The 288,358-nt window shown below is 42.7% G+C and overlaps 13 protein-coding genes across 27 annotated transcripts in view; 9 read left to right on the top strand and 4 right to left on the bottom strand.

Annotated features, from left to right (window-relative positions):
* Positions 1–535, top strand: part of tbxas1 (thromboxane A synthase 1 (platelet)) — a 6,494-nt gene extending 5,959 nt beyond the window's left edge. For all 3 annotated transcript variants that reach the window (XM_076732984.1, XM_076732982.1, XM_076732983.1), the window contains one exon: positions 1–535. This exon is cut by the window's left edge and continues 538 nt beyond it. The gene's annotated coding sequence lies outside the window, so the exon portion shown is untranslated.
* A 27-nt stretch (positions 536–562) lies between these two features.
* Positions 563–5,328, bottom strand: parp12a (poly (ADP-ribose) polymerase family, member 12a). Of its 2 annotated transcripts, none has more exons than XM_076732980.1 (11): positions 4,909–5,328; positions 4,235–4,370; positions 3,846–4,122; positions 3,607–3,756; positions 3,300–3,489; positions 3,031–3,205; positions 2,679–2,914; positions 2,473–2,560; positions 2,222–2,352; positions 1,683–1,834; positions 563–1,497 (listed from the first exon to the last, which is right to left on the bottom strand). In XM_076732980.1, exons 1-11 carry the CDS (start codon positions 5,226–5,228, stop codon positions 1,241–1,243), a joined length of 2,112 nt encoding a protein of 703 aa, XP_076589095.1. In that variant the 5' UTR covers positions 5,229–5,328; the 3' UTR covers positions 563–1,240. The 2 variants fall into 2 exon arrangements, with proteins under 2 accessions (XP_076589095.1, XP_076589096.1); XM_076732981.1 differs by having other exon boundaries at positions 4,939–5,292.
* A 391-nt stretch (positions 5,329–5,719) lies between these two features.
* Positions 5,720–8,367, top strand: LOC143322083 (cilia- and flagella-associated protein 263-like). Its single transcript, XM_076732985.1, has 9 exons — positions 5,720–5,811; positions 6,114–6,249; positions 6,492–6,653; positions 6,739–6,888; positions 7,074–7,184; positions 7,388–7,486; positions 7,613–7,720; positions 7,948–8,103; positions 8,227–8,367. The coding sequence occupies exons 1-9, from the start codon at positions 5,720–5,722 to the stop codon at positions 8,365–8,367; spliced, it is 1,155 nt and encodes a 384-aa protein (XP_076589100.1).
* Positions 8,368–9,271: 904 nt separating this feature from the next.
* srgap1a (SLIT-ROBO Rho GTPase activating protein 1a) lies at positions 9,272–90,805 on the bottom strand. Of its 3 annotated transcripts, none has more exons than XM_076732465.1 (22): positions 90,103–90,805; positions 59,309–59,504; positions 52,060–52,222; positions 46,022–46,084; positions 42,786–42,965; positions 41,935–42,063; positions 39,972–40,193; positions 39,301–39,402; positions 34,279–34,476; positions 33,707–33,791; positions 32,560–32,587; positions 30,567–30,600; positions 29,252–29,312; positions 28,386–28,463; positions 28,061–28,195; positions 26,202–26,307; positions 25,822–26,046; positions 24,359–24,438; positions 18,943–19,123; positions 16,482–16,619; positions 12,781–13,153; positions 9,272–11,963 (listed from the first exon to the last, which is right to left on the bottom strand). In XM_076732465.1, the coding sequence occupies exons 1-22, from the start codon at positions 90,164–90,166 to the stop codon at positions 11,559–11,561; spliced, it is 3,246 nt and encodes a 1,081-aa protein (XP_076588580.1). In that variant the 5' UTR covers positions 90,167–90,805; the 3' UTR covers positions 9,272–11,558. The 3 variants fall into 3 exon arrangements, with proteins under 3 accessions (XP_076588580.1, XP_076588582.1, XP_076588581.1); XM_076732467.1 differs by lacking the exon at positions 30,567–30,600 and adding an exon at positions 31,284–31,389 and having other exon boundaries at positions 9,382–11,963; XM_076732466.1 differs by having other exon boundaries at positions 11,825–11,963; positions 12,705–13,153.
* Positions 90,806–91,164: 359 nt separating this feature from the next.
* Positions 91,165–96,947, bottom strand: rxylt1 (ribitol xylosyltransferase 1). The gene is made up of 6 exons (XM_076733823.1): positions 96,727–96,947; positions 96,392–96,577; positions 95,258–95,360; positions 94,784–95,098; positions 94,448–94,618; positions 91,165–92,527 (listed from the first exon to the last, which is right to left on the bottom strand). The coding sequence occupies exons 1-6, from the start codon at positions 96,872–96,874 to the stop codon at positions 92,125–92,127; spliced, it is 1,326 nt and encodes a 441-aa protein (XP_076589938.1). The 5' UTR covers positions 96,875–96,947; the 3' UTR covers positions 91,165–92,124.
* A 260-nt stretch (positions 96,948–97,207) lies between these two features.
* On the top strand, positions 97,208–100,602 carry LOC143322444 (cytochrome b-c1 complex subunit Rieske, mitochondrial-like). The gene is made up of 2 exons (XM_076733642.1): positions 97,208–97,415; positions 98,499–100,602. The coding sequence occupies exons 1-2, from the start codon at positions 97,304–97,306 to the stop codon at positions 99,107–99,109; spliced, it is 723 nt and encodes a 240-aa protein (XP_076589757.1). The 5' UTR covers positions 97,208–97,303; the 3' UTR covers positions 99,110–100,602.
* A 661-nt stretch (positions 100,603–101,263) lies between these two features.
* Positions 101,264–103,286, bottom strand: LOC143322445 (protein C19orf12 homolog). Its single transcript, XM_076733643.1, has 3 exons — positions 103,011–103,286; positions 102,484–102,644; positions 101,264–102,057 (listed from the first exon to the last, which is right to left on the bottom strand). Exons 2-3 carry the CDS (start codon positions 102,641–102,643, stop codon positions 101,792–101,794), a joined length of 426 nt encoding a protein of 141 aa, XP_076589758.1. The 5' UTR covers position 102,644; positions 103,011–103,286; the 3' UTR covers positions 101,264–101,791.
* Positions 103,287–112,953: 9,667 nt separating this feature from the next.
* Positions 112,954–118,632, top strand: ccdc77 (coiled-coil domain containing 77). Of its 3 annotated transcripts, none has more exons than XM_076733264.1 (12): positions 112,954–113,029; positions 113,817–113,866; positions 115,461–115,647; positions 115,758–115,900; positions 116,098–116,194; positions 116,343–116,433; positions 116,628–116,716; positions 116,873–117,021; positions 117,189–117,453; positions 117,640–117,765; positions 117,899–118,051; positions 118,318–118,632. In XM_076733264.1, exons 2-12 carry the CDS (start codon positions 113,832–113,834, stop codon positions 118,462–118,464), a joined length of 1,482 nt encoding a protein of 493 aa, XP_076589379.1. In that variant the 5' UTR covers positions 112,954–113,029; positions 113,817–113,831; the 3' UTR covers positions 118,465–118,632. The 3 variants fall into 3 exon arrangements, with proteins under 3 accessions (XP_076589379.1, XP_076589376.1, XP_076589377.1); XM_076733261.1 differs by having other exon boundaries at positions 116,625–116,716; XM_076733262.1 differs by having other exon boundaries at positions 112,996–113,061; positions 116,625–116,716.
* Positions 118,633–122,929: 4,297 nt separating this feature from the next.
* hdhd5 (haloacid dehalogenase like hydrolase domain containing 5) lies at positions 122,930–127,142 on the top strand. Its single transcript, XM_076734015.1, has 8 exons — positions 122,930–123,275; positions 123,709–123,924; positions 124,022–124,134; positions 124,549–124,642; positions 124,723–124,756; positions 124,891–125,065; positions 125,174–125,362; positions 125,494–127,142. The coding sequence occupies exons 1-8, from the start codon at positions 123,165–123,167 to the stop codon at positions 125,912–125,914; spliced, it is 1,353 nt and encodes a 450-aa protein (XP_076590130.1). The 5' UTR covers positions 122,930–123,164; the 3' UTR covers positions 125,915–127,142.
* Positions 127,143–130,859: 3,717 nt separating this feature from the next.
* Positions 130,860–187,163, top strand: mical2b (microtubule associated monooxygenase, calponin and LIM domain containing 2b). Of its 7 annotated transcripts, XM_076732639.1 has the most exons (37): positions 130,860–131,022; positions 148,194–148,584; positions 150,972–151,179; positions 152,360–152,476; positions 153,059–153,160; positions 154,243–154,398; positions 154,564–154,664; positions 158,019–158,276; positions 158,401–158,516; positions 159,117–159,243; positions 159,781–159,871; positions 163,853–164,000; positions 165,347–165,543; positions 167,563–167,657; positions 167,971–168,039; positions 168,202–168,330; positions 168,596–168,781; positions 168,946–169,227; positions 169,349–169,471; positions 170,609–171,097; positions 171,562–171,663; positions 171,829–171,921; positions 173,605–173,791; positions 174,036–174,103; positions 174,804–174,879; positions 179,490–179,651; positions 180,585–180,635; positions 181,305–181,426; positions 181,599–181,829; positions 182,040–182,200; positions 182,331–182,707; positions 184,111–184,184; positions 184,299–184,388; positions 185,266–185,359; positions 185,937–186,045; positions 186,127–186,200; positions 186,311–187,163. In XM_076732639.1, the coding sequence occupies exons 2-37, from the start codon at positions 148,321–148,323 to the stop codon at positions 186,529–186,531; spliced, it is 5,550 nt and encodes a 1,849-aa protein (XP_076588754.1). In that variant the 5' UTR covers positions 130,860–131,022; positions 148,194–148,320; the 3' UTR covers positions 186,532–187,163. The 7 variants fall into 7 exon arrangements, with proteins under 7 accessions (XP_076588754.1, XP_076588755.1, XP_076588756.1 ...); XM_076732640.1 differs by lacking the exon at positions 171,562–171,663; XM_076732641.1 differs by lacking the exons at positions 168,596–168,781; positions 168,946–169,227; positions 169,349–169,471 and having other exon boundaries at positions 186,311–187,162.
* A 7,637-nt stretch (positions 187,164–194,800) lies between these two features.
* On the top strand, positions 194,801–212,618 carry parvaa (parvin, alpha a). The gene is made up of 13 exons (XM_076734167.1): positions 194,801–195,104; positions 200,217–200,306; positions 201,118–201,188; positions 201,307–201,409; positions 201,607–201,747; positions 204,439–204,554; positions 204,784–204,842; positions 206,757–206,776; positions 206,884–206,945; positions 207,792–207,860; positions 208,341–208,442; positions 210,434–210,506; positions 211,584–212,618. Exons 1-13 carry the CDS (start codon positions 194,969–194,971, stop codon positions 211,658–211,660), a joined length of 1,119 nt encoding a protein of 372 aa, XP_076590282.1. The 5' UTR covers positions 194,801–194,968; the 3' UTR covers positions 211,661–212,618.
* Positions 212,619–226,859: 14,241 nt separating this feature from the next.
* On the top strand, positions 226,860–271,405 carry LOC143322054 (transcriptional enhancer factor TEF-1-like). 2 transcript variants are annotated; one of them, XM_076732936.1, is made up of 12 exons: positions 226,860–227,081; positions 244,241–244,743; positions 253,326–253,390; positions 255,204–255,266; positions 257,788–257,919; positions 258,343–258,392; positions 259,721–259,782; positions 260,491–260,618; positions 262,138–262,311; positions 265,682–265,822; positions 266,069–266,221; positions 266,386–271,405. In XM_076732936.1, the coding sequence occupies exons 2-12, from the start codon at positions 244,539–244,541 to the stop codon at positions 266,497–266,499; spliced, it is 1,287 nt and encodes a 428-aa protein (XP_076589051.1). In that variant the 5' UTR covers positions 226,860–227,081; positions 244,241–244,538; the 3' UTR covers positions 266,500–271,405. The 2 variants fall into 2 exon arrangements, with proteins under 2 accessions (XP_076589051.1, XP_076589052.1); XM_076732937.1 differs by having other exon boundaries at positions 226,871–227,081; positions 257,794–257,919.
* A 4,030-nt stretch (positions 271,406–275,435) lies between these two features.
* Positions 275,436–279,707, top strand: LOC143322585 (ras association domain-containing protein 10-like). Its single transcript, XM_076733863.1, has one exon. The coding sequence runs from the start codon at positions 275,857–275,859 to the stop codon at positions 277,303–277,305; it is 1,449 nt and encodes a 482-aa protein (XP_076589978.1). The 5' UTR covers positions 275,436–275,856; the 3' UTR covers positions 277,306–279,707.
* The last annotated feature ends 8,651 nt before the right edge of the window (positions 279,708–288,358 follow it).

The raw sequence follows: 288,358 nt of genomic DNA, 5'->3' as shown, positions 1-288,358 counted from the left end.
TCACAGCAAATGATGAAGAAGGGACAGACCTGCCACTTGGGTTCGATGCTACTGATCATATTTGAATACACTGAAGACTTTGTGACATGATGCCTGTCATTTCTCTGTTTTAATGACCTTGATTGAAAGGTGTTTGAGTGGTTTGTGATTAAATCCTCAGCTGTTTCTTTTCCTAATGACCTGATCAGATACATCAGAATAGGAAACTGGACCTAACTTGCCGGCATTGTGTCACTTTTCTCTTGATGATGTCAATTATTTTTGTTTAAGGAGAACATTTATACCTCATTGAAATGAAAACATGATCTCATGTAGGAAGGGAAATCTGTTACAAGCCAATGTTTGAAAATTTTTGAGATTTTTGAGAATTGCAGTCCTGATTTCATTTTGATTTTGAATGTATACAATAAGAGTGATTTACTGATGATGTATGTATCAGCAGCTGTGATTGAAGGTCGGGTACTGAATATGCCAGTGATTCGTTCAAAATGGATCAAAAGTCACCTGTGTGGAACTAAATCTCTACATAATGAAATTTCTCTTTGTTGGGTTGTTCTTTTGTTATTTAATCACAGTGAGTGACATGGCAGTTTGTAATATGTTTATTACATAACCATTGAATGTCGTTCCAGAAAACAGGTTCCCTCAGTGCCCGTGATTCAGACTTTCATTGACAGACGGTCCTCTCACAACAAAATACACACCCATCACAAAAGCAGACACTGGCCAAGGAAATAACACCTTTTGACATGTTAGAAACCCACCAGGACACACTGGAATAATCACACAAAAATTCCACCAAGTATTTCGTTCCTCTCCTCCGTTCCATCTGCACCTCACCTCAGAGGAAAATCCTGTAACGTCAGTTTGTAAAATACGATGCCACATGTTTTTAACTTTGTTAATATCAAAAAAAAAAAACATGCAATGCATATAAAGAAGTCTGCTTCAACCATTTATGCATGAGTAGTAATTATCCAACAATTTAAGATATTACAGTATTACTGCTGTATAGTCAGTACATTTTGGACTTCTGGACTTTTACTCATGATTTTGAATGCAGGACTATTAACTGTGGTATTACTACTTTTATTCAAGCGAAGGACCTAAATTAACCTTCTGCTGCTGTAAATCTCCACAAACCTGTAACAAAGCCATTTGCTACTTCTAGTCAAAGTAAAGAGCCCATAATATAGTTTTATCCCCTGAGCAAAACCGTCAGAAAAAACAGCATCAGGACTTACGAATACCTGATAAGGTACTCTGGGTAAATCTGCTGTTTATCAAAGATAACATAGATGCTGGGGTTGCTCTCATTGTCCACGCAGCTGTCGTAGAGGGTGCTGCTGATTCCTTTTGGCGGGGGCCGGACATAGCTGCTGCTTCCCCTGGTGTACTCCCCCACCAGGACCAGAGTGACAAACATGATCTTGTTGCGGCTTTGTCTGGCACTGGCGTATCTGTCCGAGTAAGACGCATCTCTGGCAAAGTAGCTCCCTAAAAAAATAAAAAAAAAAATAAAGTGTTAGTACTGATAGTCCTGAAGGGTGATGGTTCTGCTCTACTGCCATGGTGAAGTATGCGGCAGCGCAGTAAGTCTGAAGACATTTGTTTTGTGGTTTGTCACTCTCATGCTGTATATTCATATTGGTGGAACGGCTGCTGAAGCTGCTTCACTGCACCTTTGCCGTACGCCGTGCCGTGGACACCACACATCCTCCAGTCAAAGTTTTGCTCACAGATGGCCTCAATCAGGGATTCGTCTGTCCCGTGGAACAAGTACTGCTCATTCACAGCTCTCCCTCCATTCCTCTTCTTCATCTGCTCTTTCTGCCTGAGCACAAAATATAGAAAACACACACGGGATGACGTGAAGCTCAGTAGTTGATTCATAACATTTATAAGTTCTGTTTCTGGTCTCTGTCAACTCCTGAGAAAACTATCTGGCTCTTTAGCTGCTGAGTTCTCCACTGCGTTCACCAACTAGTCACGAACTGCCACTTCTGCTGTTTTAGAGCCTTTGCTATGAGAGAAATGAAGCTATGAGAGCAGTGAGCTGAGAGTAATATAAAGCTCCATAAAGCCCAAGCTACAGCTGATAATCCCCTGTAGGTTCATCACTACGAGGCAAGTGACTCTTCGCACATTGTCACACACATTGTTGTCACAAAAATATCAATTACGGATGCTTCGAGCCAAAAAAGTCAGGTCTGTGATTTACCATTGAAAGACTTTCCACAGATAGGGGTTCTGGATCCTCTGGATGTTGTGAATGTTACCCTGGGGCATTGTGCGCTTAAACAACTTCTCAATCATATTGTACTCTTTCGCAGATTTGGAGAGGGGTGCGAGCTGAAAGACAAGAGTACAGTGCACAGTGATGAAGGGTACAAATACACATTTGATGTTCAAGAAGGAACAACACATCGTGAAAACAGATATTAAGAACAGTAACACATGCTAGAGAGATACCTTGTATCCAATATCTGGTAGGGCGTTCTTGTCCCAGTGGGGTGGGAAACTTTCAGCTGTGGAGGAGCTGGAGCTGTGTGGAGATGCACTACAGGGGAGACAAACTTAATCACTGTCTGACTAATGAAGACACTTGATTCAAAACAGCAATGTTAGAATTACATGGATAACGCAAAATCTCCAGCTATAACTGGAAATAAAAATACCTCTTGAGCTTCAGCTCCACATCATGAGCAGACACAAAGCGAGGCCTCCTCCTGACCTCTCTCTTGGTTTTGTATTTTACATTCTGCTGATACATCTGCTGGGTTCCCGGTGCACTTTTGAAGTACAGGATATACTGCTGCTTTCCTGCACCAAAGGAAATCTCTGTTTCTCTATCTGCCAGGTACACATTCTCCAGAGTCTGAGAGGTGACAGAGGCTGGTGTGTCACTATCACCCTGAACAGAAAAAAACAGGCAGCAATCCATCAGTTTTTTGCCAGCGATGAAATAAGAGAAACGGGGAGGGGAATGAAGGAACTCAAAGTGTACTGTAAAAGATAAGTTCCACTGACCTGTCCAAACTCCAGCCACTTCCTGTCGTCGTCCTTCCAGTACCAAAGCCACTCTGTTGTAAGAACGAAGTGAGGGGGCTTTGAGACAGAGGAGGCAGTGGACAGGCGACGAACTGGAGACCCTCCGTATGTCATCGTCATGAAGTCAACTGACTGCACAGTCAGGGATGCAGAGCTGAAAGCAAGCAGTGAGAGTAAATCAACAATGACTTCCAGGGGACGTTTCTGAAGACATTTGCTACATGTGTGTACTCCATTCCTTTGATCACCTTTGAAAAGACAGAAATCGGAAAATCCCTCCGGTGGGCGATGGTGGATCCATGCAGCTTGTGTCATGTTGTGGATCACAGTAAGCCTTCTCAATGTCCTCCATATTTGGCAGGTCCTTCCAGGTCACACCATCACCGTCTAAAACCTGCCATCTGTACGGTAGGTGCCAATGGACACGAGCACACTTCTCTGTGAAAGAACAATGTCACAAGGCGCTCATTGGACAGTGGTGCACATACGGACGTCCTCTCCTCCCACACACATGTATTAGGGAGTGACTGTGGGTGTGACTGCTGTCAGTGTTACCTTTGAAGCCGCAATGTCTGCGAATGAAGAAGAGGCAGATTTCATTCCTGTCAGCATCACTCAAGGCTTTAGATGGAGACGCAGAACTAGTCGGGGATCCAGGGTCGGTGTGGGAAGGCTGCTGAGTGGGGATTCTCACCTCAGGCAGCACTGCAGGAGAGACACATACATACTGTAGAAAAATCTATTACGCAGTTCAAAAGTTGAGAAAGTTTTCTATGAAAGTCCTCATCCTTTACCAGGAACAGCAGCAGTGGCAGCAGCAGCTCCATGCTCCTGTTGTCCCATGATGATGAATTTGTTTCTGTAGATCACTTGAATGTTTCTAATATTCTCCTGACTGAACCCTTTGAAGAGCTTCACTCCCTGCGCATCAAAACTATGGGCTCTCTTACACGAAGAGCCAAACTTGCAGTCGCCCTGGAGGTGGTGCGTGCAGATGTGAAGCTTGGTGCAGGAGGTGGTGAACCTGCAGGAACCGTGCACACCATTGCCCTTGTTGTAATGTGGGCAAATCTAAAGGGGTGTACGGAGGAGGGGGAGATGACACATGACCGTTCATTCAGAAATGTACATTCCACATTCTCACCTCCCACGTCTGTCTGCTGCTGTCGCCAGTAAAACCTACCTCAGGAAGCAGATACGGATCACTCTGCAGTAACAGCTGGAACAGCTGCTTCTCTGTCAAATCCTGAAGATCATTCTTCTTCAAGAGCTGCTCGTTGTGTGCAGAGGTCAGACTGTGGGGATTTTTACACTTGAGTCTGAAAAATAAAATGAATCATTTCAGTGACTGAACGGACCAGTGAAAACAGGCTTACTGTGAGTGTGGACGTCATGCTTTGTCATGTTGTCTTACAGTGTGTACAGTGCAGTTAACAGTTCTTACTGCCATCCTCTGGTCAAACACAGGGAACACAGTGAGCATGCTTTGTTGGACTGAGGTCTTAGGTTTTTTCACAGAGGTCCAGCTGGAAAACGGTGATTTGTTGTCCTCTTAGCAAAGGCTACCATGTTCTGTTCCGATTGACGCTTTCTTCAAATGTTTTTTTTGTTTTCAACAAAGTTAAATAAAGCTGTGGACCGACATGCATCAAGTAAAATAATGTTTTCTTAATGTGCACTGCAGCTGTTTTACTGATGGGTGTGTCACAGCAGGCTATTGTCGTCAAACTTGAACATTTACCTTTTTTTTTTTATTAAGACCATCATAACACCATACAGCTGGAACTGTGACTACTGCTTGACAAAAGACAAGTTTTCTAACTCATATGAAACACAGCAGCAGGCAGAGGGACTTACCCGAAAGTGCAATCCCCGCAAACAAGATACCTGCACAGGTGCAGCCCATCGCACTGAGGACACTCTCCGGGTTTTCTCCGACAGATCCGCAGATTGGTTTTAGCGACTACGAGACTATCCGGGCTGATCATTTGCCTGCCGACAGCCTTCTTCCTGCCTCTTTGGATAGCTATTTTACCGTCGTCGAACAGGACACCTCGCAGCACCGGTTCAGCAACAGTGAAAGTCTGCGTGATCCTCTCATCCAGGCGCTTGAAGTCCAGACAGCCCTGGTGGTCGCACAGGGTCTTGAGGATGAACTTGGAGACGGCTGAGGTCATCCTGAGACGACTAAAGCCGAGTCACTGGTACACTGTTGTTAGAGCAGAGCTGAGCTAACGTTGGGTAGCTTCCCACAGTTTCAGTGACGTCCGGTTACACGGAAAGGAAAGTGAAACTTACAAAGGAAAGAAAGAAAAAAAAATCAGTGGTAGAGACGAGTTGAGTTAGGAGGGCGTGAATGAGGTGAGGGGGAAATCTGAAGAAAGCAAACTGAAGAGCCAATTTTTCTAACTTTATAAATTAGCTAATACGGACAGGTTACGACAGTGTTTCCAATGGATTATTGTAAATAAAATTCACATCTAAAACAACGGAAATGTAGTCCTCAGTTGAAAAACAGTCAAAATGTGACCATTTAAACCACGCTTGCTTTTCTGGCTATTCCTTGCAAAGTTTACAGATTAATTAATTCGTGCTTTTTACGCAAGCACGTGAAGGCAACACGAGCCCTAGCAACCACTGCATGGGGGTTCAGTGTACCATAGCAACCATGGAGGATGAGCTTTCGGTTTTGGAAGGAAAAGGCAAAGAGGTCACAGAAGAACAGAAAGAACTCCTCTACATCCGAGTCGAAAACATAAAGTAATTTAAATGAATATTCAAGTATACCCTCAACGCGAAGTTTGTTAACGTAAAGATGAATTTATTAGCTTTTCTACTGTGTGCAGCCTGCTAACGTTAACCGCTAATGCTAAGCTAGTGTTTTTTAGCCGTGTTGCTAACTCGCCAGTATAGGGGGTTAGAATTAGTACCATATAATTAAACTTACACTATGGCTCAATATATGCAATGTTTTCCTTGAGAAAGGTGAGTGAATACATAACAAGTGACAGCTGGTTAAGTTGTTAACACTTAAAACTCTCTGATTTTCACCTCCACCCAAGATGTTCCAATGCAGCCCTCCTGGCAGAGAATGACATGTTGGAGCGCTTCATCGGCCGCATGGATCGTCAGGACCTGGTGTCCCAGTCTGGGGGAGACGATGTGGAGACAGCAGGAGCCCCCCAGCTGGAGGGTGGGGTAAGCTCTGCCCAGTGACAGGAAGTGTTTTCTATAGATACAAAAAACTGTATCTGCTGTGATTGTAGTTTCTCACTGAAAATTAACACTGTGCACACAGACATACAGTCTGTAGACTGAGAGCAACACTTTCTCAGGATTAGAGGATTATATTCGCTCCAAGTCTCAGAAACATTTATATGGCCTGCCACAATCTGAGAGACAATCCTGACACTTCCTTTTGTGTATGTGTACCTAATCAGGGTCACGGAAAGAGGGGGAGGTCCCGGTCCAACATATCGAATCGTCTTCATCAGCTGACCTTGGAACAAAAACTTTATGTGGCACAGAGAGAAGTAACAGAGACACGACGAGACCAGGAGAAACTCAAACAAAGATATGAGAGAATTCAGGACAACTACAAGGTTACAACACACCCTCGCACAGAAAAATAAGTCAGAAACAGTGAAACAAAAAAATGCACCCTTACAGCACATTTTATCTTGCCAGGTGTCTCTGGAAGAGGCAGAATTGCGACTTGCAGAAATCAGGAAGGCAAAGAGCGAGTTTGAACGCAGGCTGCTCAAACCTCTGAAGGACAACAAGTTGGAAGGGAAGGAGCCTGAGAAGGTGCTCCAGTATATCGAAGACAAGTCAAAGGTAAAAATTCACCAGAAAATGTTCGGTTTGGACAAATATCACATGATAATTATGTGTTTTTGTAGCTGTAGCTGTTGTGTGTTTTTGATGAGTGTCATCTGCTTTCTCAGCCACTGTCACAACCCCTACTGGTATTCATCATTTTCCTCCCTTTGTCCTCATCTTCTGTTAATAAACACAAACAGGTCACCCAGTTGGAGAAGTGTAATCTGAAAAACCACGAGATGAAGATCCACGAGAGGAAGCTCCAGCAGCAGCTTCAGCAGAAAAGAGACGTGGCAAAGACTGGGCATGAGGTAGAGAATGGCAGTGTGAGGGTATGTCCAGAGAGGCTGAGACAGCTGGAGAAAGAGTTTTATTGTGTCAGTGGATTGTGTGGTTTATGAGTTAGACTTTAATGCGAGAGACCAGTGAATCACAGCCTGCATACTGTGTTTTTTGCTGGTAAATGAATGTAGTTAACAATGTAACAAGGTATGCTGCTGTGTGTTGCTTCCAGGAAATGTTCCAGGACCACAGCGAGCAGAGAGTGGAGCAAAACCTGGAAGAACTTCAAGTCAACAATTTGAAAGTGCAGCGTGTCCTCAGTTCACACAAGGTCACTAATCAGAAATGTGTGTGGGAGAGAGAGAGAGAGAGAGAGAGGATTTTCTCTGTGTAATTCCTTTAGATGCATGAAACCTTTGCTCCAGTGTGTGAAGTGCGTGTGTGTGTGTGTCAACAGGAGAGGCTGCAGAGTGTGACATGGGAGTCCACAGAACTGAGCAATGACATCAGCAACCGGAAACAGATGCTGGCAAAAATTGAGGAGGAGATACAGCACGCTGAGGAGGTTTGTCATGAGTCCAAAACTGAGTGAAACTTTAAGGAGCCAGCTTTAAGCCCACCGAAGTCAAATGTAGTCATTCATTCATTCAAGAATGATTGGCATTCAGGACCGACTAAAACACATGAATCAGTTACTACTTAATCTCCCTTCCTTACCTCTTTAAACCATGCTTACCCTCCTGCTCTTTAAACTAATTCCCATCCCATCTACATGCTTTTCTCTGTCTTCAGGAGCGTTTGAAGGCCGAGGCTCTAAACCAACACCTGCACCGCCAGATTACAGATTATCAGGCTCCGGATATCAATGAATACATACATGTCAAGGACAGACACAAGAAGCTGCAGCAGCGCATTCACACCTGGGAGAGGAAGGTCAGGATTGCTCAGGTAAGACGTATTTTATTTTCTCTCCCCAAAGCTCTGTGAAAATGGGAGATTTGCTTCCAGCTGGAGGAGCTGTTGTGTGATAGTGTCCTTAACAATGGCCTCTTTCTTTTCTGTTTTCATCAGATGGCCTTGAAGACTAACGCTCAGGCCTGGAAAACACAGAGAACCACTTTGGCTCATGCATACAGCGCTGAGGCTGGAGCTAGATCTGGGGAACACCAATTCGCAGTGAAGCTCCCATACATAGCAGAGCACAACACATAGAGACACAGAAAAACCAACTGAATTCATTACAATAAATAAATAAATAAAAAAATTTGGGGGAAATGTGGAGAAAACAATGAAGCTTGAATCCCTGTCTTTTTTTTCATTCATACTATGTGTCCTTGGAAGATTTTCACTGTGCACCAATATGAAAAATGAAATGTACAGTAGATATTCTGTAAATGTAAAACCTTGCTGCGCTCCATCTTATTCAGCATGAAATCTTTGCATACTGAATTATATTTAATAATAAAAATAACTAAATAACTGCATTCCCTATACTTTATTGATTACAATGCCATCTTACTGGGTCATTTCCACCCTCCTGATGCTGGCTGAACTCCTACTGTAACTTCAGGAGTTGAGCTCTGTCACTGTTTTTTCATGTTGGCTTAAAACTCTTCTTTTTCTCTGCTCTGGTTTCTCATAGTTTCACTGACTGGGACAAACTTTCAGATGTCTTACAATGATTAATTATCTCTTTTCTGGCATTGTCATTTCATCTTTTCTCATCATATTTGTAACTGATTGGGATTCTGCCTGCGTGGACGTGCGTGTGTGTGTTAACTCAAACTGCAGAGTGTGCAGGGACTCCTTGGGTGATGTCGAACTATTGATGACGGTGTAGTGTAACTAAGTACATTTACTCCATGTACTCCTGTATTTAGATATTACCATTTTATGCTGCTGTGTACTTCTACTCCACCAGATTTCAGATTCAAATACTTCACATTTTACTGCAGGTGCACCTTTACGTTTTACAGACAATGTAATATTATTATGGATTGTTGTAGACTGAATTACCCAACATATAAGGGACCTTTACTTGTACTGGAGTCTTTTTGCACTGTTGATGTTACTCAGTGAAGTTACATAGAAAGCAGGGGAAAAAATCCACCTCACGCTCGGCAAACTATTTCCTTTATTAGAAAGAAATCCTTGGAGGTATAAACCCTCAAAGAACTCTAAATGTTATGATGTTACATGCCATATATACAATTATATACAGAAAAGTGCAATGTCACAATGGGTAAGCTATTTATTTATTATTCATTCTGTCATATAACTGTTTGGAAAATGGCATCATTACTTCACTTGTTTTCTTCCTGCACTGCATTTTCTCAAAAATATCTGACAAGAAAATGCAAAAGTACAGAATGTCTGAAGTTCATCTAAAACATTTTCAAAGGCACTTTCACAAGTTCATACTGCAGATGTACAGAACACCACAGAGTAGCTTAAAGCCTACAGACGGCATAACTGAGTCCTACTGATGATGTTAACATAGTGACAAAAGCACGCTTTTTACAACTGGCTTCACACTGTGGGCGGGACACTTGTATCTCTGGATATTTAGTCTACACAGTTTGTTCTACGTCATTTCTACCCAGAAACATAACAAAACCGATTACAAAAATCATGAAAGTTAGTAAGTCAGAAAATTTTGATTATACACACAATATCTGTCAAGTCAAAGATAGTGTAAACCTGCTGTTAGAGAGCATTGCTTATCATTGCAAACCAAGTCTTTTCTTTGTGTTATTATGCTCGCCAAATAATCCTGGACATGCACCCACTTCCGTTATTTCTACAGTACAGCGGTTATTCTGAAAGAGACACACAGGGATGCGGTCACACAGCTGGGACTCGACCTGGACGCACATGGGCTGACAGACACGGGCCGTTCATCAGCGACTGTGAGACTCCATGTGTGCTGTTCTCTGCCACACATCAGGCATCTGAAGGTGTCGTCATGGGCAAATGCACAGTTCACAGAGAAAGCTAGTGTCAGAGAACAATAAAAAATATTATTACGTGAACATAAAACAGACTAGAGGGACACAAATCAAGCTGCTGTTTTCAGAGACTTTGAAGCAGAGGAAGCAGGGTGAACATATTAGGAAGCTTTTACACTAACAGTCATTAGGTCCATGGCTACCGGCAGCACTCCCACAGGGCGCTGCCATGAGTCTATACACATCAGTCAATATGAATACCTACATCATATATGGAGGGTCAACATCCATGCTTTAACTTGCACAGTCATGTCTTTGGGTAGATAGAGCCAAGCAAGGCATAAAAGGAGCTATGGCATGTGTTCCACATCATATAATAGCATATGTGTTATATGTACTGTTGCTAGGAGATGATTTATCCACAGAATTTTTCACACTGCTCCCCGTAGATGATACAGATGCAAAGGCATACATTACCAGGCATATCTCACCCCCGCATCGCGAGCGTTTGATGCAGGTGTGCAAGGATGCGTGAAAATGTTCAAAGTTCGTAATGAAGTAGTGGTTTTATCCAATAGTCATATGTCGTTCCAGGCAATATGGAAATATGTTCAAATAAATTTGAGTGAATCCAGCACGGAGGTGATCTTTGTACATTTCTGACACACAACAGATGGTACGCCTTGCCAAACAAAGGTGCAGAGTTTACACGCTAGTGGAAAAAAAGCATACTGCTATTAGTACTACATCTATGAACAAAGTACCGTTAGTTAAGGGCTCTTCAGGCCCGTAATCAGTCCACCCTTCAAACCATTTCTCTTCAGGCAGTCACAGCACCTTTAGAATTTTTAACATATGAACGTCAGTAAGGCCTTTGAACCAGTTCACAACACCTTCAAGGCCCCCCCCCGCCCCCCCGTGGTAAGAGCAAAAAAAGTGACATTGTTCTATATGTGAGAATGCCACTCTGGTCACTGCAGTCTTCATCAAGCTCCAGGTTCAGGTTCAGGTTCAGTGGTAAACAGAGGAGCTACTGTACATGCAGCATGTTTTGTTCATGAATGTCTGTAAACTAAACTAACGAGTGTACATGTTCTACAACCTTGTAGGAAGCCTTTGTGATTTGTTGTTTGAGTTTACTCTTTGAAAAACAAAAAGACATCTGTTAGATAATATTAACCTAAGCATATCAACACATAACTGTGCACATGTTATTGAGACAAAAGATTTGTCCGACTGACAGATCTACACTGTAACTCCTCAATCGGTCTCCCTGACAGAGTCCTTTATTTTCACCACAAGGACACATCTTTTCCTGTCCAGGTCCATGTATTTTACACGCTCGTAGAGATTATTTGTTGTTGTCTTTGAAGTCTGGACACTGGGAGCATTTTGCAGCCCCCTGGAAGTTGATTGAGAGTGTCTGATTTACATCTGTGGTTCTTGTCCCGGAGCTCACATGGTGCAGGACTTGTCCAGAGGGTCCTGAGGAGCTGGAGGCTGTGAGGCCTGGCTGGACTTGGGCAGGACCATGGGCTTAGGCCTCAAGGCAGGGGGTTTGAGCTGCACGCCCATGCGAGGCGCTACCACAGGCTTGAAGGTGCTCATGGTATCGCTGGAGGAGCTGGTGCTGCGGCGGATGGGTGGCTCAGTGTTGGCAGTGGACCTCAGCATGACGCCGTGGATGGGGCTGAGGGACTCGCTGGAGCTGGCTGGCGTGGGACCCCCGCCACCGCTGCTGCCGGAGGTCTGCCGCTGCTCCAGGGTGTCCAGCACCACGTCGGGGGCGTGCTTGGCTGAGCTCTGGCGCTCCAGCTCGCGCAGCTCATTCAGAGCAGTGTTCATCGTTTCTTCTATGTCCTGCAGGAGACAGACAGAGTGTGTGTGTAAGAGAGGAGTGAGGCTATGGAAGGATGATAATAACACTGGTGAGAGAGATGAGCGAGAGACAGGAGGGGTGTGAGAGAAACTAAAAGAGAAGGCAGAAGAGCGAAGAAATGAGTAATGAACAGTGGAGAAGTTGAAGGTAGAGTACGGTGTGGTAGGAAACAGAAGAAAAGGATGTTAACAGACGACCACAATGACAGTTTTTCAAGAAAACACCAAGCATGCATTATACATGCAGAGAGTTAGTAGAGAGTATTACTTTGCATCGGCACCCCTCCCTCTGCATGCTAATGGCTTTGGATAGCAACGGAGATGCAGACATGAAGATCTGTTCATGTGAGCATGCTCCCAGCAGGCAGACAGACAGCCCAGCACAGTTAAAGTGCTCTCTGTGGCCTGTGCTTTCTAACTTCTAAACAAATGTCCTTTATGGTTTTACTATTCACAAGTATGAGACAATAGTCAAATTAGAGCCACCACCTTTGGATTAGCACTGATGCAAACATGGATGTCTGCTTGAAAACAAATTAGAGTCAGCTGGTCACTGGTATATTTCTCTTCATGTGTCAGAGTATGCTCACAGGCAACACTACAGTAAACATCCTGTGATGAGTTCCAGTGTTGAGCTACGCTCCCTGCTGTCTGCTGCCTGTGAAGCTAGTCTTTTGCGTGTATTTAGCACACGGACACAGGAAGCAGAAGACAGGGACTGACTATGTTTTTACAGGGCGGGGCAGGGCTTTGATGGTGGAGGGAGCTGCGGTCGGGTCGCCGCTCGTCCCGCGCTGACCTGTGCGATGGTCTCCGGATCCAATGGCTTGCCGCCGTGGTGGTGGTGGGCATCAGTAAAGCCTGTGTACTGGCCAGAAGAGGTGGAGCGGCGGATCGGGGGGCTCTCCATCTTCTTCAGCGACTCGTGGCGGCTGATGTTGGTCAGGCTGCCGTGGCCAGTTCGGCGTCGACGTTCAGGGCTGTCCATGGCCAAGTGGTTGCGACTCCGCAGCATGTCCCGGGGACTGAAGTGGCCTAGAACTGGAGAGCCCATCTCTGGGGTACCTCCATGTCCTCCATGACCGTGCTGGGAGGGATGCACCATGCAGTGAACATCGCTGGGGCGAGCGGGGGGTCGCCGAGATGGTGGTTCTGATCTTTTCTTGTGCCTGCTGGGATCGTAGAGAGGGACGGAGAGGAATCAACAAAGTGAAATATTTATTTACTGCATTAAAGCTTTCATCTTTTAGCACTTTACCACATAGCCCATGCCCAAACACTGCACTTAGAGATAAACTTTAATTCTTTTAATTACAGCTATTGTGCCATCTTGCATCTCCCAAATGTAAACTCTCCAGCTTGTTATTGGATTAACAGCTATGCCGTAAAATCTTGAATTTATTACAGTGCTTCCTTTGGGTCTCAGTCAGAAAACATAGTATAACTCCTCCAAACTGGATCCACAAGGTTATATATACCTTGTTAGGTGGGCATGCTGAATTGTCAGTCATCAGTGTTGTAAGAGGAAGTGCCTAATAGCTCTGACAAGCTTATTGGGAGAGCAGGTAGAGTGGACCTGGCTATCAGCCAGAGTGAGGGAGCCTGTGGTTCATCAGAGCACCAAAACAGAAGCTCTAGCAGCTTCAGCAGGATGCCTCTTCTCTGTCTGAACCCGGACCAGCACAGCACCACGTAAACCTCATCACTTGTGACATCACAGAGTGACAGAGCTCAACAGGAATGCATTTGTCTGGTTAGACACACACTCCTTCATACTCACACAGACGCATGCTTGCTCACTTCCACATGTTTCTCCACATTAACATCTACTCCCTTGAAGCAGTTCTATTAGAGCAGCACATCCTCCTGCATATTTATGACTACCAGCACTACAGTAGCTACAGACAGCCTGAGTCAAGAGCTGTAATGTTTAATCAAAGCAGCTATCATCACTTTCTGTCTCACAGCTGGATGACTGGAGTTTAGCATGACTATTTGCAAAGAACCAGAATATAAAGTTACCGGATATTTCTAAGCATGACGTCTTGAGGTAAAAAAAGAAACTAATAGTGTCATTTTATTAATACTCAGTCACTTTTTCCACAATGGTGACAACATGAAATATTAAATCAATAATATGTGAAAACTGATACATGACAGATTAAATATTTTAATTAGTCTCCTGTCTGCATTATTGGTTCTTCATGATGATGAAGATGCAGTGAATTACTCATCCTTTAATCACTTCTGTGAGGCAAATGGCTTCATTTGAGAGTTTATGTCTGCCTCATCAATGCTGTCTCATCATTCTCATTAAGATTAACAGGCAGCTTCATCACCATGCTAAACAAAAAGCAATAATGAGCACGGATATGAAGGACCGTGAGGCTCTCAGAGAATGTGACTGCAGCTTGGCATTTCCCCAGTCGTATCATCTCATCACAGAAAACGGCTCATTTATGAGAACTAGGAAGTCTCAGGCCAATCCAAACGGCAGTGTGTCCTAACGGAGGACTCTGAAACACAGAGCTGCTCACACACTGCCGCTGGAGTGTGAGCAAAATGCAAAAACATGAATTAACATGCACAAAAGCTTCAACTAAACTAACAGCTTCTGATTGTTTAGACAATGAAAAATAAACAGTCACTGGTGGAACAGTGCTGGCTGGTGAGCCTGGTGAGTGAGAGAAAAAAAAACATATATATATATATATATATGTTTTTTTTTCTGACTGCAGTGAGAAGTCTGGAATAGTAAACAACTGCAGGAACCACTGACAACCTGCAGGGGGAGCAGTCTACATTCATAACAGCAGTCCCCCTCTGGGACAGAGTACAACAACAAGCACTGAAACTCACTCTGCAAGCTGTCACCACACTGACAGCTCACCCTTTGTTTATTGTGGTCTTGGCTAATAATAATGCACATCACAAGGCATGCCATGACTTTCTTTACCTCAAAACAGAAAGCAGAGCAACTGCAACACTGGGTGTGATTCCATCAATGTGCATCTTTGCCACTAAAAGACGCACTAATGTAACTGTTTTGCTCTAGTTGTGATACCAAACTCTACCAGAGGACCCGTATGGTGAACATGCTGTTGACTAAGAACACCGGGAGAGGAAAATATCTAAATAAAGCTCAAGATATAAATGATTCAACACTCATGAGGGCTGTCTGAATGGAGGAGCAGAAAAGTGAGCGGGCAGGAGATGAGGAGAGAGAGGTGGGGGTCACCTGGGAGCTGGTGACAGATACAGTGTTGTAGACATGGCCATGGAGAGTGAGAGGAGCTTCATTAAGGCTGATGTGAAAAAGACGACTCATTCAGATAGATTCTCCACCCGCATACAAATACCTGCAGCTGGTGTAAATATTGCCTCTAGGATGAATCATCAACATTTCAACAGTGAAGTCGAGGGAGCGAGTGTGGCTGTGAATAAAATAGCATTTGTTCATGTGTTTGGCAAGAGCCAGTAGCAGACGTTTCAAGGTCGCTTAGTCCAAAACAACCAGAAACGCAGCTATGGAGAGAGGAGCAGGAGGCGAAATACTGGCATGCAACCAGCAGACGCTGCCAGGGAGACTGAGGTGAGACTGTGTGGGTCCTCTCTGTGTGCCATCACTCCCTCTGCATGTGTACGTTCCAGTGGGACCAGCTGATGACTAACCACCACTGTGAACTGGGTAGTTAAAACTCATCACTTACAACTGGAACTGTCTGGCTAGCGGGAATAAAATAGGGTGGGAGAAGTTCATTACTCCGCTGGCAATGGTGAGCAGAGGATATGGGATGACAGGAGGAGGTGGACTGGGTGCACTGGTCTTTCCTTCAGCGTTGCTCATGGAACAAGCAAATCAGATGCATGCTGTTACACCACTGTTGATGCAAGCTTGCACTGAAGAAAGAGGTTGAAAAGAAGGATTATTACGTCCTAATCAGTCTAAGTAAGTTTCTCAAGTGTCTTGCATTTGTGTGTGTGTGTGTGTGTGTTGGTATTCACACCTGAAGCTGTTTAAGCCTCTTGGATGATGCAACAGTGAGTGTGCCGCAGACATGCTGCTGTGAGACTGTAAGTCGTTATTGGATTGGCCATCTCTCATTAGATAAAGCCGATGTGAAGTCCAAGATGTGTTGTGCTCATACATTAGTCACACTGACACTGAACACCACCGTGTGATGCTTGTTAGCCTTGAAAAAAAAGTGTCTTTATGTCTATTTCATTGTTGAGCGCAATAGGTAATCCAAAATAACCTTTATTCGTTATTTTAAAATACTGCAAGATCCTTGGACTTTGGTCAAATCTTGGCTGTTTCTGGTCATGTGACACCTTTTCTTTTGGATTTTCAGGTTATTAAATGTGACTTCCTGAAGATGGTGTTTATCACTTCTCATGGTTACAATCCTTTTCCAAATGTATCACTGCTGCAGCTGTGCAATACTGTTCAATAGACGAGAGGCTTCAATATTGCAACCAAGCAAACCAAGACAGACCAACCTGCTAACGTAGGCCTCAGAGATCCTGGTGTCCGTGGGTGAGCCGATGTCTTTTCCTGAGCATTTATCCTCTCCAGCATGGCCACTGCTGGCCTCACTGTCAGCCTTCTGACTCAGGGTGTCTGAGAAGTTGTCATCTCTGGGACACAGAGACAGAATGACATTGAGACACAGACAGAGCGAGAGGAAATAACAGAAAAACCGACAGAAAAAAAAGAAGAAATCAGCAAATCAGTCGATCTTTCATATTTGCATCGCTCTTCAATGACAGTATTTGATATCAGTTTCCATGCGAGTCAGCACGTCTCCCTATCCCCCCAAGGTCCAGAGAGTCAGATGAGTCATATTCCTGGGCCGCTCAGTATTCTGGTGGTGCATTGTGGTGGTGACACACACCCACACACACAAGCCAGTTGTATGGGTTTCAGTGAGGTGTGTGACTGGATGGCGGGTACAGTTGGTGCCTGTCAGGTGGCAGTAATCCGAGCTGCTGAGCGGCACTGCTGCCTCTGATGATGTGTATTAGCCGATATAAAACACAGACACTTATTCAGTGTATCCACATGAGTGCACCCAGACAGAGACAGAGCAAGGACGAGGATTTCTCCAAAGCAGGGGAGGCAGTAAACAAACTACAGACAAGAGAGAGTTCGAGCCCCCTCACAGTCGAGTCTTGAGAGAGACATCCTGTGCTGAAGCCGTCTCTCAGACGTCTCTCGGAATGCTTTATTCTGGGCTCTTTTATGGGACAAGTGAAGATCACAACCCTGTGTGCTCTACTCTCCTCGGCCTGCTCTGTTTAAGTAGAGGCTAGGATGTTACTGAGCTCGGGGACAGCCCGTCCAGCCGTAAATTCCCCTGCTCTTTCATTAACTAAGACACCCCATCAGCAGTGCCACTCCTGGTGAATTATTGATAGAGCCACACTGGCAGGGCAGCAGCAGGAAAAAGAAGAGGAAAGAGGGGAAGGCATTCTAAATGGCCATTTTGTCAGCCAGCTACTAAGTGATTGGAGTGACTCTGTTCCCGTCCTAACAAGACAGTGAATCCAGTCCATTAGGCACCAACAGTGGCTATGGCAGAGTGTGTGCTTGTTAGTGTGAGAGCAGGAGACAGTGACAGAAGGGCTGGTTGAGGACCCTGGAGATGGAGAATGTTCCACGGCTGAGCAGGGACGGCAGCAGAACAAACGAGGCTGTAGGTCCTGTACGCACGACCCTACAGTCAACTGACGGCCTCTTATGGAGCAAAGTCAACAAGGACAAGTGTGTTGTTTTACCCACAGGGATGTCATCAGGGAGAGCTGGGAGATTATACTTTAAACCACAACTCTAAGGCTATCCGTGGAGCTGGTCATACTTAAGGAATAGCACAGCGGTGCTTTGGGCTAAATGCTAAAATCAGCATGTTAGCACGCTCACGGTAACAACGTTAGTCCGCTGAGGTTTAGCAGTATAATGTTTATCATGTTTAATGTTTACCAGCTGACACTGATGAGAATATTTTGCAAGTAACGGTCATAAAAGTATCAGATAAATTGAAATTTGGACCTGATTTTGGTGCGAGATGAAAAGTGAAGGAATCATTAAAGTCATTACAATTGATTCTGCTGAGTCCATGAATGCCAGCACCAAACTACATGTCAATCCATCCAATATTTGTAAAGACATTTCACTGCAAACCACACCAACATCAACCTGCTGGGGCACTGTAGGTAAATCAGGGGCTTTGAAGCCGCTATTCTTCATACACAGGTGGGCTCAAACACACACCCTCCCATAAAACACTCCAATGTAGTCATGAACACACATCCCTGTCCTCGTGTTGGCCTACATGATGTTATATGATCCAACAAAGATAGACTGTAAGCACTGAAATACATTTTAATAAATAAATCCATCAAATCTGAAGACTATTTACGACTATAAATATACAATAATACAAAACTATTCAAGTCTAAATTGTACATTAAAAATATTGAAATCTGTATTTCTCACATCTTATTCAGTTGAAAAATATACATATTCTTTTTATCCATCTGGTTTTATGAGAATAAAAGGATTTAACAGTTATTTCTGAGGTACTCGGTGCATCCCATCGTCTTCCTTCCGCCATTTGAAATTTATGATGCCACATCTCAAAACATTAACATAGACATACAAAGATGTATCAAATGGAATTGTAGAGAACACTTTGGGGTGCACGACTGGGTGGTTGGGACATGGTACTACAAGCTAAATGGTTCAAAATGGCTTCCAAATGACTGTCCACTGTAGTGGACACCATGCATGAATGGCTGAGGCTACAGCACTCTCACAGTTTCTGTAAAAAGTCATGTACTGATCTATAACGTCAAGAGACTGTCATTAGAGGACATTTGATCTTTGCATGCTAACAGCTTCTTTGCATGTCTTTGCTCAGTCATATCCAAAATTATCCTCACAGAAAACAAAAACACTTACATGTCTTGGACCACAATATACTGGTGTGGCACCAGGCCATCGATGCCGTTGTGCCGTCCCTCCCACCAGTCCTCAGATGCCCGCTGATACAGCAGCAGCGAGGCGCCCTTCTTGAAGGACAACTCTCGGGACGAGCGCCCAACATAGTCAAACTTGGCAATGGCTTCAATGGGTTCACCCTCTGTCAATGGAGAGAGGATTACACAGGTTAGGTATGTCAGACAGGGCGATGACATCAAGTACAGATGGCTATTATCGCAAGTGCAGACTTTCAAAATGACTGATGCAAGTGGTGCAGTCTGAAACACAAATCTTAATCCAGACAGGCAACACATGCACTGTTGGCTCTGATGCAGGACGGTCTTGCATCAGGTCTAATAGTGGCCTGTTTGTGCACATGGGGTTCAAGTGTGCTGAGCCAGTTGGTTATTTCAGTTGTAGTCAATAGTAACTGGGCTCTACAATGGCAGGCTGGGGCCACAACAGCGCCTGAGGAACTTTAGCAGGATAATTATAGAAGCTGGTGAGAGGAGATCTATATGACTTCGGGGCATGTCACTCACTGCATGGATCATTAGACTGGGTTGATATCTACTCAATAATTGTACAAGTAGAGCCAGTGACAAGGGAAATGAACATGGGAAAGACCAGGAAAAGTCATGACAGACAGTACTAACCAGTAGTAGATGACGCTTTAATTCATTTGTACTGATTGCTCTCTCCAAGTCCAGTATTTTCTAAATCACTGAAAATCAGTCTTAAATTGATGTGTATCCTGAAGAAAGCATGTGGATTTTCAACAACAGCTATGGTCTGCTCCCTCTCCCATTCAAAACACACACATCTCCAAGCCAATATGTATGCACTACAGCAACACAGGTCTAAAAATAGCTTCTTTATTCCTCCCTCACTCCTACCTCTGCCCCGCTCCCATCTCACTTTCTCACTTCAAGTCAGACAGGGGGTCCCTGGACAGACGACGCCTCACCTTTCCACAGGCTCTCCATATAAATGGCTGAAGCTTGTATCGGCTGTGAAAAGCCATCATGGTATGTCTTTCACAGGAGCTGGATGTAATTCCCAGATGAGCAGAAGGGCCTCGTGAGAGGGGAGATACAGATTCTGAGCAGAGCGGAGGATTCTTAACTCCTCTCAGCGCTCTATTCAACCTCATTTATTTCTATTATGTTTATTCTCCACCTTTCCCTTCCTTGCCTCGCTTCACACTGACAGGGTGGATGTGACGTGGCTCCATGAGAAGTGACAAGCAGGAATTTACTGCCTGAATTAATTGAGCAGCGCTGCAGCGGACGAGGTTGTTAAGAAAGTTGACGGAACTTTTACTGGTGCGGGGGATTTCTCCTCCATCTCTTTTTCTCATTTCATCCTGTCCATCCATCTATCAGGCCATCTGCAAATGTTTATCCAAGGTACACATGCACACCAACAGTGCAGTGACGTGGCTGCGGCTGAAAGCAGCAGGCTATAAACTCAAATCTCAGTGCGGTAAAGGATCCCCTCTGTCATGTTGTGCAATTATAACTGAGAATCGCTTCAGACGCAACCACCCCCCGAGGTTCCGCACACACAGACACACACACTCACTCACTCACTCACACTGCAACTGAAGTTAAAGAGATGTTGAACCGTGAGAGCTGGAGGCCTGTGGTGTTAGAGATACAAACTGTCAGATGTCTTACACAAGCCAGTGGAGCGGAGTTGGTGGGGATGCTGCTCCAGATCCATGTTCATACATAGAAATATGGGAGCAGGAATCTGGTTCGGATCAATACCATAGAAGAGGGCATAAAACTAGTTTTCTCTTCTCTCCATCCTTTTCTCGGAAGAAAATGATTAATCTCAGAGCACGAGACATCATGCTGGACGTATACGCAGCCCTTTATGAAGGGAAAAAGGACGAGCCTTGTAGTACAGTGAAACACACTGCCCGTTAACATGTGCAATCCAATATACAGTATGCCTTCTGGGGCACTTGACAACAAGGACACCCTACTCTACCGCTGCAAAGTGATATAGAATCAATGTGCCAGTTAGTTCACCTTTGACCTTGTAGTGAATTTACCAGCAGATCACATCAATGTATTGAGTGTGTGTGAGATTTGTCACTCTAAAAACAGACAATTAATCTCCAGGTATGACAGCCATGAGCGGATATACAGAAAATGCAAATACAGATAAGCCAGATAAAATGAGGAGGAGGAGGAAGTGACGACAGATGAACTGAATGAGATCAAATAAACAGGAATAAAAACAGTATAAATAAAACATATGTATCAAACATTTCCCAAAGCTTTCACAAAGAAAAAGCTTTAAGAGGAGATTTAAAAGAAGCCAGAGGCTTCGTGTGTCTGTGCTCAGCAGGCAGGGGGCTCCATAGTATGGGGGGCTCTGATAGCAAAAGCCTGGTCACCTTTAGTCATAAACCAAGACCTGGGAATAACCAGCAGGGCTCCATCCGTGGATTTTAATGGTTGAGAGGGCACAAACCAGGTCAATAGATCAGAGAAGTATTTAGGAGTGAAGCCATTTAAGCCCTTAAAAGTAAGCGATGAAATTTTAAAATCAATTTGAAATCTAACAGGGAGCAGATGAGGGGAGGGAAGCACAGGGGTGATGTGATCATGCCTCTTTGTTCCAGTTGCGGGTCGAGCAGCAGGGAGCCCAGACTGATACCAGAGTAAAGTGCATTGCACTAATCAAACTGAGAATAGATGAAAGCATGAACAACTTTCTGTAGATCAGCAATTGATAGAAATGACCTAATTTTAGAGATTAACTTGAGCTGGAAGAAACATGACAGAGCAACACTTTTGCCTTGATCGTCAAAACAGAGCTTAGCATCAAATGTTACCCCTAGATTCCAAACAGCATGCGCAGAGACCACCAAAAAATCTGATGAATTTTGTGGGACTGAACAGAATGACTTCAGACTTATCATCATGAAATTTAAGGAAGTTTTGGGACATCCAGGACTTGATATTAGAGAGGCAGGTTGTGAGATTAGCACGTATAACTGAGTGAAGAAGAAGTAAAGAAGCAAAATCAACAGTCTGCTCTGTCTGCAGTTAGCAGAAGGTCATTCATAACCTTAACAAGACCTGTCTCAGTACTATGAAGTGATCTAAAACCAGACTGGAAACTGTTAAAAAAAAGACAGCCCTAGTTTGTGCTTTTATTAATCTAATCAGGTATTAGTGCAAGAAATAAAAAGGAAGACAACTGTGAGGATGAACTGATTTTCAAAATAAAGATGATGATGATGGTGGCTGGTGCCAGTTTATGCTTCAGTTTAAGCATCCACTTTTCTGAAACATATACAGTATATGTGGTGATCCTTTCACAGGATTGAGAGTCCACAGCCATGCTAGCTCCTGTGCGAGGCTGCACTTGTGTTGAGCTAAATGCTAACGTCAGCATGCTAACATGCTCACAATGACAACGCTAACATGGTGATGTTTTGGGGGTGTAATGTTTACCATGTTCACCATCTTAGTTTATCATCTGTATGTCAGCATTCTAACATTTGGGAATGTCATTAGTTTTGCAGATACAGGTTAAATATGTTCTTATTGTGCTGCGGAAAGGCGTTACAAAACACCTCACATGACACCACCTTCATTTTTCCACTAACACCTGATGGAAGCCGCGACCACTGAGCTTTACTGTCTGTGTGTGCTCTGTGTAAATCTGCACAGTCCAGATCATCTCTGAGCTAATGAGCTAACACACTCCAGGGGGTCCGCGCCGACCAGACGAGAACATTTCCGGACAGCTACTTAGAGCAACATGTGGAATGACTTTTACTCCTCTGTCTGTCTGTCTGTCTGTCTGTCTGTCTGTCTGTTCAGTGTTCACTGACTTTGAGGGCAAAGAGAAGGAAACGAACATTTTAAAACGTTTTCAGTCTGCAGAATCAAATGCTAGTAACCAAACAGGAAAAGAGGTTTGCTTTTGTGTCTCAAATCCAAATGAGGTCATGGGGACTTAAAAATAACTGATGACAATAACTTGACCACAGGTCAAGCTTCCACAGGGAGGGACTGGAGTCAGTGAGGACATCCTCCCAGTCCGCTCAGAGAAGCTTTTGGAACAAAACCAAGGCAGCAAGGGATTTCTGAAAACATAATCTTCCATTAATTACTCAAAGACTTGATAGCTGCCATCTGTGTTGAACAGTGGGAATCCACACACACTGAAGTTTCCCTGTCTCATCAGATGTCCTTTTCAGTTCGAAAGGACATCCAGATGATGACTTTAATTTGCAAGCAGAGTGATTAACAGCTGGCGTAATGAGAGGAAATCAAATATATTTCCAAACTCCGTCTATGGAGACGGATGATGAATGGGGACAAGGAGCCCCTAAAAATCATCTCTGGGTGTGAAAAGCTGATAGGATCGGGGCTGCTGTCGTCACCATGGAAACAGGTTTAGGGAAGTCTGTTACTAAGGTAAGACATGAAGACTTACATGGAGTGCAGGATAACTCTTTTTTGCTCACATTGTCTACATCTGGTCAGCTCTCTGTCCCAGACATTCATCACTTTTTAATGAGCTGGAGGTTTTATTGTCTTTTCCTGCTTTTTGCTGGATATACTGATATTTTGCTGTCAGCTCGCTCACTCGCTCGCTGTTTGATTTGAACCAGACCGACTGGTTTCCATTTCACTCAAACAAAGGACCACATCCATGAGCACACAAATCTACCACATCCCGCCATGTCTGCGAGAGGTCTTGTATCCTCAAGTGTCTATATGAGCCTGGTGTTTTTTTAATGTCTTCATATTTCTCTTGGACACATGGAAATGAAGTTAAACATAGAGACCCTCATTTCTGAAAAGCTATTAAAACCTGACACTTTCGACACACACTCCAAACATTTGCTTTGCTTTTACAAATCACTATTTTCACAAGGTAATAAAAAAAAAAAATCAAGGGAATTGAATTGAAATGATTTAAGCCAAGGCCATGACCCATGGGAAACAGAGCCCTCTCCCAAGGGGTCCAGTGGGTGCAGACCACCATGGAATTTGTAAAAGGGGGATGTGGAAGTGTTCCGAGGCCCCAGGGGAAAAGCACAACCATTAGAATATGAATGGCCATCCGTCAGTGTGAGCCTAGTTCCCTGGCCCTTCAAGGTTACTGCATTAACAGGCTGAAAGGCAGGATTAGCTGCAGAGAGCTGAGTTTAACCCTTGCAGCACCATGGACACGAAGGAAAACTTCGATTTGGACACACTCAGTAAAGGGATGGGACAGTACAGAACTGCATTGTCCATGTGAGGGTATATGTTGTGGTGTGACCATTAAAGTTAATCACTGTTGTTTGAAATGCAGTATGGTGAAAAAAACATAAAGAAACAAAAGATTAAATCATCTAATAAGTATGATCACTCACCGTCCTCGCTGGTGTGTGTCTCTGTCCCTCCCTCGTTCTCCACTTCCTCCAGTGCTCCGTGCTCACTGTAGGGGCTCTCACTGTGGGCCACAACATGCAAACCGTCAGGGTCTCAGCCAAGGCAGGGTCAGAGGTCAGGGGTCGATGGACAGGTTCAAAACCGACAAAAAGTCCAAATCACTTCCTCTTGGGTAGTTTTTTTCCTTCACTGCTTTTTCTTTCAGGGAGTGTAAGTAGTTTGAAGACACTTTATCTTCTAATTCAGTTTACGCTATAAGACTTTTGCTTAAGTCTCAACAGTTAAATCTCATTTCAGTGAAGATGACAAGGAGAAAGAGGTTTTTCTTCTACTATTAACAAGACCTAGAGGAAGTTCAAACAGCGGTCATTCTATGAGAGGCTTAGATCCTCTATCTGTGGTTGGGGCCTCTTTTTTCTACATGGTCTTCTTCTGGCATCATGCTGAGAGTGCTGGCAGTACACGCACACACACACTTTACAGAGTACCCCTGCCAGGAACTGAACTGTCTCCTCCCATGCTAACATGTCACCAGCCGCCTCCTCTTCTGGAGGCAGCCAAGACAACAAATCTCCCCAGGGCTTCATGTGCCTTGTCGGGGGGACATGGTCGTGCTGAGACAGCTGATTAGCTCGAGCCAGGGATAAATCCCTGTCAGCCTGTGGTGATGTGGGGGCATAGAGAGGGAGAAACAAGTGATACGCAGTGCTTACAGATGTGGAGCTGGCAAAGAGCCTCAGGTTTGATCTGTCTGACTATGTGCTGCAATTCATCTAATCATCCTTTCCCTGCCTGGTGACCTTTCTCTTTCCTCCTGCTGTGATTGTGGTAATTAAGGTGATTGTTTCAGTGTGTCTCACCTAGAAAAGAGTCCACCACGTGTAAAGTCAGCACTGAAATGCTTCTTCCTTGCCATGTTTCTTAACCACAGACACCTAATTGGTGTGTGTAATTGCTCATATCAACTCCACTGACATAGTACTGACACAGCTGCAGAGCTGAGCATGCACGCATTCCTGCATGATGACTGAGTCCCCAAGGAAGGTTTGGTCCATTTGGCTGCATGCCTTTGTTCCATCCCCGGTAAAAAAATAAATAAATAAATAATAATATATATATATATACTTACATATATATATATATATATATATAAAATAAGATTTAAAAAATAAATAAGAGAATGTCTATCAGACTCTCAAACTGACATTTCCTTGTGTAAATCTGTGCAACAGCATGAAGTGACCTCACCAGGAGGCTTTCCATCATCATCTAAAACAACTTGACCTTCAGTCACAGTGACGGGGTGGCCTTGGAGCGAGACTGTGTGTGTCTTGTAACCCAAAGATCAGAAGCTGAAACAGCATTTGCAAAAAGCCTCTAAAGCCTGACTTCATGCCTGGATAACTAATCAACTGCGATAACAACTCCATGCGTCATTCCTCACCAATAGTCTCCTCCAGCCATACACTTCTCATAGATGGGCCCATCCAGTTCTTTGGCATCAGGAAAGATGGTCTCGTGATGGATGATGATGGTCTTGATGATCTCGTTGACATGAGCCTGGCAGGACACCTGGTCCTGGCTGTCCGGTGTGGGCATGAGTGTGGGGCCGAAGCATATAGCCAGGTTGTACGGGTCCATCATGTTCTCATCGCTGTACTGGGACAGGCTGGAGAGAGGAGGGTGGGTGGAGGGGGGTAGATGTGGACAAGGAGACAAAGAAAAGGCTGAATGAGAAGAGGACACAACACTGGGGACAGTATTTCAGACATTTCAGACTTAGAATGACATTTTAAGAAGCTGGGGAGATGTGTATAAACATACTGGTTGAGGAAGGCGAAGAGGTAGCGCATGACGATGAGGACTGATCTGGGAATGGTCAGGAGGATCTTACGGATGTACAGCGCTCTCTCATACAGGTTCTCTATTCCTAGAGCAGCAACAAAAGGACAGAGAGGGTATAATGTTAATATGGTAAAATGTTAATACAAGAAGAGAAAATACTGTTAAATTAATAAAGACTTTGGACAGCAACTCTTCGATGGTACCCGACAACGAACACGCCAAGTAGTTTTTTTTCCTCTAAAAGAAAACAGCATCTCTCTAAAATCATTTGTCAAGTTCTCAATTATTTACTTTTCCCTGCCTTACAGAAATGAGGATGTCACTAACAAAGGAGCAACTTTGCCTAAAACACATCTATTGAAGGAACATCACCCTTACTTTAGAATCTTTCTCTGTGCTACATCAACATGCTGGAGAACACCAACCTTTTTGTCTTTCATTACTATCTCATTTGTTCTGCTGTGACACTTGAAGCAGCCTACTTTATTTGGCTAAGCTGGGGCTCTGCTGCCTGCTAAAAATAGCCTTGTCACCCTCCAGCCACTTTGTGCCATCTGGGACTGGGGCTTCTGGGATGGCTGTGATGTATTTCATTTTTCATGAATACCAAACTAGAATTCTGCAAGGCTCCTTCAGAAGCTTCAGAAGCTACTATTTAAAGCTCTGCTTCAATGTACGCTTATACATCACCTACAAACACACGTGAGCACACCCACACAAAACACCCTGCCGCCAAAATGAAAGATATCAGTCGCTGCCGTGGAGGGAAAAAAAACAGAGAGCAGATAAATGGAAAAGGGATCTTGTAGCTGGTCTGAGCTGCCCCATATGGAATAAGCAGAGGGTTTTTAATATGGAGCCTGCTGGGCGTTCAGCCCACACTGCAATCACTGGCATGTTGAGCTGGGGAATGTAAACAGGGAATCCCCATCACTCATCCTGCACAAATGTGTAAAAGTACACCCAGGAAACACACCAGACACACTTCACACACTGGCGACTACACAAAAGCCTGCATGAACATTAGAAGACACACAAAGCTGCACAAGGCATTACAGCACAAGTTGTGTCCATGTGACTAGTCTGTGCATGTTCAACTGTTCTTGATGAGAGCTTAAAAGCCTTCCATGTAATGCCTTTAAAGATCAGAAGAAGCCACACAGACTGATCTGTGAACTGTCTCACAGCGAACTGACAATGTGACTATTCTTATGAGGACTTCAGCGTAGATTCAGCTCTGGATTCAAATGCTGCTCAGTGCTGCGGACATTTAACATTCCATCACAGTGATACAAGCATGGCTCAGCTTTGTGCCACTTAGGACACATAATAATCCTTCTCTGTACTCAACTGGATACCACAAAGAGAAAACAGAAGTCAGAGCCATTCAGCTGATGAAACACTACAGACGGGTCATGGTTCCTCTTCATCTGAGGGCTGTGTTTGATGAGAAATACACACTGTGTGCGACTACTATAGATACTACAGATCTGGTGAAAAGACTTGAGACATAATAAGAAGCACAAATAATTGAAGCATTGAAGCATACAATAAAAATGTCCAGGAAAAGCATAAGTAAGCATTCGCCTAAACATTTTCAATAGAAACAATCTGCACAGCCTCACACTGTATTCCTGACCACAGCCTGCTGCAGTCCTACAGCTGACACACAGGGGCTGTGAGCACTAAGTGGGTGTAACTTTAAGGCATGAGGACACAGTTTGGGTGAGATTAACTTGCCCAGCAGAAAGACTCAACAGAAAAACACTGAGCTGTTGTGCCACAATGAACCACAAAGAGATGCACTCAGAATCACTGATATGTGTGTGCGTTCTTACTGATGCAGGCCAGCAGATCATTGAACCTCTCTTTGGGGAAAAGAGGATTCTCCAGACCACGGAAGTAAAGTTTGAGAACGCCAGCCACCGAGTTGATGTCATGATTATTCTCATCATCTGTCAGGGGGTCGTTTCCTGAGACACAAACAAGCGAGCAGGTTAGCTGGACCTAAATCATTTCAAAAGCACATGATTTTATGGGAAATATAACTAAATAAAAACTCAAAAAGCCCACTGGCTAAATATGGTCCCTGTAATGTGTGATGAATAGTTCATAATTGTGCAGATGATCTGTAGTAAATCTATCTTTACAGGCATCATGTACCTCTTTCAAATGAGTTCTTGATGTCATTGACTTCCAGCTGGGATCCAGATACACGAAATATTCCTTGATGTTGGAGGCCTGCACAGAGAAAGACAAAGACACAGCGTAAGACAGGAGGAACACAACGTAAAGGAGGAGCAGACACGCTCAACATGCTCAGAAATCCACTCTGATGCTCATAGACAGAAACTCCCTCACTCAGCAAAAGTTGGACCAAACAGGCACATCCTGTTCATTAAGCCCCTTCACTTTTCCTATTAAGGATAATTAAGGAGTCAGAGAGGTCGCAACTAAGCTTTGGTAAAGTGTCTTCCAGCTGGGATTTGGACTTAATAAGGGGAGCGGTCAAGGGTCAGGAAGAAGCATGATTAGTCCGCTGTTTGTCTTTTAGATTTCTCTTTGTACATCACCAGAGACACAGCAGACGAGCCTGCACACCATGTCACTGCTGCCACATCTTAAACATTCACTCAGAGTGTCTTTTTCAATCTGCTTTCAAACCAGATTCATAAGTCATCACTCGTGTCAGGCTACGCTGGTGTGTCTGTTTGTCTCACGGTATGTTTGTGAAGCTGGGTGGAAAAGGCTGAGCTGCTGTAAACAGGATGGAATCTGTATTTTCCCATGACTGCAGCTGAACACACTGAAACCCCAACATGAAAAACTATGTGCACACCCAAACAATTAGCGCCTGGAAATCACTCAAGTGTCACTTTACACCAAAGTCGGACAGACTTGGAAATGAAGCACGTTGTAGTCGTTATGTGAAAAGAATTCATGAAAGAAAATCTAAATGGTGTCACCAACTTATGATCGCTTCACTGAAGTGACAAAAATGTCTCCACACTGTACAACAACCAACTCACCATACAAATTGATGTAGCGAATGCAGCTCTCAACCACACGGGGGATGGCTTGTCCAGAGTCCTTTGAAGGCAGCATAACAAAAACATCCAGGTGTCAAATCAGGTATAATATGCAGTTTTTATCACATCAACAAGAGCTAGAGTCCGACAGATATTGGAATTTTGATAAAGCTATCAATATATGACAGTAAATGCTGAGTAAATGTAATGAATGATTTGAATTAACTATTAAAGGAAATGTACGATATAAATCTACTGTCTACATTTATTATGACAGTTTACTTCTTTGCCATTTCTTTTTGCACATCTGGAAACATGTTGCTCAATGGAAGCACAGCTGTGATTTCCTGATGTAGACCGATGAGGTCGGCCTGCTGGTATATCGGTCGGGCTCTAACAAAAACTGGTTAACGTGATGTTAAACGTACACAAACATGCACACCCAGCGTAAGAGGAGGTCGCAGGTTTAGACACAATGTGAGGGAGATCTTCCTGAGACAGACCGAGTTCACTTCACCAGCTGTTTGATTTCATGCCCAGTCTCCCATAATCACTCACTGATTATGAAATATGACAGCAACGAGCATGTACAAACCTGCTGTCCAACACGTTTTGATTGGCCTCCAGTGGTGCTAAATATACTTTATGTCTTGTTATGCTGGCAATCAAGTGCACCCTATGTTTAAATGAATGAGAACTTATCCTAAGAGGAGCACTCTGGGTGTGGAGCTGAGGGCAGGAGTGGTGGGATGAGAGGAGCAGAGAAAACACATTCCTCTCACGCACTTAGACGTTGACTGCACTCTTGTTGTGCCACGGTGCCAGCTGCTCCTGCGGCTCAGCGCTGGACAGGGACTCGGTACATGCTTTTAATGATACACTGGATCTGTTTACAGCCCTCAGGGGTATACACACAGTCCAAACACAGCAACTGTGCCAAAATCGACAATCTATCGTTGGAGTGGAGCCGTGAGGATTGAGGCACAGGTCTGGTGCAGCAGGATTATGTAATATTATCCCTTTGGATATGTGAGAGTGGGGATGACTGCTTTATATAATGTAAATTCAATACCAATTCTGAGGTTGGAAGTGGTTTATGCTGGGAATTTCACAATTGAAACTAAAGACAATTTGCTCTGTTTAAGGAGAGAACGCTCAACTCAGTCTGTCTCAGTCGACCCACTGAAGTCAGGTAACAAATATCAGATTCAGACAAACACAACACGGGGTGAAAATGTTGTTAAGGCAGGACAGGTAAAGGAAATGAGCGCAGGCAAGCAGCATGGGCCCCCCCAAGATGCTTCAAGGTGTCTACCTGATGTCGAGCGTGTGAGTTCCGTCGTCCACGGCTATAGACAAATGTCGCAAGTGCCAGAGATGAGCACAGAGAGACAGAAAGAGAGAGAAAAGGCAAGACCCAGATTAGGACCACAGGAGCTGCCCACCAAAGCTTTCACCAAGAGCGCACCCTCATTCCACTCTGTGCTGACATCACACCCGAAAAGTAAACCACAGGAAGAAGTGCACAGGACCAGGCAGGACTGGACACAGCCACCAGTGAGAGGCAGTGAAGAGGCCCGGCGTAGGGAGGCAGCAACACCTTATCAGTCTGGCGTCCGCTCCCCGACCGCCATTTATACTGCTGTTTTTCACTGGCCTCTGCTCTCGCTCCGGAGGAGGAGGAGGAGGAGGAGGAGAGAGTATCTCTGCCAGAGCAGCTCAGTGATGCCAGGTCAGCAGTGAGTCAGGGGAGCTGATGGAGGCAAACATTTATCCCTCCAACTGCCGCTCCTCTCCTCCTGCAGCCCTCCAGATCTATCAGTGCCACCGTTTACATGTCGAGACGCAGATCGCCAGCGCTCACTGACTCATGAGGAAGGTTTCCAGAATCCATCTTAGCACACGTATGTAGAAGTTAAATCAAAGCTAAGATGCTTTGGGGGAACCCACCAAAATGGCCAGAAAGCCAGAGCAAGACAGAAGATAGATAGGAGGAGGAGCAGCGTCAAGCGGGCAGACTGGTAATCAGTACCTTGATGAATGACTCCAAATTGCCATTAAATAACCTAACATTAAAAACAGAGCGGGGTCTAGTCCGCCGGGTGCCAGTGTGGGTTTTGAGTGGCCCATTGGGATGTCTAGAATACAAAGAATGCATCAGAATAAGTAAACAATGCAGCTTTCCTTTCAGAGCGCTTTATCTATTCTCAATAACCTTTATGTCCGTCACAAACTTCTAAACCGAAGTTGAAGCAGACTAATCTTTAAAACCCTTTAAAACCCGCCTGGAGATGATGGACAGGCGAATGAGGGCATTTTCAGACACTGCAGAAACTGAATGAACTTTTTCTTTATAATCCTGTCTTTTCTCTCTCCACAAGATAACACAGGCCAGTGAAGTATCAGACCCGCTGGGAGCATTGTATGTGTCAGCATCTACCTCATGACAGGCCCCGCGGGGGATTCGCCTCTCTTAGTTTGTGTGGATGTGTATGTGTGACCTATTGCAGTTTGGCTTCTTGTGACCTGTAGGACTGAGATTAACAGAGTCCAGGACTTTGGTTTCTTTTGCTGCTCAATCACAGTAACAGAATTATTCTGCTAGAAAGACCCAAAGATGTTCTAAATGTCTGAAAAGAGTGAAAGATCATCATGACGGTTTCACAGAACTCTACTTAATGTCTTCAATTTTTTTGTTTTGTCTGATCAACAGTCCAAAGCCAAACTATATTCAGCTTATAAGGATATAAAACAGAGAAAAGCAGCAAAAAAAGAAAAAGTAGGGAATTTTTTAAAGTGGAGAAGGAATATTTGAATTACTTTTCAGAAAATGTGATCTTTCCTCTGCAGTTCTATCAGGGCAAAATAAACTTCAACCTAGACTGTTTTGATTATAAAAATAACAAAAAATACAAAGCAATGTAAAATTAAACAAAATCAAATTAATGTTATCTTCATTGCTGACTGCCTACGGTTTAGTTTACAGTCAGGTCGAACTGAAAATCGTTAAAGGTCTGATATAGAAGTACAGTCACCTGCAAACAAGATACCAGGTTGAGCTTTCAAATACGGAGGCCGACACATCTGCTCAGTGTTTAGCAGAGGCTTTTTTTTGTTGTTCCTGAGTCTACCTACTGACTCCAGCTTTCATGGTCACAGTGCACCTCATGAGAATTTCCTGAGGCAAACTGTCCTCGCCTTGGTGAGCTGCAACATGTCACGAACGTTTCTGTCGCTGCTGAAAGGAAACAGGACTGGATGTGCATCTTGAATATGCACAGGTCCTGAAGTGTGAGCGTGTACTTTACCTTGTGGTCATGTAGTCAGCTCTGTGGCCTGCAGGCGAAGACAGAAAAGAGAAGAGACGTGAGGGGAAGTTAGATGTGTGGACATGTCAGGACCTGTTTCTGAGGTCCCTGCGGTGCATTTTGCATACGCCTGGTGAAGCATTTGAAACCTGCCATCTGTCCGCAACCGCTGGCCTCTTGAGCTGCACAAACAAACCCATCTACACACACACAGAGCTTGCACTTCACGCAACACTTCAGCAACATTACAATTACAGTACAAACATCTGCCAGGCTCACAGTTGTAAGTTTATAACTGACGTAGACAAACAGACACACTAATCATTACAGTAATACACAGAGCTGCAAGTCTGGACAGGCGAAGTTCGAGTTAAGCACAAAATAGCTTCCAAATGGTTTTGGAGAACAGTAGGAGGTTCAAATGTGCAGCCATCTGTTCCTGTTACAGGATCTGACCTGTCTGTGTGCCTGAGAGGCCCGTACTGTACTTCAGCTCATTGACAACAATATGATTAAGGAGCACGTGGGAGAAGCAGAGAGCTTTTCTCTCTCTCATTAGCACACGGTTTCATGAGTCATTAAGCGGACAGTTTGACTGAGACCACCAGGACTGCTGGTTAGAACAATGATTGACAGACACTCTCTGGGTTGACAGTAGATTAGCTTGAGGCCTTGAGGAGATCCCACCAATGCAGAACAAAGAGAGAGTTCCGATAATGACCGCCGCCCCTCTGATGCACGGCAGTCCATTAAGTTGGGCGCAAATCAATCACTAAGATGGATAATACAAATTCACAATCCCCCTCAGCTCTGGCTTGCCTGGATAAAACCCAGATTACCATCCAGGAGCTTTGACTAGTGGAAAAAGCAGGCAAACAATGGGAAGTATGCCACGGACAAGGCTGAAATTGCTGAGGGACTGCAGAAAATGAAAAGACAAAATCCAGCAACCAATTATTAGTTATGTTGGATGTTTTGAGTCTGATTAGGCCTAAAATACATCCTCATTTTGGATGCTACACACACACCAGAGAAATTGGATTTGACATTGAGAGGTAACAATCAAGAGCACATGCTCATCACAGAGTAAGAGGAACAGTGGGAGCTATAAAGGCAGATTATAAAAATAAAGGGATTGTGTCTATACCTTCACCAAGTGTCCTCTTCAGCAAGTCATGTTTGGCCTGCAGTTTGGAGATGAGATTACTGCCCTCCAGAAACTCCCGGAATTTCTGTGGAGAATTGAGAGTAATTACACGGCAGCCCCAAGTGCCAGCCAGAGCGCCCGCTCTTAAGACAGCAATCTACGATAAGAAAGCCAAGGGCAAAGGACACGCTGAGAGCCTTTTTAAAGCCGTTATCAGAGCATGTCCATCTTCAGACTGGAACAGGATGGCAGCTAGCCTTACAAAATGGAAATATTTTGGGAGAGCAGCGCCTCTGCCAACTGATCAAAGATTTCAAAGTGGCATGGTGCATAAGTGCATGGAGTTTTAACATTTACATGCAGGGATCAAAGCATTGTAACGTCCGGCTAAAAGATCTGAAGTCATATTTTCAGATTCATTTTAGAGATTTTTGCAGCAGCTCATAAGAAGTACAGAGACAATCAGACAAGAAAAATCGTGCATTTTCACTTAATAGACATAAAAGACAGCTCTGAAGTGGCTTCTGCTTGCTCACTCGTATACACCAGCATCCTCACACATCTCCCCTCACCATGAAGTAGAACTGCTCTGTCTCCTGCTGGTTGGCCCTCCTCTTGGCAATGCTGGGTTTGCTGAGGTACGTCTCTGACACAGTGGACTTGACCGACTCGGTGGATCGGCTGTGGTGGAAACACTCGGACACGTCGTAGTCTTCAATGGTCACCATGTCCTGGATGGTGGTCAGGGTGGCCTCCGAGGTTTTTTTGATCTGCAGAGGAAGAGTCGCGGGAACAGCTTAAAAGCTAGATGTCATCTCTTCACGGTGTTACCATTACAGCATACTCAGTGGCTTCTATTATCACACCTCCTAAAAGCATCTCGCTATCCTGTGACACTGAAAAATTCAGGTGTTTTCTGAGCATGTTCATAAAAATCGGCCCTTGAACTTCACTCCCAGTCAAAGCAATCAATTTGCATGCACTCAGAGGGCCAGAAGCAAGCAGTGTCTGCTGGACATGGTACATCCTCTCACAGGCTTTTAAGACTCATTTCAATAACTGCCTGTTCCCTGTGAACAGAAGACAACCTGCCAGAGCTTAGAACTTCCAGGACTTTGCCAAGCGTGTCCCGCCTTTTACTACAATGTTCAGCGAATGCAAGTACTGCAGGCCATGATGACGTATCTGGTATATGATGACAGAGGATGTGACAAACAAATGGGTGGGTAAATAAGATGGTAACAGCTCCATAAACATTTAGGAGACCATATCAGTTACACTGGACCATCAGTCAGCCTTCATTTTGGTATTGTGAAAGCAAGGCTTATAGGGAACCAATCTAAATGCAGAAGGTGTCATTATTCTACAGCCATTACATTGTGAAATCAACATTTACTTCACAAAGATAAGCCAAAGCAAAAAACTTGCCAGTTTAAGCACAGACATGCTTTGAGCTAAATGTTAAATCATGCTATCAAGCTCACAGTGACACTGAAAATACTAACAGTGTTGATGTTTAGCAGGTATACCATCTTAGTATAGCATGTTAGCATGCTAACATTTGGTTATTTGTACTAAAGTACAGCTGAGGCTGGTATTTTGAGCAAATTCAAACTGTGACCTGATAATGACCTAAACTCAGGAGATCACCAAAGTTATTAATTAACTCAGAGGGGAAGACAAATATCATGGCAATCCATCCTATATGTGTTATTATAGATATTTCTGGTATCAGTCAGATATCCAATCATCTGACAATGCCATGCCCAAAGCCACGTGCTAGCATGGCTACAAAGTCATGCAACTTCATTCTCAAAGTTTTGTTTCTGACCTAACAGTGGCCCTGGTATCTGGTATGATATGACCACGATCTACATAAACAAGCCCAATTCTTTCATTTGTGATTGTACCTATGATCTATGATGTAATAGATGTATTCAAATCAGGGGTCAGTCACAAGTGACACTGGCAATTCTGACTGATGGTCAATCGTCCAAATCATTAACCACCCAGTTTGCTAAAATAATCAATATTGAGCCATATAGGCTAAAAACATTTGCAGATCAGCAACAAATAGGAATAGGAAGAGAGAGAAACAGATAAAAGAGACAAACAGACAAGGAGGAAGAGTCTAGAGGCTGTCAAGTGTGAGCATGACTCACTGATGTGGAAAAGCTGCAGAGGGAAAGAGGCCATGCTGATGCAGAAACATCAACAACCACCTCTCAGGAAACTTTCAGCAAATTCTCAAATCTTGATTCAGCAGAGACACTCTGGGGAGGGTGAAGTGCTGGGACCATCAGAGCTCATTTGAGCGTTTTTAAAAGGTGGGGGCACCACAGGTCAACAGGGCCCTGAGTAAGACGCAGCTGGAGTTCCTGCTAATTATTCTTAATGGTCTGGGCCCTCACTCAAAGGTAGTGACCCCATTTCTTAGTTATTAAGTAGGTCTGAGCTCAATACTAATGAAAGAACAAGGTGGATTCCTGGCGTGCATGCGAAGACAACAGTGGATTACTGCCTGTTTCTTTAAACAGCTAGACCTGCAACTCTTTGGTCTTCAAAACAGGAAGAAAAAACCCTGAAAAGCAAAGCGGGCTTCACCCCCTTAATGTGCTACGCTGACGGATTACAGTGCTGACACTTGCACTTAGAACACATAATGTGGATGTCGTTACAGTGTCATCCATCCCATCGAGAAGCAAAAACACACTGCAAGTTGGAACAAGGGTAATGACAGCGTGGAAGAGGAAATGGCTCTGCGATCATAAAACTTGGCAAAAACATCATCCTGTCTCGTGACAACAGTCAGGGATTGTCGGTGATCAAAGGAGTGACTTTCTGCATGAGAAAGACAAAGAGCCTGGAACCTCCATTCCACAGAGAAAACACAAGCAGATACACAATTACACCAAAGACTGTGCTGTTTTATCCACAGCAGGTGTCCACGATAGGTAACTTATTGCACCACATTTTGGTTACACACTCTGTGTTTGGTCTGTCTCTGTCCCTGTGTGACTGGCGGTCTCATCCATGGTGGCCCCCGTGGAGGCGAGAGGCCCAGCTGTCATCATGAAGACAGGACCCATGCATGCGAGAGAATCGCTCCAAGTGAAGAAAAAAAGCTGTTGACTTTGTCCATTATTCAGCAGAGGAATAGTTACCAGTGTTCACTGCGGGGCTCAATTACAACAGAGCTCTTAGTGAGACTTGCTGGGTTTGCCCATTAGTCCCTGGAGCTGCACAACAGACCTGCAGAGAAGTCCCTGGGATTGAATTAAGTTTGTTTGTTTTTAATAAAGAACTATGACTCAGGTATTTCCTATGGTGCTGTGGCCCACCACTATGAGCAGCTAGGAATCAGCCTGGTTTGCTTACTTACATTCACTGGGCTGAAAATAAGTTCTGCAGTGTCAAAATCCAAGATGATTCCACTCATCGCACTGTAAAATCAGTGTTCTTGTACAGGGCAGCAGTACTATATCACTAGGCATTATTTCAACAACTATCATCACAGTTCAAGAGGCAGAACGCTGTCTAGAGCTTTCAACAGACTGTGTAGTAAGTGCGTTATCTGCTGATCATCCCACTATGAGCGCGCACACACATACCCACACAGGCTTTGATGTGCCTCCCGGAGTTTTATCTGAGGGAAAACAAACACTCCCTGTGAAAGGAGATGCTATTCGATTGCCAGAGTTTGGTGTTAAATGTCTTTAGATTATGAAAGAGAGCAGAGGAGAAAAATCAGGCTGTGTCAGCTCCGGTTCATACAGAGGCAAACAAGATCTAAATGGCCAGATTATTCCATCTGAAAAGAGATGAACCACGCTGCCTGACAAGAGGAGCTGAAATGAACCATGTCCTCGGAGAGCAGACTTCTTTAATGAAAAAAATTCTATTGTAATTTCTGCAGTGAGGCACCCAGCCGGGCTACGTTAACCCCTACGCCTCAGTAAGAGTGAGATCCAGAGTTTTCTCCTCGCGTTGCATCCAACCCTCCACTGACGCAGACTAAATTATTCAGCAATGTTTTCTTTCACTGTTTCACGGGAGTCAAAGAGGTTTAAGGAAACAGCTGCACTTCTCCTCAGCACTGCCCTGCAGCCCTTCCTGGACGGATAAAGACAGACTCTCTTCTCTCTTGTACATTTGACAGCCATGCTTGTAGGGCGTTCACTGCGCTTTGAAAGTTCATTTTTCAAGGATGTATCTGGCACACTGTGCCCGGGTGGAGAGGCCATCTGGTGATCCTAACACAAAGCAGCAGCACCCTCCAATTCTGACCCACCAGGACATCCGCTTCAGCGAGGCAGGCGGAAAGGGACATGGAGCAACCAGGGCTTGTCATCATACCTCGCACACACACGCGCACACACAGACACACACGGCTGCATGTGTATGTGCCAAGTTGCCAAAATATTGTACATACTGCAGGCAATGTGATGACCCCAGCAGGACTCTGACCAGCCCTGATGCACAACACACAACAAGGCACTGGGCCTGAAGGATGCTGAATAGGGGGCTGCAACTAGGATTAAGTAAGGAATTAATTAAGTAATCTGATTTTTTTTTTGTATTAACCAATTAATCATGAAGTCTATAAAATGTCAAAAAAAAGCATACACATTCAATTTAGATTGATATAAAACACGGAACTATCGAATATTTGCCATTTTTGCTCGATTACATAACTAAACAGATTAATTTTCATCCAACTGACTGATCAATTAATTGACCAGTTGTTTCAGGTTTAGTAATGTGCACCCTCTAATAAAACCACAGTTATCCTACCATCAGATAGATATATGCTCAGTCAATTCTATTTAAGTGTTGACGGTACGATGAAAAGGAATTTGAAGTCCCAGCGGATGTAGAGGAAGCTGAGAGACAAGCTCACGTGTTTCTGGGATAAAAGAAAGAAAGTGCACCGATGTGGAGGGAGCGAGAGGAAAAAGACAGAAGGCAGTGAGAGCTCTTAGAGAGGAAGCAGGTCAGACGTGATCCAAAAGCCAGCCTGATGGACGTGATTGAACTCTCTCAATCTGTGGCAGTCGTGGTACTTCTCTCCCATTGGCTTTCGTTTTACAGAAAATGCAGAGTTACCCGACGTGCTGCGGAGAGATTAAACCAGTACAGCCTGAGCAGCAGAGATGCACCTCCAATGTCAAAGCAGAGCAGCGCAGGACAGGTTTGTGCAAATAAAAGACAGAGACAGTGAATTCTACCTGTGGGAGCAAAAATGGAGGCTTCACAGAGAGGGTTTGATGGCTACCTGCAGGGCATGAGAGAGCGTGTGCATGTGTGTGTCTGTGTGTGGTGTGTATTTGCAACAAAAACTTTGATTCTTCAGAGATCATCAGAAACTATTCTGTATCTCACCTTGGATGACTTCTGGCAAAAGTTAACTTTCCTCTGTAGCTTTAATGCTCTGCACCTGTCAGCATCTTGCAACCAACAAATAGCAGCATAACTGAACTTGCAGACGACAAAACCGCAGCAGCAGAGAATATTTTTGACGTGTTTGACATATCTAAACCCCCACAGACCACAGATACCCGTATAAAGAGTTGAATTCATTTGCGCCATTTTACCTCTTCGTTCTCGATCTTCAGAGTAGCCAGGCGAGACTGCAGCTGCTGGAACCTCAGGATGAGCTCTCCGTTCACCGGCGGCTGCACCGAGATCTGACACACCTGGGGAGAAAAAAGAGGAAATGCAATGTCAGTGATCAAGAACCTGAAATTACAACCTACTGCAGGAAAAAGGAGGCCACATAACCTCTGGATTAAACAGGATGCAGGCATCCAAATTCTTCACCTGCAGAGAAACCCACAGTGATTTTTGCCAACTGAACGCAGACAGCCACACAACAGCAGCTAGTAAACGGACATGATATCAGCGTTGGCGGTGCCAGCCAAGCAGTAAAACTCACAACGCATGTTGAGCTACATGACTGCAGGGGCAGAATTAACACATGATTTGTCAAATTCAGTGCCCCATAAAACCTGATGCGGCAGCCCAGATGCAGTAAAACGCTGCGCTTAAGCCCCTGAAAATCAGACCTCATTAAGTCTGAGACTTTTTAATCAACTCCAAATTCACTTCCATGTTGTTCGGTGTCCTGGAAACAAAGCATCGTAAAACTCATGATATAAGTATGGTTTCTTTTTGCAGTTGTTTTCTCCATTTCCAGTTCTGGCAATTCTATCAGATTACAAATACAGAACTATTTCTGTTATCACAGATTGACTGAACTACGTACCTCGTCTCCCATATGAGGCTGGAACTCAAACTTTGCTGGTGGGCAGAAGGCTGTGGGATACATCTCCATGAACCTCTGTCTGTCACTCCGTGGGTCCAGACTGTCCACGGCATTCTCTATGATGTCCAGACCCTCGTGGCGTGACGTCTCGAGGTTGTATTCTGCTGACAGGTAGGTCCGCAGGGCCCGGTTCAGACTGGCGTGATACCCCAAATCACAGCACTGGAGGAGAGGAAAGAAGAGGATCGACGTCAGATGGAAAATAAACTTGAAATGTAAAAGTGGAAAAGGCAGAACCCACGAAAAGGAAAGGGTCGCCTCACCACCAAAATGAAGACACTGAACACTGACAGAAACCCACTACGACAGCAACACAAATGATCCTACCTGTCTCATAATACACAAACTAACACCAGGCAGCAACTGACGACTCTTTTCTCCGTTTTCATGAACAACCTGCTGATTATTTTCTTAATGAATTGATGAAAAGGGTAAACATGCGTGCTACAATTCTCTAAAGCCCAAGCTGAGGCCTTGAAGTAGCTTGCTTTGTCTGGTCAACTGTCCCAAAACCCCAATGGCTGATACACTGTATATCTCATTAGACAGCATGAAAACAGCAAAACTTCACATTTTTGCTTAAAAAGTGACTAAAATAGTAACCAAATAATTTTCTGCAAATAACGTTATCATTTCTCTGCACCAGTCAACAGCTGAATCAACGTTAGCGATGTTTTCTAAAGCTGTTTAAGGTTTGTTTAGAGCAGTAATTTTTGGAAACAGTAGAAAAACAAGCCAGTAATTTCATGTGATCAATCAACAAAACTTATTTCCTAGGTCAGTCTTAAATTACATGTGCAAACAGATCTGGAATTGACTGGAATAAGGTAAAACAATGATGACAGCCAAACAGGACACCACTTCAGCCAGCTGGTATACTTTGTTTTCTACTATAAAAAGTCTCCTTCATCAATAAACAAATGTGTCAGTCTGCACATACAACTCACACAGAGTGCATCCCACACACACACACGCACACACACACACACACACACACACACACACACACACACACACACACACACACACACACACACACACACACACACACACCCTGGTGAGATGTGAAGGCTTGCGAGCAAAGCGGGGAGAGGGGTAATTTCAGCGCACAGCATGCCGCTGAATAGAGGTTGCATTTCTCTTCTCTTCCAGTCTTATCTGGAATATAAAACCTCAAAACCTCAGAAAACCCAGCCTTCTCCCTTTTCCTCGGAAACGCCACAGAAAAATGGCGCAGTACGTTTATTGCTCTACCTAAATAATAATAACCAAGGGGAGTCCTATCATAAATAAGTCATTTATCAGTATGGAAGCAAAAAGGTCAAACAATGTGCTTTCAAGGCAGAGTAGAGAGACGTGGGTGCTGCAGTGAACGGAGCGATGACCCACAGCTGGAAATGATGGAAACAACAACAACAGCAACAGCAACGAGGCTTCAGGTGCAGGGCTACTCCCACTCTCTGTTCAGAAGGATGTTGAAACACTTCAACACTGCGACAAAATGTGAGGAACACACAGCAGAACTGAGGATAACGTGGATTTTCAATAACAACCTGAAGAGAAGAAGAACAGTTTTTAGCACAAAAGTTAATAAGCTGCTTTAATTCTGTCCTGCCCTGTAATTTCCATCCTATGGTCTGGTGCCCTAACATCTCTTTTATATCAGGCCCAGCTGCTGAAGCCATCTGATCATGGTTTGAAAGCTCTTCTGTGAAATCAGCCCTGCACAGTAATGGGTCTTCTGCATGAGGTAAGGACCTCAGAGTGTGTCTTCTGTTTATGTGACAGTGTCCTCAGCAAAAAACTTTTCCCAGCTAGTCTCACTGGAGACAAACATGCCTGTGCTAAAGATGAAGCTGTCTCAGAAGAGCACTGACAAAAGCATGTGGTTTCATGTACTTACATCAATTAAGTCCGACAAGTCATGGATGTAGTATTTGAAAACGGAGGAGTTTGACGCCTCCAGTGTCAGCAGGTACTCGTTCCGCGCTTTGATCGACTTCAGCTTGTTCTCTGAGTACTTGGCTTGACGCTGATGAGAGAATTACAAGCAGGAATGAGAAATAGACAACAACAGAGCAAAGGAGGGAGGATGAATTTAATGAGCTCAGAATTGCCTTTTTGACAAGTGATTGTGCTTTTATGTCTCTGCACGCACCGCGCGTCCTGGAACCGAGACTGGATTACAGGCAAAACAACTGCTTCAGTAAACATTAGAGAAGAAATAAGCTAAATTCTGTTTAAAATAGAAAAAGGGAACAAGACGGAGAGAAGAAAAACCTAAACTAAAAACAGCCTGTGTCCTTCGCTTCAACCAGAGTGTCTCAGTCTGAGCCATCTGTCTTTGTCCTACACTTCCTCTCTACCAGACAAATACAATCTGCTAGTTAGTCACCATACACTGACCCACGGGCTCTGACTCACACACTTGCAAATCATCCATATTTTAACACTTCCCGAATGCGTTCCAGGAAGAGTCACGTTAAAAGGCTATTTAATCGTTTGTCACAGAGTTGTAACAGAAAACAGGCCTGTTCTGAGAACACAAGGCCTGCTCGTTGACACGTGTGTTCCTTTGCTCACGTCAGCGGGACCTCTGAGAAGAAGCCATGCTGGGTTCTAAATCAAGAAGCTTTCCTGCCTTTTTCTTGTTATGGCCAAACTACCAAAGGGAGTGGTGTGACTACTAGTTGAAATGCCTTTGTCACAAATTGGATTAAGTTTGTTAAGCGTGGTGAGCCCCTGGCTCTCTACCTTCTCTTTCATCTTCTCGATCTTCTTCACGGAGCTGCGTCTCTGGTATTTGTCCTCCATTCGGATACTGAAGACTGGATCTCCCCTGCCAATCTGCTTCTCCTCCTGCTTCTCAGCCTCCTTCAGCTTGCTCTCGGCGCTGATGCTCTCAGAGTGGTACATGTGGTAGGTCTTCATCACCTGGAGACAAACAGTACTAATAAGCTGAAAGGAAAAGCATCTTAAAGGCCTCTTTGTCATTATTTCCTTTTTTTTTTAATGATTGGCAAAGAGCAAGCTCCTGAAAGGGGACAGTGGTAGTTAAAATGTTGTGTTTCAGGTCAGTTTCTGTGAGGTCAGAGGTCAGAATAATCCATCTTCATAGTCGCAGCTGACCTTTTATAACCCACAACTAAGGTTTCCATCCTTTGACCCGCTCATTCATTACAAATCGATTCAACTCATCTCACAGCAGGCAGTCGGTCTCTCCCTGGACCACAAACCAAAGACAGATTCTCTCCAGGCTTTTTATACGAGGCTCTCATACGACCACAACTACCACCAATCACTGCAGCTAAATCTAACATGCTGCCTTCGTTGCGCTGTTTGAAAAAAAAAAGAAGGAAAAATCCAGTGAGAAAGAAGATTTGGGTTTGTCCTGATTTTGACATGAAGTTAAGAGGGAGGCTGGTTAATTGGTTAAAGGTTGTATTCAGATGGTATTAAAGCTCAGCTTCATTTTTGGAGAGCAAATATAGCCATAATGGGTCAAAACCACAAGGACTTCTGGGAATTGAAGGCTAACATGTAGCATATGCTTCTTTTGTCTAAATAGAAATATTTACTTTTGTGAAGGCTTTAATGACATATCTTGAACCCTTACACTCATTGTGTCATCACGCTGGAGCAATTCAGTACAAGGGAAATGGATGGCATTGATGGGGAACAGCTGATTAGCACTACTTCCTGAAGTTTGAGTCACCATCATCAGAAGAGGTTGGCGTGTGAGCGTTACTCATATATACTCCATGGATCCATTTAGCAGTGACTCAATGGCTAAGCAGCAGGTAAACCACTAAGCACAAACAATGAGTACGTCAAGAGAGCACAGAGATTCTAAAAGTCATATTAACACTGAAATCACAAGGCTGATCTCAGGACAGTGCAGATGAATCAGTGGCTGTGGGAGAAACATCAAGGCTGAAGTGCAGACGCTAACGTGGAGTCATCAGCAAGAGAACTCACTCACCCTCACAGATTCATCAGAATTAACAATTTACAGTATTAAATGAGAGAAGAGGAGAAGAGAGAGGAGAAGATGAAGGGGAGAAGGTGTTTGTCCTCTATTCTACAACTATCTTCCAGCAGAATGTTTTTCTTTCGATGTTTGTTTAGTAATCTTTGCTTTTTTTTCTTTTTTTGAATTTCATTTGTTCAAAAAACAGCAAAGACGTGACCTGGTGTGTTTCTCATCAGATGTTACATGTATTCAGACTTTTTCTAACATTAAATCTCTCTGCCGTAAAGCTAGGCCGGGGTTCCTGGCAACAGGCCAAATGTATTGAACTGGGAATAAAAGCAGAAAATACATTCAAACTCCCAGGAGAAGGCAGCGATACAGAGCACCAGAACCAACTCCAGCAAATTACAGCTCCACAACCTGTGTATGCAATACACTTGTCTGCACAAAACCTCAACTTCAGTACACATAAAGACTCACCCACCTCAAAATCTAAACATCTTTCTCCCAAACTGAGTTATTTCGGTATGAGTGGAACAACAGAGCAAAGCCTGGTTTGTCTGGAGCTCTCTGCCTTTGGTGGGGTTTGGCCCAACTGGAACCAGTTTAGAGATGGGTGACTGACCTTGGGCCTTGTACTCCTCACTTACTGGTCTGGAGTCTGCCGCTGCTGTGTTTACTTTGGTGTTTCTCTTCGAGGGACATATTTAGAGACGGAGCAGACCTGTTATTTCATTGGCGGAGGCCGACATTGGGACCGTGTCTGTCTGATGCAATAGCTGCCCAGTGTGTATGTGTGTGTGTCATCCCACAGGGACTAAACCAGGTCAGATCTGGAGTGTGGACCGTGGTGAGAGTGAAACACATTGAGTTTGGAGTAACACATTGTTTTGTTTGGAGCAGCACTGCCATCGGACGTGTAACCACCGTCATCCTCTAGAACTGGAGACTATTCAAGCAAAATGAAATGCTTTTCACGCCATGTTTTAGGAACAACAACCGCCTCGACTTGTATCTCCATCTCTGTACATCCCAAGTTACAGTGATAATCAAATTTATATATATATATAAAACTATAAATACGGCTTATGAGTTACACAATATGCAATAAAATCTAGCCATGAAGCCATCCAGACATCCTGTCTAAGTATACACCAGCATCTAATTGTCCAACAACATAAGGCATTCAACTAGCAAGTAGGCCAGCAGGGCTGACTGGGGCAATTAAGGCAGTGGAATTAGCTATTGATTCATGACTTAAGTACCCTTCTCAACCAAGGTCGGAGCAACACGCAGACAAACTACTTCCAGCAATGTCATTGAAAAGATGAGATGAAATGGCCTTTTTATAGAAACCATACTGCAGATGTAGTGAAATGTCCCCGGGCCCTGTCCCCCTCTCTGTCTGTCTGTATGTATGTATATATGGCGGGTGTCCCTGCACGTTACTTGTCACAGGTGCAAAGTAGGTAATCGCAACATCTGTGATTCGTTTCCAACTGGGAATCTTTGTTGCACGTAATCTCTCTCGCTCTCTTCCCAGGCTTCCCATCTGTCTCTGCTGTCAACCACTGAATAAACTCAACATGCCAAAAATAAACCATCTTAAAAAAACAAAAAGGAAAGGCGAGTGAGTTGCTATTTGGCTCTAACCCCCCCGGTGTGGCTTTGCATGAAATTGTTTTGAAGAGCACGAAAACACAGCTGATAAGAGCAATTAAAACAGAGAACATTAAGTTTAATGAGTCATGCAAACACAAAGTTGATACTTCACAGTTTGAATAGCCAGTTCAGGGTGTGCAAGAGATGCTTGAGCAATTTTTTGGTAGTCGTCTATTTGCTTGAATGTTTAATATTTGATCCCTGAGACATCTTTAAGCTGGAGGGCTAAAGACTTCAAGCTGTTACAAACAGTTACAAGCTAGTTAGCTTAGTGCTATAAACCCGTCCCTCAACCACAGCAAAGCCAATGTACTTAAGTGCATTTGTTAAAAAAAGGGTAGTCATTACTACTTACTGTGTATAGCTCATTTAGGACCTTCATTAAGTCTTCCTGGAGCTGAAAGGCTATTTCCTTGCTCTGGAAAAGAAACACAGAGGAAAACCACAATGAGATCATTACAACAAATCAGACATTTGACACAATGAAATACACAAAATTAGTTTTCCCAAACAGAAATCACTGGTAATACAAATCAACACAGTCGCACCATTTTCATGTTGTCCCTCAAGCTGAATTTCCATTATAAACACGGCAGCAGTAACTTTTATTGAACTGAACCTTGACAAGTCTGTTTATGAAATGCTCACCAGACACAGACTGAAGGTTTGAATGGTAGCAAACACAAAACACAACCTTGGATTATTCAAACACAGTGTCAAATACAGGGTTTCTGTGCGAAAGCCGTATCAGTGTCACAATGGCTTTTCCACTCCAATCATCCAACGCAGCTTCAGTTTCAGCGTCCACATGCTCAACACATTATCTGGCTTCTCCAACTCAATGTGAAAGATTTTTCCCAAATATGTTAACTCAATCAGCCCCGCCACAAGGCTGACTCAGTAATACTATCGCACACACACATTAATGCATCTCATGGACGTGGGCTACAGTTTAAGAGCGACGCCATGATGGATTTAGAGGTGCTTTCACTATTAATTTAACTATGGAGAGCCCATATTTTTTCACACTCACTCATATACTGTATCACATGTTTATGAGATTATGAGTCATGACAATATATTTCTGATCTCTCTCCTCACGCTGATACCACGTGCTGCTACGTGGGTGAAGTTACAGCCATCGATTGCACTCCAGGTCTTTCTTTAACCCAGTTATTCCCAGACAAATCTCATTCTGGGAACCACTCCCAGCAAAAGGCTGTAAGAGGCTTCTTAGAGGGCACTGAAGCACCTCGTGCAGAGGCATGGAGTGCTGAGTTACTTCTGATCAAGAGCAGAGCACACTCAAGACTTTTCAAAGGGCAACGGCGGTCAAAAATGACTGAAAGCTACAACTGCAATGAGTCATTATTGAAGGCACAGCGCTGTGCAGAGTGATGTTTTTAATCCACATTTTGCTGTTATCGTGCACGTGTGCTAACAGGCGCTGGTTTCAAGGTATTGAGCTCACGGGCAGTTGGGGAGAACACACTAAGAAAGGTAGCACAACCCAAGCAAAGGTGAGAAGGAAGAGGTAAAGCTAGCAAAGAGGAAAAAGATCTGACAAAAAGTGTGGAAAAAGTTGGCTTTGCAAATGTTCTGAGCCATGTTTTAATGCTTAGTCTACTTCGTGAATTGATAACAACCAGAATCTGAGAGCAGTTGATTTGCTGCGATTAGCTGCCGGGTCCAGAGCACACACAGAGGCAAGCTGAAGACAGCAGCAGAACTGAATAATCACTACTTCAACACATTTCTTTGTCACATTGTACACATTTGGTTGTATGCTCCTTAAATCCTGAAACAGTGGCCATGGCACTGATATCCTAACGCTGAACAGCGGATGGGATTTCCTGACTTGAGATTAGATGAGTCACATACACTTGCTTTGCACACGTGTGGACTCGTGGGTGCTGGCAACTGATAAGAGGCTCCATTGAGTTCACACACCTCATTGATCCTGGTGAGTTTACAAACATGGACTCTGCAGACCAATACAGAAGCCATCTTGTGAAAACGTGTGTGTGCACACACACACATCCTCTCTCACTCTGGTGCTTCACAAGGCGCTCACAGGTAAAGATGCATGATGTCCAAGCATGTGCACGGACAGCAAAGAGGATTACGCACTCAGTTACTGGCTGCCATGCTGGTGAAATAAGAGTGCCGTGCTGTGTCACCTGGCTGATTGGCAACACCTTCTCAACCACCACTTTGTCCGTCAGTTCCCTGATTTGTAGCTCTTACCTAATAAGAGGGCCGACAGCCTGTAAGCCTGGATAACCAGAGCTTTAGACGCACAATATTTGGCGAGAGTCAAACTCAGACATGTTTGAGAATGAAGCGTAGATAAGGGGGCAACAAAAGGACTGGAGCTAAATTAGATTTATAATTGAGGAAAATTACAGGATGATCTGGTCCTTGAGTTTATAGCAGAACTGTAATTGTATCTTACAAAAGATGACAGCGCCATATTTGAGGTAAACTGTCTATGAATTCTTACATATTCGAAAGATCATAAAGACATAAGCCTTCTCCTGTGGGAAAATCCATTAGCAACTGTCAGTTCAGAGGACAGAACCTTTGACTATCTGTCAGATCTAACACTCGTTAGCTCTTCTCCATTGAGAAGGCTGGGAAGTGATCCAGAGCTCAATGAAAAGCCTTCTCAGGGCTCGCATGAGCGGTGAGAGTGTGTGCGTGTGAGAGAAGCAAAGACAGAGATGAAAGTAAAGGGGCATTGCATTCAACACATGATGAGAGTGCTTTCATCAGAAAAGCTACACCTAACATAATGCCTTTAAGAGCTCTTTGAAATAATCCCTGCCTTCAAACTCAATCTAACACAGACACTGCATACCTCAAATTACAACCAATAAGGGCTGAGTCTAAACGCTGTGTTGTGCAACTGGTGTTGCTGATTTAATTTGTGCAGTTACCCCCTGTCATTTGAAAGGCATCTCAGCTGGAAAGGAGGGGGGGGGTGTTCCCAATTTGGTCTAAATTCATTAAAAAGATCCTACAAATGGGTTTCCCCTTTTAAGACCATACCATCTGTATTCCAACCACATTAGAAAGATGAAACAACCTCAGAGAGGAGAAACCAAGTCAGCCTTTGGGGAGTGGTGGGTTTCATATTGCCACTGACATTAATCATGGTACAGAGATGGCAGTTGTATACCCTCCAGGGGCCTGTGTGTGTGTGTGTGTGTGTGTGTGTGTGTGTGTGTGTGTGTGTGTGTGTGTGTGTGTGTGTGTGTGTGTGTGTGTGTGTGTGTGTGTGTGTGTGTGTGTGTGTGCGAGTGTGTGTGCGGCACAGCGTAGATGTGAGTGCCTTGTCACTGTAACACACACACAGTTGTGGTACACAGTAGAAAGTCTGACGAGGTCTTAATTGATGTATTTTGCAAAAACAAGTTTTGACAGAGTGACATAGATACGAAATTTTTTTACTGAATTTCAAAAGAATAGTTTAAATTCTTGGGAAACACAATTATTTGTTTAATTTACAAGAGTGAGGTGAGAAGAGTGTTATCAGTCTGCATATTTGTGCACTGAGCGGGGAGCTGGAGTCAGGGAGTGGTCAGCTTCACAGAGCATGTAACTGTCTTCTTTACAGTGTATGTTGCTGCTTTAAAATGCACATGGACAGAAATGTTTAAACCTGGCTGTGGTGCAGGTTGCCAGATATGGTCAATGAGCACAGGTTACAACAACAGGTGTAATGATGCCAAACTTGGCAACCTCACTGTGACAAAAACACTTTGAAGGTTGAGCACTTTACTGCTGCACAGCTGACTGCAAAGAAATAATTCCACCACAAATTCCCTGTGAAACCACAGACTGACATTGTCACCTCTGTTTATATACAGGTTAAATTGACTGAATTAGCATTAGAGCCATTTCCCCCACTTCTAGTTTTTATGCTAAGCTGGGCTTCACCGATCCTGGCCTAAGGTCGGCACAAAATTACACTTAAAATGTTGAACTGTTCCTTTAAAATACACTGGACCATCATGGATCATCCTCACACCTGGTGCAGGCATCAGTCAGTTCTAAATGCACAACATTTTTCACAGCAGACAGGAAAAACAAGTGTTATGTGATGACAGTGTGACAGCACGTACAATACCAGGACCCTAAAACTGAAGCAGCTAAATGGAAGTCAGCCATCATTCATTTCCTTATTTACATCTGTTCTTTACCTACTATGAAATGTCTCAGTGTTTTTTGTAAGACTGCTTGTAAAGTAAACACTACCCAGAACATGCTTTGCCTGTGGAAAGGTTCAAAACTGCCTCAACCTTTGAGAAACCCACCTCTAGCTGCAGCCACAGAACGTGACTCCCATGAATAAAACAGGGCAAAGTAAAACAAAGAGCCAGTTGTATGAATAATGAAAAGTGAATACATGTGATAAGATCTGTCCAAGCATAAAGAAGGAAAGAGAGGGCCACTACTTGACTCTTGTATTCGAACAAAAAATGTCAGAATGGGGTGTTTGCTAAAAAAAAACAAGTTGTGGCTATATTGTTGACCACAATGCAGAACTGAAGAAATAAACGCAAACAGCAAACGGGTCAGAGGATGTTGACAAAGACAACAGGGCTACTCTGGGGCCCTCCTTGGCTGTTCCACCCCACAGCGTGAGACCTGAACATACAAGGAAATAAAAACACAGGTCTTTGATGTGCTGGAGGGATGACAACAGCACAGCTGTCTCTTCAGAGCTGTGAGGGAGCCCACGTAACGTGAGGGACTTCTCTGGTGTTTGTGCCTCGTTACTGATGCTCTGCTGAGATCAAAGGGTCAGGGAAGCTTTAATTAGAGGGCGAGCGGTGCTTCAGGTCGCCTATGAACCGGGACCTCCCACTAGTCCGCCGTTTGTCTGCACACCTGATCCAAACTTTAAAGAAGCAACGCTGCAGATTTTGAGGATTTGTGTCCTCAGAGTTACATGACAAAAAGTTTAAATCAGCATTTAAGGGAGTCTATCATTATGAGCATCAACGTGTGGAGCCAAGGAGAGTAACATATGAAACATGACTGTCTGTTTCACATCTGGCCTCATTAGCAGAACCATGAGCTTTTAAACACTATCAGAAGGAAATGACTGCTGAAGCTTCCTGTTTGTGTGTTGGGGGTTCGGGTGAGTATTTAAAGACCACGCCCCCATACAATCAGATAACCCACAACCATTATGAGATGTTAAGTACTGTGAGAATGAATAAAAGGGCCTTACTTTTACTTTTTGAGTGGGGTTAGGTGGTCAGGGTTGCAGTAACGCAGAGCAAAAAAAAAGAAAGAGCGGAGAATCTGAGAAAAAGTCACAAGCTAAACTGACACAAAGGCGCTCCTCTGAAGAAAAGCCACTTTGTAATTTAGTCCTGTGGTGAGTTCATGTGTCTCCTGCAGCATAGGAGCTCATAATCTTCTAGGGAGTTGTCATGTTTGTGGTGGAAAAGGCAGCAGAGGCCCGGTTTCAGCTATGAAGCCACAGTCTTCAGACGGGAGAGTAAAGGCGTACGGATTTGAAACGGTGGTGACCAAGGTTCCTCTGCTCTAATTCACAAAACTAAACCTCCGGAGCCCAGCTGAGTTTGTTCCTACCAAACGCAAAGCTGAACACATACTGTATATATCACGCATATCATGCAACTAAACACGCCGTTGTCAAAAGAAGGTTAAGTGAAAGCGAAAGACTGTTTGTGTAACATGAGTGAGTGGAACCTCTGCTCTGATCTGACCACTGTGAGAAATCTGGATTGTGTTAGTGGTGAGTTCAAACTTCTGTTTTTGTTGATTAAAGAAAATCACGTGTGACCTCTTCTAGTCGGGGTCAAACATCAGTACAGTGGAGGAGTCGAAAAAGGCTTTCAAGGGAGTAAAAGAGACAAGGAAACAGAGATTGAGGAATAATACCGGCAGCAGGCTACGTTCACAGTCTGTGCTTGGAACTGGAAAGTGTTTTCACTAATGTATGTGAATTTGTGTCTAACACACTACACATTTGAACAAAGTGTTTCAATAGGTATACAGAGCTCAAAGATGTACGAGCCATGTGTAATTTAGCCCAAAGGACGCGTTTACCTTACTCCCAAAAGCCATGTTTTCCCCCTTTTCCAACCAGAAAGCACCTCTGTTTTCACCCATACAGGGAAAGGACTCAAACATTACATCAAACCTGCTGTGACAGACACGTTCTAGCTCTGGTGGCCATACGGGAGAATCACCACTAAAACAACGCAGTCACTTCAGTTGTGCAATGCCATTGTCGCTCTACTTTATGACCAAAATGTGGGTCAGGTGTGTATAATCACTCTGTTTAGAAGCACCCAGACATCATATTTAGCTTTAGTGCGATCAAAGTCTGCGTGCATTTTCCGGCCTCACCTTCTTGAGGAGTCGTGTGGAGTCCTCGCTGATCTGCATGAACCTCATGATGACGTTGTTGAGGTAGATGTCGCTCAGTGTGGCGTGGTCCTTACTCTCCCTCCTCACCTGGTTCAGCAGCAGGTACCAACAGTTGACAGGGGACAGCAGGTTCTGGTCTTTCCTAAGTAAACCAGGGAAACAGGCAGATGTCAGATCAGCTGCCAAAGATCCATGTGGAAAATGAAATCCCTCCTGTCTCATTTACTACCTTACTCATAAGAATTAGTAGAGGCATCAGAAGTGGTTGTGTAGGATGTTTTAATAACTCAGCATTTTCTTAGAGACTCCATCTGCTAAGTCACATGTGTAACTCATTAATAAACAGAACACACGCGGTCACAGACTTAAACACCCACTCCACAGTTAGGCAGTGTTACCTGTGTGTGTCAGTGGTTTGCATCAGAACATTTCAACATTTGCTTGCGAGTCTGAATCCATGTCAATGTCTCAGCCCTAATTTCTTTAGACAGCATGTGTCATTTTCACAGGGAGATTGTGGCACTTCTTCGACTAGCAGGCTGTCTACAAACACCTAAAGTGCACCAGGGCCCGTTATAGAAGTGGAAGAGTGATGCGTCATCGACCTCCCTTGGTGTTAAATGTCCTATATACTTCTGGCTGTGGACCTGAAAAGCTCTCTGTATATAACATGGACTGCAGAGTTGGGTTGGAAATACTTTGTATCAGTGACATTTCTGGGGCAGAGCTCTTGCAATGCTCTGAGCCAAGCTGACTTCCTACAACCAGGGAAGAGTCAGCCACAGGCTTTAAATACACTTAGTGGAATGAAGTTAGAGAAGCCATGGATGATATTTTAAGCAAAGTTGAACAGTAGAATTACTCATGAACTGTGACAGCAGAAGACAGACAAGCAAGGGAAGAGAGATCGCAAAACAAAGAGGAAAAGATCGAGACCTGAGTGCAAAAAAGCTAAGGAGTAAAGTAGTAGAGCCTGCGAGCTGTTTCCTGTGCCGTGTGCTGGCTGCTTCCAAGCTAACTGTAGGACATTGTCCAGGCCAGAGCAAGCTGAGGCCCTGTGTAAGCACTAGCTTGCAGGCTGACTTCCTCTGGGTTAATCTCTAACATTCCTCCTGCCCGCTAACAGCAGCACAGAATACAAGTGTGTGTGTTTAGGATAGGTGTTATGGTTGGTCTGGGTCAAGTCTTGCAGGAACCATATGGAGACTCGCCTCTGCTTCCCTCACGAAGCTAGTTTGCATAGACAGGCAAGCCTTGTCAACACAACAGGTGAAACTCTGCATTCGACAAGTGACCCAACCCTGAACTAGCCTTGAGCCAGCACGACATCTGCTGCAAGAGCAAAAACTAAGCATTTCTCCAAATGAATAACTGACGCAAACATTCCAACCAGTGCTCGGCGAGACTCTGCAAAAACAGGAAGCAAACAATATTAGATAAAAGCGGAGGCAAACGTGTCGACGTGAAAAACATCTGAGCACAAAACATCAAGAGCACAGTTGCTTTTCAAAGATGCCGGGAAAACTGTGAATGAAAAAAAAAAGCTTTCGCTAAAAGCTGTGTGATGTGCCGGTGCTGGTGCCATATGCCCAGGCTACAGGCCACGTGCAAAGGAAGGGGAGCACTAGAAAAAGAGAAAATAAGTTAAACAGTCCCAGAGCTACAGCAGCAGGACTGCTGGACAGCGTCACACACAGACACACTGTCAGAGAGCAATTACCATAAATCTTTTCTGAATTATGCATCAGCAGAGTGCAATGCTTCCATTCCATGGGACTGAATATAGATATGTGAGGACGGCACGTGTGTGTGTGTGGCATGTGTATGTGTTTATTAATTCATGCTGACTTTTGCATGTGCGGTTGCATAATGTGTAGGTGGCCAATGACATGAAACTGGACGTGGCACATCATGGGCTCCTGCAGAAATATATAAGGTAACCTTCTGGATTTCCTAAGCAGTAATTTCCTGTTGCTCGATGACTCTCTGTCCATCTAAGATCACTCTGTCCTAGTTGTGAAAAAATGAAGGCAATCTGATTGAAGATGCAAGACAGCTCAAGTGAAAGCAGTCTATTGGCAGAATTATCCAGAGGATTTTCAATAGCCCGACCTGCTCTGTTCTTTGCTTTATCCCACCTGACTGCTCTTCACTGTGAAAAGTCTGACCTGATTCAGCATCAGTACATGCACAGGCTTTAGAAAAATTGAGCGTGTTCCACAATAGACGGACAACAAAAGCAGAACTATTCTTTCACATGAAGTCCATTTTCTTAAAATTGAAGGCTACATCAAACAAGGGTATGACCCAGAACTCATCACAAATCAGTCAGAGAATAAAAGCAAAACTGTGTCAGAGAGTAGAGGCAAAATAACAGAACTCAAGGCATTGACACAGCCAGGAGTTTCCACAAACACAACAGTTCTTAAAGTACCTTGCATGTTTATTAATGGGCTGACCTACTAAATCAAATTGGAGGCCTGCAGTGAGAAAACAAGGGGGGTACTGACACAGACCGCGATGACAAAATAACCTCTGGGAGTTGCTTACCACACATAATGGCAGGAAAATCTCTCAATGTCATCATTTCCCCCTCAGCCATGGCAGGAACTGGGTCAGACAGACTCACAGGCAGCGAGACGGGCCCCCAAGGGGCGAAAACACAGGTATGAAAGGGGAAACTGATGTCCAGGAGAGGCAGGAAAGGAAGCGAGTGAAAAAAGAACTCATTAGCAAACTGCTGCCTTCCATTGATATGTGTACGTTCTGTCCAGGATTCACTGAGTCAATGTCAACATGCTTGCACTCTTATACAGTGACACATTGCTGACAATTAAAGGTGACTATCACTGCAGTATGCAGGGTGTTGAAACAGGAGCCCTTATCAGCATCAGGGACATAATGGCAAAGTCCTCTGATGACATATTGATAACATCTTTCATTCATCAACCGCAGCCATTATACCTGGAGCACGGTGACTGGTGTTCACTGGTGTAGGCGTACAGCTGCTACCAAGGCGAAGTGATCACTGCAAGTCAGATTTGGACCAAACCTATCACGGGCCAAAGGTTAAAGTTTGAACTTTAAAAGCATGCAACAGGATGCAAAAGCTGAATGAATAATTCGACTTTCAACTCCTCCTGTGAATAAGTAATGTAACGCCTGGCAGTAGTAGCATGTTCTACACCTTCTTTTTATCCACACAGACAAAGAGAGGAAGTCCCTTAACCAGAAACTTAATTCTGGACAAAAGCAGCCTATTTAAGATGATCCCAGCTGTGGCTTTGGCATTATAAATAATTCAATGATTCCTCTGCTCGCCATTTCCATGTCCCTCCCTGAGCAAACCTTGCATAATACAGTATCTGGTTTGTGCATGTGTGTGTTTAAGAAAGAGCAGGAGAGACAGAGGAGAATGTTTGCCCATATTTGTTCATTTGTGTGTGTGTGTGTGTGTGTGTGTGTGTGTGTGTGTGTGTGTGTGTGTGTTCTGCAAACAGCCACTGAGACACAAATTGACTGGGCCGACAGGACTCAACGGCTCTCCCACAGACTGTTGCTGGGCGCTGGGTACTGGGATGTGGGTCTGTAGCTTTGTTTTCTCACAGGGAGGAAAAGGAAGACACTAAACTTCTTCCTTGTGGTCATTAATGACCATTTAATGTCTAAACCCACAGATGCATCTGATACAATCACTAGTGGTCACTGCCTGACATCCTGGAAGCTCTGAGCTGCAAATGTTTTCAAGATGCCATTGTCAACAAATCACAGACATGTTGCTGTTTTGACCAGCAGAATACATCATGTTGAACAGCACGGGCTCTGTTAAGTTTCCTAACTCAAATTTATAACACCTAATTATCACGTTTAACTGAGACTCTTTGCAGTTTTTTTTTCCATTACTGCACACTGCATTTACCTCTGGTGGTAAGGAAGAGGAAAAACAAAAGTCTCTCTATATTCTGGAGCAAAGAACTTTTGGTGTTTGATTTAAGTGCAATTGTAGTCAATAGTGTGGCACAGGTTAACACGTGTTAAGGAAGGAGTGTGTTTGTCCAGGAAGCAGAATGTTTTTGCAGCTGTTTAAATAGTTAACAAGTAGCTGTGGCTGCTGAATGTGGCAAAGACATTCGTATGTTTCGACAGGGTATATGATCATAGTCAACAATGCCAATAAAAAAAAATAATACCCATTCTGCATGACATACTGTGCTCGTGAGTCTCTGAGTTAATCTGCTCTTGATTTCTCCAGTGTAATAAGATAAAATAAGAATATGAATGGAAGTGTGATATCTTGATTACTGTGTCATTTTGAATATTTTCAAGTGTTGTAGTTCCAATCACCCAAATCTTTAAGTCAGACACAATGTCCATGTGTCTTTAAAACATCCATTTTACCATTCATCTTCCTCTGCTGTCTTGCCACTGGTTTTGTCAGACTGAGACACAGAAGCAGAGCTCGACACAGGGCACTTCCCCTGAAGCAAGGTGGCTTCCTCTCCAGCACTGAGCTGCTGCAATACTCCCTCAGGTATCATAAAGTCTGCGCTTTCTGACAAACACTAACTTTATCTCACTCCAGTAGAGGATTCTGGACTAAACTCGTACCGCGCAAAACTTTTTTCCTAGCCAAGAGGAACATGAGAGCGGCAGATTCAGGTCTGTGTAAGACAGAACACAGTGGTGCTGCAAAGCAGAGAGCGAGGCTCAGTATCCAGGAGCCATACCTGCAGCTTGGTAATGAATACCAACAGACAAATGGCAATGTTTTCGGTTTGGTGGGAAGCCAGTGTGGGATCTCGTCTGCAACGCGGCCTGCACGTAGGGGGCTGGGACCAAGGAGGGATATGAGGGTTAGTTGGTGCCAGAAATACTAGTCATTTGAAATTATTATTATTATCATATAAGATGTGCATATACAATATGAAATTTTTAATTTTATAGATTAAAGTGTTCTCAATTTTGACTGTTTGCTGAGTTCTTTCTTATTTTTAGACTAGCTGCCTAGTCTAAGTTTAGACATTAGAGAAATCAGTCGTTAAGAACATCCCTAATTGATATCAATGCAAAATCAGTCATCATTACATATGAGTCCTCCTCCTCCTCCTGCACACTCTAACCAGAGGCCACCGCCTGCCTAAGCCAAATGTATTTCCAGTGGGTGAAAACGGGCCTGACAGTCAATCTCCTGATGTGTGCTACACAAGTGTGAAAGGGCAACTCTGGACAATGTCTGGAGCTGATGTCTGGTATATGAGAAAAGGGGATACAATGGGGAAAGTGTCCTCCACATCAAACATGTCACACACAGTGTATATTAATGCACTCTTGACTGTTATCAATTTGTCTCAACACCAGTTATTTAAACCAGGTTCAAACCTGCAGCTCCGCTGACAGCACTGGCCCCCTTTTGAATGCAGCTTGTCTAGACTAATCATCCACATATTCAGCTTCTCCTTTTATTGCAACTTTAGGGTTTTGCGGCTCTGCCAAGCTGACCTGAATAGTGGCTTCAGGCTACAGACAGGATAAAAACGCACTTTTTCACACCACAGACAAGTCTGTCCAATGAAAACAACCGACAGAATATGGAGAACACAGAAGCCTTACTGTATGTGTGTTATTTGTGTGAATACAAAAATATAGGCCACATGATTTAAAACCCTCCGGAAGGTTTTTAATGTTATTCAGACGTCCCGTATTTACTTAAGAAATATGCTCCTAGGCACTTGCCAACTGTTTAACCTGTGAATGAAGTGACCAGACTGTACATCACGCGATGAAAACCACAGAGCGCCATTCCACAGTTCCTTCACCAGTTCCACACATGGGCACACACAGCTGCTAGAGCCATTGGAACTTCAGACAGAGAGCGCGGGATATTTGCGGACAGCGAGGACAAACATACGTTTTATTTTTGCTCCCACCACAAGTTCAAACAATATGCTAATGTCTGCTTTTTCCATGAGCAGACTGCTACAGAGTAATGAGGCCAAAAACGACAGCACGCTTAACTGTGTCAGGATCGTCAAAAAGTCTCCGAGTCAAACCAGAGAAGTGAGGGAGGTCGACCGGCGGAGGGATGAAAAAGCAACAGACACAACCGTCTTCTAAACAGTCTGATAAAGAGCCTCACTCCATTAGATCTTCTTTTTTTTCATATGTGGGTACCCCCACAGCAAGGTTAAGACACAGGAAAGGTTTCGTTTCTTCTTCTACTTTTCCATAACAGCCACGGTGACACGGTGCTGTTGTCAGTGAGTATGTACAAGTAAGGCCAAGTATCAAACCTGCACACTCATCCAGCATCATCCCAGACTATACGTTATTAATATAAAATATATTTATAGTTTTCGTTTATAGTTTCTAGTTCTGGTATAGCTGCTTGTGCTACACACTGATTGATGCCTTGAGATATTTGGCATATTTTGTTCAATAAAAACAAGGTTTGCAAAACAGTATTTCTTTTCTTGAAAAAGAGATACTAGAAAGGTGTTGTTTTCGTATTAGTACTGAAATTGTGTGACCTTCAGTATAGCTCTTCATATTGATGTTTCACATATTTAATACGTCATCATTCATACCTGTCGATTGCATACCACATAGCGTGTGTCAAAAAGTCACAGAAAGCGTGAATTGTCCCCAGAAAAACTACTGCACTGTACAAACACGCAAATAATACAAGAAGTCAAGATGGATTATTATGAAGCTATCCAGGTACGTTACTGTGATGAGACAAAAAACAGGCAAATATAAAAGGAAGACACATTACACAGAGCAAATAAATCAATCTTAATTTGTTTTTTTAAAACATCAAGCAATAGCTTCGTGTAGATGACTTTCCTACGCTGGAGGGATTAAGATACGACTATGAAAAAGAGCAGTCTAGCACTACAATTTGAGAGGGCATAATATTTGCAGAAAAGAAATTCAAGGATTGAGGGATAAATGACAGAAATGAAACTAAAACCACCTCTACTGTGACGCTTTTCGGTCTTCATTTGAATATGAAATGAAGACTGATCCTTTCAACATTCCACTGAGATCCAGTAAGACTTCCATCTGGCTGCCACATAAAACAGCCTTTATAGACATTAAATAGACCAGCAATCTATGAGTGACAATCCTCATTCTGATTCTTAAAGAGTATTGTCAGGTTCATAAATGAACCCTGATGACGCTGTAAACAAACAGAGGACAGACAAACACGAAGACAGCGTCTCCTCACTTGTACTGCTGGTGATCCTTGGTGCTACGAGTCTTTGCCATGAAGCGTTCGGCCAGCTTCTCCAGGTTTCTGGAGTACTCCATCTCAATCTCTGCCTTCTTCCTGAAGAAGTCCTGCAGATCCTGCAGTAGCTGGACTCTCATCTCCGTCTGCTGGTCCAGACATTTCTGCTGCTCCACCAGCTGGGCTCGAATCTCTGAGGAGAGCCAGGAGGAGAACAAATAGATTAGGATGGAGCCAGAGCCTGAAGGCTGAGGTTTATATATTCTAGAAATGTAGAATATCAAAGCCACACAAACTCGAGTAAGTAAGGTATACTCTGTCTTTTCAGTCAGAGCAGCATTTGTTTCACAAGGAATCCTTCATTGATCATAAGCACTGTAGTAAAGACATTGGCACATAAATACAAACAAGACTTTCATGTTTTAGTATGGCCAAATCATGACATTAATCTTAAGACCTTTAAAGAGCATCAAACATTAAGGCACACAGCTCAGAGCTAAGCATCAGCATGCAAATATTATACATTTAAAATCCATCAATTGGTTTTACAATGACAAAGAATCAGCAACTGTGTAGTCACAGAACAGCACATGCACACATCAGTGCTACAGAGCAGCCCAGTGCAGCTTATTATCCTTTAGTTATGGACCTTCTTGATGCTTGTAGAGATGTGAGGCTGGCAAAACTGGTCTCAGGTGTTTCATTAAGGCAGAAAGTAACTCCAGGATGAATGGAACCTGACTCCTATTACATCCAGAGTTACAGCACAGTGCAGGCCACACACACACACACACACACACACACACACACACACACACACACACACACACACACACACACACACACACACACCCCCTCATCAGTGCCTGAAAACCCAAGCCACTTCAGAAAGCAGAAGCGCGACAGCAGGCCTCACTTAAACAAGTTGTATGTGCAGGTAAATTACCCTCTGAGGCCCTTTCTAAGGATTCATGCCTGTCAGAGTGCTCCTCATTTAAATTTTACATCCTCAACAGGACAACTGGGATCTAATACACACACACACACACACACACACACACACACACACACACACACACACACACACAAATACATGCACACATCCACACTGCCACACACACAAATTGTTTCCTCTGTGTCCTCTCTGGCCAGGGCCAAGTATAATGGATTTCTCCTAATGGAAGCTAGCCTGGGCCAGACATCTTCAGCAGAGGAAACAGATTAATGAGGTGATTTAGAGCCATGCAGACACCAGTGGAGAGGAGCACGGAGTGATCCCTCATATTAAGAGGCAAAAAACACTAAGGCTGCAACATGCCTTTACAAATTATCTGCACAGCTCACTGGACTGGGTGTCATTATAAAAGGCAGCAGCTTGCATGGACACAGCGGCTGTCTGTTAGCACAACAAAATATGGAAAATACAGTAATAAGGCCAGCTAAACAGGGCCAAGATAATTGTTTCAAAGCAAAGTTTAATATGCATCATACTGTCTACACTTACAATTAACGTGGTAGTGATAATGCAAACACTATTATATAAAGATCAAGTACTCAACAGAGGGTATTGCTACCCTTTGAGCAAAGCTTTAAACCTCAATGTGTTCTGAAATATGTGGAGTAGAGTGGAGCAGTAGGACATCATTCAAGAAGCCAAGCCAAAAAATGTCGTGATTCTCAGGCCATAAATGTGTTTGATCCACTGTTTATGAGGCCACTCTTGGATTTGCTCTGCTGTGTAGTGCTGTCATCCTGTAATATGGGAACAGACCAGTGCCTGCACCATCACATATATGTACCCGTTTCCTGTCTGTTATACAAAACACTGGGAGAAGGAGCTGCCAATAAAAGTGTCACAAAACATAAACAGACCAGATGAACTGACTCTACATGAACACACAACGACTTGAAGAGTGCAGTCAGCAGAGTGCAGATCTCTGCCAGGTGTGTCTGGAGAGTGCCGGGCAGGCTGTGTGACCTGTGTGAAAACACCAACAAAAGAACGAACACTAATATGACGTGTTGTATGTTGTTCCCAGCAGAAATAAGATTCCAGACTGAAGCAGCTGATCACTTGCAGCCCCAACCAGCCGATTTGGAGGAGTGAGCAGTCAAAGGCAGAGTGAGAGTGAAATGGGCTTTTCAAAACTTCTGAATCACTGCAACCAAGAGAAGTCCTTGAGCGCACAGTCGTTAATGTGGACAAAAAATGTTAGGCTAATGGGTTAAACAGTATGCAAGATTTAAGATGCACATACAGACGTGCGCACACACACAACTGAATGCATGATCCCCTCCTGGCTCACGCCTGGCGGAGATAATTGTAGTGTATATTATTCTATGACTCAAGTCGGTATGAGTTGAAGTAAGCACATTTATATCTGCACTCAGAGAGACAGAGAGGCTGTACACTGCAGAGCTAATGAATTATAAATCTGTGTTAGTCTGATCCCAGCGGTCTGGATCACTAGTTCATCAGCCACCACGATCTCAAGATGATACACACAGTATTTCTGGGCATCTTTATTTCCTAGTTAATATCAGCAATATTCTATTTGTTTTACTATTTTCTGCACAAATCGGGGAATATAACTGGTGACCGGAGCACTACATGTTTTACCATATATAAAATACAGACCGTTTGTAACATATCAATACTTGTGCAGTAAATTAAATACAGCAGGAATATTACAGTGTTTTACCTGTTAACGGATTATTTAACAAAATGAATGGCAGGGCTTTAGAGACACGATTGCAACACTGTATGCAATGGAGTTATCACCATGTCTTTCTCGTGCCTCCAGAAGTATTATTACAAACTTTTAAGTAAACAATAAAGTACTGATTCATCAGATTATTGTCTGAGCTTCAAATTCAATTGTAATTGAATAAAGAATAAATTGTAATATGAATTTGGTCCATGTGAACAAGCTCTACTCATTAAATCATCTTTTTGTGTTATGCTGCAAATACTGCTTTTTTTTTTTTTTTTTTTTTTTTTTGCTTCTTACAGTAGGTTATGTAGTTCTGCCAAGTTTCATATGTAGGCCAGTCCTGAATAGCAGCTCTGCCTTAATGACCAGTTTTCTGCTTTGCCTTTTGTTAGTCATAGTTTAGAAACTGTCCTGTCGAGCGTCCATCGGTCCCTGGCAGGAGGTTCGACTGGCGATTTTGCCAGATAAAATCATTTGGTTGTATCAGTGGCCAGTACACTACAATTTGGGCACTGCCTATTTTGCGTCCTTTGATGACTTTGTAAGATCTGTGTCACTGCTGCAGACATCTGCTTCTGTGGCAGTGATTTACTCAGCTAAAAATTCTGTATGTGTTGTTGCTCTTGTAATTGTCTACCTCCCTGTTTGTAGCAACGGCACTCACTCACCTAATGAGCTGTAACGATAAAAGGAAAAATTCCCTTTGTTTATTTCCATGAGAAACTCAGCTGTTGCAGTTAACATCACTTGAACTAGAAAGTAAACTAAATCAGAGTTTGAATCTGGACAACCTGCAGCTGAATGAATATTTGCAATGATATGGAACTAAAGTAGATCAATACAAAGATAAGTATTAGTAAGACAACCAGTAATACTTCCATTATCGTGCTAAATGTTTTACCACATTAAAAATAATGTGCTTCTACTGTGGCTGCTATAACATGCAGGTACAACGCTATGCACATTCTCATAGAGCTAGAGTTACGTCCAACAACTACCATCTTCTACACTATGATGATGACTCCAGAAACAAGATGTGGAAGGTAACATTAGTAACGCACACCAATTTATCTGTTTTTGGTGTCAAGAACCAACACAGAAGCCTTCATCTACTACACCATGCGAGGAAACGAAGACCCGGCAGATTAACTTAACCTGCAGCACCTTTCTTAAGGCACTCACAAGGAAATAAACCACTTAGAGAGACACAGATGGACACAAGAGAAACGTTTCAACAATACTAAATCTGAATGCTTATCTCAGCAGTTACTCAACCACAGCGAACCACAAACATCATTAACATGGACAAAGGGTTTTCAACAGCAAAGCAGAGGCTTTACTGCAATCAAGAACTCAAAACTTCAACCTCCAGAGCATCAGGCCACTGACAGAGCCAGGAGACCACCAATAAGCACTGAGAAGGAGGTTGGTTTTAAATGTGACTGCATTAAAGTCCACCGGCCTTTTTGATGAATAGGTAAAGTTTGCAACTGCTTCCATCTCCTGAGGATGTGGGGATTAAAACAAAGCTACCATGGCACTGACACAAAGGAGCTCACTGGATCATTTAACACAATTATATTCATGACTGCACAGGGAAACTCATTAAATCATTCATTTTCCAAATCAAACGCTGGCCACTGAAGCTGTAGTACCAAGCTGAGTATAGAGGAATTAATGTTAAAAAGCAACCACCTGTCAGAGGAAATTACAGGTATGGCATGTGCTGAAAGTAGGACGCGCTGAGAAAACTTACTTTCTACTTAAAAAAAATTCAGCTGCCAGGGTGCCCAAGTAGCTCACCTGGTAGAGTGTGTGCACCATGTGCTAAGGCTGTGTCCTTACCGCAGCAGCCCAGGCTCAATATCAACCTGTGGCCCTTTGCTACATGTCATCCCCTCTCTTTCTCCCGCTTTTCCACTCTGTCATGTCTAATAAAGGATAAAAAAGGCCCGAAAAAATACTTTTTTTAAAAAAAATCAGCTGTGACAACAGAGTCAAACCAGGTCTATAACCACAGTAATGCAGATATATTTGAAAAAGCATCTTTCCTCTCCATTGTGGCCTACCATCCACAGTAAACTGGTGTTTTTCAACCCCAACTCAATGCTTTTTATAACTGCTTTCCATATGCCTGAACCCACATGTTAGGAAGGCAACAATCTGCCGCCTACAACTCTCTCTGTGATTGCTGATTTTAACTTCCAATATAGCACACAACACAGCTGCTGTCATTTGTCTGTTCTCTGTTACTGTTGTCAGAGGAATCTGCAAACATCAAATAGGGATTGGATCAGTTACATTCCAGCCACTCAGGAATTACTCATCATCTTGGTTAACAGGGAACATTCATGAAAGTCAGTGGGGACAGCTAAATAGTGTGAATGAATTGCCTGACTCTAATGAAACAAATTAAGTATCAGTAGTTTAACCTGCAGAGAGGTCACAGAGGCTCACAGAGGAGCTGATGTGCACATTTCCCACATATCAACAACATGTTGTGTGGAAATGTGCATCAAGCAAGTTGATATTAGTGTGAACGTCGCCAGAGTGTTTGAGGACAGCCAAACAGCTCCCTTTGATCATAATGGTGCTTCATATCAATCCGCTGCTGCAGGCAACATCAGCTCTCTGAAAGGTTTCTTACAAAACCAATATGACCGGCGGACTGGCACATGGGATCTCGCACTTCTTTAAAAACCTTACCACTCGGTAAATTCATCTTACTGTCACCGCGAGTGTTCCTCTACTATTACATGGTGCATTCCTGTCATTCTGAGGTCATCTGTATGGTAAACACGTGCAGGGGCCTCTGTGCTGAGGGATTTGGGTGTGGAGAGAGTGCATCAAAGCTCTCTGTGATCCCTTTCAAACTGGGGAGCTGAGGGGAGATGAGAGCACCTGTGGACTGTGTTCAGAAATGACAATCCAGGAAACAGAAAGAAACAAGAGTGTAATGTTGCAGAGAGATAATAACTGTCACTCCATTTCTCTCTCCCAATCTATCGAGTGAGCAAACAACCTTCCAACGCTCCACAGGCTTTTCTAACAATATTCACGTACATGTTGACATGAGTGGATAGTGGCTTGCAGAATTAAAGCAGGGCCTATAAATCTGTCAGCAACAATTCCAGCTGACTGATGGACATCCAGTCAATGTGGCCCAGAATGCACATGATGTCCATATGGACAATGATAGAGCACTGTTTGGTCTTTGTGGTGATCAGTTTGGACCAAAGCCCTTTTGTTTCTGAACTGGACGTTATCCAAGTGCTCCTTTGGAGGCCACATCACATACTTCCCATAACCCCATTCATGGCGACAAATATGTCCAAAGTTGCAGTTCAGAATGGCTTCTGATTTGCCAGATAGGCCTGTTCTATTGTCAAAGAAACTGCCTTGTAAGCAGGATGGGTACTGACCCACACAGCTGACCTCCACAGAGAGAAACTGGGCATCAGTAAAAACAACTCACCCACTGTCAGACGACCACAGAGATAAGTTTTTTTCTTTCTCTCATGAACCCAACAACATCCTTTCCCCTGATGCTCCCAATTAACCTTGCTATGAATCAATCTGTCTAAAAAGCATCTGCTACTTTTGCTGAGTGCAGCAACATATTCCTCTATGGGTACCATGAAAGACTACAAACTCTCAGAGTTTCTACAGTTTCTCTTAGTTGATTACAGTCTCCACCAACAGCTATCTGGGACATGCTGTACCACATCAGTCCCAAAGCTGCATTTCCACATGCAAAGTGGCTCATCAGCCACACCTGAAATAGCAGCAGAGGCCTAAGGAGGGATGGTACAGGAGGGTACTCAGCCCCACCATCTGCTTCAGATCTGGGGTTTGGGGCTGGGGGAGTTGGAGGCTGGATACAAAACGGGATAAATACCATCAAAGGTAATTACGAAATGGTTGATCAGTTTTTAACGGAGCACAAGCTTTCAATTACAGCTGGAGAGGGATCACATGCCAGAAAGAGCTGAGTATCTCCAGTACGTCGTCTTCTGACATTTTTGACTATTCTGGTGATCCAACAAGGCTCTACTGCCATACTTAATTATAGTGGGGCTATCATTTATGTTCTTGCTTCTTTGATAAATGCATACCATATGGCAAAGATTACACAAAAAGTGGTTTTGTCCAAGCAGTTGGACTGGTAAAAGATGTCCCAACCATGCTGTTCATTTCCACTGAGCATGACTCAATATCCAGTGCGTTACTTTTTATGATGTGTCTTGTGGTAACCAGGGATCTGTTGTTTGATCTGGTTTACACATTTTGTTCAGAGCTTTTTTTTCAAACACTGGACTATACACTCATTTGCATTCATACCTGTGAAGGATGCCTTCTTGTTAATACATTTTTGGGTCGATACAACAGATCTCACCTTTCAATAATAAATGCAAACCATGTGACAAGGCCATTTTTAGATAACATATTAGACACAAGGATCATGCAGAAACAATTATAGATCGGAATGTGGGTTTGGACATGTGGCACACACCTGTGCCAATGAAGCTACCAGCACAATCCACGTAGTCACTGTGTTTAAGACATTCTCACTGACTAAAAACTGATGAGGCTCATTCTCTTTAGGTTGGATGTTTAAATCAGATGTAAAATACACTACTGTCCACACTCTGAGCCTCCTGTTCATCCATCTCTTGACTTCTCTCTCCACCTGAAGCTCTCTAGGCCCTTCCTCTCCATCCCATTAACAAACAGCAGATGGATGTGGCCCACAGGGTGACTGACTCTTTACCGGCATCATTCCACTATGCTACCATGCTGTGTTTTATCACCAGCACATGGCATGCTTGGCCCTGGGCCAGATAGGGAGACAGTTGAGGGACTGGTACAACAAGCACTGACAAGACCATCTTGTGACCAATAGACGTAGGAGATGGCTTTTAGGTAGGCAACATGAACTGTAAAAGTTGTAATGCTCAGAGGAGCAGACAACATACCTGCCCCTCAAAGTTAAAAATGAGAAACGGAAATGTGACAAACCGGGAATTCACTAGAGGCACACAGTGCTATGTCAACAAATGGTTGTATTTGGTACCCTCAGAAGTGCGTTATTAGTTCGTAAACACGCTGGGGCCAAAGTAACATCAAGGCCACACTTTGGTGGCACAGTGATAGCAACTCTGTACCAAGAGACAAAGTGACACAGAGCCTCAAAGAAGCAGAGAGCATCTCAATAAGCACAGATGGGTGAACTTCATGAGCTCCTCAAAGCTAGATTACAGTCACCGCTCATGTTATGACCAGCAAATGGGAAATGCTAAGTTTTGTCCTAAAGATGCCTCTTTTCCAATCACACACTGGACTGAACGTAGCGGAGGTTTTGAAATCTGCTGTTTTGGAGCGGGAGCTCCACATGAAGAATAACAACAACAATCATCACGGTGTTGCTGCCATTACAGATGATGCACGAAATATGGATGTAGCTGTGAGAGAGGCCAGACTGTCCCCACACATAAAGTGTTCTTCACGCACTTTAAACCTGAACCAGCAGGTTTGAACGTCAGCCACGCTAGCTGTCCACTTGGTCGAGTGAGGCGTGCAGCAGTGTTTCTTTTACCGTAGATCAACTGCCACAGCTGAGCTGACCACCAAACAGAGACCGTTAAACCTGCCAGTACATAAACTGATCCTGGATGAGCTCGCCTGATGGAACAGCTCTTTGAATTATTTTATAAAAGGATCAGTGCTGACTGCTGCATTTTTCTGTTTTCAAATTGCACATGGTTCAATCATTCATTGCCAAAGACAATTCAGGACAATTTTTAGCACATGCTTAGGTCATGGCTGGCTTTTATTGTATATTATGAAAGAAGGAAGGCAGAAACACTTCAAATGAAAAAGCAAATTTCAAATGAATAAGAAATGCTGTATACACTAATTTATTAACTCAAGTAGTTAAATAATAATATCGCAATAGATCTCGTATTGTGGCCTTATTATCGAGGTATTATCCTGCTGTGAGTTTTTGATATCATTATATCAATGTTAGTGACAGTAATAAAGGAGGTGTAGACCAAGCACAGTGGTACTGCAGTAAAAAGACAACAGAAATCATTTTTCTACATTTATTTTAAACAGAAACGGGAAACATTACTATCACTTTTTATGGAAACTCAAAAGCAAACACTGACTCTAAGCCCTCAGCCAATGGTGTAATATGGTGTAATAGCAGCTCACCAGCACTAGTGTTGGCTAGGTTACACCCACTGGTCACTTTACTGTATCAGGCTTGCTGTAGCTTCCTCAAGAGTCTTTCAAAGGGGAGAAGTTTCTACATTTGACATCCTGAGCATTCAGGCCAATAAGTCACAGCCCACAGAGTCACACACAAAACACTTGTGAAAAACACTGTGCAGTGACTAAAGCTAGAGATCCCACGTTGCCCTTGTGAAGGGGGACTTATGTAATGACTTCATTTTGTTGGTGGGATCAGTAAGAAATTCATCATGTGCTTGGTATGCCAGACATTGTTGGACCCTACCACCCCCTCTGCCTTACATCTGGGCATGACTGCGGGAATGTGTCACTGATTCATGTGTGGTTTCTATCTGAGATTACATCACCGCTGAGATTAAATTACTGATATCCAAATATCCTCTATTTAGTAACATGTGTCATATCCGTTGATCAAATCCCACTCTGGGTTGAAATAAAGCTGTCGAGGACACTGTTACAACTTGAGGAAACGTCCAACATGTCTGAAGTAAAAGATTTGCCAACAAGGCTGAACAGAGTCTCTCCCATCACATAAAGCACAGCCAAACTGCACACAGCGTGCTGCAGCTTTACTTAAGCATATTATCTCTAAATATTACAGAACTGGCAGTGTGGGCCCCATTACAACATCTGACTGACATGTTAGCAGCTTCCAAAACCACAGAGAGAGTTCCAATGGAAGCACTGTGGGCTACTGTGATCCAGAGAATGGCTGTTAAATCAGAGTGGAAAAGAGCCTGGCCCACAGTCCTCTGCTTCTTTCAAACACTGTGAGCTGAAACAATGTCCTTTGGGATATTTTCTGATCCAACAGGAATACGGTGTTGCTCATGTGAAGTGACTTACAAGAGGTGCACTTTACAAAAGCTCACCTGCATGAGCAGCTTTCTTTGTTAGTTACTGTCTCCATATGCATACTGCTGAAGAGAAGAAGTATATGCTGCTATCAGCTCACGTAAATCATGATTTCCTCTAACACAGACATGCACGTAAACACTACATCTCTCAACAATTCCAGCACACACACAGGAAATGCAGCAGTGGCTGTGATTTGAGTTGCTGTCTTCTCTCTCGGGCCCAGGCGCATTGTGGGCGGTTGACCCAAAGAGCACAGGTTCCTTCCTGCGCTCTGGTTTTTATAGTCTGATTCAGAAACAGCTCAGCAATGGCAGCTAAGTGCGCTTACTGTTCAATACACTCCAGCAGTCGAAAAACAGATGTTAGACGAGACGATTCTGCTGAGTGGAAGAAACACTTAAATCTGTGTCAACTCCATTCAACAAGGTAATATTTAAACGTGTGATGTCGATGAGTGAAATGTAATAATCTCAGCCAATTAGGTTCAGCTCTGCCAAATGGTATATGAGCCAAAAAGCTATGGTTGCTAAGGCAACACCCCCACAGAGTGAGGCCTGCAGCAAGCAGGAGGGAGATCAATCACTGCTGACATTATGGTGGCCTGTGAGGACCATCGTTTTCATCCAAACAAAATAAGAGCAAGGAGCCGATTGCTGGGAGAAATAAGGACGCTTGAGAGGCCGAGCTGTTTGTTCAGCTGCTGCTTAACATCTACACATTGTGTTTGATCTGGACACCAGTCTGATGTGTGTTTGGTCCGTCAGATGGACCGGCCAGGATTTGTGGGTGTGTGCTTGTGTAAGTTTGCGTCCATGAGTCCGGGCACTGATATATGCAAGCATGCTGATGTGTTTACACTACAAGTCTACACATGAACACAGGAGTAACAATGGATTGCAATGGAGACCCAGAGTCATGCCAAAAAGAAGTACGAAAGTATCTCAAAACATCCACACAGACTTGTCACATCACTGCTGCTGTATCATCTACTTCTCTGCTTTTGATCCATATGTTAAGTATTAAATAAGATTGTTGGGAACACACTGAGCCAGTGGATCAAAGACAGAGCAATGGATCAGAGCCTGTTCAAACCAGAAAGAGGCAGAGTGAAATTCAACCACACATCTTTCCAAAATATGTGCTGCTAAAAGCTTGGTGACATAGGAACTACTCTCAGGGCAACTTGCTATACTACTGTAGTGAGCTGACGAGCTAACTCCTGACTTTTAGCAATGGGCTACTCCTGCCTGGCCATCTGTTCTCACGACTCAACACCATTTCTTTCAATCAAGAGTTGCTGAAGGGGGAAAATAGTTCTCTGGGCTCATGAACTTGCAGTTAAGACCTTAGAGTCACAGTTCAAACACTACATAAGTTGAATTTAACATGAAAAACGTACTTTGCCTGCATGAACGAATGGTGTGGCAAGGCCTTTATACCACAGAAGCTGTTTGAAAGGTTTCTGTGGACCTCCTTTCTTTTTTTTTTCTTTTGCACTGTAACTCTGGGTCACCAGTGGAATCCTTTTGTAATTTCTGAGAATCAAAGCCGATACCAGCTGCAGGCCTCTGCAAAGAAGCGAGCTGCAAACTTTGCAGAGACACCTCTCAAGCCTGCAGGGAATGAGAAGTTCATACTCAAAAAGCAGATACTTCAGCGGAGTACCCCAAACAGAAAAAGAGACTAAATGATGAACGCTGCTTCACTTAAGCCCTTCGTCATGAGGATGATAAGAATGTGGACAAATAATGTTCAGGGTGGGAGAGTGGTCACATCTGTGTGGCCCCCCCATCAGAGAAAAGAGGATCTGTGAGAAATACATCGATCTCTCTTTTCTCATTCATTTCTAGACCATTCCCAGCTGCTCTGCCCTAAAGGAAGCTCTGTGGCTGCTTGTGTGTCAAAGAACGAAAAGACAACAAATGTAGATTATCTGTACACTGAAGTCCAGCCCAGGCAAAGGCCCTCAGCCTGTTCTAAATTAAAGGCCAGTCAGACAACCCTGGACAAAAGTTATCTGTGCCTCAGATGTACTGAATTTGTCTATTTTTCCAAATGAAAAATGACACCTCGCCTTGTATCTGGCCTTCCTTTGTCCTTTTGTTTGAGGATCTTTGTGATGGAAGAGATAAAGGAGCTAAAGCTCATATGTCAAGGCAGCTAGTAAGCCTCTCATTGTCAACAAAGCTAACCTCAGGCAAAAGACTTGGCTGGGCAGGCCTACAGCTCTTAGCGTTGGGATGTTTGTTTGGTGTAACAATACTATGAAAATTCTGCGGCCGGACAGCTGAAGAGATAAATGCCTTTAAAATACGGTGTCACACAAGAAACATCTGGAGCGGAGGCCCACAAGCTTTCATCTACAGGAATATTTACTTCCCCTCGCAGTAAACAAGTGGAAAATGAAGCATGCTGGCAGAGACTTGAATGACACAAACTCTGAAAGGCGAACCTAAAGAATGGCAGAGCAGTTATATGGTATGCAGTGATAAGCGTTTGAAGGAGGGCTGTTTCTAAGACAGAGTGAGTATATACCCTCCTCATGGGCCCCAAGGTGGCAGAAAGGAGAGAAAGAGTATATAAATGAACAGTCACAATGTGGCTCCTCATCCACACACCTGCATACACTATCAGCACACACACAACAGGTAGAGGGGGAGCATGTGCACCTGTGTGGGGACTGAGTACATTACACTGCAGGTATGCAGACCAGACGGCTGAGACGTTTCCAGTGGGGGAGGTGAATCAATCTGACAGCCCTGTCACCAACAAGCTCCCTGCCCTCAGCTCCCAACCCTCCCATGCTGACCTCTGTTCTCCACCCGTCCCCCTCCACTGCACACTGAACAGCCTGGTCTCAGGTCAGGTTTGTCAACGGCCTCTGATGGCACTCAGAGCTGCCAAGGCCTGCCCTCCAACTCTGCTCATTTCTGCCTGTAAGTCGGTTAGTGTGCTTGCTGGTGTCCACGTTACACTGCATGGACCTCCACTGGATTCAGATGAGATGAGACTTTCATTAAAAGATTCTCTTCAGCTTCTCTCTGATAGAGAAATATCACACATTTGTTTTTTTTTTCCTCTTTAGATCGGACCATTAGAAATAACTAAATTATCTAAACTTCTCTTTGAAATAAAGTAAAGTTCACTATGTTCATTTAAAAACGTTTAAAAACCACTAAAACACAAAAATATCCACTTACTGATACAAAAAGAGAAGAGCAGAAAATGTATACATTTGATAAGCTGAAAGCAGTGAATCTCTTTGCTGCCATTTTTTCTTGCAAAATGACTTTAATAATACATCAACTGCCACTCTGTTAAGTAAAAAGTACTGTTCAATGACCAATCAATCTATAGTCTCCTTTTTATCACTGAAATGTAGCCTTGCAATTGCAGTCAGTGTTGAAACATTACAAACCACATGCAAAAATGAACCTTTTAGAACATAGATTTATGTACTTTAATACAGAACTTACTTATGCAAATAAACCAAATGTCGACATGTTGATGCTCCCTGATTGTATGACCGTTAGTCTTCACCCTGTAAGCCTGCCTCTGCTGTCCATCCGTTTGTCTCGATCTACATAGTTGCTTTCCTATGCCACCTGTCTATGTCTCCGTTCAGCTGTCTGTTCCAAAGTATGTGTACATCTGCCTTCCTTCACAGTATGTACATCTCTATTTTAAAGGCCTTTTCTTTTGTCTGTCTTCCCACACGACAACCAGGAGACACCAGAGCTGGGCAGGGACACCAGGATCCCTGGCCTGGAGCCAGCTGGAGCCGCTGCCAGGTTGAGTTGACAACGTGTTCCCACAGTCGGGACACTGTGGCACCATTGGGCCAAAGCAAAGTATAGTGGGGAAAGAGGAGATGACTGTACACAGCTATAGCTGAGGTGTCGCTGACAAAGCCGAACCACTGAGCCAACTTGCAACCAAAAAAGAAGAACGAAGAAGAATGAACTTGGTAACTCAATCAAGGAGTCATGAGGAACTTCTTAATTTGATGTAGCAAGCTTTAAATTATGTTGCCATGCATTATAACACATTTTTTGCAGCATGTTGGGTACGTGTGCATTCAACTTCCTAGGAATTTTGATGCAGTGAAAACTGCATCCCATCATTCAAGCCAAGGAGCTCCCCTCAGTTACAAGTTCCATGTTTTGTCTGAGCCATCTAATATTGCTTGAAGGCAAAGCACAAAAAAAGTAAAGCTTAGAGAGCTAGTCCCAGTCTCACAGAGATCTCTGCTAAAGCCTCCCAGTCCCCCTTATTACACACTCCATCTCCATAAACACCTGTTTGTGTGTGTATGTGTGTGTGTGTGTGTGTGTGTGTGTGTGTGTGTGTGTGTGTGTGCGTGGGTCCGTCCCTTCAGACTCTTCAGAAACACTGAGGTTCAAAATGCAATCGTAGTGGATGGCTCTCTGAAATGAATTCTATGTATTACTGCCGCAGAGGAAGGGGAAACACACCTAGAGGCTATTTTTCATTCTCCTTCTCATGCTCCAATGTTTCATCTTTCAACTTAATGAAAACAAATACCAGCAAAACCCTGGCCTGTGATTAGCTTAATCCATCTTTTAATGACTCCAAGAAAAGATCAGTAGATGAAGGGAGGCTGGGAACTTCAAAAATATGTTAATGTAGGAGCGAGTTCAAACCTGGGCTTTAAGAACACAAACACAAACACAAACAACACAAGACAGCAATAAAAAAAACGAACAAGCTCCCACTGGCCTGAGCTTTAATCAAGGTTTGTCCTGCAGTCACAGTCTGCACTGTTACTAAAAGGCTGGATTCATCTGGATGAAAACGGTATTTCCAAATGTTCCAGGCAAGTGGTGAAACTCTCTTTCAGGTCTGAATAAATAAAAATTTAACAACAGGAATAAAAGTCTACAGTCACCGCACAGCTCTGCATTCAGCTACATACTAATGTCCCCAGGCTAAGTGGCTCGTAATGATAACGCTAGCATTCTGAATTTAACAGGTATATTGTTACAAGGCAAAACAATTAGTCAATGAAAAGAAAAGTCAACAGCAACTTACACTTGAATCAAAGGGCCGCCGAGGCCGAGGGGAAAGTCATTAGTTTTTTACCAATGTATTGGACAAATTGAAAATTTTGCCTAATGATGGCACTGTATGAAACATGAGAGGATCACCAAAGTTACTACAGTTCATTGTAAGAGTAACAAGACTGTATGTATCAAACTTCATGGTAATCCATTCAATAGTAGTTGAGACATTTCACAAATGTCAGATGTTAATGTGATGGTGGCACTGAAGGAAAAGTCAAGGGATCTCCATTATCATGAGGATACACTGTCTTATTTCCACAAATGGACTGTGCCAAATGCTGTGCTAACCCAACACAGAGGTTCACATATTTCTTTAGATATGTGAAACTTTTGATCTGCTGGTGGCAATAGATTGAAGGTCTGGAGATCACCAAAGTCGGTAAGATCCACCCTCTGGGCGCCATGTGCCAAATTTCATGGCAATCCATCTGATAAATGTTATGTTACTCTGGATGAAAGCGGTGGAAAGACAGGCTGAGGGACGGACCAACACTACCATCCCCAGAGCCATGCTACCATGGCTTATGAAAATGGATACCTCTGAATTAGTCAACACTACAATTTTGCATCTGCTGCTTCAAATAATAATGCAGGATTTTTTTTCCTAAAGGCCATCTGTCTGAAACAGTTCATGTATAGAGAATGAAAAGTAAATCATTGATAGATACAAAGTATATGAGGTTATTTTCCAACAGTATGAAGGGAAAAGATTGATTCCTCCTCATTTCTTCCTGTGGTTGGATCAGTGATTGATAATACCTTCAGGAGAGCAAATGGCCATCCACCACGTGTGCCAGAGACAGAGAGAACAACGGTCAACCTCAAACTTTCACAGCAAAGTAAATCAGGGCCAACATGAGAAGTGTGCGCAAATACCCAAGTTCAGAGCAAAACCCCACAAGGGACACATCAGCCATTCCTTCACGATTTCTACTGTATCCACCAAACAGCAAAGAAAAACATCATCATCCGCCTCTCATGTGTTTTTTTTTTCTTGTTACTCGCTGTGCCCCTCCCCTCATCCCACCACAAAAAACAGCACATCGCAGGATGTGTGGTTTCTTGGCCTTTGATAGGGTTAAGGCAGCAGAGCTGCTGGAGGGTCAGAGGAGGAACAACCCTACTATTCAAGACCAGGCCTGTAATTCCAGAGGCAAAGACATGTGCGGCAAGCCCAATGGGGAGAAGGAGGAAGCAAAAGAAATACAGAAAGAGGGCGGTAATGGTAGGTGGCCAGATAGTGGTTGAAAATGTGTTGGAGAAGACGGATGATGACGGAAGGCTCTTGCTTGTTGTGGAGGCTGCAGGCCAAATAAGTTTTTCTGACAAAAGAAACGTTACAGTAAGACTAACACTTAAGGTGACTTCCTCCATACCTATTTTAATTAAACTGACCAAAATAAATGACCCTTGCAATCTGTACACCAACAATAAGGACAATGCAAATAAACTGAAACATCATGCAGAGAGGTTTTCACGAAGTTTCACTGGTGGGAAAAAGTTCAATAGAAAGTTAGAAGGTCTGCACATGTCGATGTTGACAACAAACAGTGGAGTCTTTGCTCTGTTGTACCCAAACACTTCCATCTGTTTCCCCTTTTTTAACTAATCTGTAAATCTGAGGATGGCTTTAGTAGACTGTCTGGCCGCTCTTTTCCTCATTTTGCCTATCTCCCACTTCAAAACAAAAGTTTTGGAAAAATCTCCCCAAATTCAATTCAAGCTATACATTTTCAAATTAAACGCAAAGATGGATCCCACGAAGACGACTTTTAAAACTCCGCTCGAGTTTCCTATTCAGAGCGGCTTGGGACAAGTTTAAAGAGACGAGGCTACTTTCAAGGTCAACAAAGATGGATAAGACGTCTTATCTGTAAAGGAGCAGCTGGCTGAGACAAAGCACAGCTAAGTTTGTGCTGTCACAATCGCTATATGTACACACTCCGCACGGATACACATGTCCATTGAGCCGTCTCTAAAAATACTTCTACAAACACCACTGTGGCTACACACAGGCAGTACTGATCACAAGGGCAATGCCTTTAAATTAAACTCTAAGCAGCACACAGCGTCCTTGTATGGCAGCCTCATGAGTGTTAATAGGATGCATTAATGTTTGTTTAATGATGTCCTCTGTCTGTGTGCCATTTGACAGTCTTCTCCGTCTGTATAGTCCCTTTTGACTGAAAGATTTGCAAGTGATGAGAGACGTGCTACAGCAGTGGAGTGCAGTTATATGTATTCATTTATCACATAATGGGGTGTATTCCATCAATTTGCTTCCCATAAAATTAAATGTACAATGCATAAATTAGTAGTAAAATACTGGAGAAAAATACAGCATAATGGCATCAATTGACTCTGAGAAAACACATTTCATGAAATTATGACATGGACAGCAGCCAAAATTAAGTAAACAGTTGGCCTTGCAATCGTATTTTATAGGTGGCTGACCTCAAAGGATATTCCAAAGAGATGGCATAAAGATGAGAAGAGGGGTGAAAACACTGAAGCATTCACAGCCAAGAGGTAGTTATCCTCCTACTTGAAACTTTTCTGTAGAGTGGACTTGCTGAAAACATTGTACAAGAAGCAAAAACTTCCCTCAAACTCCTCTGAGGAAGACAGTTCATCTTTCCCCACCTGGTGCTCAGAGTTGTGACAGCTGAAATAATCCACTCTTCGAGACAGCTTCAGCCTCCTGTAAACATATTCACATTGGGGAATGTGGAGTCTGATCTTTGGCAGGAAGGCTAGAGTCATATAAGAGCCATCTTTCAACAGTACAAAAATATACTCTCCATTAAACTCCTCAGTGTTTTCATCTGAATGGATTTTCTTGTTGTGATAATAATGATCGACAGATGCATCAAAATGGACTTCACATTATCTCCAGGTTCAAGTCGGCCTGCCTGCTAATGTCCAGTCAGCTTCAGAACCCTCGATTTATTCGACTGTTTTTTTAACTGGGTTGTTAAATGTCATGGCTAACAACACCTGCTGAATATAACAGAGAAGCTGGCCATAAGAAGTGAGCTCAACGAGCTGCAGCACTAAATAAACTAAAAAAGTATTGTTACATCAGGTCCAAGTGAGGTTACTTAAGTCATGAGTTACATGGTCAGCAGACAGCATAGACATAGACAGCAGACGAGTTCACCACACGAGGACCACCAGTAAATGCAGATCACAGACCTGACGTATCTGGACAGCTGCCGTCCCATGAGGAGAATGGGAGAGCTGTAGCTCACTTCCATACACGCTCTGGCTTAGTTTGACTCGGCACAGTGTCAGTGTGCTCTTTAACATTGCTCACTATTGCACGGTTGCTGGTAGTCAACTACTTATCATCATGGATTCTCAGGCTGTTGTTACAATCTACTGCTTACTGTTTGGAGAGTAGCAGCCTGAATGTCAAATCAGAGCATCAATATGACTTTGACCTTCAGTCTGGCTGGTCACAAGGTGGGGATTGAGGGCACAGGGGTTGCGGCTATAAGAGGGGCGAGTTGGGGGGTTCGAGTAATGAGGTGCATGGATGGGTGGCCAAAGCTGGAATTGAAGATCGAGGGTAGAGGATTAAGGGCAGGTGGAGGACAGCGGTGGGGGACTTTGCTTACAAGCTGGGGGAAGAATCATTCCACATACACAAGAGGAAATAACTACCCTGACATGAATCCACCTGTGCAGAAGGCCAAATCTGATTAACCGATAATATCTAGTGATATTACAGACAAACTGACACATAACATTGCTTCGCAAGACAATGAACAGACATTTTGTTCATTTTAAAGACACTCTAATTAGTCGAGTCGATGTGGACATTAACTGAAAAGTGAGGAAAGTAGTAAAAATGTGTATTTAAGCTGATTTCCACCAGCACACAGACATCTGTACCGCCACAGGAAACCACTGAAATTTTGCCAAGAGCCAAACTTCAAAGCAAAAGCATAATCTAAAATCAAAGAGATATAATTATGCTGATATGATACACTTCAGAGCTTCAACCAAATATGCACACATGCATTTTTAATGGCTGTTTAAGGGAATGAATGAATCATCAGTGCCCAAGAAAGAGGGACCATCTTAAGTCTACAATCATCACAATTTCATTATCATGCAGAGTTCAAAGGTTCCAAGAATCCAACAAAAATATTAAGCAGAATCCCGTGTTTCTTGAGCTGCAACTAACCAAACTGACAGCTCGAAGCAAACTTTAAAAGAGAGAGGGAATTTAATGCTGTATTGGAGGATCTGAATTTTTTTTTGCTCTCAGTCTGATGCAACAACATCTGTAAGGCCAAAGCGGCACTGCAAGGGCATAATAATGAGGCTGCTTGCTGCAGTGCAGTCGAGTTTGGTGGTTTGAACTGAGGCTCGGATAAATATTTGCTCCACATTCCGTTTCTCAAACCTTAAGACAGAGATCCTCACCTGGCGAGGGACTCCTGGGGGGGGGGGGGCACAAACAGGCAGCATAATTACATGCTTATGTCAGATGGAGGACGGCATGCTGAAACACACTAGCAACAGAGCAAATTTCTCAAGAGAAACTCTCACCTGCACCAATATTTGATGAAATGGGGGTTTAGTTTTTTCCCCAAAATTTATGGTCACATCTTACCTGTGGAATAGGAGTGACTGGGTCCATGTCCAAATACTACACATTTCTAGTTATGCTAGCACCATGAATCTAGGGGTGGCAATGTTGGCTGGGACAACATTCATGTTCCCCAGAGGGTGAATTTGGCGATCCCTTGATGGCACATTTTATTCAAGTATTTTTTTCTCTTTTTTTCAGATTGCAATAGACATTGTATAATGTCCTTAATATCGAGGTATTATCCTACTGAGAGTTCTTGATATTATTACATCCCTACATCGAAACATCCTGTATTTTGCTGTTTTCTTTAATGTGTGCTCACTTTTATGGCTTTCCTGTTTACAACATTCCTGGAAAAGACGTAGCTGTAGTGCAGATCATACTTCAAATCACATCCTAATCTTTCCCCTCACTCAGGTTTCAGACTGAGCGCCCTCACCCCGTCCCACACAGCAGCCTGAGGCCCAATCAGTCCCCTCGTCACAATCTCAGTAACGGCCAGCAGGGATTGATTTCTCACATAGCAACTGCAGTGAAAGCCAAGCCAAGGAGAATGAGGAAGTCCACAATATGTGGACCCCCTCCCACCCCCACCCCCCACCCCACCCCAAACGAGAGAGAGAGAGAGAGAGAGAGAGAGAGAGAGAGAGAGAGAGAGAGAGAGAGAGAGAATGAGGAGGCTTCACAAGGACCTCATTTCCAGATAATTATAGTGGAAGCCAATATGGAGGAAGTGACAGAGAGTTACGTGCTGTTATCTCCTCCGACCTACCCTCAGGGAGGCTTTAACTGCCAATCCTCTCCCACTTTTCTAAGTACTAGTGGCCGACTCTGAGAGCAAGCTCTCAGTCTGGCTCTCAGGCGCTGAGATGACATGTCTTCCACTGAAAAAATGTCCGTCAGAATATCTCATTAAAAGCTTTTGTCATCTTCCCTGCGAGAACACAAACGTGACAAGACCGGACAGGTGAAATCCGATGCCAGTGTTGCCTGCAGGGGGCAACACCACACAGATCCACCCAATGCTTTCGGATTACCACACGAGATCTGAGCCGAGCGCGGCCAGTGAATGTGATTGACCTTAGGGCAGCTGCTCAGAGTGCGAGAGTGAGGGACAAAGAGGGAGGAAGAAGAAAAGAACAGACAGATCAGCTTTCACTGCTCTTTGTTTCTCCACACTACAGCGAGCAAGACTGGAGCTTTCTCTTTTCTGTCTCCCGCAGAGCCTTTCGTGGGTCAGTGTGTTTGAGAGAGAGAGAGAGAGAGACCACAGTCCAGTCATGTATGTGTCACACACCCAGCCAGGTTGCCATGTATCACACCCCTGTGACACGCCATTAACCAGGACAAATCACAGGACCCCAGGGGAGATGGTAGCTTCCTCCATCCCGCCTGATTAAAAAGTAAGATATATGAGGCCACAGTGCCACAGTGCCTGGGCAGCAGACACACACAGGCACAAACCCTCAGACCGTGCTGACACATTTGAATTGTTATAAACAATTTTATTCCCCCTGCTATAAAAGTGCTTCAGCAATTTCTCTCACCCTGCTCCATGAGCAGATCACTATCCATAATCACAGAGGAGATAAAAAGTGTCCTCTATACTATTTTCTTCATGACCACTGGTGTCAGACAGACTTTGCTCTACTTGGGGTTACGAGAAAAGGGGCAAACCGGGACAGTATCACACTCTTTCTATTTCCAGACCAGTGTGATCTAAAAAACTAACTTTGCTTTACAGCTCATGCCACTCCTATTAAACTATAATAAAATGGGCTGTCAGTAGTCTGCAGGGACTTCTTGCAGAGAGCAGTGTGCTCCACTTAATCCTAACCTAAAAAAAATCCATCAGAAAAAAAGCAATGACACGACAAAGATTTCCAAGAATTGAGTTGCAGCTATTTGTGGTGCTACCGAACTCTGCCAGGCCGGCTGCTGCACAGGATTTCCTCACATGGACATCATTAAAACAATTGGAAAAGTGGTAGAAGGATCTTTAAATGACTTTGTTAAGGTCAATCTCTCACTCTGCTGTGGAAAAACAGTGACAGGAACTTTTGCAGTCGCCCAGGGATCATTAGAAAGTCGGGAACGTTATCTTCATTTTGAGCGGTGAGACCAGGGACTACAATTAGTTTTGGGTGGCACTGGTATCAATGCTAGGACAGGGAACAGACATCTAATTATTGACGTTAAAAACAATTATGTTGTTAGCTTTCTGAAGAAAAAAAAGAGTGCATTTGCAAATGAGATGAGCGCACGCACGGACTGGAGAGAGGGATCCGAGATCTAGAGAGCGAACCAGTAAAGAGAAGAAACAGAACTGAATTTGTTTCTCTTCATTACATTCATCCAAACAGAGCTGTGCCACAGTAAATACAAAGAACTACACCACTGTCAGTGTTTTAAGGCCAATTTGTTGGACTTCCACGGTTCTTAAGATGTGGTGGAAACAAACTGGAATGTGCAAAGGGGAATTCAGTTTCTTGTTTAGTTCCGGGGGCTGCACACTTCCTGGAAAAATTTGGTTAAAAAAAAAAAGCCGTAGCTTCCAGGGACAGGTTCGCAGTTACTAGTTACTTTGAAGTTAAATTGCACAAGACAGTATAAATCTCTGAACTGAACTGAACTGAACTATTTTTCCATGAAAGACCAACAAGCATTCACAATCCCTGCCATCACTACGACAGGCATCCAGAATGGAGCTGGCAGAGCTGCAATGTGATTCAGGTCCAGGAGCAGAGGTCAGAGGTCTGGTGACCAGAGGGTCAAGGTGTCCTGGACGCAGGGCTGCCAGCAGGGGGTTAGTGAGAGGACGGGGACAAAGGGCAGGATAAACAGGCACTGAGCATCAGACAAGTTACCTCTCAACAGATTAATTCATCTGCTGTGTGTGTAAAAGCGTGCTACAAATAGTCGATGACTCCGATTATTTTCTTTCATCTGACTGTAAACCACAGGCAAGAGGAAGACACAAAGAACAATCAGCTGCTGCATCTATTGCATAATAACCACATGACATGAGGTCTCATGACAATAAAATAATTGTGTTATTTATGGAAACGGATGACCAGCATTATAAAAGCACTATAAATACACAAAGTCAACTTTAGTATATTTTGCTCCTGAACATTAGCTGTCAGCCGTGGAGAAACTCTTTGGAACTCTTGGAGACTGAGCGAGTCTGAAGGAACAGAGCACAGCCAAAGGAGGACTGTGACTTTCTCCATGTGTGACCACTGGCAATGGACAGATCTTTATCCGTAAATGGCTCTTTTTTTTACCCCACACATCCGTGGCTGGAACCGCAGCTATGGCTCCAGTTTCCATCTCGGGGGAGGGTGGAGAAAGAGTTCAGGCCTGAGCACACAAGACCTGCCCGGGGCTGCTCAGACACCAGCCACGGGTGCACACTCGGCTCGGGCCTCCTCCTGCTGCAACCCACAACGAGCCTTTACTGTGCGGCTGATAAGCTAAGAGCTGAGACCATGGGAAACTCTTTCCAGCTCCTCTCTGCACTACTAAAAACAGACTGAGTGCACTGAGGGAAGCAGAGACAGAGGGAGAAGTGACCACATAAAACAGTGGAGACATTCTGGGGTGTCCACAGCAGTGAGACGCCATTATACTTTCAAATAAAAGACAGGGTTGGCTTCTTTGCTTTGAGCTATAATCAATCAGGCTCCCAGAGACAAAGGGGATGAAACCTTCAGTTGACATTTCATTGACCACTTCTTTTTATAACATTATTTCCCTCTGAAATTTCTCAGGGCGGCAGCCAACATGGCGGCAGTGCCTCGAGGGTGGTCTCTAGCTATTGATAAGGAGGGCAGCCAGCTTGAAGCCTCCTTCCCTCAGGTCACGAGGTCGAGGAAGAAGAAAAGAAAAGGGGGGAAGGAGGCCAGGAGGAGTCGTGTGCTCAGTAAATTAAACTTCTGTTCGTCAGTGTTATGGGTGGATGGGAAAGACAGTGTGCAACAGAGGGCGGAGGGAGACACTGTTTTGGAGACACTGTGCGCAGCTTTACGCTTCATGGGTACACTGCATGTGTGTCTCGGCTTAAACAGACCCAAAAGAATCTTTGATGTTTTTTTTCTGACTGTTTGTGATTATTAAGGTAAAAAAAAGGTGACTTTACAGTATCATTTTATACATTTGTTGCAATTTCCAAGAAATTGTGGTCATGTTTAAGAGTGAAGGGAGCTTGTTGGGGGTCACACACTGCCTGGACATAAAGTCTGGCCAAGAAGACAACACGTGGGGACATTAAGTCCCACAGGACATAACATTTCTGTAAAGAAGTTGGATTGCTGACATTAGGTGCTCATAACTTTGGCTCAGAGTTGGATTATCTATGCAGAAAATAGCACGGACTGAACAATTCATTTTAAGGAGCGTTCCTCTGATGTGAACTTTTGTTTCACCAACACTGGTCAGCAAAACCTATCTGACGCTGCATGTATGAGGTAGATTTACTATATACCGACTTAAGCCTACTTGGGGAAGAACATGCATTTTTTGTACAATACTGCAAGTCGCTAATGTAATTTGGCTCGTCTTGTCAGGTGCAGGAAATATGACGAACCATTTGATGAACGCAGACGAGGCTTGACTTGTCAGCACAATAAAAGCCGCTTGGCTGTCACTCCTGCCAAACATTTGATTGTTTTGAATTGCATTAATCCAGAAAGCTGGGAAGCTCGCCAGCTGAAGGCAGTCAAATGTAGAGAGATATACAGGCAGAAGTGAACTCCTGGGATCAGATAATAAGAGGCGATACATCTTTTAGATTTAAATCAGGAAGTTCTCACATGTTGGGTTTTGAATTGTTTATATGTCATTGCTTTAATGCAGTCAAAATATTACACAGAACCATGTCTCATTTTAGACAAACAGGTGGTACCGATGGAATCACACCATGTCCTGATCTACAGGTGGCAGTAAAACAGAATCGGCAAATAATTTAATCAGTTTCATAGGGCCATTTCTTAACTGAATATACAAAACAATTACTGTATTTTGATATTTACCATTAACATGAAATTACATCTGGTATGATACGCCCACCCCCACACATCCGATTACACTGTGCTCATGCCAATAGTAATTCAAAGGACTGATAATTAAGCCACTCGTTTATTTTGTTATTTCAGTTAGTAATGTGAGTGGGATAACCTGATTAAAGTGTTGTCATGCCTGTTGCAATCATCAGAGACTTGCCTTACTCATAATCAGACTCGTGGAGTGGCTGTAGAGGCAGTGTGACATCCACTGATGACACTCCTCTCTGAGCACCAGTACTTTATCTGATGACTTAATGACTCACTCGTTTACATCACAACGAAATGAAGCCCTTTACGAATCAGCATGGCAGCTTGTTGAGAGTTCCAGGAAAAACTTCAAAAATCCAAAGTAAATATAATCAGGAGCAGCCGCATATAGAGCTGCTGAGGAACCATTTAGGGCACAGCGAGGCTGTGGCCACTGGGAGTGGATGGAGGACTTGAGACTATAGCTCTGTATAGCTCAGCTTCAGTTCCCAGAGGGTTGCTGAGACTGAGGTGCCTGAGCCAAGCAGCAAGCCACAGCTTGTGAGCAGATTGTCATGGCCAGTCAAAGCTTTGACACAAAAACGAAGAAGCCAAAGTGGCAGATGTCACATTGTTTAAGTGAACGCAGGAAGTAAGAACCAACAAGACACTTCACTTGTAGCATGTTTGCACATGTCTTAAAAAGCTTTCGCCACCACTAAACACATAAACGGCTTATGCTCAGAAGATGAATCGGCTGAACACACACATACGCAGATTAAAAGAAGTCAACCAAGGCAGAGCTTATGACTTCACTTATTCCTGCACTGACCTCGTACCGTTCCGTCCCATCCCCCAGTCTCCTTCCCCTTAATCCAGCCCTACTGGGTGGCAGACAGCAGCCGGGCCTGATGGTCAAACTGTGTCTGTCTGCCTTCCTGTCTGTCCATCTGCTGGACCCCAGCAGTGGTTCAAAGGAATTAAAGTTATCTTGAAAGTTGCCAAAATCTTTGCAAATCCCCCCTTCAACTCTCCCTTTTATTTCACTTTTTTCCCCTGAGTTTTAATTCCTGTTTCACTTTCTCTAAGCGTGGTCCAATTCCATTAACACCCTGTGCCTCCTATTAGCTAATGCAGCACAGCAACGCAGTGAATGTCATCCAGCTCATTACCCGGCACTCCAGTCCCACACAGAGATTCTTCTCTGTGCCCAAACACCGTCAACAGAGAGGGGGCAACGAGCAGCAGAACATGACACGGTTTGATGGGATCCTTTCCTGGAAGAAACTGAATTAACCCAAGTTGGTTACAGTTAGAGACAGTATAGCAGGCTTCTTCTGAATTGCATCCTTTCTGTTTGGTTTAGGATACAGGGGCATGGATAGGGGTTGGGTATTTTAACAGGGGTGAGGGGTCGGGGGGGCTTCACTGATGTCCTGGTGGCCTTTATGGCCACAATGAAAAGCACAGCAGGGAGAGTGAAGCCTTGCTTGTGCTCAGCAGAGTTTATTAAAACTGCAAAAAGGGTGAGTGGCCACAGATGGTGCTGTCAATAACCATTCACCCACCCATGCAAACGCAAGCCCATGCACAAAACACACACCAACGCCACACCCAATGCCATACCACTGGGTAGAAACACACAACAGCTCGACACACAGCTACAGAAGGGGAGGGTGGGGGGTGGGGGTAAAAACAGATGGTATGTGTGTGGATGGGTGTGTGATATTGTGGTGAGGTGCTCCAGGGAGCGATTCCGTTAGTCTTTCAAAGCCTACCCTCCATCAACACCTTTGAGAAGCCGTTAAGACGGAGCAGCACAGAGCCACCAGTGCCGTATTAGCTAAAACTAAACTGCTGCTGAGGAGTACAATGGTTTGTTTCAGTGTCGAAAGTGGCAACATCTGCTTGCTGAAATCCCATATTAAAGCTATTTAGATTCATTATAGGCCAGAAAGAGAAGACAGTGAGAGAAGTGCAGGAAAGACCAGGTACATTAGAGCCTTTTCTGTTTCTACCGCAAAGAAAGACGCACATTTCAATAGCAGTGGTTCCCAGGCTGCCTTTCACCCTCAGGTCTCTTGTTTTCCTAACAGATTTCTGGATGACTTCACATGCAGAGAGAGGCTCCATCACTGCTTCACAGGCTCCAGCATGGTGTTAATGGGACAAAAAGGTCAGGTTATAGTGACAGCTGGCTTCAGATCCGCTCACACTCCCAAACTCACCACCGACAATATTTCCTAATCACGTAAGGGCAAAGGTGGCATGATGGCACAGGAGCCTGGCAGCTGCTCTAATTTTCACAATCACTCTAATCTCAAAGTGTATCGATTCATAAAGATTGGCCCGAAGCAGACATTATTAAAAAGAATCAGTTGGTACAAACAAGTATCAGTTCACCAATCTAACAGTCACAGGTTTCATGTTATTAGCAATTTAATACAAGAAATTTGAGGACAGGAATTTGGACTCGGGTGACTTCATATGATGAAAAGAATGAGTTAATTCAAGCAATAATTGGTAAAATAGTCAATACTAAAAACAAAGGATGAAAAGATTACAAAGAGGTATTTGTGGTGAACATCAAGATATCGCTGCTAAAAACATTTGATGTGAAATGACTACAGGCTGTTGTATTTGGCTGTTATATAAAATATTGACTGTAATGTTGCTGTGAATAAATGAATCAAGGCCATGTTTTGGGTTCCGCCGTCGGTGAAAGCACCCTGAAGAGACTATTTGCTTAAGTACTCTCAAGCATCCCTACTGTTTTATGATTTGGCATAGTTTCTTTCAGCAAGATGAACCTTTCTAAATAAGAGAAGGCACACCACACTCTCCACATCATCACAAGCTCGAGTCTGGTGACACGGTGGATTTATTTCACTAAAAACCACGAGGGACCGATTTAAAGAAAAATTACAGTTTTGACTCTGCACGATCCAGATGTGACATATGTGTGACATCTGGATTGTGCGCCAGACAGCGATCAACACGTACACGCTCATCCTCTGCCACGCTATTGGACAACATTAACTCCCAATTACTAATGTATATAGACTATTGACTTTCAACCACAAGACAAATCCTACTCATCTGAAAGATAACCAAGACCGTGCCACCTCAGAGCAGCTTCCTGCCTTTAATCCCTCTGCATACAAACATGGGCACACCTCTCTCTTTGAGCATGCAGAGAGGCACGGCTCTGATTTCTAACAGCAGTGAAGGCAGGTCAGAGGGCAGCCTTTATGATGATCTGGGAGAGGACCCTGACAGAGGCTCAAGGGGTCCTGCAATCAGAGTCACGACCCCCAGGCCACAAACAGCAAGCCACAGTCTGACATCAAACCCACACTTTGCCCAAGAGAAAACACAGCTGTGCTGCTATGTCCTGATCCACTCGTCGACAGAAACAGAGGCCCACAAAGGATGCCAACATACCCACAACCTTAAATCGGCTGCAACTGATGTCCGCTCGAAAGCACAAACAGACTCTGCTGTCTTAACCCAACTAATGTTTTTGTTTTTCAAGCCGAGTCTTGATGTAGAAGCCGGTTTCAGCAATTAGCAAGAATTAAATCCCCGCGCTACAGAGCTTTTTCAATAAAAGGCCAATTTCCTTGAATTGCCAAAATGACTTCCATTTCTTTTTCATCTGTCAGATGGTAAAAAAAAGGCTGCTGCTGAGTACTTAAGAAGTGAATGTCAGCTGAATGACAAGGCAGGCCTGAGAACAGTAGTGTCAGCCTTCATATTAGGGCTTTCAGACAGACAGTCACCATAGAAAACTACATTAAATACCCCACATCTACGACCTTGAATCACAATGCCACTCTTCAGCACACTGTTGAAAAATACTGAAAATGTATGGACATAAAAATGATGCTTCTCTGAGGAAAAAAAAAAAGAGGTAATTGCTGATGTAAATCTGCATTACTGCTGGGTAATTGGATGACGGCAGGCGACCACACGCACGTCGTTTGTCAAAATCAGCATAGAGAGCTTCAGGCGACGGATCAATGTGGTTACATAAGATGAGGCAAAACTAGCCGCCAGATACTTGTCAAAATATTGTGAGAATTGAAACAATTTTTTGAGTGCCAGACAGAGAGGATGCGGACCAAAAGATCAAACATCAGCTCCGGCTGTTTTCTGAGCTGCTTGTTGTTCTACTTCTTGAGTAATCAATGTCTGTTCACCAGAATCTGCCTCTGGCCATCACAGCTACACTGCAGATGTGATCCCACTCATAATCACTGCAAACTCTTAACTCATAAAACGCTTTACGGATGTAAAATCAGGAGCTGCTCTCAAACATAATACTTCATGTTGCCTGAATGCATTTACTTCCACAACTAACTACCCATATCCTTACGAGCCTGGCAGCTATTATTCCAAAACAAACAGAGGGCTGCATTTGCAGGAGTCATCTGACCTACTGAACACTCTCAATGCTATGCTTGACAAAAAGCATAAACATATACATTTTGCAGAGATGACACAACATCTCTGAATATGCTGGGCATGAAAATAAGTAACATGAAGTCTCTCCAGGCTTTGTTGCAGTGAGTTGAATTTGCATAAAAACAGAAAGAGTGCGATATACTCTCAATATGCATTCAATTTGTCCAAAAAATACATTTGAATAATAAGAAATAAACTCAGACTGAATCTGCAGGTTGTTGGCTATGCAAAGAGATCAAGTACTGTACTTTATGCAAATATCGATGCACTACCTGAGATGTTCTTGTGAGGATAAAAAAAAAAAATCCTCACAAGAATATTTACAATGCATGACACGCCTCAGAGCATTACCCTCAGAACTGAATTCTGCATCTTCAACAAAACCATACACCTTAACATCAATCCACTGAGGCTCCGGTGGTCCTATCCAGCAACAGCTATTCTCAGCAGTAGCATCAGGTTGTTGTTATTACCCCACTGGGTTCTGCATGACAAATGGGAGGCTTCCTCATCTCTTGTTCTGTGTCCCCTATGACCGTGCATCATCCTCTATTATAGGCTGAAAGCCCTTAGTCATCCTCGCAGGAAGAAGAAAGGGTGCTGAGCATTCCTTGCAAATGAGGGCTTGTGCCCAACCTCATGCAATCTTGTAATTCCTCAAGCAGCACTGGTCCCTTCTCTACTCTGCACCCCCACCCCAGCTAACCTCCCCCCTTTCTCTGGATTTAAGGTTGGATACTAGGATGTGAATAGGTGGTATTTCAGAATGCTAGGCGCTGAAGTACAGAGCTGGTTGGCTTGGGGCCAAATCCCCATGGTTACCCTGGAGCAGCAACTGCCTCTTTCCTATGCTGGTCTGTCTGGGAATAAACTACTTCTGCTCTGCATGCATGGGGGGGCTTGAAGGAGACAGAGGAGACACGATAAGTTAGGGTGGCATCATTCTGGTGTCTTGCACCCCTTTAAATCACTCTCCTAAATCAGGGGAAAAGCAGATCTGTGCTTTGAGGTGAGTGTGTGGGCTTGTGACATTAAGCAAGGACATGGAGATGGTAAAGGAACAAAAAGGACCCAAGAGCAGCTCTTCTGAAGCGCCTCTGAGCAACACACTGAATTGTAACACAGGTGTGCAGCCCAAACTTGTGCACTCCCATCATCGGGTCCATTATCATGCTGTAGTGCTGTGGGGACAATGCAGTGACTATCAAGTTTAACAGCAACAAGACCTCAGTCACTCACCCTCAATAGTAACAGGTTGTTGAACAGATCATAATAAAATAAACACCAGACGAAGAAGTAAAGGCTAAATGTGTTCCAGCAGATAGACCACAACCTGAAGAGACTACTGGATGGGCAGATAGTGGTCTCCTCTTTGGGCCAGTGGTGAATCTGCTGAGCACTTTCCTTGGCTTTCACATGCAGAATTGCAAAACAAAAGGCTGCAAGCCCGTCCAATCTTTTTCTTTCGCTAATTAAGTTCAACCCCTTGTATTTCTGACATAAACACCATTAAACTGTACCAGACCTGGGAGTCATTTTAAAGAAATCCGACTTAGATGAAGATTGCATGGTCTGGTTTAACATGTGATTGTTTGCTGTGCAGTAAACACCAACAGGAGGTCATATTTGAGTAACTTTTTTTCTCTCATTGAACACACCACATCACTGGCCATGACTCATGTGCAGGTTGTCATGAACTAACGTTAGCCTGGTCTCAATTACTCCTTCAGCGGCTCCGACAAGCACATTTCCGAGCCAAACATTCGCTCTCCCTTACCTTTGACTTGACTCTCGTACTCCGCGATGATTTCTTTATCCTTTTTGAACCTCGGCGTCGACATTGTGTCTTCTTGTGTCCGAAGCTTGTTGTAAACTTCTTGGAAAAACTGTTTGTCAGCGGGATCCTAGAGCAGCCGACGCATCCCACACAGCGCGAGAAAATGAACGCGAGGGAGAAGCAGCGGCGCGAGACAAAATGACAGTTAGATTTAACTCAAGAGGACGAAAGGTTTAGTTCTTCATGGTGTCTCTTCCCTCTGGATGAGCGGTGGATATACAGCACAGCAGCAGAGCCGATGCGTAATCCTGCTCCAACCAATGAATCCACTCAAGTAGCTGAGCAGTCCGCGCGGCGCAACAGCGCTGCTGCCACCACAGAAGAAGAAGGAAAAAAAAACAATCACGCAAGTTTCGGGGTCTCCGCGGCGGCTTTCCACCGCTCCCTGGAAAGTAGTGCCAACAACCCTTCCGGAGGCCTTTGAAGTCCGCCTGAATCGTGAGAGTGTGTGCTTTTCGGTAGTGGTTTTCAGTTTGGGAGCCGCGCACACACACTCTCACACACACTCACACACTTCCCCCCTCGACGGTTTCTCCCTCCAACTCCCAGCAGGCTCAGAAGCAGACAGGGCAGGCTGACTGCAGCACACAGCAGCTGGAGGCAGGCAGGGAGAGGCGAGGGAGGGATCAGCGCGCGCGCACACACACACACGCGGATACACACACACAGATACACACAGATACAGCTAGTGGACACCAGAGGACTGACACTCCCGAATCTGAAGGCTTTTTTTGTTTGTCCGTAGTAGTCAGCTGTTAGAAGAGAATATAACGTCCGGTGTGTCTGGAGGCTTCTATGATTTAAACCATTAAGTATTTTCATTATACTCTGTCTTAAATGTGGCATTCCAACTAAATTCACACAACATTAAGACATTTGAATTTGCAGTAACTTTTACTTTTGCCCTTATTTAATCAAAGGAAATATCCCATTGATTAGATGTTTTCAAACACACAGAAACACAGTGTGGCACAAAATGGAATAGAAGGCATGTAGAAAGAGTCCAGTTCATAGACCCCCAGGGGCCCCATATTTATTAGCTGCACCCATGCACTCATATTTGTGACAATGAATGGAGTATGTCCCGAAAGGGGATATCTTAAGATATAAGATCATACATAGATTTTATTGTTATGAAGTTAGTTGAATATTCCATGTACACAATTAAACGTTGAAAGTAAAAAAAAAAAAAAAGTTAGCACCATGCTTTTGCTTAATTCTAATAGTTCATCTGTGTTGATCTGGGAAAGTCAAAAGTTTTTCCGCTTTATTTTTTCCTAATCATTCCATCCACTGAGAGACAACTGGTCCACAGCGCCATCTGCTGGGCCAACAAGAGCACAGGACACGTATATCCACTGATTTCTCTTCAGGACAACACTGCAATTTACTTTATTGCACTTTCTTTAAAAATCCATGCAGCACAGCACTGAAGTAGAAGAAAAAGAAGAGAGAAGAAGAAAAAAAAATGTTTTGATCAGAAAAGCAACACATGCCACAGCAACAACATCCACTTTCAGTACAAACCAGCACGATGTACCATTTTCAAACAAGCCCTAAAATCACAGTCTCACTCTACACCTACTGTTAGTGTTTCCTAAAAATCACATTAAGTGCATACAACAGAGATATAAAACACAGTTGAAGTAATATAATATATGGAAAGGCAGTTTACTGAATCATGTAGTATTCCTAAAACACCAGGACATTCCATCATTGTAAACATTAAGATGATAAATATACAGTAATGCCATGGGGCCCTTCACTGACTAGTCATGGCAGCTTTAACACTTTACTACACATATAAATAATTTTAGAAGAACCTGCACAGGAATATCACACTGAACATAATCAGGATCACTACACCAGTAGCATGTCACATTTCTCCACAAAATAAATTAAATCAATATGGAACAACTGCCCCTGTTCATCTTTTAAAGGTTCGTTCATTAAGCGCCACGGTCAGCCGCTCCTGAAGAAGGTTTCCTCGATGACCTCAGTGAACCTCTCCTTCATCTGCTGACGGAAGCTGGCGTACCACTCCAACAGCCTCCTCCTCCTGTCCACCCTCTGCTCCTGGCTCATGCCTCTCTCCCTCTCCAAGATGGCCGGCAGTTCTTTCCAGTCACTGATGAAGATGAAGGGTGCTCCTGCAGCTTTGAGGAGACGTAGGGGGGAGCTGGGCCCGGCTGCACAGCTCCCAGGTGTCAGTACATCTTCCACCACTGGCACGGAGCCATAAGAGCAGGCCTCGTAGATGCGGTAGCACTCTGTGTTGATTCCGACTGGGCAGAGAGTGAGCTCACTCTGGGCCAAAGCTGTCTGATAGCGTCCCAGACTGTCTGCTGTCTCCTGAGGGAGCCACCTGAGGCAAGGAGGGAGGAAAGGATGCTTAAGCCAACAGTTTAAGCTGCTGTAATAAATACACAAGATATATTCCAGTGCTGTTCCAATGAGGCAGTTCATGTTGTAAATATCTCACCTCAAGTCCGTATAGACTTTAACTACTGCATTGCCCATCTAAATTGGGCCTGTTCAAAACGGGCTGGTTGCAACTTTATAGAGAATCACTCATTTAAACTACTTCACACTGGACACAGCTCAGGACCCTGGGTCCTGTGCAATGCACCTGCCATGATAACATAGTTGCATCCCCTAGCAACATGAGAGTATATGCGTCAATTGGGTGCAAAAGCTCACATGAACATTTTATGGCCTTAGTGAAGTCAGTGTCTATGGATAAACCCCGGATTTTACAGCCCATGTGCATTGAGACAATGTTCTCCAGACCAAGAAGACACAGTGCATCCAGAGTACGTGGAGTATCACAAAGATGGGAGATCTGTGTCTTTTCACCAGACAGACAGAGACTCCTTCCATTTTTTAAGTGAAAAATAATAATAGCGAATGTGAGATAATCAACTGGTTGCTGTCACTGCTAACGTTTAGCTATTTAGGACCAGGCTTTTTATCTATTTGTGACAAGGCTATTTCTGGAAACATATGTTCAAGCGATGCTTGAAATGTTTGAGTTTAGCAACACAAAATGGCAAATTTACAAGGCTTTGCTATGAGACAACATGTCCAATCTCTCTTTCTTCATCTGTTCTTGAATGTATTGTACTGAGCGACGGAGAGCGAGCTGAGCCCAGCGTGCTATTCAGAGGTGTAAGAGTTGACAGGAGTCACCTCTCAATACATACACAGTGTGCATTTCTAACAGCAGTAACACACGACTAATAAATACGTCCTGCAGATCTCAAGAGCTCACACTCAACACTGCACCTCCCTGGGTCCTCAGCAATACACCCGCCAAGTGTGAAGTCGGTCATGTGAATGGTGGTCAAGAAAATCAAAGGACAGACATACAGACTGACAGGCTGAGACTACCTCCATTCTAGTTAGATGACAAAAACAAATTTTACATTTAAGTTGCCTAAACACAAAAAATGTTTCTCTGATAATATTACTATTCAAGAAAAACTTCAACTGCAATTGCCGTACTGCCAACTGTATACCGTACACCATGATATAGACACAGGAAACACTCACAAACTGCACTACAGTACACACCACATACAGGAGGTGAAACCTGGTCAAAGAAGCCTTCTGTGTGAGAAGCAGCCCTTGACTGCAGTAATGTGCAGGTAAAGTTTGCAAACTGCTCACATTTAGGTATTGAGTGCATGTTGTTATAATGAATGATTATTGATTAGCATTTGCTGCTGTTCATTATGTTTCATAATGTTTTTAAAGGACAAGTTCACAGTTGTTCAAGTCTGTCTTTAAACACTCATCCCGTGCCACATACATTGGAAGAGTTGCTGGTTGCTGTAATCATTCCCAGGATAGACTTGAAAAAATGTGTCCCTATACTTTAAGACATTTTATAGAAATTTAAAAAAATGTCCAGCTTCTCATGGGCCTTGAACATATTAGACAGTTTATGTAATAAGGCCTTAACTTTACTTTTTTCCATGTTCATATGGAGCAACTAAAATCATGAGCATGCCTCAGCTGTTTCCAGGCCTCCAAGAACATCACAACCATAAAAACCAAATGATGAATGTTTATGCAGATAGAACAGCTCTTCATTTGTTAGCCTTCTTAATAACACAAGGGCTCAACTCTTCTTCTTTTCCAATGTCTCCATAAGAAGCTCTTGATATTTAATAGTCTCAATATCAGTCTTTCTTAATAAAAAGGGCAGTCAGGAACAGAAAATAAAGCTTTACTGTTCCATATCAGTTCTAAACAATGACTCAGTAACTGAATAATGACTCACTTCTCCCTGGCAGTGGTGATGCAGTCCTTGTCCAGGCCAGAATGTTTCAGCACCTGCATGAGAGTTTCTCTGGATGAATTTTTGTAAACAGTTCCGAGGAAATTGCAGAGGTATGGTCTGTTGGAGGTGATCAGTTGGGCATTGGGTCTGATCATAGGAAACTGCCTGTATCTGTACACAGACAGGGAAAACAGAGACAGAGCAACATGTTAGACAATGTTATTCATTTAAAAAACAGTTCAATGTACTGATATTGAGTACTCATGATGTACACATAAACACACATAGGACTAAGGAAACTACTACTACTACTACTACTACTAAGGAAAGACATACGTGGCAACACCAAGAGGCCACTGGAAGACATCCTTGTCGTTGACCCAGGGGCTGTCGTACACCACAAACAGCAGCTCCACAAAGCCACCATTTCTCTTTAAGTAGGGGCCGATCCAGTCATTGTTGCAGTGCTCATTGCCCAGCAGGACCACAGCCACATGTGACACTGTGTGGGACTGCACCATAGCTTGGACATGCTCCAGCCACCGTGTGGAGTAAGAGACCTTCTGCTGCTCACGGCCGTTCAGAACCAGAACCAGGCTATTCATATCCAGAGGGACGTGACCCTGGACCACAGCAGGACCTGTGTAGAAACTAAAGATGGACAGGGAAGAAGGGGAGACAACAGCTCAGTTTAATGGTTCTGTCTTGTTAAGTGGTTATTAAATGAGGTGGTGTATTTCACAGACTCCCAGAAGCAGAATACATGCATGGCTTTGGCAGTGGTTAACTCTTCCGTCACTGAATTGTTACCTGAAATCAATCTTTCCTGACTGCAGCTCCCCCTCTCTCCATTGTGCTACCTTGTCAGTAGGGTTGAGGGGTCCCTCTAAAATATGTTCCCAAAGGTAAAGCCCTGAGGAGAAAACAGGGGTTCAATGCAGTTTGCTACCAGAGTTCAAATGTCAACATGTGCAGTGCCATTATGGTGCACCATTGCCAGACTTCCACAGCAGAGCACAAATCAGTCTTATGTAGTTTGTATCTACATCTATGTATGTGGAAACTCCTGCTGGTATTTCAAGTGTATATACAGTATACGCCCAGCTGGGCCTCACTTTAATTTAAGGTATAAATTAAATAGGCAGCAAAGTGGAGGTGAAAAAAAAAAACAACTCAAACTAAAGCTTAGCATAATTGTTTTTGACAACGAAATGTTTACACTGAAGCCTTATTTATGATTCCAAATGATGAATATAATTATGTTATTTTCTCACAGGGCCCATCAAGGTTGAATACTTGGTGATTTTGCTTCAAATAAAGGAGGAATTATGAGCTAATAAACTGTAAAGTAACAATAACATCCAGATTCTATGATATATTTTGCACATTCATTTGATAAATCTAATTATTCATATATTACTTTTTAATGTATATTCAACTTCTCCGCATCCTCACCACACACATACATCAAAATTTGAAAAGTATTTTGTTTTTCCCCATCATCTGAGTTCTGTGAGGTTTAATACTGCATGTCCCCACTGCAGGGGCAACTAACATAAAGCACCAGAGTGTTTTTCCTCAGGCTGTTAGACCTGCTGCAGTTTTTCATCACACATCATTCATAGTTATAAAGCTTTTACAGTATGTTCAGTTGTATTCAGAATTTTTAAACATGACACTTTGACTGTCGGAGGAATTATGTGTTCACTTGTAGAGTTCTATATGTACATGACAACCACTTGAACTCAAAAGCTTAGAAAAATGTAATAACATTTTCTGATTTGATCTATTTCAATATATTAAGCCCTTATGAGGAATCATTTTTTTACGTATATGTGAATGCGCATGTGCAGATGAAAACTTGTCACAGTATTGACATTTAACCCTCAAACCACAACACAGACCTGTGACAGCTTAATGACATCTAATACTACCATGCCTTACCTATGGCAGCTTTCCCCCATATTTGGACCCTGTATCTTTTGGGGTTGTTCTTGTCAATTCGACCCAGGTGCTGTTTGAAGGCCTCTCTCTTCTTATTGAGAGCAGAGTTGTACTCCACCTGCTCATCCTCCCACGGATTCCAATCATCTGCGAGAAATGGAGCAGGACCGCCATCTCTGACACCGCCTGCAAACATCACACAGAATTTGCATTCGTCTTTTGGGCATGCATTTTCTTCATGTATCATCAAAAGAAAAAGTGACAATTTTACAAAATTTAAGCAGCAGCTTGTATGCAACAGAAGCTCGATAACGGCGGCGTTTAAGTGAAATTACCGGAGGGTGCTCCTGTCTCTTTCTTTACCACCCTGTGAACGCGAGAGATTACTTTGGTGCTGAAGAAGACATTGTACGCAGCGTAGAGTGAAAATGCCACATACGCAAAAATAATTAGAAGGAAAAGTTTTCTTTTTGGTATTTTCATTTTTCTTATTTTTTTTCTCTCTCTCAGGTTACCATTGTGTAGCTAGTCTCCATATTTTGTGAGAGGACCCTTGTTTACACGCGAGGACCCCGGAATACAGCTGGCTAAGACAAATGCCTGTACCAAATCAGCCGTCATTTTAAATTTATATGTGGTTTCTACCATTTTGGATCAAAGTCTCATCATATTTCAACACGAAATACAGAAAATGTAATTGTGATATTGATTACTAACTGTAAAACACGACAATAAGGCGACATATAAGAAAAAACGAAAGGGACACTTCGATCAGACCTTGCGTAATGCGGAACGTTGTAGCGGAGGAGCCGGTTTCTGGTGAAGCCGCTTACAGGGTCGTACGTCAGCTTTGTTACGGTGCCGAAGGTCGTGTCCGCAGCCGCGGGTGGAGGTGTATTACTTTGGGCAAAGATGATGTCCATAGCCACTCGAACCGGGGTTCTTTCCCCGTACCTACAGGCGACAAAACACACAGTTAAAAACCTGGTGTTCCTTGAAGCGAAGGGGCTGTTGTCCGCTGCTGGTAAGGCCGAGGACTGACGTTGGCTAGTCAAGTTGGCGGGCGTCGGTAACTAAGCGGTTGAGCTGCATGATGTAACATAAAACATAACGTATTGACATCTTTCTGATTATTTAACATTTCCTTGTTAGATAACGTGTAAATTTGGTGTGTGGTTTTTTAGTGTTCTTGTCTGTAAAGTAGCACAACTGCTAGCAACTTGGTGTGGCTAGTAGGATATCGTTGTCCCGGAAATCGAGAAATTCTGAAATATAGTGCATGTACTGTGCATTGTGCCTGCCAAATAAACAATAGATGACAGGAAATCAACAGGGGTTAAAACAAACAGTCCAAGGACATAGCCCTGGACCCAGTGCAGTGCGAACTTCATTTATAGTTCAGAAGACATGAGAGGTACTCAAGGATTCTGCCAACAAAATGGACTGAAAGCCATCAGTCATACCAGCCTGTGTTCTACCACTGAGATCATTTAGAAACGAATTACACAATATTTCATTAAGTCCAATAGATTCCAGGAGTTACAAAATTATTTGATGATCAGCAGTATCTGAAGCCATAGATAAGTTAATGCAAAGGGTGACACAGTCCTGCTGATTATGGAATGCAGTCAAGACTAAACCCTGATTGATAAGATTTTAAAATGGAGTGGTGAGTTTCTCTAACACTTCAGACATGAGCATGTGGAAATTGGTCCATAGTTATTCAGCTCTGACTGGCCTATGTTTGACCTTATAAATATGTTTGTGGTAAATATCAAAGTAAAGTGTTAGTGCATATTATACAGCAGAAGAAAATAGTGCAAAAAAGATGGATTGTTTCAGGTTTGTTATTATCACCCGACTGGTCTGATCTACTATTAATTAAGCCTTGAGTAGGAGGATGCAGTGTGTCCAGTTTGTATGTTGAAAATCCACAAATGGATTCCAGCATTTTGAAGCAGAGACTGAATGTTGTAAATGCGGATTAGGAAGCATGAACAGAACAGCATTCTTTGAAATGTTTTTCTGGGATACTCTGTAATTTACAATCACTTTGCTCATCAGCTGCTTTTGGCTTTAAAATCTGCATCATATGTCTCATTTCCAGCTCCTGGAGGAATCCGCCTTGCCCACACAGATATTAAGATTCCTGACTTCACAGACTACCGTCGGCCGGAGGTCGTCGACCCGAACAAGTCCTCCCAGGGCAGCAGTGAGGAGAGAAGGTTGTTCTCTTACCTTGTCACTGGAGCCACCACTGTGGTTGGTGTCTATGCAGCAAAGACAGTGGTCAGCCAGTTTGTCTCCTCAATGAGTGCATCAGCAGATGTCCTGGCTTTATCCAAGATTGAGATTAAGCTTTCTGACATCCCTGAAGGCAAAAACATGACCTTCAAGTGGAGAGGAAAGCCCCTGTTTGTCCGTCACCGCACAGAGAAAGAAATCGCCACAGAGGCGTCCGTGAATATCGGCGAGCTGCGTGACCCCCAACATGACAAGGACAGAGTGATTAACCCCAGCTGGGTCATCGTCCTTGGTGTGTGCACCCATCTGGGTTGTGTGCCCATCGCTAACGCCGGAGACTTCGGAGGCTACTACTGTCCTTGCCATGGCTCCCACTACGACGCCTCAGGAAGAATAAGAAAGGGACCTGCTCCTCTGAACCTGGAGGTTCCCTACTATGAGTTCCCCGATGATGAAACGGTCGTGGTGGGATAAACCCTGGAGCTCTGTCTCTGTTCTTCTATGTAATATGTATTTTTAGGTGGCTTTAGAGTTTGAAGTGGCAAAAAATGCATTTATTTACTGATAAATAAATATCTCCACTCCATGACTGAGTTACACTGATGTATAGAAGTATTCTCCTCTTGGACCTCTCTACATTTTGTCATGTTACAAACAAATTAACATGGATTTTATTTTTATTTTAGTCACATAATTAGTCCACCTGTGTGCAATTTAGTCTTACTACAAATTCACCTTTTCTGTAAAGGCTTCAGACTTTCTTCAAGAACATTACCAAACAAATAGCATCACAAAGACCAAGGAGCTCATCAAACAGTTTGGAGTTAAAGTTGTGGAGAAGTTCAAAGCAGAATTAGGTTATAAAACAATATCCCAAACTTTGATTATCTCACAGAGCACCATTAAATCCATCATTAGAAAATGGAACGACTGTGGCACAACAGCAGATCTACCAGGAGAAGGCTGTCGACCTAAACTGACGGACAAGGAGAGTGTTAATCAGAGAAGCAACCAAGAGGCCAATGGTAACTCTAGAGCAGCGTCTCCCAACCTTTTTGAGCCACTGCACATACTTCACATTAGAAAATCAGAAGGCACACCACCAAACACAAATGTCACAAAAAGTGTATTGAAATACAATGAAAATTTAGTCTCAATTTACTCACTCAGTGTGAAACCTGGGCCCGTTGAACACAAAGCTGATATTCTTGCAGGAATTGAAGAAAGACACACATAATAACACTGCTCTAGAGGAGCTGGAAAGATCCACAGCTCAGGTTGAAGAATCTGTCCACAGAACAACTGCCAATCATGCACTCCACAAATCTGAGCCTTCTGGAAGAGTGGCGAGAAGAAAGCCGTGAAGAAATCCTGTATGGAGTTTGCCACAAATATCATGAGACACTTTGCAGAAGGTAGTCTGATCAGATGAGAGCAAAATTGGACTTTGTGGCTCTGTTGTAAAATGCGATGCTACACTGCACATCACCCTGAGCACACCATCCCTAAGGTGAAACGTGGTGGCAGCATGAAGCTGTCAGGATGCTTTTCATCAGCAGGTAATGGGAAACTGGTCAGGTCTGAGGGTGAGACGGATGGAGCCAAGTACAAGAATTTAATGAAAATGTTTAAGAAAACCTGTTCCAAGTCTGCAAGAGACTTGAGACTGGAGTGGAGGTTTACCTTCCAGCAGGACAGAGCTTACAGCCAGAGGTATACAGGAATGGCTGACGGCAAAGGATGTCAGTGTCTTAGAATGGTCCAGTCAAAGCCCAGACCTCAGTCTGATTGAAAAGTGCTGTTCAGGTGTTCTCCTTCCAGTGTGACTGAGTTTGATCTGTTATGCTGAGAAGAATGTGCCAAAATTGCAGTCTATATGTACAAAGCTGGTAGAGACAGAACCCAAAAGACTTCTGCTGTAATTGCAGCAAAGGTGGTTCTGCAAAGCATAAACTCTTGAGTTTTGAGCTTGATGTCTGAGATTCATTGCAAAGCACTGTATCTCAATGGGTTTCTCTCATTCCGCACTACTTTTAGTATTTAGTATTTTGCAAATAACATGACACAAAAGGTGTCAGTTACACAGTGCTGAACATGAAAATGAAGCAAAACAAAACTAATGCCAGCCAAAAGCTGAGGGCAGAAGATGCTAAAAAGAAAACTATATGAAAGGCAGAGCCAAAAATGTAGGATGAATCCAAAACTGCAAAAGGTGAGAAAAAGAAGAAGTCACTCGCCTGAGTTCTGCTCTGTACGGAGGACCTCTAGCGCTATTGACGGTGACAGCAAAGCTGGGGCAACTACAGGCACTATCCTAGAGGTTATAGAGCTACATTATGGGCCACAAGAGGCTAATAAAGATGCAGAGGGGTCAGAGCCTTAAAAACTGTAACAGAATCAAAACAAGCTAGCATGTGAGTAATACATGCTAACAGAATAAATGCATGGAAGGTGTTTTTTAAAATTGGCTGGAGGGGACAGTAGCTTTTTCAAAGGAGCCTGTTCATGCTTACATAAATTTGTTAGATTTCTGAGTCCTCAGCACATACCAATGAACCACGTGAGGCATGGGAACCCTGAGGAGCACAATGATCTGGATGGGATGATCTAGAAAAGCCACTGACAACCTCAGATACATGTCTTTTTAATTGATGAAATAATTTAAAGCAATAGAGATTCAATTGACTCAGTGAGGGCAAAACAACACACTGTGCACAGATGCTGGTAAATTCCTACTGTTAAACTTGGTGAAGTTACATCAAATCAAAATATTTCCTACTGTACAGTTGGCACTCACTCAATGCATCAAAAACTGCTAAAAGTACTTCATTGCAGCTGAAGCACTCAGTCAGAGCTTAATTCAGAGTAACTTAAGTAAAACATGATTATCAGTGCCAGTCAAGGCTTAATGAATAAATAATTCTTTCCAGTGCTCTTCCAATAATAAATTAAGTCTGTTATACAGCTGTTGTAATTCACAGTCATGTGCTCAGCTCTTATTAACCAGTGGTTCTGTTACCAGGAGTGTGACGGTGTCTGAGCCATTTTACAATATGTGATTTCACATTTCTCCAGCTTCACAGTTCACATTCTTGTCAAAGACTCCTGAGCTGATGTGGGCCCCCAAGTCAGGTCATCCCAGCTTTTCCACAGAAGCTAATCCACATAGTGCACCTCTGCCTGGAGCTCCTTGGTGATATACCCGAGGAGGGCGCCTGTTAGCTGCTGCTTCAGGCTGGCGTTGCCCATCACTAGAGCGGTTAGCTGAGCCAAATCTGTCCACTGAATGTCTCCCAGGATGGCCATAAGGTCATCGTAAAGCTTCTGCTGCTGCTGAGGACTGAGCTCCATTATGATCTGTGGCAGGGGTTTGAACTGTCCACTGGTCAGCCAGCAGCCCAGAAGGCCTCCGACAGCACCGCCTGCAGGGGAGGAGGGGTTCAAACGTGTGAAATTTAGTAACACTGGTCCGATAGAACCACAACTGTTTGCAGTAAAGCACTTGCTTCTGTAAATACTGTACATTACACACGCATGAGGTGAAGTTCAGTACGCCAGTAGTGATTAAAGCACGGAAGCTGAGATCGGCCAAGTCAGTCTTTCTAAATGTTGTTAATCTGGAGAACACAAGTTAATTATTTTTATCTCGAAACAAGCTTTATGTTGAGATAATGAGACAATCGACCAGTTAAAGACAGAAAACAATGGTCATCACAGATCAGGCGTGTCATGCCAGCACACACAGATAGTGTTCTGGAAGCAGTGTTTTTTCTTATGAGGCATTATCACAGCCATTTTTGGCTTCCGTACCATACAAAAGAGTCCAGGTGTTTGATTTTTCTACTTACCAACTGCTATTCCAAGAGGACCCCCGACCAGCCCTCCGGCGAAGGCCAGTCCTCCAGCCGCCGCTGCCCCCTTGCCTGAGCCTTTCACTGTGGTCTGGATTTGTGTATTGGCAGATAACTCACAGCACAGCTTCATGACATCATCAAGTCGATGACACATACTGTGGACCCAACAGAGTTTTAGGAGACATGACACGAAACTGAATAAGACGTCAGGAAATACAGGGAGTTAATAGCTGGAATATATTTGTGTTTGCTTCACAAACCAGTTTACAAAAATCACATCAGACACTGACATACACATTAAAACTGAAGACAGAGGACTAAATATGGTCCATACACTGAATACACAGTTACACAGTCATCTTATCTGCAGACACCAGCGTGCAGCTGATTGCATCAGAAAGCATCAGAAGTCAGAGGCTAACGTTAAGCGTCATCTACAGCCCATTTCATCCAAACATGACCAGCTGGGCACGAGGAAACACCCGCTTTCATGACCACACAGATCTTACTGACAGACGTACCTGCTTTACGTAATCCTCATCAATTGTTTGTTGGGTCTATCGTTACAATGTTACAGTGATGACAACTCCGCTCTGCTTCGACCTGTGACTCTTCGTGAGCCCACATGACCAGGACCGCAATGCCTGACGGTTGCACACACAAAAAAAAATGGCGCGTTAATGGACATTTAACCAACACCGAATTTCAGTGCTTGAGAGCGGAACAGAGGAGTGAGGAGAGGGGAGGTTAACTGGTGGAGCGGTGAGAGCGCGTGCACAGGATCCTGGATCCTTTGCGGAAGTCTTCACGTGGCGTATGACAGGCGTGACACACAGCTGGAGCACGCAAACGACTCACAAAACGCCCGTTTGATGACTCTGAGCAACAAATACAGAATACAGGAGGTGTTGACACTGCTGACTGACATGTAATCTGTTACAAACCATATTTAGTGTTACCATTTATGTCAGTGATGGGGAGCTAAATAACAAACGCTTCTCTGTAAAATGTAATACAGCTGAATCAACAGCGCTCTGAAACAGTTTCAACAAAGACCGAACATTATAACCTTTAAGACAGGAGGATTTAATGCAGAACTGCTGTGTTAGACTGCATTAGTTTTTGATATGATTTACTAGGAAATAAACCTCAATGAACGTGAACGTGAGTGAAGTGTCGCATCCTAGTACAGTAGATGGCGCTATACGGTTTTCACATGTGTTGGTGTCCGTCATCTGCCACACAAAGAAGCAGAAGGAGTTAGTGTATTGCGCCACTTGTCGATTTGTGTACATCTTTCTTTTTGTAAATGTAAGCTTTCTCTTGGTATATCAGAAATACTTAGTCTTGGCTACTTATTGGTGATATTTAACCAGAGAGTCGCAGTATTATGACGCCAGCAAATGACTAGTTATCATATCACTCTCTACTTGTTTATATAATGTATGTTTTATTATATCATTATAATATTATATAGTATGTATTATACATTATAATACATATTATCGAACTATATATTGAGTTAGTTAGATTTTTCACAAACTGCTGTTCTTGTTTATATATTTTGTTACATTTTTGAACAGTTCAATCTATTTTGTGTTTGTCTGTATGTTAATGCTACTGCAACAGAATAATTTCCCAAATTGGGATCAATAAAGAAACAGTCTAAGTCTAAGTCTGTCTCTCTGCCTGATTCCAGTGCTGGAAACTCAGCACATTTACTCAAGTATATTTAAGTACAACTTTAGGTACTTTTACTTTACCTCCATTGTATGCTTCTTTCTGCTTGTACCGTACATTTCAGGGAGGAATATTATAGTTTTCACTCCACTTACAGCTACATTTGTTTAAAACTTGATACTGTGCATAATATGGACATTTTACAATCAGAACATGTGATTGAAAACTAGGACATATTGTTACAGATTAAACCAACCAACAGTATACAAAGACTTTCGGACCTGCCACAACATGAAATGGTGCCGACACATGAAGGCATCAATAATAGCAAAGCCATAATGTCACAGTATGAAAGGGGACATTTTTCATAACAACAACATTTTACTCTTGTTTCTGCAAGTTCATTTTGCTGATGATAGTTTTATTTTCAGTAGGGTCATTTTACATTGTCGTATTTATACTTTGATTGAAGTACTTAGTGCACCACTGCCTGATTCAGTCAAAATGAGAGTTACACAGTGAAATATGAAGACAGCTGTCTCTGCAGGGCTGTGTGAGAGGTGTCCGAGTGTACCCCTGCTGCAAGGACTGCACTGTCACCAAGGCCGACCTCGCCCTGGTTGTAACACAAGCACAGTTACACATATGCATGGCTGCTTGGCTTGCACTGTGTGTGTGTTCAAAGATGCTTTAATTTTTTAAATTTCACCGGAAATACCAAATTTTGTTTGTTGGTGTCCTTGTGCATTTCTCCACATAATTTTTTGAGGTACAGTTAAACACACAAGTAAAAACTTGCACATCGAGTTAAAAAACAAATAAATATACACACAGAGTTTGAGATGATTGATAGTGATAGAAAAGAATTGTTGACTAGTTGATGATGCAGGCTTGGCATGGGTGAAATATTTACACTGCCTGCCTGCTCATTCATTCAAAAGCCAAAGTCAAAAATCTTGTTCATGCAGTTTAGTCACAGAAAGCAGAAAGATGTGACTTCACATCAGAAGAAAAGTTTGGAAAGTTTCTATTAATATGCAAAGTGTTTTGTTTATCTGAAACCAAATATAACCATGAACTACAAAGCCTTCTGATCACAAACTCATGTCCATGATGCATTTAATAGCACTCCATTATATCTTTGTTTAAGTTATTCAATCAGAATGATGTTTTAGTTTTTTCAGGGATGTTTCAATAAATATTGTGACCTCTTCCACTGCTGCTCCTCATAATGACAAATAGCAAAAACCAGCTCTAAACATAATAAAATTTGGTCTCTTGACTCTGCAGTCTGTGACCAGAGGGTGTCTCTAGGCATTTTTCCTGTGTTTTAAAGCAAACCAATTCTGCTTTGTAGCACACCACATAATTCATGGCCTGAGAGAGTTGTGCCTCCACACAGAGGACCTGCTTCTTCGTACTGCAGATTATATGACTCAGGTTTACTTTTGAAATGTATTTCTTCATCTTTAAACTGTTTAATGCCTCTGTCATATGTGAAATAGTGGATTCATCAGGTGTTACACATGCTTGTGTTCACAGATGTGTTATAAAAACAAATGTTTCATTTTTATGGAGGCAAATAAATGCAGCTTGTTGAAAATGGCGTTAATGAACATCTCAACAGGCTCGAGGCTCATAATTAAATGGTGTGGTCAGTGTCCCATTAAATCTCACTGAAATGTTTTATCTTCTGCTCTGTTTTATTGTGTTTGAAATTGTTAATCTGTTTCAGTGTTTTAAACATTTAGTTTTTTTTAATGAAATGTTATGTTCAGCACATTGAGCTGCAGCTCAGGTATGAAGTGTTGAATATAATGAAGGTTTAGTGTGAACATTTGCCCCTGCTGCTCAGAGTGGACAACTTTTGAAGTGCACATGGACTGAAATCAAGAGTTTCCCATTGGGGAGAGAAGGACATGGGGACATTGATAATGGTCACCATATTTACAAATGAACTCTGGCTGTCAGCTGATGCTTTAGAATGGACTCAGAGAATTGGAATCAGAATCAGAATCAGAACACATGACATCATAATGTCCATTCTAAAGCAAGTGTATATATAGAGAGAGCCGCTTCATTTCACCAGAAGATTTCACAGTGTTCACATCGACAACACAGAAATCATCGTCTCGAGACAAGTTCAGAGAACCAAACTGAGCGATCCTTGAGCATCAAACCTTTTCAGTAAGTACTTCAACAGCACTGACTGTCATACTTTCACATGCAGGAACAGATCCAGTTAAATCTCTAACAATGCTAATATCTTAAGAAATTAATCATTACTTTTCCATGTTAAATCTTTATCTGCCAAGTAACTTGTAACTACAGCTGTTGCATAAACGTAGTATAGAAAGTAGAATGTATGCCTCTGAAATGTGGTGGAATAAAAATATAAAGTAGGAGAAAATGGAGCAGCACCTCAAAACTGTACTGACTGTAAGAACATCACTGATATTCAGATCTGCTGAAGTAAAATTGCTAATACCGTAATGTGAAAATACTTCATTATAGTTTAAGTAAATGTTCCAGCTGTCTTCAAATCTTACTGAGCTAAAAGTAGAGAAATGTTAAAGTAGTGTTAAATGTAAAACTTCTCATCATGCAGACTGTCTCCTTTCAAGAACTCACATTATGACATAATTATAATTTTGGAGTATTATTATTGATGCATGAAGTTCTTAGATACACCTTGTGGTGCCCCTGGACACATCATCAGTGATGTAACCTGGGATCACGGGGGGTTTCGGGTCTTTCAACAATCAGACCCCCTCCCCCAGGTGACCCAGTCGGGGTTGATCTGGCCCCACCTTGTGTCCAGGTAGCGCTACCCTACCTGCCACACCTCTCCCCTCTTGATCCACAGCCACCTCGACGCCACTTCTGCTTCGTCTGTGGCCAATTTGATGGCCCTTCGCTGAGTAGCCCCTGTGATGCCCAGCATCTCGTAGGCCCTGCAGAGGGATTGGCCCACAAATCCTCGGCATCCCACTTCAATGGGTTGGCATCTCACCCGCCAATTGTTGCCCCGGCATTCCTCCACCAGCTCATCATACTTTGCCCTCTTTCTTTCGTGGGCCTCCTCCATTCTATCCTCCCAAGGCACCGTGAGCTCCAAGAGAATAACCCTCTTGGATGCTGCTGAAGTCAGGACGGTGTCTGGCCTTAGTGCTGTCTTGGCGACCCCTTCTGGGAGCTTCAGCTGCTTCCCCAGATTAACTTTCAGCTCTCAGCAGGTGTTTTGGGTAACCGCTGCAGGCTTCTCCCCAGCTCTGACCAAAGTGATGGTTTTCTTTACTGGGCGAAGGCTCTCGCTGTGGCTAATCCCACCACAGACAGCGTCCGCTATGGCCTTCAGGACCTGGTCGTGTCGCCAGCGGTAGCGCCCTTCGCCCAGGGCTTTCAGACAGCAGCTGAGGATGTGCTCCAAGGTTCCTCTCTTCTGGCAGAGGGGGCAAGCTGGTGTCTCCACCTTCCCCCAGGTAAAGAGGTTAGATCGGCTCGGCAACAATGTCGTAGACCGCCTGGATCAAGAATTTTATCCTGTGGGGTTCAGCCTTCCACAGCTTGGTCCATGTGACCTTGCACTCCACAGCTTGCTCCCATCTTGTACAGGCTCCCTGCTGCCGCATTCCCACCATCTGGCTGGTCCGCTTCTCCTCTGCTCCTGCTCGCACCTCCTCAAGGATCAGCAGCCTCCTCTCTTTCCCCTGTGCCTTGTCATAGCGAGGTGTTCTACCAGTACCTAGGCCAGCTCTCCCCTGTGCCACTGTGCCCACTAGCACCCTTTGCCATGAACATGTAAGCAGCATTTTAATGTTGGAGTTGGTCCACTTGAGGCTAAATTGAACAACTTTATAAGTTGCTGAGGAGTTAAATTCATGTAAAATCCGCAAAAGTAACTGTATCTGCTGCATAAATGTTTTGAACTAAATGAGTATAAAATACTCTATACTATATGATGTTACTCCCCATAAGTGTCAAGTGTCTAAAAAGCAGCTTTCTATCAATGTGTGTGACAGGAGTCCAGTAACCAAGACAGCTAACAGCGGGACAATCGTCTCTGCTCCTGAAATGGACTTCAGAGCAGAGGTCGACCGTGCTGTGGAGGAGATGGAGTGGAGAGAGGTGGTTTCCACTCTCGAGGCGGCCATCTATGACCTGTTGGCCAACCCTCCACCTGCTCCATCCACACCTCTCCTCCTCCTGTTCCTGTTGGGCTGGAACTCAACATCTCCCCTGAACCAGCAGAGGGTCAGGGTCAAGGATATGGTGGGTGTGTCCCCCCCAGGAGCAGTTCCTCAAGTGGTTGAGCAGCAAAATCCCTTCATAGAAGCTCCCACCATGAACTATGGACCACCACTGTTCCCAGACAACATCATGCAGCCAGGTCACCTGTTCCACCATCAGGCCTATAGGCAGGGACAGGTAAGCTACTGAGTATAGATGAGGTCATCAGGACTAGATCAATACCTGTATTGATACACATACAGATACAGATGAAGGCCCAAAACACATTTGAATCTAAAACCTACAGTTCACAGGTAGATGTGACTTCACCTTAAAGATCAGCTCATCTTTCATTCACAGTCAGAGCTCAGTTTTAATCAAGTTAGGACTCATTCAACGCTGCATGAACGCTTTAATCACTGGTTTAGCTTTTGGTGCTGTGGTCACATGACCTTCACATGAAAACACACTCCTGACCTCTGACCTCTGTGACCCTCAGCAGAGACATTCAGACATATTATGGTTGTATACCTGCGTGAGGCAGATTGTCCAGGTGTGTTTGCTCTCCACAGAGGTCACAGCAGCTCATTCTCCGTTGTTTACCATAGGGATCAGCTGCTGGCCCTGCGTAACACAGCTGTGTGGCCGGAGGAGCGACCTGATGTCCCCCGCGAGTTAAGGAGGAGGATACGGGGGTGCCGCGCTGGGATCAAACGCCGTGACAGGAGCAGAGCTTATAGACCAACTCTCCCGTCTGTCATCATGGGGAACATAAGATCTCTCCCCAACAAGATGGACGAGCTAGCGGCGTTGACCTGGCATTATCAGGAATTCTGGCAGTGCAGTATGCCATTGTTTACTGAGACATGGCTGGGAACGCAGCACACAGACACGACTGTAGCGCTGGAGGGATTCTCACTCATATGGGCAGACCAGACAGAGAGGAGCGGTAAGAGGAAAGGAGGAGGGCTGGCAGTGTTTGTGAATGATAGATGGTGTAACTCCAGGCACATCGCTATTAAAGAGCAGCACTGCTGCCCGGAATTTGAGCTGTTGGCTGTTAGTTTGAGGCCATACTATCTGCCGTGGGTGTTCTTGCATGTCATAGTGGTGGCTGTGTATATTCCTCCCTCTGCAAACGCTGATGCAGCCTGTGACGTCATCAACTCCGTGATCAGCGGGCTGCAGACTCAGAAACCACAGGCCCTCTTATTGATCTCTGGGGATTTTAATCATGCCTCTCTGTCCTCCACTCTGCCCAAATTCATCCAGTATGTCACATGTGCCACCATGAGATAATAAAACACTGGACTTATTCTATGCCAACACCAAGGAGGCATACGAATCATCATCCCTCCCCCCTCTGGGAAGATCTGATCACAACCTGGTTCATCTCCTGCCTTTATACAAGTCCCTTGTTAACAGGCAACCAGCTGCGTCCCGCACAGTGAAGAGGTGGTCTGATGAGGCTGAAGGGGCTCTGAAGGACTGCTTCGATACAACAGTGTGGGATATATTCAGTGACTCTCATGAGGAGGACATTGACAGTCTGACAGACAGCATCACAGACTACATAAACTTCTGTGTGGAGAACACTGTACCCACCAGGACCGTACGGTGCCACTCAAACAACAAACCCTGGATCAATCCTGACATTAAGGCTCTCTTAAAGGAGAAGAAGAGGGCCTTCAAGTCAGGAAACAAAGAGGAGCTGAAAACTGTTCAGAGGGAGCTAAGAGGGAATATCAGGGAGGGGAAGGACAGATACAGAAAGAGAATGGAGGAACAGCTGCAGGCGAACAACACCAGGGAAGTCTGGAGAGGCCTGAAAACCATCTCAGGTCACCAGGAGCCAAACTCCCAGGCGGCTGGGGTTCCAAAGTGGGCAGATGAGCTGAACACCTACTTCTGTAGGTTTGAAGAAACATCTGCCCCTCCCCCAGCTGCACTAGCACTGCAACAGGCCTCTTTTGATCTGCCAGCATCCCGCCTGAGTACCCCACTGACCCCCCCCCCCCCCCCAACAGTATTCAGCTCACTGCAATCAACGCCACCCCCCACTGGTCCTCCCAGCCCCCCATCCACTTCACAAGACACTCAGCCCCACTGCTCCAACTTGTCCCTCACCCCTCTCCAGGTGAGGAATCAGCTCAGGAGGTTAAAGACCAGGGAGGCTGCAGGACCGGATGGCCTCAGTCCCAGGCTCCTCAGATCATTGGACATCTATTTAACCTGAGCCTGAGACTGGGAAGGGTGCCACGCCTCTGGAAGACGTCCTGCGTGGTACCTGTGCCAAAGACCTCACATCCCAAGGACCCTAGCTGGTACAGGCCGGTGGCCCTAACATCCCACCTCATTAAGGCCCTGGAGCTGCTGGTCCTCGCCCACCTGTGCCCCCTGGTGAGCTCATCCATGGACCCGCTGCAGTTCACGTATCAGCCTGGCATCGGAGTGGATGATGCCCTCATCTTCCTCCTCCATCAAGCTCTATCTCACCTGGAATCGCCTGGGAGCTCTGTTCGGGTCCTTTTCCTGGACCTTAGCAGTGCTTTTAACACCATCAGGCCAGCCATCCTGAGACACAAGCTGGAGCTTTCGGGGGTGGACCAACACCTCACATGCTGGATAGTGGACTACCTTTCCAACCGCCCACAGTAAGTGAGGACACGGGACTGTGTGTCAGGGACTGTCCTCTGCAGGGTGGGGGCCCCCCAGGGAACGGTGCTGGCACCGTTCCTCTTCACCCTCTATACAGCAGACTTTTCCCACCTGTCACCCACCTGCCACCTGCAGAAGTTCTCTGATGACTCTGCCATTGTCGGCCTCATCACAGATGGGGACAACAGGTCATACAGAGGATTCATCCAGGATTTTGTGGACTGGTGCCAGCAGAACCACCTCCAGATTAATGCGGATAAAACCAAGGAGCTGGTTGTGGACTTTCTTCGGCACCCGTACTCTTCACCATCACCAGTGAACATCCAGGGAAGGGACATTGAGATGGTGACATCTTATAAGTACCTGGGTGTTCATCTGAACAACAAACTGGACTGGACTCATAACACCACTGCACTTTACAAAAAAGGACAGAGCAGACTCTATCTGCTCAGGAGGCTGAGGTCTTTTGGGGTGCGTGCACTCCTAAAGACCTTCTATGACTCTGTTGTGGCCTCTACCATTTTCTATGGTGTTGTCTGCTGGAGGAGCAGCATCACAACAGCTGACAGGAAGAGGCTGGACAAACTCATCAGGAAGGCCAGCTCGGTCCTGGGATGCCCTCTGGAACTGGTGGAGGAGGTGGAGGAGAGGAGGATGACAGCCAAGCTGTCCTCCATGACAGACAATGACTCCCACCCCCTCCAACACACACTCACTGCACTGAGGAGCTCCATCAGTGACAGGATGCTACATCCAAAGTGTGTGAAAGAGCGGTATCGCAGGTCATTCCTCCCTGCAGCTGTCAGACTGTACAATACAAACTGCTCCAAGTAATCAGTGCAATAGTCTGTGCAATAAAACATGTACATAACAGTCTGTAAATACTATCTACAATTTCTTACATTTTTTTTTTTTTTACAATTTCCTTCTTTTTATTTTTATTTAAAATTCTCACTCTTTTGTATATGTTGTTTTTAATTTGCATCCACTTCTTATATTACTCGATCTGCTCTACTGATGCTGCTGTAATCTGGAATTTCCCCTCGTGGCACTAATAAGGGAATATTGAATTGAATTGAATTGAATTGAATTGAAACAGTTCTTTGAGTTTATAGAGAGGGGAAATCCTGACACCTGGTGGACAGATGACACCATTGCAGCTCATCTAATCACCTGTTCGTATTTGTGTCTCCAGAATAACGATGTACCTAGTGGTGAGGCAAACGGATTCACCCAAAACCTGCGCTGTGTTGACGCAATCTATTACAAACCATATTTAACAGTGTCATTTGTATCAGTGAGGGTGAGCTAAATAACACGAACACTTCTCTGTATAATGCAATACAGCTGAATCAACAGCTCTCTGTATATAACCACCGTCGTGATACCCATTAACTCTGACTGGTGTTTTAAGCGTTGTCGAGCCAGCTCATGCAGAAGCAGCCTGGCTTCATGGTCTGCCCTCCAGGACTCTACAAATCTTAGTGTTCCTTTTCTATTCATAAGTTAGTAGTTATTGAAGACCATCACATGTGCAACCCAACTTTCTGCACTGTTCTAACCGCATTCCTTCATGACATTTCACCTTCATATTACTGATGTTTTTATTGTTGAATCTTGGCTAAGGCCAATTCAACTGCTATAATCGTGGCATGATGTTTACAAGTACAATCATGTCAAATTTTTATATCAACAAGAACATTCTCTTGCATTCTGCTCTAATTTGCTGTATTTCATGTTATCATATCGTCGTCAATTGCCAGTTATGTAGTCTGCAAATGTCATTCCAAATGCACACAATCCTGTGGGGACAGTTGTTTTGTTTTTCAGTTCAGTACCACCATATGCCGCTAGTCGGCGAAATAATATCAAGCTTCGCTCAGTTTCCCACGAAGAAGACGGTGTGGCGTAAACTTCCGGGGTTTAAACGCATGGCATCAACGAACAACACTGGTGTGCAGACCGGAGAGCTGTGAGTCTTCAGAGGCTGACTGTGTGTAAAATGTGTGTCAGCCATTAACGCCAGATATAGACGTTAATGTGCTTTTATTTTGCGTGCTTGTTTTATTGTTTTAAGTCTGTAGTCTCACCGTTAACGTTAACGTAGCTTTTGGAACACAAACGTTATATGCTTCGTAGCGAGGAAGGACATGCTCATTTAGTTAGTCCGACGAAGTAACGTTATAATTTCTGTCTGCTCCACTGATTTGAGTTATCCTTCAGCTGAATATGCATTCAAAGCGTTGAAATTGAGTGTTAATGTCACTTCTGGCGACAGCAGCAGACTGTTTTCGTATGTCCCGCTCCCCCTGGCGCCCAGACCGTGCTAAGGGAAACACACGGTGGAGTTAACACATTACACATTTACATGCCACTAACTTTACCTGTTAGAGCGTCTGTTCAAGCCAGTTAAGACTACACATTATTTACTTGTTTGTATTTGAGTAAGATGAAATAGACTCCTTCACAGATAATAACCATAAAGTGTACTGAAAGATGGTCTTGAATGGAGCTTTTGTTGTAAACGTTTGACATTCAGCTCATAGTGACTCCTCACAGGGACTCTTGGAGCGGACACCTCTGTATTAACATGTATATTCCATGCACAGCTGCTTACCCCCTGACCTGATTTGTAAAGCTCTGTGTTGCCTTTTGTTACTGAATTGACTGCAGACATTACGTGAATGTTGCACTTGCAACAACAGACTTTTTTTTTGCAGTGTTGATGACAGCCCCCAATGTTTTACCTTTGTTTTCAGTGTTTTTGTGCTGGAATGGGATCTCCAACAAAAGATGCATCAGCACACAGGTAAGACATAGGAGGACAGATGTGTTTATGGTCTCTATTAGAGAAAACCTTCTGTGGCGCAGATAGGTACACATTCATTCACTGCCCAACAGCATGCGAAGGAAAGGACCACTATGTGAGATTTAGTGGCATCTAGCAGTGAGGTTGGCGATTGCAATTGACTGAATATCTCAGCCTCGCTTAACAAGCATGAAGGAGGACCTACGGTGGCCTTAAAACACAAAAAACCTGAAAGATGCTCTCTAGAGTCTGTTTGGTCTACTGTAGAAACATGGCAGTGCTAATTGATCCCCTTACATCTTACGTACTGGTCCTTTAAAGTTGCCTGGATTTTGTGTCAACATATAAAACAGTTTTAGCTTTTGAATGCGGTCCTCATTGTTCTTCAATTGAGAAAAGAACCTTTTTTAATGTTGGAGTACTATGTTGATACAGCTACCAGCCCACTTCAGTGTAGATGGCACTGAATCATAACGCAAGTTAGACATTTGGATGTTCCAGACCTTTGCTTGAGGAAATTTTCTCCAACTGAGCCTCTTTGAATTGTAACTGAATGTCCCTGCTTTTAACTGTAATCTCCCTGAGTGGTCCTTGGATTTATTTTGCCAGGCTTGCCCCCCACTGTTTAAGTCTCATCCCTCATGGATTTAGTCTTGCTCTTTAAGTGGATTTAATTGCCTGTGTAATCATTCATTATGCTGTTCATAAAATGTGCTGCAGACATGTACTCTTCATGCAGTGCAGATGTGATGTTGTATCTTAGCGTGCTAAAAGGTACTTCAAGCCTTATAGTTAAAGGGTGTCTATGCAGATTTGTTTTCAAAGTCATTCAGGTTGTAAACTGTTAAAAAAAAAAAAAAAGGTTTATTAAAACCATTGGACCATTAAAAAACAAAAAAGCAGACAGTCTTCTGTGTGTGAGGGTGGACTCTGCAGTAATGTGCAATAATGCTTATTGTTTTTAATGATTCAGATTACAATATCCTCATTGGCACACTTCCAGTCTCATTTGTGAACAGTCTCTTTCAGTGTTATTGCAACAGATGAATAGATACAGCAAAGGTCTCTGTTTTGCAAATAGAGGTAACAGATTACAAAATGAAGTGCTTTTTGGATGACAACTCCTGCATTAGGATGACACATTGGTTAATTACTGCGATGATAACACTGGCATTAAACAAACATTTGATATCTTGCGAGAAAGTGTGTGAGAGGTGTGAAAAACAGGAGCTCAGCATCTCTAGGGTCAAACTCTTTCCAAAGTAAAAAATTCTGATTTCTGACTACAGCACTCCAGTCATATATGAACTGACCTCGTAGAAATATTTTATTGCCTGATTTCACACTGTAACGTTGCTGTAGGAGTAACAAAGCAGTGCAAGTAAAATGGAGGGAAGTCTAACATTGCTCATTTGCATACACTACCCACATCATGATACAAAGCTGGTTGAAAATTAGAGAGTTTCCCTTTACATTGCTTTGACAAACACAGTCAGTACTGGATGTTCATTACCCATGTGTGACGTCTGTGTGGGCTGGTATGCAGAAGTGTCCTCTTCCATACTTGCTTATAAAGGTTTTTTTTCCCCTTCAGAACCAACGTTCGTACCCCTGGTCGAGAACCTGACTCCCCACTTCCCCCCATCCATGAGCGGCTGGCTTACCTGCGTCCCTCCAGGGAGCTGCTGGAGTTCTACAGACAGAAGATTGCCCAGTTTGACAGTGAGCACGAGGAGCTGCTGCAGATGCTGGAGAAGTACAGAAGCATCACAGGAGACCAGGTGAGACCCAGCTCGTATGTGATTGTATGTCAGATTGCTCGTCTGGTGCGCCAGTCCAGTGTATGTGCCTGTTTTAACTGATCTCCTCTCTGTTCCCGATATTCTCCCAGCATAAGCTACAGAGGGAGGTCCGACAGCGTGAGGGAGAGATCGTGGAGCTGCAGAATGCTCTGAGCGACATGCAGGTCTATCTTTTCCAAGAGAGAGAGCAGTCTCTGCGGCTTTATGCAGAAAATGACAGACTAAAGATCAGGTCAGTGCACCGTCAATGAGACCGTAAGATCACGTACAGACTGTTCTTGATTGACTGAGTAAGGTTAAAAAACAGGTGTGGATGTGCAGGGCCTTTAAAATCTGTCTTCAGTGTTGTTGCTGTTGTTAGTGTATATTGCTGTTATTCTTCCCTAGCAATTGTGCACATGAAACTATCCAACCATCTGTTCACTGCAGAGAGTTGGAGGACAGGAAGAAAATCCAGCACCTTCTTGCCCTGGTGGGTCCTGATGCAGGAGAGATCACGTATTTCCACCGAGAGCCTCCTCACAAGGTTTGTTAGAGACTTTCTCACTGAAGATGTTTTGACTGGTCAATCACATATGACAAAAACAAATGACTGAATTTGGCCTGGCAAAAAATGGAAAAAAGAAAATGAATGGGGTTGAATTAGCTTTGAATTTATATGACATATATTTCAGGTCACTGTAACACAGAGGAACGCTGAGTGCAGATCGGAGGAAAATCTCAACCTCAGGCCAACAAAGTTAAGACCGACTGTGACCAGGAAAGGTTTGAAAACTATTTATTTATAAAGACATCAGCACTGTTACTGTGTTGAAAGAAGCCTGTTCTCATCAATGATGACAGTGTGTGATCTGATAATATTTTCTGTGTAATGACACTCAAACACAGAGGCTTTCCTGTGAGCTCTTTGCTGTTAAGCAAAATGATGAATAATTTGAATTTCATGCCTGTTTAAGCAGAGAGTAGCCGGAAAACAAAATCAGCAGACGGAGTGAATGAACAAAGCCTGGAGCAATACAAGAATGATAACCAGACGTTGTTACTGCAGGTATGTTGAGGTGTCCGCTTTCTGAATGCAGATAATTGGATTTACGTGTTCTCATGTGTCTCGCTGTATCACCACTCGGTATTGATATTTGTACCTGTCTCCGTGATTTTGGTGATGAGTGGACCGAGCGTTTCTTTTTGTGGCTCATGTTTCCAGGTGGAGGCTCTGCATGCTCAAATGGAGGAACAAACCCGTCTGGCCAAAGAGCAGGTAGAATCTCTGCTGGAGGATCGGCGGATTAAAACGGAGGAGGCACAGGCACAGTGGCACAGAGATCAGGAGCGACTCACTGCTCTGACTGACAAGTGGGCCTGCATTTTCATTGTTCACTACTACTTTTTCACATTCGTCACATTTGAACGACAGATCTGTTTTTGTCTTTCTTCTCTTTAGAATTCACTCTGATGATAAATACATCCCTCGCCTGGCTTCAGTATATAACTCTCAGCTCCTCTCCCATTTGACACCACAGGCTCCAGCAAACCCAGAACCTGTTGTACGAGAGCACTAAAGACTTCTTACAGATGAAGTTTGACACACGGGCTCATGAGAAGAGCTGGATGGTGGAGAAGGACCGGCTGCTGAGGGACCTGGACTCTTGCCACGGCCGTCTGAGGAGGGCTGGGTCTGCCGGTGCAGAGCTGGGACGAACGTGGCAGCCCAGCAGCAGCAGCACCGTCCAGATCCTCTCCAAGCCTGAGCCCGTATCTGAGCAGACACACAAGGAGGAGATAAAGGTCAGACTTGTTCCTTTTTCATTCTGAAAGTTGACTGTAGGCCTAAAGTAATCTCTCCTGTTGTTCAGCTTTGTAAAATAATCTAAACAACCTTTTCCCTTAATATAGAATATCAGAGCTCTTTTCGCCTTTGGATGTTGCATGCAGTTTTTTAATGACCATATTTTAATGAATGTATTTCATCAGGCAGTGCAGGAGGATCTGAAGCAAGCCCACCGTCTGGCAGACATGTACAGGGAGCAGTGTATTACTCTGGAGACAGAACTGGCCCAAATCAGAGAGCAGGGGGATGTGGGCAGGGAAATGTTTAAGGTACGATGGTTGGACTGTTGGACTTGTGTCTGTGAAGCTCTCGCACACATCTCTGATTGATTGTTATGTGGTTTATAGCATTCTGCAGGTTTGTTACTGATATTTTTGACTTACTAACTCTTCATCTGTGCAGGAGCGTTCAGACAAAATGGCCAGGCGTCTTCAGCTGATGACTCAGCGTTATGAGGCACTGGAGAAGAGGAGGGCCATGGAGGTGGAGGGCTTCAAGACGGACCTGAAGCACCTCAGACAGAAATTCAAAGATGTAGAAAAACAACTCCTAAAGGTGAAAATACTTTCTGAATAACCAACTAGTGTCTTCAATTATTTTCTTTATCATGAGAAAAAGAATGTATTTTCATTATTTCAACGTAAGTGTGTTTTGAGCTCTTCTTTTTTCATGAATACGGAAAATTGACGTACCTCGATCATAAATGAATTATTACCTTGTTGAGATCATTTCTCAGTTGTCCCTTCCAGCCGTCCTCACTGCTGATATCATAATTAACTTTTGAACTGTTTAACCTGCTCTACGTGTATCCACTGCTACAGGCTACTCTGAATATTGGGCCCAACCAGGACTTAGCCATTCTGCATGAGGTACGTCAGACCAACACCAGGACAAAGAAGGTTCAGGGTGAGCTGATGGCGCTAAAGGCGAAGATCTATGGACTGGAAAATGAGCTGAGATTCAGCTGAGGGCTGGACTCTGATGTGTGGTGTTTGCCTGCAGAGACGATCTGTGTGAGGTTTATTCCAGTCAAGTATGTTTGCGCTACTGTGTTTATTACTGAAACAGAGTGAATGTTATTTCAATTTTGTACTTTGGACTAATAAAGAGGATTTGCTACAATGATTTTAAATTTATGAGCATCCACTTTTTTTAGAGAATGAACTCTGCAAGCAGCAATCGACTGTTTTACAGCAGGCGTTTTGATTTGAGTTCAACAAGTACAGGTGTCGCCAAAGCTGTGTATGACATCACAGTGTGACAGACAGCCAGTGTGCACAATACCAGAGCCCTGAAATTAAAGCAGCTAAGTGGAATTCAGCCATTATTAAATGTATTTACACCTGCGATTTTCCTAGTGTGACACTAAAATGTCTTCTGTTACAAAGGTCTATTAGAATGATGGAGGTGTTAGCTACGCTGACACAGATGCAGCTTACACAGGTAACAGCAGCATGGAAGTCCATAGAGGACTTAATTAAAATGATAACACAAACTTGAAAATGTAAGTTGATGGGTGTTCAATGACCATTTCTGAAGACTTGCTCTAACGTGGACAGTATTCAAATGCAATAAGGGAAACAGCAGAACTAGTCTATTGCATTTATATTTGTATAACAACATGCTCTAAAGTGCAAGAACCTACGTGAAGCAGAAACAGGATGGCTTGGCATCAGCAGGGTCAGAGAACACTATGTTGATTTTGTTATTACAGTTTGTTTTAATTGATTAATTGTTCAAACTCTGCAGGGTATGTGGTCATGGGCGACCCAGTCTGTAGGCGGTCAGAAACAAACTTTATAAAGGGTCATTTCATCCTAATTCTAATCATTTTCTCACCAACCTGCTGTAGTATCTGTTCATGTGAACTGTTTTAGATGAATTTGTCCAGGTTTTGACCTCTGATCACCCCAACGTGGCTTTTTTTAATGGCTTTTTCACATCTGTAGTTGTTATTAATCATTTTAACTGGTTTTATCTTTCGTGTTTGAGAACTTAGATATTTCCTGCACAAGTGTTAAATACACCCATGCATGAGCAGACTGCAGACCTGCTGGCACACAGGCTCTACTAAGTCTCAGGTAAGACCCACAATAGTTTTCATGGCTGCACCAAAATAAAACAGCAGCTGATGTCTCACACATTGTGTCTGCTATTTTAACATGAAGACGTGATCTCTTGTTTGTGCAGTGAGTTACTCACACACACAAACAAACAGTCCAGCACTACACCTGAGCTCATGCCTGAGCAAAACCGCCATCTGCTAGCCAGTAATGTACACAAAGAGTCTCAGCACCGGTGGATGAACCAGCTGCCAAGTTGCATCTGACGCCTCCTTAATGAACAAGCAGACGTAGGAGCGGCAGTTCTACCGATGAAACAGCATAGTAGCTTTTTAAACTTCTGGGTTTATTCACTTGTGCACGTTCTTTTTCTACAGGCGTCTCTTGGCGGCCCTGCATTTCAACAGTCATGGCAGCAGAGTAGTCGCTCGAAAGCAGCAATGGTGACATGTTATGCTGTTCACTACTCAGAGTTCCGCAAAGCTGGCCGGGTAGTCTGTCCTGTCAAGGAGAAGACGCCTTACTCCCACTATTTCAGTCAGTATCTAAGTATTACTTATAATGAGAGTCAATCCATGTGTCGACTGTCGCCCTATGTGATGTGAACGTTTGTTTCCTTCCCCCGGAGCGTAAATCCAGCATGCCGGATGTTGCCGGAGAAAACTAGTACTTTTTCTGCTACTCTACTGGGCTACTGCTAACAACACACCTGATTACCTGGCAAGAAGTAGAAAGTCTTCCTCTACAACTCTTTTTGCCTTGGCGCAACAAAAAATGTGCAGAGCATTTCCAAACTACCAAAACATATTGAAACAAAAATAATATCACTCTTAACAAATAACTATTCTAAAAATCAGATTTGTTGAAAACAGTCAAATTATCTGCAAGTGCAGTTAAAATACTTTGTGGGGTCCCCTATAACACAAACAAATATGATCCATACTTCGAACATCGATCCACCTGTCACATGTACATTTGGCACATCCACATGTATATTTTACAAAGTTCCAATCTTGTGTTATTTTCAGTATTTTAGAACTGGCAAATAAATCTGAGTCTGAATGCAAGAAGGCGGTGAATTAAAAAGCCTTTAATAATACATGGCTATTCATCGAAACTACAGGTAAGCACACACCTGGCGTTTCATCCAGTGAGGCATTCTTCAGGGCGAATACAGGAGATGTTCACCTTTAGGCTCTTTTATCTACAAGTTGGCAGTCACATGATCCCTATGAAAGAAGTCACATGATTAGTACAAGATAAAGATAAAGTCACACCACAGGCCATGCGCAGCAGAGGAAATCACAAGTGAAAACAAGCACAATCACAACATCCATAACATCTCAATATCTAAGATCTCAGTACAAATAAGAGCACTGTGGTCTCACAGCTGCAGACACTGCACCCCCAGGCCCTCATCCTCATCTCTGGTGTTTCAATCGTGCTTCCCTGTCTTCCACTCTCCCCACTTTCATCCAGTATTTTAAATGCCACACCAGAGACAATACAACACTGGACTTACTGTATGCAAACACTAAGGACTGAAAACCATCTCAGACCACAACAGTGATGGTGAGAGGGGCCCAGAATCTGGAGACTGGGAATGGGCAAATGAACTGAACCTGTTTTCCAACAGATTTGACTCTACCCCTGATCTTATGTTAGGACTGGGTCACCACGGAGGTGTGTGTGGACTGCAGCCTGTCACTGGCCATGAGAGCTCACCCAAAACCCAAGACCCAGTCCTTCTACTTGTCCTCCCCAAAATGAAGGGACAAGAACTCTGAACCCTCTGAATGAACAATCAGCAAGATCTGAAACTCTTTATCTCCCTCCCTAGCACAATTCTAAAGACTCAGTACTGGATATATGATCTTACTGTACATGTATACCTCAGACAGTTAAAGCTGTCAGATTGGCTGATATGAACCTCAGTGGTGGACAGCATGTTTTTTTGTTGCTGTGTCCTGATCACCATGCACAGCTCCTTCAGACAACAGCATGTGGCAGATCCGCCTTCTTTTTTTTTCCTCTCTCTTTTACCATATCTTAGATCCTTTAATCTCTGGCCACAATGTTTAAGTAAAGACACAAGAAGCGTGTGAAGGCAAATGGCAACGCCTTAAAATGGAATGACTTTCCTCGTCTCTGATTGCACAGTAGCATGGTCCAACCCAACTCAAGAGGGACTGATGTGTTTGACTTTCTCAGGCACTCACGAGACCTGCAGAGAGATCATGTTGTAAACTGAGAGAGAGAAAAAAAAAATATAATATTATACAATTAAACTGTTAAATGTTGGTCTTAAGTTAATGATAGAAGTAAACATCCTCCAATTTTACTACTTGCAAACTCCAGAATAAAAGCTGTTTAGCAAAACCTACAACTTAAAAATACTCTAATACTTGTTAAATTATATACGCTTTGCAGATTTTTTTCAAAGAATGAACAGCAAGGCTTTAAGTGGCTATTCCGAGCATATGTGTTTAATCAGGAGATCACATAGAAATGGCTCTGAAGAGTTACTCCTACATGTTATTGTAAGAAGAAGTTAGTTTCATGGGGACTTGATTGAAATGATAATGTAAACTTCTTGAAAATCTAATCCCACAAGAGCATCATTTTCCATTTATGTATGTGCTATTTGGGTCAGAATTAAAATGAAAGTGTAATGATGCAGTTTGGGTTTTTGGGTTTTCATCATCAAGATCCCTCATCATCCCACTGTGATCATCTGCTGCTGGTTTTCCAGCAAGCTGAAAGAAAGTCAGGGATGAAGCCTTTTCCTCATTCTGTATTACTTTGACTGAGATTATCAAGTGGGTTTTATATCCCTTCTTATTTACATTCCCTTTTTATCTGTTTTTATGTATGCTGTCTCTTCTATGTGAAGCATTCACTTTGTGCATGTGAGTTCTCTTTTGTAAAGCACTTTCAACTACAATTTCTGTACAGAACGTGCTATATAAATAAAGTTAACTACTACTACTACATCAGAATCAAGTTTTATTGTATTATAGCGTCACAACAGAAAATCTAAGATTGTTTCTAAAATGTTGAAATCATTACAGCTGAAAGTTAAATTTGACCATCATTTTGCTGTAAAGGAGACAAGTGACTGTTTCAGTTTCATTTCTCCAAAAGTGCAACTTACATTGCTCAGCGCTTCTGATAAAATGACATTTTAGCTGCTTTTACTGGTAGCCCCGCCCTACTGTGCCTCTGATTGGCTCATCTTGATATTCTTAAGACTGAACCTAACAACGCGCTGAAACAATCAATCAAGGCAACCTATCAGAGGCAGAGTCCAGCGGCTCTTGCCGTGACGTGTATCGTACCTGGAAGTATTGTTTCTGCGCATGCTTATTCGCTGGTACTAGAGTGTGCGGTTCTACTGCGTGTGTTGAATGATGGCAGCGACATGAACTGCAGGAGGGGACAGCGCACAGTATTGACCCTCACAGGCTGAGTTACCATGACCCAGTTCTTGAGTCGTCAGGTCTGCTAAGTAGGCAGTTAGTGAAACCTCAGCTAAAGCTAGCTCAGCTCGGTCTGTTGTTATCTCTTGTTTAGTCGCCGGCGTTTACACACAAGTGCCTGGAGAAATGCAGAGAATACGGTCTCTGAAAACTGGCTGGCAGCTGCTGAAAGCAAGTTGTGAGGGAGCAGCAAAACAAGTAAACGCCTCGTCTTCGACCTCACGAAACTACAGCCATGTAAGTGGATGCTTTATTCCAACATAATTGGTGGTAAATTGAGATCTGCTCTTCGTCGTATAACCACTGCCTGTTGTACTTTGTATGTCCCTCATTACTGTGCTGAAGGGCGAAGGGGTAACAGTAGGAAAGAAACACACTGAACAGCTAATCACACACACACACACACACACACACACACACACATAAGTCATTAATAAGGTGCATGACACACCACACATGTATATCCTGTTATTACTATCTCAGTTATCCAGTTCACTCATCAGGGAGTTATCTTCTCCAGTGAAACTGCGGTGTGTCATTTATATACAGTGTTGTATAAAGTTTCATGCTGTTCTCTGTGTCTGAAGTGACGAAGATCACGATGAGTGTCAGTGAGTTAATGACTAACCTTGTGTTGTCATACTGCACATGCCTCCTCTCTCTGGCCCAGCTCCCCCCTCAGGGCCCCGGCTCCTTTGGGCTCCTCTTTGACATCGATGGGGTGCTGGTGCGGGGCAGGACGCCCATCCCTGCAGCCAAGCAGTGCTTCAGGAACCTGGTGGACCGCAATGGGAAATACAAGGTGCCTGTGGTGTTTGTCACCAATGCTGGGAACTGCATGAGGCAGACCAAAGCTGAGCATCTGTCACATCTGCTTGAGGTGGAGGTAAACGGAACATTCAGATCATTTTAAGTGTCTTCAGTTTGTTTGGTCGTGTGTTTTTTCTTCTTCTCTGACATCAGTGTTTTCTCTGTTATCTCAGGTCTCTCCAGACCAGGTAATGCTGTCCCACAGTCCTCTGCGAATGTTTACCCAGTTCCATAAAATGCGCGTGCTGGTGTCGGGGCAGGGTCCTGTGGAGGAGGTCGCTCACAAGTATCCTACATTAAATCAGGGACTCTGCTGTCTGCACTTCTGCTGGAAGTTGACCTCAGAAGCGAGCATGTTCTGTTTATTCAGGGCATTTTTGGTCATGTTCCACTTTGTTATCAGGGTTTAGTCTTTGAACCCTTTGTTCCCTTTGCTGCCTGACTGTCTCAGTGAAGCCCTTTCATGGATTTCTTGCTTTTTTTATGTGGGGTTTGTCATTAATCCAAGTGAGTTTTAGTCTCACTTTCTTTTGTCAACAAGTCTTAATACCTTCCTTACGTATAGCAAACTATACCTCAGGAAACACATTATAGATGAGCAGTGACGTTGCAGGTGATATCTGTGATCTTTTGTTAAAAGTATTTCCTTCATGTGTGTTTCGTGGCTCACTTGTGTTTAACTTTAACTACCAAACTTCAGCTTGGGCTTTCAGGATGTTGTTACTATAGATATGCTCAGAGAGGCATATCCTCTTCTCGATGTCGTAGATCACAACAGAAGGCCCAAAGACAGTGTGAGTATTCATACTGAAGCTGGTTTATGCCCAGTTAAGGATGAGTTAGACATATCACTAACATGCATAATGTCTTACAGATTCCACCCTCCAAAAGCTTGCAGCCAATAGATGGTATGTTTCCACACACAGTCAGCCTTGTAGTTAGAAAATGTGATGCTTAACAGTGAGTTAGTCAACAATTTATCATGAACAGAAGCGTGGCTGTCATTGATGTAATTTCCTTCTTCGTCTGTTTGTTCCAACAGCTGTCATCTTATTTGGTGAGCCAATCAGATGGGAGACCAACCTCCAGCTGATCGTGGATGTGCTCCTGACAAATGGGAACCCGAGCAATGCCTGGAGTTCAATGCAGTACCCTCACATCCCGGTCATGGCCTGTAACATGGACCTGCTGTGGATGGCCGAGGCCAAGAATCCCAGGTGTGTGTCAGAAAATACACACATTAGAATGTACTTCACACCGGAGACATTATTAAAGGATGTGACTGTCACTATGGTGTTATCATACTGAATGTCCTTGTCTCATAGGTTTGGACACGGTATGTTCCTTGTGTGCTTAGAGAGCCTTTACAAGAAGGTCACAGGGTACGACCTGAAATACGAGGCTCTGATTGGTAAACCCAGTGTGGTGACTTATAACTACGCCGAGCTGCTGGTTAGACAGCAGGCTGAGAGACTTGGCTGGACCACACCTGTGAAGACACTGTATGCTATAGGGTGAGTGACTCAGTCATCTCTTGGCTTTACACCCACACTTAAGAATCACGATGTTTAGCATTTTCTCAAGCACACAATCTTTATTGGGAGGTTAAAGCCTTTGAATGGGTTGTCATGCTCTCTTGTTACAGTGACAACCCCATGGCTGACATATATGGCGCCAACCTCTACAACCGCTACCTCCAGGCTTCTCGCCGTACGAAGGCCCAGATGCAGGCCAAGAGTGGCGGAGGAGGTGCAGATCCCTTTGCAGAAACTATTGATGCCTCTAAAATGACACCACCAGAAGTAAGTGGCGCATCAAGTGTGTACGGGGCAAAGCAGGACCTCCCCAAGGGGTGCAGCTCTATCCTGGTGTGCACAGGAGTGTACAGCAGGGACCAGCAGGACCTGCCCTCAGACCCAACGCACACGGTCACTGAGCAACACATCTTCCATGGTCACAGGGACTTCCGCTTTGACCCCAGCCTCACGCAGCCATCCTTCGTGGTGCAGGATGTAAAGGAGGCGGTGGAGCTGGTGTTTCAGAAGGAAGGCTGGCCTCTGGAGTAGGACGAGTGGATCGCGTCACTTCAAGTCACAACAACTCTAATAGCCCTTAACTGGTAGTAGAAGAAGCTTCATGGGGGAATTTTCTTTTTTGTAAAGAAGCTGCTGTAGCTGTTACTGTAGCTCTCTAGTCAGAGATTTAAGTGCCAAGAAAACAGAAGTTTTACACTAAACATAGGAAAGTTACACAAATTTTAAGTCGTTCAGAGTGCGGCACTTTTTTTTTTAAACAACACACTCACTTTACTGTTTCTAATGGCCCTACTTACTATATATAGGGCAGTAAGTAAGGCACATATATTGTTGAGAATGCAGGACTAGGTGTTGAGTTACATGCATATTTTTATTTTATTTTATTTTTTTTACTACACTCAGACCTTTCTATAGTATTTGCAGGGTCATGTATGAGAGTTCACATATAATAACACTTTGAGTTGGTCAGTGGTCAGATTGATCCAGAAAGCTCTGTGAAGACACATCTGCTGGTTCATCCCTGACACAACCAAAAGCATATTGTTCAGATAACTCGGTAACTTGTCTTTCCAAAATATAATGTACTCCTCCCCAGCAGGTCTTAACTAGACCAGTTTTGCTGTTTGTTTTTACTATTGTTTTTCAGCTTGATTTCTTCTTAAGACATAACCACAAATGCTGACAAGATTAAGCTGCCAGGTTTCAGTACCTCTTCTTTTTGGGTTTGAGCCTCAATTAGAGTACGCTCGTTTTATTTTATCTTGTGAAATTGTCAGCTTTATGCACAGTACCACAGGTTCTTCAGAAAAGAAAAAGGTGCTATTTTTATGTCAAGTGGTTATAGTAATGAAGTATTATGGATGGTTCTTATCAATGTTTGTATTTGAAGACTTTTATGAGAGACAAATGTTTATTACAGTTGCAACACCAGGGAAGATTTCATAAAGAGCTGGTTTGTTATATTTGTAACTGACAGGTAGAACGATAACTGATTTGCCCCTGACTCAAATTGTAGCTTAAAGCTTACGCTTAAAAAAAGCCATACTGTACGAAAGAACAGTTATAAAGGATGGAAGATGCAGCAGGTTGCTGGTGAAGTGAAAACATGCAGTGCATTGTTCTCTCAGTTCAGAGTCCTCCGGCAGCGGTGCGGTTTGTAATGCTGGAGTCATTTTCAGATTCAGCAGCAGAAGTATAAGAAGTATACAACAAAATACGTTTGATAAGCAACCACCATTAAAAACCTGTGTTCCTGTTACTACTAACTGTGTATGTCAGTATTAAGAATTTACATTCACTCACGCACACACACACACACACACACAATGTAACGTGTAGTTTCTCCTTAAACAAAGCCTCTGTAACTGACCCTCCATCTCTGGTAGAGAACATAGACTGTATGAAACATGGACGCAGTCTCCTTGACATCACCCATAGGTTTCTGAGGAGCCACTGTGAAGCTCAGCGTGGTGACTGACGCCGCCCAGCGAAACTGAGATCCTGCAGATCTTACCGATTTATCTTATAGTAAGAATTCAATAAGTCAGAAAATTCAGAATGGCTGAAATGGCGGACCTTTATGGTACATGAGCTCCAATCTGGACCTGTCCAGTTTCAAGTCAGGGTTAGGGACAAAAAATTGCATTTTTTGGGGACCTAGAGGGCCACCATGGCCTCATGTTTCTTGGGCAGTTAATTTCCAGTTATGGGGCTGACATCCATGTTTGTAGCTCATGGTAAAATTTTCACTATTTTGTCAAATTATTAGTATTTAGCCCTTTTTTTTTTAGCCATTAGCCTGTTTGCTAGTGCATAGCAATGTCCTCAAAGACGATTTGGCAGAGAGAGAAGATAGACACTCCTTTTAGAATAGTGCTTTTCACTGATTGGCCACAGAAAGTGACAACATCATTTTCTTTGACAGTGTTTTGGTTAGTTTGGACTTTATGTCTGAGTAGTTAAGATGAATGTTGGGCGTCTGCTGTGCAGCCAAATGTCGAGACAGCTATATTTTTTATTAAACTACATAGTTAACATGTATGGTTTAGTGTCGAGTTTGTGCCTAACTTAAAAAAGAACTTGCATATAGCTGGTGCAAGCTGCCCACGGATCTTAAATCCATATTAGTTTCCCAAACAAATCAAGGACTACAGCGTCATTTCAGTAAATAAAGCACAGGTTTTATTTTCTGTTGGTGTGAAGATGCCTTTCACACTGACTGTCTTCACTGTGTGTGCATTACAAAACATGCTGCGTGTGTCTGCTCTGTCATAAACCTGGAATCCACTGAGTGAACAAAAATCTGAATGCACATTTAAACTGAAGACTGCTGCATCATTTGTTGCATCATAAAGTTAGATGCGTTTGTACGGATGCTCTTGACACATTCAAACATGTGAATTCATTTGGTCAAAACCTTTTTACACACACTTTGGAATGTATTATACAAAATGTTTTCACATATTCAGACATGCTGATCCACAGCTACAGTCCTCATCCCTATTTTGTCTTCATAGTTTTGCAGTCAGGAAACCAAAATTTTGCACTTCACAAAAATACAAATGCAGTACTTTTGTTTGCACTCCCATTTTTCATGAGTTAAAGTAAAACATCTAAGATGTTTTCTGTGCACAAAAGGCTAATTTCATTCAAATTTTGAGCACAAATCTGTTAAAATCCATGATAGTGAGCAATTCTGCTTTGCCAAGATAATCCATCCACCTGACAGGTGTGACATGTGAAGATGCTGATTGCTTGGTGCCCCTGAGCAGTGGGTCATCCAGCTTTGAACAAGAACTCCATCCCTAAGTCAAAATAACAGCACATACTTGTAGCATCCAGATAAATACATATGATACAAATTAATTATTTAACTGATTAATTAGTCAATTCACTTACACTTTATTTTGTTCCCACACAATCCTTGGCTGTTATGTTATTTTGGATAATCCAGACCTCTCTGGATAAAAAAAAAAAAAAGACACTGTACTCCTGTATGATGTTGTAGCAGGTCTCCACCACCTGATGGCACTGCAGGATAAAAAGTCAAGGTTACAGTCAGAACTGGCAAGTTGAAAATGAGAATGGAATAAGCACAAGTTCATGTTTTTTTTAGTATGCATACATACACACTCACATGTGTGCTGCCTGCTTATTTCTCATTATCTGAACACACCCCATTCTGCATATTCAAATGTACAGTCGTAGTAGTTCTTTACCAAAAAGTACACTTTTTAGTATAAACTGTAAACTATGCTGCAGTTAGTAATGCTAGGGAGTCATTTAGAAAAGCTCATGGGGTCCATGCAGTCGTAATGTTAAAGGCTTGGTTACAGGAAATTCCAAATCCCATATTTCCTCACTTATCTTATGCTCACTGACCATGCAGTTAATTCTGGTTTTGTTATGCCAGGTTCTGAGATCTCTACTAATAAAATGATTCACCGCATCTTTCCAAAAGCACAAAGGCCACATGCAGCAGTACTACTCTGAATTAAAAAATGAGTAAGAAGTGATGTGGCTCTGCAGCATCATTCACTCTCTGGACATGAGCGACCACTGATACAGCTCTCACATGCTTTGAGGCATGCAGGTCTCTTTCTGTCCCTTCTCTCTCTGTAAGTGAGATAGCATGTTCAGGATAAATGTGCTTTTCCTCTGCCTTCAGAGTTCAGCTGTCACCGAGCAATAAAAACTTCCACCTTCCTGCAGCTCAGCTGGTGGGGCGGGGCGTTGGAGGGGCAGGGAGGGTGGCATTTAAAATATTTAGAAATTGCTTGTGACTCTTTTTTGTATTACATGTTCAGGCCCATGCGTCTCTCCTTGACATCACCGCACCCTTAGAAAACTGAACCAAACGACATACAACACAGCTCAGTGTGTGTTGGAAAGCTCTTTTCTCAGCTTCCCCACCATAGAAAGGTCAGAGGTCAGCCCAGGAAGAGCATACTCCGAGCTGCTAAGCCACTGGTCAGATCTGATACTGAGATGTGACCTCAAGCGCTTCAGGTGAAGAATGGTCTCTGGACTCACTTCACTAAGTTCTGCCACCTGCTACAGCCCATCTGGAGAGATGCAATGGAGTACGATCAGCAACAACAGAAGTACAGACGTGTCTATTCTTGAGCTCAAGAGGATGCTGTTGGAAATGTTTAATTACTGAATTGCTAAAATACATAAAAGTCCACTTGTGTCACGCAAGCATACATATTTATTTGTGAAGTCCTGGTGACATACAGACAGATTTTAACTTTGTTATAGGTTTAACCATTTTGCCTACAGTGGACTTTGTCACCAGCAATTTTAGACATGTAACATGAGACATGTGAGTCCCCTTACAAATCTAATGACACAGTCTGTGTTTGCTTTGCTGTTGGTGTCCTCTGTGACTCAGTCCTCTTGATAGCTGTAATTTACACCAACCCAGGATAATCGCTGAGGTTCCTGCTGAATGTCTGTTAGGAACGCTGGTAAGCGCAGCTTCTGCAAGTTCTGCACCACTGGTGTCAAGCTATCCACAGATAGACAAAACAGTACCGGACAAGGGGCAAATGTACTTTCAAAATAAGGTCTTAAAACAAAATAAAACCGGCCCAATGTACAGTTGTGACAGCTGCCATCAAGCAGCATATTTTATTACACTATAGTTGTGTTTGGTTATTTGTAAGAATTGTATTAAATAGTGTCTTGCAAATCACATAAATGTTTGATGATTTGATGCGCAAGAATTTAAGCTTGCAGTTACAGTGAGGCTGCAAAGTGTTGTAAATTTCAGCATCCATGACATATTAATGTCTTACTGTGTTCTAGAAATATCAGAATTAGTTTAGTAATGTATGTGTTCTTCACAAGGTCTGGATGGCAAAGAAATCGGCATTAGAAATCATCGTTCGGGAGAGTTTTATTCTATAAAGTTAATAACCGGAAGTTCCCTCTCTGTCCAGAAGTCTGACTTGACGCCAGTCTACAACACGGGGGTCGGCAGACACACGGCTGCTATCATGTGAGAATCAGGTCGCCGGAGGGAACCGCAGCTCCGACATGAAGGTGTAAGCCGAGCTGTGAGGACAGTTTCGGACTCTGTGAATTTAACCCGGAGGACTGCAGCGGGACGCTTTACCTCTCATGGACTCTCCGCTGTAAGTAGCTGACAGCCGCGTTTTACTCTGTGAGCGCGAGTGCGCGATTTAGCGATAATCAGGAATTTTATTTTGAAATCGTTCATATGTGACATTAAGCTCACACTGCTGCGGGTATTTTTTTAAAATGTAATTTATAATATTTTTTTTTTTGTCCGTGTGTAATGCTTGTTTGGAGCTCGCTGTTATGGGACTTTGCTGCTGTTGTCTTGTTTTTCCTTGGCTGTGACTTTACAGATGGCAGAGGTGCAACAGGTGACGTGGGCAGGCCCCAAACAAAGGTTCACTGATCAATTGTTCACAATTAAGCAGTTTTATATTGATGAAAATGAGGCAAACAGATCTGAACCTACTGCAACTTACTGTCATCAATGCAGAGAGTAGTTACTAGGTGTGCTGTGGACTTTATCCAGAAATACTTGATTGTCAGATGATGTTCACACTCTAATCCACAGATAACAGAGAAGCATAAAATAAGGTTCCCTTGATTTTGCCTGCACTTTATTACCATGAAAGAGTGTAAAAAGTTTGATTTATCATTTATAATCAATAAAGTCTTTTGCCATCTTATCTTGATTTCATCCCACAATGGACACTAGTTGCTTATGTAAACCCAGTTATCAGGCTGCAAAGGCATAAAGAAGGACAGAGTTTCATGTCTTACAATACAATCTTGTTTCATATTGTGTGTCATATTGTACCAGTGTGTCCATCCTCTCATCTTCCAGTTAATTCCTGTGTGCAGCAGGTGGTTTCACGTCCTCAAAGACCTGAAATCCAGTCAGGCAAGACGGCTGCATCTCATCTTAGAGCCCGCAGATGCTGTGGGCTGATGTTTCAGTAGTCGGATAAACTTTCACTCAATTTCCACTTGAGTAATATAATGGATTATTCTTCATTAGAACTAAATCTGCAGCTGAACTGAATGTTCATGACCCTGCCAAGCAGTGCAGACGTCAGAACGAAAGGCTGGTGACTGCTGCTTGTCTGACGGACACAGAACCGGGCATCCTCTGCTCAGGCACTCAGCGAATGTGTTTTTATGGATTATGGATTGCAGTTGTTGTAGCAAAGTAGCTTAAAGTTGCTGAACATGAGTGTTGGTCAGAAGCAGCTTGGTCAGCATAAAGGGCTGGGGGGTCAGAGGTCCAGGACTTGGACAAATCCTTGTTAAATGGTGGTTTTAAATGGGGTTAATTGCTGAAATAAGAAAAGGCTTGTGTTCCCTTGTTGCTGCTGTTTTTTTACACCATCACTGCTGACTAAATCATGTGCACTTTAAAACTCTCCCGCTGCCAAGAACTACACAAGTAAAATATGTTTTTATATAGTTAGTTTGTGGGAATGAGCTCGCATTGATGAAAAAGACCAATCCCAAGAGAATTTACAGCTTGAAACATGCTAAACTGGATGAGCTGCAAAGACAAATGCAACTGGATAAAGTTAGCACTCTTCAGCAGAGTCTGGATGCCCAACAAGCAGCTTTCACAGACCACATTCTGACAGAGACAGTGTTGTACAGGCAGGTTTTGTGGTGCTAAGAACTTCATTTAGAAGGAGGATTGTGAAGAAATTGTGGTAAACTCCTTCAGGCATCTGTTGAGAGGTTTCAGGACATGAAAAGTAAACAAATGGAAGTGAACATATTTGCTCTGCTGCTTAATGTGGATCCAGCTGATGTGCCTGACAACCTCCAACATGAAATCATTGAGCTGGGGGTTACCACCACCTCTACCGTCTGTCCCTGACATAGTATGAGACCAGTGGCAGGTTGTGTATCATGCTGCAAAGAAAACAGGGATCCACCCAAACATTGCTCTGTAGTGCTACTAATGGTCAAAAACTCAGCACAGTTTGTGGAAATATAAGGATTTAAACACTGGTTTCATCTGTGGGCATGTGTCGCGTCATTCCTGGAAGAAAGCTGACATACTGCTGAGGTTTTCCTCTGAATTTTCACATAGAAGTGCTCTATCATTGAACTGTGGCACAATGTATGGAGCCCTGAGGTCAAGGATGGCACTAAGTTAATTAGAGTCCTAGTTTGGCTTTTATGTTATTTTATGTTATTTAATTTTATACAGTAATGACTGCATGTTCACCAACTTCGCCCCTGGTTGGTGTTTGAGTGGCGCCACAGTTTGTCTGTCATCATCTTCGTTTGAATGTTCGAGGCCTCAGTGGATGCTTCCTTTGTGTTTGCATATCACAACTGAACTGAATATTGGAACAATTGTTTGTGGAATTTTCTCTGTTTTTTTTTTCAATCTATGCTTTGATCCTCACTTCCTACCGCTGTGCAGCCAACCATCAAGATGTTAATCTCAGACCGTTTCATGTTGCTGTTTCCTACTCATCTGTACCATGATGTCCATGGGGGGGAAAAAAAACAAGCCATTGCACAAGCTGTCACTTCCTGGAATGAGTGGTTGACTTATAAGGGGGTGTCACTGCACATATCAGCTCAGGGGGGAGAAGCAGCAAGACAAAAATACACCAGGGAGTCGAGGGCCACTGGCTGACCAGATGGGCTGCTGTCAGATGAGAAAGGCTAAGTTGAGCTTCAGTATGTCCAAGGATTTTCTAAAGGTTGGCCTGAAAACCAAAATGTGAGTTGTAGGGTGATTTTAAATGAGGAAACTTTAGGCTAAGTCGAGTCTTCGTCAGGTGTAGGAATGCACTGTACAGATCTACAATCACAATTACAACGTAGGAAACATTGAGACCCTTGTGGCCAGTTTGTCCAGGCTAACATGCTGTACACCAGTTGTCCAAGGGTCTAATGCTTATTACCACAAAATCATACAGTTCTCGAGGACACACGGGTCCAAATCCCACCCCATGAGGTGGGGACTTAAATTTAATCTAAACCAACATGAAGTCTAGACAGGCACAGCCACCTGTGAGAGCTGGACTGTTAAGACATGCGTCCTGTGTTAGTTGAATTATTTATTACAATATAAACACAATCTAAACGTTTGAAGCTGAGATACTACAGAGCTGTTGTATCTCAAACTTACCGTAATTGTGTCTTTCAGTTGCTGTAAAGTGGTCATACGTTATGAGATATAATGTCACAACTGCTAGCAAGTCGTCGGCCTAATCCAGCCCCGAACCTCTGCAGTGTGTGTGGGGTTAATACCGTAAGGATTAAGGGTTTGATTTCAGGGCTCCCAAGAACCAATTAAAGCCTATCTCAGTACAAGCAAACATATGGCGTGTATTACTCAAGCCAAGGTACTGTAGTCTGTGTTGTAAGAGGGGCGGAATGAGGCCTGACTCATATTTTCACTAATAAGCTCCTATTTAGTCGCCACAGTCAAGCTCTAGACTTGGACTTACTGTCCTAGATCAAGTTTCTCTGGTCTATCAATGATACATAGCACAGTACAATAGCACAGAGGCCAAAATCACAACAAATACTACTTTTTAAAAAAAAAAAAAACAGAAACGGGGCATTTAATGTCCAGTTGCAAGTATAAATCAAAGCATTGAACACAAAGGTGCGGTTGTGCAGAAGGTCCAGTGATGAGTTTCTGTCTGTGTGGAACGTTGTATAGTTTGCGTACATGTCTCCTGGGTTTGGTCTGAACTCATCTCTGGCTGGTCCTATTAATACCAGGATCAGATCCTGATGTGACAAACATGTCAGCATCGGCTATAATTATTAGGCAACATTGTCCATGAGTGATCAGACTTCAAACAGCTTCTTAAAAATGAGCTGAACTGGAAACCATGCTTACAGCAGCTCTGTTCAGCTTAACTCAATTTTAAGTTTTGTTGTAGTTCAGTTGTGTCTCTGTGTTTCATTTTATACTAATAATACATATTTTACAAACTCTCAGTACCAGTTCACTTCATCTAAAACTTGAAGGCATTGCTCACTCATATTCTTATGTTGAAATAACTTTAGATTTTTTAGAGGATTCATATTTTACAGTGTATTGTAGAGTGCTGTCCGGTTTGATAGCAGTGGTGTTTTTGGATTTTTGGAGGATCAGACAAAAGCTAAAAGAAGTCTTGATGTGTGACTGTAGCTGTATTGGCAGCCGCTGTTGGTACCTTTGTATGCAGACGTACATCAGGTTCAGGAGAGGAGTCATTGCAGTGGAATATGACAGAAAGGGCCCACCACATGTTGAATCACATTCTGTGGCTCAACTCTTCAGGTTTTGCTGATTTGGCCAACAAACTCAGCTAAATAGTTAGTTTTCAGCTACTTCTAGGAACATTTTCTGGAGTTCCCCATCAATACAGTCCTTATCAGTACAAAACATGCGGTGACGCTACTGATGTCGGCAATACCAATTTATGCGTTAAAGCTTTCCTTTTATGGTCATGTTGGTTTTATTGGTGTTTAACAGATGTTTGGCCACTCCCCCATGCTTTATCAAACCCTTTGAACCAAAGGTAAGAATACATGTTATGCCCTGGCCAGTAAAACTGTATATAAAGAAGTGTGATAGAGTTAATCCTCAAAAGGAATCTTTAACCCCAGGACATGCTATTGAACACAGTGTTATCTCCGGATAGGTCTGATAAATTATAATTACTACTGTTCAAACCATATCAGGAGGTCTTTCATGGTGTGTACAAACAGTAGTGTCTTTTACATTTGGTGCATTTCAAGCCCATTTATGCTGCTTCTGGATTTTAATCTCGACTTCTAAGACCAAAGGAGAAATCAATATTTGGTCAACTGTTTAAAAAAAGGTTATTTTATGTTTTACCTGATTCTTTCTTTCTTTCTTTCTCTCAGAATGAAGCTAATGTTTTCTATGGCATACTGTCTGTAATCTTCAGGGTGTTGGTATGAAATTGCTCATAAGAACTGCGTATCACTTCCTTGCTAGTTCACCGTGTTATGGTGGCTGTCTGGGAGTGTATTTGTGTTTCTTGTTGGCACAAGAACAGGTCTGTTTGTAAGATTTCCCCACTGCCTTGAGCCATGGTAAACAAAAAAGATGTCCTGAATATTACATGCTCAGTCTGTAAAGACCTTGGGATGTGTTTGATTGGAATTATTTTATTCCTGTACTTTTAAAAGAATAGTTTGACAATCTCCTCATGGCTGTACAATAAATATGAAGATGGAGGGAGAAGGCTGTCGGGTCTTTGTGCTAATCTAAGCCCGCCTACCAACACCGTTAAAGCTTACTGATCAGCACACTGTAAGAATATGTTCTTCAAGATATAGTAACAGTAGATATGATAGTTAAAACTTTTATTTTTAGACTGCTCATGATGGATGAAACAGACAAACTACAAACATGTAAAGAAAAGCTCACTGATCCTTTCATGGTTCCAGCTTCATCACACATGACATGAGAGTGGTGTCAATCGTCTCATTCAGCTCTTGGCAAAAGCACAGATAAGTCTATTTTTGGAAATGACGAAGAATTCTTTAAACACTGTCTTTGTGTGTTTGTGTTCTGGTAGTTTAGTTCATGTGAAATACAGCATTGTTGTTTCAGGAGCGGCTGAACTGAACTGACCTTTGCAGCAGGTGTCATCAGGACCAGATTGACTCTGCTTTTCCTCTCTGTGTGTGATTTCCATGCATTTGAATTTTGGCTGTTTGAAGGTTTCAATTAAACTCTGATATTTACATCTGATGAAGAGATGCAAATCTTTCCTCTTTTCTCCTCCTTCCCTATGAACTGCCCTCTGACCCTGAAAAAGAGAGCAGGAGAGTTCAGCCAGTCAGGCTTTTAGGATGCCTTGTGCTGTTTTTGTGCCAGATAACGTACTGGACCGATCAGCAAACTGCTGGACACATGGCGTGAGTCATCACCTGTACAAACGCCTGTTAAAATGTGAACATTTTTTCGAAGGACAGCCACAAATCACAGCCCAGTGAGTGTATGTCCATCTATATGAAGGATTTGTGTGGTGTCTGAACAAAGGTGTCAGTTATGGGTTTTACTGGTCTTCAGCTGTTGAGTTTTGCCAGAACACAGTGAGAGCACAAAGGCAAAATTCTGGCCTTTATACAATATACATATTACTCTCACTTTCTCTTATGTAATCAGTATCAAATGCCGACCATATCTCTGAAGTATACCCTGAACAGGCGGTGATGAGGGGGCCTGGACCCCTCGTGTTTTGAGGCTTTAAAGGAAATCTTTCTCATGGTATGGATTGCTGTTTTGGAAAAACTCTTTCTAGTAATGTTTGACGTGGCCACAGCCCACAGTAGCCTCAGTCTTCTATTTTTAGTAAATCTTTGATTCAAAAACCTAAACTCAGTCTCAGCTGAGTGGAAACCCCACCGTGTGTGGGTAGTGGTACATGTTACATGGAATGTTTTGTGTTGCTTCTTGTGTTAGCTTGTTCTGTGATGGACATGCTTTGGGGATGAGGTGGTCTTTTCTGTGGTTTCCTATAGTAGAATACGGCTTCCTTCAGGGAGGTCCCTTCTGACTGTATGCCTGTCCAGGTAACAGGCAACGTGAATGCACCACACAAGCTTTTTTTTTTTTTTTTTTAATTCGCAAACAATGGGCCAAAGTTCATCTCGAGCATCATTACAGCTGCTGTGATGACGTAGCTGTTCTCCACTGAGCAGCTTTAAGAAACCAGAACACTCTTAACACTCTTACAAGCTTACTTGTGACCACACACATTCACACTTTTGCCTCATTCTGCACTTTTACATTAATGACCCACTCCACTGCGCTGTGGTCTCCCACCCAGGGAATAACAAATATGTAGCTGATGAGTAGGTTGCTCCCTCTCAGAGCCTGTTATCTGTGGGTTAAGCATGGGTGTGTCACTCTCAGTCGTGGACCAGTCTGATGTGACTTTGAGATATTCACGCAGAAGTTTCCCCTCCGGAAAGGCTGTTAGCAGTGTGAGCCGTTAGACTTTGTATGTTTTTTAATTGTAATTTTAGTTTGTCCACTCAGGGGTACTGTAGAAACCCGGTGGTGCAACATGGCGGACTCTGCAGAAGAGGACCTGCTCCCTCTGTAGATACAAAGGTGATTATACACCTATGAAAACATACTTATGAGTTTTATATTCCATTTCTGCCATTAGATAAATAGTGCACATCTTTAAAACATTTGATGTCGTAGACATAAGGAAACAGTTGAAGTTGAATCGTCATCTTTAGCACCACACTGTAAATGGAAATGTAAAAGATGAAGCAGTGGAAATGTTGTGCTGTGTACTGTATACACTGACAGCAGAGCAGAAAGACAGTTAAAGTGTGAGATTTAAAGATGAATTACTACTTGTATCAGCTTTCCGTTATTTCTGGGTCAGAAACCAATACGGGTCATGGCTCTGTGCTGTAAAGATGAACTAGATCTGTCGTCGTTATCTCAAGAATGTGAATATGTGAGTCTTGGGAGGAAGTAGGAAAATTGCTCTTCTGGTGAAATTATCCTGAAACCTGTTTGGAGACGGTTGAGTTCAGGGTCATGTGATCAGGAGAGTCTTAAAGTGGAACTGTTGAAGTTTCTAAACCTTCTTCTACATTTGGATGCCAGTTCGTTACAAGTGCCAAGTTCAGGAGACATGAATTTCAATGAATATATGAATGCATCCACACATGCAGGATTTTTGGATTCAGTTTGTATCTATCTACATTGGCATGCAAAAGTGTGGGCACCCCTGGTCAAAATGTCTTTCAGTGTGAACAGTTAGGTGAGTAGAAGGTGAACTGATCTCCAAAAGGTATAAAGTTAAAGATGAAACATTCTTTTCAAGCAAGATTAGTGAATTATTTGTGTTTTCTAAAATTTGTCAGTGAAAACGGACCATACAAAACTTCTCAGAGGGTCAGTAGTGTGATCCCTGGCTCGAAGTGTCCTTCAGCAAGATACTGAACTCTAAATGTGTGTGATTGTTGCTTTAAGTGATCGATCCTCTAGAAGATCACTACATGAATGCAGTCCATCTACCTTTACTGATTGAAAACTATTGTTATTGTAGTGTATTCATTAGTAGATGTAATTCATCATAAATTCCAAAACTGATACAGCCGACTTTCATGTAGCGTGTTTCTGGAGGCAGTAGGTCTTCACTTCAGCGCTCTGACATTCCAGCTGTTCATGTTTCCTGTTTTCAGAGGAAATCACTGCTGCTGGAGCTAATCAGCTTCACATTCAGGAGCACCGTGTGTTTTGGCCGAGTCTGCGCTCTTTGTGGTCACGTTTAAATTCCATACATTTCAAAGCTAAAGAGTCTGCAGTGGTGTTCTCTGCACCTAACACTCCCTCCCTCCCTCCCTCCCTGTCTGTCTGTCTGTCTGCCTGTCTGTCTGTCTGTCTGTCTGTCTGTCTGTCTGTCTGTCTGCAGCCCCTCTGCACTCTGCTTCGTTCTCTTTCTGTGTTTCTCGCTGTTTTTCGTGTTTTCCTTCTCTCTCTTGGCATCCAGTCTGTCTGGGCAGGAACTTGTTGACTCAGCTTTGATCCCTCTCTCAGACATTCTCACACACACACACACACACACACACACACACACACACACACACACACACACACTCATTCACAGGCCATTGACTTTACATAACTAAAGTTCATTTATGCTCTAAGTGATTAACTCATCGAGCACAATCTTGTGACCAACAGACCCTTTAATTATAATCTCTCTGCGCAGAGTTTTATGCCAGAATTAAAAAAAAACAATGTGTTATGGCATTTTATGATTAAAAATACTTTTACTTCTTAAGGTTGTAAAATCCACAGAACCCAGCAGCTCCTGTATCTGTCCCTGATCTGCTTGTTCTTCATATCCAGTTTCATAATCCTAACCCAACCTAACAGAGCTCCTTTATTCCTCACCTGCTTTTTATTTTCAGGTCAGGTTAAAAAAAAATACTGCAGGGGAAAACTTGGAATTGGAACTTGGGATTTCAGTTTCTGTTTGGGTGCTGGTCCTCGAAAACCTGCAGTGACTGTGAAGTGAACTGTGAAGCTGGCCAGTCACTGTCACTCACAGTGCACATCTTAAGCACCCTCTCTGCACGACTGGTCATGACAGGGCGCTAACTCACTGACCAGTTTAGTCCATTTTTACGAACAAGATGACTGTTCCTCAAAATGTTTACAAAAATGTAGTGTTATTTGGTGCAATTCTTTTGTGCAATAAATTGTACAAACTGGGATAAGAGAACGATGGAATGAAGGCATTCATGTTGTTGCACTCAGTTGCACGCACAGCTGCTTCACACCTGGCCAGTTGCTGTGTCAAGTGGTGTGTGTATGATTGTTAAATTGTCATTTTTTAAAGATGTACTTGTCCCTTGAGCTGTTACTACTCCAATGGCATTAAAACAAGCTCACTACAGTTTCAAACAAATCAGCAGCCATGTTGGAAATCAGAGCGTGGGACTTCTCAAACTGCAAGACAGTCCATCAGAATGTCTGATGTGCCGGAAATCCAACCGATTATCTAACGAGCAGATTGATCGTTTTGACAGCAAGTCAAACATTTTTCGCTCAAACTGAAGGTCAGCTTTATGAACGTGGTTTCTGAATATAGTTGTACTCTGTGATCGATACATGCGCAGGGTTGGAAATGGGTGCAACCTCATCCCTAAATGGGAGAGTGCTCACACAGGCATTCTGCATCAGTTCATGCTTGTTTTGGAATCAGCCTCTCAGTCTTGGAACAGAACCGTTAGTCAAAGTGGAGGAAAGTGATGAAGAATTAGTTTTAGAGACGATCAAGCCCTATTGTAGCTCTTTGGCACAGATTCACATCAAGACAAATGAATGCCAAAAGATCATTTTATCGTTTGCTATATTTCTTGTTATGAGACAGGAAGCGATCCAGACTCTTTCAGTGCTGCATTCAGGTTTCATTCTGTGTTGATGGAACAGATCATGATTGATTCACAGGTTATGGCATCACCTGGTTCCCTAATGTCACAGATTGTTCGGCCTGTCGCTCACTGGAGTCAGAGGTGAATGTGATATGTACCCCTGGTGCCTCTGTGGAAAACACCTTTTCCAGTTTTATTCTAAGAAAACTGTGACAGGCTGCAGTTTTAGTCAAATGATGTCATTTTGTGTCTTCCTTGTGTATGAAATGTCTCTTTGTCTGCAGCCCAGTGACGCATTTCTCCTGCTCTACTTGTCACCTGTACGCTCCATTTCCTTGTACCTCAGATGACTGTTGACCAGATTCCATACTGCATTGTTATGAACATCACCCTCAACTTCCCGACATCACTTCTGACATCCACAGTGACGAGGCGCTCGTGACAGAATTTTACTTGGAGTTCTCAGAGACTTTAGTTTGCTAATTCTTGGCTGTAGTGGACTTTTGGCTTTGGAAACATTAACTGAGCTCTCTCACTTTGATCACAGCTGATGTGATCAGATTGGTGATGCTACCTGAAAGTGAGTTAAAGGCTTGAATCTCTAACGGGAACAATCTCTTCATGAACAATGACTTTCTTCAAAGCCTTGATTTTCATGTAAAGACACAACCATGTTATCAACTTGAAGCCTGAATGAGTCTTTGGAGCAGGCATCTCCAAACTATTCCACAAAGGGCCGAGTGGCTGAAGGTTTTCTTTCCAACCAAGCAGCAGCACACCAGACTTGACTCATTTCATCAGCTGATCTCAGTCTTCAGAGAGCTGATTGGTCAGACTTCGTGCTCTTGATTGGTTGGAGGAAAAACCTGCAGCCACACGGCCCTTTGTGGAATGAGTTTGGAGATGCCTGCTTTAGAGTCTTTGAGTCTTTGAGTCCCAGCACTGATAATGTAAGCTACAGCGTTGGGATTTATCCAGAGTTCTTTGTTTAACATGTCAGACTCAATCACTGTGTTAATACCATGGATTAATTCTGTATCTGAAATGATGATGCTTATGATAAAGTGGGAAGAATGACAGTGACGCAAATGTTTGCCCAAGATAATAGCTTTGCTCTGTAACGAAGGATACTAGACAATTGAGCAGAAAATGTGTCCACGTGTGAGTAGCCCTGTCAGGTGGTTAGGTTTTGGAAGGTGCACCAGGTACGACATGGCTTTCATGTATGTCATTACCTGCACAAATGTGCAGTGACTCTTTGAGGTAGAGCTATAAACAGCTTTAAATCACTAAGAGAAAGTCTTTGTTGCTCAGCCATTGGTTCAGAGGTTTGATTGTTTGAGTACCCCCTGCCTGCAAATCAATGACCTATACTAACTCTATCTTACTTATCAAGATAGATTGAACTGTTGATATTTCTTATTCAAGGGAACTAAGTGACACTTTAACATCGTCAGGGCTTGGTCATGCATACATACTGATTTATTGGATTTAGAATGAGGATATTCAGTTAGTGCACAGGCTTGTTGATTTGATGGGCACTTTGCTATCAGTATAAGAATGCAGTAAAAGCTTTACAAGGCTTTTGGTTTAGAGAGAAAATTTGGTGTTCAGTGCTGCTGTCCCTTTGTGAACGAGAACAAGTCGAGAAATGGGTCCTTTGTTCGTCCAGTACTGCAGCAACTCACAAATCTTTCACACACATTTCTGTATCAGCGGGTCGGCAGGTGCACTGAGCTTAACACTGACACTTGACCTCAACATTGAACGGGGCGGCATCCTTCACATACATAGAAATATATCCTTAAATTCTGTCAGCATCCTGTTACTTTTGAAAGGTTATTATTGTATTGCAGGTTGCACCTCCATTACAGACACTTGAACCTATTGAAATAGCTGACTTAATTAACAAGTCATCCATTCAGTGTTCAGAAATAGATAAACATAATACGGTTGGTCAGTGTTAATAGGCGAGCATGAGTGACAGAAATGGGTATGCATGTATGGTGCACCCTAAGGTCCTGTAGAGTCGTGATGAGGAAGCTATAAGTTGGAAAATGAGATGTTGTGTAATCGCTTTCAGGGTCATTACTGTCATGGAAGTGTTAATAATCAGACCACAGAAACTGACTGGGAGTTCACAAGCAGAGGCAGGAAAGACATGAGAGGCTGTAAGCAGTTGAAATGTAATTCGATGAGTGAGGACTGAAAGGCGTTGAAGTGTCATTTAAAGACATGAAAACAATTAAAATGTTGGTTTGGAAATGATGCAAGCAATTACATTTCAGTTAAAGATATGTTTGACTGTACATGCCAGTTTAAGTGCATCTTATGAAGACTGTCTTCATTCACACCTGGAAGCTGCCCAGTACAACCACAGGCTGTCATCTGCTGGCCACTGAGCAGCTCCACTGGAGAGGTTGGGTTTAAGGTCCTTGATCAAAGGCTCCTCAGTGGTGGTAATGAGGGTCGAATGAGCGCTTCTTTTCCACCGTCCCCACCCAGATGTATCCTCCAGTCACAAGCTTGCTTCTCTCACCCTTTAGGCCACCACTACCCCAGTTTGGAAAGAGATAACAAATTAACTACTTCCTGTATCAAGACTTCCAGAATGCTCCCCAGCAGATGTGGTTATATTACTGTGCAGCTTTCAAAGGCCGTGATCTTTCCCAGAGCTTTCTAGCTCTGTGTATATCTGTGCCCACTTTACTGTATTTTTCTCTTGACCTCGTGGGTCCGAGGGAACAGCAGTATGTCATGTCTGGTCATCAGAGCCAGAAACAAGTAGGACAGACAATCTCTGAGCGAGTTGTAAACAAATTCCCAGAATTTCCTGGTTTCCAGCTCTTTGTGTCCCGTGCTTCCCTGAGATCAGACAGTATCATCTGGGGTGGGTATTCCAGACTTTTTTTTAGCAGAAGCAGTCTTCAGTAAATGGCTATATGCTTCTAGCCATAGAAATCGACTGACTGATACTTTCACTGGATATTGTTTGCTGCAAAATTGTTAGGTAGCAGGGATGTGACACCCCCTCTGGGCCCCCCAAGGACATGAAGGGAAAGTGTGTTTCTTCCAGAGGCGTGTGTGTGTGTGTATGTGTGTGTGTGTGTGTGTGTGTGTGCGCGCAGTGGGATTTGTGACTGGCACAAAGTAAAGGGCCAGCCAGCATTAACAGAATGCACTCTCCTTTGCCATGACGCACACACTGTTTGCATACAGAGTACATCCACAGGTTTTCAGGTGATTTAGTTTCAGGCACTGAGCTGGACACTGAGTGTGTGATTCATGTGTATATCTGAGTGTACGTGCAGAGCCATTTCTGTTTGTGTGTGTGAGAGAGAAACTGTATCCTTCTCCCAGCTCCTCCAGGACAGCAGATTCCATGGCTGTAATAGTGAGAATAATTCAGAAAGGCTTCCAGTGATCAGGATCTGACTCGTAACCTGGACAGAGACGTTATCCGGGATACGCTAGGCGTCACCTTCAAATAACCTGCGTCGTTGCGTTGTTGGTAGAGTGTGGAATATAGAATGAATCCATTGGCTTGTATCAGGTGAAGCATTATATTGGGACTGTAAGAGCTGAAAGCAGTTGACATTTAGTGTCAAGTTTAAGCCATGAGGGCAGTTGAATTGTCAGTTTCTTTGTAAACACTCAAAGTATTTAAGCCACGAAAGCATTTTAAATGTCATTTGAAGTCCGAGTGATAAAAGCAGTTGAAAAATGTCAGCTGAACTATTAACAAGGACAGCAACTGAAACGACAGTTGAAGTACAAGCCATAGTTGAAGTGTGTGTACTGTAAATAGTTGAAGCACTGACAGCAGTTGTCAGTTGACGATTAAAATTTAGTTGGCTGATGCATAGAGGCTGAAAGCAGGTGAAATGTCATTTGACTAGCAGGCACTGAACACAGCTGAACTGTCAGAGTGCAAAATATTGAAAAGAAGGATGGCTGAAAGTGAGTGCTCCAAAAAAGCCTGAATAGCCTGAAAAACTTTGACAAGTTTGACAGCAACACCAGGGTCCCAAACAAGGTGACTGGTGGCCATTAAAGCCACCAGTCAGCCAGTCAGTCAATCCGTTCATGACAGAGAAGCCCTTCCTGTAGTCTTGAAAGACTCAGTTTACATGTTTGAGCATTTATTTCCCCCTCACCTAAAATTAGAAGCACGGAGAGCCAGTGCCTTCTTTCCAGCATCATCACAAAGGAAATAATCTGTAGTATTCAGTGTTTAACTCATGTAGCTGCACAGAGTTCAATTAACAAAGCTGGTCACCATCTTTTCACAGTGGATGCACATCTTGGTATGAACGCTTACATCAGGGGAGAATGTAAAAAATCCCTGATGAAGAAGAAAAATGAAAATAGTTTTCATGCTGCATCATAATGAAATATGTTTTTCTTGTAACTAGTTTTTTAGGAGGACGACTAACGTTAGCCTGAACTCTGATAGCACCGTGGGGTAACAAACTGGGAAATATGTGCTCAGCTAATATTGAATGATTTCACACTGTAATGTTGCTTGTTAGCTTGTTAACAAAGACTCTCACTGTTGCTCTTACTTTATACTCTTACTCTAGATGTCTGGCCTTTCCTCTCCAGTTTACTTTCGTTGTCCTGAAATATGTCTCCAGCACTCCCCTGTCCATGTGTTCCCCAAAGCTTTAGTGTAATGTTACACATGCATGTGCCTTCCTCTGTAACGTTAGATCCAGCAACATCATCCAAGATCAACTCTGTGAAATTTGCTGCAGCAGAGCCACTCCACTTCTCTTTCCTTCGGTGTACATTTACCACAGCAGCACCTCCAGCTGTCCCCGGCACAGGGCGGCTCTGCTCTGTCCGCATCAGCTGGTGGTGGTCGACGGCTGCGGCAACCTCTTCCTCCTCCGTATGCCAAAATTCCTCCGCAGGGAAGGATACAAATTGCTTTGGTTTGAACGCCAGAGGCCAGTGCTTTTGGGAGAGGGAGGACAAAAAGCTAAAAAGCACAGAAAATGTTGGTATTTCAGCTCTAAACTTCAAACCGCCATTAGATTCCCTTGACCTTTCAAGTAAGATAAAATCTCCAAAGGAATCAGGAAATTTCTCATACCCCAGGACCCTGGGTGATGGATTGGGGAAGTGATGCTCTCCTGATAGCGGGTGAACTTCCTTGTGTTGTCGGCTGTGAGCCTGGAACAGTTTGTACCGTGGGGGGATTTGCTGTATTTCAGGGTTGTTTCTTCTGCTTGTTGTTGCCTCACCAAGTTGCCGCTTGCATGTGATGTGACTGTGTTGACTGTGTTCCTGCAGCTGCAGTGTTCGAACTTCTCCCATGACCGCTCAGCTGAACCCCCCCTAAGCGCACTCTCATAATCCCGTCAGGCATTCTGGAGCTGGAGGAGAAAAAAAATATGTGCACCTTAATTAATGAGTGTTTGAACTGTGCAGGCTTGTTGTTGTTGGCTGGAGGTGTAGTCCTGTGCAGGGGTGTGTGGTCAGAGCAGTGTGTGTCTCCGAGCACCTCCTACAGAATGCTGACATGATACTCTGGCTATATGAGGAAGCACATTGACCCCTCTAGTTTATTTTCAGCACAACATGCAGACATTCCTTACATTGGAATGTGACCTCTCCTTTATGTGATTTCAAAGTTTTCCACCATGTTTTGTGGAGGATGATGAACATCATCATTATTATAGGTCCTGTAAGTGGTCATGTGGTCTTATCAAGAACTTGTATGGAGCTCCAAATGGATTATGTCTTATTTTGAAAATGATTATATGTATGTATTTCAGAATATTTTAATTTTAATTTAATGTATTTCTAGGGTTAGGGTTAGCAGCAGGCAGCAGGTAGTGCGCGTGCCTCACAGCAAGGAGGTCGCTGGTTCAATCCCCGGGTTGGACAGGGCCTTTCTGTGTGAAGTTTGCATGTTCTTCCCGTGCATGCGTGGCTTCTCTCCAGGCACTCCGGCTTCCTCCCACAGACCAAAAACATGCTCATTAGGTTAATTGTCCATAGGTTTGAGTTTGAGTGTGAATGGTTGTCTGTCTGTGTGTCTGTCTATGTTGCCCTGTGATCGGCTGGCGACAGGTTCAGGGTGTACCCCGCCTCTCACCCATTGCTAGCTGGGATAGGCTCCAGCCCCCCGCAACCCCGAAAGGGATAGGCGGGTATAGAAGATGGATGAATGAATGAATGAATGAATGTATTTCTTTTATTGGAACTATAAACCCTACTTAAACAACAAGTCCAAGTGGTTTCCCATTCTCAGCTTTGAGTAACAATAGTTAGAATCTACTGACACAATAACACAAACAACTGAAAAATGTAATGCAATCTGATGTAATGTAAGGTGTTAGTTCATGTGTTATTTTGCCAACCGGATGAACAAAGCAGTCTCAACAAACCTCGAAGATGAAAAATGTCGTAAATGCAGCATTTATTGCAGAGCATGTTGTAGACCACATTATAGTTTACTGGTGCTCCGGCACACCTTCTGTGAATACCTTTATTTAACTCTGTAAAATAAGCTGTGGAAAACAGCAGTGTTAAAAACAGAGAAAGAAGAAAGAAGTAACCCAAAGATGCAGGTCTTAGTTTTCATCATTTTAACAACTTTTATATGCACGGGATGCACAACCATGAGTTCAACAAAGTTAGGACGCTGTGTAAAACATAAATAAATAAAAACAGAATTCAGTGATTTTCAAAACCTTTTTGACATATATTCAACTGAATAACACAGAACAAAGACCTCATCAACTTGGACAGGATCAACTAAAGACTGGGAAAGTAGTGGATGCTCCAAAAACACCTGTTTGGAACATTGCACAGGTAAACAGGTTGATTGGTAACAGGTGATAGTATCATGGTTGAGTATGAAAGGAGCATCTTGTAAAGACTCAGTCGTTCACAAGCGAGGATGGAGAAAACTGTGTGAGCAAATAGTCCAATGGTTCAAGGACAATGTTTCTCAATGCACAATTACAAGGAATTTAGAGATTAATGGGGGCAAGGGGCAAGGCCAAGGTTTTGGACTAACATATGCTGCCATCCAGATGACGTTTTTTTCGGGGACTTCTCTGCTTATTTCAGCAAGACAATACAAAGACCTCCTCTGCATTGTGTGTTAGAACGCTGTGGCTTCATGGTAACAGAGTGCAGGTACTGGACTGGCCTGCCTGCTGTCCAGACCCATCTCATCAGCTTAAACAGTAAATATCTTGTCTTTGTACTGTATTCAGTTGAATATAGATTGAGAAGGATTTGCAAATTTTCCACAGCATCCCAACTTTCCTGGCGTTGGGGTTGTAGGACTGATCACCTGGTTCTGGATTGGTTTTATTTCCAGGCTCTTGTGTCTGTCTGAAAATCTGTTGTAAATTCTGGTATTTCTTTCTTTCAGAACGAGCTAAGCATGGCAGCACACACCACATCATAGAAGTCCAGTGCTAACAGTTTGGAAGGAGTGAACAGGAAGACGAAGCGGGAGACGAAGGAGAGACAGTGGGCACTGTTTACCATCAGAGCAGATGGGTGAGACGGAGGACGAACGTATGGCACAGGCCAGCGTTCTCTTTGAGAACTTTGTCCAGGCGTCCACCTGTAAAGGCACTCTGCAGGCCTTTAGCATCCTCTGCAGGCAGCTGGAGCTGGATCCTCTAGACTACAGCAACTTCTACAGCTCACTGAAGGCTGCAGTCAGCACCTGGAAGGTCAAGGCCCTGTGGACCAAACTGGACAAGAGGGCACAGCAAAAGGTTTACAGCCAGAATAAAGCCTGCCAGGGCACCAGGGTAAGAGAGAGCGACTGGAGAGGACATGTGCTGGAGTTTGAGCCCACTGATGGATGATGGGAAACTAGTTTGGCTCAGTATCTTAGCACTCTAGAGCTGTTTTTTGATAATGGGATTGCATTCACACTGCCTTTACCACAATCAACCACAACCATCTGAGCTGCGCAGGTACAGCATGAATGGTTAAGATAAAGGGTGTGGTTTGTTTGATAGTGATGGAGGTTTGCAGGTTTGTACAAACAGCAGTAAAGATGTGATCACACAGTGAAATTCATCCGTAGTGTAGTTATTAAAAAAAAGAAAAATCGAGATAGAGGTGGAGTTATTGAAGAGAGAAAAAAGCTCTCTGAGCTAGCAAGGTCACTGACTATCAGTTAGTAAGCTAGTTAGCTTGTTTACCAACAGGACAATAAATTGTTACAGTTTATTCTAAAGGCTTGTTTTCAGCATCGTGTCTCAGAACGGTCTGCTAACCATTCCTCCTTTGTGGAGCAGTTTATACTTTGACAAAGGAGGATTAAACTAAAGTGGATGGTTTATCACAGCCCAATAAGATGTGATACCTTCCTCCATATTATAATCTCTGGTTCTCTGTTGCCTCATAAGTCAGCACTGTCAAGATGGTTTGCTATTGGTCAACAGAGCAAATTTGCATGTCAAATTTGAACTTGATGCAAAACATTAGCAGGGATTAACGTCACCCACCACATGTGAATCCACTGATTGCAGTGATTTCATTTTACTGAAATAGTTTTGCTGCAAAATTCTGGTGGTCTGCAGCTCCTCATCTAACTAGATAACTCCTTCTGCTCTATGGCATCCACTGACCTATTAGTGACAAATATGCCATATCTCATTGTGGCGATCTGTTTTTATGGAAGAATAGCAGTGCTAACTAAGTTCTTTATACATCGTGTTTCCTTTAGTTGCTTGAAAATAAAAGCCCTCCACCGATGGAAGAAGCTTTTAATGTGAACCAGCAGGATGAGCAACTTAAAACGTCTCCTTCAGCTGTGGAAAAGCTGTCAGTGAACAGTGTTAGTGTTTGAAATACAATCACCGTCTAGATGTAATGTAAATTAATTCATCATGGAGTGTGGCTGCTGTCAATCAGAAAGCTGATCAGTACAAAACGGGTTCTGATATTCATCATGGTTCATCATTTATTTACAACAGTTTACAGGCTGACTTTTGACATCATGTTCTCTTTTCATCCCCTCTTTTCTGTGCTCTGTTGGGTCAAACATACTGTATGTACCTTTTTTATAGGAATTATAAGGAATTATGGTTTATTTGTGCAAATAACCAATTAGGACCTTTGCCAGTGTGGATTTGTTAGGAAAATAGATTATGTAAGTGGATTATTTCTGTCATTATATGCAAATGTTTAATTAGACCAAAGTAATCCTGAATTTGAGAGGGTGAATTAATTGGATTTAGTGCCTATAAATTAAGTAAATTCAGTTTCAGTTTCTGCATCAAGTGATGTAAACTATTCATAGGGGAAACCTTACATACTCACAGTGAGGCCTAAAGAGAGCATGTGAGTTCAAATACGTGTTTCCTGTGAGAGGTGTCTCATAGTTGTTGTTTTATGTGAAGAGCCAATCTGTCCTATTGTCTTACCATATATGTCTAAGTGTATTAAGCAGCACGTTTGTTGAAATAACTTCATATCTTGAAGGAAAAGATAAGGCATCCGGGGGGGGGGGGGGGGGGAGGCCTGAGACACACAGAGGGGAGATTAGCAGAGATGGGTTGGGCTGAGGGTTGGCCAAAAATAACAGCTGAATTATTATCCCAGACATTTTTCGAGGAAAACTGCTATTTGGAGAGAGATGTTGGCCCAGTATCTGGGTGTGCTCCCTATTTTTCTGGATCAGGGTGGCCATGGTTCACCAAAATAGGACTAACTCAGCAGAATTTCTTTTAAAAGAAGAACTAAATCATGCTGTTGAGCTCAGAACTGCAGAGTCAGGTGATAATTCTCTGTGGGTTTGTCGCCAAGAGCAACACGATTCACATTACACATAGTCATTTGATCCATTGTTGACATGAAATATAGATTAGTGCAGCTTTGGAAATCATCTTTAGGATCATCATTAGAGGGAAATGTTTTCCAATTTGATAGTTCCTGAATTCTGACCAAAGACAGGTCAGATTAGGTCTGAGTAAAGTCTAGTTTATTTCTCAACTAATGCAAAGAAATGAAGAAACACACACACACACACACACACACACACACACACACACACACACACACACACACACCTATGCACTTCCTCTACTCAGAGGGCTGCATTACAGTACAAGAATACTCAAAAGGTCTTTGAACATGGCCACCACGTCCACCCTCACTGTGCCCTCTGCCTCTTTAACTCATTCAGTGTCTGATTATCGGCGGTGGTCCTTGTGGTCTGCGGACAGCCATCGAGCTGGCCTTGCTGGGCTGTAAGGTGGTGGTGATTGAGAAGAGAGACACCTTCTCCAGGAACAATGTGCTTCACCTGTGGCCTTTCACCATACACGACCTCAGGGGCCTCGGAGCCAAGAAGTTCTACGGCAAGTTCTGCGCCGGCTCCATCGACCATATCAGTGAGTCAATCTGTCACTCTCTTGGTGCTTTATTAATAAGTCTATCATGAAGTGAGAGAAAAATGGAGAAGCTCTGAGCCTCTTCCTTTTTCCTTATGGTGATCTGGGAATAGTCTCAACAACTTCCTCAACTTTGGGGTCAGGACTCATTTTAAAGTAATCTGACATGCTGACAGGGTCATGGGAGACTTGGATAGTTCTTAATTTATTGCAAGAGGAAATGAAGAGCTAGGATATATACTGTATATAGTTTCTGTATAATCCAGTGATCTTGAATACACATCACATCAATTACAGATATTTTTACGTTTCATTCACGAGAACTCCCTTCAATTTTTAAAATGAACAGTTTGGGACCTACCTGTGCGCGTGAAATCACTGTGATGCCTTTCATTCCTGCTCTCTATATTTAACGGTGTGACATGACAGGGCCGGTATTTGCTGGCTGTGCGACTCTGTAACCTGTGAGAGGAGATTTTCCAGCAGCTTTGTTTGCTGCAGTTTGTTTCTTCAGTCTCAGTCTCCCTAGTGGGATGTTTCCATTGGCCCTTCTTCCTCTCCAGCTTTAGCAATGGTGTCATTTATTAATACCTCCTCTCAAAGTTGAGCTCTTCTGAGTGCACAGCTCATCATCCTGACTCGTCTTCCTCCTATAACTGCTGCTGAGAAAGCACCTGTAAATACCAGCTGCTGAGCTACAGTATATACAAGCTGTATTAATGGTGTGTCACACTGGATGCACTGGGTAGCTTTATACTCTGGATTGGTGTTAATATTAACCTTTTTAGGTAGATCATTTACAGACTGTGACACTGCATTGAAACAGCGTCTTCATCAGTGTCTCATAAAAATTAAATTCATTCAGTCATGTTGTGCCCCAAGCTTAGTTGTTAGGAGTGTCATGTTATATCATCTTAAATCTTATCAGCTTTAAAGTTTGATTATGATCTGCTGCTGCACATTCAAAATACAGAGCACTGACATTACCCAGTGGCAGATGCAGAGGCAGCTGCTTGGCTGCTGTCTTAATGTAACTGAATGCTTAGTAAACTCACCTCAAGTCAGCCTTAGCTTAAAATGCCTATTTGCTGTCTATGTGCACCTGAAGCTCCAGCCTTACTTTGTGTGCTTTTTGGATATACAACATCTGCATGTGTGTATTGGTGTGTATCCACTCAAGGTATCCGCCAGCTCCAGCTGATGCTGCTGAAAGTGAGTCTGATTCTGGGAGTGGAGATTCACGTCAACGTGGAGTTCACCAAACTTGTGGAGCCACCAGCGGAGCAGACTGACGACAGTGAGTGTGCATGTGTGTTCTGTTATCTGTGTATTAAGGGGTCATGAGCGGCAGTGACACACAGGGACTCTGCTGCATATCTCAGCTATATATGGAAAGCTCTCTGCTCACAAAACACATGTGAAAGCCACCAGAAAGTTTCATAGAGAGGCAACGTGTGAAAGTAACACAAGTCTATTGATAGAGTCTTTGAGTTTGCTTCTCTAAGGGTCCCAGAATATGCCAAGTGTCCTGAATATAGCACATGGAGACTTTCACTTCCAGGGAACACAGCACAACATTAGAGGACACTGTGGCTGCTGTGTGGCAGTTGAGAATCAGCCACATAAACCTCATGGGGTCATAAAAAAGAAACAGTCTCCCAATCAAATCAGCACTTCAACTGAATCATCATCATCTGAATCAGGGGCCACAAGAAACACTGTCCCCTGCCTGTAATGTTACTGTCCTCCTGTTCTCAAAGACCCCCAACTCCCCACATCCTGCCTTTCCTTTACCCATTCACTTACTCTCTTTAGATTACATGCATGTTATGATTTAGAAATAATCAAATTGGAGCTGGTTTGTTTTGCTCTTCCTCAGGTCCTGGGTGGCGAGCCGAGGTCCGGCCTTCCATCCATCCTGTGTCAGATTTTGATTTCGATGTGGTGATCGGAGCTGACGGACGCAAAAACACATTAGACGGTGAGAAAGAAGGAAAAGCTAACAGAACTCACAGATGGGAGTGGTGCTGTGAGGTGAACTGTGGCGCCAGAGTCCTGCACGGGTCCAATTTTCGAAACCCGTGCCCGCCCCGCCCGTCAATCATCAGACCTGTGAACCGACCCGTTACCCGTGATTACATCAAATGTCAAACCAGCCCCCCCCCGCCCGTCAAAAAATGGACCCGTGTCCTGACCCGTTACTCGTGATTACATGCACTAAATAGCCTACAACAGACGGTCTCTCACTTAAAAAAAAAAACGTTTTATTTTTTCAAGCCTGTTTTAACACAAGATGACAGCAGCCTTCATTAACGCAGCGTCTTCACTGCGTCATGCTGCTTGAAACTAGTGATTTTCATGACACAATAAAATGTTACCCGCCCGCTTTTGGTTCCTTTCCGCCCGTGCCCGTACCCGTACCCGTAAAATTATAAATGCATATTTTCCACCCGTTTGTACCCGTCAATTGCGGGTACCCATCGGATATCTGCGGGTACCCGGCCCGTTGCAGGACTCTATGTGGCGCTGGACATGGTTTAAAACGGGTCCTAAGGAAAGGTTTGTTCCTGACCCACATTTGTAGCATAAATGTTGGCTGCAGTCAAAGCAGTATTTGTTATTTTTACTGGGAAAGAGGTGAGGTTTTGCAAAGCTGCTTTCAGTCACTGGGTAAAGCATTTCCTGTTGACATAGTTTTAACTGGAAGCTTATTAGTGTGTATGGGGTCAGCGGGGTGTGTGTGTGCGCTGGTTTATGAACTGTTTGAGAGCTCTCTTAGCTTTCTGTCCAGGTGTAATTGGTGTTATGTGAGTTTTGTGTTCATCTGTGTCAGTGTGTGTTGTATATGTACACATTCTCCTCCGTGAATGGTCGACACCATAAGCATCTCTGTCCCCATGACTGCTGGCAAACTCCCTGACATGTTGCCCTACTGTAGCTGTAGCAGGGAAGGAAACTACTCTTTAAATCTTGCTCTTGATGTTTGAATTCAAGTTTGATTGTCTATCTGTATCTACATTGCTTAAAATCCACCCATCAAGGTTTTTCAACCCCTCTCGGCAGGTTTCAGTCGCAAAGAGTTTCGAGGGAAGTTGGCCATCGCCATCACGGCTAACTTTGTCAACAGGAACACCACAGCAGAGGCCAAAGTGGAGGAGATCAGCGGCGTGGCCTTCATCTTTAATCAGAAGTTCTTTCTGGAACTCAAGGATGAGACAGGTGAGTTTGGAAGAATGTGGTGCCAGCAGCCCTTACTATAAATCCTCCTTCTCACTTTGATTTGTGTTCCATGTAGTGCTGTCTTTTGTGCTTCTCCCACTCTAACTGCTCCTTCTTGCGGCTGTTTAAGTACCCTTTGTTAAGTGAAATCACTCGTGTTTTCAGGAATTGACTTGGAGAACATCGTTTACTACAAAGACAACACACACTACTTTGTCATGACGGCAAAGAAGCAGAGTCTTCTGGACAAAGGGGTCATCATAAATGTGAGTTTCCTCATTCATTCACGCACACACGCAGTTAGCATGGCTACAGGTGCTTTAGCATTGCATTCCTCACTGAACACTGTCTGACTCACAGTGGACAGTTAAGAAACAAAACGATTGAAATCAATGCAGCAGAACCAGAGATGTCATCTGTTTTCATTCTTCTTTGTCAAACCTGGTGCCTACATTACCCACTTGACTACAGACGGCTTGGTCGGGCTATGTTAGTAGCAGCTGATACAGCTTCAAGCAGAGATGAAGAGCAGGCTACATGTTTGGATGCTCACTTCTTCCACATCCCCAGAGTGTTTTCATTTGCAAAACTGCAGTCTTCAGCTCCAACTTACACTGACTCATCACTGGAGACATTTTACCAGACTTTAAGCAGTGTCCTCTGGAGCCACAAAAGGTTTTGTCCAACTGTTTTGTACATGTAGTACTCCCCAAGACCTGTAGGCAGACTTTGATGTGTGAAATTGATGGAATTGCCTTTTTAAGGCAGTCATTTTTCTTTAGCAAACACCGAGAGAGGGTGATTTTGAGAGTTAACAGCCTGTGTTAACTCTCAAAATCCTATAAACAGGAAATATGTCAAATTGAAAGTAATGTTAACATTATCATTGATAATTTTTACTGTTTCCTAAATGTTGGCCTGGGTGTTTCTGTGGTACGTACGAGCTGTTTTATTGCTGCTTCTCATCTAATTTTCAGTAGAATTATGGATGAATTTACTTCATATATCTGTTACTTTTTTCTTTTTAGGAACTGGTAAAGTTGCCTAATATTATTCCTATTGACACATTAATGAAATGCACAAAGCAAAGTATCTAAAGCCTGCTTGACAAGTTGCTAGATAATGTTGAGTACTTGTTTGCATATCTGTGACATCATTACCTGACTAAAACCATGTATACATGTATCAAGTATCAAGTCAAGCAAAATAAGTAAATAAGTTAAACAAATATCACATTAACCTCTTCAATGGCTGGAACTGCATCTTGGTGAGGCGTTTGATGTGAGATGGTAGTGATGATGGTGATGATGGTGATGATGGTGATGATGGTGATGATGGTGATGATGATGCTCACAGCTGGTTTTCCAGGTTTGGTTTTGTCAGTCGTCAGCAGAACTGAGTCATTACTAGAGTCAGATTTGAATGAGCTGCTCTCAGCAGCAGGTTGTTGCTTTGCAGCTCAGTGATTTCATGTTGTAGATTGTCAGACACATCAGCTGGTTCCACATTAAACAGCAGAGTAAATATGTTCACTTCCTTTTGTTTACTTTTCAGATGTCGTAGCAGCTTTTGTTGTTGCAGAGTAGAAACTGCTCAGTGTTTCATCTTTCCATTTGCCACAGCTTTAATTTCACTTCAAATGATTTTCCATTTGAAGCAGAGAGCTTGAGGTTCAGCTCTAAGAGCTTCTTGGTAATGTCCACCATGAAGGTCAAATCACACAAACACTTTCTATCACTGAGTTTCCATGTCAGTTTTTCCTTCATCTCTTTGAATTATTCCACACTTTGGAGCACTTTTACTTTGTCTGCTGCTATCAGCTCCACAGCAGCAACAAGGCTCTCCTTCACAGCTTCTCCTTCTGATGAGGTTTCAGCTTCTTAGCTATGAGCTCGCTCACCACAGAACCTGCCTGTATAACAGCGTCTCTGTCAGAATGTGGTCTGTGAAAGCTGCTTGCTGGACATCCAGACTCTGCTGAAGAGCTTTAACTTTATCCAAACACATTCACAGCTCATCCAGTTTTGCATGTTTGTAGCTGTACTGACTCTTGAGATTGGCCTTTTTTTTATCACTGTGAGCATGTCCCCGACAACCTAACGTAGACACACTGGTTTGCCTTTTACTGCACCAAAATAATAATTGTTTGTCCATGTCTCTTGGAGAGTGTGACAGTCCACATCTGTTTATGTTTTGTTGACATGATATCAAATATTGAGTGTGTTTTGCATTCAGGGACCAATCAGAAGAAAGTGTTGTCATTTTGTCTGTCTTTCAGTTTAAGATTTAGTTTTCATTCGTTCATGAAAATTGTAATACTTTTTGTCATAGTACTTAACTATGTTTCCGCATGGTTTTCATTATCGATGAACACACACACACACACACTTATAGACCAGAAACACACACACGCACGTACATATACATACATATACACACACACACACAAAGTGTATTTTGGGTAGATAGGAATATGTGTGTTTGTCAGGGCAGTGAGCAGCTAGCTTTGGCAGTAAGTAATGAGCCTCCATAGGGGATGATAATGAAATAGGGCTCTAATTAGATGCTGCTTGAGTTCTCTCACCTTTCTTCTATTTCCCTCACACACACACACACACACACACACACACACACACACACACACACACACGCACACAGACATGAGTCAGAGCGTTTTTCTCAGTGAGGGGCGCTGTCCTCGACAGAGATTAGACGGTATAAATGAGGATATTATTATGGCATCAAGGTTCAGACTGGATCATATTAGGACTGCTGTTAACCCTCCCACCCAGGGCTTGCCAGGACAATCATCTGAAAATACACACACACGCACACACACACACACTCAGGCATTGAAACCCTGCCTCGCTGTGCCCTCAGTGGTCTCCATCTCAGCTTCCATTGCCCATTAGTGCAGAGTGAAAGCTCAGTACATCAACTGTGCGACAGCCTCACCACTCATAATAGCTCACTGATTCAACACAATGACTAACTTGGTTTAATCTTTATGTTGCTCTTGCAGTGGAACACACAAGTCTAAATTTATGTTTCGTTTCATTCCATGAGTAATGTGAATCGTGTTTCTGACTCAGGCCAGGCTTGCTGCTGTCAGACTCTCCATGCTGGCTCTCGGGAAATGTTATTTTGATAAAATCCTGGGATAATGATGCATCTCAGTTGGGTAACAACTCAAAACAACACGACATGTTGTTTCTTGAGTGACTCAAAGAGATGGCTTCGTTCATGTTGGGACTGATCGCACACTACTCGAGTTCACATTCAGGCCTACAAAAAGCCTCAAGTTGACATGATCAGCTGGTCATTGGCAAACTGGACTCTGGGGATTTTGAAAATTGTCCCACGAAATATCATTGTTTGGCTGAATGGCAAAATGTCTGAGAAATGCGTGGGTAAATTTAATTTTTTCACAGTTCTTTGAAATCAAACGAGCTGTGGGGTGGGTTGTCAGTCAATGCAAACAGCCGCTTTAATGTCAGGCTTAGTCATGTGATGCATCATTTATATCAAAATATTGATATGTGCTGCTTTAGATTTAAATTTCAATTTATTTTACATCAGTGCTCTCTGCCATAAACCTTCCTTCTGTCATCTCAATACAGGACTACATAGAAACAGAGCGACTGTTGAGCCCCGACAATGTCAACCAGGAAGCATTGCTCTCCTATGCCCGCGAGGCAGCTGACTTCGGCACAAACTACCAGCTGCCGTCCCTGGACTACGCCATCAACCACTACGGACAGCCGGATGTAGCCATGTTCGACTTCACCAGCATGTACGCCTCAGAGAACGCCGCCTTGATCAGGGAGAAGCATGGACATCAGCTCATGGTCGCGCTGGTGGGAGATAGTCTGCTTGAGGTACGAGGTGGCAGTGACGGGGGGGTTGTTTGTGTGTGTCAGAGTTGTTCGATACTCCGGCCACCATCCTTACAGAGGACCAGCTTGTGTGTGTTCACGCTGACATCCTGTTTTCTGTTTGCAGCCCTTCTGGCCAATGGGCACAGGCTGTGCTCGGGGTTTTCTGGCAGCCTTCGACACTGCGTGGATGGTGAGGGGCTGGGCACAGGGCAGGAGCCCTCTGGAGATACTGGCTGAGAGGTGTGTGGGTTTATCTTCCACTTCCTGTAACTTTAGATAAGCAAGGCAGACTTGCTTGTGCTCTGGAATTTAGTTTCTGTGGAATCTTTACAGATGAAAACAAGCGTCAGTGGAGACAGTCAAGGACAGTCAGTTTGTCTGTGCATCACTTTGGTCTAAAGCAAGATAACTAGGCAACCGCTGATCAGCGTGTGCGTGTGCTTTCGACTGGATGAGAGAGCTCTCCACTTTCAAGGCAAAATGACAACTTTTGCACAATTTATATAATTATCAGTTATCAAATGGGCAGATTACCATGATTTTGCTGGGCAGATTCACGCTCCACAGAGGATGAACCCTATTCTTCTTGTGTGTGTCTTCTAAATACAAACTTTTCACACAGACTGTCTCTTAATCTGATGGGCCAATTGGTATAAAATGTCGAAGCAAATCCATGTCTTACTAAACACGTGAAGTAATGTAGATTTGATGTTAAAGGTCTTTAGTCACATGTTTTTAAATCTCTCTTTAGACAAATCAAGCAGTTGCAGTGCAGTTCTTGGATCTTTGAAGCTGCAGTATCTTGAATCTGCATGTTATATCTGCTCTGTTGCTCCTTAGGGAGAGTCTGTACCGGCTGCTGCCTCAGACCACCACAGAGAACATCAGTAAGAACTTTGAACAGTACACCATCGACCCTGCCAGCCGCTACCCCAACCTCAACAGCAGCTGTGTACGCCCACACCAGGTCAGTCCAAGCTTATATAATAAGAATAAACCTTATTTGTATGGAACAAAATGCTTTCTGAGGAAGACATTTTAATCATGGATCCTCTGCTGAGTGACAGATATTGGATTAAATATTTCAGTCTCACTTGAGTGGTGAACAAAGATTTTACTGTTGTGCATTTTGAATCTGGCATATTATGTGTTGTTACATAATGAACTATCTCTCAAATGAATTCAACAGTGGCTGTGAAATGCCACTTTTCTATTTACCAGCAAGCTCAGACTTTTTGAGGTCTTTCTGCTACAAATGTGCAAATGTGATGCCACCCATCTACACCCCCAACAGCCATGTACAGTTCATGCTACACCAGCTATTTTCATCAACTGTAGATTGTTCTTTTCTGGCCATTATTTGTCCACCCTCAGTTCTCCGTTGGGGCTCCCAGGCAATATGTGTCAACTGCCAATCCTCCAAATCCTACTATTTGCTAAAGATGATCTAATTTCAAATAGTTTTCCTGTCTGAATTGAATATTTATATAACTTCTCCCGCCAGGTGCGTCACCTGTTCATTGATGGCCAACAGGACTCGTGTCACCCGGAAAGAGGAGGACCCACACGTAGATCAGTGAACTTGTCCAGAAGAGGTAAGTTGCAGAATGACTCTCTCTCTCTCTCCCCAAACACAAACTGATGGCGTCAGCGTCATGGTTACACATCCGTTGCCATTGTCCATGAAAATATAGAGAGAATAATGGTTGATGAGAAAACTGATTTGTCGTGATGATATAGTACCTATGAAAACTGTCTAACTATTGAGCAGAGTGTCTTAAATCATGTATAAAATGATTGCCTATGATGGCTATTGATCATATGATGGATCTCTGGGTTTATAATCACAGTGTGCTTCATGCTGCTATGATAACAAAAAAAACAGACTACTGACGCATCAAATATCTTTAGACAAAGTAGTGACAGTAAGGATTACTGCCAATGACTCAGATGGGACTCTATTCTACTTTCTAAGCTCCCCCTCATGTTGTAATGTAATCTGATCATCCTATGAGTCACCACTGGGATTACATGCATCTGCATGAAAGCTTCCCTGTATACCTCTAGAAGTTAAAGAGGCCATATTATGCTCATGTTCATGTTTTTTTGTAGGTGTCCACTAGAATAGGTTGACATGCTTTACTGGTCATCAGTTATTATTCCCATGCTGTCTGTTGCTGCGATGCTCTTCTCTTTGTTTGAAACACTCCGTTTTAGCTCTAGTCCTCCTTAAGGCCCCCCACCTGATAGCCCAGTCTGCTCTGATTGGTCAGTTCACATGCGCCTCAGCAGGCTCCACTCGCCATGTTTCCTGTCAGCTCTGACAGCTTCAAATGTATACTGAATATTAGCACAATAATCGCTTCTAAAATAGGAACTTCAGGCACATATTGGAGTATGAATCTGATCCGTTTAAGGTCGGCCTAACTGCACAGTGATTAGATTAGATTAGATTAGATTCAACTTAATTGTCATCATCAGAGTGCAACACAGAGACAATGAAATACAGTTTAGCATCTAACCAGAAGTGCAAATAGTCAAATATCCCAACCCCCCCCCCCCCCCCCCCAAAACATAGAAATACATGTAAATAGTGCCAGTGGCATGAAGTATAAACAGTATAAACAGTATGAGGTAGGTGCAGGTAGTGCAAGTGATTTCTATTGAACAATAAAAACATGTGCAACACTGTATATAAACAGCGAACCACTGAAGTTACAGCTCTGTGGTGTTCTTTCATGGTCTGAACAAGCTAGCTGCTGGGTGCTAATCAAAGTTACTCAATGTTGCCAAGCAAATGAATTCTTGCAGTTTAGCCATTTTCTTTTCACACGTAGCAGTCTCGTTACCTTCAGAGCATGTCTTTCAAGCAGGGATGTCAATAGTTAACCTTTAATCAGTTACCCGCCAGGAATATTTTTGACTGATTAGACATGTCAGTTCGGTTAATCTGCATACTCACACAGTGTGATGTGCTGCAGACCATCACCACGTTGATGTGCCGTGTGATTGAGACCCATATGCTGCCAGTCTGTGTGGTGGAGGGCGAGACATGCAAAGAGCCATTGAGAGCTACTGTGACTAAACGTATGCAAGAGTAACGTTAAAATGCACACACAGTTTCCCAGTTGTTGTGTGTGTTTTGGTCAAAAATAATGTTAACCCACATCTTTAGTTGAAGTGAGTAGATGAAGATTTGTGTTGGTTCTTGCAGGCAACGACATTTTTTTTTTTTTTTTTTTAAATTGGCTGCTTCTCATAACGTTACCTTGCACGTGTTGGTATAGCAACGGCAGACAGCAAGCTGGGTGGGATGGTCTACTTGGCAGTTCATCGAGCTGGAGGTGGCGCTGTGTTACATAGTGACAAGTAACAGAAGAAAAGGCTGGATTAAAAGACATTTCAGACAGTTCAAGAGCAGCGTTTTCTGTGGGAGACAGTAGCTCCCTTTGGTGTGGACTATGAGCTTTGTAACTTTGTAACAAATATTTTATGTGCCCAAAAAGGCTGTATGACACACTAAAGGAAAGGGAAAGTCAAAAAGCATAATATAGCCTCTTTAAATGAAAACACTTATGTTTATATGTGTCAGCAGTGTAGCATTTCACGAATCAGAGTGAACTCCTGAATATGGTTTACTGGAGACGAAAGGTTGACATCATAGTGAGTGCTTCCCCAGCCCCCACTGAAGGGAAACTTTAGCCTTATCTCTGTCACAGGCTGACACACCTCATCACAGACAATACAGCATGATAACATGACACCCACATGAGGGTCAAACATGATGCCTCCTACAGACGTGTGCTGACCTGCTCTACTGCGCACCAGCAGGGTTAGACTGAAAAACAGTATGGGACTGATACATTGCCTTCTCCATGGTGGAGGTTTCTCCCTGAGAGGAGCAAGTTATGTTTTGGTCACAAGTTAAAGCAGTGCTAATGGATTTGTATCACAGAACAAGCTGTAAACACAATCTTGACATGGTATCACCTTATGATGTTTTGGCAAATAGTGATTTATTATCTGCCCACGTGATGAATGAAAGTCCAAACTTCATTCTTTTTTTTAGCTGTTTTTCTTTTCACCACCTCTTGACAAATATACTTTTCTAGAGTTATCCTCAGCTGCTACTGCAAGTGCTCCAGCTCGTCACTAAAGGTCCATTCTGTAGGATTTGGTGGCATCTAGCGGTGAGGTTGCCAGTGGCAACCAGCTGAATACCCCTCCCTCACCCTCCCCTATGGTGGCAGTGAAAAACATAAAAGGCCCTCTGTAGAGTCAGTGTTTGGTTTGTCCATTCTAAGTTACTGTAGAAACATGGCGGTGCAACATGGCGGTCTCCATTGAATAAGACCTGCTTCTTCTGTAGATATAAGGCTCATTCTAAGGTAATGTACTACATTACATTCCTGTCAATCGATGCCCCTAAATCCTACACACTGGACCTTTAACTTTGTCTGTCTGCGGTTAGGCAGAGTTTATCAGCTGCCGCCTGTTGTTAGAAAAGACGTTGATGAGAGTGGTGATACAGGAACAAAAAGTTTAAGTTGCAGGGTGTAAAAATAAAACACTGAGCTAAAAGAGGCTAAAAACACTTTGTAGAGCTGAGGGAAACTGCAGAGTTGGTGATAATTCTCTGTTCTGCTCTGTCACGTCCTGTTTTGTGTTTTGACCCATTGTTGACATAAGAATATTCATCAGTGCAATTTTATATTCTGACACTCAAGATCTAAATTGAATCCCATATTTGTTTTTCAAGGCCTAAAAGGTCAGTTTATTCAGGTCTAATGCACTGTCCTCTGCTGAAGTCTGCCTTCCTGAAGGTTCAGATTCTGTTAAACGTTGCTTTAAAGAGGTGTTGATTCAACCTCATGGTCATTTTGGAGGCTGCATTCTGTGGTGCTGTTGACTTTTATTGCAATATATTGAAAGGATTTTGTCCACCCAATTTAAACCTGTCATGGTAGACTATGAATATGTAGCCCCCCCAATATGACACTGCAAGCTGCAGCCTCCAAAATGACCATGAATCAGCAGCTTATTTTCTATGTAACGAAATGTCTTTCAATAGAAAAGGTATCAATGGAAGCTTTCAGTAAGCCTCTTTCCCATTCCTTTCACTCTATGGGTCAGCTCTGAAATATAGAAGAAATCCTGCCTTGAGGTTCCTCTTTTCCATTTTAAAGCACATTAGAGCGAGTGCTGCAGATCTTTTATGTAGGCCAGTTTGTGCAGTGGCCTGAATGTCTTCTCTGTCTCTGTATTTGCTGCCAAAGTTACTCGGCTTTAGGCTTGGGAGGAGATTCAAGTCTTTCAAGTCACAAGGCTCAAGTGAATCACAATCAGAATAACATTTATTGCCAAGGAGGTTTTCACATAGAGGGAATTTGCTTTGTATTTTGGTGCTTAACAATTAACACTTTTAATTGAAATGAGAAAATAAAGAACACAAAGCAAGTACTGTAAAGTCAAGAAAGGTAAAAACCACAAATCACTGGTTTCAAATGGTAAACTCGCTGTACCGCAGCTCGACAGGACCTCGCTGACGCTGATCTCACTGTATTTCTCTCCTGCAGAGTCTGAGGTGCGCCCCGGCCAGCTGCTGTCCTGGTGTCAGAAGCAGACTCAGGGCTACAGAGCAGTTGATGTCACCAACCTCACATCCTCCTGGAGGAACGGCCTGGCCCTCTGCGCTCTCATACACCGCCAGAGGCCCGAGCTCATGTAATAACACAGTCAAAATGTGGAAATGTCAACAGTTATTCTGGTCTTGGCGGTTTTTTTGTTGGCTTGTGAAGACTCATCTGTCCAGACTGGCCCTCTTTGAGCTGAGCAGGATGAAAATAACCTTTTTATTGAAGTTGTGTGCAAACAGTCAGCTCAGAAATATTAGTTATTTAGTTAAAGCTTCATTTATTCAGGAAATCTCATTGAGTTCAAGATCTGTTGTGTAAGAGCACTGAGAACAATTTACATATGCATGAAATCACAACAAGAAAACGTATTTACTCAAAACCACCATCAGAAACAAGCATGGCTGCACTTTTTCTTAGTTTCTTGTAGTAAAATGTAGTTACATTAAAGTTGGAGTTGAGTTTTGCAATGTGTAGTAAAAGGAGGACACCTGAATCTCAAGCATGAATGAGGATGAGTTGATCCTTGCTGGTAAAGTTGAATTAGCTGATGGTTAATAGGCAGTGCAGCCCTTTGCAAACTGTAAGACCTGTTACTATTTTCACTTTGACTCTTTGTCAAGTTGCTTGTGATTTTGCTGAATCTCGATCCAACTTGTTTGTGGTGCATTTAAACCCTGATAAATCTCATTGGAAAGCAGGCTGTCATACGATCCACACTGACCTACATGAGCCAGTCTGCTCACACTCAACTGAGAAAGCAAATAAGTCTGTCAGAGTGATTGGTTGGAATTATATCACATCATTTTAGGAAGACTCATGGTCGACTCAAACACAAGTCATCTCAGTCATCTTAATAGTCCCAGCAGGTCGCTGTGATCCACACGTACTCTATGAGCTGTATGAGCTTGGTGTTTTTATGCAGCAGCTGAGGCTGGACGTGGGATGTTTTCTTGTGAATGTGGTATCTCTGGAACGCCTTGCAGGAATTTCCTTCAAATTTTGCACAAATGTTCACTTGGACTTAAGGATGAACTGATTAGTGGTCCAAAGTCAAAGGTGAAAGGTCATTGTAACCTCATAAAACATGCTCTTGGACCAAACTCTAGATTTCATTTGCCAAAAAAAACACACAAATGTCTCACTGAAAAATGAACTGATTACAGTTTGATGGTCAAAAGTCATTCTGGTTGCATACAGACAGCTAGATAGGAAATAATTCTTAATTCAGCATGCCTTCTTTTACCTTTAACCTTTCTCCATCACTTACTGAATGAAGAACAGAAACAAGATCATACAAAAGTAGATCCCCCTTTTCCTCCTGGCAGCTCATCTGAGCATCTTTATCTTTTTGCAGTACTGGCAATGTGGAGTATGTTTCATGAAAAAAAATAGAAACTCATGCAGTAACCTGCCCTGACTTTTGCTCTTCCTCAGTGACTATGACTCTCTGAACGAGGAGGACGTGGCGGGAAACAACCAGTTGGCGTTTGACTTGGCTGAGCGTGAGTTTGGCATCCAGCCTGTGACCAGGGGAAAGGAGATGGCTGCAGAGGCCGAACCAGACAAGCTGCTGATGGTTCTCTACCTGTCCAAATTCTATGAGGCCTTCAGGAAATCCCCAGCAAACAACGGTCAGGCTCCTTCCCACCTCTGTCACAGAGAGTCTAAGCAGGTTTCTTTGTTTGTTTGCTGTGAAGCTCTTATGTTGAGTGTTATGTGAAAAGTCAGGGATTAAAAATGGAATTCAATTCTAGTGTCAATTCCAGTGTTAAGTCTAAAGCTAGAAAGTAAAGTTTTCTGGTTGGAGTGACAGTGAATGCTAAGAGGGAGAGGCAGTGATAACTGTGGAGTTGGACTGAGCTGATTAATTGTCAATGTTAGAAGCCATGAATGGTTTTGTTGTTAGAAGCTCATTCGAGGTAATGCTAATCTCCTTCTATCACTCAATATTGTGAATGCACAGGACTAAAGCAAGTTTTTGGCAATACAGAAATGACAAAAACTGCAGTTCCTCGAATGGCCACTTGTGGCTGGCTCCAAAAGCGAGTCAATCCCCATAGACCCCCATATTAAAATGCCCAACTTTATGGTAGAAATTGACATGTTTACAGCCTGGTACACCTCTTGTCCCTGAGTTGAACAGTGGCACTGTAACCTGTGGGTTACGTCACAGAGACTACGTCCATGCTTTATGCAGTCAGTGGTTCTACTTCCTGCACAATTTTTCATTGTCTTTTTAAATCCTCTTAAAGTCAGTGTATAGTACATTCTGTTAAAGTATAGGAGCAGTTGTACTTGAAAAAAGTGAGACTCTGGGACTATTTTATCCACTGTGTGAGCTCGAGTTACACGTTACACAACCGTGGTCAGGTTGGTCCCTGCCAGAGACATGACTGGTATGTGTGCTATGTCTGTGGAAGCCATATCCAATCACTCCGCGGAACTGTGGAGGCCCTGCGCTCCCGTCACACCACCACTTGTAAGCTCCACGTTTCACTTTGACTGCTTTAATGTTTATGTCCACTAGACGTCTGTGTCACCCGCAGTGCAGTCACCGCAGAGCAGTCCACACCTCTGAAAGGCTGGGAAAGTAATCCATCCTCACTGAGCCATTTTCACAGTCCATTTGGTGGGAATTTGCTTGCAGACGTTTTCAGGGTTTAAGTGTATGGTTTGGTTATATTTAGTCAGCAGTGATGATAATGATGATAAGCACACTGTGTGCCATTATACTGTAATGGCCTTGGGTAATCTAAGTTGTTATGTAAAGTTACATCAGTGTTTTTTCTGTCAATTTCTAAAGATTATTTGATACTTAGAGTCCAAGGATGAACCCTCATCACATTATTCTGTTTTTATAACTCTGAATGTATCTGCACTCCCTGCTCCCGTGCAGACTCCAGTTCAGCTAAATTTAAGTGTTGTCTGGTGTTGAATTAACTTTTTATGTGCAAACAAATCAGTTACTTAGAAGTTTACAGCCCCTGGTATCAAGGAAAACAGAAGAGCTCATGAATACATTTTTTCACCAGAAACTACACAAATTTGCAAGTAATTCATGGAAGTTTTCAATATCCCCAAAAGGAGAACAAAGTTGCAATTAGCATGTGACAGTCTGATCAGAGGCCTTGATTTGATTGAAGTTGTGGATAGTTTTGCACAGGAACTGGTGAGAAAGAAACACCTAGCTCACACTGTTACTGTGTACTTATGTTTCTTAAATTAGGTATGCAGATGTTTGTCAGGATCCATGATCAAGGCTTTGGTGATGAGTTTGATGTGAATTTGGAGCTACACTGTGGGACTCGATGGCAGCTGCTGAAGGTGCCAAACTGATATCTGTGCATGGAAAATGCAGGTCACTCAAGTGAGACGAGTGTCTTATCATGATCCTCCGAGGCTGATAAATAGGTCACCTGGCATATATCTTGTCTGGTATACTTTGATGGTAAACAGCAGGCATTTCGTATCTGCTTACATCACTCACATCATGTTAGCAGAGCCTCTGTGCACATAAAAAAATCACTTTTCGCTGGTTTCCAGCAAGTTGCTTAATTTCTAAATACTGATCTGGTCCATAACTAAACTCATGATATTGTGAGAGCTTGTTATCCACCCCGTGCTTAATATGACAGTGTCTTATGTTGCAGGGTCAGGAGAACCAGATGAGAACAGTGAAGAATATCCAGCTAAAACCAGCCCCAGAGTGGTGAACATGCCCCAGCCCAGGAAGAGGATACCCCGGGTAAAGCTCAATGTTCAAATATATGTGATGCTTTCATTGAAGAGTCCATTTCTATCCATCCCTGTCAAGGCCTTTTTAGTTCATCACCAGCACGATAAAGCTAACATATGGATGAAGGCATTGTTTGCAATACACATGTTATCTCATCATGAACACTCGCTGTCAGTCTGCATGGTGATTACAGGGATTATTGATGTCTGCTCCCAAGGACAGTGTATCACATGATTAACTCCACTTCTACACTGATTATACTGATTATATACTATTCAGTGTCTCTGTGAATGACTCTTTATCATGTCCTCTTCTGTCACAGGATGACAAGAAACTGGAAGATGATTCTGTCAACAAGAGACGTCGAAAGGGCAACCACTACCTCACAGAGGTGAGGTCAACACCAGATCCAAAATCTAAAACATTCCTAACTGTAAAAAAAAAAAAAAAAAAGCCCAGTTACATATAATGTTGACTTATGTTTAATTACCCACTTCCTGTTACCTCTTCTCTCCTGTCCATCATCTCGTCTGTGTCAATGGCGTGGCATCAGTTGTCTTGTCACAGTGCAACCCCTGCTGGTGAGGATGGGGAGCTGCGGGAGAACAAGGTCCGCTCCATGGCAACTCAGCTGCTGGCCAAGTTTGAGGAGAACTCCTCGACTGCCAAGACACGCAGCAAGGTGATGATATAATAATGATATAAGCTTCTGTGCCATCTCCCAGCACTAACTTTGCTAGACTGTTCGCACCAAAAAAGGTCTTGTTATGTTGGGATTAGTGAGGCACCTCCACCATAATGTGCCGCTCTTCATCAACGTGCTGTTGCCAGCTTTGTTCAGTACCTGTATTTTATTTCTAAATGATGTGCTGCTGTTTGTATTTGCTCAAGACTTTACTTGAATTTCCTTTGCCTTCCCTTTTCCTCTCCTTTCCTCCTTGCATCAGTCTGATGAGGAACCCTCTGATCCATCCTTTTCTCCTCCTCTGTCCCTTTCTACCACGCCACTTCCTGTCTCAGAGCAGGAGGATGAGGAAGAGGAAGAGGAGGATGTGGGAGAAAACCCCCGTTTTGCAAAGCCCAAGGACGTCCCCAGTCCTCCTCCTCTTCCTCCCTCTCGCCCCAAGTGGCAGGTATGCCTCCGTCTGAACGCTCAGCTCTTTCTGTTGAATGTGATTGGATGCATTTCATGGAAGCGTTACAAATAAGTACCACATGAACGTAGCAGTTATCAAACCACTAGGAATGCACGCTCTCTTGTTTCCTCTTTCCCCTCACTTCTTCTTCCTGTTTCCAGCCTTCCATCTACCTTCGCTTGCTGGAGAATCCCAGCGCTGTGGCTCAGCAAACCACTTTCCTCTATTCCCCCAAATCCTCTCCCCCTCCGAGCAATTACAGTCGCTCTCCTTCACCCTCGCTCTCAAAGAGTCCCCCCCGCTCACCGAGCCCTGCTGTAACTGAACAGCACTACCCAGAATGCAGCTCCCATGACCAGAAAACCAGTCATTTCTCTGCTTCTCCTCTGTGTGCTTCGAATATTGATCATTCCTCTGAGAGGTCAGAGGAGTCAGTGCAGCAGGTGAATTTCATGCCAGTGCTGTGTAATATTTTTCATCACAACTTTTAAAAAAAAGTGTGGTCACAATTCATCTTTTTGACGTGTTCCGTTCCATTTTAACCTCCGCCTGCTGTCCACACAGAGACTGTCGACTAGAGAGTTTTCTCGGAGGAGTATAAAGGACAGAGCCGTCCTCCTCTCCTCCTTGTTTCCTGGGTCCAACAAACGTCCTCCTGTCCCTCTTTCTCCTCTTCCTAAACCTCAGGTTGTCTGTCACACCAACCATAATTCTTGACTGACGCCATAGCTGAGATCACTGCATGTTCATAACAACAGCCTGCATCACGGTTCCATGTGTGAAAGGTGCTCAGTTTTACATTTAGAGTCACTCCTATGCTCATGGTGCAGCATGTGGCAGCTACTGAGCTGCTGTTTTCTCTGAAGGGTCTGAGACCTGCAGCTTGATTTAGAATAGTTTTCTTCCAAAAATGAGCAAAGTTAATTGAGGAACTGGTATCCTGGATGTTCAGCTCTGAATTCCACACCTTGAATTTTAGTGCCTGAATTTGACCAGACCAATTCTACCACCTGGATGCTTTGACTTGACTTTTTATAAGCTTATTGAATTTCAGCAATTTAAATATAGGTTTAGAACATTGGTAGTAAAATTTTCTATGTGAATTAAAATTAAATTAAATACATTTTGATGAAGGGAGTTCAGAACATGTAAGTTCAAAAAGATAGTTTTAAGGCTTTTATTTCAGGCTGACAAATTTGGTGGTTTTTACATTTCAACAACTGAATTGTGTTCCAGAAGTCTAGTTAACACCAGCAGTGTTGTTGGTCAAATGAATTATCTGTCAATAGCCAACTTGTGTGATGTTGGTGCTAAATTAAAGCCCCTAAAAACGTAGATATTCATCACTGAATGAACAACAGTTGAATGTTAGAAAACGACATCTCTACGGATTATTCACTGAGTTTAACTTCAGTCTGCTTCTGCAGGACTGTGTGCATGGTGGTGAGATTGCATGTGATTGACAGTTGCTTGGTAACATGAGCAGATGTCAATCAAATATCGTTCATTCATGAAGAGCACAGAGAAAACAGCAAACACAGAAATCTCTCATTTGAAATAACCAAAACTGCTCCACAGCTGGTGACATAATGAGAATCCGATTGAGGAAACAGGTTTTCCAGGCCGTTAACTGTGTTTCTGTCAGCTTTCTGATCTGCCAGCATTCACTAACACACATTGTTTTTTAAATTTACTTCTAAGAAAAGTTTCCTGAAACATGTGCATGTGTGAAATTCCCTCAGTGTTTAATCTGATTATTTTCTCTCAGTTTTCATCCTTCTATTCTGCTCAGTCTTGAATTTCTGATTGACTCCTCTTCTGTAGGTGGACAGATCTACCTCTCCTCCTCTTCCTCCTCCTCCTCCTCCTTCTGTCTCTGTGTCAAAGAGCTCCACCATCTACCCTGTAGTCCACCCTGTCCCTGACCCCACAGCCCAGACTGGTTTCTCCTCTGCCCCCTCGAGCACTGCTGCACACAAGGACAAGATACAGATAGACTCCTCTGCTCCCTCGTCTTACACTGCCTCTGAAAAAACACATCAAATGTCTTCTCTTCATGTCGATCCCTCCGCACGCTGCAACAAAACATCTGCTGCCCTTTCTTCAACTGGCTTCGCTGAGTACCGGGAGACCTCCTCTCCCCTCTCTGATGCTAACTGTGAAAATGGACACAGCAGCTCATCTTCTCAGCCAGTTTCTTTACTACACAAGGAGAACTATGAGAGGATGCATGAAAGTGAGACGAAGAAGGTCCACAAAGCTGCTCAGGAGACATGTGACGATAAGAAATTAGCTGAAAGTGATCACATGAAGGTAACCGTTTCCTCATGCAGAGCAGCCAGCCCAGTGTTAATACTCTGCAGGTATCCACTGATAAGATGATTATAGTGCCTATTTACAAGACACTGCAAATGAATACAGTATAAACCAGATACAAAACTTGGCACATACATTTTTGAATGATAACTCCAAATTGAGTTCCAGTTGAAATAACTCTGATTTTCTTGTCTGTGGCAAAATTTAGAAATTAAAGCATAAATGTGTAATATTTAATATGTAATCTAGAAGAGATTTACCAAGGGGCTGATATGAGCACAGCATTCATGATCCATGGAGTAAGTTCACATATTTCATAGTTAATTGTATTCACATAATTTTGATTTTGTGTTAAAGATAGTAAATTCATAGTGCTTTAACTCAAGGGGTTTCATATGCCATACAGTTTACGACCTGTGTATCATCATACAACTGATGTTCATTCTGGTGTTCTAATCTAGTGCAATGGGATCTGTGCTCTTCAGACACCTAGAAGAATCCCTCAAAAGTCAGTTGTTCGCTCTGAGAGTTGTCCTACTGGAGCTCCCAGTTACATTAAAGAGGTACAAGTTGAGACCTCCGTCTAAATGCAGTTCCATGAATTCAAAGTCAATCGTGCTTTTTCTGCTTTTTCACCTGTCTTCCTCCTAACTCCCGTCTGGTTTCCAATTCCTCTCTCTCTTTCCCTCCAACCCTCTGCATCTGCGTTTCCCTGGCGTTAACGTTAGCGAACAGTTGGAAAGGTATCATCAGCCATAGATGCTAAAGCTCAGATACTGGCCATCCTCTATGAGACAGACCACAGGCCCACTGCCACGCCGGTAAGATGCATGTGGATGTTGCAGAGACGAATCTAACTCAGCTCCTCGTTCTTCTTTTAATGGAAGTGTAACGCAGCTTACATGCTCAACTAGCAGCATCCTTAAAGACGTGTCATCACTCAGTGGGATGATTTCAAGCATGTAACATGTTCATCTTGAAAAGCTTGACTTGCAGATCAGCACCAAACAAAACTAAAATAAAGAAAGAAAAAGACTGTTCTTGTCCTCCATGCTGCTCCCAGCTTTGACAACATATAATCTGCCTTTTCGGGCTCTAGTTCCATGACCACAGAGGGCTCCTGGGTTCTGCTTTGTCTTCATGAGGGAAAAGCAATAGAGCAGCTAATATGTTTGTAACACTATTAGATGGTTTCACACCATGGAGACATGAAATACAGCTTCACAGGACTGGCTGGCTATTGCAACAGCTTTTTTACTGCGTGCGATTTTTGCTAACTTTAAGTCACGTTTAATGCTGTTTGAAAAAGCTTGTTAGCTACAGTGTGCTAGATGAGACTAAATGATGATGATCAGCTCTATCATCATACAACGTTTCTGATGGTAGTGTTCTGGATTTAAATCACATCATTTGAACTTGAGTCATGATCCTACTTATTTGGCCTCATCTATGAAGAGACGTGATTGACACTTGTGTTGAGTTCTAGTGACTTGAAATTGGATATTGATCACCTGAAAAGTGGATTTAATTTAGGTGAATGCAAACTGGCAGCAACTTCAGTCATATTCAATTCCACATTTGAGATTTTGAGCTTTATTACACATAATGAATTTAGTGTGTTTTCTGACTTAATGCATGAGTTGATTTTCTAGATTTCATGCCAACGCTTCCTTCATGTTTGGTGTTTGTTAATTCTACATTCAGATTGTGGGACTCGACTTGAGACTAGTTGAACGTTAGGGAAATGTGCCTTTTTGCTTTCTTGCTGAGAGTTTAATGAGAAGATTGATACCACTCTCATGCTTGGATGGTAAATACTGTATAACTGCCAACAACAGATTATCTAAGCATGAACTCTGGAAATAAGGGGAAACAGCTAGTTTAGCTCTGTGTGAAAGAAAAGAAATCTGCCTAGCAACCCCTCTAAATAATCATGTTCTCTCCTGGTCTCTGCACAAAAACTGACATGGAAAAATGACAAGTTGTGGTTGCACAGGTGGTTGTGTGCTGGAATTGTACAGACAAGTGAATCCTCACATCCAACCCAAGGCGAAAAACAAATGTGCATATTTTGACTTCAGACCTTCGAGCAAACCCTAGACTGGCATCATTTACCGTTTTAATTTCCTGATTCAATAAAAAGTTAACCACAGCGAGGTCTTGGATTACCATGAGTAACAGGAACAGTAATGCTATGTCATATTTACTGTCAGTACAATGAGATCTTGTAGTCACAAAAGAACAGTATTTGCCATAATTCAACTGGTAACACCACCTTTTTTACACCTTGCACTTACTCGTAAAACACTGATTTTATGGCAACTTTCTCCAACATTTTCTATGGTGGCGCAGCTGTTTCTGACAGTTTACCGTCTCCGTGCTGGACCACGTAACTGATGTGTTTTTGTACTTTATTTCAGGCATGTCTGTGAATGAATCCACTAAAGATCTTGAAGGCAGCATGTAACCTCTGTGTAAACTTGTCCTGGTCTTCCTCCTCTCAGTGTGTGGCACGTAAGGACCTCCCTCCCGGGCTCGGTGGCAGCGACATCTGCCACTTCTGCACCAAGCGGGTGTATGTGATGGAGAGGCTGAGTGCTGAGGGCTACTTCTTCCACCGCGAGTGTTTCCGCTGTGACGTCTGTAACTGCACCCTCCGTCTGGGAGCGCACACCTTCGACTCCCAGGAGGGTACGTTTCACTGTAACTGTAGCATGTTTGAACAAACAGGTTGGGAGTTGTTCTGTGCAGATGGAGTTTGATCACTTTGTTACATGAAACACTATAAATCTGACTTATTGTCCTTTTGAGCCTAGTTTTAGTCCCTGTGTTACACAAAAATATTGATTATGTCTCACTTTAGTTTTTAGTTTTTCAGAGGTTGAGATTTTTTTTGTCGTACTGGACCCTTTTTTTTGGTGTGTTTCCTTCACAGCTAAGTTCTTCTGTAAGGTGCATTATGCCCAGCACCAGTCCAGCACCCGGATGTTCAGAAGGAGAATGGTAAGGAAGACTGCCGTTACACACAAGAAACAAAACAAGCTAGAAATAGTAACATTTCTAAAGAAATTTTTAAGTGCGCTTTAAGCCCAGTGACCATTGTGCATCTAAAAAAAAGCTGTCACTCCTTTACTGGCTTGTTATTGTTTACTTCCTAAGTGATCAGCTGGCGTCCTCATAATGTTCGCACATGGCAGTGGACTGCACAGACAGACGCTGCTATCCTACAAACAAAATCCACAAAAATTAATATTTCCTAATGCTGCATAACTGACATAACTGACCACAAAGCACATTTTGGGCCATAACTTAAGAATTCCTTCTCTGATTCTGACAAAATTTCACACAAATGTCTCACAGGATAAAATGATGACGTGCTGATGTTCTATATCCAAAAGGTCAAAGGTCAACTTCACTGTGACGTCATAAAAAAAATAACACCTTTCTGGCCGTTATTCAACAGCATAACTCAGGACCAGAAGACAGTGTGTGTTTCACTGGAAATGATTCACTGCATGTCGATGTAACTTCCATTTTTGCCAAAAAATACACTTTTACCAGTTTGCTAATTGTGTGCAAACTGAATGTTAGATCGCTACCCTGACATGACATATTTATCTCTTAGTCTAGGAGTAAATTCATTCTCTTTTGGTTTGATATGTACTACAGCGTTATGTTGTATTCCATCATTTTCCTTGTGTAGGAAGAGCGTGTCAGACCTTCATCGTTGGACAGTGGGAGCTACTCAGCGATGGGCAGCGTCCAGATCCAACCCCCAGGTACCCTGGTTTCCTTGCTTAGGCGAGGCCTGAGCTGGCCGAGGCGTGCTAGCCGGGCTGTGTGTGTGTTGCCTCGACGGCTGTTTGGAAGTGTGTGTGAGTCTTTCACAGCTGTGGGGTCTCACGTCAGGAACTACTCACATGACTATCTGTTCCTGTATGAGCTGCTGAGCCTGGGCTGTCCTCTGCTCTGCATGATGCACGACGTGCTGGGACAGATCTACCAGGAGCCCCAGCTGGCCCAGCAGCAGCTCATCGGCCACCAGCTCACATAAGAAGGGGAGTAACAGGTTGACCTGTTAGGAGCCCAGACGGATCAGAGTTTGTGCTCTTGAACTGCCAAAATGGATGAATCAGGGGTTTATAGATGTAAGAATTTTGAAGCCAAATAATCTGTATTCAAACATTCCAAGTGTCTCCGGTCATTTTAGTTTTGTGCTTTTGAAGCCAATTGTTTTATTAAGCAGCTTGAACAGGTGCTGTAAAAGTGCTTCACTCGATTAGCTTCTGCTGCCTGGTGTGAATTTTGCCTGCAGTAACAATGACCAGCACAACAAAAAGCCACCTTAAGCAGATTTTCACACATGTACTCAGATTATATTGTGTATGTAAGTATTAAATGGTACATGTTGAGCTGACTTCAGGGGTGATGCATGAATTCAATGCTGCAGCCCTTGTGAATACCTGACTGTTAATTAGCTCAGATCCCCTGGTACGTGTTTGTTGACTGTCGGGGTGTCCTGGTGTTGTACCCTGCTGAATGCATCTCTGACTCACATGGGCTTGTTCCAGACTGCTAAACCAGTAGGAAACACCTGAAGGTGTTAATAGTCACATTGGTATCACACAGCTGTCACCACATGACGTTTAACAGACAGTTGAATGACGATACCTTCGTGGTCAGTTTGTTCCTATTTCTTCCAGTCATTTGGCTGTGATCCAGTGATGTTGTCTGGTTCAGAACAACCAATTGGATTGCCACAAAACATGGCTTTGAAGTACCTCCGAGAATCAATTCTAAGAGTGTAGCAAGGACATTTAATTGCAGTAGCGTAACCTGGAACATGCCCTCTGACTCTAACCTTGAAAGCCATTTGGGCTAAGTGGTTTCTCTTCAGTGACCTCGAATTATGTCCGAGTGATCCACGTGGTTTTTGACCTTACACCGACTCTGCATACTGCCTGCTGCACCTTAACTCTGCACTGTAGAGATGTGCAATGGAAATGCCAAAACAGTATTATCATTATTATTATTATTATTACTATTATTTTTTAAAGAAGTACCTTTGTCATTTGAATTCCATGTTTGTGGTAGGTGTATTTCACTTTTTGTTGTATTTAGTTGAAGATAATGGACTGATGTCACTTTATATATTCAGGGCTCAGTATTAAAAAAAAATGAAGTAAATCAGATAAAAATCTTGATGGAAATCAAATGATCAAAGTTTTGCTTGTCACAAGAGGACCCGTATTTACTTTTAAAATACAGAACAAAGACGTTTTGGTTGCATTTGGTTGTAAAATCAGATCAAATCAGAAATTCAGTTTAGATCAAACTTTTTTCTTTTTTTTTTTTTTCCTTAGTGGAAATATGTGCTTAAAGGCATACTATGCAGGATTTTCCTAAAACACAGTGTACACACTCATACTAAAATAATCCCTCAGTCATTTCCTCTGCAGAGACCCTGCCCCCTGCCTGTATTGCCTTATGGCTTTGCTGTGTTCGGGGTGTTTGTGGGCATCAGCCTTTGGGCAGTGCAGACTTTATTGACCAGGTTACATCCTCTGCTCTCTCTCTCTCTCACACACGCACACACAGAGCAGAGAGGTCTGGGAATGCGGCACCTTCCCACAGGTTTGTGTGGAGGTGTGGGCATGTTGTTTATTTGTGCTTTAGAATGTAACCACCATGAAGCAATCGGATGATAACCTTTTATTTCTCTGATTCGCTGCTTTGCTCTCGCTAATGCCGCTCCCTCCCTTCATTCACTCTCACTCGACTCAACAAATCCTGCATAGTCTGCCTTTAAAAAGGCAGAATCCACAGAAGACTGTATATGCCTGACTCAGTGAACACATTTCACTTTATGTTTTTGATTCAAAGCTTTGCAATTCTTTTGTAATTTTTGACCGTTGTTTTTGTTCCATATTCTGTGTTGTAAATGATGCAAATTCAGTTCTGATCGATTGTGCAGAATTAGGGGTCAGTTCTTAAAATGCACTGTTGGGGCACCGGCCTGTTTTTGGGCAGTTCATTTCAATGTAATGTCTTATTGTATCAGTTTATTGCCAACAGTACGTTTACTTGTAATTCTCTGCACTCTTTCTTTCCATCCTCTTTTCCATTTTCCTTTTTCCCACATCCCATTCATTTTTTTTTTTTTTTTGTCCAAATTCATTTTCCTCTCTTTTGTTCGCTTCATTTTGTTCACTTCATTTTGTTCAGTCTGTTTCAAGTTTCCAATGCTGCATCCTCTGATTGGCTGATTCCTGCCAGCGGGGAAGGTGACGATTGGCCAGCTTTCAGCCATAAACTCTTGTCAGTTACTTTTGCACTGGCTGCCTCTGTTGTTCCGCCCCCTTCCACCTAACCTCGATTAACCAATCACAAACCAGCATGAGTCCTGAGTCGCTGAAGGTGTCATGTGTAGCATCACAATGTTAAAGACATTAAATAGAATTCCAAAGTAGATATTATGCCTTAGTTAAATGACAGCAAATGGCTTCATATATCAATGTTACAGTCTTTTATTACTAATACCTCTCTGATAAAATAAGACCGTATGCCCTTTAAAGGATGCAGCTGGTATACTGTAGAGGTTGTTGGAAGCGAGTGGTTAATTGTTGCACACATGGCACCTTTTAGTTGGTTTTGTTTGTTTCTTAGTCGTCAGTTTGCCGTCATATAATCCGAGCTAACCCCACTAACACTCATGTTGTGCCGTGTTCCTCCCTAACCTCCCTAACACCAAGCATCCATCTGAATGCCCGTGAATCGCCTCTTCTTTCTGATGTACAGTATCATCATCAGCAGTCTCCTTTCTTGTCAGGCCCGTCTGACAGTATCCAATGTGTCCACGTGTCTGTGGTCTGTCTGTGGTTCCCTCTGTTTCAGAAGGAGGCCTCCCCCCCTCAGAGCCCCTCTCCAGATCTCTCTCATGTACCTCCTAGACTTTGCTCAGGAGATCAGCCGCCCCGTAGCAGCTTTTTGCACACTGCCAGATACATTCTGTTGGCTCAACTTTTGTATGTTTCCTAGTTTTGTTTATAATGAGTCTTGACGCAGCCTGCAAGCTTTACTTGTTGTCCACATTGATAATTACTGTAAAATTGCTTAATTTATGATATTTATAAGCTGTAAATATATTAAAAAAATAAATCAGTTTGATTACATAAATAATTTGCTTCGTGGTTTGTTACCAGTTCAGTCAGATAATCCAAAGAAAGCGTTGACATGAGTGAACAGTTGGCATTCGGGGTAATCCCATAATGCAATGCTGTATTTCAAAGTATCTCCATATCTTCTAACCACAAAATTAACAACTTCATCGAAGGCCTCTGAAAAAGCAAATCCTTTTCCCACCTCTATGCTGAGTAGATGTAACATCACCCACACAAATCATGTTCACGATCACAGCTTTTGTTAACGAATAACACGCGCTTTGTAACATCTGATGAAAAGCTGAACAACCTTTAGGTTTTGCTGTGGATTCAAAGGGAGGCACACAGCGATGGGCTCAAACACCGTGCGCTCAGTCAGTGGCTTTAAAAGCTTCCTCTGCAACAAAAGACAATGGTCACTTTAATGCAACGTGAAAAAGGGACAAAAAATAGGCTGAATGCAAAAGCTTTGCTCTCAACAAATACTGTTGAGCTGAGTCAAATTTAACCAAATTGAACTGGACTCCAGTCAAGCTGAACAGAATTGAAGTGAATCACTTGTCGGCTCCTCCTGTCAGCTTCCTCGTGGGTTCTGCTGGTGGTTCTGCTCTATCCTTTCCTCTGGGTTTGGTATCTGTGTATCATTTGGTGACGTTTTATCCTCTTCAGCCAAACCAAAGTGAGCACACCAATGGGTACGAGTGAAATAGTCATGTTAATCAAAGCGCTGGCTGTCTAATGGCCGACAGCCACGCTGCATTCAAAGGTTGTATCGACATATTTTCATTTCTTTGCTGTGACCAAGTGGAATCACCTTTGGAAAGATTCTGTACAATGTTGGCTTCATTATTCTGTGAGTACTGTTATGAACATGTCATGTACTGGATTTTATCAGCTCTTGTGTCACAAATAGAACTGAATAATTAACTGTGGAGTTAAAAAAAAGTGGAGTGCACTTTAAACAGCATGTATCACATTCAGAAGCAGAAGTGTTATTTTCACTAAGTGCTTTTACTGTTTGAAAGTATGTTAGGACGTGTTTGCTAGCTAACAGGAATTAGATGACATAGTTCACCAGAACTGCTAACCTGTTGCTCTGAGGTAGACTCTCAGTGAGACATTATGCATGACATAAGCTACATGCCAGCCATTTTTTTTACTGCAACTTAGCTGAGCATTTATTCAGATCTAGTTAAAACTTAATGCCCACATACTGTTTTTATTTGCAGGTGGGGCATCCAGCGTGCATTCAGAGCAGCTTGATAAAGGTCAGAAAAGAGGTTCTGAAGACACAGAGATGGCTGTTGATGCTCTGGATGCCTCCTGTATAGTCAAAGCCAAAGCACAAGATACTACAGAGGCCAAGGGCCAAAGCCAGGACAGTTCCAAAGGTCAGTGTGGCCCCTTCTGCACTGCATGTGGTCTAATGTTCAAGCTCCCACAGCATGCAGCGCTGGGTGAATACCATTTCAAGTTGAGGCCTAAAGGAAGTTATTCTCTCTCTCTTTATTAACTAAGATACTGTGCTGCACAAATGTTGGTTTTTCAGACCCTGTTATTACTTGAAAACGCGATATTCCCTGAGGGAGAATCTTAAACTGGGTCGAACTTTAACAGTGACCCTGCTGCCTGTGTGTGTGTTTGTGTTGGAGTTCCTCCTCCGGTAATGTCTGGGAGATCAGGGTGCGGCTGACATGCTGTCGCTTTTCTCCCACACTTCACTGAATGTTTGTTACTTTATCTGAGCAGCAGGGTTTTGAACAGCCAGTCCACACACATTTCTGCACATGTTGTACTGGGTTGCAGCAGATTCCTTTGTTGGAACTGGAAAGAAGAAAACTGGATAAAGAAGAAAATCTAGATCATTTTCTTTTTATAGATTGCTCTGTTTCTCAGTTAATAGACATCAAACTGTTCCATGCGTTCATCCAGACACTGTATTCTCTGGTACTTAGTGCAGTTTGTTATACGCTCTTGTATTTAAAAAATGTGTCTTGTTGCACACTTACACAGATGATGCCCTTTAGATTTTTTCATTAAATAACAGGGTCTGAATCACTCAGTGTAGCTGGTCCTCTGCCATATCTCAGCAACTATTGGATGGAACTTGATTTAGTATGATTATATCTGACTTTGTCTCATATCTTTTCACATTAACTGTCACAAATTCCACATGTGAAACACTGTATGCTGGTGTGGAGAAGCAGAGCCAACACTGTTTCCTGGAAACACGCTGTAGAGGATTTGGTCTGTGCTGTTATCATGTAACACGTTATTTGACCTGCCTGTCTGTTTGTTTTGCTCTCTGTCTCCCATCTCTGTAGATCACTGCAACACCAAACAGAATAATCGATGGAAACGGAAGATCAGAGCGAGTATGTATACTAATCACGTGTGTGTGTGTGTGTGTTCCTGTGATGTGTACGCATACAAATACAAGCCTGTGGTGTTATAATCCAGTCACTGTTAGTGGGGACCATAAGCAAGTGTGAGGTCAGTACAGGTATCAACACTGTTGTAATTCAGGATGTGCGACATCAGAGGTCAGTATTGTTCTCTTGTAAACACATGGAAGGCGAGGGGTTGATTCACAGGTGGCACTGACGACATTAAGGATGGCTCTGTTCCATTCAGGTGTCCCAATTAGGCATGACAGTGTGACAGTGCACTAACATGCATGATACCAGCATCCTGAAACTGAAGCAGCTAAATGGAATTCAGCCCTAATTAGTTTTATTATTTACGCTTGCTTTTCCCACTCCTACCAAAAAAAAAAATAATGACAAAAATAATCTATTTTATTGGTGTTTTACAATTATTTAGAAACTATGATAAACAACAGAGCTTTGGGAAGTTTTAATAATTTATTATTATTTAATAAGAGGCTGAATGATGTAAAATCTCTAAAATGAAAATGTGCAGCTTTTGTTACATAACATTCAGCTGGCAGATGCATGTGTAGTACGTACGTTTGACCCCAGAGGGACGAGAGCTGGAAGTCATGAGAAGCTCTAAGTCTCAGTGTACTTTCTTCTCTCATGCAGCCTTCCCTCTGATCTTCATCAAGCACTTCCAGAAGAGCTGGCCGTTGGACAAAGAGGGACCAGAGACTGTCCTTGAAGCTGACTCTGACTTTGAGGAGATCACTTCAGCAGAAAAGCAAACTGTGTGTCACATGGGACTTATTCTAGATTTATTGGATTCACACACATTTAGTGTACATGTACTTTTAGAACACTTCTGCTTATATAAGAACAGTGTCCTCTGTGTAATTGATTGATAATGATTAGATATTTCTAATAACCTCCTGTGTACTGACAAGATTCCTGCTCTCTCAGAACTCCGAAGGGTGTTCCAAGACATCATCAGATTCCCAGAATCCCTCAGGGGCAAATGAGAAAAGTGAAGAACACTCGACCACAATAAAGACGGTCCGCAGCTCGTCTGCCCCTAAGAAATGCTTGATGTTATCTCAGTCTGAGAAGGAGAAGCTTCTGGACTGGGACATGCTGGTCACACCAGAGGAAACTCTAATTAACAGCCAAAACTCCCATCAACACAAAGACCAGGTAGAGTTAGTTATTTATCAAGGCAGCAACACCAGTTATTCTGGAGAAGATTAAGCCTGCACATGGAATGTTTTCTGCTCTTTATCGCTCAATCCTGCTGCCGTCTGCAGTGTAATACAGTGGGCCAAAGACAGCGATGTGAGCGAGATAAGAGGAGTTAATTCCACATTATGTTGACCACATTTCTCCTGACCTCTGATGTTTTATCAGGTACAAGCAGAGACAGAAGCAGATAAGACTCAGACAGACTCGGGGCAGGACGGGGAAGCACCCCAGGGCCAAACCTCAGCCTTCCAGCTTCTAGCCAACGCCTTCAGGAGGACATTTAGTCTGACCAATCCCTCCAGCAGCTCCAACACTGCAGTCACAATGTTTGTACAAAAGACTTTGTTAATGCTTTAAAGCTGCTGTAGACAGATCTTTCAGAAAAAAAAAACAAACAAAACACCCACCTTGAATTCCAATGTTGTTTTCTATCATAAGTATTCTTTTCTTCACCAGGAGGACCAAACGTGATGGCCCCCGCAAACAGAGGCCCATGTCAGAAGGAACGTTCAGTTCCCTCCTCAGCACCGTGGGTCCAGATTCATCCAAAGATGAGAAGAAGGCCGGCGAGCATGAGGCTCGGTGGGCATCTGTTGGGGCCGATCCATGGGGGGCCGGGCGGGACCTGCCCTCTCTGTTGCAGCAGGTTTCCCTAAAGGGCCGCAGAGACTCTGGAGGGGTGTTCTCTGATGACACGACGTCGTTGCCCCGTAGAAGAGTCAACTTGTTCTCATCTCTGAGGCTGAGGAAGAGGCAGGAGTCAGAGAGTGAGGGGCAGGACCAGGAGGTGCAAAAGGAAATCAGGACGATACTCACCAACCTCAGAAACAAAGGTAAGAGCAGGGATTCCCAACATTTTGTCCACATGATCCTTTCAGCCTGCATGAAGTGATATTTGCAACAAACATTCACTTAAAAACTCTTCCTTATTCACACATCCAGCAGGCTCAGAGAAACATAAACATAACATAAAATATATGGGGAACAGTACATTCAGTTTAGTCAGAACTTTTCTTGCTGAAAACAGCTGCTGCATCCAAAAATGGCACTAATGAGAGCAGAGAGAATCAATCAAAACAGCAAATTTGTGGGCCACGAAAACCAAAACAAGGAGCTGAAAGTGATCCTCATGAGCTGACATTTGCTGGGAGATATTATACACTCCGTAGAGCTGAGGGGAGCTGCACTGTTGGGTGATCATTCTCTGTGAGTTCATCAATGAGCTCCTGCTTTCACATTACACATCGTCATCTGATCCATTGGTAACAGAAAAATATTTATCAGAGCAGCTTTAAAGTGAAGCAGTGTGAACTTGCGACCCCTTGAGTCAGGCTGCATATGTCTGAGTACATCCAGAGTGATGCTTTCTTCTCAAATTGTCTTATTTAAGTTGTTTTTAAGGGTATAATAAGGCCAAACTATCCAGTAATTCACTACAACAAAGGTGAGAGAAAAGTCTGCGGAAAAGTCGAAAATCTTATTTGTTCTGAGTATCTGGGGAAGCACTGGTTTAGCAAGTTCAGGAGAGAAGTGATAGAGGTCAAACACAAAAGTGTTTTAAAGCCTCTGTGCTGGCGCCACCTGTGGCTGGACATATGTTTTTGGGCTGTCCCTTTGTCCGTCCCATTCTCATGAATGTGATTCTTCGGGAATTTCATTACACCTACCACAAACGTCCACGTGGATTCAAGGATGAAAATTTCACATGAATGTCTCAAAGGATACAATGAAGTGATGATATTTTATATCCAAAAGTCGAAGGTCAGCTTCACTGTGACATCATAATGTTCTGCAAAAACACTTTTTTTCTGGCCTTCCTATTCATCAGCATATCAGACCATATTTCACCTTTGCTCAGATACTGAATCGGTGACACTAATGAATCTGTGCTGATTGTAAAGATCTTCTGTGCTGTCGGCTTGAAGATGTGTGTGAAGCTTCCACGGTGTATCTTTGCAGCAGCATCCATATTTGAAGCAGGAGGTAGTAATTCTAGTTTGCTCAAGGTCCTTCTCTTATATTAACTTAGACTTTCTTGTATAGAAGCAAGAAGGAAACAGGAGACTGGCTTCTGTCTTTTTAATGAAGCTGTTATTCCACCAAATGTCACGGATGAAATATTACTAGTTTTTACAAGTTAAACATTTTCTTTCAGGCAAACTTTCACACAAAGTTAAAATGTTCCAGTGTTACTTGGCTATTCTCATTTTCTAAATGTATTTTTCTTTTTATCCAGCCTCTCATCAACAGAATCTGGAAGAGTCTTCCTCCAGTGACAATGAAAATGAAAACCTGACGTCCAATCAGAAGGTTTGCACAGACCATTGTTCTGTTCTGATAGACAGCACAGTGCAGGGCAGTGTCACATACGCTGCATCTGCATGTGTATGCATTTTCTGAAATAATCTGTACTTCCTGTCCCAGCTTTGTCCAGAGAGACAGAGGAGGAAGCAGGAGAAGACAGTGGCCCAGCAGGCTAAAAGAGAACAGCTGAAGAGGCTTCACAGAGCTCAGGTACTGTTCTTTCCTTTTAGAGTCACTCATTTTTAATCGAATGGTTCCAGTACACTGCATCTCTTAGTCTGACCTTACAGAAAATGTGAAATCCCCACTCTCTCAGTCTGAAGTATTTCCTGTTATTATACATTTTACCTTTTCAGCATTGATCAGATGGTCTAGTCCAAAGGTTTGCAGCTCTCATAGACCCAGAAAATCCCAGCGCTCAGTTTGATAGCACAGGAAATATTAAACTTATTATGGCTGGTTCCATTTCTTCAGATTTAACGTGTGAGTTAGTGGAGGTCAGGGGTGCTGGCAAGGTGATTTTGTTATCTCCAGACTGAGCCTGGGTAGCTGTTTCCCCTCATTTCCAGTCTTTACGCTAAGCTGAGCTAAGATAAGCTAAGCTAAGCTAAGCTAACCATCTGCTGGTTGTAGCATAATATTGCTTACAGACTGTCAAAATATTCCTTTAACTCAGAAGAATCTAACCATGCAGGTAGTTTTCTGTATTGTCCAGGTTTTTCCAGATATATGTCTCCAAGATTTCTGCCATGACCCCATTACAATGAAGGTGAATGGAAGATGATTTGCGCTGCTCGCACCATTGAAAAGGGACATTTAAAATATGACATGGCCATCTCTTTTCAGAACTGATTTCCCATATACTCTGAATAAATCATTCATCGCAACTACTTTCTAGCAAAGAAATGGTGCCTCCAAAAACACTTGACAGTGTGTTCTCTGCATTATGTAGCAACAATTCCTTTCATGTAAATGGCATAGAGGTAGAGGCAGGAATCTCGTGAGAAACATATCTCCAAACCTGGACAAATAATCACGTCCTTTGATCGTGTGTGTCATGTGATGTCCTACTTTTTGCATCGCCCAGGCCATCCAGAGACAACTGGAGGAGGTTGCAGAGAAACAGAGAGATCTAGAGGAGAGAGGAGTGGCTATAGAAAAGATCATAAGAGGAGAAACAGGTACTGAACAATATTCACAAACACACAAACTGGCTCCTTACAGGAGGCCTTTAGCCTGAACAGGACATTACAAAGCTACTTTTAATGACAGAACTCTGAACCGTAGCACCTTGGTTCAATGTAAGACTACAGTACAGTCAATGGCATTCCACAGTGAAAGCATCATTCTTCTTCTTCTTTTTTTCGCTGTGCCCATACTTCTCAGACCATTTAGAAAAAAGCATTGCCTTGTAATCCCAGCCTGGTTAAAAGCCTCTACATACAGTTAATGGCTGCACTCACAATAGACAGCAAGACTTCATTGTTGCTTCATCTTTTTACAGTATGGGCCTTTGTTTGTGCTGCAGTGAATAGTGAGGTCTTGTCAGGTTGAAGCAAAGCACATGGACTGTGTGTATTTGTGTGTGTTATGGTTGAGGTTTGATTCCAGAGTGATTTTTTTCTTTTAATGGCTTTACATAATTAATATAAAATTCTGAAATCTGTTTTTCTTTCTTCTCTGTCCTGCTTCATCACCCCCTCTCTCCTGCCCTCCTTCCTTTGTTCCCTCTTTACCTCCTCACTCTTCGTCTCCCAGAATCATCTCTGACAGATGAAAGTGACGAGGCCCAGCTCTACCAGTCCTGGTTCAAACTCGTTCTGGAGAAGAACAGATTGGTGCGCTACGAGTCTGAACTCATGATATTGTAAGTGGAAAACTTAGATTATGTTAATGTTGTTGAAGTCTAATTTTTGGAGATCACCCAGTTTTCTCCTCTTTCTCTTAGTGCTCAGGAGCTTGAACTGGAGGATACACAGAGCCGACTGCAGCAAGATCTACGACATAGAATGGCAATAGAAGGTAAAGGTGGAACACACACACACACACACACACACACACACACACACACACACACACACACTACATAAACTTTTTCCTACCTTCCTCTACTCTCTGTCATTTTACTCCAGATACAAAGAAGAGTGCCTCAGAGTTGCAGGAGGAGCAGGAGATCCTGGCAGAGATCATGAGGACGGTGGAGAAACGAGACATGTTGGTCTCCGTACTGGAGGAGCAGAGGCTGAAGGAGAGGGCTGAGGACAGGGACCTGGAGAGCCTGGTGCTGTGCAAGGGCTACGAGTTTCACTGGGAGCAGTCCGATGACATCTGGGAGCAGGAGAAGGTGGAGTGAAGGCTGAATGTAAAGCAGTGAGGATGGACATGTCATGAAAGTGTTGGTGTTTACTCACTCTGAAGAAGACACATGAGGTGTCTGAGCTCAGAGACTCAGAGGATGGAAATGGAGCCTGGGCTTCCTTCACAGCCACTGACCTCTCTGCCATTAAGCTTGTTTGTCCTCTGTGCTCAGATGTGTCCTCTGGCATGGCCCAGGCTGACACTGACCTGAAACTGGATGTACAGTATGGTTAATGTGACTGAGTGTCTTGTCAAAGTTCGGCACACCTCATAAACCAAACTGACTGCCTAATCAACAGCTGCTTTGTGTGGTTGCTTACCTTTAGAGTGGAAGTGTTGTGATGGATTTGTTATTATTGTTGTAACACTGTGTAATCTCATTGGAACACATGGACCAACTCAAGACTGTCCCTGAAGTTTTAGTGTTTTGCACAACGTGATTTGTTTTAACTTTGCATCATGAATCCAGAGATGTGCTGTCAGTAATTCACTGTTAGTCACTTTGTAGCTGTGTGTGTGTGTGTGAGTGTGAGCACATTTTAATACTGGTACTTTTTCACTTTGTGCTGCAATACTGTCAAATAAAATTTAATTGTATTTACGCCTGGACACCGATGACCACTGATTCACAAGACAGAAAAGTGAATCTGCACAGGTTGCAGCTTTCATGCATGTTGCACATGTCAAACCCGTCGATGCCTGCTCCTCAGTGGACAGCTCATGCCAAGCCAATCACTTTGAAACAGGTGGCCCCACGTCAATGGATAGATCATGTCAGTGGATGAATTTGATTGGTACAGGGGCGTTGCCAAGGGGGGTTAGGGGCCGTGGCCACCCCACTCCCCCCCACCCCAAATGAATTCTCTTTCATGAATTTGATGTTTTTGTCCTCTGAAGTGCTGCATCCACTGCTGGAAATGAGGCTTCAGTGGGCGAATGTGAGACTTAGCCAAGCTAGCCTGACCTGGTTAATGTGAATGGTTTAAGATACAGACACACAAAAACTATTAAATGACCAAATACCACCACCTAGTGGCAAATATCAAGATATTTTCTCAACTGTAAATTTTATCTTTATAAATATTGCATACCACTTAACTATGGCAGTATCCGCTGTCACTGTGATGCTGCTTAGATGCTACAAAGAAGTGAACCAAAGACCAAACAGTGAAAAAGTTTCTAAATAATAATGTGGAACCATGTAGTTGGACTCCTCATCATCTCATCTAATTAAGAAGCTGACATGCTTTTTATATTTTTTAAAGAATAATAAAGGAGGATCGTATTTTTGGCAGAATAATTACATTAAAAAAAGAGTAGAACAGGTTTACAGACCAGATCTCAATAAACAGCTTGTGGCTTGTTGCCTTCAGGAGTATCCACTCAACCTCTATGTTTAATCAGCACCTAGTTGGGCCAAAAACTACCACTTCACTTTAAAAATCTTGATTAAAAATATATATCAATGGTTAGACTGTATTTCATTCTTTTGGTTATTTTTTGTATCGTATTCCCATTGCAGTCATGGCAGGATGCGGACTTGCACAGATAACTTGCATCATCATGTCCTAAATCCAACTGTATTTCCTCCTGGATGAAGTATCATTTTCCTCGGTTGTTTCAGTTTTCATCAGTTACCATAACGGTCTATAAAGGAGGTTATCATCCATTTATGTTCAGTTTAACTTGCGTATTTCACACATTCTACAGCCACCAACAGATTTTAGCCTTTCTCACCAAGAAATGCTCACATTGTGCTGTGATATCAGCAGATGACACATGGTTATAAACAGGTTATTAAAGACTCACTAAAGTGGAAGAGCACCTCGCCAGGAAGGAAGAATCTCACACACTGAAAAATCTACTTTATCAACAGACTGTGTTTTCTGTCCCACAGCAGTCAGATACATCACGTCCCACCTCTCTTTGGGGTTCGTCCTCATGGACTGAAGTAGTCCAGCTTGGCCCAAAGATGGCGCTCACACCAAAATAGTGGCACCATGGTTACTAAGAGCCACCCTGTAGTGAACTAATGAACAGTTAGCCGCAGTTCTTAATAACAAGTAACACATTTCCAAATGGAAATCATGATTAATTAGCACCGTCTGTAACAAAAGACAGAAAAGGAGAAGACTGTCTGAGTGTTAATGTTTGTTCATCATGTATAAACAAAGCATTATGACTCTGCTTCGCTCTTGCCTCTTGTTGAAGCTACAGACAGTGGTTTGATGCAACAGACAGCACAACTTGTTTACTCAGACACTGAATTCCAGCAGACTCAAAGCTGTCACTGAATACATTGGTTATATGAGATTTGTCTGGTGGAAGCGTGCTCCAGTTCCATAAAATCTATTAATAATCATACGTAATAATGTTGACAGTGCACAGGTTGGTCTGCAGTTCATATACAAGAAATGAATGTACAGTATTTGGTACATACTGAAAATCACCAGGGGATCATCAGAGGATCACTTCTAGAATGAGAGCTGTGTTGTGTCTCATCCACCAGCCTCACTGACCTCATGTTCTTGTGTTCCAGTGCTAAATTAACGGATTTAGGGGATGGCCATTGTCTGCTACCCAGCCTGCACCTCCAAAATGAAAGCAAAGCTAAGAAACAAAGCCAAATGAGTCACAATGACATATATACCATACATATATATGCAATCAATGCAGCCTAACAGGCTGGTTTTGGTTTGTGAGGAAAACGGAGACACACATAAGTGGTTCTGTGTAGAGATGCAGAGACATGTAATGAGGGAGAGTGAAGTCTTTTCCCTCAGCTGGTCTGTGAACACACAGGACAGCGAGTCCAGCATCTGCTCTGCTCACTGTTGCTCATGGCAGCCCAGCACGGTTTGTCAGGTCTGTACACAGCAACAGCCACATTGCACTAGTGACTGTGGATTTTACATGTATTTAGCAAGTTAAACATGATGGTCTGTCCTTCATTATCAGGTTGATGTACTGTAACAGTAACATTTCATTCATAAACCCTTCAGAACAACACAATTCAGATTTTCACAACACCTCAATGCATGTTGGTGTATGGATATCTCCATAAAAGGCATTCATTTCAAGGCACATGCACTCATTGCAATGCTGCTGTGACAATGCTGTTTGAGCGACAGAATTACTGCTTACAGATGATGGTACAAAAGGCACAGGGCACTACCATGTGGCTGAAAATTTTAGGCATGGAAGGCCACCATGACTGAATGAATGAACCTCTGCCATATGTTAGTGACAGTGCATATGCTATAGTGTGCATGTTTGTCTACCTGCAGGAGCTGTGCTGTGTGTCAGGTAATATCTTCCAGGTGCAGTGAGGCTGTATTCAAAACCTGTCTCTACTCTCCATCTGATGGTCACAGGAAGTGATGTTTTTATGTAAAGCAGACATTTACGTGTACTTCACCTGTATTGTTCAGAGTTTATTTACACGTCATACATTTCACATTTTAAACACGATACTATGGCAGACATTAATGTTAACAGACGTTGAAGATCAATAAACAACATTTCGTTATTGGTTGACAAGGGCTAACAATATCAAATGCTAACTAGCTCTGATCTGTGAAACTAAAGAAACGTGTAAAGATGTAACAAACTATGAAGTTCATAATGTGAAAGATTCTCATGGAAAAAATGTGATATCAGCATACAACTTCTTAATGACTACCTATTAGTTAACTGATTATATCCCACCATACCAGTGGACAGATGACTGTACTGAAGCCTTTTCACAGCCGTTGGACAGCTTACAATTATGTGAGAATGGCCTTCTGCAGCTGACTGGGATTTTTTTTAAATTAGGTTTATGATGATAAATATTTCAGGTTATTGCAAATCAAGAGGCCATACTGCAATCTCCTGAGGTTATTTATACCACCTTTCATACAAGAAGTGCAGCTCAAGGTGTTTTTCAACAATGAAATGACATGCACAAAAACCACACAGACTGAACATAAAAACTGGGATAGAAAATGAAGGTAAAATGAAATGGAAAATAAAACCTGCTTGATGATAATAGTAAAAATAAGATAAAGATGCATAAAAATAGGGATAGAATTCCATAATTAACATAATAAGCACATTTGACAATAATAGAAAAAAAAAAACATTTAAAACTATTTTAACATAAGTGCAGTGTTAAATATATTATATAATATTAATACTGTATACTGTATTACATACTATACTACTACATTTTTTAGAATTTGCCAATTTCAATCTGAACTACACTGCACATTTCAGCTTTATAAATAAAACCTTCAGAGAATTAGGGACATTCTTTAAAGTTTGCAAGAAATATAAGCTTCAGGTAACCTGAAGGTTACTGGGTTGTTGAGTAAACATCTTTGTTACCCATGGAGAAAGTGCCCACACCCTTAAACAAATCGCACAACTTTGTTTAGAAGTTCTGTAAGCTTAGATGGTGCAACTGGCATAATTTAGAGCCAATGTTGCTTAAGACAAGGCCTAAGCAATGTTGGTGCAGAATACTTTTACTGGCCATGTAGTGTATATTTGCACATTGACCCACAACAAATTTAGCTTGTTGGTTGCAACTGCACATTTAAAGACAGAAAGAATAAGACACAAGGTAAAACCAATAAGATCTGTAATGAAAACAAAACAAAACAAAACAAAACAAAACAATAGAAAAATAGCAGGGTGAAGACTGTCTCCCTGTGGCCATGGTGACCTTTGCTGGTACTAGGTTTGTTCTTGGGCCTCCAGGAGTTTGCTGGTAATCTGAACAACAGTTGCACAAGGAGTGATCCAATCATTCTTTGTGCTGTATGCACCTGTATCCGTCAGGGGACTTCATAGAGGATGAGCCTAACTAGATCCACTTAACCAAAACCGGCTCGGTGTGCAATAAAAAACAGGCAAAACCATGACAGAATCATGGCCAATAACAACGACAGGAGAAAACAAAAGAAAAAAAGAAAGACAAGAAGCATGTGGCCATAGGAAGGGGCTGAGGTCAGCACTAAAGATTCAGATGAAAGAGGGCAGTGGACATTATTTAACATCGGAGATGGCAACAGTAGCAGGGAAGAGCCAGGACAGCATTCACCACTGCCCGGTAAAACACTGCACCTAACAGATGACAAATGTTCTGATGAAACCCTCCATAAATGTTCATTGCTATGCAGACGATACCCAGCTATATTTCACTCCCATGTACTTCTTTTACCACTGATCATATCCAAGCCTTACACAGTGCTGCAACAGTGCCCACAGATGCTGGCTGTATTTACCTAATATTAACATTGGACACTGGAGTTTACAGTACCACCATCTGTAGTATAGCTGCTTCTTGTGCCTCACATAAAAAAATATCTCTGTACCTGAACTTAATGATCTAAGGTGATCTAGCTTGCAATGCTACATAACAACCACATCCAACACTATGTTAGCAAACAGTATGCAACACCAGTAACTCAGCAAGCACAGCCTTGAATCATGAATTAAGATGCTTCACTTTGTCTTTCACCTCCTGGCTGAGGCCAAGCTGCTGTCCTTGTTGCCTCCTGTTGTCTGGATGTAGATGCTAGGTACAGTCCTGTTTTAATCTTTTCTTAACAATGTTACAAAGTGCTTTACAAAAAAAAAAAAAAAAGAAGGCAGATAAATTGAGAAAAAGGCCAAGGACATGAGCATACAGAAAGTAAAGAAAATAAAATGAACTGAATACGATCACAGAAATAGAGATAAAAACAGTGTAAGTAAAACATACATCAAACATTTCCAAAAGTTTTCACAAAAAGATGAGATTTAAAAGAAGCCAGGGACTTTGTGTGTCTGTGTTCAGCACGCACAGAGTTCCATAGTGTTGGTTTAGAGATTAGTCTGAAGTTACTTAAAGACAGGCGGTCCAAATGAGGTTTTTATGGCATGCTTAAAACTGCCTGAGAAGAACCAGAGGTCTAACATAGGGGAAGATGATCAGCTGATTAGTGAGGATGATATCTACGATGCAGGAAGATGAGTTCATATGAGAGAGCATACTCTCTTATACTGAAACTACGATGGGTTGAAATTGGGTTAAAGTGGGAGAACTGGCATGGGGAATCAATTACCTTAAAGACAACTTTAGGATTGTGGTTATTTCTAGACATCAGTTCAGAAAAGTGACCCGACCTCACTTGAAAACTCAGAAATGGGGAAAATTCATGATGAGAGGGTTAATGACAGATGAAGCCGTAGGGGGGAGCCAGCCGGGAGAGCAGTACTCTGAGATACCACTAGGTGGAGATGGAGTGTGGGATGGTAAAAGTCAATCACGTGTAGTGTACAGCATGCTGCATGTTAGTCGCTAGCATGCGGCAACCAAGTCAGTTGGGGTGGATGCCAGTCAGACCTGAAGGGGGAGAAACAATCCCAAAACACATTAAAATTGTCAACATTGTGAGCTCTCCAGGTGGACTGAAGCTAAGAGTGGAGACTGAGGATTAGAGCTGTCAGAACTGGTTAAACATGACATCTGATTATTCCTTCTAAAAAATACAATGGAAGATTTCAATGGCCCAGACAAACAGGAGAAATTCCAGTCATTTATTATCTGATTATGTCCAAGTGACAAACAGACACAACAACTTTCTAAGTTTGCCAGTGTTTAGCGAGAGCACTCCGGCCTGCAGCCATGAAACGGGCTGCAATGTAATCCCTCCAGGCATTTGATCAAATCCAATAAAAGTGTTTACTATTGCCGCTGACAGGCTCAGATTGTTATTAAGTGTCTGACAACCTTATGAAAAAGATACCTGCAGAGATACGTTTTTGTTAAAGACTAAAATCCTTTTTGTTTAACCAGAAACAGCTCTTTCCAAAGCCACCAGACTACAGTAATTTTATCATTGCAATGTATTCAGTGCAGCCACTGCAGTGCTGCTGCTGTTTTTTCCCACAAAAAATGTACTTTCACAGTTGTATGCATAGATTTTTTACAATTCAAATACATTTTGGAATTTAGAATATTAGTTGACAGCCCTACGGCACGCCGCTTGTTGGGTCTGGAACATGACCTATTTATCTTGGCCAGGATTAGAGCACTAGGTAGTGTGTCTCAGAGCACCAGGAGGGGCATCTTGGCCTCCAGAACTACAGCTTGGGCAAACCGCCAAGGTATAGTGGGGAGAGGGGGTGACTGCCCTGGGGAGACACAGCTGTAGTGCTTCACCCACCGTCTTCTTCTCCTTGCAGCATTTCTGCATGGTGACTACCGGTGGGCTGAATAAGCCTTTTGGGTCCACAGGGACGTCAAGGAGTTAAGTCTTTTTCAGAGAGAGGCTGGAGAGGTTTAGCCACTTTGCTTTCTCTTCAGCGATCATCAGGGCCACGGACAGCATGAGTGAGGCAGACATCTTGTCCACCAAATCAGCCAGATAGGCCAGCGGCTGCGGCGATGCTTTCAGGGCCTTCACCAACATGGCTACTGCCTTGTAGACTTTGTTGTTCGGCAATGACTGAAAACAACTGGCCTTGGAGGGCATGACGGGGCCCGCTGAAGACAGAGGTGACACAGCAGCAGATGCTTGACCAGAGGTATGTGGGAAAAACTATTGTCTTCCATGTCAACCCAGCCTGAAGCCAACCTTCCCTGGATGGGTAGCTGTCCCTTGTCCGTGGTGAGGGAAGGTTCAGGTTGTGTTGTTGATTTGGCTTCATTAACGTTGAGATGAAGTCTCATCTGGAGGCTAGATGCAGCAGCCATTGTCTGGCAACAGCCATTTAACAATTCTAAGTTCTATATAATTTTTTAATAATTTAATTCAATGTGTGTTTACCATAAACTGTATAAACACATTTGTAGATTGTCTTGTGTGGATATTATTACACTATCACTAACGATTAAAGTCCAATAAAAACTTCCATAGCCATCTTCCCACCAACAGACTCTTCTAACTCTTTAAACTTATTATGTCTTATACGTTTTACATATATATTTATGTTTAATTTGGGGTATTTCTGCGACACGTCAACATGCTCACAATATTTAGCAAAATTTTTAGAAACTAGCAAACTCCGAAGAGCAACAATAAAGCGAAAAAAGCGCATAATTTCTCAATGGCGTTGCAACTGCTGAGCTGCCCACAAATGACGGCCCCTGGTCATGTACTTTAGGTCAATATCTCTTCTTGGGGCCCCTTCGTTCTCGGTCCCCTCGGCCAGCAGCGATGCCTCCTGGTCCTGGCCTCTGCACAGCTTCCTCTTCCCGCGGTCAGCAGCCTGCCGTCCCTGCCCTCCTCCACAGAGGAGGAGCCTCTCACAGCCAGCTTAGAGAGAAAATGTCTGGAATTCCGTTTCCGCTTTAGGGAGTGGACGCTGATTTTTTTTTTATTTACTTGACTTCCCATCCAACTTTTTCCACCTCAGCTGGTACAGTTTTGTGGTATCTGTCCCGGAATAAATTATCGACCATGGCGTCCTCGCCTCAGAAGTCTCCGTCTTCTCCGAAATCCCCGACGCCTAAATCTCCGTCCTCCAGAAAGAAAGATGACTCCTTCCTGGGAAAACTTGGTGGGACTTTGGCAAGAAGGAAAAAGGCTAAAGAAGGTAAAACAGCTAACTTGGCTAAAGAAATGCGCTAGAAACTACTACAACCGTCGTCGGCCCGTCGTACTGTGTTGTTTTCACAAGTGAAGATGAATTATCGAGTTATTACGAATTTTATTGGACTTGAATGTTTTCATCATCACAGACAGCAGTCGCGGGTCTTACTGTGTTCGAGTCCTAAACTCAATACGACCACGCAGCTAAATTCCAGGCAGCTAACAGGCTCATGACTGCTCTGTGCTGCTTTATGTGTTTGACCGAGCTTTGAACACACAGTTATCACGAAGAAACGCCAGAAAGTACAGCGTGTGGCTGCTTGCGTGTGTTTTCATGGCCGCGGGCTGTGTCTGTATCCATGTAAGGTATTGAATCCGCTACTATTAACAAGTGAGGAATGAGGCATGAGAGAGCACAGGGCCGTCACATACTGAGGCAGGGCTCCAGCAGCCTCCCTCTCTCAGAGCCCCCCCAAACAGAGGCTGTCCAAGGCCCGATCAGAGGTCAGAGGTCAGGGTCAGATACAGGACAGCAGCTCTGGAGCTCCCACTTCACCTCACCTTCCTTCATGATAGGTCGAAACCTCGCTATGTTGGACTGTAACTATCAAAAAGCTCTTATTAAAAGCCCGGCTCAGTTTATAGCCACGCAGGGTTGTTTTGAAAGGCTTCAGAGAGCCTGACATTCATTGTTAAAGGCCAGGTTTTATCATCGAATGAGAAATGTCTCCTTCGATTGGATGATTAGTTTGTGTTGTTCAGGATACTGTTGCACAGCTGAGCCCCATTTTATGCTGCCTTTGTCTCCAGGACGTGCATGCAATCACATTATGTTCACGCTGGCTCGTGCTTTCGACGCGCACGCATACACTGAGTGCAGTGTGTTCCTTGATTTGATGGAAAACGTGGGCTGGTCGCTCTTGTGTACATCATTGATTAAATTTAAGTCCTTGTGACGTTTATGGCAGTCTCTGCGTGTGCCACGGAGAGAGGGACCTCCGGCTTGAACGGGAGTAAAGACAGGATGAAAAGAGAGAGAGCTATAGGACAGGATTGAGATGGTATGAAAAGAGAAGGTCAGGGGGTTTGAGAGCATTAGCAACAAGGGATGGACACCGTCTGTGCAGTGTAGTTTAAGCAGAAAATACAGCACATGAAACAGGACAGGTAATATATAATTCCATGCCTCTGTGTAGATAGAGCAAATATAGAATTGATATCAGTGTCAGGTGTTAGAGATGTGCGAGCTCAGCCTTTGGATGATGAGCTGCAGAGGAGAGATCGGGTCCTGCTAGCCAGGAGAGGATGCTTGAGGCTGGGGGACGGAGACAGACAGACATGGGCTGTGGAGCGCTCTGCCCTCCAGGTAGGACTCAACATCAGCATGGATTCTTTCCTTACATGTGGGCATCACACAACACATGTCCCTGAACGGCTCATCCATTGACGTGGCTTTTTATTGTCATCCCTATTTAACCAAGCGGATAAGAGCGTATTCTCATTTTATGGCACTGGCCCAGATGGGGAGGAGTGATGCGCAGTGAGGACACTGAGGACGCCTCTGCTTATACTGACAACAAATCAAATCTGCACTAAACATATGCAAAGTGATAATACAGACTGACATACCAGTGTGGAGGCATAGCTGGTGAATAAGATGACTGGAGTAGTAAGATGGTCTTCTCTTCTTCATGTTGCCTATTAATGTACCCACTACACTTCCTCCAGAATCATGGAACCCAGGCTCCAACATACTTGCTCATCCTTAAATAGCGCAAGTGATAATTACAGTAAAATCAGATTGTGCAAATTGCTGTTGTGGTTTTTTACAGCAGCTCTATCCCCATATGAGTCTGGGAATCGTCAGCCACTGACAGTAGCTATAAAAGTTTTATGTAGGTATTCTACTGAAACAGCCATCATTGTTCAACATTGAATTTCTTCGTTCTTCTGGTATCAGTCCATGAAATAATATGTAGCTGTGCTGAGGTATGTCCTAACCTGAAAGGGCTCTTAAGGTTTAATATTTTATCCCAAAATATGTGGTCATGTTGTCACATGACCAGAAGATGTGGGTATGATTGCCATTTATGTGCACATGCAACTGGCAAGACTGCTGTTTAAGTATCTTCTAACCAAATTCCATCAGTTTCCTGGAATTTGTAGATGTGTGCTGTATTACATGCACAGAATGCCAATATTATGTTTCTACATTAACCTTCCCATTTTACTTTGAGGGTAGACAACTACAGTGTTATGGATCTGTAAATCCTGTGTTGGGATATTTCTTGGATCTGTCAATCTGTCAGATTGCTTTTTATTTCTGTCACATAATTATCCCTGTCTTATAAAAATCTAAATAGATGGTTGCTTTCAGGACCAAATTCCTTCCTCAGTTCATTTAAACTCTCAGATTCTTCCTAATCTGATATCAGCAGTTCCTGCTTTGAATTTTGGGTCCCAAGAATGCTCTTTTGAAATTTCTACCTTATATTATTTTCCAATTAATTACCATGTTTTCAGTGTTTCTTTAATTATATGTTTTTACTAGAAATAAATCAGTTTCCTTGGTCACGAAATCCAGTTTAAATTTGAAATGACTCATCATTTACTTTCATATCTTTCTGTCTTGTTTGGTAACAAATCTCGACTGGCCTGCATAGAGATTGTCTCTCAAATTTTCAGAATAACTTTCTGCTTGCAAATAAAGCAAAGCCTCCTCATACCTAAACATGAATAGTTTGATTGCCAATGACTCCTGGAGTGACATATATGACCGAAGGGTACCAGATTGATTGGCATACCGGACCTTTGTTGTCACGTTATCAATGTTATGAAATGGTTACGGTTTTCTTAGGTTTAGGCACCAAAACTGCATGGCCGTGTGTAGGACAAGATCATCACAAAGTGCTGTTATGTACTTGATGTTGAATAAGTACATTATGCAAGTTGAAATAAGTCAATGTTGACTTTTGGTTTCACGTGAGATCCAAGCAGCAGCCTCCTGGGTGAAAGTCCTGAGTTAGTCTGACCCATCCATTGACACCACCTCCTTCATATGATGACTTTCTTGCTCTTTATACCATGTCGCCTGACTTCCTCCTTTGCTCCCACCATTAATTGCTATGGAAGCTAGTGGTTACAATAAATCAGCGTGTGTGCAACTGCGAGTGTCAGTGAACTCAGTGTGTCATTAGTCTCAACAATAGAGTGACATGTTTTCTCTAACTTGTGAATTTCCCTTGGGGATGAATAAAGTATTCATCTATCTCCATCTGGTCAGTTCACGCATCAGTTTTTGGAGTTGTCTTGTTCCTTTTGAACTTAACTTAATGTACTTTAGCTAATTAGCTAAATAGTTTTGAGTCAGGACCGTCAGGATTTTAATGAAGTAACTCGTGAAAAAGATGTGTCAGATTTAGGAGGCTATACAGTAAACGTTATTTCAATGTGTTGGCTGCATATTTATTCAACATTTACCTCAACTTAAGACACAGCATCAGCACAGCAGGTACCAGCATGAGAGGATCTGCATCGGGATCAGGGCCAAAGAATTTGATTGGTACACCTCTACTTACTAATGAAAAGTTGAATTCCTGAGCAATAAAACACTCAGACTCTATAAGACATTCTGGTTTTGAACTGTTGGAAGAATGAACATAGAGTCTGTCCATGTTGTGGTCTACTTTTATGTGAAATTACTTGTCTTTGACTATTCCTCAGATTGTTGTCTGAGAAATAAGAAATGATCGTAACAGTTAAGATAGAAACTCTCCATAAGTTGATAATTCTCAATAGTTTATTATTAAAAGGTCCAAGTCCATATAGGAATCCAGTCTGGGTCCAGACTGGGGCCGCCGTCTGCCTGTTGAGAACCACTGGTTCATGTTTTGGTTGGCTTCAGAACCAGGGGTGGGTAGTAACAGTCACCAGTAATGCAGATGAGTACTTTTGGTTAGAAACGGTAACTTTTCAGTTGAATCAATTATCAGAATAGCTGGAGATGAATTTATTGTTTTGTTTTTTTTTTGTTTCGTATTTTTTTTGGTGCTAGTAATCTAGTTTTGCCATTTAAGCCATTTAATGATTTTGTACAGTTCTATGTGTCATGCAGTTAAAGAAGTGAACAGAGGTGTCAGCCTGACTGGAGCAGTGGTGGTTATGCTGGGTGAATGGGTGGTTGTTCACAGATCGAACAAAGTGAGCCATCAGCCGCTCTGTAGGAGTATTCTCACACCCTTGTGTGATGTGATATGTAGGTCCATGTGTGTTCATGCAGACATACTGTATATCGACACATACACAAGTGCATGGTGTTGATTAAGAGGATACTGTTCCAGTGAAGGCAGAGAAATGCACAGGATGTTCACCCCATGATTTCAGCAGACGCACACGCACACACACACTTACAGAGATCAGCAGTGATCAAGCCTCCTCAGGTATCTGACACACTGAGAAGAATGGCATGCTGGGCTTCTGTAAAGCCCGCTGAGAAGCAGGAAGCAACTCTAGTTTGTCTGATGTAAAATGGCTCTTGACAGAGGGTCTGTTCGGTCTAATGGTTGTTTGTGGAATCAAGGGAACATTTAGGGAGCTGTCCAAACTAATGCTCAGCACTGCAAGTGGTCATTAGCAAGGGAGGTTTTTGCCTTTGTCTCAGCTGATCTACTCTCTGCAGCAGTTGATTGGCATTTTAAGTGGCTCCAAAGGAAGACAGTGTTATTCTGGCTACATTTGGCGGCAGGTTTAGCTTGTGCTCGGTGAATGAACTTCCTCAACTTTGGTCGTGTTTTTGCTTCTGGGAGATCTTGATTGGCTTTTATAAACTATTACTGTAACTATTCATTCAGTGTGTTTACGGCTGCCACAGACAATGTTCGGGCATTTTCTCAAAAATATCGAGAGATGGGCTAATACATAATGTTGGTTTTGGTCCCATCATGGGAACTTTTGACAATAAGAACAATCTAGAATAATGCTACTCTTGTCCTTTTAAAAGTAGTCTATGATAAAACAGAGAAGGTCTTGAACCTGACAGGAAAAGAAAAGAGTGTCTTCATGATGCGTGAGTCGATCTACATGACTCTCATATAACGCTTGTATCTCTTTCTCCTAGTGTCTGAGCTTCAGGAGGAGGGGATAAATGCCATCAACCTTCCCCTCAGCCCTTCCCACTATGAGCTGGACCCTGAGGACACCATGCTAGGTAAACTGATGTGCTCACACATTACACACATTCAGACACATTTCCTAAAGGTGTTTGCTTCAAGGCCACGTGGACATATATATACATACACATGCACACACATTACGGTGTGGGGGTTCAGCATTGTGTACTCAACAATGATTGTGGACAGGTGCCGCAGGCATGTTGAGGGCTTAATGTGCTCAAACAGGAGAGGAGATGGGAGGCTCTTCCAGCTCTTCCAGCTCTGGCTTCTGGCAGTTTGGTGTCTGTTCTACCACCATAAGAGCTCGGCTAATCTGACAACCACCTTTTAGCCAGCAGTCAACAAACTGACACGCTGCCAAAGCTTTCTGTGGGGAACATACGCTTCTGATTTCCTGTACCACATGTGCCAAGACACAGACTGTGTGAAGCTGTATTAAAGCATTAAAACTGGGAAGGGTTAACGAACAGAAACAAGTCCGATACAGGCTGAACGTCATGTACAAATGTATCACAACGATAATGTGCCCACTGTTGGGACTTTACCTGATATGCCCCTCTCACGATATTGTAAGTCTCTTTAAGTTGTTTAGTGTGTTGAAAATGACTCTAATGTACAGATTGTTGGCGCTGAGCTTGTTACACCTTCTTGGGTATTTAGTAGTCTCATTTTGCCACTCTGACGTGGTTACTTGGGAACAAAAAGGCTTTCTGGAAATGCATAGTTTATCTAAGATGCTGTTAAATACTGTTTTCTTGTATGGGTTGTGTTGCTGGTCTTCCTCACCTTAGAATAAAATGTTCCTTCTCAGCTCTAACATTTATCCTGTTTCTGCACATCCATTAGAGGAGAATGAAGTGCGCACCATGGTGGACCCCAACTCCAAGAATGACCGCAAACTGCAGGAGCTCATGAAGGTAAGGTTGAAATGATTGAATCTGCCATTGATCTTGGATATACAGTCATTTCCAGCACAGGGTTGTATAGTGCTGCATCTCAGTTATGAGTAATTAGTCTTTTATTCTGCCTACGTAGGTGCTGATCGATTGGATAAACGACGTTCTGGTGGGGGAGAGGATCATTGTGAAGGATCTGGCTGAAGATCTGTATGATGGACAGGTCCTGCAGAAACTATTTGGTAAGTAATTGAACCATACATGTGGAGTAAATGCCACAGTTTGTGCTCTTACTGTATCACTACCGCTTTACAAAGAGGCAAAGATGCCTGAACTGTGCTGACATCAAATCCATGCTGAATTAAAGGTTTTAGTGCTGTAACAATTGTATGTGTGTTAGTATGAAGCTCTGTGTCTCTGCCCGTGTCTTGTGCTTCAGAAAAGCTGGAAGGTGAGAAACTGAACGTGGCCGAGGTGACCCAGTCGGAGATCGCCCAGAAACAGAAGCTGCAGACTGTTTTGGAACGCATCAATGACTCACTGAAACTGTCCACCAGGAACATTCGTTGGAATGTTGACTGTAAGGATACTGTCTAATATTTTTGTTTTGTTTATTTGTTTGACTGTATACGACTGCTGTTTTCTTCTGCAGTGAACCAGTCTCTCTACAGGGCACGTGGTTTTGGTCTTGTTCTGTTGCAGTGTGCTGTCTGTCACCAGTCACTGTGAACTGTCTATTTGCTGACAAGTTGAACGGCTTTGAGAGTACAGCGCACAGAGTACAGTGTGGTGCTTTGGTTTGTGCAGTTGTAGAAGTGAAGTCAATGAAACAACTGATTTCTCCATTGGTTCAATTTGCTGAATTTGCTCTTTCAACCTGAAAACACTGAATGAACTGGATAGTGATAATGTTGTATGATAGAACTATTAAACAACTCCTTTATGAAAAATGGCCAGAGCAGGCAGGGCTCCCACCAGTATTTTTCTGACCTTGAAATTGGCTTTGCCGGTCTGTGAAAACCCTGTATTAGACGTACTGAGAATAGACATCTCAGAAACACGTCTGATTCTGGCACTGCTGTGACTTTGCTGCCAATGGGGAGATTTTGTGAAGAGCAAATGTGCTGCAATAACAAAATAAAAATTACATTTGCGATTTTTCTACTAGTGGATGCGTTTAAATCTGTAGCAAATGATAACATTTAATGTGGTTAAAGCAGAAACTCTGATAAATCAGTCTGCATTTATCTGGAAATGAATATGAGCGGTTCTTACATAATCTGTAGTCCACAGCTGCTTTATACTGTGTGACAAGTTTGTCCTTCAGTTGCCAACTTTGTCTACCTTCATGAAATCACATGCAAACAACACCAGGCTGCTACAGAATATGCACATGCAAGAGACGGCGGATTAAAGACGACATTATGATGTCTTGAAGATGCGTTTTGCCATTTGTTCATATTGTTGTCATCATGTCACTGTGATTGGCTCACTTATTTCAGAGCGATGAAACCAGTGATGTGACTGGCTGAGAGTGTATTTATTAATCACTTCACCCTCCGATTGGCCCTGTTGCACTTTGCACATACGTGCTCAGGACCGCCTGCTTTGCACTGGTTGTACCACTTGCACGGAAAATGGGGCCGTTGGACTTACATGCAGATATTTGTTTAAAAAGAATATTAAATGGGTTGTCAAATATCATCTATTGCAAGTCCTTGAAAATACAAATGCTCACTGTTTTACGGCACTCTCATCAGCCCTGTTTGCAGATACTTGGACTTGTCAAATCCAGATCTAACTAATGACTAGTGTATTACATTTAGGTGTTCTGGTACCATGGCACTGCTGTTGTGCATGCTGTATCAATATCATCTCTCAGCATGACTTTCATTGTCCCCCTCATGCATGGAGAGTACTAGATACAGTACATCCCAGGTTGCTTCAGGCTGCCACTTAAAGGATTCATGTCTCAAAGTACTTGTCTTGCCATTGGATTAATTTGCTCCTTACTGAGCTGTAAGATTTCAATTGAGAACAACAGCAAATGTAGTCATGCATGTCAATAGAGCTCTCCAGGTCTCCTTTGATGGCACTTTTTTATCTGACTAATGATGATAACTTTCAGGTTCCCAGCATGCTGTCTTTTTCTTACACTATGTCATTAGATGAAATATATATATAAGATACAGGAGAGTTAGGTTAAGGTGGAGAAAAATGGGTGTGGGGCATGTGGCCAAAGAGCAGATTACTGTATGAGTGAGGCAGAAAAAATACATGACATGGTCAAGACAAAGAGAAAAGCTTTAAGAGAAGGAACAGAATGGATTTTTTTGAAAATAGTGCACTAGAGAGAGGCCGTATCAAATGAATTTATTTCAGAGCAAATAATATGACATTCTTAAATGCTCCTCTGGTAAAAGTTTGGCCTTGAAAGCTATTCGCACGAGATATCTTCATAAATGCTTAAGAGCACAGTGAATAAGATGGAATGTAATTTATTTCGCAGTCCTTTTATTTGAGAAGCTCTCTTTCAATCAATTCACTTTTGTTTGCCCCAACTTTCATCCCCCTTTCTGAAGCCTTAGAATAACTTATTTGGCTCCTCTTATGCAGTGAGGATCTAATAAGCTTTATGAAGGCTTTTAGCTTGCTCTCTGTGATTTAGCATTGCCATGGGGTGCAGTCAGAGTCTTCCTTTAAACACTTTATTGATCCTGATTGATTTGTGTATCCAGAGGTAAATCCTATTTGATGGCTGAAGACGTGTGGTGCAGTATGTCTGACTGAACGCGCTCAGACACAGAAATTAGAAATCCTTTTTTTCCCCTGCAAAGCTTTTGTGGTTTTTTTTGCATTTTTGTGACTTTTTAAATATCATTTCAAGGCAGTTGAAGACTTGCCACGTAAAACTTTTAATTCAAAATTCTTGAAAGTGTGAAAAATAACGGAAAATATGTGAGATGTTATTTGGCGGTCCAGTGCCTACAGCCTGAGGCAAAATCGGTAATAGTGCACATACTGCTATACATACAGGCATGGAACCAGCATGAGTGCATTTTGAAAGGTGGTAAATACATACTATAAGTATGTGCAGATGGTTAGTGGCTTTAAATGTAAGTGAAAAGGTTGATAATGTTGATTGAACTCACGTTGATTCACATGTTCGTTTATGTCACATGCGCTGTTTGTCAGCTGCTTGCATCAGTTACATTATTCCTCCTGTAACTAATGTTTTTCTGTTATTTTATTGTTCTCTCTCTCACCGTAGCGGTTCATGCTAAGAGTATAGTTGCCATTCTGCACCTTCTGGTGGCGCTGTCGCAACACTTCAGAGCACCAATCAGATTGCCAGACCACGTTTCGATTCAAGTAGTGGTCGTCCAGGTGGGTGTAGCACTGTTTGAAGCCTTTCTAGTTTGAATCGACAGTGTATGTCTACTTACTTGCATAACAAGTCGCCGTCTTTGTTGACAGTGTTGGTTTCATAACACCTCTTTCCGCTGCTGTGAATTCTTCTTTGGCTTTTCCCACTTCAGTTTTCACCAGTCAGTTCATTTTTCTCCGTCACATTCATGAGAATCTTAACATACTGTCCCCCATTTATGTCTTTCAGAAAAGAGAGGGCATCCTGCAGTCCAGACAAATTCAAGAGGAAATCACTGGCAATACAGAGTATGTGCTTTTAGACTCATCTTTACACCTCGCAGAGCATGTGTAGCATTGAGATGCAGTGTAGACAGACATTGGTACTCAAGCAAAATCCAACACTGCTGTAAATAGTTCTGTTACACTGACAGAAATACTTTCTACAAAAGTGGATTTGATGCTAGCTTAAAGAACATTTGAGCGTTTTTCTGACCTACTTTGCCACTGCCTTGATTGTGAGAGTGTAGATTGACTTTACTTGCCTAACTGTGAAGCAGAGACACTTCTATAAACTACAAGAAGTGACACATTGAATACAGAGGTACCAACGTGTTTCTTTAAGAATGTATTATTGTACAAGTTTGAAGATGAAAAAAAAAATCTTGATAAGGGAGCTTATCAGATCTGTAGCCCCCTCCTCGTGTCTGCTTGAGGCTAGTGGCTTGTGGCTGTGTTTGGTTTCATGGTCCAGCTCTTTAGCAGGCATCGAGTTCCGCCCACTGAAAGTTAACTGGCTGAACTTGCATGCTCTCCCCCGTGGGACCTCTGCAGAGGTTTACCCCCACATCATTGTGACTTTCCACCCACACTTTTAAGGAGACCAAAACTTAACAAGTGACCAGAACTCTATGGATGTGGAGAAAATGATGTGTCAGTTTTGCTAATGATGATACTGTACTAATACCAACATGTAATGCAGCCCAAGAAGCAACAAAATTACAATCGCTTTTACAGGAGAGAAGGATTTGAGGATGTGAAGAATTAGCCACGAGTTGGGCAAATGCAGTGGTGTCTAACGCAGGTTTGGCTGCCGTTGCTGGAGTATGAATGTCCCCAAAACAAACAAAGAGCAGGACTGAGCTGCTATCACTGCTCTTCACTGTGATATAAATATATCGTAGCTGCTGATATCTGCTGATACTGAGCTTCAGGTGATTGTCGTTGTGCCATTCTATATAGTAATAACTTGCATTTTGCTAATAAAGACACTTAATATATATTAGCAAATTCCTTCAAATTCTTCACTACACATGTGATACGAGTCTGGACACACATGGATGTAAACTGCAGCCTGACTGGTTGACGGAAGCACACAAGGCAGTAATTCTAGTTTCTCCCTGTGAGGCTGTCCTGCAGCCTGATGGCAGCAACAAGGGAGATAACAGCAGGCCAACACACACAGGCACACACATTTTGTCATGGTAGATAGATACACTGCTTGTAACACACACACACTGAGGCTCACTAACACTCACATGGTCACAGTGGAAATACGGTTAATACCACACCACCAGGACCATTGCCCAGACCTGCCTCCCTTTGCCATCACAGATTACACTGTGTTTGTGTGTGTGTGTGCGTTTGTGTGTGTGTGAGTGTGTGTGTGCCTGCCATTTCTTGCTGGCCTGCCTGCTGCGATATCTCAGGGACACTCAAACTGCAGCACTCCCTGCCCTCCAAAACCACCTGACCCTTTCCAACAGCAACATCCTCCAAAGTGCTAACAATAATTGTAATAAGGGACAAGAGAGGCGCTCCATTCCCATAGAAAAGCTGCACGTACAGAAAGGCACATCTTCATTCATTGTATCAATACCCAACAGTGTTATTGTGCTGCTGAGATGATTGCATTGTGCTATAGTATGTGGTCATTGTGAACATCCCAGTGATGATACCCAGGTTATTTTAATACCCAAGGTGCATCTGTGTTTATTGTTAATCAAATTCTGATACCCTTGCTACGTTATTGTATTGTCGGTTCTGTGACATAATCCCTCCATTCTCTGCATTCCTCTGTGATTGAACTGGAAGCACTTGTCTCCCATATTATCTTTTTCTATGAATATTCAATTGTAGAATTGTTAATGAGCAGAAAGTGCCTCTGATTTGTTTGGTTAACATATTATGTCTCTTTTCTCCTCTTTCTTTCATCTCTCTCAGGGCTTTCTCTGGCCGACATGGTATGTTCTCATGAAAAGAGTGTTGTGAAGAATATTTTCTTCAGGAATGATTACATATCATTGTCCCTTTTATTGACTGATAATTCACTTTTTATTTTTCTTCACAGAGCGAGACGCGTTCGACACCCTGTTTGACCACGCTCCAGACAAACTGAATGTTGTCAAAAAGGTATGTGCAGTGGATATCTCAAGTTTATCTGATGGAAAAATGGCAAATAACATCTGAATACATGCAAATCTTTGTGTATTTAAATGCCAAACAGTGTTTTTTACTCCACTCCATGGGCCAGCTCTAACTCTTTTCAGCTAACTTTGACCCTTGTTAATGAGGCAGATCCTTGACCAGAAGAGATTGCTGTGGTGTGGGTATAGTTCATTGTTGTTTTAATGCAAATAATCTGATAAGATTTATGTCCTTATTTGGGTTCCTGTGATTTTTGGAAGCAGTCTTCAGAAATCTCTGCTCTTTTATCTCTACTCCAGAACAAGTCTGGGACTTTGTGGAATCAGTGTCAGGGAAAGTCAACTCTCATTTCTCTCATTTCATTATCATTATTTGGCCAAGTTTCACATTTCTAGCTAATTCCAGCTCACAGCAAATAATGATGGTTAATCATAATGATAATAATGACAGTAACAGACAAACACAGCCCGTTTGGAGCTTGAACCCTAAATATGTCAGTTTAAAGTCCTCTTATTTTCTTTTTTAGCGGCACTGTGAGTCCCATCTAATGGTCTCTGTCAGGGGATGCAGTTTGCTTAGTTGTCATGGAGTTGCCTCGCCAACTGAACAAACTCCTATTTTCCAAATAACGTGAAATAGCAGGATAGCTGCAGTGGTGAGGATGTCTAATATGGCTCCCAGAGATACTTTGTTCACACATTTGTTTTTGATTATGTTTTGCGCATGTAGGTTTGTGTCTGCAGATCTTTTAGTGTACTTTACTTTAGTGTACCGTTTAGTTTGAGATGCTGGCAGCTTTCCTGACAGGCTTTTCCCTCTGTGTTTTCACAGACACTGATCACATTTGTGAACAAACACCTGAACAAGCTCAACCTAGAGGTGTCTGAACTGGACACACAGGTATGTTAAACTCCTACACACACACACACAGGAAGAATTTTTCGGGTGTTGAAAGGTGCTACACAATATACAGCGTACAGTGTGTGTGTGTGTGTGAGAGAGTGAGAAGCATTCACACTTTACAATTGGCAGCAACATCCATATTTGAAGCATTGTAGTCCAGCACAAGCTCGCTGGTTTTGCTGACAGTGAGCTGCAGGTGATTGTGAAGTCTTCAATATGTGTATTCGGGACAGACATGGATGTAAACTGCTGATTGGTTGCGGAGGCATACAACTACGTTTACTTCTAGTAGCATCACTGAGCACAATTTTCTTGCTTTTTTTGATGTTTGTAGTCCTAAATATTCTTATTTAAGGGTAGTTGTTAATGAACAGGCCCTCAGCATATTTTAATCTGTCATTGAGATTTCAGTTTCTGGAAACTTCCACCAATCTGAGACAATGTCACGTGTTTCTTACCTGACTGCCCCTGTCTCAGTTTGCAGATGGTGTCTATCTGGTGTTGCTGATGGGACTGTTGGAGGGATACTTCGTTCCACTCTACAACTTTTTCCTCACACCAGAGAATTTTGACCAAAAGGTAATGCTTGATTTCTTTTTCTGTATCCATCAGTGAGCTGAACGATGACAGAAACACTCTGACGCTGACACGCTGGTATCTTGTGCCCTCATGTTGAAAAGAAGTATCAGATGTCCACAGAAACTTCTCACTGGTTCACATGACAGCAGGAATTCAGTAAAATGTACAAACATTTTTTCTACTGTATTGTGGATGAGCAGTTGTCTAGATTTGCGGTTGTAAGCTCGGCCATGAGAAACAGGGCCGTGACCCATCTTTGGTTCTGACCTATAGTTTAAGAAACACTCTTAAATCAATACTCCATTTCTGAGGAGCCTCATGCACTCCGAGCCAAGACTCTCCTCTCAATAGCTTGATAAATGCCATCCGTTTTCCCCAGAGCTCATTCAGTGCGGAGCCATCTCTCCTCTCCATTTGCCTCTGTAGTACTACGGTATTCTGAGCAGGCAATCTGCGGAGACACCACAGTAGCCTTTTGTTTGGGTCTTGGCCAGTGGCCCCTGCCAAGCTGCGAAGCAGAATGGGCATCAGTGCTACAATGTACACAACTACACACACACACACACACACACACACTCCTGGCCCGGAAGAACAGGCACCAGCCCCACAGCATCTGTAATCTCCTTTTGCACAGGGAAACACTGGAGTGGCTTAGGGGCTCAGCTCTATTACTCTGTGTGTGTGTGTGTGTGTGTGTGTGTGTGTGTGTGTGTGTGTGTAGAGGCCTATCGATGATACATCAAGGGTGGGCTGTGAAAAGTAGCACGAAGCAAGAAAGCACTCCTGGTTCTGCTCAGTAGATCTCTACTTAAGGCTTATTCTCTTCCTTTCTTTTTGACTGTATTAGATGGCTAAGGTCATGCTTTTCACACAATAAGCCCTTGTTGGGCAAAGCTTTTAGTACATCACAGCAGGTGAGCACACACACATACATTCACACAGATACAGTGGGCAGAGAAAAGAAAACATCTTTCAAGTCCATCTCTACTCTCTGATTGGTTGTCCTCCTCTCTTGTAGTTTATTTTCGTATGGCTCACGAGTCACATTGGCTTAGACGTCTTACTGGTTTCCTCAGCAGGACTGCATGTCCCCTTGTCTAACTGCAGTGGGACTGCAAATCCAAATAATTCTGTCTGTAAACGGTCCGCCTGAAAAGGATTCGGGCTGCATGTTTTCAATGAACATCAGCCATCAGTCATGTCCACCGTTATTGTCAGTTTCTCGGAAAAACCTTCTAATCACTGTCTCCAGTATGTCTTCTTGTATTCTAGCTGCAAAAAACAGAATAATGTAGTAATTGCTCCTGGGCGGTACGTTAACTTTTTTGCTCATAGCACTGCTGCTGCATAGGTTGAAAGTTTTGTAGCAAAAGCCACAGAATTATAGCAGGAGTATAAAGCGCATAGCAAAGTGTTACTGCTGTAACTCCATTAAATGCACAGACTGATTTTTTTTTTTTTTTTTTTTTTCAGAACAGCTTGTATGTCACACTGTACAGCCCCGTGTGCTCTGCTCCATTCTGTTCATTTTTTCTCCATGCAGTCACACTGTATATGTTTTACTCATACACTTGTAATGACATGAAAAAAAAATGCCAGTATTACTTTCTTGGAGTTGGGCGGTTTTTGAGTGACACGGCTGACACGTATCTATTGATAAATGAGGGAGCAGAGTGTTTGTGCAGCTGCTGAAGGCTTATGGTCTTACAGAACAGAGCCATGTTGTGTTTGCAGAAACAGGAAGCTGTGGTATCACGATTGAATCGATCCAGAGTATATTGTGGGATTTAGCAACCAGTGTCTCTGTCCCCTTATCAGCCAGGAGCTGTGTGGAGGTGCATGATATGTATTAGCCAACCTCTGCCTGCATGTGTAAAATTTAGGTTGTGTGTGGGTGTGTCTGTGTGTGCATGGGTTTTGCACACACACACAGTAGTGAACATGCTTCCTGTCGGGCTTTCTTGTGTGCTAAGCCTTGTCTTTCTCTGCAGGTCCACAATGTGTCCTTCTCCTTTGAACTGATGCAGGATGGAGGTCTGGAGAGACCAAAGCCCCGACCGGAGGGTAGGATCTAATATTTCTGTTCACCTAAATGTTGCTTAAATATATAGTTGGCGTATTGAAATAACAGCTGCAGCCAAATGCTGAAGTTCATCATTCAAAACAATAAAATTAGATGAGTTAAATAAACTTAAATTACTGATATGAATGAAGTTTAAGTGGATGAGTGTGACGCTTATAATTGACATGACATGACTTGCTAGAGAAAAGACATATCCCTCTGTCCACTCATGTTTGTGCAGTGGTGTTACAGAGCGATGCTTCTTTTTCCTCAGAAACAATCTTACAAACAAACAACAAACATTTTTATGTTAACAATCTGTGAAGTAGCTGTGTAATGTGAAAGGTGTAACACATCCACAGAGGATCACAGCTATATGTAGCACTTAGCATCTTTCAGCTGCAGCAGGCAGCTGATTTGAGTCAAGCTCTGATAAACCCAGTGTGCACACTCTGCCCAGCACCAAATGGAAGATGGACAATGTTAGCGAGGAGCTGGAGGAGACTAAAACAGAGCTGAGAGCAGAGGGAATGTTGGACTTAAAATCATCAGGCGACCAGAATCTTCAAACTTTATAAGATGATGATATGTCATTGGTGTGTTTACAGCTGCTTACACTGCCCCCAAGTGGCCGAAAGAATCAATTCATGCTGCTTTAAGTAATAGATGTGGGAAGTGTGTAATAATGGAAACCATGTGACTCCACACATTTGATAAATATGAAAATTGCAGGAAATAAATTCTCAGCAGTCTAACATAACTCAGAATGTCGGTCCAACATGGTTCACTGTTGGTTCAGCTAAAAGGTTCTAAAATATTTGCATTGTGTTGTGCCTCAAATGGATTCCCAGTAATCATATTTCAACAACCAAAGCATCTCGCAGCCGTCTGCTGAATCTTGTTAGCTGGAGCAAAGATTTGCCCGGTGGATACATTAAGCTGTAGAGAGGCAGGGACATGGCATCCATCGCACAGTCTGCAGCAGGTCTCGTCTAGTGGACGTTATTCTACAGACAAGATCTCAACTCTCTCTGGATGTATGTCTCTATATAACTCTTTCATCCTCTCTGTTTTTTCAGATATAGTGAACTGCGACCTGAAATCGACTCTGCGCGTCCTCTATAACCTCTTCACCAGGTACAGGAACGTAGACTGAGCACCATTTGTAGGAAGAGGGAACACCTCACACCGTGGACCACATGTTAAAGCTTAACAGTATGTTTTTCCTTCTATTTGTAATGGAGATCTGTTTTTATCTGAATGCACGCATCACATTTGGTCCTTGTTGGACAGTGTACCACACGCAAATCAGTATATATTATCCTTTTCAGTTCTGCAGAGACATTTGGCTTGTGTGCCACAAAATGTTTGTTTTTTTTAATTGTAAATTGGGCATTGCTATACAGTCTTAAAGACACTGATGGGCTAAATAAGATAGAGGTAATTCTGTAAAGACTTTTGTCACCCTGCATTGATAGCATGAAGGGGAGATTTTAGATGAACAACACTTGTATCTTTTAATCTAGAGAAGAAAATGTTTAAATCTATTTATTGTACATTTTGATACACTTGTTCTTACTTTTCCACTTATTTCATTTCCTTCTCTCTGTTCTTGTTTGTCATCCATAAGTGCCTTTTTTTTTTAAACATGTGAATGCTGTCAGCTGGATGCACGTGCTCCACAGTTGTCTTAATGCTACAGATTTCCTCTGCACGTGTGGAGGAACATCTGAAATATTTTGACCAAAGCTCTGTTGAATTCACACTGTAAAATGCATAAAGGCTTTACTCTGCAGCCACTTGCTCTCTAGTGTTTGATATTGTCACATGTGTCTTATTTTAAATTGGAGGTGCATCAACGTTATATAGTCACTGTGCCTTTTATAGTTTAATACATGATATACATCATATTTTTAATACACATTAGATTTCACTCCGCTGTGCAACACAAATGAAATACTGACTGAATATATCAAATGTATGTTATGTTCTACTTTCAAGGCAATTTCACTCCTTTGACAACAAGTGTCTGCGGTTCAAGCTGCAAACACGTTTCCTATAATGCATCTGTGTATATTTTAATGCATTACATTCAATAAATCATTCAGTCCCTGAATGCAGCTGCGTTTTTTTTTTTTTTTTTTTTTGCCCCTCAAAGGAAGCAAAGAGGAATGCTTTTCCACAAAACAAATATTGGGGTCAGATTTGTTCCAATTTTGCCCACACAGAAAGACAAGTGAACCTCCACTGCAATTTTCTTTCAGCTAAATAGAGATAGCTGTGTAAATGCTTTCTGAATTGGAGTTGACCCCAACACAGACTGAAATAGATTGGACAGATACCGAATGGATGAAAAGGTTCATTTTTCCTCACGCATTCCACAATAGCTTTTGAAAAGGTGAGGGTGGGAAATGGGTGTATATGCTCAATGTGTGTGTGCTGATGTATTATTAATTATACAGTGGTACTGCAGTATTCTCTGCTGATATCCACACACACACTGCAGAGACACTTCATATGTTTTTGGTTTCAATTTGCTTTGAAATTAAATTCGCTGCCAGTTTGTGTTTGTATTTTGTGAACTCAGTAAAGCCTCTGTGTGTGTGTGTCTGTGTGTATGTGTGTGTGTGTGTGTGTGTGTGTGTGTGTGTGTGGTCGGTCCCTAACACATGAGGTGTGAATCTGTTAATTGTACAGACTAACATATTTCAAGGTGAGAATATTGTATAGGCTTTTAATTCAGTTGATGGTTTGTGAGTGCCCCTGATTTAATCCTGAGCAGCAGCGTTCTTTCATTAAGAATTAAGTTTCACCTTCAAGAAGCACTCAAAACCTCCACATTTTGGTATGTGAAGACCGAAAAAGTCTACTGTCACGAATGTAGTATGTGTGTGTGTGTCAACTAAATGCCTGAAGTGCAGTGCAACATTTGGTACGAGTAACAGTATCCGGTCATGATTGCCTTCTCAGATGCTCTCATGTCAGTTGCAACAGATCCTGAGGGATGTGAAACCATGTTATGATCATTTCCTCTCCACTCGCTCTGTCGTCCAGGGAACAATTCAGCAGCTCTACTTATTACCTTGTTACATTACTGTTATTGCATTATTGTTACACTGTCACTCTGTGCGTGGGTCACATGGGGACACAGAGCTGCATTCCTCTGATTGACGATACCACAGTAATGGAGAAATGGAGAGCTGATGGGAATGTTGGTTTAGAAAGTTTCATCTGTTACGAGAGTTAAAGAGCAAATGTGATTACAGTCTATCATTATGTAATAGGTTGTTTGCAGATGACGTCACGTCACCCTTTTGTTGTGGCGCGAACTGCAGATGGAGGCCCAGAAGTTAATTTCTGTATAGGAAACACCATAAGACAAACTCAAAATGCTGATGTTTTGACTTGTTCATATCGATCTAACCGAGCCTTTATGGAGTACCAAAAGTTGTTCTTCATAAGTGTGAAAAATGCAAGAAATTGACAGAAAAACGCCAGAAAAAATGGTTTAACTGTCTGTAGTTGGGAGGAGCTGAGTCGGATAGTGGTGGAAACGGTGTAACATTAACTATTGTTTTAATGAATTAAGTAATAATAAGTAATAAACAACCTATTATTGCACCTTGAAGAGATCACAGTTTTGGTAAATACGGATTTTTGAATCAGGTGAAAAGATTGATACTACTCTCATATCTGTACACTAAATATGTAGCTGGAGACATCTGCTTAGCTTAGCTTAGCTTAGCTTAGCATATAGACTGAAAACAGGGGAAAATGGCTAGCTTGGCTCTGTCAAAAGGTAAAAAAAAAATCTCCCTTCCAACACCTCTAAAGCTCTTTATTAACACTATATCTCACTTATTTAATCTGTACAAAAACTACAGTGTCTATTGACAAGAAAGTGAAAAGCGTATATTCTAAAATGCCAAAATTAGTATTTAAAGCTGCACCAATCTATATTTTAATATGAACAATGGGTCAAGTGAAAGTGGTCCACATGCACAGTTATCACCAGCTCTGCACTTCTTCTCAGCCCCACTGAGCACTTTGCATTTTTCAGCTCATTGTTTTGGTTTTATGGCAAACAATTTAACCATTTTGGTTCACTCTCACTGCTCTGCTTCCTGCCCAGCACCAAACAGCAGACAGTTAACAACAAGCTGGTCAATATAATCAAGCATTTGGCTGCGAAGAGCCACATATTTATCTCCAGAGTTGGTGGAGACACAAAGAGAGACAAAGGTAGAGTGAATATTGGACTTTCATGCACCAGGTTGGCAGGAAGAACAGCTCCAGTGAATGCTAATGTTGCTGTGTCTGCTGGGTGTTTGCTAACACCTTCGCTATACGAAATTTATGACCATCAAATGTCGACAGCTTGTTCCACTGCCAGGCTTTGCAGTTATGACTTTTCCATCATTCCTTACTTGTTCTGTCCTAATTTTAATGTGTTTACAGATAATATTTTAATCGCTTTATGAAGTAAAAAAACCACTTTCCAGCACAGGGTACCTATTTAACTAAATTTGTAATCGCTAACTGATCTATTGAATTAGCCCACCTCCCCCAGTAAGGTCATTCAATCACTTTTAACTACTTAAGGCTTAATTTGGCCACAGCAAAACAACTATCTCTGTCTATATAAGGGCTTTCTAGCTTTGAGAGTATAAAGCTATCATCAGTAAAAACTATGTCTGGCATATGGTTGGTTGATTCTCCTATGATGCACCAATGTTAACTTTTCACAGGAGAAACGCTCCAGCAGGTCCTCTGCAGCTGGCATTGACCTTTGACCTCTTTATGAATCAGGGCAAGAGAAAAGATTGTTTTCCCTGCAAGGATCAATAAAGTATCACATTATTATATTATGTGGCATTAGATAAAAGGCTCGGCCATGTAGCCCAATAATGTTTTGCTGGCACTCTACTTAGGTAATGTTACAAAGTAGAACAGGATTGCTTCATCAGTCATAAGTGTATTGATGTTATATGTTTATGTGCTGACATGTCTCCCTTTCCCGTTATTTCTTCCAAGCTGGCCTCATGTCTTTAGGATAAATATCTCAGCATAGACTGCATGACAGTATCCCTCTGCCATTCAGAGAAGAGACAGGGAAACAGAAACAGAGAGACAGGAAGGAGGTGTTATCAGATAAGACTCATACAGTATATCACATTATGTGTTCACGTGTGTGTGTGTGTGTGTGTGTGTGTGTGTGTGTGTGTGTGTGTGTGTGTGTGTGTGTGTGTGTCTGCTCTCCGTGCTGCTAGTGTGAAGTACTCTCACATTGAGAGCTCGCGGTGACGATAAGGGCCCATACAAAAGCTTGTTACTATACATGAAAAATTTATATGAATGATCTAATGCAAGTGGGTCACAATAAATGGTCTATATCATCAAAAGGGCCATGAGACACAGAATACTTGTGAAAGTGCAATTCTACACACAGCAGAGGTGGAAGAAGTATTCAGATCCTTTACCTCAGTAAAATGGTAATACCACAGTGTACAAATACTCTCAGCTACTTTATACTGCTGGGTAGCTTACTCTATACCAATATATTATAGTCATATTGATCATATATTGATACAACATTTACATGAAACGCACAGAAACCTCGTTGTGCATCTGCATTTGTACCTTCATTGAACATTATTGATTGCGATTATTGTTTGTGATTGGCAGCATGCAGGCCTCACATCTCAGTCGCTTTCTGTCGTTTCTGTGCAGGTGAGTTACCTCAGTAGTGAGTCTAGAGGATGAACCCAGTTTAATTCCTGGCTGTCTGGACTCAGCAGGATGTGGCTTGTCCGTCTGATCATCCACTGAAGAATATGAGTACAGAATATCCTCCAAATCATCATCTTCACGTGAATCATTATTCCTTTATCATCATGTTTTTTTGTGTTCATCACTACTGCTTAACTTCACAATACACGTGTTAGCATGGCACACAGTCTACAGCAGTGCTTCCCAACCGGTCGCAATCATCTGCTTGATTGCAGTGTGCTAAGAGGTCGACTACAAAGTCCTTTTTAGGTGATAAGTGTATGTTTCACTTACCATCCTGGTCCAGAACTTTGTTGTGTTATACCCCTTTTACACCTTGCCTCAGACTCCAATCAGACAGTGTTTGACCACATGAAAGTACAGATGAAATGCACCTAAGACACACTGAGGATGGATTGTGATCCAGTTGGCCAAACCAGCTCTCGAGGTGGTCGGGGATGCACTGTGACCACAATGAACACAAGTGTACATGCAATTGTGTTTTCCATCCATGGGTTGAAATGACATTCAGACTATACCTAAACCACAGAAGAGCCAGACTTAGAAAAATTGAAATGCTATTGGGTATAAATTCTGTTCTAGTGTACTTTTAGATGGAATCTGAAAGTTCTGTTCACGTAATAAGTGATATAAAGACTTACTGTCCCTAATGAGTAAGACTTTCAATCCATCTTCTGTGCATGCCCAACATTTCCAGCTTGGCTCTACTGCGCATGTCTTCATCTTTTGAAGAGAACTCATTCGCAGAATATGTGAGCTTGATGACAAGCAGTGGCCTGTGGATTTGGCATTCCTCGACTGACTGAGTTTAGAGTTGAAAGGAGAAAAACAACAAACACAACTACAGCTCCTTTGAGCCGCAGCGCCAGGACCTGTGCTGCTTTCAGCATTCAGAACTTGAGGGTCAAGGCCAAGATGCAGCCCAACTCAAGTGTGCCTTTATATTGAACAAGTTCAGAGCATTGCATCGAGGTTGAATGACGTTTTCACAGGCTTTGTATCCAGTGGCCTCAGTCCCATTTGGCACGGATGTTGATGTCCATGACATTTTCACCAAATGGGAACAGAAGGAGCGTTGAGGAGGACTGCAGTGGAGAACGAAATTCTCACTCTTCAGAGTGCTGTTCAGATGAAATCCAGGATATCAAGTCACATGAAAGGTGAACTCTGGCACCTGCTGTCAAAGAAGCATCCTAACAGATGTGCCTTGTGCTTGTCACCCATATTAGGATCAACTATGTGAATGTTCCTTCTCCCACATTAAAACCATAAGTTCAGATCCATCATGAGAGATGACCAACCTATCCACTTGCCACCAGCTGCTGCACCCCTGATTATGAGAAACAAGCATCCTTCTCTCAAAGCCAAAGATCCCATTAATCTAATCACCCTCTGCTCTGACACGGAAAACACGTGTCTAGCTTCATGTAACTCCTCGTGGGGCAGAGCACTGGATTTATGACTGCTATAACATTTGATATTGGGAAATGTAAAAGTATATCTGAATTGTAAACGTGTTGTGCTCCACTGCCACGCTAGATGAGGCTGCATTTAAAGGCAGAATGTGTAGGATTTGTCAGTTGCAGTGACAACAGAAGGATGCGTGCTTACAATGTGGCACCTGGTTGCTATGTTTTCATCGCGTCCCACCCTCACACCATGTGTGCTGTTATTGGCTGGAGGCTACACACTCACTGCCCAAATGTTGATGTCAGAAAACATTCAGAACATGGCAGAATAAGAAAATACAGGCAGAGGGCAGGGTCTGCAGATCCAGACACCTCCACACACTTCCACTGGGTCATAAATGATGAATGAGAGCGATTCTTATTGTGTGAGTCTACACATTGTTTTTAAGGAAAATCCTACTCATTCTGCCTTTAAGTGCTTTAGTTGGGATTCATGCAAATGTCAGCATGCTACTATGTTTCACAATGAATGCTAACATTCTGAAGTTTTTTGGGCAATATTTACTATGTTCACCCTCTGCAGTTTAGACTACTAACAACAGGCATGGGGAGGGAGCTCTGGGCTGGGTGTGAGAGAGGATCCCCAGCATCATTTGGACCATGTTTGGCCTTACAGAATTTCATGGGAATCCATCCAGTATTTGAAAGTGGTGGATCAACCAAGATACCAACATTGGCATCCCTGGAGCAACATCACTAACAGTGTTGGGCAAGCTACCAGTTAGTCTCCATTAAAGGCCCCCAGAGAAATGTTGCAAGCTCGGCTACTGCAACATAACAAATGTAGTTTACTACATCCAAGCATTTTTTTTTTTTTTTTACATTGAATCAGCTTCAGTCCAAGTCAGAGTTTTCTCAGTCATCAATAAAACTGATCAATTCCTCCCCGTCCTCACCCTCTGCCATGGTTCCATCAGGCTTGTGTGTCCATACCCCCCCCCCCCCCCCCAGCAGAGACATTGTAGACATCAGCCCAAGGATTCGTAAGTGATGGCACCATCATATGGAGGTTCTTCAGTCATTTTCACATACATGTCTGTGTATGGCGGTATAGTAACTTACTGATCCTTAGCATCTCTTATACCAGAAAACAGTGATGCTACAACCACGCTACTGAGAAATGTAGTTAAACTAGTAACGCAGCTACTTTTAGTGCTGCTACTGCTCAACACAGGTCACTCATAGCATAAGTAAAAGTCTAGACTGGTTGTTTACATACCACAGTCCCCAGGTTTCTAGCCACTCTAGCTAGCATATTTATGTTTGTCAAATGCAGGATAAGGGCTTACCCAGGTTCCAGAAACCATGATATGATGTAATCTTACATGTGCAAATACACTGTATAACCAAACACCTGATAATAACTGGGATACGAGTGTGCATGTAAACGCACTCAGTGAGTCCACTCAGCTGCTGTTGGATTCACAGCTACCACTGACTTCTGCTTCATCAGGGATGTATCAGAAATGCTGTACATTTTAGCTTCATGTTTGAGAAATTGCACAGACATGAGAGTGGCATCAATCCCCTCACCTAACTCATCTCAAAGCCTACTTGGATATTTCTCAAAATGTAGATCTATTCTCTTATTTAATTAACATAAAATCAGTGGGATCATTTGGAGGAGATACTAGAACTCGTTCATCTGTCAGCAAAGATCACACCAAATTCAGAATCCCTTTAAATATGTTTAAGGTACTTCATAAAACAATCCACCTACAAAAACTAAAGTGTGTACGATAGATGTGCCATAAATAACATTCTAAGTACCTTGTGTTTGATCTGTAGTTCATTCCTGGGGCACATGTCCTGTACTTGCAGTCCTTTTGGGCAGTGCAGTCTGTTCCCTGTTTCAAACATAGTCCCTGATCACTTATGATGCACATAATGACCCAAAGATCAGATCAGCACTCCCTACTGTAAGAGGCAGCAGAAGAGGGAAGTAGCTTGTGACCTCTTTTGACTTGTTCATCCATTCTCTCTCCCTCTCTCAGCAGCATGATCAATGTTGATCATGGAAATTGAGCCCCTAAACCTCAGTCCTGTAACTGCTATCTTTCAGGTCTGCATGACACTCTCTATCCATGCGTCAAATAAATGTCAAAAATTCAAAAGGAGTCTGGTCTGCACCCCCTTTTTATAAAAGGGAGCATTTAAAAACACAAAGGAGAGGAGGCTCGCTGTACCTGAAGCCCTGTGTTCCACTGGCAACCTCTCCCTGCTGCTTTTCTCTCTCTCTTTCTCTCTTTTTTTTTTTAACCGAAGCATACACTATTGAGGTTGCATTGTGAAGGTATTGTGTTCAAGTAAAAAAGTGGAGCAATGTGCCAGGCGGCCTCCCACAAGGCTGTGTCACCATGGCCCTCAGAGAGAAGCTGCGATTAAAACTAAACCCTGCAGAGAAAACACAATGAATTGGTTGATGTGATTTCAATTTTCTCACAGCGGTGTGCTTTATAATCTCGTTGACAGCCCGTATACACAGAATATACTGTTTAAATAGTATAGAATTCGACATTTGCATATTAAAAATGAGTCCCCTTATAACTGGTTACTGTCATTAACGCTACCCTGTGGAACATGAAACACAATAGAAAAAGCAATGCAGAGGAAGACTGTAAGGTAGCAAATATAGATGTAAACAATGCTGGATTTTAAATATTTTAAAAAATCAGCTTCACTAATGCTTTAATAGAAATATATTCAGCACCTTTGTTAGACCTCAAGGATACACGTGGTGTCTACAAGAACATCCCACACGGCATCTTTAAGCTCAAAAGTTCAAATGAAAACCATGTTTGACAAAGAAATTGCCATACTGTTGGCAAAGCAGAGAAAAAAGAAAAACATTAAAGTAGTTTTCACTGATTTTTATTTATTTATGTATTTATTTTTGGCCGTTCGGAAGCAGCTGAACAATCTCTAAATGCAACACTGACATATTATCAGTTTATCAAATTCCATCTAGCAGGCATGAAGCAACATTATCATTCATTTGGAGTCATGTTTCTGGCCACCTGATGAATGTAAGTCCAATAATATCCTTCGGCAACTCCTGAGGGATATTATTATTCTCACTGAGCACAGCTGTCTGCTGCAGCTGGAAGTCAGGATGATGAGGACAGTGAGAGTGAGCCACAAGTAGCAACAATGCCAAAACAATGAACTGAAAGACAATAAAACGCTCCACAGAGCAGAGAGGAAGTGCATGCCGATCATTCTCTGTGGGTTTGTCACTATGATGTCACATTACATGCAGTCATTTGAGTAACTGTTAATATAAAGGTAATGATTAGTGCAGAGTTAGAAATGTATGTGAACAAAATGAAAAATGTGTGACTTACGCAGCTTTAAACATAGCAACGGGAGGCTTTTTATTAAGTGGAATGTAGTAATTTGACCATTAGGAGCAGAAAATCCCAACAACATTTTTAGTGAAAGTCAGTATTGGTCCAATATTGGTTTATGCCAATTTGAAAATATGTGCTAAAAGAGAGAGAGAGAGAGAGAGAGAGAGAGAGAGAGAGAGAGAGAGAGAGAGATGATTTCACCAAAAACATCTTCATTATGCCACTACTATTGGCTGATTTTGTTGCATGGTTGTTCTGTTGAGATAAGATGTTGTATCACTGTGATAAAACATGTTTACATCTCAATACATTCCGTTTTGTTTTCACCAATATTTCATCTTCATTTACCACCCAAGCCACAAAAAAGGAATATTATGGGAGAGGAGGATTCCAATGTAGATAATACGCTACCTGTTTTTCATGAAATGAAGATTCTGAAGTAAGCAATATTTCTGTTTGTCTGTGCAGAGAGAGTTAGGAAAACAGCATACAAGGTAAAACTGCTTTAACATGTGAAAACAGTTCTCATTCACTTAAGCTGTCCAAGAGTTTCATAGTGTTTTGCAATCTTGGATGTTCAGGTGGTTTCAAGGCTGCGACTGATGAAATAAGTTGTTAATACCTGCATTAACTGCTTTTCAGACACTCAGGGGGTTGCTTTGCCACTGAAAGTACATTATCAGACAGAAGCGGTCTATATAGACATTACCATCTGAGCCTCGGTTTCTCCATGCTGTGCTTTGTATGAGATGTCTTGCTCCAGCAAAACATACACAAGTGTAAACACACACTTTGCTGAAGGTTTAATTGAAACCTACACAAACAAACTCTGCAGAATATGGTTACTAATATGTGGAAGGACGGAGGTGAGCGACAGTCACAAAGCCCAAGGTTTCAGTGAAGTGAAAGAATACATCTCTATGGCACTGCTAAATGCTGCGCTTCGGGGGTTTTTTCTGAGTCTCAACTTGCAATAAAATAAATTCCATCAAATGAAAGTTTGATTAATCTATGTGCTCAAGTATTACTTTAATTACTCATTCTCTTTCAATTTCAGATCCATTCAGTGGTGCGATGCAGTATTACCGAAGCGTCAAGGCCAAAGTTCAGTTCATTTGAATTTTTAATCAGTTTGTACTTGTATTAATGACACACTTGTTTCCAAAATGTGCCTTCTTCCACAAACAGCAGCAGAGACAGGAGGCGTCCTCGATGAAGTTTAACCTTTTAACCAGCTCGATGTAATGCAAAGAATGCACACGGCGTTCGAGTGTACGGTGAACACAGGCGCAGCTTAAGATAGGGTCCCATAGGATACCCCAGGGAACACATGCAGTCACAGGCTGCTCGCATGCAGGAGAGTGTAAAGCTCTGTATGCCTCCAGAGACAGCCAGCAGTGGAGACATCATGTTTTCAGCTTGTCTGTCTGTTCATCTGTACGTGTGCACATCCGTTCCATTGTCATTAATCATAAACGTCATAATCTCAGGAGCACCTTGAGGGAATTTTTTCAGACTTGGCACAAACGTGTATGTGGCTTCAAGGATGACCTGAATAGATTTCAGTGGTCAAAGGTCACTGTGACCACACGCAACATGTTTTGATGATAACTCAAGAATTCCTCAGCATAACTGAGGAACAGAAGGCAGACTGTGACCATATTTCACATTTGCTCAGATACTGAACTGGAGACACTAATCTTGAATCTGTGCTCATTGTAAAGATCTTCTGTGCTGTCGGCTTGAAGATGTGTGTGAAGCTTCCACGTTTTACAGTTTGTAGCTTCTCTGCAGCGACATTTATATTTGAAGCGTTGTAGTTCAGCATGAGCTCATTGGTTCTGCTGATACTGAGCTTCAGGTGATGAAACAGTCTCTAAGTGAAGACAACATGTTTCTCACTGGACATTATTCACTGGATCACACATGTCCATATAGTGATAAGGTCCATTTCACCAAAAAATACACTTTATACCTTTTATTAAATTCATCTTTTATCACACAAAATGGAGAATTTTACTGGTATTAACCAACAAGCTGACAGTGCGGAGGCACACTTAGAAATAACAAGACAAGTTCTCATTTAATTAATATTAATTAAATTTTAAGTGTTTGCTATTTGGCAAGCTGTTGAAATGAATAAAAGGTAAGACTGATGATTACTGTGTTAATGTAAATATTCTTATAGGATGATGTGAAAGTCTCCTACAGCTCAAAGGTGCCCTGTAGAGTTTACATTCAGTGCTTCAACAAATGTGTTCAATGCATTTCACTGATCACAAAATCTTTCTGAAGTTTACACTTAATTTTTTTTTTCAACCTGTGCTGCTTACGTTCATGTTTGCTTGCTTTCGTCCTCACACTGCAATGTTTGTTGGCCAGTTGTCGATCAGTGGAATACTGTGAAACCATTGGCTGACTGTGGATCATGTGGTCACACGACGTGAGGAGATGGGGAATGACATACAACAAAGATTCATGGGTGCCTTAAAGGCCAAGTCATGGTTTCCATTGTGTGTGTGGCTACGATGTTCCGCATCAAGTAAATGTTGTCATGTGTCATGTCTACTGTTCATGCGCAGTGTGTATGTACTGTACTCCACTGGTTCTTGTTAAGCGGTCCCACAAACTTTTTTCTATTTTAAGCTTTTTCTTGTTGTTCAGCCAAACACAACAAACAAATGAACTCTTCTTTGTGCTGTCAGGTGGACACCGTCATGCTTTCTAGTACCTGTGTGTGGAACCTGTCTGCATACACAGATAGTACAGATAGAAGTGTGTGTGCATCTGCTGTCCATGTGCAGGCTTTGTGTGTGTGTGTGTCTGTTCTAAAGTATGATCAAGACTTTAGAAACAACGTCAGACACACATATATGTATTATTATTTTTTTTTAACCTTTTGCTGCTGTAGTATTTACATTACTGGGAGGGCATTAAATCCAGATTTCTACTGTGTTGAAGGTGATACAGTAATTTAATAGGTACGGCATAGTCAAATTTCTACTGTGACTACTGTATGTATGTGACTGAAGGGCTTGTTTAAACCTGAGACCAGCTTGTAAAATTGCTGTTAACCTTTACGTAACATGTTTCAAAATGCCTGTCAGCTGCACCTAACACGCCTGTCTGAAAGGGTTTTTCTACATTTAGTTTTGTAATGAAATGCTCTCAGTGAGTAAGCCGGGAGGCTCGGTGTCTCCCTCAAGGGGAGAGTGACAAGCTTCATGCATGTTGTTGGGATTGAATACCCTGTTCATATCCAGCCTCTGCATAAATGCCATCCATGGTGAGACCCATGTGGAGACTCCACACCCTTATTGTTTAGATTGCTCCCCACAGACCACAAGAGGGCACATTTTGTGTCCGTCAACTTCGACTCTCTGACGTGCCCCGCTCCATCTTTATATTGCACTCTGTCATTTCAAGCACAGAAGAGACCAAAATATTAAATTATATACAGATTGAAATGGATGCACAGATTAGAAGGTTCCAGTTAAAGCAACATCGACCAAAGTAGAGCCTGCTGGACACATTTGTCTCTCCACAAAATTATTTTTAGCGCCTCAAAGAGTTTCTAGGGAGTGTCAGTCCGATCTACTCAGATTTTATGGCTGTACTGTTCCGACAAGATCTGAGCAATGACTTTGATCTTTTCATGGCACACGAGCCAACACCGTGCGCACATAAATGCTGACTTGGATCATTTCTAAATAATAAATGTCCAATTGCATTTTTGCTGCTTATATTCAAGCCTTCGCTCCTCCATGAGGAAGCTGTAGGCTTCCAGGCACAGAGAGCGTTAATAAAATATCACAAAACCAGGTGAGGGCAGACTGGAGGTCAGACTGTTGACCTTAAGGTCACTGAGCTGAATGTTTTACTAGCCCGTTCTGTGTTTGCATGGCTCTGAGTCTGAGAATGAGACACACATGCCTCCACAAAGATGTCATAGAAACATGTGTACAGTCCACATGGGAGGCAGCTGTGTGTGAGCATGCTTGTATGCATCTGTGAGAATTTTACTCACACACACAAACACAGACATGCTGCCATGTGGAATGCTAGTCTGCTGGCTGGCTGGCTGGCTGGCCTTGCAGTGGTGTCGGGTTGCAGTAGGTGTTCCAGTCTGTGACCCTGGCATATCTCTGTTTGTTTTATGTCACAGCCCCTCCCTCTGGGGAGATGACAGTCCAGCAGTGCCTGAGGGGATGAAACCTGAGATAGTCAGAGCTTAGTAGTAAACAACAACTCCTTTATGAGGCAGAGGCGGCTGCCTGCTGCATTCAGAGATCTGAGAGAAAGACAAAGATTTTCTGGTTAGGGCAGTGGCTGCTAAAAGTGGGGTCCCCAGCAGCCCCAGGGGGGTCCTTCAGGTTGGTCTGAGGGTGGGTGGGCCACAGCAAAATAAATCTAATTTCACTGCTTGTTCATTTAAATTTAGGACAGTCTGAATTTAGTTTGAGATTAGCAGCTGAAACATCAGATAACAGTAATGCAGTTTAATAAGCATCTAGGGGAAGGTTTAGATGGCTCACAGCATTACATTTTTCCTGCAAGCGCTCCTACTGATAGCCTCTAAACACAAAAGATGAAAGTAACATTAACCTTAGCCGTTGATGTGTTATCTTAAATGTTGGCATGTTCACCTGCCTGTCTTATGGTTTGTTTCAGGTGTTCTGTCAATTTTCAGTGGAAATGTGAATGAATTCAGTCCATAAATCTGTCACATACACTATTTCCTTCCAAGGAAATTTTGATTTTATTAATATTTTCTTATTGTCCAGTTGTTCTGCTCGCTCGGTTTTCTACCTCTTCTTTTTATTCTTGCTGTTGTGACAAGGGAATTTCCCCAGCATGGGATTATGTGATTTTGGTGAACAGCAGCCACTGAGCACAATAAATAGAAATGAACACATCGCAGGATAATGACAAATACTAAAATATAAGACAGTATGACAGTAGCACAAATCACTGAGTCAGGGAACTTCAGTTACAATATCCATCTCAAGTTTGCAAATATTAGCTAACATTAGCCACCATACGCTAGCAGTCACACCAGACCAAGCAAGGCCTATTGGACTGGTTTGTTTTACTGTTTATGAGTTCAACTTTTCATTTGTAATAAGAGAGTGTTTTTCTTCTTTCCAAATTCACATAGTCTCCCTAAAGTGTTTCATAAAGCTTAATCATTAAAGGCACAGTGTGTACTTTCTGCTGCTATAGTGGTCTCTCAATCAATTCAATAACAGACACGGCCACCATAAATAAAATTACAGATTTGGGTTTGTATATTGTTGGAAACATTTGGGATATGATAAGAATACAATTAAACAAAAACATATTTTCAGACATTTTAGTTTGGAAATATTACATAACGTACCTTTAAAATTTTTCAGTTTCACTTTTCCAGTTTTGCTTTTGTGCACTAACTTTGTCTTAAATTGGATTGACCATGGCGTAAAAAGTTTTAAATTCCCAATTTCTCAAACATGTTGTCACTGTATTTTGAGGATTTGCTGTCAGCTGCTCGCCCATGCAGAGCAGACCGTCCTTTAATCTCGACCCATTCTCCTCCTCCGCTGAATAGAGTTTGGGCGCTCCACTCTTTTCTTTTGTTGTTGAACGCAGCCCATACAGTCCGGCCCCTTCCCCCTCGCTCTCTTTTTTTCCACCCATCCTCCCATCTCTCACTCACTCCATTTCATCCATCCAGGGTGACGCCAGTCCCTCTCACCCCGCCCCGTTCAACTCAGTCCACTGCGTTCATTTCATTCCTGCTCCCATTCCGCGCATATTTCGCATCCTTGGAGAGACGCTGCGCATTTTACGCACTCAGCGCGCCCGATCCTTCAATAAACCAAAACCGAGAGGAGACTCTGGAGTTGGCGGAGTGCTTCCCCGATGCTGTAGCGACTACGATCCGTGGAAAAGTGTGGGAATTAATCCATAGAGAGGCGTATGAATCGAGGTAAGTTCCCAAGGAGTAGTCCCCCCCCTCAGCCTGTAGCCTGCGCGTCTAAAAGCCCCCGGACGATTCGCTTGTTTCGAAAACCCTGAAGTGGTCACTGAAGCTGAAATCACAATTTCGGCGACATCGCGAACGAGATCGAACAACTCAACCCTCTTCTAGATATAAAACAAGTCTAACAAGCTTATTAATGCTCTGCCGTGTGGGCTTCAGAGCGAAGGATGTCGCTTTCACCACAGTTTTATCCTCCTTTCTCCCGACACACACACACTAAATCTGTTTCTATCACTTCTTCCTCTCGCCTGCTAGAATACACACTGTATGCTATTTCTCCATCAGAGTTGGGCTCATGAATTGACCCTCGTGTAACGCGAAAAGGATGAAAACATTTTCGCTGCAGCGCTGGGAGGCAGCTTAACAAAGCTGGGAGTGAATGGGGGACTTGTTGCATCGGCGGGGTTTTCTCTTTTCCTTCACAGGCAGGCCCCAGCCACAGGAACAGGCCAGAGGCTGGAAACGCGCACACAGCCAGTGCACGGAGCTCAGAATGCTCAAAGAAAACACCAGCAGACGGCCAAAGATAGGGCAGCATGGATACACAATGCCCCGTAAATAACTGGATCAAAACAAAAATACCGGGACCAGAAAATGGAGCAAGACAAAATCTATTTATTTTGAAACTACACTGGTGACATTGAGCATTCTGAATCGCATACAGTAGCAGAACAGTCGGATTTGTGGAAATGTACACAAGGCTCTGAAGTATCTGCCTCTGTATCTAAGCAAAACTGTAAAAACTACAAAATATTTAAAAAATACTTTGTCTTCTACAGTATGTGGAAACAGTCCACAGACATGGCAGTGCAGACCCAACCACTGCCATCAGTAGCCCGTTTAGTTGCCTTTAAAAGCATCTAACTTTTCAGATATTTCTGGTGTTAGCCGCCTCTGGTGTGGATGGAATCTTGTTCCTGCACATGAGAACAGTCTCTGAGCCGGAGCTGAGGAGTGGAGGCTCGTGTTGACTGGAGCAAAAAGGAGTGTGATCAGTGAAAGCAGGTCCCTTCTGCTGCCCTCCAGAAAACCAGGCTCTTTAACTCAGCTTTGCTGTGGCGTGCAATCGTGGAGAAAGTGTTTTGAAAAAGCAAAAACAAAGTTACTCTCTTCTGAAGTATCTTGTTACAGATTACATAAGGATTTTCACCCTTGTCAAATATCAATTACAAAGTATTGGACAGTAATTGAAATACAGATTTCCAGTACAAGTGACAGAGATACTTCCCATCTCTGCACACAGGCTGCTGGTGAATTTACGCATTTACTTCTGCTCTCCGTCCTTAAGAAAAATTAAGACTATCGAGATTTAAAACTCGTTTTTAGAACCCTACGTGCAGGTTTCCCACCTTTCATCGTTCACTGTGTAAATACACGTTTTACATCGTATACGGTTTGTAGACTGAGTTGATGTGTGCGGAGCGATTGTCATTTTCTGCTTTTCTGAAAATATGATTGGAATTTGGTTTATTTCTAATGATGATGAGTCAATTCAACCCCCATTTCATTATACACCAACTTATATCATATCTGTTTTAAGGGTCTGTGATAGCTGGTGGTCATTTTGTAAGAGATTATAGCTTTTTAAATCCCCTTCAGTGTCACCAGCCTTTAATATCCCCCATATGAGCTTGTAGTTATGTTGTGTATTTCCTTTTAAATATTGATTAAAGGACTGCTCTTGTCCTTTATAGTGAGAGATCTGTGGTAATGCAGGCCAAACCACAATGTAATTATTGGAGAAAATTACAGCCTGTAGCATGAAACATAGTAGCTGCATTAGTTCTGTAACAGTAATCCATCTGTCAGATGAGGGGAGGGGTGTGTTAGATAAAAGGATTCTTTTTCATAGAACTGATGTGGTTGAATGAAATTGACAAACAGAGATAAGCGTTTTATTTTGTCAATCTGCTGTATCCCCACTGAAATAATGACTGTCATACTGAGGTTATGACTCAGGTAAAATATACAGTTGTTACGGCTGAAAATGACAATTATTGTCATTGTCGATTTAATCTGCACATTATTTTTCTCAATGACTCGATAAAATGTCAGTAAATCGTGAGAACATAGCGATGATCTCGATTCGTACCAGCAACAGTTCAAAACTCTGACATATTCAGTTCATGTGAATCTAAACAGAAAAGCGGCAACTGCTCACGTTTCGACAAGCAAGAGTCAGAGAACTTTGAGAGAAAGATCTTGTTTGTTAATCAACTGACCGATTTCACCTGTACCAGTTAAAACACTATGAGCGTGTGAGACAGAGATGACTTTGAAGTGAAGAATATCAGGAAAGCAGAACAGAAAAACTAAAAAAAAAACAGAATTTTATTCATATAAAATTTGTATTTAATGAATTTTATGCCTTTTGCTCCATTTCTGACTCTATAAAGGTGTATGTGTGTTTATTTAGTTTATGCTAACTTTTGGTCCGTCTGTATCTGGCTGATGCTCTACGCCAGCAGCAGTCTCTGTAATGTTGTCGTTTGTCCTGAAAATGTTAATTTAAAAAAATTACACAAATTAGTTTTGAATTTTTCAAACTTTTTGGAGAAAGTGTTAACCTTGATTTAGGAATATTTGCACTTTTTATTCCATCGTTTTGCTTCTCTAAAGTCTTTCAAAATGACAAATCAGGCAGTCCTGAAAGTGTAACAGAGGAAGGAGATTCATTTGTATGTGTGTGTGTGTGTGTCTGTGTGTGTGTGTGTGTGTGTGTGTGTGTCTGTGTGTGTCATTGTCATTGGCTGTGTCTAGGCCTACTTTGAGTGTACAAAGCTTTGTCAGTCACCCTGGGCAAACAGCCTCCAGTCGTCCCTCCACTTTCCTCCCCTCTCCCCCCCCCGTGCCTCTCCCTCTCCAGTCCGTTGACATCTGTTTTTAGTGCTCCGTGCACCTGTAGAGACCGAGAAGTGTGTGTGTGTGTGTGTGTGTGTGTGTGTGTGTGGGGGGTGATGGGAGGTGCAGAATGCAAATCCAGGCGTTTGTTCTGGGTCTAAGCAATGCAGACTGACTGACTAACGACCATTTGGTGTGTGTGTCTGTGCGCGCAGTCGCTCATTTGTGTGTGTGTGTGTTTGCCTCTTGCTGTCCAGGCCAGGCAGTCCTATTGTTGCAGCAGCAACAGGCGTCGGTGGATGAGGACGCACCATATGGCCTCTGTGTGCTTTAGTCACAACCGCTGTGTACGTGCGCATGTTTGTGTGTGTGTTCATGTACTTCACCAGTGCTGTAACAATATGGTGGAGTTGTGAGCGGCGGGCTGCTCGCTGCCTTCCTCCTTGTTGTTTCATCTGTTGTCTCATTTCGAGACAGGAGGACAAAATCCGGCACACAGATTTTTATGGAGTCGGGATTAGGAGGAGTAATCTTCCTGGCATGAAATGATGTCTTGCGATGTCCAGATTTCAACCCACTTTGTTCATTTTTATTCAAATAATTTTCTAATCGGAGTTTTGCTCGGTGCATATTGTCAGTTTGGAGCATTCAACAGGTGACGCAGTGAATGCTTGAAATTATGGGATGCTTCTGGCTGTGTAGAAGTCTGTGTTGTTGTTGGAGTTATTGAGGTGTAAATTGGAGAATTTTCTCTTTTTTTTTGTTTTGTTTTTTAAAACACAATTTCCTTTTAATTCTTATTAAAATCGGCGATTAAAATTTTCTGTTTTTTTTTTTTTTTTACACATATTGGACTACAAGAGCTCCTGAATTTACATAATTTTTGCTCACAAATGTGGTGATCTTCTGCATTTTGCGCTCACTGGAAACTAACAGGAATTCAACAGGATGAATTAGGATGAATTCGGCCTCTGAGTTTTTAAAGGGGATAAAACTTAACAGTGTAAAAGCTCGCATGTAATGAAATTTAGGGAGCGGGGCCGGTTTATTAGAGCAACAATGCTGAGTGGGTGGGGGGCAGGGGGCAATGGGGGTAGTTAGGTAAAGGGAGGGTGGGTTTTGGGGGTGTGGGGTGAGGTGGGTGGGGGGCCAGGCTTTGTTTAGGGGATGGTGGAACAATAGACATCCTCCTGGGTGGGGTGGGGTATGGGGGGTGTTAGTGAGCAGGGGAGCAGGGGGAGCTGGTTTCTGGCTGCAGGAGGCTGTGGAGCCTGTGCTGGCTTGTCTGACTGCCTGGGCTCCCCGTCTCTCCTCTCCTTGTCTTTGTCTGTCCGTCTCTCAGTCTGTCTCTCTCTCATGTCCACACTACTGCAAACACAACACATCTCAAAATGCAGATTTTTCCTTGTTTGTATCTGTGCTGAGAATCACATTACTCACCTGTATGGTAACACAGGTGATTATGCAGCATATTATAAGAGAGTCATATGTAATACATTGTGATATGTGTAAGCGAAGAGAAAGGTATATTTACACAGCAGAATATATCTTAGGTTGGATTTACCTAAGCTGAGATGAAACAGTGTGCAGAATGTCACAGATTTTTTTAACACACATACACACACACACACACACACACACACACACACACACACACACACAGAGAGCAACATGTACACACTTTGTTTATTGTTAACAAAGTGGTAAAAGCTGAACTGTTAGAAAGCAGTTCAGACAGAAAACATCCTCAGTAAAAGAAAGAAACACCTCAGTATCACAGAGACAGATTACGATGACAGCCTCGGTGCATCAACAAAGCATCACAAGAGACTGCATCAAAACATGAACAAAATGTCTCCTCCATAGTCCACACTAACTTTTCTAATGCTGAACATAGAATGTGGGCAGACACAAAGCTGTAATAGCTGTGTGGACAGGAGGCGCACACCTTTTTCACTTTTATGCTTATTGGTTTTTTGACATAACAGCATTTTAGCTGAACAATACAAGAAATGCCAGAGAAGCCTGTGTGTGCCACCACCAGCCATCGCCCCAAATCTTCAGGTTACCTTCAGGCTATACATCATGTTTTCATTTGGTTTACATGATGCTAAGTCATTAGTTCATCTAGCAGATGGTTGTTCATCTGTACATTTGTTTAATTAGAGTTTGTCTTTATTGACTTTTATCATAGATGTGTCACATGTGAGGGTGTCTTGGTCCTGTAGGCATGATTGTTTCTATGATGTGATTCAGCACATTGAGTAGTCCAGTCTGAATTAAGACACGGGCAGGTCCACAACATATGAATCGGTGTTCCTGTTCTGGGGTTACATCTTGGGCGGAACTGGGAATGTTGAGGCTTTATTACGCACACTTACTGGATTTAACAGAGCATCAGAATCAGGCTTATTGGCCAAGTATGTGATCACATACAAGGAATTTGACTGTGGACTGAAATTGCTGTCAGTGATACACACAGTCCCAGCAGGAATAGACATACAGCCAAAAAGAGGGCCAACAGTAACAATAGAACTAATAAATATGTCCAAGGAGGTGGAAGAATATACATAAAATACATATACATACATAAATATATAGAAGAAGCACCAATGACCAGCAACATACAATGAGTGATTGCAGTAAAGAAGTGGATCATTAGCTCCTGAGGCAGGTTGAACTTCCTGAACTGGAACAGGAAGTACATCCTCTGCCTGCTTTAGTTCTTGGGAGATTGTGGATCCCAGACACCTGAAGGTTTCCACAGCAGACACGTTGCTGCTGAGTGTGATGTTACAGAACTCCGCTGTCATCTTCACAGTTTTCATCATGGTGGTAATAAACCATGTCTTACCGAGCAGCAAAAAAGCCAAGAGAAGAAGTGATTTAAGCGTCTCTCTGGATTTCAGTGTGGACACACCTTTAGAAACAACTCCCACAAGCCCATACTGTCAACAGAAAACACATTAACAGCATTTTCAGGTTTATCTGCATTAGCATGGTCGCAGTCTTTCATGGTTTTTAGTACAAAGCACATAAATGGATGAGAGCAACTCACCCTTGATGGGAAGTCTGAATCAGCCTTGTGTTTCCTGACCTCAGCAGGAAGCGAGCTGGAAGTCTAGATTTCAACTACTTCTTGCTTACTTTCCCGGTTGGAGGAATAGACATGATAAACACTGCAGAGCGGGACAACAGCTCACTCTGCTCTCTGATACTCTCAGAGTGGAAAAATGTGTCCCTGCTGTTGTGCTCACGACCTCAGTTTTTGTCTTTCGCAGGCCTGACAGTAATTACTCACTGTTGTTCCTTCTGTAGTTCTCTGATAACATTTCCACGCTCAGTGTAGAGAGTGATGCATTATTCAGAAATAGCTAAGTAATGGCCAAGTTGAAACCAAATACGTTTTCGCTGAATGAAAAATTGAACAGCTTCTACTTTTCCTCGAGCCTGCAACACTTTATGGTAATTTTTTCTGACACTGATTTGCCTTTCTTTTCTGTACATGCTATTAGTAACTATGAATGACAGTATAAAGTACCTACATCTTCATACATCTTCCATTAAAGTCATTCTTCCATACTAACATTTGAATGGGTCATCAGTGATAAAACACACCCTCGCTCAGATTTACCAGCCTTATTTGTGTGCGTGTATGAATGACCTGTAGCAGCTACCTGTTTAGCATATTGCTAAGCTAATGTTTGCAGACTGTATGTAGACAGTTCGCTGTCTCCATGACGCTTTTTTACCTGTAGTACAATCATACTGTGTTTTACCATCCACCATTAATTTCTAATCGTCACATGTGACTGCAGTTTAGCTAATGTTTAGCTGAAGTATCATAGTTTCATTTTAAGCTCAGTTTTACAGTGTAAACAAATGCTCTGCTTTGGTTGTTTTATCAGTGAGAATTGATTTTCAGTGTACAACCCATATTGGTGAGGGTTGTTCATGTGCTGCTGGAAATCTCCCATTTTTACCTGTTTTGGTCAAGTCCTGGTTGTTTGATCTGTTTTGGTCTGCAGGGAAATTTAGCTGTAGTACAAACATCAATTTTTTCCCTCTGTATTACTACACAGAAATGGATCATTACAGTGTCTAATTTTTGCAGTTTTGGCTATGACTTTGATGATCTCTCATCTTATTACCCAGCTGACAGTGGAGAGATGACAAGAAATAAGGGGAAAAGAAGGAGTGGGTAATGACATGCAGCAAAGATCCATGGGTGCCTGAAAGACCAATTTATAGTTTCCACATTTGAGTGACTGTGAGGTCCCATGTGGTGTAAATCTTGCTGTCTGCCCAAGTCCACACGGATCTATGCAGACTACTGTTCATTTTTATTGGCAGCAATAGAATTATAGTACTCATAGTCACTCATAGTCATAGTCAGAATACTTACACAATAGCTCAGATTTTTGAGCAAGGCAGCAACACAAAAAACATGCCTGATAGGACAAGAAGCAGACAATCCATTGGCAGACAGTAACCTGTCCATTATGCACCTTTCTTCAGTTTACAGACAGCTGTATTAAGGAGCATCAGCAACATTTTGGGTGCGATCACTGTTGGCTTTACCTAAAAAAGACATTTACACAATCTCACTAATGTTTGGAGTAGCTGATAGAAAAGAAGACAAAATTATGAATGGAAACTAGAGATATCTTGTCAAGCTCCAGTTCGGTAGATTTTTCAGTCAGTACTTACTTTCAACTGAAACTCCTTGCAGATCTTTGAAGGCAAAATATGATAAACACACACACGTCAGATTATTTTTCTCAGTACAAGTACATGTTAACAGCCTGTTCTACTCTGCTCTGGTCTGTGATGAAGCTTAGTTTGGGACACAGTTTTATAGATAGAGGAATATGAAATAATCAGACTGCAAGTAAAGCCACTTCTATCCTTAAATAACTTACTACACACCAGCAGGATGCACAGCTGCCGCACTCTCTGCCTCCTTAACCTGCATCGCTCTAAATAAAGCAATCCCCAAGTTTTAATGGACCGCAGATGGAAAACACAGTTCAGGGGCTAATTCATTTTGTGTGTGTGTGTGTGTGTGTGTGTGTGCACGCACATGTGTGTTTTGAGCAGTGATGACAAGAGCTGAGTATCTGTTAGCTGTAGAGTATGTGGTTGTGGAGGAAACATGGATAGATGGAGTTCACTGTACTCTTTTCACATTCATGCAGCCATACAATGTTCCTTTACTAGGTGTGAGATAAGACTCATACGTGCGCACACACACACACACACACACACACACACACACACACACACCTAAACACACATGGTTTCTGTCTTGGCACAGTGCTCCCAAGCTCACACTTATTAAATGGTGTTGGTATTGCTGCAACCTCCCCAGGCCTCTCTTTCTACTGGTGGAGGATATTTTCTCCTGTGTGTGTGTGTGTGTGTGTGTGTGTGTGTGTGTGTGTGTGTGTGTGTGTGTTTTGATGTGACAGCCTACGTATGACAGTGAACCCCCCAGGAAGAGGCAGGATAATAGCTCGGTCTGACTCAGCAAAACGAATAACAGGGAGAAGGAGAACAGGGGGAATAGCTCCTAGCCAAACCTTTTACCATCACATTTCCAGGAGGAAATAAGCACTTCACTGTATCAGTGTGCAATCTGTGACCAATTACTGTGTGTGTGCATAAATGGTAATGCTTCTGTGAGAAGAGATGGTGAAATAATGAGGAGTGCATGCTGTGAATCACAGCCTCTTCACCACTCATAAAGCAAGTCGCTCTCTCACTTTTTCTGTCTTTCTCAAGTGTGTATTAGCACAGAGGAAGAATAAAAGAAGCTATTCTGGATTTGTTTCACTGATGCTGCTTTTCATTTGGCCTAATATCTTTGTTTTTTAAACATGAAATCAGGTCAGAACTAATCAAACCATCTGGAGACGTTCATAAAGGTGGTTATTTGTTCCAACCATTGTGCAAAATGAACTTACTAGTAATGGATTCATTGAAATTGTGAACTATAGAGAGTGAATACAGCAGCATGCAGCAGTGCCAAGACAAAAATCACTTGGAAAGGAGGAGAGAACTGATTAAAGTCTGCATTAGAAATAGGGGTACAAGAGATCAGTTGGGTCTGCCTGGAAAGTATTTGTGCAAGCTGACTGATCATATAGATAATCCTTAAAACTAGAAACTAGTGAGCAAAAACAACCACCTTTCCAAGTTCAATTCCCATGACAAGCAGCATTTTGAATCTGTGCCATTATAAATAAAAGCAGTGTGAGTTTCCTCTTGATGGTCTTTCAGCACTCAGTATCTGATGTGGCTCTTCCTTTAAACATTTTCGATAAAATCCACCATCTCATATTGTACCTCATGGATGTTTGAGGAGTTGGAGAGCTTCGGCTGCACTCACCCACAGTTCAGCCAAAATTCAGATGAAAAAAAAAACAACAACAACAAAAAAGACTGTACTGGGTTCCAGTAAGTGAAAATTATCACACGGTTAATGGTTGTGTAGCCTTGTGAGAAAGCATTTCTTCCTTCTCTGCTTGTTGACGTTTTCATCTGGCCTTGCATGCTTCTTACCAGTGTCTTGTGTGAGTTGATCATCAGTAGATACCGTAACAAACGTGTGGATGCAGTATTGCACGGAGGGAGAATTACTCAAGCCACAATGTGGAGGTGGTCAAGGGCAGGTGTCTTTTGCAATTTTGCAATTTTGTGTGTGTGGTTCACCCCACTGACCCCGCTGAAGAATGGCGTCGTTGACTGCCGAATGTGAAAAAGCACAGTTGGATACAGTTGATTTACTAATGCCAAACAAGTTGCATAAAGTTTTGAAGCTGCTCTTCCTCTCTTGCTGTATGGCTGGGTATCAATGTTACCACAGATACGATCTCAAAGGAGAAAGCAAAAAAACTGAAACACTGTGTGTCAATGGCAGTCTGTCTGTTGAAGCAGTTTGGATGGTTCTGAATTAGGTTTGGTCCTTTGAACCCACTCCTAAATCACAGTTTTTCTAGTGGCTGTATTGAATTTAGTATAATATAAAACTTTATCGGTCTCACGCCGGGGAAATTAAGTAATGTATTAGTTAGTATGAACACACGTCAGAAAATAGCTTGAAAACAACCAGTGGAGTCCTGTGGAGTTTTTGACCACTAGTCTCGCTATGGTGCATGCAAGTCTGCACGTGACCTTGCACAAACACACAGGCTACACGATAAGCATTCCTGCCATTAGAACAGCTATTCCGCTGATTGACAGTTGGAGGGAGTAATGCATAAAGAACTGTAGCTTTGAGCCAACAATGGCAGGGAAGAAGACTGCTGGGGAACATGAATGAAAACAGTGCAGGATTAACGTGAGCAGCCTCTCTGACCAAATGATCACTGGATGGTAAAGCTCTGAAGCTGTTATCAGTGACACAGCCCAAGATCCTCCATGCACTGTAATACTGCAGAAATTAGCAGGGCAGGAATTATACCACAGCCAGTCAGGCAGTGCTGTGGGTACCCCGAGGTGTGGTCTCTCCAACCACACAGCCAGTTCTGCCTGGCCTGTTTTGAACTGGCTGTTCTGCCCTTAATAGAAAGCTGGAGATTTCCTCATTTAAAACTAAATGTGACACAGCAAATAAACAAACTCTCATCATCAGCTGGACATCAACAGTAGTGTGAGATTTCTCCCACTGTGTAAACATTAATGGCTAACCTGCTAGCTAACAGTTAAACACTGTATGTTCTAAGTATTAATACATGTATGCTTTAAAGTTTCTAAGAATATTGCTTCATTATTTTAGTTACTGTGAGATCTGCCTTGCCACGTATCTGTGTACAGCTTTCAGTAATGTTCACACAGTGATGTTGAGGTATGCCCCTGCATTAAAATCCCAAAGGACTCAGTAAACTCACTATCAACACGTTCAAGGGGCGCACATGATTTTTTTCCCTGATGCTACACGGTGCATTAGCAGTGTTATGAGTCTGTTTTTAATCCAGCGTGTCTCTGATCCACCAACCAGTGTGTATTTAAGTAAGAAATGGTAGGTTTTGAAACCTTCCCCTCTCATTCCCATGGTCGTCTCGTACTAAAATAGCACGGCTAATCAACTGAAGCTGAGAGGGAGTTGAGGCGACAAAATGCTAAATCTGTCAAATTTGTATTGAAATGTAGTTGATTTTTATGGATTATATTGATGCTGAATTGACAAGAAGACTGTCGACATATGACACCTTTTGTCTTGAGTTTTTGTGGACACGTGAGGAATTGTTAAAATGTCATGATTCTTAAAGGGAGTTTGGTGTTATATTTTTGATGGAGAGCACAGGGAGCTTCTGTTTAATTCAAATACAGTATGCATATTTTTAACGTTTGTCACCACCACAGAAACTGATGGTAACTGCTATAGTACGATGAGGGTGTCTGACAGTCATTGACTGTGGTTAGCTACTGGTTTGATTAATGGTTTGAAGACCAATAATGTGTGTTTATATTGATTACTGATGGTGGATGATCAGGCTAATTATCAGCTAATTCTCAGTTTCTAACGGCAGTGTGCAGCAAATGGTTGTCCTTTGTTTGCATGTTTTTAAACTATCTTGCTGAGCACGAGGTGCTTGATGGCGTTGACTCCTGATGAAACTTGAAACCGCTGCATTCTCGTGGCCTTTTTTCAGTTTCCCCTTTTATCAGTAACAACAATTATTCACCGAGAAGCAGCTAATATTTCTCTGTATAATATGACCTCCTCTTACTGTCAGCTGTGTGTCTGCAGCGTATGGAGTGACGAGAAGAGATGAGTTGTGTTGTCTCAGCTCTCATCAGTGCATTTAATGTTTAAAAACAGTTTTATGTCATTTTTGTGATGCTCTTACAGTCTCACACTGAAATGCGAATAGTTGCACGGATGCTGAAACTTCTTCAGATTAATCTTGTTGACTTTATTTTATCATTAAAATATAACTATAACAATTAATATTAGCCTTTCACGTTTAAAAAAATCAATCAGACAGCATTTTGTGAACAAGCACAACATTCAGGTTACAGTCTTAATACAGGCCATGCTGCTTTTCAATACAATGAATCTTGATTGCTGATTGGATATCGTTTCATCTTCATAATATGTAAAATCAATTATTGCTATTGCACCACTGGGTTTGGTCGCAATGCCTCGAAAAATTAGTATTTATTAAAGGCCAAAGTGGCCTTGCCCAAAGAAAGAGCTGAATCAGTGGAGAAAAGAAATTGATTTTATGTATGTTAGATTTGTTTCCATTGTTTCCACCAGTGAGGAGCCCAGGGCCAGACAGGACATCAGTTCTGGCTGAAATAATACAGTCCACTTAAATACATTCTGACGGTTTGAATAACATGAGGTGTGCATGAATGGTCTTACCTTACAAATGATGTGTCTGCTGTGGAGGCTGTCAAAGTGGCAAGATAAATGAAGCACACACGAATCTGTTCAGATATCGAATGCTTTAGTCACATTTGCACATGAGTAAAAAATGAGTGTTGTGTCATACAGTCCTTGATAAAAAAAAAAAAACTAAAATAGAAAACAAGAAATATTACTTCAAATGCTGAATAATTCTGTTTGGGCCGTAAGGGACCATTAAAACATGGCAAAACATTGTAAAGTGGAACAATATTTGCTTTGAGGATTATGAGAAAATCCTCTTGTATAAAACCTGTGTGTGTGCGTGCGTATGTGTGTGTGAGCGCACATGCTGGAAGCTGTTAAAACAGATGCCGTTGAGTGGTCCAATGGAAGAGTGAGAACTGACTAGCCTGTGATAACACATTCAACTTGTGTACCAAGAAGACCCCCTGCTGATGTATACGAACACACACACACACACACACACACACACACCCAGGACCCTCTGGTAATGCATACACCGACAGATCAGTTGTTTAATTACAACCCCACTGGCTTGCTTTTGAGAATATGGGGGCCGGGAGCCTTGCACATTGCATGCTCACAAACATATATGTAGCTGGCATGTGCTGGAAGCCAGTAAGTGCTGTAAGAAAGAAGTGGAAGAGGAAGAAAGGCGACACAGAGGGAGAGCATGAGAGTCCAAGGCAGCTGCAGGACTGTGGCTGTATGCCCTGTGTGTGTTCTCCTGAGGGCTGGCGCTGACACCATGAAGCCTGCTGTCCTGGCTAGAGTGGCCCGGGCCTGCCTGGTGACAGAGACACACACAGAGAGGAGGGGTACCCAGGGTGCAGAGGAGTCGCCCAGTCAGAGTTGATTGTTGTGTGACTAATGTCTCTCTCCAGCGTCCATCTGCTGCTGGGCCCCTCTCATACTCACATCTCCTGAGCCTCACTGTGGCTCGTCTTTTAACCCTGAAACCTCTCCTCTTCTCTTCCCGTTCATCTACTCATCACTGATTTTCATCATTATGAGCAGCTACAAATTAATTCCAGTCCCAAGGCACAGTCATGGCAGTGACATTTTTGTTTAATTAACAATCAGAATTTGGTTGCACCAGCTCATCATAAATCCATCACAAAGTTTGTGTGTAAAATCCTTCCTACATTCTGAGTAACTACTGGCTAGTAATGACTTAATATGTCAGATGGCACCATTACCTCTCATAGCGTAGTTTTTGCCCACAGCGCACAAAATTTTCAGAGAAAAAAGGGGAGTGAATGTTGGACTTACATTAGACATAAACACAACTGTAAACGAATGCTAATGTTGCTTCATACCCGCTGGGTGTATAAATAAGCAACTTTTTGCTAATGAATTTGACATATCGGCGTGTTCCTGCTGCCCCTGAATGGCTAAAAATATCAGTTATTGTAAATGCATAATTTCTGTGCAAGAACTTGTTTGTATGGTCCAAACCATTTGCTTTAGTGATGCTTAAATCTACACTTATATTTAGTTCTAACTAGCCTTTGTACTTTTGAACTTACAAAGTTTGGGCTGACGAACAGTTGTTGCAACCGGCTTTATTTGAACGCGATGTCAGCTCTCTGGTTGATTACCTTCCCAACGAGGAAGTAGAACAAATTGCCACCTTCACTGACTTGTTAATAACTAAACCACTTGTAAACATCTCATACAGGAGCAGGGCTTGCAACAATGAAGTTTGTTATAACATTTGCATGTTTTATATGTTGAGTCGTGTCTATTTCTGCATTATCAGAATCAGCCTTCCCGTCATAATTTTACTTTCTTTTATGAATGACACACAGTTATTTACACTATGACATCCAACACCATGTTGAAGTTTCATAGCACGCAGTTGTAGAGCAGTGAAGTGTAATAGTAGCAGCTACTCAGGCTGAATTTGGTGTTTGAAGGCTGTCACACCATGATGAAGAATAGCACTGTTGAGTGTTGTAGATACAATAGAGACAAAATATGTCTGTGGGAATTTAAAGGCCGTTGAATCTAAACGTAGGTGGTTCATTGTCATTCCTTCAGCATAGGCCTTCAAGAGTCCAATCGTTTTGTGAATGGTTTTGAAGTAAAAGGAAAGTTTCAGATCATGGGAAGAGGAAATTCACAATATTTCCACAACAATAGATCTTAAAGCTGCTGACTTCAGACCTGTAGCTCCATTATTTCTTGTGAGTTTTTTCAGAGAGAGCCCTTAAAAGATTTGATTTGAATGTGCAGGACTGCTTTTGTGCTTAAAGTGTTTGTTTTTGTCGGTTCACAGAGCATAAAGAGGGGAGTAGATCAAGACCCTCTCTCTGTTGAATCTGCATCGCTGGTGACATGGTTCACCCAAATTCATGTGATGGACATGCTAATAGTACCTTCAAGCTGCACTGATTCATTTGTTTTTTGGCCACATTTCAGCAGCTGAAGCTGAAAACACTGACACTGACTTCTAAACTTGTTGTGGTTAACATGTTAGCAAAAAAAAAAGACTGATTTACATGTTTAGCGGGCATAGGGTTCCATTGATTGCACTGGTCAGAAGTCGTTTTTTATCCACCTGATGAATGTAAGTCCAGCATTCACTCTCCTTTTAGCTCTGTTTTGGTCTCCACCGTCTTCTCTAGCAGCTAAGTGCTCCGCTGTGCTCTCCAGCTCGTCGCTGTTTGTTTGATGTTTGGTGTTGAGTGTGTCATGGAGAGTGGCTTTATCTGGAAACAGCTGCTGACTGTGGCTGGAGATAAATTTAATGAGAACTGGGGTTGTGGGCGGCCACAAACACCAAAACAATGAGCTAAAAGACACCGAATGGGTGATAATTCTCTTTAGGTTCATCACTGTGACTGCTTTCACATTACACATAGACATTTGATCCATTGTTTATATGAAATATTAAACAGTGCACCTTTAAACCTCTGTGTGATAAGCTGACCCATGTTGGTTTTAACAGGCAGCTGACAGTTGAAAAGTTTCATTGTTTCAGTTTTACTCCTGTGCCTGATGTCACCCTCCTTTAGCCATCTAAGCCAAATGGAAGTAGAGTGCAGAAGTTGTTGGAAAGGTTTTTATGGATGTTGGTCCTTTATTTCCACCACTAAAACATCTCAGAAGTGGAATCATTGTAACATGAATTGAAGATGATCACAACATCTGTTACCTGCAAAGGAGGATTCTTCACTTTAGCATGCACAGTTGCCCATTCTCAACACAGTCACACTGGGTGTAGAGGAGACAAATCTTGCCACTGGTGCTCAACTATACAGTCCGCTGGATGAATGAATCCTTGTGTGAATGGAAAACTGCTAGGGGAAGGCTGGAGGGAAGAAGGGAAGAAAGCAAGGGTCGGAAGTTGGAGAGGAAACGGAAATGAGGGTGAATAGAATAAGCATGGAGAGAGAACCAGACAACAAACTCTAGTAAAACCAGCAGATCTCATTCATTACACATGGCCGGGAGTCTCAGCCAGCGGATGTTTTCTTGCAGCCTCGCAGGGTTTTCCCCCAGGTGTTAAAAAGCATTGAGCTGGGCTCAAGTGTGCAGACAGGGTTAAAATGTGTCCAAAATGTTGCCTGCTGCTTTACATGCTTCAGTTGCATGTGTGCACATGCACAATATCAAGTGTAATTGTGTTAAAATTAGCTAGACCCACACACACACACACACACACACACACCCACACACACACACACACACACTCAGAGTATACACACACTCTGATGTACACTTCACACTGCAGGCTTGTGCAGGCTGTGGCAAGGGACGGAGCATGGGAAGTGTGAACAGTAGAAGACCAGACAAAATGACATGTGTTCGCCCAAGGAGCTGGCACTGTAATTGTGTGTGAGTGTGCATATGTTGTTCTGTGAGTGTGGTGTGTACTGCGCCAACCCTGCTGTTTACCGTGGGGGATTTTAGAAGAATTGTAGGCAGCTGGCATGCCCCTTCAGTTTCTCTTTTTTCTTCCTAAATGTGCTGGTAACTATGTGTAATAGTGGTCTCTGTCTGTCTGTATGTGTGTCTGCATGTCTGTCTGTCTGTCATTCACTTGCTCCACTTACGTGCATGTGGATTTGATGTTAGGCTACCACAGCGGTTTAACAAAATGGGCAATTTCCTACATGAAAAGAAGCAATAATTTCTCTCATAGCAGCTGGGATACGGGCCTATAATGTGTTGATCAGAAGTTAAAGCTGCACTAGAAAATATTTTCTTGGAAAAATACAGACTTAATATCAGAATGAATCAGACGAGAATGGCTCATTTCCATTACATTTGCCCTGTTTTCTGAAATGAAATTCTGGGCTGTGGTGATCACGTGTGTAAAATGTAGCTCGCCTCCTGACTACAGCAGTGAGCAGCATGCTGTAAAGAGAAAGCTGGACTTCCCAACATTAGATTTGTTGACTCTTGCTGCAATGTGGACCTGATAACATACTGTACATATAGAACAGTGACCATATGCTGACATTTGTAACTGAAGCTCATTGCAGCTCACATGTCAGTGTAAACTGTCATTGACTCCCATTTTAAGTAAAAAAAAAAAAAAAAGCCAGACCATGTGGCTTTGTCTTGTGTTGCTGGAAATCAAAACTGTTCTAGTTGTTAGTGCTGTATTGAAGAAGTGGGGCTAACCAGTCATCCCTCACTCTGAAACAAATGGGGCAGTATTTTGAAATTTAAGTAAAACCAGCTCAATGCATCTCAAGTTCAGTACGTCTACGTTTGCGGTGTGCTTCACCCATAGATGTTTTCAAATGTCTTCAGGAACTATGTGACATTGAGCCAATATAGGAACCACCATTGTAAAGTTGTGCAAAAGTTTGATTATTAATACTAATACTAATACATTTTGTCGTCTTTTCTTTTTTTTCCATTTTAGGGTTCCTGGTGTCTGATGTTGGATTTTGGAGCAGCTTGCTGAGGAGTCTACACTCTACCAGCCACTTTTACTGTTATTACCGGTAGCTGGCATTTGGGATTACAATTGTCGAAGCAGCAGCTAGCATTAGCATTCAGTTTCTAGTTGTCCACAGCTGGCTGTCCCTACTGGGAGTTAATTATTGCCCTTAGCATTAAGCTTGAGTTTGCCATTAGCTTTTTATCACGTCACCCACTTAGTGTCAAACCATTGGAATTAGTGCTGAGTACACATCTGCAAATAAACTTCAGCTGCCAGTATGGAGCGCAGTAGCTGGAGCGGCAGTGAGAGTGCAGGGGAGGACATGGACAGACTGAGTGACTCAGGAGGAGATAAGACCATGGATGGGGACCCTGAGGGGGTCTGGAGCCCTGACATCGAGCAGAGTTTCCAGGAGGCCCTTGCCATCTACCCGCCCTGTGGAAGGAGGAAGATTATACTGTCAGATGAAGGAAAGATGTACGGTGAGTGATGGGAGATGGAAAGAAGTTGGGCGTAAACTGCTGTGAGTCACTGACAAAGAGAAGCTTTACATAATAAAATGCAAGAAAAATGACCAAGGCCAAGGCGCTGTGTAAGCCGCAAGCAGCACATTTTCTTATTTCTTAAACCAGCAAATGTTAAGTGCTTGTCCTCTAAATATAACTTACAACTCCAGTTCTAAAAAAGTTGGGATGGTGTGTGAATCATGAATAAAAACAGAATGCAATCATTTGCAAATGAACTGTGTTTACCGACAACAGTTTTCCTAAGTGTTCCTGAGCCCATGTAGTAGCATCCTTCAACCAATCATGTGTTTACAAATCAAAACTCAAATCAAACTTTATTTATATAGTACATTTCATATGTGATAAAATACAACACAAAGTGCTTTACAACAGTTAAAAATATTATAAAGGAAAACATAAAAACAGAGAAAACCCATCCATACCACCCTCTGTATGTACATATGCACACCCACAACTACACACACACACACACACACACACACACACACACAGAGTAGTGAGACATGGACACTGAGGATCGGGGAAAACGCCACCTTTGGGGCCGTCCACACTGAGAGGAGTCGTCGCAGACTATGACTGCAGGGGGCGCCGGCACCCGGCCCTCCCGACTCCGACAGTCAGGTGGACCCCCACACCAAGGTGGGGAGCCCCCCGCCCAGCCGGGCCAAAGCACCCCCAGCAGCAGACCAGACACAGCTCTCAGTGTGGAGGACCCCCCTGAGGAAACACTGGACTTAAAAGTAAAAGTCATGATATAAGATAACTAAAATAAATTAAACAGTTAAAGGAAGAAAATTACATAAGATAATAAAGTGGATTAGATAGGACAAAATACTACAAAATATAAAACAGCAAAATAAAAGGCATCAACATTACATAAAACCTGATAAGAAAGTAAGAAGAATTTAAAGGTCACTTAAAAGCCTGATTAAAAAGGTGTGTGTCCTTTTAAAAATATCAACAGTCTCTGAGGCCCTGAGGCTCTCCAGCAGGCTGTTCCACAGGTGTGGAGCATAGTGGCTAAATGCCGCCTCACCATGGGTTTTAGTTCTGGCCTTTGGTGTGGATAAAAGGCCGGTGCCGGAAGACCTCAGGGTCAAAAGTGGTGAACCTCTCTCCATCCTCACTTGTGAACGACTGAGCCTTTCCAGGACGCCCCTTTCATAGCCAATCATGATACTATCACCTGTTACCAATCAACCTGTTTACCTGTGGAATGTTCCAAACAGGTGTTTTTGGAGCATTCCACATCTTTCCCAGTCTGTAGTTGCTCCTTTCCCAACTTGTTTGAAACATGTTGCTGCACCAAATTCAGAATAAGCAGATATTAACAAACATCAGTGAAGCTGATGAGGTCACACATGAAGTATATTGTCTTTGTCCTGTTTTCAATTGAGTAAATGTCAAGAAGGATTAGCAAATGATCACACTGTTTTATTCATGTTTTTCACAGTGTCCCACCTTGTTTAAGACACTTGTTTATGTGTTTGTATGGCGATGAACCATACTTAAAGACTGTGGATAATTTCCATCGTTCAACACTAATTCACACATTGCGTTGTGGTAGAGTGTCACATCTCTGCACAGTGTTATGAACACATGCAGTGATTGGCCGAGCTGTTGAAGTGTTCGCTGTGGTGTGTCAGACTATGAGAATTACTGGATAGACGACTCTGTGTGTGTGTGTGTGTGTGTGTGTGTGTGTGTGTGCATGTGTGTGTGAGGGGTGTCTCCCAGAGCCTCAAGTGTCAGAGACACAGAAAGACGATCCTTAAAAGAGAAGAAATATAGGTGTGTTGTGGGCACATCGTGTGTACGTGTGTGCATCTGAGAATGAGCATGATGCTCAGAGATAGAGTATATATATTTGCGCGTGTGTGTGCTGATGCATTGCTCATGCTGTGAGGACATAAAACTGTTTGCACAGTCACATTGTGGGGACTTGCCTTCCTTGATTCCATAATGGTTTGGGTAAGTTTCCAGGAAATGAATTTAAGTCTATGTAATGTCCCCCAAAGTGATGAAAACCTAAAGTGTGTGTGTGTGTGTGTGTGTGTGTGTGTGTGTGTGTGTGTGTGTGTGTGTGTGTGTGCGTGCGTGTGTGTGTGTGTGTGAGAACTAATAGAGTGATAAACAGATGGTCCTCTGGCTGCCACCAGCTGTGCCTCTCTCTCTTTCACTCTGTTGTTTTTCTTTTCTCTCTCTCTGTATGCAGAGTGCACTCTAGTGATTTCTCTATGATACTACTTGGATTTTAGGCTTCTGAGCATTAGATTAAATCCCAGACATCAGATACTGTACACACTTGATTTTCCATACACACTTGATGAAGTCTTGCTACGGGGCCTTAATGATTTTAAACATAGCCTGCATGGCCAAAAGTATGTGGACACCTGAAGATTCAGTTGTTTCCTTAAGCAGCAGTAGCATTAGTGAGATCAGGCGCTGATACTGGGTGGACTGGCTTTCAGTCTATGTTCCAATTCAACTGGGTTGAGATCAAGGCTCTGTGCATGCCAGTCAGTTTCTTCCACAACAGACTCATGAAACCATCCATTTAAGCCAATCAATATTTTCATATTAACAATGGGAGAGAAATGACTACGTGGAGTGTGGAAGGTGTTGCCTGCCAGGACAAAGCCACAAGAACAATCAGCCTTTATCTCTACAGAACACTTTAACGTCTTCATCAGCCTCGTTTCCAGCTGCAGCAGGAAGCTGTTGTCAGCGAAAAAGCTCTGATAAACCTGCTGCGCACTACTGGCCCAGCACCAAACAGCAGACAGACTAAGCTAATGTTTAGTTTGTGAACATAATGGGGCATTTAACCACAGAAAAGTTAGGGGTTTCCCTCAGGTATTGGTGGGGACAGCAGAGTTAATATTAAGCCAGGTGACTAGACACACAGCTCAAAATCAGTGCTAATGTTAGGCCATGTCTGCTGGATGTATAAATAGCCAGCTGTTTTCTAACATGTTCCATCAACTTTACATGACTTTACAACAACTTTAGAAGCTGTATAGATAGAAATAAATAATGTAAAAAATATTGTAAAATATGTCAGCATTGCATCGCAGCATGTTGCACAGGCCCCAAGTCCCACAGGGGGACTCTCAGTTTGAACAAGGGGGGCAAACCAGGAATAACAGCCGCAGACCAATAGTACACAACAGTGTGTTATGGACACAGGTGTCCACACACTTCTGGCCACATATAATCATAACGCATGTTTGCGCTGTTTTCCAAGAGAAAGGCAGAAAGGTTTTTCCTCAGCAACATACTATACACAAACAAGCTTGTTATTGTTTTGTTTGCCATTCAAACCAAATCCCAGTGTCCTTAATGATGGTTTTACAGTTTCCTTGAGCATTACAGTAATTGCACAATGAGTGCCAGGTGAGTATTCCTACAGAAAAGAAATGGGTGATATCTGAGGTAGGGGACCTATGTGGGTCTAAATATACCCCCCACTAGCTTCAGGGAAATGGACTGAAATAGAAAAGAAAAGGGAAAATGTGCAAAAGTGCTGGGATTAACTCATGAAATCATAAATGGATGCGTATAAAAGGGATAGAGAATAAAAAGGTGAATAATAGCGCTATTATCCTTTGCAAAGGTGCAGCAGAGGTACAATGTAATGGCCTGTGGCTTTGTCCCCTACAGAAACACCATATGGATCTACTGGACAGATATGAAAGTCATTTAATTGGTATTGAACCTTCTGTCTCTTAAGCTGTGGTTCAGGGACATGTTCAAAACAGACGTATTATAGAAGGCTACAACATACTATGAATGGTAATGAAGTGCAGGCTGTGGCAATGAGCCAGACTACAAAAACCTCCCAGACATCTTCAGTTGTTGTCATATTGTATAAAACATGCCTATATTTCCTTTTAATGCTAACTGAAATTTAATTTCCTCTAACTGGAGGTGGTGCATCACATCCTTCATCGGGGCTGAAAGGTCTTGTTGAAGTGGTCACTCAGCTCAAAATGTGACTTGTTTTGAAGGAAGTGATGCAAAAAGAAGTAAGACATCCTCTTAGGTGAACGTGGATGTGAAAAATTCCCCCCATTTCTCCATCTGTTTCCAGGTCTTGGGGATACTACTGTATGTGTAAGAAGGTATATAAAATATTTTGTGGCTCCAGTGGGAGCTGTGCAAAAGAAAAGAAATGCCTCAAGTGATGACAGTTGAGTGTGACTGGAGTCAGTTGGGACTGACGAGCACAGGTTTGAAAAGGAAGAAAAATCAGGGTCTCTGCTAGAGACTGGAAACACAAGGGTACATTTGCTGCTACAGGCACAACACACCTGAATCTCTGACCGAACTGTTGATCGATGTAGGTAATACAGGCAGAAAGTCTTTGCAAGGAAGAGTGAATTTGATCAGTGTTATCAGAGGGCAGTGCTAAATCACCGAAGTACTGAACATCTTATTTTGTGTATCTTATCGTCTAACTTGCCGCTATTTAGTCAGTATTGAGTCTCAGTGCTGATGAATGTGTGATGATCAGACGTGTCCTTATGAAAGTTTTCTCACTAGATTTCATTGAAACAAAGGCAGTAAGCTGGTCATGTTTTCGGCCATTTGGGGGAAATCACAACAGACTGTAAACAAAACATTGAAATATTATCACATTATAAAGCAATCAATTAATCCATACTTGTCAACTATTGAGTTAATTGACAACTATTTTGATAGTTGATTGATTGGTTTGAGTAATTTTTAAGAAAAAAAAGAGTCACATTCTCTGATTCCAGCTTCTTCAAAGTGGATATTTTCCAGTTTCTTTGCTCCTCTGTGATAGTAAACTGAAAATATTTCCATTGTGGACCAAACAAGATATTTGTCATCTTGGGCTCTGGGAAAAAATGATCAACATTTTTCACCTCTTTCTACATTTTATAGACCAAACAATTCATCGATAAGTTGAGACAACAACTGAGCGATTAATCGCAGATGAAAATAATCATTGCAGCCCAGAAATGTTCTGACCACGGCAAAATAAGAGCACAAGGAAACACAGGCAGAGTTTCTGCAGATAAATACACAGCCACACACTTCTCATGAGAGGCATTACATTTGTATCAGTCTGAACATTGTTTTTTTAAGAAAAGTATACCTTTAAGCTGTATTAAATCCATTATTTACTCCCCTGTCAGCTGTGCTCTGTGCTCCACAAACCCCAAGGGGAACTATCTGGTTCTTTAGCTGCTAAATGCTCCTCTATATTCACCAGCTAGTCGCTAACTTCACCAAAACCGCTGTCTGCCGCTGCTAGAAATAGGGTCGATGAAATCAGGTGAGATTCAACCAAAGCAGTAAAGATGCTAATGCTGCTCCGTGTGTATTGGATGTGTGAATGGGCAAAAAAAAAACCCCCAACAATGAACAATGAGCTGGAAGACATGAAATTGTTCTGTAGAGCTGCGGAGAGCCACACAGTCTTGTGATAATTCTCTGGGTTTTGCCACTACAAGCAACTCCTTCACGTAGTAGAAATAGTGACAGGTCCAGCATAGATAAAATAGATTGGGACATAATACCCATCCCTAAATGAATACAGAGGCCACTCACTTTCAACATTCTTCAGGCTCTTAGAGGCAAACTAAGGGGACACAACCACACAAGGCTTTCCTCCTCTCAGTGCCTCTTAAATAAGTCACACACTCATCCATTGTACCTTCAAACTGCTGTCGGATGCTCTCAGGTGATGTCACCACCTGTTGCACTCTGCAGGTGATGTCATCTGGTGGCAAAAAATGTCGAGGCTTTGGTTACTGTTTAAACGAACTGGCACTGTAATGAATGAAAGATTAACTGTGTGGTTAGCAGGGTCAATGACGTTTTGAGCTTTTGCACCTGAATTCAGTGAGAAACTGCTACCAAGAGAATCTCCAATTAAGACAAAATCCACAAAAGATTTCTCATCGCTGAATGCTGTATGATTGACAGGTGGTGTCCAAGTGGAGACCAAACAAATGAGATGAGACCTCAGGCTCACCACTTAAAAACACTTGAAGTGTCCTTTGGATGTCGTAACGAGCCCAAACTCCTACATTATTAGTTTGGCATTAGTGAAGCCAGGCTGTGTGTCAGAGTTCAGCCCCTGTGGTCTGTGAGGTCTTCCCAGGGTACACAACAATATACAGCACTCCACTGCAGCCTTGTTAGCGAGCACAGTCAGCAAGGCTTTGAACTTACTCTGAAAGGGCTTTCGAGCTATTCTGTAAAGCAGCTGAGCCTCTTAATCACTGCTAACTGAGCGCGGGGACAGTAAACTACTGCAGCAATGCTTTTATAGAAGGCCGGAAAAGAAAAGGAAAATATTTCAAAGTACAAAAAACTATCCAGGAAGCTGCAGATTTGGGTAGATTGCTTACTCATTCTCACAAGTCTCTCAATGCCAAGTGACTAATCAGTTGATATTTTGTTTCTAGTGTGGTGTTTACATGGTTGCTGCCTTGTGGAAAGTATCACATTTCAATCACTTTTTGGTGATTTGTCGGTTTCTTTCTCTCATCACCTCATTTGGACTTCATATTCACATTTACTGTAAATAGAGTCACGTTCTGATTTTATCATATTATCCAAAATCTGTTTCTTGTTAGTTTCTCTTTTGTGGATCCTCTTTCATGTTCTTGAATCTTTATAAGGTGGTTCAGAATCACCGGACTAGCATGTGTATTCTGTGTTTTTCCAGTGTGTCGTCTCCCTCAATATCTGCTGGCACACACGGGCTTCAGCCTGGAGACGGGGGGTGGGGGGTGCTTCTGTTCGTCACGGTTAATGACCATCTGACTTTGGCCTTGAAGTCTTTCACTGGGCAAGTGGAGAGAGAGAGAGAGAGAGAGAGAGAGAGAGAGAGAGAGAGAGAGAGCGAGAGAGAGGGAGAGAGAGGAAAAGGGAGGGAGCAGAAGGGAAGCCCATTCACTACAAGAGGGACAGAGGAGGGGAAAAAGGGAACAGCCAGAACAGAGGATGGATGGATGGACAGAGCGGGGGAGGAGGGTGGGTGTGTGTATGTGTATGTGTGTGTGTGTGTGTGTGTGTGTGTGTGTGTGTGTGTGTGTGTGTGTGTGTGTGTGTTGGAGAGTTTTGAGAAAGAGGGAGGGCCAGAGCGAGGGATGTGTGCCGCAGGGTTAGTGAAGGATGATAATTCACCGTTAAGCCTCCTAGAAAGACCAGCTGGCCCCTCTGGAGTCAGATGTCAGCCTCCGCAGCCAGGACTCTGTGTGTGTGTGTGTGTGTGTGTGTGTGTGTGTGTGTGTGTGTGTCTGTGTGTCTGTGTGTCTGTGTCTGTGTGTATGTATGTGTGTGCTGGCACTCATGCATGTATACACATGCACGTGTGTGTGTGTGTATTTGCGTGTGTGTTGTCGTCAGTCGCAGCTTTTGACTGCTAGAAGGAAAACACCTGCATAGGGAGCTGTAGATTTTATCAGTCTAAGCTCCCTATCTCAGTGAGAGTGGGATTGGTCACACACACACACACACACACACACACACACACACACACACACACACGCACACACACCATCTGCTAGTTAGTTAGGGCTATTGTTGCGAGCCATTTGGGTAGTGTGTAGAGGTTTGGCTTTGTGCTGATCTTGACCATCAGTTGGCCAGCTGGCCTGACTTTAGTTTTCCACTTGGTCGGAACAGAAAACAGGCGAGGAGACAAACCAAACCAAACGAAGCCACGCAGCCCCAAACGTGCTTGTTAGCAAACAAGATAACAGTCAAATTACATAATTTCATCAAATATTTAAAACTAGCAGCCATCTCTGACTTTTGAGTCATAAGCTGGTCAGACTTTGGGGACCACTGTAATGCAACACTGTATCTATCAACTAATGCGAGCATACACACACACACACACACACACACACACACACACACACACACACACACACACACACACGCTTCTCTGTCACAGGTTTTCTGGATGTGGTTTTCGGCTTCTTTTCTCTTTCTGTCTCCCTCTCCCTCACTAATCTATACAGCCAGGTCATGCTGAGTCTGCTGTGCTCCCCATTGAATGGGTTGAATTATTCAGCATTGTAAGCGTGTGTCTGTGTGTGTGCGCGTATGTGCACACACGTAAGCATGGGTACAGCTGGCCTGCTGGTTCCTTTAATCAGGGGACGGCCGGTCTGCATGAATGCCTGTATTGTTGGGTCATGTGTATTCAGGGCCATGGCGTGTGTGATTTTGTGTGTGTCTGTGTGCGTGTGTGTTAGTGTGTGTCTGTGTGTGGAGGGCTCAACAGGGGTATCTGTGATTACAACGCTACTATGTGAAACTGCACGTCACAGGGTCGCCGGTTCAACAGCACTTAATCAGCCACTAAGTTGTTTGTCAGGGTCATATGAGTTCTGCTTGTGATTGCCTGTGAGAAAGAAAGATCATATAGGTTCATTTGTGTGCGTCTGAGAATGACTGTACGCATTTGTGTGTATGCATGTGTGTGTGTGTTGGAGAGAAAACAGCATGCATGTTTCATTTGTATGTTCTGTGTCTTTTCCCTCTAGGTCGAAATGAGCTGATAGCTCGATACATCAAGCTCCGAACGGGCAAGACGCGGACGAGGAAACAGGTAATAATGGGAGCGTGCATTAAATCCAATCACGCTGTCTACAGTATGCATCACAGCATATCACATTATACAGACATAATGAGGGAACTGTTGGGATGAAAAGACTGGTTGAAAAGCTCAACTGTAATGGTCAATGGTGACGTTTGGGCAAAGAATAAAAGAGGTGGAAGAATCTTTACTTAAGTAAAAGTCAGAAATGCCACGGTTAGAAATACTCTGTTACAAGTCCTGCTTTCGACATCTTGCTTAAGTAAAAGTGCAAACGTATTAGCATCAAAATAGTAATAGTATTAAAAGTAGACATATTCCTTGTGGAATGGCACACTTGATAATTTCATTTATGATATTACTTGATTCTAATTGATGATGCATTCATATGTTCATCACTTTGATGTAGTAGCTGATAAAGGCACATTTTAATGACCTGGAACACTGCTGGTTAGCTTGGCTTCACTTCTAGTAACATAATCAGAATCTGCAAAGCAGCTCAAGTCATCAAATAAATGTGATGGAGTAACATGTACACTATTTCTGTCTCCGTTGTAACCGAGTAGAATTATATTATCTACATTCCAAGATGAATGATGAATCGCTACAGCACTTTAAAGTATGAACCATTTGTGATTTTAGCAGACATAAACAATGATGACTTTGTGTTGCTGCTGTACCAGTTTTAATTGTATAGTAGTGCACAAAGTGTGTCATCATGAGTGTTGGCCTCTGTGTTAAACAAGATATCCACCCATGCTCTCTTCTAATGTCATCTCTCTTACTGTTTGGCTGGAATGTGTGCAGCTTAAAAACACTTAGTCCGTCCCTTTCTGTCTCGATGTCTGAGCTCAAAGGCCTCTTCGGTCAAGCTGTGACATCATCTACAAAGGTCTTGGCTGTGTGAGAAATGATGTTCATTCAGTGGAAGATTTTGATCAGATTTGTATCATTGCAGTGTGAGGTGTATGTGCAAATGAACAGCGTTTAACTTCCCTCCATGTTGCCTGCACCCAGAGCTCCCCAAGATGTTTGAACTAAAGATTGTACCATACAAAAGGCCCCAAACTCAGATCTAACTGTCAAAACTAGGCTATGCTGATGAAATACCCATCAAGATTCCGTTACCTCATTGCTTATTTCTCACCTCAAACGTTTTCAGATACATATATTAAAGTATTGTTTAGATGTAATACATGATTGTTTGTGACTCAGGTGGCCGCCATATTGTTTCTTGCCTGAAAATGCAGTGTTTAGTCCTGATAGTAAGCTCACACACACACAGGAAATGACACATGAATACACTGCTGTCCATATTTACTGACTGACACTGATGTCACTGGAAGACTCTTCCAGGCTGACAGGTGCCATGTATAGGCGATACTGAATATTTCTTGGAGCACTTAGGCAGAAATTTCATTCCAGTGTTGCAGCCATGAAGGCCGATGTGGTTACATGGAATAAAAAATATAAGATCGCTTTTGTGCATTTCAGCAGCAGGTTTCGTTAAGAGTACAGTTTACCCTCTGAAACACATTTGTTTAGATTTCCCGTCAGACCGTGAAGTGGCTCCATCTATATGTAGTGTCATCCTAGCATCTTAGTTTTTGGCCTGTGTTCCCAGGTGTCTTTTTGCTCTCTCAAAAGATGGGCATAGATGAGTCTATTCACCGTTGTCAGGGGAGTAGTGTGTGTGTATGTGTGTGTACCCAATAGTCCTTTCATAACCATGGCAACTCACTGTTTGGTCCTTCCTCCTCTCTTTTCTACCCTCCAACCCCCCTCCATTTTACCCTCTCTTCTCCTCTCCTCTTCTCTCCTCCAGGTATCCAGTCACATCCAGGTCTTAGCCAGAAGAAAATCCAGGGAGTTTCAATCCAAACTAAAGGTAAGGGGGTGTGGGGGGGGGGGGGGTAATCCATTACATTTCCACTCAGGCTTTGGCCAGTCTTTACTGTGAAAAAACCTCTGTTGTTCAGGAAGTGAGGTTTTTTTCACTTCCAGTTGGTCTGGTATAAATGCAGCTGATTAGAGAGGATTAACAATGATGTCCAACATGCATGAACGGGCAGAAAAAGCGCCACCTACAGAAACTTAACTTGAACAGAAACACAGAGGAAAAAGAAAAAGATGTCACAATATTCAGCACAGCGACGAAGGAGTGATTGCTGGGAGATGGAATGGAAAAATGCTGCAGCCATTAGCACCATGAAAACCTATAACAATACTGTTTCAATTACAGACGTTAACCTTAAGGTATTAAGAAAACGCAATAGGAATCAGTTTACCATCTGCACTTCATCACATCAGGCACAAAAGCAATCTGAATTCAGTGTTTGTCTCTTGCTAGTGAACTTTTCACTGTGGCTGGATGGATGCCTGTCACTGTGACTCCAGTATCCTGGGTGACTAATTAGGCCGGCTAAGGCCAATCCTCCTTCCTGTCGTTCTCTTATATCCATACATTCATTCATTCGTTTGTACCCTCCACGTCTCCTCCTCCCTCTTTTATTCTTCCTCACTGTTGGTTGTAATTAACTTCATGTAAAGCCACAAAGGGGTGCTTGTTTTCCGAGAAGAGCCGTCTGAACTCTGAATGGATACAAAGCGAAGACCGAAGTGATGTTTGCTGTCATAAAGTAAATGACAGATGGTTGATTAAAATTGGTGGTAAAGGTTTTTTTTTTCCAATATAAAACTAACATACAGTTTGCCAGTGTGTTGATGATGATACAGTATATGTGCATGTGCTGTTTTCTTTAAAGTTCTATTGTGAAAACACATTCTGGAAATGGGAAAAGGCAAGAGTATGAAGTAATGTGATTGATTAATCATGAAGTAATTATTAATGTGATCTGTAATGTATAAAAAAGAAAGCACCTGATAAAAGTGAATTGTTTTAACTTCCTGGAAGACTTGTATTGTAGATGTCATAATATCATGATCCCTGCAGCTAATTGATGCATTATGATTATTTCCTACAGCCCAAAGTTACATTTCACAATCAGAAAACCCCAAAGACAATCAAAAAAATGTATTCAAAACCCCAAAATATTCCATTTCCATACTCCAACGATATAGAACAGAGAAAAGCAGCAGATCTTCACACTTGAGAGGCTGCAGCCAAGAAATCTATGGTTTCTGTGGTTAAAAGATACATCTGCTGATATTCTATATACTTCATTTTGTCAGCAAATCTAATGAAAAGACCAAAATCAACAATGACACGATCCTACCAACAAGATTTTTACTAAATAAAACCATATTTGTGACCTTAGAAGATCTTCATCTTCAGCAGGAACAAGTGGACTTGGGGCTGAGAGAAGGACTGACGCATTATTGCTTGCTTTATCCTTTAGTGTTACACGATTAATAGATTATCAAAACAAGGTATTAATAAATAATTAAACCATTAATGGATTGTCTCTGCATTATGAATCATGGATTTGTTCATAGCTCATCAGAATTGTACAGTCTGATGTAAGAGCTGCCTCAGCTGTTGGATTTCCCGTAAAAACCAAAACTCATGGGTTGGTCGTAAAAATGAGTTGAGGTCAAGGATGTTATCAAACCCATATGGTTCCTGGTATTTAATATGAAAATCCAGCATGATTCCCATCTCAGTACCTCCTATAATGTTATCACCTCCCCGAGGAGGAGAGATTTATCTCAGTGCCAATTAACTAGAGTGAAGCTGCCAATTAGTGATTCTCCAGCTATTGCAGTGCCTCTAATTCCATTTCATTCTGCTGTTTTCTGCTCGGAGTTTCATGTTGCTTTCAGTTCAGATGTTACAAATGAGCCCACAAGTTCAGACTTACTGTAAGTCTTGGCCTGAGGCAGCGGCCACGAGCAGTGATGTTGACTGAGTTATGTAAGGCACACGGTTCTCTTATGTGCTTTGTGCTCGCCGCTCACCACTGTTGGTGCTATGACTTCCCCCCTGGGCCACAAGCCAGACCACCACACCCAAACTACACACGCATAGAGAAACATACAGCGTATTCCCAAAATCCTCTGCAATATCACTGCTAGCCAGTGTAAGGTAAAGCATGGGATTTAGGCATGAACACACATGGTTGGACATTGTTGAGTGTTGGATTTTGCTGATAATTAGAAAGGTGTGAAAGGTTAAATCCTGAAGTTAACCAGGCCTTGTCAAGATCATCCTCAAAAACATTTAAATAGTTATTAAGTAGTTAAGTTTAGTTCAGATTTTGAAAGTCATCACTCAAAATAATTCCCATCAGTCTTCTGGACTTTAGGAATTTCCTGCTTTTCATGACTGACTGTGGTGCCCTGATGTTCACTTTCAGTTTGGATTTGAATTGTGTAGGACCAGAAAGTGGAGTGTATTCATGATGATGATGATGATGATGATGATAATGTGTGTGTCTGTTGCCGTGAAGGACCAGAATGCCAAGGAGAAGGCTCTGCAGAGCATCTCCTCCATGTCCTCGGCTCAGATCGTCTCAGCCACCGCCATACACAGCAAGCTGCTGCCTGGAATAGTACGGGCCAGCTTCCCTGGCAACGCACAGGTAACCCGCGCAAACACACATGCGCACTGTCGTGTTGTCATTCATTTCCTGGACGCTTACCCTAACCTTAACCTAACCTTAACTCATATTGTTTTACGTTATGAGGACTTACGTTATGAGTCACAGTGTGACTGTGTAAACAGATTTATGTCTCCAACACATGAGTAGTACATGGTCTCACACACACACACACGCACACACACGCATTTATTCTCTTCAAATAAGTACAGGAAAGGCAAGTACATGAGTAACAATAAAGGCACATGTTTGTACATGTGGTGGTCACATTGTACATTGTGCTCAGTTTGAAGTCCTGATACACACAAAACAACACCAGTCCAGTGTATTAATGTGTGTGTGTGTGTGTGTGTGTGTGTGTGTGTGTGTGTGTGTGTGCGTGTGTGCGTGTGTGTGTGTTTTCAGCTGTGGCAGGGGATGATTCCTGGAGGACAGTCCAGCTCCACCACAGAAGAGTAAGTCTCTCACCTTACAGACTCATGTCTACCTTAGCTTAGAGTCCGTAAACTAAATTCAGCTTGTCTAAAGGTCAGCTATTCTAACGTTCCTGACAGCAAGCTGCTGATCGTTTTTCATTCACCTTGTCTTCTATACCATTTATATGCAAAGGAAACATTTCAGACAGCCACTGTTGATAAATGCTATTTTACAACCAGAGCACCTTCCTGTCATTCCAGGATCAGACTACATGACATCACCCTAATAACGACCCAGTCCTGAGCACTCACACTCTGCGCACATGTTTGCAGCTCACCCAGACACTCGCTCACATGCTTTACACTAAGAGGAAAGGAAAAAGGCAAAGTCCACCTACATCGTCCGTTGATGATATGAAATTGTGTCAATATATGCAAACATTTGTTGTTCCCTGACACCTTAACGGTCACCTATGCAGCCCATTCAAGTTCTAAAAGTCAGCAAGATACAGTATGACTGTCCAGAGACCGACATACAGCTTGATATTTGCCAATTTTCCGCTAATGTTTACGATTCAGAAGAATTTCTGAAGATCACCTAATCTGACAGTGAGTGTCTGAAGCGATGTAGTGTGGTTTGATCCTGGCAGTAGTGGATGTTCCTCACTGTGTTATCATGTACAATATGTTGGTGGTTCAGGCGCTGCTACATAGGCACTGTTTCCAAACTTCAGGATGTGCATGCATTTAATTTATTGTAGCAGATAAAAACATCACAATAATCTTCCTTAAGTCACTCATTCATAAACCTCGAAATGTACTCCTTCAGACTTCTGTTTACACATACATCCATCAAGCATGATCATCTCAGTTGATATCTAGGAAAGCATTGCTGTGATTTTTGCTGACTCACGTGGCTGATGGCTAGAGTCTGTCTTTCCTCAGCTTGTCAAACACTGACTGATTTTATTGTCTAGGATGAATTCCGTATGCAGACTTTCACATTTGGTGGATTTGGATTCTCAAACCTACTATCCAGCTCATTCCATATCTTACATTAGTGTCTTTTCTCGTGGCTAGTGGGGATCATTGTGCTTCAAACCCTTTTCATTTCATTGCCAGCTGCTGTTACATGACCATGTGATGATGATGATGATAATGGTGGTAAATTGGGCCTGTATAGCTTTTACTGAACTCAGAGATGCTCTTGACATCTGTGCTCCTGCTACTGTTCATACAAGACACAGGAGAGAATTCCTTTCTGTATAATGTAGGTACAATGCGACTGGTCCTACGGTGGCCTTATTCGGCCTTTATAATGCTCTCCCATCTGTCTCTCTGTCTGTCTCTGTCTCTGTTTTTCTCAGTATCAAGCCGTTCTCTCAGCAAGCCTACTCTGTGCAGACAGCAGGGACCACCACAATCTCAGGTGAGTGGGACCACAGTACAATTATCTCCTTTCTGTAAAGCGAACAGGTGGTCCTCTCCGCTGCCATTTAGGCCACTGGCTCCACAGGGTGGTTTTTTCTTGGCTCTGTCTGGGCACCTGGGTCTTCAGTGTGCCCTGAGCTTTGTCTCCTGAAGGGGTCAAAAGAGGAAAAGGTGTCAGTCTGACTTTTCTTACATCACTTGTATTGAATAACTTTGTCTTACTGCAGCTGTAGTATCAACATGGGTCAATAAAAGCTATTTTACAGGAATTTAAGAAAGCAACTTGCCACTTGCCGCACCTGTATTTTTGATGTTTCACAATGCATTTTTAACAACTCACTGAGGGCTGTGCAGAGTTGTAAATTTTACTCAAAGTGGGTGATGGCAGCTGTCACTTACAGTGGCATAAATGGAGTGTATGAGTGAGTCAGCACCCAAGAGATTGCACCGTGTCCTCATCATTGTTACACCTTTACACTACTTTTGTTAAGCATTTTTCATTGCTGCAACCTCACCTCAGTCAGGCTTTGTCCACGAGACTGCGGTAATGGCATAAATTTAACATGTTGGTAGCAAAGAATAATGCTAGCATTACTGCTAACCCTGTTAAATGGCATGATTGTACATGATGACAGTGGTGACGGGAGGTTAAACAGACTGTGTGTGTGTGTTTGTGCATGTGTGCGCGTGTGTGTGTGTTGTCTAGGCTACGAGCCTCCCTCTGCAGCCCAAACACACAGAGAGCCGGCGTGGCAGGGTCGCTCCATCGGCACCACCAAACTACGACTGGTGGAGTTTTCATCTTTCCTGGAGACGCAGAGGGACCAAGAGGCCGTGAGTACCATACGCACACACACACACACACACACACACACACACACACACACAGCAGTCTACAATAAGCACTCCCTATTGTCCCATAAACAGAGATGACAGATAACCCCACAGCAGAGAACAGCGTTAAAGCCCTTTGTGTGTATCCTAGTATGAATAACCTTTGTAAAGCTCTATCTCTCTGTCTGCTCAGTCTATCTATCATCCTGCCACACTGTGGACACACTGTCATTTTTCTACCTCGGGCTCACAGACAGCTGGCATTCATCTTGTAGCTTTCTGTTTGGACAGTTAAAAACCTCGAGCTGTTCTGTGTTGACTTTGAAACCGAATCTGTTGTCAAAAGGAGCCATGTTTCCTGCATAATTTTACATTACTGTAACTGAGGTAGAAACACTTCAGTGCAAAGAAAATGTAGCATTTGGATTAAATGGTAAAGACAAAGGTGACTACAGCTGCATGCATGGTCATTGAAAAAGGAAAATTCAGAGATTATTTTCCAGCTTGAGCAGGTTGAACTGAACGATTTGACCACTGCTGTGATTGTGGTTTATAGTCAGTCCTCACCGGTGGTCAACACAGTCTGACACATGATTCATTTATACCAAGTATAATCACAAAATCTTTTTTCTGCATAAAAAAAAAAGTCAGGGTCAAGAGTAGTAAGTTTTCACAAAAAAACAGTGCAGCTCAGGTTTAGGAATACATTATTACAGTAGTGTTTTATTTGATGTGATAAGTGTACACATTTGACAATCCCTTAAACCTTTGACCTTTTGACCCACAGTTTGTTAAGACATTGTTCATAACCTACGTTGTAATTCAAATCGTGGCTCTGCAATTTGGGAACTGCAGTTTGGTAGTTTTGCCACCATTCTGATCAGTGACAGTAAGATTTTACTCCCCAAGTTAAAGACACTTTGTGCAATTAAATAAACACAGTTGTATTGAAAACACAGGGCTTATTTCTGAGACCTAAAAAACGTGTTTAGTATTTTTCCTTCACTGTAAAACATTTAGCATATTTTTATTATTACATTTTTCATCTACATTGCTCACGTCAGTGTTAGGAAGCAGTTATCTTCTTCTTTTCTGCCTTTGCTGTTGCATTATTCCATTTTTGATTAGCGGAGTGGTGTGAAACCACAGGGTGGCATATGTATGAATTTACCCAGCGTGCTCGTGGGTGTAAATTTGACTACATTTGCACAAGCTAGCAGAGCACGAAACACAAACAAATCAGAGAATTTTTATAAAAACATTGGTCCGCAGTGCCCCTAGTGGTCAGAAACATCATGGGCCAATTTTCATTCTATATATCTAAGTATGTATATATAAAATAATACAGAACATGGTCCAGGAAAGGGCTCAGCTGCTAACCTAAATGTCAACATAAACACCGATTTACAGAAAGCACTGTTGTTTCCGGAGGTCTTTACTTTCCTACTGTTTCACACAGATGTCTGTACACCTTTTCTGCTTCCACCCTCACCTAATTCAACTGTTTCCCTCCCCTCAGTACAACAAACACCTGTTTGTACACATCAGCCAGAGCAGCCCGAGCTACAGCGACCCTCTCCTGGAGTGTGTGGACATCAGGCAGATCTATGACAAGTTTCCTGAGAAGAAAGGGGGCCTCAAGGAATTGTTTGGCAAGGGGCCGCAAAACGCTTTCTACCTGATCAAGTTCTGGGTGAGCAGACGAACTTACCTACCTCCTGTTTATATGAGAGTTTGATTTCATTTCCTTTCCTCTCTGTACCAGCGTCACGCCCACAAAGCCTCAGATTGTGTCTGAAAATTTCCAGAACTATTTCTTTCATGCTTTTCTCATGTTTGTTTTTTTTTCACATTTTCTTGCCCGTCAATGAGCAGGGTTAGCATGTACCCCACTTTCTTTTCTGTATTTTTCCACCCAGTGCCATGCCTTTGTCTGTACTTACAGGTGTGTGTCTGTGTGTGTGTGTGTGTGTGCGTGTGCGTATGCATGTGCGTAGGGGAGTGTGTGTGTGTGTGTGTGTGTGTGTGTGTGTGTGTGTGTGTGTGTGTGTGTGTTCTGTCTTTCCACCTGGGATATGGAGGTGGTGGGTTGATGAAAGCACAGTCGCTTTGTTTGAACACCTGCTCACCTCCTGACTCACAGGTTGCTCCGTCTCCACCCGTCTGTCTGTGTGCGTGTGTGCGTGTGTGTGTGTGTGTGTGTGTGTGTGTGTGTGTGTGTGCGCGTGTGTCACTGTACTGTTCTTTCTCAGAGATGTGTTATAGGACTTTCAAACTTCCCAGCACCAGGAGGCATCACACATTTAGTCATTTCGTTTCCATCAGAGTAATGCTGACACTGCTGTTTTTTTTGTTTTTTTTTGTTTTCATCAGTTCCACAAAAGCAAAGACAAGACAGATTTTATTTTGATCTTCCAAATTGGTCTGGGACTTCACTGCTGGCTTTCCTTCAGCTTTTCTTTGTCTTAAAAAAGTACTTGATGACTGTTTTCATGATAGCATACTAAAAGTCTGAGGCTAATGCTAATGGCCCAACCAGGCAAACAGTCAGCATCCTCATCGGTAAATGATGTCAGAGACATGGAAATAAAGGAACAGTTCCTTAATTCAGTGTAGAAACACTCGCTCCATGCAATAAGAAACAATGTAAGATCAGTCTCATCCTACACTGTTGGCTGCATCGCTTACATACGTAGAAAAGCAAGACAAAGGATAGCTAGAGCTGTGTTTAACTTCAATATAATGATCAAAAAACTATTCATGATGAGGACTTTCTGAAGTTTTTGTAATTGTAACTTTCTCTCAGGTAACAATGGCTGGGCTTAAAGAGTAAGAGAAAATTTCATCATATCTAATAAAGAACAGGGCAGAGCTGCTAATGAGAATTCTGACAGCATACAGAGGGGAAATACTAATGTAGTAAATAATATAGGAAATGCTCTGTGGCTTTGGAAGTAACCCTGGATTAAGTTACTATTATAGACAGACAAATCTGCTGTTACCTGTTATCCACATCTGTTCCTTACAGTTTTTGCTCTAGTGGAAAGCCTTAGAGAAGACCCCACCACCCCCCGAAAAACACACCACCATGTATACCGCTTCAGCATGTGGAGAAATTCAGAGCCTGACAGGCCTGCCGTGCCTCATTACAGTCGCGTAGCTATGAATGGACAATCCCTGTTTAGGGTTGGGGTTTAACGAATGGTCATTATCGACAGCGCTGGACGGGATCAGTTTGAATGTAGCTGTGAGGCTGGTGACAGCAGGAACATGTAGGTGAACAGAGTGTGTGTGTGTGTGTGTGTGTGTGTGTGTGTGTGTGTGTGTGTGTGTGTGTGTGTCAGTCTCCCCCCTGAATGTATAAACCCAGTTCCAAAATGATCAGCTGCTACTCCTTTTTGACATATGACATATTGATATATTATTTTTTGTTACCTTCTCCTTTTGGTGGGATTTAGCTGTTTTAATGGCAGGGCCCGCTTCCCCTCACCCGAGTGTTTTTCCCCCTGTACCAGAATAATAATAATGGGTGCAGGCAGACATTCTGTATCTCCAACGGTGATGCAGCACTGTAGACATCATCACTGTGAGACTATATAAGGTAAAAGATCGTTTCTGAGGTCTTGGTTAAGGAACCTGGTAAGGTGTGAATTGAGGTGAGGCCAAAGTTAGGGTCAGACATGAATTGGTCATGGTTATGGTTCGGCTGTACACAATGAATGGAAGTGAGTACAATGTCCCATAGCAAAGATTGCTCTGCGTGTGTGCATGCATGTGTGTGTGTGTGGCTGCGTTCTCACCCCTAAGACGCACAGTGCTTCTCAGAGAACTCATTACAAATAGTACAAACTCTTCTGCACCTCTCTATGCCTGTAATTCAGGGGCAGCATGTTCCCCCCACTCTGATTAAACAACTTCACAACACAGAGTTACTCAGGAATCCCTTTTTTGGCCCTGAAGTATCTTGCAGTATTTTATAAAGAAGATTATTATCTCACTATTTGCATATAGTACTGTATATATGCAGTACTATATGCAAATCTACTAGCAACAGGTTGGATAAAAGTCCAGCTATTTTAAAGGGTCAGGTCTGTTAGATTTCTGTCTCCCTCCCAAGACGCTGAAGGGGAACAGAAGCTTTAGTGTTCACAGCACTGAAAGCAGCTGCCCACCAGGGGGTCTGTCAGTACCAGTCTGTCAGTTTTATAAATGCACTGGAGCCCAAAGTCACAAATTTGCCTCAATCAGTCTCACAATCTGCACCGAATAAAACACCCCCCTGTCTTAAAGTCTCAGCTCGAATAAAGAAATACTTGCCAAAAAACCTTTTACTTCAGGGAAAAAGAGGAGAGCAGCAGAGGAGAGCTCCCCCTCCAGGATAGACCGTCAGTAGATGTCGTATGATCAAAGCAGACAGAAATAATAATAGCAAAAATTACAGTGTGGAGAGACAGAACAACAGTATCCTCCAGGATCAGTAGAAAAGTCAGCATAGGAACTATTCCTCCAGTTGAAAGTAGTTCCAGTGAAGAATACACATCCACCTTTTTGTTATTTGAGTGAATGGACCTTCAGAAGAAAACAAAAAAAAAACAAGTGAAAATCATACAAGACCGTGCAGCAAATAATAAGATTAATGGAGAAAGTGTGCATGCCAGGTTTCTGACCAGTTTGGTCTTTAACAGGCCAGACTGGAACATTACTGGTAACCAACATGGTGATTATTTTGTCCCTTTACATGACGAAAACTGAGCTACTACATAATTTCCACATAATTTCCTTCCCATATGCCTGAATGAAGGATAGCAGGTGGCCTTTTCATATCAGTTTTTGTAATATGGAGATCCAGTCAGTGTCATCCAGATAATACAGAGCTTATGTCATGGCTCAGTGGCTGAACTACCAGCAGAGGGTACTGTTTGCTGGTTTTGTTGACAGAAAGCAGACCGTGCTCCTTTTCATGTTGGTAATATGTGTCTGGGAATGCAGATGGATTTGATCACTGGACATTTACTCTGTCATTAAGGGCATAAGTGGTAACGTTATTGCTCTGTGGCTGCTAGGCGGACCTGAATCATAACATGCAGGACGACCCCGCCGCCTTCTACGGCGTCACCAGCCAATACGAGAGCTCAGAGAACATGACCATCACCTGCTCCACCAAGGTGTGCTCCTTTGGCAAGCAGGTGGTCGAGAAGGTGGAGGTGAGTAATTCAGGATCTTTTCATGGACATTAATGTCTGCTGTGCTGTACTTTTATTTTACTTTGATGGGTTTTATCCAGTTCTCAGGTGATTTAGTTTTGTACATCCATAAGGTCAAGTAGACATTATACCACTGCTTTCACAGGATGAGCTCATGATTGTAAAATTGGTGGAGTTCCCCTTTAATGGTCAGCTGTCACATTTTATTTGGTGATGCTCACTGATTTCTCTCCCTCCCCCTCTCAGACGGAGTATGCAAGGTTTGAAAACGGGCGCTTTGTCTACAGAATCAGTCGCTCTCCTATGTGTGAATACATGATCAACTTTATCCACAAGCTCAAACACCTCCCTGAGAAATACATGATGAACAGTGTGCTGGAGAACTTCACTATTCTGCTGGTGAGGACATCAGTCTGTCTGTGTCTCTGTGGGATAGCATGAATAAATTAATGTCTGTGTCATTTTTCTATATGTAGATACATATTTAACACCTAACCTTTTTATTCTTTCTTTCATCTGTGTGTGTGTGTGTGTGTGTGTGTGTGTGTGTGTGTGTTGTCCAGGTTGTGAGCAACAGAGACACTCAGGAGACCTTGCTGTGTATGGCGTGTGTGTTCGAGGTGTCCAACAATGAGCACGGAGCACAGCACCACATCTATCGACTCGTCAAAGAATAACGCACACACCTGTACACACACTTGTATACACACACACACACACACACACAAACACACACACGTATGGCCTTTGCTTGGTGATTAATGGTGACATTGGAGGTAAAATGTCTCAAAACTGAATTCTAAAGAAGTGTCTTTCAACTAAGCGAGTCGGCACGAAAAAAGGCTGCTCCCGAAACATCATAGCAGTAATTGGATCATTTCTAATTAACATCAAATATGACAAGTATGCTGTAAAATCCTCTCCAACAGGAGCATTTCAACACGTACTGTAATACTGACGCCAACCTGACTATCAGATTCTCATTAGCTATAAAAAGCACCGTGACATTGCAACCATAGAAACACATCAGAGTTGACTTGGGTGGTTTTCCCAACAGTTTTGATATCACCAGGAGGTTTCAAGACCAGTGTTGTGCAATTACTGAAAATGGCCAATTAATTACAGTAATTAGTTACAATGGAAAGTAACTTTTCATTACTAAATGTCTGCTTCAATTCTTAATGCACACTTAGATATATTATTTTAGTGTGGCACAACTGTCAAGTTGTATCTATCATTGTATTTGTTATCAGTGTAATGATTAGAATTATTTATACTCCTGACCACCGGAGGGCAGCAACGAAGAACAAGCCTGTTTAAATTTCAGAAAACATAATTGCATATTCAATTTGTTAAAGTAATTAGTTACATTTCTAGTGACTGCCCGAAACAGTGGAATTAATACAATTTTCAAATGACTCTCAACACTGGTCACGACTCCTGCTCATTGGTTTCTTCCTCTCTGTCTCCCAGTTAATTTGTACTGAGCTGTTCTGATGATGGAAATGAAGGCGGTATTCATATCATGTGCTTTTGGGAAAGTCCACCCAGGGAGAAAAACAAAAATCTCACAATTTCCACCACCCTGCAACAAAAGTGTGTGTGTGTTATCTGCCAAGATACTGATGGACACTGAAGGTCAGACCCTGTGTATCACCAATAAGCAGAGAAGGAAATAACACTACTGCATTATCTTATAGTACAGTATAGAGGTGTTTTGTACAGATAACCACTGCAAATTGTGTGAGCTGCATTCTTGCACAAAAAAGAGGTCTGTCCCAAAGAAAAGAAATCAAATTTTTACCTTTTTGTATGTTTTCTTTAAAAATAATAGCTTCTAAACTTTGGGAAATTGTTTATGATAGTAGCATATAGACTATATTTTAATTCCAGGAACACTATCTAAAATTTATGTAATAAGAAAATATAAATGAAATTGAAAAATTCAGGTACCTTTTTGTGCAACACGTGACTCTTCATCAAGATTGAATAAATGAATAAATAAAGCTTTTTAAAGCTATAATCCTTAAGATTCCAGTCCTGGCTGATTAGTGTCAGAGCTGACCCTGGTGAAGTATGATACATATACACTTCCTGTGAGTGAGTAACAATAAATGTCACTCTGTGTTTCATCAGTTGAATGCTTTTAATGTGAAGCAGGAGCAGTTGGAAATGTTGGATGGGCATTAGCAGTAATTTAAGTATAAATGACTAAGTAATGGCTGTGGGAGAGTGAACAGTGACCAGTGAATCTACAAACAGTAATGTTGGATCACACACATAGATCATGCTGATGACAGACTCCGCTGCAAACAACAAAAGTCCAGATCAAGAGCTGATTATAGAATTTAAATGTATTCAATGGATGTTGCTGCAAAGAATGGAGACCATAACCAGTTAAAAAAAACAGGGTTTTATTGCATGGAAATCTTAAGGATTATAACTTAAAATATCAAATATATTATGGTCAGCCCATTGGGAAGCACTGTGAATCTTTAAAACGATACGTCATTCATGGTGTACAAGGGAAGGAAGCGACAAAACAAAATTTTTCTGATCAGGTTTGCAAATTAAACTTGTCTTAGTTCAGTGTTCTTTCACCAGCTAGTTTGAGCTTTAACATGTCTGCACTGACATGTGTTCAAGCCTGATATGTTATTACGTCCGTATTTCTACTGAAGGCTGCCCTGACGAGAAGTCTTGAGACCTGTTTTGCATTTTGAGAGTTTTCCATGTCAGGACAGCGCTCGTTTTTAACTCTAGAGGACATCAGTACTCTTGAAGATACAGTTCCCTTTATCTAACCAGGACTGGCTTCTCCCAATTAGATGATATTATGTCATAAATAAAGTCATTTATAATCTAAAACCAAAAACTGCTGACAAAGTGTACTGTAGCAGGTGATTGGTGGTTCCTCTGTGTCATGCTCAGCAGCATGAAGTGCCTTTGGTTTGGAACAGCAACAGCAGTAGACATTTCTAATCTGTTTCATGTCAGTCCTAATAATTTGGTGTTGTGGGTGATGTATAGACAGGTATTTTAGTGAATTTAAGGAACGCATAATTAGGCATCACATGCTCCAGTTTTCAGTGTCCGAGGGCTAATCATCCAAATTCCATAGTCTCTTGTTGTAATTTCCAGACGGTCGGCACTGAACCATCCTAAAGAATTTGAACTGTTTTTATATCCTGCAGGATGTTAATGAGACACATTCTTGTTGGTAATTTATGGTGGCATTCACATGTATGTGCGTTTCTGTATTACTTGTATGTGTGACAGATTCACGTGGAAACAGCTTGCACACTTTCGTCTGGTGTCTCTTTGTAAAATGCAACTTGAACTTGTTACTACTACAAAAGACCAATTCTAATGGGTGTATCTTTACGTCCCCGCTGTAAACTAAACAAAGATCTGGGCCATTATTGATCATAGAATTAATCCAATACAGTTGAAAGCATGTTCACACAGTTAGAAGAAGTCCTTATTGGTGATGGTGTTTTCTTTAGAACCCATTTCTAAACCATTTTGGGCGCTACACTTGTTTGCCTTTTGCTGAGAGTTAGATGAGAAGTTACACATCTAACTCTAATCTAACTTTGAGAATACCACTCCTGTGTATGGCTGTAGAGATGAGATTGTTAGCTTAGCTTAGCATAGCAACTGGAAACAGAAAACGACCTGCCTTGCTCTGAGCAAAGTAAACCAAAATCTCACCTCTAAAACTCACTGAGTAACATGATGCATGTTTTTTTTTTAATCCATACAAAAACCAAATGTAAAAACAACACGTTGTGGTTTACCAGAAGTTATGACCTGTAATGACCTGTAAAACTTTTACATTTTGTTTTTTGTATTGATAAAACAAAACACATACATGTGTTAAGTGAGCTATAGGGGCGCTGGTAGATGGATTTTCTTAGTATTGCCGCTAAGCTAAGCTAACAAGCTGCTGGACAGACTCAGTGTGTCTGTCATGTAGACTGACCAAGACCAAAACAAACACCAAAATGACGTGCATGTTAACGAATAAGACCTAGACCACCGTTTTTTAACATAAGAATGAAGAGTACAGTGTGCTGATTAACACATGCCAAGACTCACAGAACATGTTTCCTGTGTGACCAGCTGGGATGCTATGTGGTGTCCAGGATACCCAGTAACTTTCAGAGAAAAAATTGCACGTTTGCTTTGTGTGTAGGACAGCTTTTACCGTTTTACCAGAACTGAAATGAGCCATCCTTAGCCAGCTGTTGAATATTTGGTCTTCACAAGTAATGATGAAGGTCTGACTCAGATCTGGCTTGCATGGAAGGACCATTAGTCTAAAGACTCCTGTGGGTGTCTCAGGGTTACAGCCACCTGTACAACAAAACACAGCTCTTTCAACACACTGGTGAATCATTCAGTCAGGAAAACCCCTTTGAAAATTCCCCTGCCTCCAACTTTCCCAGAGTTTTGTCTCTCTCCACAGTAGTTTTTTTTTTTGTTTGCAGGCAAACTACTGGACCTTCACAGCAGAGTACCAACATGTAACATGTACATGACAACCTTACTCACAGCCTCAGAGGGGCTGATTTTGCAATAATGACTCTCTGTCTGGACACATCTACCACCTGCTTACCAAAGACAGTCATCATGTGAGATGAAATACAGAGGAAAAGGGATTTATTACAAACTAGAGTAATTTACAAGCTTCTGCCAAAAAAATAGTTCCAGTCAGTCGAGAAACATCTGTAGCTCACGGGCTACACTGTAAAAATACATACAATAAGCAGTTCTGGAAATGGGGTTAAAGAAACTTCCATGTTTTTTGAACCTGGTTTAGAAAAGTTTGCATTAATGTGTTTTGTCTTTAAAGACATTTTAATTTGATGTTATCAAATGTTGACACCTCTTATCATCTTGGTTGGCAGACTGGAGAAGCCCAGAATGAGAAAGCCAGTGGAAACCGTGATTTATTAAAATGCCCTCAATGTCAGTTAAACTTAATAAGGACTCAACTCATTGAGTTGACTCATCATGATCAACTCGAAAACGTGCTCGCACTATTGAAGTCACACAGAAAGTGGTGTATACACAATGCCTAAAGGTCGTTCAAAAGGTTTCAAAGTTCAGTGAACTGCAGAGTTTCTGAATCATCGTCGTCTGTGTTGTTAATGTCGTCTTGTATGTGCAAGTTTGATATTTATATTTTCCAAAACCACATGTGGCACAGAAATCCTGTCTGTAATCAATTCCAAAATGGCCTTGAATCTTTTCGCTCCAGTGCATGTGCAGAACATCTGTGTGTGCACTGAGGGTTTTTGATAAGGTGCTTTGTATAAAGGTGACAATAACGTTTATTACAGATGTTGTGTATATCTTTGATATTCTAATGTTTATCCTATTTTGCAAAGAAGAGAGTACATTTAGGAAAATCCAAAAGCTAGTAACGTGTGTCTATTGGTACTGCACAGGGTCTGATCTTTGTTGCGTGACTTTTTTCCCCCTCATGGCTAAAAGTATGTTAGATATTTTCTAGCTTTGTAGAGACTTTGTAAGCATATGCTATTCAGTTTAAATAAATGGTCAGTTCCAAACTGCTCTGGGGTTTTGTCTTTACTCATTAGACCACATTAACCAGAGTCTGAACTCTTAATTCACTTTGAACCAACTGAGAAAAAATCATTTTATTTTGTTTTATTGAAATTAAATATGAAACATCATACTGAAAAATGGTGACCACATGACCAAAGTTCTAGAATTAGGTCACATGATTGTCACTAAGCCACCGTTAAGAGTCATCATAAAGTCCAATCTGCTGATAAATACTCCGAGATGAAATTCAAAACACTTCAAAAGCTGGAAGGTTTTTCTCAGTTTCTTAAAACCTGAAAAAAGTGCAACTGCCACATCAGTTTACTGTGCAGCAAATGCTAATGCTCATCATGCACTTCAACCATTTAACTCGTGCAAAAATAAAATTTATCGAGTTCATCGCTGCCACTAATATAATCTCCTTTTATCATTGCTTAAGTCAAGGCAGTCAAGGAACATCAATAGAAGATAATACAACTATTTGCCATTGATGATTGCATACTGCAACACAATAATAGTCAATAATCAAATATCCTCTACAGCTAAATGAACAAACTGCCACACAAACACCAGTTTCAACAGGTTGCACACAGGTTTCTCTACTGAGTGAATTATCCTGGTGACATATCGTCAAACTGAATTTGGCTCTCTGAACAGTCGTTACTTTATTGGTCACAGAATTTCACTCTTTGCTCTAACGTCCTCAGAGGCAGCATGTACTGTAAGCTTGGTCCTCTTACTAACTGTAGTCCCTATTTGACGTCTGCCTGGTTAATGCTGTAACTGTGGTACCAATAAAAACCTCACTTTCACCCCCTCTGTGTATGTAAATGTGTTTGAGAAATGATGTGAGTTCCATGTTGTGTTACAAGTGAAACCATAATTTAAGGAGGAACATGTCATTAATGGAATCTGTGGTGTTAGGACACTTGGAGATAACTGAAAATATGAGACTTTTCTGTTTGGAAAGTCAGTTCCCCAAAATATTCTGCATGTATGAATGGACACATTGGACACCAAGAAATATCTGAGACTTACACAAGCCCAATTTCCAAAAAGGTGGGACACTGTGTAAAACATAAATAAAACAGAGAGTGATCATTTGCTAATCCCGTTTGACAGACTTGACTGATTTTAAATATCTGCTTCTGAATTTGATGCAGCAACATGTTTCAAACAAGTTGGTTCAGGAGCAACTAAAGACTGGGAAGGCTGGGGAATGTTCCAGAAACACCTGTTTGGAACATTCCACAGGTAAACAGGTTGATTGGTAACAGGTGATAGTATCATGATTGGGTATGAAGGGAGCATCCTGGAAAGGCTCAGTCGTTCACAAGCGAGGATGGAGAGAGGTTCACCACTTTGTGAACACATGATTGGATAAATGAGCTACATGGGCTCAAGAGTAGTTTGTAGACCCATTGTCAGTAAACACAATTCATTTGGAAATGACTGCATTCTGTTTATATTTACATTTTACACAGTGTCCCAACGTTTCTGGAATCAGGCTTGTGATGGGCTGCTGCTGAGAGAAGAAGTGTAATCTGTCATTTGGTCATCTGTATGGAAGCAACAAGAAATTCATTTTAGAAATGTAACGTTTTGAGAATCAAAATTTTAGTTCAATGATTATGCCAAAGCAACTCAGAAAACTGCATAAATTCTCATACATGAATGTGTAATTGAGCCTCACTGACTGCTTCAACTGGTGAATGTGACTGACTCTGTGTAATTTCCTTTATGAACATCAGAGGGAGCCATTCCCAAAAAATTCAACCCAAAACTCCACCACAGCTAGATACTTTTCAGGCAGGGTAACTTTAAACATCACTTTCATGCCTATGGTTGCATAAACAGCCCCGATCAGTCATATTCATTTGCTCTTAAAATAATGGATTAAATACCAACTGAGTTTGGTGCATTGCACCTTTGCACAACACTAAGTGATCTCAACAAAGGGGCTTGCACATGCCCCAAAACTCCACTGATAATGCAAACTATTTCTTTTCTTTATTTAATTTTTGGATTTTTGCCAAGCTCCTTCTTAATTTTGGATTCTTTTCACGTTGCCTGTTCTGCAGATGACTTCTGATTTTCTTTCTTTCTTTCTTTCTTTTTTTTTTTACCCACAAAGACATTATCTGACACTAAGCTCACCTAACGCATTATTTTCAACCAACAACAGACCTGTGATTTTTTTTTTGGGAGAGAACATGTTTGGATTAGTCGCACTTGCTTTGTGGTCACATGTGTTTCAGTAACACCGGAAGCGCCAAACCTTTTACAACCAATAATAAGTTTGCAGGTCAAACAGACATGATGACCTCACAGGAAATGAGATCAAAGATAAGAAAAACACTGTTATCTCACATCCCAGACGTAGCACTGACAATCCTCTTTATCCAAATCTAGTGTGTTCGTAATGCATGCTCTGAATGTGTGTGCACATGCTGCTGTGTGTGATGTGCCTGTGGTGGGATACGTGCATATGCACAGTGTGTGTTCACGTTCGGGTTTTCTGAGCTGTTATTTTACCAACAAACCTGGCGTGATGCATCACTCTGAGCTACAAACAGACTAATGGTGGCTGCTGGGGATGAACACTTGCCATTAATGTAATACTCACACACACCAAAACACTCTTAATGCAGATAAATCCTTTTATGAGTTTCATCGACCATATTCTGGCCTGAAAGAGTTGAAAGAGCAGATTATGGGGTCAGACAATATATGAGAAGCCGGCAGGGTGTAATAGATGGCTTTCCTTCTGCTTTGGCTCAGCCCAGCTGAGCTTTATCATACTGAGACATTCAGCTGTGTGGGGATTATGACGATGAAACTGTACAACAATGCATACTGCAGTGTATCACTGCTGAGTAAAAGCTTCAGTCTTTTCGCTTTGGTCTGTGGTTCTTCTTGGCTTGAAACCTCGAAACTCATTAGTTTGTGTGGGACATTATAAAAATACAGTGAAATACATCCACAGACTACAGAACTGTAGCAAAGAAGAATGTGCTCTGTTCTGTTTCAGTCTGACTACTGAGATTTGTAAAGAAGCAAACATCATCTTATTTTAGAAATTCAGCGGTCTCACGGATTATGTTTGACACACTGTGCTGCAAAAAGGTCTGGTTTGTACTCTGTGGTGGAGGAAGCTCACCTACAGGCCCTAAAACCTATAGCATTGCATATATCCGCTTTTTGCTCCACAAGAATTGACATCCCAAGTGAACACACAAGTGTCTGACAGTGTCACAAATCACATGAGAAATATGTGTATTTCTTTGTTGTCTGTGCTCTTCTTACTGTCTTCAGCAAGGCACAGTAGTTGTTTGTTCGTGTTTTTCAATCGTGTTTTTAAGTGCTTTAAGCAGCAATGTAAAAATTCCTAATAACAAGTAGAAGATCTGCTTTCAAAATTTTCCTTTAAATAAAATTACACAAGCAGTATCCTGAAAATCCATTTAAATATCATTACACAGTATGGCTCCTTTCACTGGTGTTATGACACAAAGTAGGCTTTACTATTAGAGTAACCAGTTATAATTAATGCAGTATAAGCAGCATTTTAATGATATAGGTGGAGCTAATTTTAAGTTGACTACTTTATAGAAAGTTGTATGCTTAAGATCCATATACATGCATCATATTATAAGCTGAAGGCACAGTAGACAGTATGCTGTCATACATATCTAAATATAAAAATGATGTGACAAGCATGTGAATGGACTCGTGGACTTTGCAAACAATCTCTCTCAGTGTGTAATGAGGCAGTTACAGGAGTCAACCTTTTCTCCACGCTGACAAACTTATCAAAGACTGCTCCAAGTTTTCTTTCTGCACTGTCTCAGTCCAGCAGTGTGTGTGTGTGTGTGTGTGTGTGTGTGTGTGTGTGTGTGTGTGTGTGTGAGAGAGAGAGAGAGAGAGAGAGAGAGAGAGAGAGAGAGAGAGAGAGAGAGAGAGAGAGAGAGAGAGGCGTGTCTTAGTCGTTACCCTCCTGTTTTGTCCCCTTCACAGCAGAGCAGCCCGTCTGGAGTCCAGGACGCACCTCTCCGCTCCGCTCCGCTCCGGAAAAGCGCGCAGGGCTCATATCAGTCTGCCGGACAGAGAGGGATGAGATCCCATCAGGCAGCCCGGACCACTGGGAAAATATGAATGGAAATTACTCTCATTTTTCGGAAGACAACCCTGGCGATCACTGAAGACTTCAGAGTGTTATATGTTGGGACTTCTGGTCGTATTTAAAGTGGGGACTTTAAAGCAGCGACGGGAGCGCAGAGAATTGGGATGAATGTTTTGCTTCAGTTTCTCTCATATATGCCAGTTAAGATTTTAAGTCAACTTCAAATGTAGTCAGAAATCGAAAGACTACTTTCGTCTTCTTTACTCTCTGAGTTGCCAAAGAGAGACACACAGAGGACACGGTGACCAAACTTTGTCTCAGAGTGGAGCCGGAGATGGAGCCGGAGGAGGGGAAGATCTCTGTGTGGGTCTGCCGGGAGGAGAAGCTGGTCTCCGGGCTGACGAAGCGAACCACCTGCGCCGACGTGGTGAAAGTCCTGTTAGAGGACCAGAACCTGCAGCAGGGAGCCTCGGCGGCGATGCTGTCCAGCTCCCCGCAGTCCTACTGCGTGGTGGAGAAATGGAGAGGCTTCGAGAGGATTTTACCCAACAAAACCAAAATCCTCCGGCTGTGGAGCGCCTGGGGGGACGAGCAAGAGAATGTCCGCTTCGTCCTGGTGAAGAACGACGCATCGCTGCCCAACAACGGGCCACGCAGCGCCGAGGCCCGGGTGGTCCAGAGCCGGGAGAGCGGCGGTCCGGGCGGGGTGCTCAAAGGCACCGCCAGGACCTGCTGGACCGCCGCGGCCGCTGCCGCTAACCTGTCCCAGGAGAAACAGAGGCGCATAGTCAGGAAGGCTTTCAGGAAGTTGGACAAGATGAACAAAAAGAAAGAACAGACTGTTTCTAAAGATAAGGGCTCCGTGGAAAAGATGGAGACGTTGGTTCACCTGGTGATCTCCCAGGACCACACCATCCGCCAGCAGATCCAGAGGATCAAGGAGCTGGACCGGGAGATCGAGCGGTACGAGGCCAAAGTGCACTTCGACCGCATCAAGAGACATGGGGTGAACTATGTGCAGGACACATACATGGTGGATTCCTCCACTGAGGCTCCCGCTTCTTCGGACTGTAAGCGCAAAGCCGAGCGACAGGACGCGCGGTGCTCGGTGGAGGCACTCGCGCAGTTCGAGGAGTACGCGCGCCAGTGTGAGGAGGTGGTGCGGCTGCAGGAGGAGCTGACGGAGCGCGAGGCGCTCGTGGAGAGCATCACCGGGGAGATCCAGGAGGAGCTGAACCGGCGGTGGATGAAACGGCGGCGGGAGGACAGAGGAGCGGAGGCCGCGAAGGACACAGACAGCGTCGCGGAGGAGATATGCTTGGCCGCGTCTGCCGCTGCAGGTGTGGAACCAGATGTGGAAAGTTTGTCTGAGAACGAACTTGTGCTGGAGGAGGAGAGGATCAAAACGCAGCTGGACACCAGTCTGTACATCGGCCTGCGGCTGAAGACAGACCTGGACGCCATCAGGGGGGACTTGAACCTGAGTCTGGCACTCTGGGAGACCAAGGAAAGTGAACTTCTGGACCTGCTGGCCAAAGTTGAGACCATGGAGATAGAGCAGGTGAACAGCAAACTGACAGTGACTGATGATGGTAAGGGAGAGCTGGGTGCAGTGAGCGCTGAGGGTGAGCCAGCTTCATCAGAGAAGAGCAGTGGCTGGGTGGAGCAGGCCAGAGGTCTGTCCAAGGCCTGCAATACCAACGACGAGGACTCAGACACGGGCCTGAGCTCCATGCACAGCCAGGACTCTGACAACCCACCTGTGTGCGAGTCACTGGTATAGGCTCACTTTGTCTGGAAGCATGTTGGACTTTTATGCAATTTAAAGCCACAAACTCAGGGGCAGAGAATCAGTGTTGGCAATACTGGGAGACGTTCTTCCCTCCCCAAAATGCACCTCAGTACGGACACCGTAATTCTATAGCAATAATTCCTATATGTAGCTGCACAATAAGCTAGGAGAGAGAGCATGCTTAGAAAGGTCTGATAGGCCATGCTGCTCCATAGCTGACCTTTGACCTCCATAAGGAGAGTCAACAAATACCACTTATGTGAAATAGCCTAGAGGAGTATTATGATAAGCCACTTATAATATGTAGTCTTCAAGGAGACACTAACTTTAAGGTATACTTGATCATAGGTTTACAAAGAGTTAATAACAGCTTGCTTTTGCCAGGATAGTCTTTTTGCTGAAGCCACTGAAAGGTAAGGCTGAGTGACATTTCGTAGACACTCTGTAAGTAGGCCTAATGGCCACAGACAGGCAGACTTCCCTTAAAAGGTCATCATCAAGTGTACCTTAATGCACAGTAAAGTACAGTTAGGTCAGCTACAACCATGCTATGAAAACTCTTTCAATCAAGCAAAGGCACAATAAAGGTGGGATCACTTCACTTCAGCCTCTTCAAAATAAGATTTAAAATGACTATCCATAACTGCTTACTACAGCTGCTGAGCACTCTGAGGTTTATCAGTGTTTGGAAAAATGAAATCTGCAGTCTTTGTGAATCGGAGTTGAAACACTGATCCTTATCCTGCCTGCTATGCAGAGTAGATCACTTGATATTGTCCTCATTGTTAGTGTCTTTAAAGCACAAGGACTTCTATTTATTCAACAGTATTTTACAGCTGGGTGCTCTGCTCCATTCTGTCCTGTGCTGGTCAACTTTCATAGGTTGGATTCAGAAATGAAAGATTTGATTCCTGTTTGTTGTCATCGCAGCTATTTTGCAGCTGTGTCATTGTTGTTTAAAGCAGCGGTTCTCAACCTTTTTGGCTTTAAAACGATACAGAGTCAACTCACAACCCCTCATCAAAAGTTCCATGCATTACAAGCTGTGAGCATTTAAAGCAAGCAAAGTGATTTTTTACCAACTCAGATTGTTTGATTTAAATATTACAGAAGCTTGAAGAGGTCAGAAAAGAAAAGATAAACATCTTTGAAAATAATCATAATTTTATGGAGCAGAATCATTTTTTGGATGTTCTTTCCTAATTTGGAATCATCTTGCAATTTCTCAGATTTATATTATGACCTCCATTACGGGGGTCCCAAACTCCCAGTTGTGAACCACTGGTTTAAAGCAGGTTTAAAAGTCAAGTCAGTGTGGCATCATCCTAGTGAAGTAGCTGTAAGAAAGATCAGGTCAGACCAAAAACAAATGCATTTTGGGCAGCAGTGTAGTATTTCACTTCCATAAATGCAGGATTCACAAAAGAGGTTGAAAAAAGAATTATCCAAACAGAAACACCACAGACAGAGACGGGCTGATTTGTAGTTCCTGACATCACTGGGGTGAGAGCTCCCTCCAGAACAACAGCAGATATGATACAACTGTCCTCACACGTAGCAGCACTCCTCATGACGAGGAAACTGAACTTGATGTAGAAAATAGGTGGTGTGCCCCTTTAAATCAGGGTTTTATTGATTATTGTCCAGGCAGTTTTTCTCTTCTGATGCAGGTGACACGAAAACCCTATATTTATATCAAGGCTCAAGTTGAATGATTATTTCATATATATGTATCTATATCTATATGTCTATGTGTAGATTTATATGGACATAGATACATAGATATAGAAAATGGATAGATAGATATAAAAACGACCCCATTCAGTAATCCCACAGTCCCTGCATCTCTGAACACTGTGACATTAAGGAGAACTATTTTAAGCCTCAGTTCACTTTTTACATCCTGGAAATAGTTGCTGCAGTATAAGCAGTATTAGCTGTCCTGGTACGCCCTTCCAGGAACTGCATAGACAACAAGCAGCAGGAAACTAACCAGAATCGACCAGAATAAATTATTTTGAGATCATCCTTCAACTAAACCACTATGTATATTTGCCACAGTTGTGATGTAAAATCTTACTTGGTAACTGTAAAACAGTGAGAATTAATAACCTTGTAACAACTAGAAGAGGTTGATGATATTGTTCCTGTGGAGTTAGCTGTTAGCTGTATCCAAACACCAAAATGACCTATGTGTAGCTACTTTATGTCGCTTGATCAGGGACAGTTTGGACTTCTCAGTCCTTCTCAGCCTGCTTTGTCTAGATAGATAACCCAACATCAACAACTCTGAGGCTACCGCAAGAGTACTCAGATGCACCGTGGCTGCATCGTAACGCCAGTCAGCACATTATTACACATGACTGTTAGTGTTGAAATAAACAGCAAAACCTGTCTGGCTTGTAGTGTGGTTTTATTCAGCAGTGCAGACGTCTGAGAACGTGTGTGTGTGTGTGTGTGTGTGTGTGTGTGTGTGTGTGAGCAGCGTGGTGTTGGATGGAAAGATAGTTTACATACTTCTATGCAGCAGTGCCTGATAATGAAAAGTGTGTGTGTGTGTGTGTGTGAATGCCAGTGTTTTTATACAGTTGGTATTGCTGCTCCTGTTATCCTGTCATACTCGTAAGCTGTGTTTAATCGCTGCTTCCTGATCACTCTTGCATGAACTCCTGCATTAATTATGACAGGATGAAACAGAGACCAGAATGCACGGACTAAAGCTCAAGTTACCGTTTAGAAACACATACCTTCACATGTTCCTCAGGTGGTGTCTTAAAGGCTCTATTCACCCAAATTACTAAAAATATTATCTCACTTTCCAATACTGGTGTCTAACTCTCCAGATATCTATCTCTGAGATTTTCGTGTCTATTGAACTTAATGGAGGTGGATGGAGTCTATTTTGTGGTGCTTTCAGCAATGATAAAGGGCATTTCAAAGTCTTTAACAGCAGCATCCCTTTTCAGAAACACTGTCCAGGTGAGTCTGCATTGTCCACTGTCCACTGTGGACAGTCTTCAGGGGTTTTGGGGAGAGCTCTGTGTAGCTCTCTGAGTAATGGTGATGCTCCATTTACCTCCATTGTGTTGGGGTTGGGAAGAGTTTACACTCTACAATTAGAAACTTAAATATTCAAATTATTTTCCAAGCTGATTCCAATGTTTTTAAATGGGACATACTTAAATTTGACTATTTTTAGGCAAAGCCAGGTGATAAAACATTCCTCTACCTGTCTACATCACTGAAAAGATAAACCTACTTCAGTCATCGTCTCCTCAGTTCATCCATGAGAATTCCAGACATTTCTCCCGACAAAGGTTATAATTTTGTGCCAGCCTTCCTTGTTCAGTGATGCGGGTCTCTGATGATTATGCCACACCCTGGTGTTCTGAGCAACGTTTGGCCTGTAAAGCATTATCTACAGAGCCTGTGTCTACAGAATAAGCCTTATATCTACATCCACAGGGGAAATGCTCTTATGAGTACAGAGAAAAAGGCTCCAGTGCAGCAAGTGTTTACCCAACAGGCCGAGAGCATTATGAGCATCAGTAGGGGAATGCCTAAAAAGTCTGTGTGTGCAAGTAGAAAAACAGGAGGGTAAGTATTCTCCTGACAGACGCAGTGAGAATGAGAGAAGTCTAAATGTATGTGTGCTCACTGCTGAAAACTTGCGGTTAAAACATTTGAAACAGGCAAAACATTGAAAGAAGTTGAGGTCAAAGTTGAATTGGCAGCTGAAAGAAGTTAAAATGGAAGCGCTGAGGTTCAGTCATTCAGCTGAAGTTCAAGCACTGAAAGGAGTTGAAGTTGTCAAATTGCAAAAGATACATTGAATTGGGAGTGTGAGTTGAAGTCCTGAAGAAATTCATGTCATTCGAAGTGTAGAAACTGAAAGAAGACGTTAAAGTGTCTTATTCTTTAACTTCATTCCTTCAGTTCATGAATAAGAGATGAAGGCACTGACAGTGTGACCACTGAAAGCAGTTGACTTGTCATTTGAACAGTAAGAGAGTATCAGTGGGGTAATTCCTAGAAAGTGTGTGTGTGTGTGTAGAAAAACACAGATGGGGATAAGTATTCTTCTGGAAGATTAAGAACAAGAAAAGGCTCAGCTGGACCGAAAAACCTTAAAGTTTTAGTGCTGAGAGGAATTGAAACATCAAAGTTTAAGTGAAGTACTGAAGTATAAGCACTGAGAGCAGTTGAAATAAATAGTGTGTGACGATGGAAGTGGAAGTTGTGGTTCTCAGGAGATCTGAGGGTGTGTTCTTTTGCTCAACGGTGAAGATCTGAGACTAAAAAGCTTCATCACATGGTATAGTGTAAACAATGAAAGGAGATGAGGTGTGAGTTTAAGTGTTATCACTGAAAGCAGTGAGATCTCAGTTAAGAAATAAAGGATAAAAGCAGTGAAACTGTCAGTGGAGGTGTGACCACTGAAAGGGAAGTTGAAGAGTAGGAGACTAAAAGAGCTGAAATGTTTATCCAACAGGATGTGAGTGTTACAAGCTTTATCCATTCGCACACACTCACACACCGATGGCATAGCATCAGGAGCAATTTGGGCTTCGGTATCCTGACACTTCAACATGAAGACTGCCGAGGGATCGAACCACCGACCTTCTGATACGTGGATGACCGCTCTATCTCCTGACATGCCTCAAGTACCATGTATGTATTCCTGACAGATGCCACAAGGCTTCCAATTTCAGTATCCCAGAGGGAAAAACAACAAATGTGTCACCAAACTTTCCTTATTGACAGATAATTAATATAATAGTCAGTGACGTGCTTTGTGTGGCAGCAGCAACACAGCAGCTACAAACAGAAATATAATGAGAGTGTACATCCAGCAAAGGCTGATTCAGACTTGAACATCGTCGTGTGGAGGTAACACTGAGGAGTTTCCCTCAGGAATCATCTCACAACTCATTTGGCTGTGGGCCTGCTTATCTCTGTCTCATGTAAATGTGTCACTCAATATGCCTGTTGTCATCTGATGTAATCCATGTCGTTCCTGCACTGACTCCTTAAATCAGTCTAAGATCTTGTTCGCCGCTTGTTGAATTCATCAGTGGCTGCATCTGCTGTGCTGGCTGGTGAGTTCATTCATTTTGGATTGATGTAAATGTATGAATGTTTGAGGGATCCAAGCTGGCAGCTGACACCTACTTTCTCCTGTGTCTTCAGTGGCAGATGGCGGTTTGGTTACACTCTCAGGTTCATTTGATATCAATAGGCTTCTCAGTGTCCTCTCTGCTTTCTTTCTGTTTGCTTTCCTCACACCTCTTTTCTTATGATCAGCCCCATAAACCTCTAGAGTCCTGAAATATCAGAACAACCATTAGTTAAATATTTTAAGAAATGTGCTGATGAGATCGATACTACGTGGTCTAACTTAGCATTAAGACTGGAAGCAGGAAGAAACAGCTAACCTTAATCTGTCCAAAGTTCAGCAATACAATGTCCAACTTTTTTCATGGGTAGTTATGTGCTGGAACTATTTGTTGATGACCAACAGCCAGGCACGATACTGAATGGTTTCCTGGAGTCTTGTTGTCCCAGTGATGTTGCCAGGTTTGGTACCATGATGAAAGACCACACTTGACAACTTAAACTGCAGCTGGAGATGCTCCAAAGAAGAACTAAGCAGGTGGTTGAGATGAGATACATGTAGTAATTGGTCCACTTAAGAGCTGCTGGTAGGTGTATTTTTTCACTTTGCACAGGACCAGGGTAGCTGCGTCCCCCTACCTCTAATCTTTTTGCTAAGCTAGGCTCAACCTGTCCTGTCGCCAGCTCCGTACTTAATGCGAAGACATGAGATTAATATCAAGCTTCACATCTCACTTCTGGAAAGAGACCACAAAAATATATCCCCTAAAAACAATGAAGGACATTTTTTTTTCAAGTCTCAAGACTCCCTTACACTGTAATGCAGACAATACCACGTTGCACTTAAAATACTCCTGCAAAGGTCAAGCCTTTGCAGAGTGAAGGTGAAAACTGAATGCTAAAAAGTAACACTGCAAAATCTGTTAGACAAACACTTAACACTCTATAGGCTTAAAAGGCAGGTGTAAAGAATTTGTTCTTTCATTCTTCACAGAGAAAAGAGGCTGTTGTCACTTTAGAGTCATGTCAGTTGCTATACCAGTAGTGACCAGTTTTCACAGAAGAAACACTTGATAAAACATCTGTTTAAATTTTTAAGCCTCTATTAGAGCATTTCCCACGTCTCTGCTGAAAAGAGAGGCACACAGTACAAATATAGAAGGATAAATAGAGACAAACAGAGATAAAGAGACAGGAAGAGAGAGTGATGTGGTTAGGTTATGCAACCCTGTTAGAGTATTTTGCCTGTGTGTGTGCATGTGTGTGTGTGTGTGTGTGTGTGTGTGTGTGTGTGTATTGGACCCCCTAGAGTTGTGTTTGGCACAAACAGTGTAAGGTGGTACGAGGGCCAGTTAGCAGCAGATGCTCACACCAAAAACACTGCAGTTTATATAATCAGACCTGGAAACACATGCTGCCGGGGGAACATGGTGTGTGTGTGTGTGTGTGTCTGTGTTTGAACATTGGTTGAGTGGTAATATGAGTTAGCCAGCAGCTTATGTACATGCATTTACTGTACTATATATATACATATATATACGTGTGTGTGTGTGCATGAGTGTGTGTGTATTAATGTGTGAACAGTGATTTGTTTGGTGTGCACCTCATAATAATGTGTGATGTGTGTGTGCTTTTATGTGTGTAATGAGCACAGACAGCCACAGATGTAACAGCATGTTAGTGTGGAGTCTGCCATGTTTATATGTTTTACTGATGTCATTTAAATGTAAAGAAAAATCAAGTTCTGTGGGGACTCCAGTATTTATCATCAACATACCCAGTGGTGGGTAGAGAACTGTCAAAGTCAAGTGAAAGTATTGTTTTGATATGAAGGGCGCAGCATATGATTTGCCTTCTCCAACAGCAATGGCACAAATACAATATGATTATTCCTAAAGCATCTATGAACATCACCTTTACAAAGAAAGGAATTATTGTGCCAATAACACGGGCACAGCCCATTGTTGAATACAGCATGTTTTACATCTAAGTCATAGTTGTTCTGCAGACAATAAATAATGCCCCATTATTGAAAAGTGAGCGTATTTCTGCTGGCTTGTGATTTCCCAGAGCTCAAAGTGATGTCTTTGAATAACTTGTTTTGTCTGACCAACAGACATAAAACAGAGAAAGGTAACAAATACCTCCATTTGAAAAGATGGAACCAACATTCTAACTTATTATGATTACTCAAATTGCCACATGCACATGACTCTTTGAACATCGACACATGTTTAAGGATTCAGTTCAACTATCGTCTCCCTCAGTTCTGCCAGTGTTTTTATATCTTTATAACTGTGTCTGCGTGTGTGTTTGTGATTTAATCTGAAATGTGTCCCTGAAAGTAGGCAATGGACCTGGGGACATCTTATCTAATTGGGAGCAAAGAGTATGTTCCCAGCTGAGAAAAAGCTGATTTTTTTGGGTCACAGGTTAAGGCTAGAGTAAGTTTAGAGTTAGGCAAGAAGTGGTTACGATTAGAGCTCAGGAAAGTCTCCAGGAAATTAATATGGGTCTATGTCATGTCCCCAAGTCAATGTGTGTGTGTGTGTGTGTGTGTGTGTGTGTGTGTGTGTGTGTGTGTGTGTGTGTGTGTGTGGAACTAAAGAAGTGTAAGAATGATGCAACATTGTTAAGAAGAATGAGCTGAAAACCTCATAATGAAAAACCACAAAATAGAAGAATGACACAACAAACAACAAACAAAGGCTTACACAACAAACGAAATAAATGAGTTTCCGTCAGTGCTGCAGGCCGAGGAGATGAATGCACAAACAGCTGTCCAGCTTGGATAAAAGAGGATAGTGTGTGAACGTGTATATGTGTGTGTGTGCACGTGCAGTTGTGTGTTGAGTTAATCCCTGATGAGAGCTCGCAGACAGACAGACTGCGTGTGTGTGTGTGTGTTTGTGTGTGTGTGTAGAGATTGTGATCCGGGGTGAGACGGGTGCTCCAGGGGTTTGTGTGTCCTTCAAATCAGACACACAGCTGGCGTCGCTGCCTTTATTTTAAAAACAATACGAACATTTCATCATTGCCATGAATTAAAAGCTCAAAATAGACTAGAGACACGGTGGTGGCTCAGCCTTTTTGTGCTTTGTCTCCGCTCCTCGGCGTCACCCAGCTCTCTGTCTCTGTCACAACAGATGATGGGAGCTGTGGGTGGAGAGACGCCTGACGTTGAATGATGTGAACTCACACTTCAGACAGCTGATCATCATCATCAAATTTGAGATTTAGAGCAAAAGTGTAAAATGAGAAAGATACAGCAGTGTCTTCATTTGCCCTTTTAAGATGTTTGTGTCTGTGTGTGTGTGTGTGTGTGTGTGTGTGTGTGTGTGTGTGTGTGTGTGTGTCACATTTTGTGTTACGTGTTTCAGTAGCTTTCGCCTGGCAGCAATCAGCCTCTGTGATAAGAGTGAAACCCACACCTATCCTTCCTGCTCTGACCTTAAATGGCTTCTCATTTCATCCTGTTTGGTCAACTACCCACAGACAACAGAGTCCTCTTTCCTCAGCACATCATTCGATCCAAGCTATGGAAGTCCAGGGCCGACAGTATCAAATGGAAACAAAACAATCAAAATGAAGTGTCTGTTATATATGGCAAAGTTAAATCAAAATGTTAAGAAAGAAATGCTGTTTTAGAAACATTTCAGATGTTACTGTTGTAGTTTAGTTGGCTGATTTGGTCCACTTAATCAACAGCAGTTGGAACTGCAACAGTGGCTGTGACACACAGCTCATGAAGGCAACTTTAAAACCCTTTGTGCCACAGATCACAGATTATTTTTGAGGGTACCAGTTCAGACCCTGAGATAAAACAGCAGACATTAGTCATAAACCAGAGCACAGTTCGTTTGCTGATGGCAGAAATGTCAGGAGATCACCGAAGTTAAGACAATTCATCGTCGGGGGACATGAGTGGCTCTAAATTTCACTGTAAATCAAAACATCAGTGTGCAGGTGGTGCTAGATGAATGCTGCTACAGCAGTGCTGTGCAGTGACAACGGTATATTAGATCCCCCTCCATCATTAACCTTTTATCATAGCTTACGTAGGGCACTGACCCCTGAGTAACGAGCCACTTATCTCATGATTTATAGAGCTTGTCAGTGATATTATTTATTTAGACCGGTTTTCACCTCAAAGCAGAATGTGTCTAAATCCACATCCTCCTATAAAATTTACCAACACTGACAACTGAGTAAGAGACTCAGGTCATAAATAATGAAGCAGAAACAGCTTGTAAGGCCAGAGCTGCCGTTCTGCCATGTCAACCTGCATTAAGGCAGGAACTGATGACACTAGCAAGGATGGAATATATTTATACATGCAAGAGACGAGCAGAAAATAAGAGAGGAGGGGAGTATTAAAGATTTTTTTAACAGCACATGTAATCTGAGCAGTGTGGTACATAGACTTCAACATGGAGCAGCAGCCTTGGAACGAAGTCTTACTTATTGTATTGTGTGGCTCACTTCATATGTCTAGATAATGGTGTCAGTTGCCTGATATCATACAGACCTGTCAACTGGTTACACTCTGTTTCCACTCTAATGTCATCTTAAGTCGACACTGATGCGTAGCCAAGTAACAACACTGATGTCGGGCAAAGAACAGCCTCGACAGCAGCATCTATCTCGTCTGTAGTGGTTGCCATTGTTGTTATTACTCCTCCTTGGTTCCATCACATAACTTAATATGCTTGACAATAGCATGACAATAACAATGCTCCTTTTTCAGATGTGAAGCTGCTGTTTCATGTCTTGATGCAAGACGAATCAGTCAGCTCAGTGGAGTGAGCAGATTGGAAGGACCCAGTCAAGGGTGGTAGTTTTTTGAAAAAACAAAACAAAACAAAACAAAACAAAACAAAACAAAACAAAGACAATCTAATGTCATTGTTTATTCCATATTGATGTTTTTCAGTGGCTTCCCATTGGCATGCAACTGATTTTTGGTAATTGGTTAGTAGTTGTTGGTGCTTCCCTGCATTTCCCATGATGTGTTTGAAAACAATCCCAAAGAACAGGTTTGTACTCGTTGCATTTGCTGCATTGCTAGGGGCAACTCAACTTTTCCCATTGAAACCAGTTGGCAACATTGAATTTAATTAATGTTGGTGAAGAGAGCAATAATATAACAAGGACAAGCTTTTCCAGTCTTAAGAGCCATCCTGTATGGGAAGGGATCAAAGTATGATGTCATATTAACCCTGGAGTTAACATATGTTGTGTGTCAGAAATCAGTGACGGATTGACAGTCAATAAATTTTCAGTGTCTGGGACATCTCGCGCCTACACAGAGTCTACATGGCATCTGTTCACCTGGTGTGACAGTTCACCTGCTGCCTGACATGTCTAGAGACCGAAATACATCAAGACTTGATTGCTCAGTGTGACTCATATTATAAGTCCTTGAATTTGAGGGGCTGAAACCAAACACTGACATATTCTGTTGCTGTCTGCAGCTTCCAAAACATTTCCTGTTGTCAAACTCTGCTGCAGTTGCTCTGGAAATACCATATGAAGCGATACAAAAATAACAACAAAAATGAAAGAAAGAAATGTTTTCAACGAAGCTGCAGTGTTTTAGGGTTGACCTTTTTTCTGCAACTCGAAACAACTCAATGTAGGATTCCAGCTATCACTGGAACGATTTCCATATAATTGAATGTTAGAGTATTACCTAACCATTAGCCTAGCTTAGCATAATGACTGGAGGCAGATGGAAACTGCTACTTTGGCTCTGTCCAAACCGCAAAAGTACACCTCACCTCTAAGGTAACTATTTTATACAAGGAACAATTTAGGATTTTGGGGGGAGTTATGTGCTGTGACTATTTCTTTATGAGCAGTTTATCCATTTGCCCATCACGTGTCTTCAGCTATAATGTGGCTGTTAGATATGACATTGATATGACTT

Source organism: Chaetodon auriga, chromosome 6 (assembly GCF_051107435.1).
Source record: "Chaetodon auriga isolate fChaAug3 chromosome 6, fChaAug3.hap1, whole genome shotgun sequence".
In the NCBI taxonomy this organism is placed as follows: domain Eukaryota; kingdom Metazoa; phylum Chordata; class Actinopteri; order Chaetodontiformes; family Chaetodontidae; genus Chaetodon; species Chaetodon auriga.
The sequence above is the reverse complement of the archived record's forward strand: the minus strand, read 5'-3'. Positions and strand labels throughout refer to the sequence as shown.

Bases quoted from the DNA above. Each gene is read 5' to 3' on its own strand.
- parp12a (XM_076732980.1), bottom strand. From the start codon at position 5,228: ATGACCTCAGCCGTCTCCAAGTTCATCCTCAAGACCCTGTGCGACCAC. The intron at 4,371-4,908 runs GTAAGTCCCTCT...TTTATTTTTCAG, and splicing joins TGCGGGGATTGCACTTTCGG to ACTCAAGTGTAAAAATCCCC. The intron at 1,835-2,221 runs GTAAATCACAGA...TTTTGTGCTCAG, and splicing joins CTGTGGAAAGTCTTTCAATG to GCAGAAAGAGCAGATGAAGA.
- LOC143322083 (XM_076732985.1), top strand. From the start codon at position 5,720: ATGGAGGATGAGCTTTCGGTTTTGGAAGGAAAAGGCAAAGAGGTCACA. The intron at 5,812-6,113 runs GTAATTTAAATG...CCTCCACCCAAG, and splicing joins ATCCGAGTCGAAAACATAAA to ATGTTCCAATGCAGCCCTCC. The intron at 7,185-7,387 runs GTAGAGAATGGC...TGTTGCTTCCAG, and splicing joins TGGCAAAGACTGGGCATGAG to GAAATGTTCCAGGACCACAG.
- srgap1a (XM_076732467.1), bottom strand. From the start codon at position 90,166: ATGTCGACGCCGAGGTTCAAAAAGGATAAAGAAATCATCGCGGAGTAC. The intron at 33,792-34,278 runs GTGAGGGGAGAT...AATTCTCCACAG, and splicing joins CAGAGCAGTTCTACTTCATG to AAATTCCGGGAGTTTCTGGA. The intron at 28,464-29,251 runs GTGAGTTGGTTG...TTCTCTGTGCAG, and splicing joins TCGCTACATCAATTTGTATG to GCCTCCAACATCAAGGAATA.
- rxylt1 (XM_076733823.1), bottom strand. From the start codon at position 96,874: ATGAAAATACCAAAAAGAAAACTTTTCCTTCTAATTATTTTTGCGTAT. The intron at 96,578-96,726 runs GTAATTTCACTT...TGATGTTTGCAG, and splicing joins AGAGACAGGAGCACCCTCCG to GCGGTGTCAGAGATGGCGGT. The intron at 94,619-94,783 runs GTATGTCTTTCC...GTCTGTGTACAG, and splicing joins TGGCCTCTTGGTGTTGCCAC to ATACAGGCAGTTTCCTATGA.
- LOC143322444 (XM_076733642.1), top strand. From the start codon at position 97,304: ATGATGTCCATAGCCACTCGAACCGGGGTTCTTTCCCCGTACCTACAG. The intron at 97,416-98,498 runs GTAAGGCCGAGG...TCTCATTTCCAG, and splicing joins GGGGCTGTTGTCCGCTGCTG to CTCCTGGAGGAATCCGCCTT.
- LOC143322445 (XM_076733643.1), bottom strand. From the start codon at position 102,643: ATGTGTCATCGACTTGATGATGTCATGAAGCTGTGCTGTGAGTTATCT. The intron at 102,058-102,483 runs GTAAGTAGAAAA...CCTCCCCTGCAG, and splicing joins TCCTCTTGGAATAGCAGTTG to GCGGTGCTGTCGGAGGCCTT.
- ccdc77 (XM_076733261.1), top strand. From the start codon at position 113,832: ATGGGATCTCCAACAAAAGATGCATCAGCACACAG. The intron at 116,195-116,342 runs GTTTGTTAGAGA...CATATATTTCAG, and splicing joins ACCGAGAGCCTCCTCACAAG to GTCACTGTAACACAGAGGAA. The intron at 116,717-116,872 runs GTATGTTGAGGT...TCATGTTTCCAG, and splicing joins ACCAGACGTTGTTACTGCAG to GTGGAGGCTCTGCATGCTCA.
- hdhd5 (XM_076734015.1), top strand. From the start codon at position 123,165: ATGCAGAGAATACGGTCTCTGAAAACTGGCTGGCAGCTGCTGAAAGCA. The intron at 123,276-123,708 runs GTAAGTGGATGC...TCTCTGGCCCAG, and splicing joins CCTCACGAAACTACAGCCAT to CTCCCCCCTCAGGGCCCCGG. The intron at 124,757-124,890 runs GTATGTTTCCAC...TTGTTCCAACAG, and splicing joins AAGCTTGCAGCCAATAGATG to CTGTCATCTTATTTGGTGAG.
- mical2b (XM_076732639.1), top strand. From the start codon at position 148,321: ATGGGTGAGACGGAGGACGAACGTATGGCACAGGCCAGCGTTCTCTTT. The intron at 168,331-168,595 runs GTGATGATATAA...TCCTTGCATCAG, and splicing joins CTGCCAAGACACGCAGCAAG to TCTGATGAGGAACCCTCTGA. The intron at 169,472-170,608 runs GTTGTCTGTCAC...CCTCTTCTGTAG, and splicing joins CTCCTCTTCCTAAACCTCAG to GTGGACAGATCTACCTCTCC.
- parvaa (XM_076734167.1), top strand. From the start codon at position 194,969: ATGGCGTCCTCGCCTCAGAAGTCTCCGTCTTCTCCGAAATCCCCGACG. The intron at 208,443-210,433 runs GTAATGCTTGAT...CTTTCTCTGCAG, and splicing joins CAGAGAATTTTGACCAAAAG to GTCCACAATGTGTCCTTCTC. The intron at 210,507-211,583 runs GTAGGATCTAAT...CTGTTTTTTCAG, and splicing joins ACCAAAGCCCCGACCGGAGG to ATATAGTGAACTGCGACCTG.
- LOC143322054 (XM_076732936.1), top strand. From the start codon at position 244,539: ATGGAGCGCAGTAGCTGGAGCGGCAGTGAGAGTGCAGGGGAGGACATG. The intron at 257,920-258,342 runs GTAACCCGCGCA...GTGTGTTTTCAG, and splicing joins GCTTCCCTGGCAACGCACAG to CTGTGGCAGGGGATGATTCC. The intron at 259,783-260,490 runs GTGAGTGGGACC...TGTGTTGTCTAG, and splicing joins AGGGACCACCACAATCTCAG to GCTACGAGCCTCCCTCTGCA.
- LOC143322585 (XM_076733863.1), top strand. From the start codon at position 275,857: ATGGAGCCGGAGGAGGGGAAGATCTCTGTGTGGGTCTGCCGGGAGGAG.